The 286,210-nt window shown below is 45.4% G+C and overlaps 7 protein-coding genes across 21 annotated transcripts; 3 read left to right on the forward strand and 4 right to left on the reverse strand.

Moving 5' to 3' along the window:
• The first annotated feature begins 12,772 nt into the window (after positions 1-12,772).
• On the forward strand, positions 12,773-24,036 carry LFNG (LFNG O-fucosylpeptide 3-beta-N-acetylglucosaminyltransferase). Its single transcript, XM_058849552.1, has 9 exons — positions 12,773-13,230; positions 20,071-20,119; positions 20,952-21,051; positions 21,193-21,346; positions 21,437-21,522; positions 21,795-21,960; positions 22,187-22,272; positions 22,360-23,401; positions 23,432-24,036. Exons 1-8 carry the CDS (start codon positions 12,835-12,837, stop codon positions 22,424-22,426), a joined length of 1,104 nt encoding a protein of 367 aa, XP_058705535.1. The 5' UTR covers positions 12,773-12,834; the 3' UTR covers positions 22,427-23,401; positions 23,432-24,036.
• A 5,449-nt stretch (positions 24,037-29,485) lies between these two features.
• TTYH3 (tweety family member 3) lies at positions 29,486-103,528 on the reverse strand. 3 transcript variants are annotated; one of them, XM_058849499.1, is made up of 15 exons: positions 103,270-103,528; positions 66,204-66,373; positions 59,226-59,337; positions 58,389-58,609; positions 57,526-57,621; positions 54,931-55,003; positions 54,493-54,568; positions 48,114-48,169; positions 46,735-46,827; positions 46,523-46,615; positions 45,596-45,732; positions 43,526-43,702; positions 42,558-42,633; positions 40,398-40,499; positions 29,486-35,108 (listed from the first exon to the last, which is right to left on the reverse strand). In XM_058849499.1, the coding sequence occupies exons 1-14, from the start codon at positions 103,390-103,392 to the stop codon at positions 40,419-40,421; spliced, it is 1,584 nt and encodes a 527-aa protein (XP_058705482.1). In that variant the 5' UTR covers positions 103,393-103,528; the 3' UTR covers positions 29,486-35,108; positions 40,398-40,418. The 3 variants fall into 3 exon arrangements, with proteins under 3 accessions (XP_058705482.1, XP_058705485.1, XP_058705483.1); XM_058849500.1 differs by lacking the exon at positions 29,486-35,108 and adding an exon at positions 36,420-36,434; XM_058849502.1 differs by lacking the exon at positions 40,398-40,499 and having other exon boundaries at positions 103,270-103,527.
• A 5,164-nt stretch (positions 103,529-108,692) lies between these two features.
• IQCE (IQ motif containing E) lies at positions 108,693-136,870 on the reverse strand. 8 transcript variants are annotated; one of them, XM_058849544.1, is made up of 22 exons: positions 136,494-136,870; positions 134,734-134,781; positions 134,074-134,113; positions 133,010-133,150; positions 132,586-132,717; positions 131,539-131,609; positions 130,900-131,013; positions 129,681-129,751; positions 129,387-129,459; positions 128,925-128,974; positions 126,203-126,360; positions 125,687-125,742; positions 125,178-125,386; positions 124,294-124,398; positions 123,433-123,535; positions 121,088-121,183; positions 120,844-120,867; positions 119,871-119,966; positions 118,709-118,839; positions 117,900-118,015; positions 113,617-113,702; positions 108,693-110,310 (listed from the first exon to the last, which is right to left on the reverse strand). In XM_058849544.1, the coding sequence occupies exons 1-22, from the start codon at positions 136,533-136,535 to the stop codon at positions 110,221-110,223; spliced, it is 2,052 nt and encodes a 683-aa protein (XP_058705527.1). In that variant the 5' UTR covers positions 136,536-136,870; the 3' UTR covers positions 108,693-110,220. The 8 variants fall into 8 exon arrangements, with proteins under 8 accessions (XP_058705527.1, XP_058705526.1, XP_058705531.1 ...); XM_058849543.1 differs by having other exon boundaries at positions 134,074-134,116; XM_058849548.1 differs by lacking the exon at positions 118,709-118,839 and having other exon boundaries at positions 110,248-110,310; positions 134,074-134,116.
• Positions 136,871-136,998: 128 nt separating this feature from the next.
• Positions 136,999-145,176, forward strand: BRAT1 (BRCA1 associated ATM activator 1). 2 transcript variants are annotated; one of them, XM_058849541.1, is made up of 13 exons: positions 136,999-137,268; positions 137,581-137,735; positions 138,463-138,610; positions 139,479-139,863; positions 139,954-140,073; positions 140,532-140,623; positions 140,863-140,981; positions 141,481-141,667; positions 141,793-141,866; positions 142,449-142,551; positions 142,833-142,931; positions 143,918-144,096; positions 144,283-145,176. In XM_058849541.1, the coding sequence occupies exons 1-13, from the start codon at positions 137,091-137,093 to the stop codon at positions 145,006-145,008; spliced, it is 2,565 nt and encodes an 854-aa protein (XP_058705524.1). In that variant the 5' UTR covers positions 136,999-137,090; the 3' UTR covers positions 145,009-145,176. The 2 variants fall into 2 exon arrangements, with proteins under 2 accessions (XP_058705524.1, XP_058705525.1); XM_058849542.1 differs by having other exon boundaries at positions 138,466-138,610.
• Positions 145,177-159,314: 14,138 nt separating this feature from the next.
• On the forward strand, positions 159,315-175,032 carry AMZ1 (archaelysin family metallopeptidase 1). 3 transcript variants are annotated; one of them, XM_058850109.1, is made up of 7 exons: positions 159,315-159,362; positions 166,739-167,058; positions 167,687-167,854; positions 168,715-168,843; positions 169,179-169,342; positions 170,731-170,907; positions 174,373-175,032. In XM_058850109.1, the coding sequence occupies exons 2-7, from the start codon at positions 166,755-166,757 to the stop codon at positions 174,940-174,942; spliced, it is 1,512 nt and encodes a 503-aa protein (XP_058706092.1). In that variant the 5' UTR covers positions 159,315-159,362; positions 166,739-166,754; the 3' UTR covers positions 174,943-175,032. The 3 variants fall into 3 exon arrangements, with proteins under 3 accessions (XP_058706092.1, XP_058706094.1, XP_058706093.1); XM_058850110.1 differs by having other exon boundaries at positions 159,327-159,362; positions 166,743-167,058; XM_058850111.1 differs by lacking the exon at positions 170,731-170,907.
• A 4,825-nt stretch (positions 175,033-179,857) lies between these two features.
• Positions 179,858-221,368, reverse strand: GNA12 (G protein subunit alpha 12). The gene is made up of 4 exons (XM_058850024.1): positions 220,661-221,368; positions 208,968-209,183; positions 187,975-188,025; positions 179,858-187,031 (listed from the first exon to the last, which is right to left on the reverse strand). Exons 1-4 carry the CDS (start codon positions 220,979-220,981, stop codon positions 186,462-186,464), a joined length of 1,158 nt encoding a protein of 385 aa, XP_058706007.1. The 5' UTR covers positions 220,982-221,368; the 3' UTR covers positions 179,858-186,461.
• Positions 221,369-241,060: 19,692 nt separating this feature from the next.
• On the reverse strand, positions 241,061-284,219 carry CARD11 (caspase recruitment domain family member 11). Of its 3 annotated transcripts, none has more exons than XM_058850021.1 (24): positions 283,868-284,219; positions 263,411-263,623; positions 262,679-262,816; positions 261,718-262,043; positions 260,832-261,011; positions 259,104-259,256; positions 258,885-259,010; positions 258,197-258,394; positions 257,528-257,668; positions 256,457-256,511; positions 255,126-255,235; positions 253,862-253,965; positions 251,176-251,228; positions 250,497-250,629; positions 249,812-250,013; positions 249,243-249,369; positions 247,921-248,161; positions 247,413-247,509; positions 246,257-246,352; positions 245,182-245,314; positions 244,466-244,645; positions 243,186-243,310; positions 242,245-242,360; positions 241,061-241,684 (listed from the first exon to the last, which is right to left on the reverse strand). In XM_058850021.1, the coding sequence occupies exons 1-24, from the start codon at positions 283,878-283,880 to the stop codon at positions 241,480-241,482; spliced, it is 3,465 nt and encodes a 1,154-aa protein (XP_058706004.1). In that variant the 5' UTR covers positions 283,881-284,219; the 3' UTR covers positions 241,061-241,479. The 3 variants fall into 3 exon arrangements, with proteins under 3 accessions (XP_058706004.1, XP_058706003.1, XP_058706006.1); XM_058850020.1 differs by having other exon boundaries at positions 257,528-257,707; XM_058850023.1 differs by lacking the exon at positions 258,885-259,010 and having other exon boundaries at positions 257,528-257,707.
• Positions 284,220-286,210: the final 1,991 nt, after the last annotated feature.

Raw genomic sequence — 286,210 nt, forward strand, 5'->3', positions numbered from 1 at the left:
CTGCTGGGCCAGCAGACTGGTCACTGGTTGTCCTGTGTCCTGTCCCAGATGGGGAGCTGGTTGTCCCGGCATTCCCATGGTCCCTGGAGCTTGGGCAGCACAGGCAGGAGCCAGGCTTTATCAAAGACTCGCTGGAAAGGCAAACAAACACTGTCACGGATGTGGTCACTATTCACTCTGTGTCCTCTTCAAGCAGCCACAGGACTTCCCCATTCTCTTCCCTGCCTGAGGCTGGAAGGGAAAATCAGCTGAAAAAGTCTGTTTATGTCAGCATGGCTGTCCTTGACCCCGGCAGCCAAGGGACACTGACCCCAGCGGCAGGTCCAGGCAGGGAAATGGGGCAGGAAAAGATGTTTTTCTAGGAATTCAAGCTCTGACCCAAACTCATTGATGTTAGAGGCAGTTTTTATCAGGCTTTGGTGCAAACTTTTAACAAATCACTGGGAACATGCGAGGAGGCAGAGCAGCAAGAGCAGAAGCAGATGAGCCAGAGAAACAAATCTGTCCCAGCACAAGGGACTGTAATGCTCCAAGATCCTTCATTCTGTAGGTAACTAGAAAAAACAGGCATATATCAATGAAATTTTAGAAGTGACTCAAGAGTGTAGGATCTTAATGGGAGATCCCTTGTGAGGTCCTGGGAGCAAGGCTGGAAACATTCCAGTGTGTCTCCTTGGAGCAGTGGATTGGTAGGAGGGATCATAATGAGAAGTCCTCTGGTTTGAGCAGTGACCCACTGAACAAACCACAGCAGGGACAACTGCTGAAATCACATTTTGGGAGGACACAGGGGTTCATGCCTTGCAAGAGTTGATGGAAGACTTCCTGCAAAGAGAAGAGAACCCAAGGGGCAACTCCATCTATGGCCAGATGGCCACACAGTGAGTGTGACCCTACCTCACAAGATAACAAGATTTATTCTGCTACTTTTGATAGGACCTCGATTAAGGCTTCCATGCAAGGGCACTGAGGTTCAAAGAGCTGAGGGGACAACACAGAGTAATGAAAGTCAAGATTCTCTTGGCTTCAACCAGAGATTTATGGATTCTGTTTGTCTTAGAGCAAGGCTGTTGTGAGCATCCAACTGCTTGTGACCAGACCAGAAAGGGAGAATCCATCAAAACCGCTGAGCTGAGCTGAACTCAAAACAAGCCCCAGGACCCCTGGCATCTGAGGAACCCAAACAGACCGTGCTGCCAGTGCTCACAGGGCCTTAGGTCAGCTGGCAGCGCTCCCAGCGCTGTGCCTCGCCATCCGGACGGGATGAGCTCACCACGCGCTCAGCCTGGAGACCAAACCCCGCCTGGGAGGGCAGCCTGTGTGTCTCAAGCTCGCTCTGACAGCCAGACAGGGCCAGCTTTACACTCATTCAAGAGAAATGGCTGGGCTGAGTGGACACAGCCACTCGTTCCTGGTGATTTTTGGGTGATGGCCTCAGCTCAGGCAGCTCAGCGGGGCTTTGCCAATGGAGCAGCATCAATGTGGAAGGGGTCCCTTGGAAATAAAGCTCAGCTGCAGGTGCTGTGAGGTGGATTTGTAGCTAAGGAGCCTTTGATAGATTGAATTCACCACCACTGAGCAATTTTAACCCAATATCAGGCGAGTAATCCCTTGCCACCTGTGCCCCTAAGGCGGGAGGATCAGCAGGGGCACGTGTGCTCTGTGGACTCGCTGCCTCTATGAAGCCTTCCCACACTATTTTTTGCCATGCTGACCTCATGGCTCCTGTCAGCCTGCCCTTTTCTAGCTTCCTCTCCCTGATATCTGGCTTTTGCTCCGTATTTCCTCACGTGTTGAGCAATCACCTCAAGCCTCTCTCCACATTTCTAGGATTCTTGTTTATCTCCCTGTACAGTGCAGTGCTCTGCTTTCCTGTCCTGCCTGCCCAGTTCCTCTGTTTACCTATAACACAAAATGGATTTGTTTGCTTGTCTTTTTTTTCATGCAAAACAACAACACAGTACCAGGAGAGAGGTTTTCTTCTCTCCTTTCTACTCATTTCTCCACGGTCCCAGCCATCTCCTCCAGGTCTTGCCTTTCCTTCTCCCCTCTCCATAGGCAATGTATAAAATTTCTGCTGCAAACAGAAATTCCCATCTTGGGGGAGCCTGGAGTCTCCCAAAGTCTCTAACTTGTCCCATACTGGCCACTATTGTTTGCAGGGAAGTAAAGATTTCTATCCCAACGGGACACAGAGGGGAAATGAAAATTGCTCTGCCACCCCCACCTCCCTGCACTCCCCCAGTGACCCCTCTCCCTTCCATGATCCCACACTCTTCCCTCACAAAGCAAATTCTTCCTGGATTATATTTTAATATCTGAAAAGCCTCAAGTTTGAAAGAAAAACAAATGTGAAACCAGCTCATGTGAAAACCAGAGAGATGGCCTCTGTCACTCCTGAGAGCTGCTATAGGAGCCACATGGAGGGATCAGGGTGGGCAGAATTGACAGACAGGCACTGTGTCAGACCAGGATTGGGATTTCAGGAGCCTGAACTGAAAAGAGGTGGTCACACACAGTGCAGGGGGAGAGGACAATGACAACAATCTGGGGAGCTCAGCTTTCTTTGCCCACGCTTTTCTGATTCATATCCCTGAGCAATTGTACATACTCCTGGTAAAAGCAGTGAGGTGGCACTGCAGGGTCTCCAGGCTGGAGACAGAGCACCAGCAGGAGCATGATCCTGCCTCCTGAAGAACAGCCTCTCTGCAGCAGCATCTCACCCTGCAGAGGCTGGGATCGAGCTGGAAACAAAGTCTTGCTGTTCTCTGAGCTCTTCTCTTTTGCATTTGACCCAGTTTGGGGAAATGACAGCTTGTCTGTGCACAGCCCTCGCCGAGGGAAGCTCCAGCCCTGGCTCAGAGCTTGGGCTCCAGGAGTCCCTGTAAAGCCCTGGTGTGTTTTTCTGTTTTGCAGAGGGATGGGGTTGTTACAAAAGGGAAGCAAGGTGAGAGATAACGATAGAATATGGTTTCCTCTTCCCTCTCAGCTGCCAGCCTGACCAGCGCAGGTCGGCAGTGGAGGATGCTGCTGCTGCTGCTGGGTGCCTGTCCTGCGGTGTGTGCAAACCACGCCTGGCTGCCGGCCCACTTCCTATGGGGCAGGTGGCTGTGTCCCCTCTGCTGGCTTGGCACGCTCCCTGTGCCCTGTTCCAGAGGAGCAGCCAACAGCCAGCTCGTTCCAGAATAAAAGCAGTGTCATTCTGAGTGTGAAAAACAGGATAACTGCTTAATGATGTCCTTTGTCCACCTGAGTGGGAAACTCACACCTAGGATGCTATTTCTAGATGGATATGCAGCTAATTCACTAATAGGGCAACACTTGAAATAAACCCAAAAGAAATCCCCCTGACCACCTCCTTGGATGTGCTCCATCAAGGCCAGGGAATGGGGCGTGAGGGGACCCTATGGGACAAGGACAGCAGCTGCTCTGCAACAACAAGAGCAGTCGGTCTGTCGAGGACGTCTGGTTCCTTCCAAGAGTACAAAATGCATCGCCTCCACCCTTCCTGATGTAAAACTTTATGAGCCATGGGGAACAGGAATAAGGAGTTTCCTCATTTTTTGCTCCCAGATTTTGATGATGATCACTGACCTAAGCTTTTTCCCAGTGGTATGCAGAAATACTGCTCAGTTCTCCATCACATCTTGGTTTCCCAACCTACAGAATGCTTGCTTCTGGGCTCATCTTGTTACAGCAGGATAACAAGTGACACAGGCTGTACCTCACAGACTGGACAGCTGCTCCCAGAGCACTGAGTGCAGGGCTAAAATGGGTTATTTTCTTCCCTTTCAGATAGGGAAATTAATTTCCCATATTTAGACTCCCTATAATTCTTTATGTAAGTTAAACCAGCTCTGAAGAAAGGCTCCTGGCCTCTTTGGGTGCTGTGAGCATCTTCCCAACTCCCTTGGCTGGGACCTCCTCACCGGGCTCTGTGCATGCGGCAGGCTCAAGGGGCTGGGGCAGGGACACTGGTTTGTACTGGTTTGTACTGGCCAGCATGTCCTAACACCACCTGGGCTCCCCAGGGCCCTGCTCATCCACATGTGACAGTGACTTCCAGGGAACTGCTCAAAACCTCAAGGAGGGAGCAGCACTGGGTGTCTTGGTGTGATATTCCAGCACATGGAAAGAGCTGGAAATGTGCATGGGGTGGGGGCTAGTCCCAGGCTGAATTATCATCTGGGAATTTCTCTGTGACTGACTGATCTGAGGAGAAATGTTCCCAATTCTCTCTTTGCCTCATGGATTTGCTCTGTCTTGTCTATGTTTTAGGGTTTAAAATATTCTCATCCCAAAGGGATCATCTGTTCTTGGTTAGCTACCATGAGGCCACCCCACGGCATTTCAATGGCTAGAAGGACTTGTCATAAAAGACTCTAAGCTCCCCAAAGGCTTTTAAAAACCACATTTTTAATGAAGTTCAAGAATTGTGTCTGAATGCTTCTGAACAACGTGATCCTGGAGCAGCTGGGCTGAAACCTATTCATGTTGGAAAACCGTTGCTGTGTGTGCCAATATTGCAAGAGCAAATATTGACTTACAATTATTGCATTTGCATCTAGGAAGAATTCTCGCTCTCTTGTTCGAATATCAGTCCTTTTCACCTGCAGCCTTACTGCTGAATAAATGGCTGCTGTAAATTCCACTGTTTGTTAACATCCTTGTCCCCAGGGTATGGGTGTGCTCTTCAGGCTTTCATGGAAACACAAAGAGAAGATCACCCTTTTTATACAGAGAATTACAACTTTTTTCTGGAGAATTTTTGAAGTTTGTGCCCTCTGTTTTCAGTGGCTACCTTGTATGCTCAGGTTTGAGTTCTGTGTGACTAATTCCTCCTTCATCTGCAGTAGGGCAAAATTATTCCTGTTCTCAAGAGACCTGAAAGATGAGAGCCTTGTGTTGGGAGGGAGGCAGAGTCCCAGCACATCGCTCACCTCTGGGGCAGCTGGAAGAAGATTACTCTGGCCACAGATGTCTCAGCTCCTCTGCCCACATGGGAGTGACGGCCCAGCAGCTCCTGGGGCTCCTGCAGCCAGTGGAGGCTGGAGCCAGGTTCACTTTGAGATTTGTGCTTTGAACTGTGTGACAACCTTTTCACACTGATCTGAAATGATTGTTCTGAGTGCCCAGACCCTCCAGGGTACTGCTCATAATACTGCTTATAAGGCCAAGAGCTGTTCAGTGACAGAGGCCACAGAGCAATTAAACCCACCAAGTGCAAATTGCATTGCAGTGACCCTAAGAGCTCCTGTAGGGGATGAGGGGTGGTACAGGCTGGGGAGCAGGGAAGGCTGCTGGCTTCTTGCTGGTTGCTGTCACCAGAGGAAGATGTGTAGATGGGCAGTGGAGGAAGCCCTAGATGTTTGCATTCACAGGGAGATGAGACACCTCCAGAGTTACAGATCAGCTCCATCAGGGCCCAGCCTAAAGAGTGCTGCACTTCAGAGTCAGATCATACATATTAAATGGCTTTCCCTGCCTAGGAAACTCCATGGCCTGGATGAAGGCTTCCCAGAGGATGCTGTAGAGCAAGCAGAGCTCTGTAAGTTGTTTGGGGGAGCGTTAATACTGAGCTCTGTGCACCCAGCCCTGTTTACAGCAGGGGGTAACTGCAGCACAGTGCTGGGCTGAGGGGCAGCAGAGCTGCTGTGCTGTGCCTTGGGGAGACAGCGGCACCCTGAAACAAACCCTTCTGCCCCAGAGGGGAGGAACTTGGGCCCTGCAGTGATTCTGGGTAGCTGCAGTCTCAGAGGAGCTACTCAAGGGGAAAAACACATGCACATTCCTGAGCACAATTCCTGAGCACAATGGAGCCCAGCACCAGACCATGCCGTGGTCCAGGCGCATCCTCGGAGGAGGACAAAGCTTTACAGGAATACCTGAAAGAGGAAGACTATAGTTAAACTTCCAGTTCCCCCAGAAGGTGGAAGACAATAAGCCACCATCAAAAGGCATTTCCTGCCCATCTATTGTTTCTCACTCTGAGTCCTGATCGTGCTTTGCACATGGTCTGCGAACGGACAGGCTCTCTGGTTATAGCAGCAGGTGAAGAGCTGTGCACGTGTTGTGTGCCAGAGCCTTGGGGCAGTCACCAAACAGCTGGATAAAGGTGTTTCTCTCAAACCTTTGTGTTTGGCAGCATTTCTGTGTCTCACAGCTGGCCTCACCAGCCTCAAGAGCTGTCACTGTCTCTCGCTCCCATCCCCAGCTTTATTCCCGCTGGAGGCTGGTGTGGAGCAGGGACTGTTCCCTACCCACTCCCCAAGCGCACTCAGCACGTCTCCTCTCCAGGTTAGGGCACCCGACCTATCCTCCATCTCTGCCAGTCTTTATCTCATCCCATTTCCTGGCCCCAGCTTTTCTGCCCTAATTAAATGGTAAAAACACGTGGGATCCAGGCCAGGCACGAATGGTTTCAGCAAAGCAATTAGCCCTACGTGAGCGAGGAACAATTAGCGCGGCTCTCTGGAATTCGGCCATTGTGCGGCTCATTGTATATTTTTGCCTTAAAAGGGGGCCAGCGTGTTGGGAGGGGAGCGAGGGCCCCCGATCGCAGAGCCGGGCTGACATTTGCACTATGTTAGTCATGCTACATGTCAACATTTTTGTGAGCTTTCCAAAAACAGAAATTCTAATGGGATGTTTTAATCCCATCTTCACCCCCGCACATCCCCCCCCGCCTTTCCCCCTTTCAACTCCCACCTCCCTCCTCCTCCTCCTCCCTGCCTTGCACAGCGCTAATACCATCCCCTCTCAGCTCTGGCTCCCGGAAACCAGGCGAAGCCAGAGCAGTGAAATTCCTATTTAAACTTGCATCACATGAAAAATGAACTGTTGCTTTTAATCCCTTTTGCAGCGGCGATGGGAAGGGAGCAAACAAATTTCCCAGGGGTGCAGTGGGGAAATTGGAAGGGGTGGGCTTTTGGAAACACCAAGGCAAGCTGGGGGAAGCAGTGGGTGAATATTGACTCACTCATCTGCCTTTGAAAAACCCCTCAGTAACTAAATCTGGACACCCCAAGGGCAAGGAAGAAGCCAAGAAGCTGTGGGGGCCCAGAGAGAAGCCAAATTCCCCGGGAGCAAACAACATTTCAAAACAACCTTTGCAGGAGTTTTGAGGCAGAGGTGACACAGATATCTGATCTGGGTTACAGGCAGGGGTGCACAGGAGGCTGTGGGACCTACTGCTGCTCCAGGGCCAGCTGCAGGCCCTGAGATGAGCAGGGAGTTAAAATGCATCCCTGGTCCTTCTGCCTCTCTCCAGGAGGTTTGGGAGACCTGGAGCTGCAGGCAGCTGTGGCCAGGAAAAGGGTGGCCAGTGTGGCATCACGGAATGGAACCAGCCACTGCGTCAGACATGGGCAAAAACATGAGATCTGAGGAGTTATTAAGGCCAGCATTGGAGGCTGGACTTGGGGTTCACTGGGCCTTTGTCCATCCAGTCCAGCCCAGTATGAGATTTGATTCCTGCCTCCTCCTTGGGGTAATCATCAAACACTTCCCCTGACATCAGCTTCTGGCTCCTTTTCAGAAAGACAATGCGGAGAGGGAGAGCTCACAACAGGAACATGAGAAAATTTGGGGCCAAAAAGAATGAGAGGCCAAAAATTAAAGGCCAGGAGCTGCAAACTCCACTGACCACACCTCTGAAAGGAGCTTGGGACAGGCTGGCCATCATCTACAGCAAACTGTGATCTCAGCTTGTTGTGCTCCAGCTCTGCCTGTACAGATGGACACGTACAGACGGACACGTGCAGGCTCCATGCACATCCCACTAGGGAACCTCCCAAACAGGCACCAGCCCAGGGGACAGGGACCATGGGGTCTCTGCCAGTGCCACCTCTTGGGAAACTGAGGCACAGTAAGCTGAGCTCAGTCAGTGCAAAGCTGCAGCCTCACTAATCTCTGTCTGTCTGTCCAGCTACCTGAGCACTGCTGAAGGCTCTGGCTCTATAATAATCTCACACAGTGCAGGGCTACCACTCACACTCACTGCTTATTTAACTATTGTCCTTTTCTACCCCAAACCCACACTGCCAGTTGATCTAAGCAGTGTTCAACAGCAAATCTCCAGCCCAGGGCAGCTCTAAATCTCCCTGGTTTGCTCTCAGGATCAGCACCAAGTGAGGCACCTGCAGCCAGAGCCAGCTGCATCCAGCCCAGCACCCCTGGCTGTGTGACCCCCTCCAGCCCAGCAGCTGTACCCATGAAGAGGAATTGCTCCTGCCCACCAGCCCAGGGATTTGGGGGTGACAAAGCCAGGTCCCTGAGGATAGTCCTCAGCTGCCCCAGGAGCTGTTGGGAGGAGAGAGATGCACAGGCTGTGGGAAAGAGGGGTTACATCCAGCTGATTTTGCTAGTTCATGTCCCCTTTCCCTCATGTTTTTACCTTCATTCCATGGTTTTAACATCAAAATTCCATGCCCCAAAGGAAGGAGTGGAAAGCTCCCCTCGCACACCTTGCACTGCCAAAACTCCCCTGTGATCAACCTCGACCGTGAAGCACTGAGAGAGGCATTAAATCAGCAGTGGACACCCCACCAGCCTCCCCTCTCCCCGCATCTACCTCCCCTCCCCCGGGCTGAATAGGGAGCATGAGAAACCAGGCTGGGCAGGGACGGCCCCGTGCCCCTCGCTTTCTTTCAGGATCAGAGCATCTATGGGGCCGCTTGTGCTCCCCCAGCTCCTCTCCCCCCGCGACACCGGGAGCTGTAGTCTGGAGGCAGCGGGCCTGGAGATGGAGAAAAATGCAGGAGTGGGGAGGGGGAGACAGGGACCGTCCCTTCCCGCTACCACCACCGCCAAAGCCCCAAATTCTTAGACCTGGAGGAGTCACCACCAAATTCCATTCAACTGACAGAAAAGAAATCAAATCCTTTTAAAGGGAGCCCACTTTCCCCGCAAGAATGCTCCCTCGGCCTTTTGTTGCAGGGCTTTGCTTGCTCCCAGCAGCTCGGAGGAAGCTGCTCCAATACATTAACCAGTTTAACTTGCTCGTGACCCCCTCTGCCCAGCGCACAATGAAACTCCTCGCCCGCTTTTCTCCCTGGCTCCTTTTCAGGAGCTAAATCCCCCGCTGTTCCCTGCTCGCTGCCTCTCTCACTCAACCTTTCTCAGGCCTCTGCTTCAGCCCCGGGAAAATAATGACGCTTTGCATTTGTATAGCCCCCGGCCCCGTGGGATCTCACAGTGCCCCGCACGGATGGAATCGTGTCCTCCCGCCCCGCCGAGGGGAGCAGCAGCCGCCAGAGGTGGAGCGGGGAAGAGATGTAAGGTCTGAGGCCACGGAGGGTAGAGGGGGCTTGCGGCAGGACCTGGTGGTGCCAGCGCTGGAGCATCGGGGCTTGGTGGGCATGGGGACAGCTCAGCATCAGGAGATGCATCACAGGCTCCCATTGCAAGAGATTCCCGTGCTGGGCAGGAAGATGCTGGCGTGCTCCACTCTTCGCAGCCACCTCAAAGGCACTGCCTGACCCTCTGCTACAAGGGCAGGGAGGTTTTTTGTTCTGAAGGTGGTTAAAAAACCCGCGATAGATGAAAAAAGCTGAGCCCTTGCCCCGGCCCTGAATAGCGGAGCCTATCAGACAATGGGAAGTTAACCAAACCGGGAACGGGAGCGCAGAGTTCTGCCTCGGGGCGCTGCCGTTTTCCTACCAGTAATTGATGCAAAGTCTCTTTTGTACTCTCAGAAAATCCCCAGAAAGAAAAAGCGGGGGGTGAGAGGCAGACCACGGGCAGGATCCAGCTCCTGGGCCGCCCTCCTCCGACATCTCCCTCCCAAACCTGAGCTGCACAGCTGGAGCAGCGGCTGCCCGGCCGCACTCGGGGCCGAACCCCGTTAAATACCCCCGACAATACGACAGAGGCGAAGTCGGCGCCTGACAGAGCTTTTAACCCCTGTCCGACGGAGCGCGTAAATCGCTCCGGGCACACAATGCAGCTTTGCAGCTCGAGCGCGGCATTTCTCTCGGATGACCTGAACACTTTATTACTGGGGATTTATTAACCATTTTTAGCAGCCCTGAGAACCTGGGAGCCTCTTAGGGACCACCTATTGAGTGCCGGGGTCAGGCTGCGAGCAGGGGCGATGCGGAGAGTTTAAACCAATTTAAACCGACCTAATACCGTGGTATGGTTGAAAGGGAGATGCCCCACGTGCAGCCTCCGCCCTGGGTTTGGTGCAGGGCTGAATCCAGCTAGCTGCAGTGGAAAATTAGTCTGGAGTTTCAGTGAAATTAATCTGGAGAGAGAGCAATCATATCCTTGAGATCTGGGGGATTTGAGCAGAATGCTCTGCCTTGGAGCCATCCCTGTGAGGTCAGGCAGCGTGGGGAGCACACAGCCACCCTGCAGCCACAGCAAACCTCACCTCACGTCTCAGTGGGGAGAGTTATGGACTGTGTCCAAAACGGGATCCTTTTGGGAAGAGGGAGTGAGATCTCCCGGACCAGCCTTGGCATCCTTTCTGCAGAGCAGCTGTGACAGAACTCGGCTCCCCCGCCCCCTGTATTTACAGGGCACCCGAATTCGTCTGGTCCTGGAGTCATCCCTGTTGGGCTTAGGCTTTTTGTATCCAAAAATTGTCTGAATGCCAGACAATTTAGGAACATTTTAGGAACAATTTAGGAACCGGGCACCAGACGTTCCTGGGACCATTCTCCCCATGCCCATTTCCTGCTCCCTGCCCCTCAGGTACCATCCTGTGCCCACTGCGGGGTAAGCAGGGTCGCTCGCACCATCGTTTCCCCAGGGGACACAGTGCCTCGCTGCCGACACACACGTGGCAGGTGAGGGCCGAGCCAGGAGGAGAGGCGCCTGGAGAGGAAATCTGTGGGGATGCGGCCAGCGGCTGGACAATCCCGGAGGAGTCTTGTTCTGGCAGGACAATGCTGCTGGAAGAACAACTTCCCCTCTCCGCGGGCCCGGGGCAGCCGGGCCGAGCCGAGTGGCAGGTCCGGGGTGGGTTCCAGGAGGCGCTGGAAGGCTGGGACAGCCCTTGTGGCGGCACAGCGGCTCCTCAAGCCCCTGCATCTCTGCGCACACAGAGCCCGGCGCACACAGAGCCCGCATTGTCGCCGCCCGGGACCCCAACATCTGGCCACAGCTCGTGTCCCCAGCCAGTGCCGGGGCTGCGGGAGAGCCAGAGCAGCTGCTCGGGGGAAAAGTGCCTTTCCTCCCCTTTTGGCTTCTGGAGAAAGGGGCTCTTTCTTCATTCAGGGTTTTGCTGTTCGGGCTTTTCAGCTGCCTCTCGAGCCGCGGTTGCTGTGCCATCGGGTTGGAGACAAAGGGCGCCCAAAAAAAAAAATAAAAAAAAGTAAATTGAGACTGGAAGGCTGGGCAGCAATAGCGGGAAGTGGGGAGTGTGGGATTTGGTTCCTGTGTTTGTACCGTCCAACTGCCTTTTTTTTATTATTATTATTATAATGGGAGGCTTCTTTGGCAACCCAAGCGTGTCTCCAGATGTGGGCAATGCCCTAAAACCAAACCCCACAGCCTCCCCGAGCGTTTCTAGCCTGGGATCACGGTTCGAGTGCTGACCAGGAGAATGCATAGCCTAAAATCAAGAGGAGGCAAATGCTGGGGCTTGCCTGAGGAAGCAGTTTCCCTGCTTCATCCTGCCTGGTATTATGGTATTGTTTATCCAGTGCCAGAGATGAATGGAGCACGTGACAGCAGGAAAAATGCAAGTTGGACAAGGTCCCTGCCCAAAAATGCAGCAGCCCCTGATTATGGCATTACATTGCAGCCCAGGCCCAAACCCAAATCTGCTTCCCTGTAGCAGCACACTCCCTGGGAAAGAAAACCCCAAGAGCTCACTGCTTGCAGAGACAGAGGGTAAGGGGGGAAGAGGCCCCGGAATTCGGCGCCAGGAAAATATCAAGTTGGTGGCACATCCAGGACCAGATTTCAACCCAGTTTTCTCTTACAGCCACCACTTCTCCCACTGTCTGGCTGGAAAAATGGTGTCTCACTTAACAAGCAATCTTTATAATGATTAGTGATCACTGGGGGCGGGGAGAGGGGGCTGCTTGGTACTTGTGTAACATTTATTTCCAGATATCCCAGAACTCTGGGGCTGTTCATCAGCTTCAAAGCATCGTGCTGTGCCCGGCATGAGGTTGGTCAAGTCTGGGAGCCTCTCCAGGTCTCCCTGAAGAAGGGATGGGAACAGACATTCCTGGCTCCCTGACCCCAGAATTACCCTCCAGAATGGAGCTTGGTGGAAGTGAGAGGAGTGCTGTGGTTTTTTGGGGGTTGGTGTGTTTGTTTTCGATTATGCTTTGCCTCCAGAGGAGACTGATGGGACGATGCCCAGAGTTTGGTCAGGCTGGTCAGCTTTCTGGAAACCTCTTGGACAGGGCTGTGAGAACATCTCTGTGCAGGGCTTTGGGGAACGACAGCTCGGGACGGGGAACGCACCCGCTGCTGCCGACAGAGCAGCGAAAGATGCTGAGGGCTACAGGGGACCAGAGTGTCCCCATCCCCGGGTATCAAGGGGAAGGGAGGAGGAGGAGGAGTCGCCGGCGCCCTGCCCGCACCCAGCCGTGCGCTCCCGGCCGCGGGCACGGAGAAGCGCAGGGCAGAGCCCGGGACCGGCCAGGACGGGGCCGGCGGAGCCGGGACGCGTGTAGGGGCTGGCGGGGAGGACGCGGGGGTCGGAGGGGCGCGGGCGGTCCCCGGGCAGGGCCTGGCGGTGCTCACGCCCCGCTTGGGGCGGCCCCGGCTCTGTCCCTCCCCGGGCGGGGCGGGCGCGGTTTAAAGGCGGCGGCGCGGCGGGGGCCGGCGGTGGCGGCGGCGCGGAGAGGCGAGGAGCGGAGGGAAGGAAGGATGCTGAAGAGCTGCGGGAGGAAACTGCTCCTGTCCCTCGTGGGCTCCATGTTCACCTGCCTCCTGGTGCTCATGGTGGAGCCGCCGGGGAGGCCGGGGCTGGCCCGGGGGGAGGCCGGAGGGGCGCAGCGGGCTCTGCAGAGCCTGGGGGCGGCGGCGGCCGTGGCTCCCCCGGCGGCGCAGGGGCCGCCCGGGCTCCGCAGCTTCGCCGATTATTTCGGGCGGCTGAGCCGAGCGCGGAGGGAGCTGCCCCCCGCCCCGCCGAGCCCCCCGCGGCCGCCGGCCGAGGACATCTCCCCCCGCGATGTCTTCATCGCCGTCAAAACCACCAAGAAGTTTCACAAGGCGCGGCTAGAGCTGCTGCTCGACACCTGGATCTCCCGCAACCGCGACATGGTAAGGGATGGGGACAGGGATGGAGACGGGGCTGGTCCCCGCCGCTGGCCGGGATGGAGCGGATCGGGACGGGCTGGAGCCCACGCTTCTCCGCCGCGGTCCTGGCTCTTCGTTCTGCGGGATCCGAGTGGTGCCGTGGCCCTGCAAATACCTCCTCCCCTTCCCTTTTCCCCCGTATCTCTGAGCTCCGAGGCTGGCTGGGCTGTTCTGCAGCCGAATGTGTTTTCGGGAGGGCAAAATGCAGCGTTGCAGGGTGAGTGATGGAGAGAGCCCGACCTTGGCTCATCACATCCAGAAGCCTCCCCAAACTCTGTTCTGGGGTCCTTTCTGCTGAGCACCTCCTGCTGCAGAGCTGGTCTGAGTTGCTTTCCACTGGTGAAACTGAGGCACGGTGTAGGGGTGCCACAGTCCAGCTCAGGCCCCTGCAGTGAGGTGCCTGCAGTTGTGCTACTCAAAGGACACCCAGTTTTATCAACTGAGATGTGCTGAAGCTCTCGGTCCCCTTGCAGGGGACTGGGCAGGACTGGAGAGGCTGGGAGCTCTTGTGGGTTTGCACTGGCTCAGCCACACCAGGGCAGTTCCAGCGAGTCTGGTTCCTGACCTTACTGATGTCCTGCCCAGAGTCCTGGCTGTCCCTTATTCCCTTCAAGTACTGAAGCAAAATTCAAAAGGGAAAAAAAAAAAGAAAAAAGATGTTTCCTTAGGAAATGTGCTTTGCCATTTGCTCTTAAGACATTTTTTCTACCCTTAGACAGCTTCCCAAAAGTAAGTTATGCCTGGTCCTAACCTTTTCTTCCTACTGTCTTCACGTGTTTCCTCCTGGCCTGGAACTCAGTTTCTTGCTTGCACACAGTTTTCCTTGGAAATCTGGAGTGGCTGAGGGTGGAGGCCATGGGGGAAGGACCGACCTGCCCCTGCCCTCCTCACCCATGTCTGCTGGGCCTTGTGGGGTCTTGGCTCCTGCACCATACCCCAAGAATTATCTTGCAACATTTTTTCATTTTTTCCCCCTGTGAATTATGTTCCTTTTTTTTTTTTCTTTTTTTTTTTTTTTTTTTCCCTCAGGTTTCCTGGGCTTGGCAGTGGGTCTGCCACTTCTCCTTGGTCCAGTTATTTAATGGAAACCTCTTTTTATGCTCTGCTGTCACTGCGAGGGGGTGGTGAGTGGTGGTGGAGTGAAACGCTCTTTGAGCACCTACAGATGATCCTGGGAATGGCTGCTCTTTTTTTTCTTCTCCCTCTTGTGAGCTCCGGCTTTCTTCTAGTTTTTTTTTTTTCTTTTTTCTTTTTTCTTCTTTTTTTTTTTTTTTTTGTTGTGCTTCGTTTGTCTGTTTGGATTCCCAGAGCCCCAAGGCTCGGCTCTCACGCTGTCCCCCTGGGCAAGCTAACAAAGCCCCTTTTCTCCTGGTGCACAGAAAAGGCTTCGAAGCCTCTTGTGTGGCACTTTCCATGGGAACGAGGGAGCCGGAGCCGGCCGTGTCCAGGTCAGGTTGCCTAGAGATGAGGGCCATGAAGCCAGGGGGGCCGCAGCCCGGCGAGGTGCCTGCCTGACAAGCCAAGCCGCTGAGTGACGGCTCTTGTACAGCACTTGAGGACAAGGAGCTGCCGAGAGAGCTGGAGGCAGCACAAACTCCTGCGGAGCGAGGCAGGGCAGTGGGGACACGAGGCACAGGGGATGAACCCGCGCTGCTGGAGGTGATTGGCTCCGCTCTTCCCACGCCGACACAGCCGCTGTCTCTGGGAGGCTTTGAGACACCCTGGCCTTCCCCGAACTTGGCAGCAGGTTGGGGTTTTTTTGCCTGCAGAGTGTGGGATTGGTGCTATGGGGCTCTTTTCTCTTGCTTCCCTGCAGTTCTGCATCCCTTCCCTGCCTGGACCCTGGTTTCCATCCCAGGAGGGTGATTTGGTGGCAGCGGGGCACTGCCTTTGCTCAAGCATCTCTCTTGGTCTGAGTCAGGCCTGTCTCTGCTCATCCTCTCTCTCTGGTTTCACTAACGGTGCTCAGGCATGTGAGCTGCCTCAGCAACGGGGGAAGTTCCTGCCCAAGGGCTGAGAATCTCCCCTGCCTGATGCTGCGTCTCTTTCTCCCGATCTCCTCTCACTCAAACCCCAGCCTGCCTCTGGCTGTTCATTAGCCAGGCGGGAGGGTGCAGACCCTGCTGAGAAGGGGTTAAATCCATCAGGTAGCTCCTGCCTGGACCCTGGCAGATAGGGGGAACAGCCATTGTGTCCTTCCTTGGCTGTTCTTTGTTCTGCCCACAATAGTCCCTGTTTCCTGCCCTCTGTCACCTCCAAGACACTGCAAAGGGCACCCCCTTCTCCTTCCTGCCTCTGCACAGGGAGAGCACATCCCTATTCCCTTCTAAATCTCCTCCTTGGGTTGCACAATCCAGGCCGGACAAGCTGCTTTTGGAGGAGAGTTATGGGTTTTCCCCTCCTTGCTTTGGGGAGAGTTTCCAGCTGTCTCGGTATCCTTAGGATGCTGGAGTGCGGGCTGGAGAAACTTTGCGCTTGAAAGGAAAGAGAGGGGGGAGGAAAGTGGCCATTTAGCAGAAATCCTGGACAGGAGCAAGTCCAAATCCGCTGCTTTCTTGCCAAAGACACCTCTGCTGCCCCTGGGGTTACCCTGAAGGCGGCTGGGTGTCCCTGGGGCACCCCAGAGATCTGCAGGCAGCTCGGCACACGCCTCGGAGCCCGCCAGGGCTGCGCTCCCGGCAGCGTGGGATCCGCTGGCTGCCTCCCGCTCGGCGCCGTAATTGCAGCCTTTGAAAAATTCCTGCTCTCGGGGCAAAGGGAACGGCTCTGCCTTCCAAAGAGCACGCTCCTCTGATGGCGGCTCCCACATTTCTCTAGCACCTTGGCCAGGGTCCCCACCCACATGCTGGAGTGTGCTGGCATGCGAGTCTCACTTGCACTCCCACCAGGGCGGCTGAGAGCAGGGACCGCTCATCCCAAAGCAGCTCCGCGGTGCAGCTGCCTCCCCCCAGCCCTGGGCTGTGTGCCAGGGCCTGCTGAGCACTGCTGAACTCGGATCTTGTGTGAGGGTCCCTCCCTGCTGTCCCCCGGGGCATCCTGTGTGGGTTTAAGGGGTGGGGGCCCCTTAATTGCCTGTCCCAAACGCTGCTGCTGTCCTTGCCCAAAAAAGCCCCGGAGCCGGTGAGCGGCGCGTGGAGCACCAGGCGGGAGGGTGGGGGACCCTTGCCACACAATGAGCTCATTGTTTGTGAGGGGGTTATTAAAAAATTATAGCATTTAAAATTACAGTGGAGGATTCTTCCTCTTGCTGAAAGGAGCAGGGGGAGGAAGGGCCCGCGGCCCTGCAAGCCCCTTCCCCGCCTCTGCAGATCCCAGTCCTGGGATCCTGTGCCAGCACAGACCTGCCCCTGGTCCTGGGGAAAGCCACCACCATGGACTGGGGCTGCTGCCACCGTGGCACGCTGCCATTGCAAGGGCATCACCATCACACTGCCCCCAACTTGTTGAAGAGGGGTGGGGATTTCCCCCCCTAAACCCCAAGGCTGGAGGGAAAAGAAGAATATTTGTGGGGGACACAAAGCTGGGCAGCTCTGGCAGCATCCTGACCTGCTCCAGAGCCCCTTGTCCAGCTGGAGACTGAGGGCCCCCAACCAGCACTTCTTCACTGCCTTCTTTCCTCTGCACCCAAGTGGGGTCACTGTGAGGAGGGTGCCAGAGCACTCTATCCTCTCCCAGCATGGGGAAGTGAGATGTGGCACAGGGTCAGGATTTGTGCACCACAGACTCACGGGGTGCCTGCCTGGCCGAGGTTCCCCTTTTGGTGGGTGGGATGGTGGCAGGCATGGCAGATGCTGAGAGTTTGTCACCCTGGGAAGTCACAGAACCACTTGGCCAGGCAGCACAGAGAGGGTGACCCCGGGGTGGCCCTGGCTGGTGGGACACCTTGTGCAGCACCCAGCCATGAGCAACCCACGAGCTCCACCAGTGGAGGGGAAATGAGTCACCCCGAAAGGAGAAATGAAGCGGAGGCAGAAAAAAAAAAATAAAAGCAAAAAAAAGCCCTCCCCAAGGGTGAGGAGGAGGCAGTGGGGGCTGCTGGCGGCTGCCTGGCTCCTGGGGGGGCTGAGCCCATTCTGGCCAAGGGGATCCCGGGTGCCGCTCAGTCCCGGCCGCGGGGCTGCGAGGAGCGCTGGCAGCTATTGTTCGGGAGGGATTTGGCATCCTGTGTTTCTTGAAGCTGCAGTTTTGAGAACAATGAGGTTTCCTGCAGGGGCTGGAGGGGAGGGAGGGGGGCAGCGGGCCCTTCCTCTCTTGCACCCAGCAGGAAAAGTTACTGCGGGAGGGGTCCAAGAGGTTCTTGCACCCCTCTGTGCTGTGGCTGGCACAGGGGCCAAGTGGGAGAGAGGCGGGTGTAAGGGCTGGGAGTGCTTTCTGGCCCTGCTGGGTCTGGAGGTGGTGGTTTATAGGTGACAGCTCAGGGATGTTGGCTGCAGTGTCCACTTGCACCACTGTAATAAACTGAACACTGCTTTCACGTCTGGCATCCCACATGGGAGATGCCAAAGGTGGATTTGTTTTTCACTTATTCACATCCTTTCCTGGCCTATCCCTTCCCAGGCTTGGCTGTCACCTCTGCTCCTCTCTCCTGCAGCCCCAGGTGAAGGGCCTTGCAGGCAGGGTTCATCTCCCCTCCAAGAAACACAGATTAATTACAAAATTAATTTTAAAAATGAAGCTTCAATTGGTTTAGTTTTAATCGAATGTCATGGTGGGGTTGGGAGGGATGTGGGAAGCCTGTGAGGCCCCAATAGGTGCCCACATGGGGTGACTTGCAGCTGTGTGCCCCTGTCCCAGTCCCTGAGCTGCCACCTGGTCCACCCGCAGCAGGAATATTACAGGGATGGGTGTGGGGAGAGGCCGAGGGGAGAAGCCTTGGTAGGATGAAACGTTTCGGTGCAGGCAAGTAATAAACAATTGTCCCTGTGGTCTATTTATAGAGGCTGAGTGCAGGATTAGTTGTAGGGTTATTTTTGGAGCAGCTGAAGGCAGTTGCTGGACGGCGCTTCTGAGCTAATCAAGCAAACATTTTCTGTCTCGCCTGTGCACAGGCTGTGTGTTCCCTGGCCCCCTCCAGTGAGCCTGAAACCTGGGCTGGAGTGCCAACCCCCCCCAGTGTGATGGTGTTGTCTCGGGCATCCTTGGATACTGTCCTTCTGCCCTGGCTCAATTTGTACCCCAAGCAGTTGCCTGACCCCTCCCTGAGCACCTGGGGGAAATGGGGAGCAGCAGCTGTACCCCGAGTTGGCTGGGGGTGACACCCCCTCCTGTACACACAGCACTGACCTTGTGCCACCCCAGCAGTGATGTGTCCATGGAGACACAGCAACCACGGGCATCCTTGGTCCTGCAGCTGGTGGGTCCCCGTCCCGCAGCTGTCCCGTCCTCACCAGCGCTTCCCCATCCCCTTTGCTCAGAGCCTTCCTGACCTCTGTCCCTCCCCACAAGCCAGGCTGCACGGCAGGCCGTGCATTTGTGAGAACTTGCCTTCCCACCTCCTCCATCATTTTTTTCCCCCCAACTTTTTCTTTTCTCCTTTTCAAGCCCCAAAGGTCACTTGTAGCCCCGTCCCCTCCCATTGAGCCTCGCTGCAGCTCTGGGCTCTCCCCACCAGCCCCGGCTGGGGACCTGAGCAAACAGGGCCGGGTTAACCAGTGCAGCTGTATGCTAATGACTGCTGCCCGCTTAACTCTCCTCGCTGAGTAAAGTCAACCCCACTATTGTACCCAGCTCCTCAAACAAGCCACAAAACCCCAGCGCGTTCCCGGGGCCGGCTGCGGGGTGGCACCCAATTTCCAGCTCACTTGTAATTCATCATCCCCAGCGCTCCATCGTCCCCCCTCTGCTGCCTCCTGCCTTTCCCCCCCCAAGCCCTTTTGTCTTTCTTCCTTTGCCCTTTTGTGCACGTCTGGTTTTTAATAGCGCTTGGCAGCTGGTTGTGGTTTCTCTCCTCCAGCTTTGTTTGCTGCCCGCTGATTGATGGCGATGCCTTTCCCACCCCCCTGCTCTCTCCTCCTGCTTTTCGTCCTTCCCCAAATCCCAGGCCCAGAGCAGCCCCTCCAGTCCTCCTTCCTGGGTGACATATGCCAGGAATTAGCTGTGTAAATAGAGGAGTGCAGCCAGGCAGGCAGCTCAGGGGCCTGGGGAGGAGGTCAGGTGCTGCCTGGCACCGTGGGATTGTGCTGGGATGGGGCAGTGGGGAACCATCTCCTCCTCGGGGCTGGCAAGTGGCACTCACAGGCACCAGGGTCTCAGCCCCCTTGGGTAGGACACAGGAGCAGAGAGGAGTCCAGGAGGTGTTGTGCAAGTGGCCAAGGACAGCCACGTGCTGTTGACACAGGTGGGGACGCGGCTGGGAGTCGGCGCCATGGGCAAACACACCTGCCTGGGCGGCAGCTCTGGCATCCGCGGCCACGCGCGCCGGCTCAAGCCTGAAATCCCTGCTCAGATCAGGCCGCGCTCTGCACCTGCTCCCCTCCATGCCCCCGCCTCACCCTGTGCTGGGGACAGCCCCTGTGGCCCCCAAAATCTCCCTGCCAGCTGCTCCCCGTGCAAAAGGCAAGAGGATGGGGATGCTCCGTGCGGGGGCTGGGGTTTGCTCCCAAGGCGAGCTCAGCACCCTTCTTGGTCCAAAGCTGGGTGTGTTGTGTGGGTGCCCGGCTCTCCGGTGCCACTTGGGGTTTTGACAAGGGGGAAGAAGTCAGCACCACCCTCCTGGAGGAACTGATCCCAGGGGTGCTGTGTCACATCCAGAGCCACATGGTCTCAGCCCCTCGGTCCTCAGAGGTGCCTCGTCTTCTCTTTCAGACCTTCATCTTCACTGACGGGGAGGATGAGGAGCTGAAGAAGCAAGCACGTGAGTCTGTGGCTCTTGTCCCTTTGTGTGTGTGACCTGGCCAGGTCCCCTGAAAGGTCTCCCACCTGTGGAGCATGGTTGGCATGGGGCCTGTCCCAGGAACTCTGAAAAAGCCCTTGCCACAGTAACCTGGGTTGGGAATGACACAATTTATTTCCCTGATAATGCTTAGAGCACCCACTGCTTAAAGTACCCATCTGGGGACAGGTTTACTCCCCAGTCAGCCCAGCCTATGCCCTGCATGATGCTGCTGGGGGTCACAGTAACAGGGTGGGGTGCCTTTGCACCACTTTGTCCCTGGGGTGAGCTGGGATTGATGGCAACGCAGACAGAGTTTCATGGGAGCATTTTCTGGGCTGGGGTCAGCGTGGTCTATTCTCCCCATGCAAATGACTCCTTCTCAGGCTGGGAAGTGATTGCCTTTGAGCTGGGCAAGCAAAACAGGGCAGGATTTTTGCTACCATGTCCTGGGGATGCTCAGGGCTCACAGACACCCCTTCACCTCCAGGGTGGCTGGTGCACCCTGGGCAAGGTGATGTGGGGTGGCATCATGCTTAAAACATGGATATGGCTGATCTATGGTGCATCTGCTGCATCCACATTCCTTATTCATCCCTTCCCTTCTCTCACATAGACACAAAAGACATTGCCCCAAAAATTCATCATTTGCCCAAAACAACATAGCATGTGGGTCACTAAGCATTGGGATCATCCATGAGTTTCCACCCTCTGGCACACCTGGGATGTGTGTGGTGAAGTGTCACCGTTTGAGTGCGTGGGGATGTGTGGAATGCACCAGTGCTGGGTTTTGACCCCCCTTTTTTCCCCGCAGGAAATGTCATCAACACCAACTGCTCGGCTGCCCACAGCCGCCAGGCCCTGTCCTGCAAGATGGCCGTGGAGTACGACAAGTTCATCGAGTCTGGCAGAAAGTAAGTGGTGCCCAGGGCTGCTGTGGGCCATGACAGGGCTGAAGGGGGTGCAAACAGAGACCATTTGTGGTTATGGGGTTGTACCTCAGTGTGGGGCCTGGGGAGCTGCCCGGGTTGGGTGTGACACTGCTGTCACTGCAGGTGGTTCTGCCACGTGGACGATGACAACTACGTGAACGTGCGGATGCTGGTGAAGCTGCTCTCCAGCTACCCCCACACACAGGACATCTACATCGGGAAGCCCAGCCTGGACCGGCCCATCCAGGCTACGGAGAGGATCAGCGAGAACAAGATGGTGAGGGTGGGGAGAGTTTGGGGATTGTTTCATTTGTGCTGGGTGGAGAAGGAGCTGTTGTCTCACTGCGTTGGTTCCCCTCTCTCGCAGCATCCTGTGCATTTCTGGTTTGCCACGGGTGGAGCAGGGTTCTGTATCAGCCGGGGGCTGGCACTGAAGATGAGCCCTTGGGCCAGGTAAGAGCATTGGCATTGCTCTTCATGGGGACTCCTCATGGTCCCCAGGGCACAGAGAGGTGAAGGGTGCTGGGCCATGTCCCACAGCCTTTCTCTCCTTGCCTTTCTGGGGGTGTCTGCAGGGAGTTTGGAAACAAGCTGGGAAGGGCTTCATTTCCTCCAAACTGGCTTTTAATCAGAGCTGGGCACCCACTGGCCAACCCCAGAATCCTGCAGGGTGCCCACATCCCCTGGGCTTTGCTCCTCTGCAGCCCCTCTCTGTCTCCCCGCAGTGGGGGTCACTTCATGAGCACTGCAGAGAAGATCCGCCTGCCCGACGACTGCACCATCGGCTACATCATCGAGTCCGTGCTGGGCGTGAAGCTCATCCGGAGCAACCTCTTCCACTCCCACCTGGAGAACCTCCACCAGGTGCCCAAGTCGGAGATCCACAAACAGGTACCCCAAGTTGTCACCTACAAATTGGGCATCACGGCTGATCTATTGATTGATGTGTGACCAAAACAGCGGAGGGGAAAAACCGCATCAGCCCATCCCTGTGGGATGATGTGAGGCGTCACTGGAGGCTTTGGGGGAAGTGGGGGTGAATTTTGCAGCTCCCCTTTCCTCTGCTTGATCATTATGGCCACATCAGCCACTTCACCCCTCTGTGCTTGCCCTCCAGGTGACACTGAGCTACGGCATGTTCGAAAACAAGCGCAACTCCATCCACATGAAGGGAGCCTTCTCTGTCGAGGAGGACCCATCCAGGTGAGATGGGGGTCCCTGTCCCCCCCAAACCGGGCTGCCTTGGGGCCGCCACCGCCCCGTGCTCAGCTTTGCTCCTCTCCTCCGCAGGTTCCGCTCTGTGCACTGCCTGCTGTACCCCGACACGCCGTGGTGCCCCACCAACATGGTTTACTAGGAGGAGCACGTGCCCTCCAACCTCGTCCCGAGTTTCCCCGGTATCCGACGGGCGTGCGGGACCTGCGTGCGGGTGTGTCGGTCTGGCCTCGCCGCGAGGCGGACGGACGGACGGACGGACGTCGTTGCTGTGGTATTGCACAGTGTGTGTGTACTGAAGGCTGCTGTGCGGCCCCTTGACCCCTGCCCTGCCTGCCTGGCTGCCCGTGCCCGCTGCCTGGTCTGGCCGGGATGGTGGAGAGGGACGGGAACTGAGCACTTAACCACTGGTGCCCCGCGGCTGGCGGGCCCCACGCCATGCGTGGGGAGCGGCCGCAGCGCGGGGCCCTGCCCCACCCCGGGCTTGCTTCTCCTTGGTTTTTTGTTTTTTGGTTTTTTTCCTTTCAAATGTTAAGTTGGGTTGTTTTTTTTTTTTGGTGTGTTCTTCCCTCCTTTGCATCTACCCTCCAACTCGCTCCCTTAACCCACCCCATCCTCTCTCCCAGTCCCAAAATCTCAGCAGCGAAGCTTTGGCTCCCAGTTCGGATGAGGGGTCCCTGTGAGTTCTGCTCCCTGGCTTGGCAGGCAGAGCAGGCAGAGGTGGGCAGGGGAAGCCTCTGGACATGGCAATGTCCAGGGTCCTGCAAAGCTGCCGGGTGCTCGACAGCCTCACTGGAGGGAGGCAGGGGGAGGGCTGGGTGCTGATGTTGGTGTTAACTCCATTTCCCAGAGCTTCCCCCACACGGGTGAAGTGTTGCCGGCAGCATCGGCGGGTGAACTATTTATAGACTGGTGTAAAGACTTTCTATAAATACGGGCGTGGGAGGAAGGCTTTTCCGGAGCTGCCGCAGTGGGGTGGGCACCATGTTTGTCCAGGGTCTCCCTCCAGTGTGGCTGGGGCAGCCCTGCAGCTCTGCAAAGGAGCACCTCGAGGTCTGGCTGGGGCTGTGTGGATGTTCCCGGCAGGGCCAGAGCATCCTCCAGCCTTGCCCTGGCTGTGGGTGCTGCCCAGGAGGCACCTGACCAGCTGGGCACCTGCCACAGGCAGGCAGCATCTCCCAACCCCTCCACTGTGCTCTCCCTGATGGAGAGGGATTTATCCAGGGAGGGAGAGGGACCCAGCATCCTCCGAGAGCTGCCTTGCCTGCCAATACCATCCCTCTCTCTGCCCCTGGGCCAAGCCAGAGCTGAACATTTCCAACTTGAAGCTGAGTGAAAATAGCCCATAATGGGTGTGTTGTAAATATGTTATTGAGCCAGTATTTTTTTTACTGTGCCTTTTTTTTTTTTAAGAGAAAAAAAAAACACATTGAGAAATATGTAGATTTTAAAATGCTTTTTATACATTTTCTGTGGATCAGAAAAAGAAAAATCCCTGACCTTTGATAATCTGTTTAAGAAAGAAAAAAAAAAAAAAATTGCGATGCCTTGTAACTATCACTTACCTTAATTTATATGTTCCAGTATCTGGAATGTCACTCTGTGCTTTTTGTAACTAGGATGTGTTTAAAGCAATAGATGTGGGAAGGGGAACCAGCATGGACAGTGTGTTCTCAGGGACCTGAACCCGATCGCTGCCACGGGGTTCCCGTGGGAGCGGTCACCAATAAAGCGGCTTTTTTGCTGACCACAGTCACCTGGTCCCGGGCTCCGGTGTCTCTTTATGGATGTGCTGCTCTGAACACCCCTTGATCCCCCGCAGATGTTATCACCTCTGGCCGAGCTCTCAGGGATGCCCCGAGGAGGGGCTGCCCCTCCATCCCTTTTTTCCCACGGGTACTGGGATCCTGCTGGCCATTTGCATCCCAGGGTGTGAGGGTCCTCTCCTCCTTCCCCTTCCCAAAAGGCTGGGAGAGGGTTTGGCACCTGAGGGCTGTTTTTTCCCAGGCCCAGGGCCGGGAGGGAGGCGGTGGGGATGAGGTGTGAGCCGGTTGTTAGCGGGCTGTTGTTAACAGCCGGCGGCCAGGCGTGTGCGTGGGAAGCTTGGGGGCTGCGGGGGACGAGCCCCTTCCCTCCCAGCCCTCCCCTCACCCTCTCCACCACAGTTTCAGCCAACACTGAGCATCCACCTGCCAGAAACAAGCCCCAGCTTCCACGGGCTGTGGCGATAGCCTAAGATCTGCCCCCCCACTCCCCAAACCAGTCCTGTTTGTGCCACCGGTACCAGTTTCCACCTGTGCCATCCCCTCCTCCCCGCCTTCCTGCACACCCTTTTTTTTTTTTTTTTTTTTTCCTCTTCGAGGCACATTTACTTACTTCACAGTTTCGCTTGAATCTCTGGGTTATCAAGGGCTGGCCCTGCTAAAAATACAGCCTGGCAGGAAGTCGGCGTGTGCTGAAGCAGCCACCCCTCCTCCCAGAGCCGCTCACCCTTCACACAGCCACCAAAATCAAAGTCCCCCAAGCCCTGCAGCCCTCGGTGAGGTGAGGCTCTGGCTGAGTGTGTCACCTCGGAGAGCATCACCCGACCCCGCCACCCCAAGCAGTGCCCTGGAGGAAGGGAAGGCTGGAGGGACAGCAGTGCTGCCCTGCCCCAGCTGCCTGGGGCCAGGGATGGGGTGCTGGGTGCAGGATCTGGTGCCCCTCAGCCCTCCCCTGGTGCGGGGTCAGCGGAGGGAGCTGTGTCAGGCACAGGAAGCTCTGACACCCCACGAGTTTTCCTATTGCTCACACACTGCGGTTTCAGCAGCGTGGGCACTTCCCAGCAGCGGTGCTGCCACCCTCGCTGAGCCTGACCCTGCTCTTCACCCCACACAGGATGGGGACATGTGGCTCAAGTGCCCACCGGGCAGCCAGGGGCTGTGGCTTGGGGTCGGGATGCTGCTGCAAGGAACAGGAGCCCCTGGCAAGGGTAAAGGTAAAGGGGGATGCTGGGCATGGTGCGGTTCTTGGATGGGGCTTTAAAAGTAAAATAAATACAAATAAAAATTTAAAAAATCAAGATAAAATAGAATAGAATAAAATTAAGTATAAAATATCCCACTGAGCCTTTAGGAGCAGGGGCAGGCAGCTCACCAGCCCTCCAGTTTGTCTCCCACCAGGCTCCCAGCCTCTCCCTCCTCCTTTCCCTACTCGTGGGCTGAAAAGTAAATAAATACAGGCATTAATAAACAAAAGGAAAACAAAAGCAAAGCCTGCTGCTCTCGCATACTTGGCAGACTCCGCAGGCCAGGCTGCTTTCATCTGAACCCCAGTGCTGGTGTGGGATGTCCTGTTTACTCTCGCCTGCTCGAGGCAGCTGATAAGGCAGCTGTACCTTTTGGAGAGTCTGGTGTGTGGTGATGGGGTGGGGACAATCCCAGCTTGCTGGGGACACTGCCACTATGGACGCTGCTGTTGACACCACTGTGCCCAGGGGATGCTCCAGCACTGTGCCTGGCCAAAGGCTTTCCTCTTCTCTGGGTGGTTGCAACATGGAGGGCAGAGAGTAACACACTGCTTTAGTCCTTTTTGTTGTTTCCCACCTCCTATTTTTTTTTTATTATTTTTTTGTTGTTGAATTTGCATTTGGGTCATTTGCAGTCCCAGACTTCATGTGAGTCACCGTGTTCCCAGCCTGGCTGTGGGGACTTTCACCAGGGGAAAGTGTGCAGGGTGATGGGGCAAGCACCCATCCTGGAACTGACGGCAGTGAGAAGTACTTGAGGCTTGGGGTGGGAGGGCAGTGTTGGGAGACAACAAAACTTGTGTGAATTGGCTCCAAGAGCCACTTCCAGCTGCTTTGGCCCAGAAAACTGGAATATTTGTGGGAAACGAACATAAAAGCAGCCGAATCGCAGGGCCTGAGCGATGCATGCAGCTGCAGCTTTGGGAGCTGCCTGTCCCAGTGCTGGGTGGGAGAGTGCTGGGACCCCCGTGGGGGCATGATCTACATCCCACCACCTCTGTGCAGCTGGAGGTGACTTAATCCACCCCCAGCACTGTCTGCCTCGGAGCGAGGGGCTGCAAAGCCCTGCAGCAGAGAGTGATGGCTGTGGGATGGATGAGACACCACTGGGATGTGCTGAGTAGCTCTAAACCACTGGCCCTTCATTTTTTTCACCCTTCTATTTCCCACCCCTGCATAACATGCAGGTGGTTAAAATAAATAACCCAAAAGCCCCACAAAGTTTATTTTTCCCTTCCTGACTTTTAAGATCAGCCTTGAATCTATCAAAACCAATCCCCCTTACCCCAGAGCTCCCAGCAACTGCTGTTTCTGGTCTGCCTCAGCTGCCCAGTGGGGCCAGTTCTGCTGCTGTAGCCATTTGGCAAGCCAAGAGTGGAGGAGGAGATAAATTGAGCATCTTAAAAGCATCTGGAAACACTTCCCACGGCGCTGCCAGATGAGATCTGCGAAGCCGCAGCATCACCGAACAGCCCCACTCCCAACCCCTCCTTCCTCCTCCTCAGTGGATGTGTCCCCCTTCAGCCCCACCAAACCATGGTGGTCTCACCAGGGAAAGAGTGCTGGGTTTGTGCTTGTCCATGCTGAGGACAGGGAGCTGAAAGCAGCAGTGACACTGCACAGCAGAGCAGTGTCACCACCGTGTCAGCACTGGGTGATGCTCCAGCCATGTCCTCATCAGCCTGCTGAGCCCCCCTTACTTAGGGCTGAGTTAGAAAGCTCTTGGGGAGCAGGGGGCCATTCTGGCTCCCTGATGAGCAGCCCATGCACAGGCCCCAGAGCTGATGTGTTTGGAACAGACCATGAGTGGCCGGGTGATTTATGGGGTGCAAGTGCCAGGCTCCGTGAGGTTTGCCTGGTGGGAAGAGGAAGCGGGTGGGAGAAGCACCAGCATCTGCAACACCTCGTGGTGAGCACGGAGCTGTGCTTCCTCCCACTTCCCTCCACGGACTGGGAGGGATTAAAAAAATCCCTGAGCAGGGATTTTTGCTGAAGTCACGGTGAGAAACACTTGCCTGCTCCAGGCAAAGCCTTCAGTGCCTGCAGAGCCGAGGCAAACAGCCCCAGCAGCAATGGAGACATCAGCTGCAGAAGGAAAAGTCCTCTGCTCCTGCCACCATCCATCCCCTCTCTTACCACACAGCAGCACGAAGGCACAGCAGTGTGACCGGGTGCTTCATCATCGTGGCCACAGCCAGGCCACCCTCTGTCCCTGCCTGGCCACTCCCAGACTGGCTGGGAGAAACTGGGGTGCTGGCACAAACCAAACTGGCGCAGGCCGGGCTGGAGACAGGGGTGAGGAGGAGCCCTGGATGGAGCATTCCCGGGGCTGCCTCTGCTCACAAACCCTCCCGACTGCCAAGCACGAGGCTCCAGCATCCCCACGTGGTCAGAGCGATCCGAGTCTCCCTGATCGGGCTTTTCTTTCCAGCAGAGGAGCCAGTGGACACTCAGCTCTGTCCGGGCCTCCCTTGCAGTGCAAGGAGAGGATGTGGCCTCCTGAAAGCACCACAGAGCAGGGTAGGGAGATGGGGTCATTCTTCAGGAACGAGGCTGCTCCAGGAGGGGTTAGAGAGGATGAGCTGCAATTTCAGCTGCCTGCTGCCTTCCTGGACTCATGGAGAATGCAAAACTCCACTGGGCCCTCCTGAAGAACCACAAATCCAGCTCTTAAATGCACCTGATGGAAGGAGCTGGGCAGCCCAGGCTGCAGCATCAGCAGCAGGGGCTGCCTGCACAGTGCCACGTTCAGCAGAAAACGTGACCTGTGGTGTGGGGCCATTTCCCACCCCAAGAGGTGACAGCAGCCAGGGACACACAGTCAGTAACCGTGTCCCACAGCCACCAGCTCTGCCTGATGGTTTTCCATCCACCAACCCACGGGAGCTCCCGGAGGCACCGCTCGTGTTAGCACAGCTCAGCACACCACAGAGCAAATACGTTTGAAAGCATCTCCCCGGGGCACCCCTCCCTGCCTTATCTCGGAGGACTGAGATCTAAGGGACCACTACTGAAGGCTGATCTGAAGGAGAGGTTTATTCAAACACATTCTTCACCCTTCCCTCTGTTTTCTCTAAGCCCTGAATGGCTCAGGAGAGCTCTGCCCTGCTCCTGCTGGGACTGGGAGCAGTGCAGAGGGTGAGTGAAGCTGCAGCTCCTGGGGGTGGCTGGAGAACACTGGGAGAGGTTACCAGACCTTTGCACGTTCCCATCCCTGGTGGAGTCCATAAACCTGGTAAAATATTTACACTGATGATTCTGACCTAGGCTTTATTTTCTTTCACGCCATGAGATTCCCTTGACTGCTCCAAGCCCTTTTAGAGCTTTAGAGAGCAGGTTTAATCATCTCAGGTCAGGGATGAAGATGGAAAACGTGGGCTCCTCCTTTAGATGGGAATCAAAAAAGAGAGGGGAGACGCATCTGTCAATTATTAGTGAAGGGAGGAAAACTGGTGCCTGTTGAGATTCACAGCCATGAGGGGTAAGTCACAACAAGGAGCCCTCTGTGGTTCTGAATTCGTGGGCAGGACTTGAGAGCAAGGGTGTGGGCTTCAGCCATACTCACAGCACTGAAAAAAAAATACATAGCATTTAAAAAGACAGAGTTGAATTATTGTTTATCCCCACACCTAGGAAGGGAGCTGAGGTCAAGGCAAGAATAGCACAGGATGGGGGCAGGAGCCCAATGCCTCCTTTGACTGGCAGGACCGGGCAGAAAACAGATCAGGAAAATGAGAGGAAGGTAAAGGTTTCAGTTCACTACGTGATAGTGATGTGGTGGTGGGCCCGTGATCAGAGAGCTGCACAAACAGAACTAAAAACAAACCCACGATACCCTGGGGCAGCACTGGGCAAGGTGAGCCGAGTTTCATCTCCTCCTCTCAAAGAGGAATGCCTTTGGCAGGGTTCAGCTGGTGGGGCACCATCCCAGGCTGTTTTTCCACAATTCTTGTCCTTGTGCCGGTGGAAATGACCCACTCGTGTTTACCGCTGCTCCAGTGGGGAATAATCAGAGCAGCAGAGGGGGTTCCAGGGGTTAAAACACACCAGGCACAGGAGAAATCTCCCAAGATGATGTTTCCCATGGCTGCTCCAGCATCTTCTGCCCCCAGGTACGAGGACATCCCCACAGCAGCCACCAGCCCAGCCCCACGCCCTCTCTGGGAGAAAGCACAGATCAATAACCAGGAACAATGGTTTTAAATCGTTTATTTTTAAAACATGAAACCCAAGCTGAATAGAAACCACAGAAATTACATTTAGGTTTTTTTGTTTAGTATTTGCAAACCAAAAAGTTACAGTAAAAAATAGCTACGTTACAATCAATAGAACTACAGAATTAAAAGTAAAGATACAAAAATGGGCTCAATCCTCTTTAATCCTCACAATTTAAAAACATTTTGGGTAAGTGCAGGAACACTTGAAAGAAACTAGCAGGTCCAAAGTTTAAAAAAAAATTATATATATTTATATATTATATATGTATATAAAGTGGTATGATATACAACCATTATGGTTAAGAAGAAAAAAAAAAAACCAAAAAACAAACAAAACAGAAAAGTTACAAAAAGGCCAGGTACATGTTCACCATTAGGTTTCTGTGCACAGTGTCCAAGAAAATAAACTTCCCTCTGAATGATGTGAATAAAACTCATGGGGCCTCCCGTGACCAAGGGACCTGAGGCACGCGACGTGACGGCTGGGCAGCTGCACCCAGTGCAGAGAACAATGGAAGAAATGAGGCTTTTCTGGGACTTTCAGCAGCCTCCTGGGCAGAGGCCACTGGAGAAGTCTTGGTGTGAGATTAGAGGAGGAACAGGAAGGAAGGAGTTGGGAATTGCATAGTGAGGAGCAATGTGGTATCAAATATGCAGAGCACCTAAGAGCTTCATGCTACAGTTATCCTCTTTAGGAAAGGAGTATTTTGAACTTTCTGGTTGTACATCAATTTATGTTCCACTTTGTTCATGCAGCCACAGGGGCTGGGTGAGCACCCGGGAGCTCCAGGCCACCAGTAACCCATCCCTAATCTCCCAGCTGGGCAGCACGCTCACCATCACAGCTTGCCAGAGATCCCACACCCCCCTGAAAGCACAAACCACGTGTCAGCCATCTAGGAACTGCTACCAAAACATCCCACGCTTCTGCTGGGCCTCCTGGACTGCCAAGGGAAGCCATCCATAGCATGCACACAATTTCTGGAACAGGGAAGCAGGCTGTGATGAAAGGAGGTTCAGACCAAGCCTTGCCAGGTCTCTGTCTCAAGGCATGAGATCTGCTCCTCAGTACCTCCCCAGAGGGCTTTTCCCCTCACACCCAGAGATGTTCACTGAGTGGCACTGACACACTGAGCTGGGGAAGATCCTGGCTTCTCCTTGGACCCCAGGTAGGAAGTGCTTCAAACACAGCTCCTCTCCCGAGCTAAGGGGAAACCCATCCACCCCAGCTCCCCTGGAATCAGGAGGGTGGCAGGGATCAACAAGCCAAGACACTTCTCTCTTCTTCAAAGGGCTCAGAATGGTATTTCAGTGGCTGCTGGGAGGAAGAGAAGGGGGCAGCAGAAGTGAAGCCCGGGTTTGCTCCCGCAGGTACCTGGACCTTGCTCCGGGGGCACCCACCCACTCCTGTCCCACCACCCTGCAGCACCAAAGCTCTCGTGAGCAATGGCTGAGCAGCTCCCTGAGAAATGCTTTAACTCTCAGAAAGGCCAAGCTTTTCATGTAGTTTCAGGGAACTGCTATGGCATTCCTGACTTAGGATCACTCAAAACCCCATGCACTGTGTCCCCCTCAAAGCACTCAAATGAACATCCCTTGCGTCTTGGCTGAGATGACTGTACACGGAAAATCAACACCTATCAAATGGAGAAAACTTAAAAAGGACAGGAGGGGAAGGGAGCACTCCATCCTTCACATTTGGATACATGGATGCACGCTAAAAATCTTAGCTTGAACCCTTTTATCAGCACACAAAATGAACTCAGTTTAATAATACATACAGGATACAAACACTACAGTTATAATTCCCAAGACAGCACAAGAAATTCACAGCCAAGTCTTGATTTGATTTCCTTTACAATTACAATGCAGTCTTGAACACTGGACACAAGAGTCCAACATGCTATTTACATTTCACATTGTGGAGATGTTTGTGTGCTTGGAAGAGTTCTCAGTTCCAAAAGAAAGTGTCATTCACACATGATGATGCAGTGGAAATAAACCAAGCCAACCAGACAAGCCAATGACCACATTTGTGCTTCTGAAAAAGTAACATGAAGTGTCTTCACCGATGCAGTCACCTTCAACCGGACAAGCTGCTGTCCACTCTGCAGCCAGTGAGGTGTCCAGAGGCCAATCTCAGCTCCCCTGACTTCTGGACCCTTTTTCTAGCAACCAGTAACACGAGAAATGTCCGATAAGGTCAGCTGGGACACACCAAGAGATATGGCCTTGGCATTTTGTCACATTAAAAACAGAGAGACACGATGGAAGAGAGAGAAGTCTCTACAGCTTTACCTCCTGCAGCTTGAAGAGTTTGGACTCCCTCAACCATGAATGCCATCCAGAACAGATGAGTCTTTGCCAGATAGCACCTGCTGTTCACCCGAGAGGGAGGCACAGAGTCTGGGAGATCTTGGCTTTTCAAAGTCCCCTCCTCAGACAAAATGTGACCATATGGATGAGACTGATTATGTCGCAGCCATAAGAATAGGCAAAGGCCATCTGTTCTTCAGCAGATCCATTCAGACCAGCCTGCAGAAATGCCACACTCTTGCTCAAGGTTCCAGTAAAATAAAATAAAAAAAAAAAAAAAAAAAGAAGTAGTAGTAATAATAATAATAAACCAAAAGAAACCCATTTATCTGTGTTTCCTATCCAGCGCTCTGCACAGCATGCAGCGGGGCAGCAGAGTTCCAGGATGCTTTACAAAAGTGCAATATCCATGTCAAGTAAAGGAAGTGCTGGCTGGACACAGGTACACCGCTCACACCGCAGTCACGTTGTGCTGGCCTCCAGAGAGCAAAATGTTATCTCCATAACATTCTTTCCAGTTATATGTTGAAGTCACAGAGCACGTATCTCCACAGCTGTGCCCTGCTGTGAGCCCCAAACACTGTCAGAAGTTGTTCTGGGTGTTGGAAGTGGCAATGCCAGACCTTGGAAGGAAGCAGGTCAAGGTGGCTGCTCCGTTAGATGCTGCAGACAGAGGCATTGGCTCACTCCCGTTGTTGTGTGGCACAGACAATGCCACGGGGACAATTCAGACCCAGCCCAAAGTGCAGTCAGGGTGCATTCTGTGCATGAAGAAGTTGGTTGTTTTCACAGGGTTCCCCACAGCCTCCAAAACACTTGCCTTCCACCGGTAGGATTGGGCCACAGATTTCAGGGCAGCTCCCCTAAAACTGATAATGTGAGTAGCAATCGGAGCACATCCCCGCAAGGAGGGATGATGGCAGAACAACTTAGTCTTAATAAGGATTATATGGCTCTTGATTCTTTCTTCAAAGTGAGGGAAAGGTTGGGGTTCCTCCCCAGAGAGCAGTTGGGTGCTTGGGGCCCTGCAAGATCACCACAGCACACCCTGCACACCCACATCTCCTGGCAGGCTCTAAGACAGGATGGAAACCCTGGGGCACGTGAGTCCCTCCATACCACCTGTGACCAAGTTTCCCTGCCCTTGTTATTTGATAAAACAGAGGTATGTTTCAGTGTGAAGCCCATCCAACATGTCTGAAAGGGCATACTCAGTCCTGAGCAAGAACATCCTGCTTCCAGAGATTTATGGCGAAGCGTGAAGTTTATTCCAAACCCTTCTCTTCCTGTCTGTATGGTGATGCCTCCTCCCTGTCTCTCACTCCTCTGAATGGTAACAGCTGGCCTTGCAGTTTAGTAGTGGTTTCTATTTTAAGAGGAGTCTCAAAGCTTGCTCTGCCACAGAGCTGGTACCATTTCCCAGCAGATCCCTCTTCAGCTGCCTGCCAGGAGCAGTTCCCACCTCACTGCAAGAAGGCAACTGACTTGAGTAAAGGCAGGTTGGTAATTCTGTGCCCCAAACAGCCAACGTGGGGTAAACAGACACCAAGTCTGAACATCACTGAGGTGACAATGAACTGCCTCTGCCAACGGCTCCACTCCAGTCTGAGAGATGTTTCCCACTCAATTTCCTCTGCCAGTAATTTAATATAATGCTCAGCAGCTCTGCTAAGATGCCCCTACTAAGAGGTAAAAAGACAAAAAGGAACATCAGAGTTACCCTACTGAAAGGGCAGTAGTTGACAGTACCTCCCAAGAGGCAGTCTCCTCTTCCAGCAAGAAGAAGCTGTCAGTGCCCTTTGGAGCACTGCTCTTCAGTGGGAAGTACAGCACCAATGAAGGATGTTGCCCTCTGCAGGCACCCAGCTGCCCCTTTGCAAGCCTTGTTCTGCCTCACGTCTAGAAAATGCCTTACATGTGCATTAGTATGGTCAGATAGTGGTTAGCAATGTGCCTTTGAAAACTAAACAAAACAGAATAAAATATAAATCCGTTCCGACGGTCACAATGTTGTTGAAGGTTTTGGATTCTAGAACGCAGAAGATACACTGACAATCTTATGAGTTTGTTAGGACTGAGGCTCCAAAAACCTCCTTCAATGCCATTTCAGCAACCCTGTGCTGTAGATTATGATTTATAAAAAAAAGGAAAGAAAGAAAGTCCAGTAGAGTTCACAGATCATTCCTGCGGGGAGGGCTTGCATTTGCTATAAATCCATTGGTGCTTCCAGTTTCTCTTGCTTTTGCAAGCTGACTGTCCCATAAGATCTAGAATCAGAGAGCCAAAACTCTTTAGTGCAAAAATAGCTCCCCATAAAGTCTTTTAAGTCTTTCCCTGGAAAAATTTGGCACCGAGTGAGTGGCTGGCTCCTGTTTGATCTGTGTCAGCCTAGGAAAGGCAGCACCCAGAATGCCATCTGCAAATACCTGGGCTTCCCTGATGGAGCAGAGAGGTCAGGTCCAGAGCAGTGGACAGGGTAACTGACTGGTGCTGGGCCCCTCTGCTCCTCCTCAAGAATTCACATGACAGATATAGAGGGAAAGAAAAAGGCATTTTCTTAATGGACTTAAAAAAAAAAAAAGTTAACCAGGGTAGTGAAATGGTTTGTTCTTCTAGAACCAATTCCAGTGGATATGCAGTGACACCATGAGGAAAGAGTTCCCTCCTCCCTCACCCAAGGCAGTGCACCAGAGGATTCCCAGCGAGATGCTGTGCTGTGCACTCCCTCAGCATTCCCTCGTTGCACACCAGCCACAGGCACCCAGCCCTGATTCTTCAGTGTCTGACAGGCTGCTGGTCCCACTGCAGAAGTGAAGAAGATCTACCACCATCCTTCACCAAGTCCCTCTTGGAACAGAAGGGGGGAAGAAGGGGGCAGAAGCTATTCACCACCTGTTTCTCACAGGTTACTCTGGTAAGCTGCCTGGGTGCTGTCAGCTGCTGGCCTGCACACATTTGTTCTCTTCACATCAGGTACTACAAGCTGAAGGCTTAAATTCAAAAGGAGCTTCCACTGAGTGGGCAGGTACCAGGTTGGAAGGGTTGTCTGGACTGGAGAAACAGAAGGAGCTGCACTAGATTTTGGGCAGAACAGCAGGATTGTTCTACGAGGACAGCACAGGGGCACAGCAGTTGGCACATTGTTTAGTCTGACTGCACGTGTGGGTTTTGTTTTTTGTTTTTGTTTTTTTTTTTGCTTTCACTTTTTCGTTTTAATGCACACTGCCAGCATCTGGACGAGGTTGGTTGGTGGCGAGGTATTTGGCTCTCATGCTGGAGGTGTACTGGAGAAAGAAAAGACAAGACAAAACAAAACAAAACAAACAAACAAAGTTAAGTCAGAATGACTAATGTCACGACGGAACCACAGATTTCTACCACTTCTCAGCATAACATGGTGTGTATTTACAGCTGCTGACTCAGTCTTATGAGGAAAGTTTCACAAGTCACTGCACAGTTCACTCTGAGCAACATTCTGCCACGCTGCTGCAGGGGTGCTGGCCAGGTCAGTGCAGATGTGCTGGTGACTTACCCAAGCTCTCTAGAGAAGGAAATCCAATAGTCACTAAGTCAAAACATGACATATGTTGCTTGGGAGAAGAGAGGGAAATGGGAATGATGCAGAGGTAAAAACCCACCCCACACTTTCATCCTGTCTTAGTCATGTTTCTGCTTTCAACCATGCCAGAAAAGGAGGTTGAAAAGAAAATGGGTGCTCACTGCATCTTCACATTGCATTTTATAGCAACGAGGGAATCAGAAGATTGCACGTGCCAGGGATGGGCAGCTTGAAAGAAACGTGAGGAATAACAAAATGATTTATGCCCAAGAAAGTGCAGACCCTATCAGGCTGGGAACAGGCTGCCATCAAACAGGATGATACTAACAAGTTATCAGGTGGGTGGTTTGGGATCCAAGCTGTGCACTGTGCAGCAGCAGATGAGACTCCAGCGTGGGGGTGAGAAGAGCAAGTCAGAGAGATGAAGGTTAGTTCGATTTGGAGGTGGTGGTGCTGCTCTTATTCTCTTTTTTAGTCTAAGCAAGGTAATCCAAAACAGCTTCCAGAAGCTACTGAGGTAACATGTGTCATTCAGCTTTGAAAAATGAGCTGAAAAACACGTGAATAACGGCCAGCAGTAAGAACAGAACTTTGCCTCTTTACACCAATGTGTTCGATGTCTTCTGGGTTCTGCTACCACAATATTAACAGCCAAGCAATGAGGACAGACATTTCATTCCTCTTTTTGTACCCTCTGGAGCCTGAATAATTCTATAATATCCACAGCTTCCTTCCCAGGAGCGCTCTTCAGCATACTGACTTTTTATCACCTCTTAAACCGAACCACATAAAATAGCCAGTTAAGCTGGCAAAGAGACAACTGAAAGGCAGTTCCACAACAGGAGGTATGATTTATCTTGCCCACTGGGAAAGAACATTATGAGATATCTTTAGGCTCTCAAAAGCTCAGCTGTCCATGGGGGTTTTCAGAGAATTAACAGTATTTTATCAGTTTTCCTTCAAAGACTGACCTGGGTTGAACCTCTGCACAATAGAAGAGAGAAACTGCTCCTCTGGCAGAGCTGATCCCATCAGCACAAGATGAAGACACCTGTGGCTTATTTGCACACTCAGCTTTTAGTGTCTTGCATAATTGGAAAACTTTTTTCAGCACATGGATCTTAATATAAAACCCTGGCCCAGAAATGGCATCTATATTTAGGAGACAAAGGGTACATCTGTTCTTTCTAAGATGTATTTTTTGTCAGTGAGAGGGCAAAAGATAGAAAATAGCAAGCTGAGCTACTTTAAGGGCAATAATCTATACAGTTTATTAAATGTGATTACTGTTTCAGAAATAAAGTTTAGGGCATTATTAATACATAGGAGGATAACCCAGCAGGCTCAGAGAGGTTTAGAAGTCAAAGAACCTCCTCACAGAGTAAATAGGGCACATTTCAGGTAGTGCAATGCTGAAATTAACAGCCAAGCCTCATGCTAAGAAGAGTGCCTTAGAAGGAAAAATGCAATTGAGTGCTCATTTTCCATTTGCATTCTCTGTAGTGACATGTGGTAGGAGATGAGTATGAAGAGAGAAATTTTCCAGGTTCCAGCTAAAGCTTTGTAAGAAGTATTTAGGGAAAAAAAATAAATTTCAGATATTGGAAGGTTATTGTGCATCTTTCTGGACAAGTCATATAGGTTCAGCACACAACATGCAACATAAATTTTCTTTAAAGCATTGAAATCAAGAGGACCACTTGATGAATTCATTTCAAAGATGTACAAAGTACACCTATCATGGCAGGAGAAGTTGAAAAGAATTCCCTCCTTCCTCCAAAAAGAAAAGACCCCATAGTTGTTTAAGTGTCACTAAAACAAAGTAACCAGGAACACAAGATCTGGAGAGTCAAGCAGAGAGCATTTTACATTCAAACCTACCTGCAAATCCATCACAAGGAACAAATCAAGACTCAGAGTAGTCAGAGTTAGGGCTGATGTTCTCTCCTTAACTCAGGATTTTTGCACCTTTGTACCTCTTTCCCATTCAACTGAACCAGTTCACTCTTTCTGTTAAGTGTATTTTTCATGACCATGATAAATATGACTGAAACCTGGCAGTAGAGAGCCAACACTTCACTGTTCACTCTCACCAGCACATCTATCAGCATGCTCTGGATCTCATCCCAGCATCACCCTCCAGGTACAAGTGCATTCTCCACATGCTGCAGTCCTTCCTCCAAGTCCTTCTCTGCATCCCCTGATGGGAAGCAGAGGAAAGATGCTGTGGAACACACAGGTCCCAACATCTGGACAGGCCAGCAGATGAAGATGTATCAGCAGACACTTGCCACTTTGGATATGAAACCAAACTATAGTACTCAGAGTTAAAATAATTAAGTCTTCAGTTGCTTTTAAAAATATCTCTGTCTTTAACTCCTTTAAAAAGTGATTCTAAAGACAGAAAGCCTGAGCACAATTCAGACCAAGGAGGTCTTGGACTCCACTCTGAGGCCCACAGCTGTCAGGTCCACAGTTGCATTTAGTTTCCTTTAAAGAGGAGCTTTCATAGAAGGTTAAAGAACACAGACAATTGAGTCATTCTTCCAGTACCCATGTGCCTATACACCCTCATTTACCCTTTCAAAAACAGCACAGAGGACAAGCTTCACCCCATAGCTCCACCTCACTGTCAGCTTCCCCAAAAAGGGCACCTGAAAGAGTTCTTGTTACCATTGCTGCTGGTCTCCTGTGCTATTTGACACAGTGCCTCTCAGTCACTTACCAGCCAGCTCCAACAAACACAGCTGATCGCACACAGGTTTATTTTTGTATTTCTCCAAAGAAAATAAAAGCCTCTCCTTCGCATTCGGCCTTGTTGAGGGTATAAACTTTCTTAGGTGTGGTTTGCCAGCACATACTAGCTAGGCACTTAACACACGTAGCCTGGGCACAAAGGAATCCTTGGTTCCAAAAAAAAATAATTTAAGGGAATAATCAGTTCATTTTAGAAGCCATAAATTTTACTGACTCCTGTGAAATCCATGAGTACTTCACAGCTAACTAAGCTATGCTGAAAGATCACTTACCATATGAAGCCATGACTGAGTACAAACCATTTACTATTTGTGGTTAAAAACCCACATGAATTTCTCTTGAGCTACCCTGACTTTGATTTCCTGCTAGAGCTGTTCAGGTAATCCAATAAAGACCAAAGCTTCTGGATTCAAGTTCTGAAAGGTTGATCTCAAACAGCTAGAGCACAGTAAACATTGAGGGTTTAGTGTTATTATGTATGGGAGGTACAAGATGCAGGGAAACAGCTAATTCCAGCCAGTGGGCTCTGAATTCAAAGGGACTTGAGTCTTTCAAGTCAAAAGAACAGAGCTTCTGTTGGTTCTGTTTGTTTTTAAAGCCTTGGAAAGAATGCAGTGCCTTTTCCATAGCCCTTCAGAGAGCCATATTAAGCTTGGGTGGGACCATAGATAAACAGAAGACAGGGCAGACTGAGATCAGGTCATGTTCCAGCCCAGGGATTTCAAGTCTAGAATGAAGGCCCTAGAATTTCCCCACCCTCACCAATATTTTATTTCATGGAACAGATCCATCTAACCATCTACAGTACCACCTACAGGAACAACAAAGCAGAAAACCCACCACAAGCTGAGGCCCAAGAGCAGTCTTAGCAAGGCTTAAGACTGCAGAAAGCTGTGAGCCTTTCAAGGGTGCTGGCACCATGCTTCCAGACAAGGCTGCTTGCATTCATGCACCACGGCAGAGGCATCAAGACACCCGATCCAGACCCTTCCCAGCAGTCCCAGGCAGGCAGGCAGGCAGCGAGGGGCAGCGGGGATGCAGACCAAGCACCAACAGAACAGAAAGGAATCCAGTGCAAGGCTGAGAAGAGTGCCAATGAGAAGAAGCAGAGAAGAAGGAACAGCAGCAGCTTTATGGACATGTATTTCTGGGAAGAGAATGCAAGATATGACTGCGTGAGCCAAAAGCAACGGGCTCCCTGTTCCCAGTGGAAGCAACACCTTCCTGTCACTGCGTGGCTGCAGTTCCCTTGGAGGAGCGCTGTCCTTCACACCACCTGAGTTGTCTGGTAGCCCTAATTACACCTTGTGTTTAACCAAGCTAATAACCCCCAAAAATGCAGACCACCTCCTCTTTCTGTGGGCATGTCATGAGGGAGGAAACATTGGCTGTCTTGGAGAACACCAGCAACTACAGCCCATGAGGAATTCAGACAGTGAAATGGTTCTAGGAGAGCCCTGCTCACAGTCTGTGACATGGATGGGATGATTCAGACACACACAGAACAAACAAAACAGTAAAAGGTTTTGAAACAGAATGAAATAGATCTTAGTGATTATATCTGGACCCTTAGGGAAGCTTTCTTTAAAAACCTTGCTCCTTTCTGACCTTAAACATAAGGACAAAAGGAAAAGCTGCACACAGATCTGACAGGCAATTAAGTAACTCCTCAGGACAGTTTAAAATTAAAAATTCTACAAATGAGCTGAAAGTTTGTGGCAGGTTGATATTGATGGTTTTGGGTGTTATGACTACTAAGGACAAGCAGGACAGCAGCAGGGCTCAAGGAGAGCCAAAAGCTGAATTAAGACAACCATTCCTGACTGAAGTGCTGCTAGATTGGTTCTCTTCACTTGTAGAGAATGGCTTCTTGTGATGGGAGAGCTTCTAACGTTGCTTTTGAAGTGCAAGGTTATTTCTATGTTTGAGCAGCACTCAGCACTTGGTGTTCAAGCTGTTCTGAAGTGTGGAATCCAAGCTGAAGCTGCTGTGAGGTAGCTTTTGTGAGGCAAGGGCACCTGTAACCCTCACAACGTGCACCAGAAGCCTCTAGAAGGTCGATACTGCTCCTCGAGTCTGCACCAGAGCCAAAACGGATTTTCATTTTAACCCTTGGCAGGAGGGAATGGGGTGGGAGGTGCAGAGGGGAGGAATGTGAAGAAATAAAAGGCACTGGCCTGGGATAAACAGTGCAGGGATGAAGGGAGCGGTTGGGAGTGGAGAAGGGGTTGAGCAAGAAGGACCTTTTTTGCAGTACCTGTTCCATTTGCGGGCGCTGTTACCAGTATGTCCGTGCACTGTCCGAGGGCTTAAGCTGCCAGCTCATATGGCTGCTACTGTCCATGGCAGCCAAATACAACTGTGATGATGCAAGAAAGAGAGAGAAAAAGAGAGTGCAGCCTCAACGTGCATGAAAAACACAGTGCAAGCAAGTGAAACCGTGGTGTGTGTCAGCGACAAGGTGGGTTCTACCGCCCTAAGGGAATATCCCTGTGGCAAGAAGGAGAAAACAGAAGGAATGAGAGAAGGAAAAACACAAAACAAACGAACAAAAAGCCAGGAAAAGTAACGGACAAACAATGCAGCAGGATCATCACATCTTAGTTTTCACCATCTGTTCACAGAAAGCTAAATGGAATAGGTCAGCTCTGTCTACCCACTGGACATAACCTACTTGGATGCTTATCTCCCTCTCCTCCCTCCCAAAAAGAGGCAGGGATGTGTGCATTGGTATTCCCTTTTCATCTCTCTCCTCCCACAGACAACTTGCTATGAAAAGTTACCATTTCTTCTGCCTCAGTACAGTCTCAGCCACCTGCTACGGAGAGCTGCAAATACAAAAACCCCAGAAAAGCCTTTCCCTGTTGCCTGTCAATATGAGAATAGACAGCATTTTTCTTCTCTCCACTGCCTGTCTACTACATCCCTCCAGGAAACACATTTACTCTATAGCCTGGTTCCTTCTCTCATCTGGGGAGAAACTCCCTTTTCTATGGGTGCAGTGCTGCTCCCTCATCCTCCCCAGCCCCTGCACCCCCCCATAGTCCACACTGACGGCTGCCAACTCAAGTTACTCAGAAGAAAAAAGCCTTTATCTACTCCCAAAACCCCAGCCTCAGGCACCAGGACTCAGATTCCCACTCAGGGTGTTAACACCAACAGAAGAACCAGGGAACTCCTTGCCTCACTCCAGCCCCGTGGAAGGGAATGTGCTTTCTCTGAAGCAGAAGAGCTGTAGGGCAAGGGGAAGCAGGACACTGAAGGAACTCGTGCCCTGGCAGCACCAGAGGGACAGTGCCCTTCTGCCCCAGGGAACACCAGCAGTGCAGCACGTCAGGGGTTCTGCTGAGACCGCACAATGCCACCAGAGCTCGCGACCAGAGCACCGGGGGTCAGGAAACCTCTTTGGGAAGGGTGGAAGAGGTCTGGCCAAGGACAGAGACAAGGATCGACTCTGCACATTTCCACTTCCTCTACAGCAAGATGAGCTGGTCCTCTTGAAGTGAAACCATGAATGTGATGCCCTCATTTCCACCACAATTCCTACTCCTTCATCTGCCAACCTCCTCTTCCTCCCCTTCCCATCAGTTTGAACCAGGAACCAGAGTGTATTTTCTTTACCTATACCTGAAGACTGGCTCGTCATCAGGCATTTTACTACTCATCCTCTGTAATCACACAACTGGCTTAGTGAGCACTGGGATGGCATGTTCTCCAGGTTCTGCTGTAAATCAGGCTGACAGGGTCCAGCAAGGGAGGGCAAGATTCATTTAGTTCTTACCCAGACACGAAGACAAGCCCATGTTTTATCCAGCATACAGAAATGGCTATCAGGCCACTCCAAATACCAAAACCTTCCATGAAAGTTTCTTTTTTTCCTCCATAGGAAATTAAATACAAAAATAGATTTCAAAGAAAGTAAAACAGTTGTGAAAGAAAGATTTAAAAAAAAAATCTCAACAAAAAAATAATACAGGTTTCATCCTACCATCTCTTTAGGGCAGATTAAGGAGAGAGGTTCAGCAATAACTCTGAATTTACAGTTTGAACAAGCTTCTTTTTAAACTTGAGGAACCACTGGCACAGATAGCAAATACACTGCATGCAAGTGAATCATCCTGCTGAAGTCACCCATCAAGATACTCATGCACTTCAGTGGTGGCAGGACTGGGCCCATAGGATTACCAGTGTTAATTGATTGAGTTTTAGTCTTTCCATGTGCAATGCCCAAAGTAGCATAGAAGGGTTTTATTCTCCATGGCAGGTGAGACATTGCTTGTCTATTCAAGATGCTGCCATTTATGGGCCAGATCCTGTGTTTGGCTGCACAGTCAGCTCCCTTGGGAGTACACAGGAGTGGCAAATGTGTATTCCCCAAAGTTGCTGAAGCAGAGAAGAGCAGTAAAGAGAGACTTACTGAGGGAGGTGGGGACTCCCGGCCAATGAGCGGGGTATTCTCGCAACGGGGGTTCTGGAAATTTGCATTCTGGCTCCTAGGAAAGGAAGACACACATGGTAACGGGGCACTTGCCATGCTTCTCTGGGGAGGGTCTCTGTTGGGGACACAGGACAGGGCATCCTCACCCCCAAAACTACTGTATCAGGTCAGTCTCCTTCAAAGCTTTTCTTACAGGCCAGGTGGATCCCCTTTTTCTGACAAGGGTATAAAACTATCATAATTTTCCTCAGATTGAGCACTATTTTTACATTCTTACTCAGAAGGGCCCACAATGAATCACATCAAGTGATTTAAAAATAGGTCCTTGTGAAAATCTGCCTCCCTGCAGCATCAGAACTGCCAAGTGGCAGAAATGGAGATAAAATGAGGACAGTGTCTATGGGGATAAACAAAATGATGTGGCAGCCCAAAAAAAGATGGGCCCTGGTGATAGTCCAAATGTAATCAGGGTCAGGCACTTCTAGAGAAAGCTCTGAAGATCCCACCTCGACTAGGTAGTTCCAAGCTCCAACAGATGTCAGAGCTGACTGCAAATACTGTAGAAAGAGAGAGCCTACAGGTTTTTTTCTTGGCTCTCAGTCTTTTGGGAGGCTTCTGGCAAGACTGCTCTGTCTGAAGAATTAAGTCTTCTGGTGATCAGAATCACTGTGTAATAAGAAGCCCAGACAATACTTTCCTACTTTTTTCTTTTCAGATGTTTTCCTGACTCCTGGAGCACAAAGCTGTTCACATTTTGGAGCATGCTGTCTAACAAAACTCTTTCTAGAGCAGCACTTTCAAGCTATTCCCTTTTCCCATTAGACACCAACCAGAAAAGCAAATCCTTCACTGCTTTTTTACCACTTGGTCAGAAGTGCCTTTCAGCACTGGAGCCAACAGAAACAAGAAGGAAGCAATGTGGAGAAGCTTCTTGTGGGGATACTCACATGTACTCCGTGACGGGAGCATTGCTGACTGTGTGTGCTGCTGCTGGGATGCTGGTCTCACTGCCATAACTACTGCCACAGCTGTACAGGCTGGGCATGTGCACTCTGTACAGATTATCGTGTGTCTGTCTACTCCCTTGGGCAGCTGATTCTTCTTCCCCATCATCATCTGAGCCTCTGCAAGAAGGAGAAAAAGTTCCTCCTAGAACCCTACATTGACCCCTTCATGTGGGGTTTGCAGGAAACCGTGGCAATCCTAGGAACCTCCCAGTCATCTTCCACACCTCCACGTTTGTACCCGTTTGGGATGCCTCAGGGTGGCAGTGTGAAACACAGCCCACACCACAGTGACTCAGACCTCCCACAGATCCCATCTGGAGGTGCACACTGCGTGATCCCCTCCAGCCTCCCTACAGGCTTCTCTCAGGGCTTGGCACACAGCACCCGTCTGCAACTGCCCAGTTGCACGACCAAAGGATGGATACACATCCCAACATATACAGCTCTAAAAACACCCCACAAACAACAAAAAAAGAGAGGCAATGGGAATGTAATGCTATGTACCCCATAGAAACATCCTTCAAAACTGCAATTTGTGTCCTTCCTTGTAGACTCATCCAAAGAACTCTTAAGGATAAGCCTCTGTAGACTTTTCTTCTGGTTGCAAAGGGTCTGCTTCAGCTTCCAGCAAAATCACAGAAGTCTTTACAGAGCCTAAGTTGCAAAATTTGTGTCTAAATGCTTTACCTTCTCAAAAATGTCAGGATTTTAAATCAATAGAGAGCAGAACTGTCTGCCAGCTGGTTCCCTCCCATAATATTCTCTTGCCCCTCCTATATAATACACATTGCTATTTCATCTCCCTAATTAGGGGGTGGAGCACCGTGGTCTGAAATGTATTTCATCTGTGCTTAAAGCTGGTGAAAGGTTCTGCACAGCACAGGCATCACTAGAAGCTCCCAAACATCACCGGCAGCTTCTGCACCACACGGTGGCACTGAAGATCGAGGAACTGCAGCCTGCACCGTCTCTTGCAGGCCATAAACTACAACATCCTCCCCTTCCCAGAGGGAGGCTGGGGGAGAAATGTGCTCCAGGGAATGCAGGAGGGAAGCCCTCAGTTGGCAGCAGCAGCCTGGGCCTGCTGGGGTTGGCAGGGCAGCCCACAGGGAAGGCAGCACAAGGGATGCCACTGGGGAAACCGTTCTCCTTCCCACAGGCTGGGCTCTTTGTGGTAAGGTCTCTGCAGCTGCCTCTGGATGAGGTGAGGAACCAGACATTTTCTCAGGGGCTGTTCTGACATCTCCTAACGCCACTTCTCTGTGGGTACTGCAGGCTGGGCCAGCTCCGGCTTCCTGCTGTTGTTCAGGGCCTTCTATTTTACCACAAAAATCAAGACCACAGAAGAGAATTTGCTGCAGTCTATTGCTCTTCTGCAAGAGTAGAAAACTCAATGCCATTTTAACTTAATGCCTGTGGTGCAGCAGCCAGTCAGTGAAGTGAGGGCTTGCTAAAGACTTACTGATTAATCTGGTTATCATCACCAATACCAGCTCCAATTTGCATCTCACCTGCCCATGCTGCTGACAACAAAACAGTTCCTGCTTTCCATTATCTGTGCAAGTCAGTCACCTCAGCATGAGCAAAGCTACAAAGGCAAGTGTAAACTGTTTCTTATTCCAATTCTTTTCCCCATAGCAGAACAAATGCCTCAAGACAATGTAAGAGAATAAGAATTTTACAGAGAGAGCAATAGTTCAAGCATTACCTCTATATTACAGCTATAATCACTCATCTGACTTGACTCACAGTCCTACAGTGTACTGAATTCTCTGCACACAGGGTATTCCAGTGCAATAAGGTTCAGATGTTAGTATCAACCACAGCCAGAGCAAAACAAAACCTTTTTTTTTTTTTTTTCCTGTTAGACCTGTGCTTATAAAGCCTCACCCCTCACACTCCTGGGATCATGTGGGAATGAGCTCCATATGCTCATGGGCACAAATCCAGCAGCCAGTCTTCACTGGGAAAGAGCTCTACAATGCTACAGGATCTAAACCCTCTCTGTACCTCTTTTGCTGCCAAGTGTGTGGCACACTGCAGACAATGGAACTGAACATGAGGGCTGTGACAAAGGAGAAGAGAACCAGGTAGATGAGGCCTTCCACTCCATCATAGCAGAAGCCTGTCAGAGCCTGGATGTAATCCTGCAGAGGGAAAGAAGCAGAGTTTCCTGATCACCACAGAGTAAACATTGAGCTCTAACTCAAAAACCCTTCTCCAGAATACACTCCTAGAGACACTGCATAATATAATTTATATTATTTCATATATAAATATATTTAATTTATATAAATTAGAGAATATTTCTATTTTAATTTCAGGGACTCAAGTGCTTTTTATAAATGATCTAAGCCTTGTTTCCCCTCACAAAGACCAGCTTGGATTTAGACACAGAAATATTTCCAACCGCCCACGATAAGACTTTAAGAGGAGCAAAAATAAACAGCCAAGACAAACTTATCCGCCCAACTGAAGATATAATATTTTTCATTAAGCCTTTCAACTCCCTCACAATGTCCCATGCCCAAGAACAGAAGCATGAACTGTCTGTGTCTCTGCCTTTAGAAAGGCACTGAGGACAACAGCAAGGCCATGCTACACTGCTCTAAGGCACTGCACTCCATGGCAAAGTGGAGCATGGAAAAATTTATAACAAAAAAAAATATAATAAAAGTTATTTGCTATGCACAAAAAACCCAAACCTGAAGGCCTCTATGGCTGCAGTTTGTAGATGTATGAAGACGTTACCTAGCTTCCTGTGTTGATCTTTAAACTCAAAGCTAACTTGATCCAAAATCTCATTCCCCTTTCTGCTAGAATCAATAAGTAAAAAGCTGTTGTAAACTTCCACCAGAGATTTGGAGCTCCAAACTAATACAGGCTCTATACTCCCTTTGTTCTTTCTCAGCTCAAGCCCAGTTACCAAGAACTCACCAAATGCAGACTCCGACAGTCTACTAAAGCTGTCAGCTGCTGCAAGTTGATCTCTGTTGAATTCAAAACCTCCTGGATCCGAGTAAGATACTCCTGCAAACAACAAGCCAGTGATTAGTGCAAGGGAATGCTTAGCAGGAGCTGATCCTGGGTTCTGTATAAAATTGTGGGAAGCCACAAAGAAAAGGGAGAGCAAACTTGAGGAGAGTTACCTTGGAGGTGGGGTGCTCCTTGCTCGCTGACCTCATGAGTTCCGACACATCATCCTGCATTTCTACCAAAGCCTTGTGACTTCCTGACAGCTTCTGCTCAACACAAAACATGCAATGTTTCAGCAGTTCAGGCCACATGGACCAACATCTCCTGGGAAAAGACTGAAATCCTATTTCCCAAATACTGAAGCATCATCTGTAAGAATGGTACTAGTTAAAGATGTCCCAGCTGACATGAGTGCAGCTGCAATAGGGTTAAGTTTGACTTTTAGCAAACTGGAAGAAGTACAGACAGAAAGAAGAGAAGGGAAGAACCAAAAGGGAAAAAAAAACCCAAAAAACACAAACCCATAAACAAAGAGCAAAATACATACACAAAAATGTACACACAGCTGGGGCTGGCTCTAGGACAAAAGGGAAGGAGAAAGAAAAGACAAAAAGCACTCAAGTTCTCACCACAGAACACAGCTGGATTTTTCTACTAAATCAGATGGATGAAAAAGATATAATGTTAACAGTAGAAGTTGTTTGCATTAGGGTGCAGTCTTCATGTCCCTTTAAAGCACCATGAGAATTCCACATGCAATAGCATGTCAGGGAGTACACAGAGAAATGCAACAGATGGCAGAGGTGCATCAAACCACAGCCTGAAGTGTTCCTTACCCCACCCTTTAAAACAGAGGAAGACAACATTTAAAAAAAATCCTAAATATAAACGGTGAAGCAGCTGGTGTCTGCCAAATGGTGGGTGGTGTGGGCCTGTTCTGGCCTCTGATGCATACGACAAAGTTTGGAATGGGCCCAGGTGCTGTTCTTCTGCCCCCACACAAAAGAATAGTGACTCACATTTATACTTCAAGATAAATCCCTTGGATGTTCAAAGGTTTGCAAGAGGCATCTGTGAAAAACACTCCTTCACCCACAGAAGCGACTGCATTTTGGGAGTGGAGTGTAACCACTGTTTAACCCAAAAGAACCTTCAAGAAGAGATTCAGAACAGGAGTTACAGGGTTTCCCATGCTGGCATTAATTGTGCTGTGTCTCCACATTGCTGCTCTTTAGACAAGTGCCTTGTAAACAGAGGTACCACCAACAAAGCCATGGCTCTCACCACATTACACACAGGCCCTTCTAAGGGGGTGTCCTGGACCTGAAGCTGTGCAAGTAGTGGTGAAGTTGGAAAAAACTTCTCACTAAATCACAGTGGCATCTCCTGCACAGCTGGGAAGTAGCTGCCAAAGCTTTTCCAACAGCCAGAGCACTCCCTAAAGCAAACACCAAACACTCCCTGAAGTGCTGCTGGCACCAGGAGCGCTTAACCTGCACCCTGCAGGGTGAGGAGACCCAGGGCTGGAAGGGGTAAGGGTGCTTGCACTCACCTGCTGGAAAGGGTTGGGGTACCCAGCACTACAGGTCATGTAATAACGGAGAGTCTCTGTCAAGACACAAAAGAAGAAAGTCAGGCCAGATTCATCTGGCTTTGCAGTATGGGTCTGCTCCACTGAAAGTTCGATGAACACAGTGGAAGTTTTATTCAGAAGTTGGCACTATCCATCACGTAAACCTAAGACAAGACATCAGTCTAGGACAAGTTCAACTACAGTACAGTGAAGACAAACTTCCAGCTAAGACTGTTACTGTGCTCTGCTAACAACATCATTTGTTTCCAGGCTTGAAGACACAGCTGCGTTCCTCTTCATTCAAACCAGCCTGGTGCCCTCATGAGCCCTCTACAACACTACATCAACTGCCAGCACACACAAATGACAAACACCAGGCTTTCCCCTGCCATCCTCAATAATGTTATCAAAGAAGGAAGCTCTGAAAGACTTGATCATCCAAATGCCTATAGATTATTCCTCAAACATTTACAGTTCCTCTTCAGATAAATATGAGCATGCCAGCTCAGCAAAATAAAGAGTGATGTTGGTGTGGTAAAGACTACAAAAGCCTTAAAACACACAAACCCTCTGCATTCCCCCCTCCACCAGCATCTTTTCCTCCATTTTTTTTAAACTTCTATGACTTTCAGTAATACACATTCCAGGCTGCACAGCTATTCTGATGAGTCCCAACTCAGGATTCAGTAAAAGGCACAACCAGAAGCAAGCAGAGCCCTGAAGGAAGCAGACCTGTCTGTATCCTGACTCTGCCATACTTCCCATAAATATTGAATGCACCTTTCGGCAAGGCAGCACGCTGGAGACCGAGTGCTACAGCACAGCCTGTCAGCCCCTGTGTGCTGGCAATGCAACCTGACAGCTGTTATTTATAATTCATTAGCCTACTCTGGGGCAGCTCCTGCCAGCTGCTCCATCTCCCTCCTACCGACTCTTTCTCTGGGACGACTTACATCTCCCCAGCCAAGCCTCTGAACAGCAATTAGCAAATTCTGGGCAGACAGGAGGGCAGCAAGAACTGCTCTGTGCCTCACTTTGGGCAGGCCACAGAAGGGACTGTCCACAAGTACTGAGCCAAGGAGAGGGCTGCTCCTCCCCGGCTCATAAATCACACACAATGGCTGTGTGAAAACGGATTAAAACACACCTGCACTGAGAGAACAGCAGCAGCAGCCCACAGCATCACACATGGTGACCCAAAGGAGCTTGGTGATCTTGTCACCTATTTATTTTAAACCAAAAAACCACTAAAAGTTTCTCTTAAGCTCCCAAGCTTACATCACCTTTTTAAGTGCAATAAGTTGCATGACACACTGCTAATGCAGAGCTCTAGAAATGTTTCTTAAGGGTCTTCTGGATCGTCCCTGGTGGGCAGATTAGAGATGAGAGCTTCTGATATCATAGTTTGCAGCTTGTAAGCTCAGGATAAAGCTTGCTGGTTACAAGTGAAGCAAAAAGTAGTACAGTGAAATAAGTGCTTGCCTTGCTTCACCCTGGAAGGCAGGATCAGCAAGGATTCACTGTGGTAGCACTGGTTTGCTGCTGACAACTGTGACACTCCACATAAAACATGCTTCCCAAAATGGCACAGCCGTCAGGAGCAGCTTTCCCCTGCACTGAACCCGAGCTGTGGTGCTCTAAATCTACAACAGGCAGTGAAGCTGCTGCCTTCAGGTCATCCTGTACTGCAAAGCCTGGAAATTAGGAGGTCCCCTGCCCCCATGCCATCAGGAAGAGAGGAAGGAGCAGGAGACACCTTCACCTCTTTTAAATCTGGTGGAAGTTATCCTGCACATCACCAAATCTCATATTTCTGACCAGAAAACAGCTACACTAATCCATCCTTTGCACTTTGCTAACAGCTCCAGGCAATTTCTTACTATAATTATCTTTCTGGTGCATTTTCCTCTCAAGGAAAATTCCTAAAGGTTGATCTGATTTTTGAAGCTGGCCTTTAGGCAATCTAGTTCATAGCAGAAGGGTTAGGCAGGGTCACATCTGCAGCTGCCCATGCCTGCTGTTGCTAGCAGCAATCCTCCTGACTCGCTCTTGGTGCACGGGCATTGTAGGAGCAGAAGGCAAGGAAGGGAACTACCTAAAATGCTTTATTTTTGCAAAGTCTGTTTTTCCTGGAAAGGAAAGTAGAGCTTCCTACTAAAGACAGCTTCAGCTGCTAGAACTACTTACTGCTTCTGCAACCATGGAGACCTACTACTTACTTCAAAGCCCAGCCAAAATGCAAAAATGGTATTATGCACCTGCCAAAAGGCAATGAGGTCTGTAGAGAGCAATGAGAAAAAATTATCCTAGTTCCAAAAAAAAACTCTCACACCTAGAACAGCTTTTCCCAGCTCTTCTTCATCTCTAATTGAACATTCTCTTAGCAGTGCTCATTTTGCCTATACACCCAGATGAGGCTGTCTCTGTGGGTTCAATCATCAGAGAAAGCACCTGTGGTGTCAAAGGAAGGCAACTCTTTTGGCTGCAGTTTCTTGCCCAGGTAATGTTCTCCATCAGGAGTTTTGTTTCCTCAAGGCACCAGTCTGACAGCAAAGGGAGGTATCTGCATAATATTTAGTTTCTCTGATACATCCTATTCTTGTATTGGTAAAAGCAAAGAGCTTGTAACTGTCCCATTTAACCTCCACTCAAAGCTTTCTGCTAATCAGGAGTCAAACAACACCAGGCAGGAAAACAGCTTCTCAATGCCAGCATCAGCTCAGCAGGACTCTCAAGAGCACTTCTTTGGGCAAACTTTTTCCTGCAGTGTGCTCTGAGCTCAGGTAATAACTGTGCAGACAGCACTGCCCCACCTGAGGTTTTGTCCTGGTCTTACTTTGGAGAGGAGACAGAGGTGGTGATGGTGTCAGTCCTTTGGCTGGTTCAGCTCTGGGTTTCTAGGATGAGACTCCATCAGTGGGAGGCTGGGCACGACAAGAACCCTTCCTGCTCATACCTGAGCAGCTCAGCCTCAGCATCCAGCCTGAGCAGCTCGGCTGGACCGCAGCTAAAAGGCTCCATTATCCATCCCCTGAGGTTCACAGCTCCCTTGGATGAAGAGAGTGGCTGTTCACCACTCTTCTGCTAAGAGAATCTGGAGAAAGCTCTTCCTGTTGTTTAGACAGATTGTGCCTTTTTATTTAATTTTATGCAACAAGTCATCTGATAATAACATAATATCAGTGAAAAAGAATGGGACTAGAAGATGGCCTCCTGCTTTGAAAATAAACATCTTGGCTGCACCAAGTCTTTTTACTAGCAGCAGGAGCTGATTATACAGGCACTGTTCAATTCCATTGGCTTTATCCCAGTTAATGAATACAGGGTGAGTTAGGCACATACATCAGCCTCTTCTGCAAAATTATTTAAGTATTTCCCTCTCTCAGAAATCTGCATTAAAGTTCTTTGCCTCCCTTTTCTCCCCCCATCATTTTTTAATGCAGCACATTTTATCTATGAAACAAGAACATCTCTTCTTCAGCTAAAAAAACATGACAGTAATAATGCACTTAATCAGATTATTCTCAGCTCCATTAATTCCATTTAAATTTGAAAACAGCAGTTAATACATAAACAAGAATATTAACATACTAGTTGCCCAGTATTCAACTCAAGTTATTTTTCTGTGAAAACTACAACCACCAGCAGCAAACACACATTGCAAATAATGATGACTCAATCCCAGCCTGAATGTCAGAGCATAGAGAACCTTACAATACATTGTATGTAACAACAGCAACCAAAAATAGTGATTAAAGAGAAAAATGGACCCAGCACTACCCAAGCCTCTTAGGATTGCTTGTTGGTTCTTATATCCTTAGAATTAGATGGCAGCCCCCAGCCCAGCAGGCCAGACCCCAGCACTGGCCAGAAGCAGACACCTCTCAGCCCAACTTCAGCTGAAGTGATTCTCACAGCAAATGTGATTCCTGCATCTGTGATAACTCCCCATGGATTCTTCTTCCATGATCTAGCTGAGCCCCTCCAGCCACTCACACTCTCTTTTAGTGTGTCTATGCTGCTGTTAGAGTTGGAGAACATCATCCAAAGAGCAGAGACAGCAACCCAGAGAGCATAAAGCACTAGAAGCAGGGGCTTTCAAACAGGGCCTCTTCCTCTGAGAGGACAGCATCGATGCTGGCTCCCAGCTGACTGTCCTTGTCTCCTGGAGCTCATCACTCTCACACATATGGCTCAGCTGATCACAAAGCAGCTGCTACAATCTGCAGCCAAGGGATACTAACACTTATTCCAGACTTTTAAAGAGGTTTTATTTGGATTAAAGTGTAATTCACACACTGCAGTCCTCATGTCATCATTTTTCTTCCTGCTCAGATGCATGGGAAGATCTCAACATTGGGGACCAAGAACCATTTCCATAACTTCCTGATCATAAACTATGACACAACAGTGAAAACCCGCATGGGAAGACAGAAGATTCAATCATCTCCCAACCAGCTACCTGGTGCAATGGCAGGCTCAGAAGCTGGACAGCTTTCCTTCTGGAGAAAGGAGAAGGTGCTCACCAATGCTCCAGGGTGCATGGCAGCAGGAGCTGACACACTCAGTGCCCATGGAGGGGTCATCCTTCCAACCCAGGCCTGGGGCAGCACCTGCTCCTCCTCCTCCTCCTCAGCGCTTCCCTTAGAGCCATTCCCTGTTATTTATGGAGCTTTAACAAATGTTATGTGGTGGTGCTGCAGGAGCAGAGCCTGTTTGCCCCAGGGGAGCCAACTGTCCCTGCTGGGGAATGCGGGAGGAGGGATGGAATGTCAGCCCTGCACTCCCTGTTAGCCTCCAAACGAACGAGACTGATCAATGGAAAACCACAGGAGCCCAGCAGACCAGGACAACTGGAATGGAGAAGCAGCACAAAGGGGCCTTTCTTTAGCTTCCCAGGGTCAATCTAATTGTTACCAAACACGCTCCAGAGCTAATCTGGGTTACCAAATTATCACAGCACACAGCTGGCAGCAGCATCACATATTTCCCCTTGGCCTCACTGACCCATTTGCCTCCTTGAAGAATCAGGGACCCAGCCAGGCACCTGAAGCTGCATCTTTGTCACCTTCACAGCCAAGAGAGGATTTTCATCTTATGCTAAACACTCATTCTCTTCCCTCACTACATTTCTTTGTTGCCAAGAGAGCTGCCTGGCACTATCATCTCCTTCCCACAAAACCAATACATAAGGGACTCCAAAAATAAGATGTAGGGTTGCAATATTAACCTGTACATATTCTTTTATACCACATTCTGCCTCCAGACATTCATGTTTTTTATTGTTTCCAATCCCTGTACCCTCAGCCATAGCTACATACCTAATTTCCTACCGGTTGCATAGTGTAAGACAGCATTTAGCTAAGCACAGACCTTCTGCACACACAGCAGAAGTTCTCTGGTTCCACCAAATCAGAACCAGAAAAAACACAAGTCACTCCTTTTACAAATCAATGTCATTGCCTGCTTCTGTTTTACTAAACACTGAGCTACATAAAGGAACTATTGGGGGAGAGAAGGCAGGGGGAAAAAAGTTAACTCTGTAAACTAATCAGCAGACTCAGTCCTAAAAATACTTTTCCTTTCCAGCATTACTGTATCTCTGCTGGTAGGCACCCAATCACCTCTTTGTTAAAAAAATGATGGTTCTGAATGCCATCTTTGCCCCACTGAGGTTCAAATTGGAGGCACCCCTCACCTCACCAACCACTTCAGTCTAAATTTGGAGCAACAAAACCCAAATATATCAGTGCTTCAGCTGGAAGCCACTGCAATGCAGGCACATGCTTTAAGTGGAAAAGAATACACAAAGCAGTCAAAATACTGCATTTATGATGGAAAGGGAAATTCATACTTCTTTGTGGCTGCTTCCATTCACCCTTCAAAGAGGCTACTATTTACAGCCACCATTAAGAGAAAAAATTATATATAAACTGTTGATAACAGATATAAAAATAGGTATGCTAGATTCAGGAATACAGACCCAAGAGCAAGTTTTAAAAATGACAACTCAAACTGCACACTGCTACTGCCACACTTCTGTCACTCAGGGAGGAGAACAAGACTCAAGAGTGCTACATTTAAAGCAAAATAATCCAATAATCCAGGGACTTCTGTTATTCCATTTTATCAGCTATTTCCACCTAAGGGTCAAGGCAGGAGAAAGGTTCTGCAGGTGGTTCTGATGCACACATGCACACTTCTGACCAGAGTGCTGTTTTTCCAGAGCTCCACAAATTTTGTTTCCCACTGTATTGCAGCTCCTCTGTTTCAAACACAGCCTAAAATTCTCGGTCACTGCTCCTGTGTGACAGCTGGAGCTGCAGAACCCCGTGCCAAAGCCAGTCCCAGCACTCACCAGCACTGAGCACTGCATTCTCTTCAACCACTTTGGAGACATAAGCATCGGGGTTGATACAGAAGTCACTGGAGCCCTGGATAGATGGAAGACAAAAGGCAAAAGGAATATCAAAGCACACCAGCATCAAAGAGCAGTTGAGCCAGGTTAACATCAGGGAACTCTCTATTTTAGGGCTGTTTCAGATGCTGAAGTCTCTCATCACCACCCCCAGCAGCACTGCTTTACACAACCACAGCAGTGCTGGAGCACGAGCTACCACACCACGGAGAAGGAGCAGCTCTGGACTTTTCCTAGATGGAAGCTGCTAGGACAGTTACTTAGATCTCTATAATCAGAATACAGGACATGCTGTAAAACAAGCCCAGCACAACATTGATCTGGTGTCTGCTAAACCTGCAGCAAAGGGTGGATGGGATTTGGATGTGAGCCACTTACCACAGCGACAGCCAGCTCCAGGCCCAGGGATCCCCAGCTGACAATCAGGGCAAACACCCCAAGCAAGCACACCCTGTGGGAGACAGACAGATGGCAGATGTAGCAGCTCTGATTTCAAGCCGTTCCTTTCACAAGATGTATTATTTGGAGTCCAAAGCAATTACCAAACCCAAGAAATTATCAAGCACTGACTGTATGTTCAGATAAACAATCCTGTTTTAGATGTCATGGACAGCAGCAACCAGAGAAGTTCATATCCAGCTGTTGGTTACTGCATTACCTGCCCTAGAGCTACAGGGGAAGAGAGAAGTGGGGAAGTGAAGTATTATCCTGCTTCTAGCAGGGAAACCAAAGGCACAAAGACACAGAGGTGGCTGTAAGGGAGGCAGATTGGCAGGAGGTTGACTACAGTCCCATCACTTTCGCTGTTCCCAATCTGGACCTCATTTTCCATGTCCAAAGACACCCAAAGAAAAATATGCAGAATAAAGAAAACTCCACAAAAACCATACTGATCCAAAACTGCAGAAATCTCTCCCATGTCTATAATAAATGAGGTTTTTGGGTGTAAGCACTATATGGCTACAGATGGTGGGAGGGAACACAGCCCCTGTTAGGACACCTTGGTTCCAAGCTGGTGCACCTGAACAGCACCCAAGCATCCCATACAGCACCAGGAGAGAGACAGTCACCTGCAGGGAAACAGCTTGGAACTACAGTTCAGGTGCCTAGCACTGCCACGTGAGCCCACCTCTGCACAGATTTCAAGTCCTGTTCTGACTGAGCTGGACCTCATTACTGACAGGAAGAGTGGGACCTGTCTGCTGTCAAGCAGACACAAGGCAGAGAGATGACAGAGCAGCGCTCTCAGTGACATTCAGGAGCACACACTCATGGAAAAGGCTTTGCACTTCCCAGCCAGCACATTAACTCTTCACCCTTGCTGTCAGAATGAGTGGTAGAGATATTTAGGCTATAATGCTCCTCAACTCCCTCAGGTACAGGGCTGCAGACTAATAAGCAGTTTCATTTTATCTGTTTCTATCTTCAAAGTAAAGAGACACTGGCTTGCTCTCTTAGGGATGCTTTTTCCCTCAAGCTTTGAAACATAAGTAGATCCCTTCCCACCCACACCCTGAACAATACAAAAACCTGTTCATAACCAAGACATTCTTTATTCAAACCTAGTACAACCATCTCTGTGAGGAAGGGACATATCTTTTTTCTGCTACATTTGTCTCACTGAATACCAGAGCTTTTAAAAAAAATAAACCTGTGGGTCTCCATTTAAAAAAAAAACCCTATCCCTCAGTTTACTAACTTATTTTAATTCCAGACAAATCCTATTCTGTGAATGGATCTATGCCTCATCTTGCAGAAGGAAGGGAGTTTCACCAGACTGACATCTGCGCTGCACTCTGAAACAAGACACTAAAGACTTTATTATGCCTTTTCCAAATGGATGCAAAAATTATCAGCCATGGATCAGCAAGGTTCTGTGGCTTTATGACATAAGGACAACACAGCTTGGTGCCTCCAGCTGAGCATGTTAATCAATAAGACACATTTGTTGTTTTACTTTAAATGAAGATGACTGGGTCAGTAACTGATTGCTTGGCTAAAAGAGCTAAAACTGGCATTTCACCATCTTGCCTGGCTGTGATACACTTGTTTCTTTATGCCATGTGCTCCCTTTAGGGAATGCCTCAATATGAACTTCTGGCTAACAGGGAATGAGATTCTAATTTAAACCCTGGGTTTGCCATCTGTGCATACACTTGGACTTTTGTCTGTATAACCTGCCAGGTATGAAATCATCTGGTAAATAATCAATCTGGATACACATTCCAATTATTAATGGCATCACCACGAACCAGGATAAACCCTTGGCCATGTCAGTTATCAAACTGTCACTGTGTTTATGATACCAGGACCTTTGCCAAATATGCCAAGCCACGAGATGGGGAGAGGAGGAGTTTTTTTCCTGTAATGGGGCATTTTCAGTGCTTTTGAGAAACAGACATGCATTAACATTGCAGTACCATGGCAACAAGACTCCTTCTCATAACAGTGCAAACCATTGCTTGTTCTCAGTTTAATGTTTCCTCAGGTGTGACAGCCCCAGGTAAGAAGAGCAGATAGTGGCACACAAGGCAATGCTGCAGGTTGTGTAGACACGTGCAGTGCTTATCATCAATTAACAAACGCCTTCCCAACTGCAGAGAATTAAGGGGAGATTTTTAAAGCCTGTAATTTTAAGGAAGGATGTTCACATTATTATCTCCCAGCAAATGGAGGATTCCAATGCCAGCCTGTGGAAAGCAGACAGCCTGGGTGAGCCCCTCACCTTTGATGAGAAGGCAGTGAACACCAACAGCCTTGCATTTTATAGCTCAAGAACCTCCCTGGGAACATCTCTTGTATGAAGCCCTAGCTATTTCCACAGAGCTACACCCTACAATGTCTCTCTACTCAGAGGCAAATGTAAGATGTTCAGTTTCAGATGTCCCTGATATCAACAGGTAAAAGTTCCCACTAGCAGGCACTTGCATTCAGCTGACTTCCCTTATGCCTTGTCCCCAGGTCAAGACTTACCCCATAAGAATGGCCCTGGAGTTTCTGATGAGCCCAAAGAGCACCAGCAAACATATCAGGACATTAAAGAGGAGCAGGCCCAGGTATCCCAGCCACCTGCAGCAAACAAAAACACGGTCTGCAAAGGAAAACTGCTGTGTAAAAAGCACAGATAAAAAAAACTGTTGTGATTTCTGGGAAAACATAGTCCTTCTCTTCTCCAAAACCACCTCCAGAGAGCTCTGGGTATTTGTAGGATTGGAAGCTGAGGCAGGTAAAAGCCTCACACAACACGCTCAGTGCAAACAGCTGTTGAGAAATGAGACTGCTAGTGTGATGTTCTATGAACTGGTCATCACCAGAGGAAGAAAAGGCATTGCAGCTTCTTGAACTTCCTAGATATTTGTCAGGAAATGCTTCAGTTATTTATTCCACATGTTTGGCCAGAGATTTTCTTTTGTGGAATACAACTGATGCAGCCTTATTTAATATGTTTAATAAAAAGGAATGTTGGGCTGTGGTATTAACTTCCAGAACTAGTGTCATTTTCTACTTTATTTAATGTCTTCTTTATGCACTTATTAGGACTGAGTAGAAGCTATATCTGGGGCTGTTTTTTTCCCCAGTGCTAGAACACAAACTGCAGATTTTGTATGTTTTGTATATTTCTCATTAGTTGGCAATAAAGAGACTTAAGAAAAAAAAAGCTGTGCATTTTGATTTAAACTGGACGCAGTCCTGCTGTAAGAAACAAATCAGCTCTGTGGGCCAAGAGCACCTGCAGCAATGTACAGAGCCTTTGGCTCAGCCACCCAGGACATGCACATAATTTTTGCAAAACAGGCCAAAGCAGATGCTACAACCACTACACTACAGCTACACACCTGTACCAGTCATAGAGGTCAATCTGGATTGCCAGCTCCTCCAGAGACAGCTCATCATTCTTCCAAAAGGGGATCTCAGTTGTTTGCCTGACCAGATCATCCAAGAGACTTTGCAGTTTCTGGACAATATGCAGGTAGTCTGTCTGCTTCTTGAACATCTCCTCTAGGACAAGCAAATTTGGTTCCACTGTTTGGTTCAGGGCCACTGCAGTGTCCAGTACCTATAGTATGGGAAAGAAAAAGGGGGATAAACAAATTTTTTAAAAAAATTAAAGTACAGGAAACCAAGGAAGTTAAGGGGAATTCATTCTTATTAGCAAGTCATGGACAGCTTCCAGATTACCAGTCCTCTGTCTTAAGAGGCTCAGACTGCTTACCCCTCAAAAGCAACTTAAAAGCATCTACAAGGGAGATTGCTTGCAAGCAGTCCAGTGATGGCACCTCAGCTGAGCCTCACCACATGCACACATTTTGCAGCCCTCAGGGCTGCAGTACGATACCATGAAATTAGAGATTGCACAGGAACAGGCAATGGTACCAAAATGCTACATTTTACTAAGATTTGTCTGCTTTGGCCTGCCTCCTCTTCCGGGTGTGGAAGAGAGAGCTGATCACAAGCTGTTTTTAAACCTAGCAAAGAGAAGACTTCACTTAACAAGCTGTGGCGCTTCGTTATTTTTAGAAGAGCGGAAGAAATCACCCCGCCACTAATGGAAATTTTAGCACATCTCCAAGCCCAGATATGAAGAGAAAACAGGAAGAGGCACAGGCACAGCCGGATTCAGGAGGAGAGGTGCTGAGTGAGGCTGCCACAGGCCCTGTTTTGGGGGTGCTCACCCGGTCCTGGACACCGGCCACGGTGCGGTTGGCGTGGCGCAGCGAGTACGTCAGCCGGTGGATGCCGTCGCTGGTCTCCCCATTCCCGTAGAAGCCCACAGCAATTCCAGCACTGAGGAGGAAGAAAAGCAACAAAGGGCAGAGGTTAAGCTAAAAGGCAAGTGTGTAACATGGGGCTGGTGGCCACAGTGCACTGGGGAGTTACGCCAGCACCTTCCACAAAAAGGGAAGGTGTGACTCCCAAAGAGAGCTGGGGTCACGCTGCTCCTCAGTTTACACCTGCAAACATTCACAGTTCTCCACACAGCATCCACATGGCGAAGAGCAGAACACAACAAGAGTATTTCATTTAGGGTAAAATAATGAAAATCTGTTATTAGAGAGCTGTTTGGGAGCTTGGGTCCGGCCATGGACAAACAGAAATCCATCCAGGCAGCTCTGCAGTGGCTCCTGCGAGAGCTGCCACTGCTGTGCTAGGAGACACGTGCCTGCTCTGGACATGAAATACAGATTATTTTGTTATATTTTTTTAAAGCGGGACACAGAGAGCTGGCTTTGACTGCTTGCCCGTGGTGGTTCCTCCAGATACATTTTCCATGCCCTCTTCTCTGTCCTGTGAGATATCTATGAACATTATCTTGATTTATCTTCCCATTAGAAACGTTTGTGTCACACTGATTTAGAGTACTGGGAAGGGAGGCTTAATAACTTACTGGGACAAAAGGCTTATTTATTTTTAAAGCAAGCAAATTTCAAGCTTGCAGACACAATTCAACTCCAGCCACTTTGCAAATTACCACCTATCAGCTGATTTTCTATAATTGTCCACACATATCAGTCTGCCCCAATTATGAAGTAAACCATATTAGCTTAAGCCTCACTTAAAGGAGGAAGATCCTGTAAATGAGTTGCAACCAGAGGATTATCTCATGCAAGTCAGCAATACCTCTTCTATTAAGAGATCACTGCAGGAACTCACAGTTCCTCTTCCCTCTGTATTTCCTAATAACAGAGGAGGAAAGAACTTGTGAAGGGATCACACAACTAAACTCAGGGCAGACAAACCCTACCAAGACACAGTTTTTCTGTTCCCATGTTTTATTTAGCTTGAGAGCACCCAGGACCTTTTCTAGGAAGGTTCTCAAGACACCAAGGTTGTGTTTGTGGCAGTGCAAAGGAAGGTGGTGGTGATGATCCTGTTGTAAACCTAAACTTATTCTGGATGAAACATTTAGTTCCTTCACAACAACTCTGCCTACTGCTCCTGCTCTTGCTCCTCTCCTGCAAGAAGACACATCCATTCCTCCTTTCCTGGGCTCCGCTTCAAAAGAGTAAGCAGAACAATGTAGTTCACCTGGTCACATTTCTCCTGGTACATGACAAGAAACAGAGGCAAAGATCATGATCTGGAAGCAGATCCACTAGGAAAATCTGTGTCAGCCTCATGCTTTTTCCAGCAATTGAACCTCCATAAATTATAGAGAGCTTGGCCCATAAAAAACTCAGCTGAGGAGTCTTCTAGGGACAAGAGGCAGCCTTCATAAACAGAGAGGCAGCAGCTATGTAACTAAATATTTAGCATTAATAAAATAAATGGGCCTCTTTCTTCAAGAACACCATTCCTCAAACAATTTCCTAATGCAAATTATGCTGATAACTAAAGAGAGAAAAGCCTTCTGCATTCCTCCCTCGTTGCAGCTATTATCAGAGCTTGATAACGCATGGCTGGGGTGCACGGGGGTGGAAGGAATAAAAAAGACACACTACCCCCTCCTCCTGAAGCAGGGAGATTACAGATGCAGAGCTATGCCCAGGATAAGGCAACTCAGCACCCCATCACAGAAAGTGCAAAACCATGGCTTGAATTTCTCCTTGTCTTATCACAGCAAAGAAATTCTCGCAGACCCTTTCAGCCCCCTGAGCTGCAGAAAACGTTTAACAGTTGTTCCTACCATAGGAACCTAATAAATTCCAGAACATTCTGGACACTGAATAGGCAGACCTGACCCCTTTAATTAGAGAGCCATTTCTATTCAGCCTGTTTACAGCTACTAGAAGCCTATTCTTTCAGCAAAGACTTGGTAAGTGCCCAAAATCTCCTGCCTGGCTCTCAGTATTCCCAGCACAGCAGCACAGTTTTGGTGGGAAAGACTCAGAAACAGCGCTCTGAAGTAGCAGCAGACACCTCTTCCTTGGGGATGCTGCACAGATCAGGCAGCTCACTCACAGGTACCAGCCATGAAGTGCTGGCACTACAAACAAGTGACTTTAAACTCGTTGCCCTGCTGGAGGCAGAGCTACCCTGCCAGTTTTCCATGGGCTTCCCATCCTGCCCAGTACAAACCACAGCCCCCACTGCCCTGACCCTCCAGGCACAGTCACTGCTCCTGAAAGAGAACACCACAGCACAACAATTGGGATAAAAGCCATTTAATCCAAGTAATAAACTCCTCTAGACATGAGACTCACACATTCCCTACAAATTACACATAAAGTGTTAATTATTCCATTTCTGCCCTGCAAAAGCCAGCTCTGCATTCACACCCTGTGCTAGCAAGGGCCACTTACACAGCCAGTCCTTCCCCTAGGAGCAACCCATGCAGTTTTGTGACTCTTCCCCTTTCTATCAGGGCAGAGAAGGAAGGAACCCACCCCAGAAGCCCTGGCTGGGGCCAGCTGTGCCTGGGGAGGGGGCAGAGCTGAAGGGCAGGTGGGGGGCACTGCTGCTGCTTAGCTTTGTTTGCATTTGGCTTCATCTAAATCCAACAGTTGCTTCAAATCCCTGCCCACACACACACTGATATGAGTTGCTATTGTTTAAAGCAGATTTAAGGATTTACACTAGTTTTTAACTACCTTTTATATGATTAAAGGGAAACAGAGGGGCTCCTTCTATTTAAGAGCATTCTTTTAAAATAAAAATAGATCAACTCGATCTTAACCCAACAGCATAAGTCCTCGAGGTCATGATAAATCACAAGGCTTCTTGCACGAACCCCGGAAGGCACAGCAGCCTAAGATACAGCAGACCCATCTCCCAGTATGACAGGATGACAAAATCATCACCCAGTGGATGTATTTCTGTCACACAGCCTGGATACAAGAACAGCATTCCTGAATGACACAGCTCTCTTCCACCCTAGCACCCTGTGGAAGATACTCCAACACATTTTCAATGCTTCTATAGGAAAGTCATGTCTACTTCTGCCAGTCTTGCTTCTGTGGCACTCCCCTTTGAGTGCACACACCCTCTGCTCCCAAATCCATACTGTCCCATCCTCAATTCCTCCTCACAAACCTACCTCTGTCGTCTCCTGTCACTTTCACTATCACCATCACTCCTCTGCTTTCCCTCTCACTCATATTTTTGAATAAAATCCTTAAAAATCAATCTATCACAGCCTTACAGGCCATCTAAAAAGTTGCTCCTGCTATTCAGCTCTGCACTTAAAAAAACTACTTGGCTACTCAATAGTTGTGGTAAGTTTTAAGAAACCCACTTATTTAAGTCAAGAAAACATTGCACTTTGAGCTTAAAGCTGTCACCACCAGTGCAGTCCCACAGACACACACCAGGGACTCAGAACTCTACAAGCTCTTCAAAGAGATGCACCAGTGAGATTGGAGAGGTGCACACCAGGATTTCTTTTCCTACAGATACAAGAGTGTGACCTAAACTCCTGCAGGTGGTACACACACTTCAGTACCACTTTTCAGCAAGATTCAAGAAACCCAAGCCTGGAGAGCAGCTTTCCTGTTGTTTGTGTGAATCACATGTACTCTGGACACCTGGGTAAAGAACCAGAAATACCAATCAAGTGTAATTGAATTTGCTTGCAACGTGACCTGCAAAAAAACAACAACAAAAAGAAGTTTTCTGCATTTACACATGATGAACATCAGAGCATTGGTCTGACACAGAGAGGATATATGTGCTTTCTAGTGATGAGATCCTGCTGCTGTAATACCCACACACACACTGTGACCCTCTGGGTACCTAGACACCAGTCTGGAAAGATGAGCACTAGCCATTCACATCACATCCTTAGAAATGAATAATCTAACTACACCAAGTCATCTTTAATTACAGGAACTTCATAAGAAGAGCCCTTTTTAGACTTCAAGTTCTCAGGAGGAATGTTAATTTGTCTGTCTAATTACCACCTTGCACTTTCGCACCAGGGGAAAGTGCTATTACTGGCACTTGATAAAACAAGTTTTTACCATTTATTTGCACCCATTTCTTTCTGATACCCTCTTCACAAAGCTTTCTCCCCACCTTCAGAGCTGAGGTCCCCTCTGGGAGAATTAGGGTCACCTAATCAGTGGGTGAGATGGTTTATAGGACAACTCCCCATACACAGAAACCAATCAAAATCGGTGAGGACTAGAACTGAAGCATTAATGGAAAAATCTAGGCTAAGCATTCCTGCAGCTTTGTGGCTAGAGCAACTGGGAAGACTCATTAGAGACATTTTGTTGGAGAGCCCCTGTTAACCAGTTCTGGCTGTGCTGGCTCAGCACTCTCCCTGGTGTGAGTCATTAGGAAAGAGCGATGGAGCACACACAGCACTCCCAGCACAAACAGCCCCCTGGGACTCAGGGAGCCTAGAGAAGCATGTTCTAGACACAGCTGGACTCAACCACAGTTAACCAGTTCTCAGCTAGGAACACAATAGTCCCCCTTCCAAGTACTCAGACAGATCAGATCTGCTGCAGGTTGGAACCTCTCGCTGCTTCAGCATCCAAACAGAGCCACAAAACTGGCACAGTCAGGCTGCTGTCAGGCTGAGGGTCAGAACAGCCTTACAGCCCAGCAGGACAGCTGGTCTGGCTCTTCTGGTACATGAGACACACAGCTGGGACAGGATACATCCAGTGGGCTGATCTTTAACCAGTGCTGGCAGGAAGTCCCAGGTAGATACCAACAGTTGGAGCCGGCTTGTTGGGAGCTGTATCTGCATTCCCAGGACAGACTGAGCACAAAGTGCCAAGAGAAACTGCTTTGAGGGCACTGTGGCATCCAGCTGCTGCAGAGAGGCAGAAAACCAACCTCATCCCTGCAGGAGAGCAGCAGCTCTTGGACAGCACCTTCTTCACCATGATGGTACCGACCTGCTCTTGCTCTAGCATGCTGATTTCAGAGAGGAGCTTAAACAACTAATTAAAAAAAGTCAAGAAAAATGATCATCCAATGTCACTGTAGGTTCAGATAGAACCTTATGTTACGAACCTTAGTTTTATGGTTCTGCATTTAATACTTGCAGAAACAAACTGTACACCAAGGATTCAAGGATACACCAGTGGTTCAGATTTCGAGGAAGCCTAAGCGGCTTTCCAGCTTGTGGGTTTGACAGAGTCACATCAAGTTTACCACAATTTATATGCTGCACTTCCAGTTTTAAATTATCTCACACATGCTCTGGAGAAGTGCAGAATACCTCCTTCTCACCCTTTCTACAATCAAAAACAAACATAACTACCACAGGGCAGCAGCTGCCTGGGTCACATTTGCTGCATAACAATAGCTAACAAGGGCCTGTAGGAGCAGCACAACTATAAATAGCACCAGCCAGAGCTTCTGTAAGAAAGGGTTAGGACCACAGCTCTCTCAGTGGATGGGAATGGATGCAGCTGAAGCTCTTAAGATCACTAAAAGGTGAATGAGGCTGAGATTTCTTCTTTACAAGTTTTTCTGTGGTTTGCCTTTCCACCCCAGGCACTTATTTGCGGTCAGCAAAGCGTGGAAGAGCTCCCTGCAAACACAGCAATACTGGCTGGTACACAAGGTCGCCTCCTCAGCCCTCAGCCCCTGCTTCTACAGGCAAATCCACTCCCAGCTGCTGAACTCACCACAGAATGTCTGCTCTGCTCTGCTTGTTCCAACACTTCAAGGCTTTGCTGTTCTCTTAAGTGAGTGCCTCGAAAGAGCAACCACACAAACGCATCAGCAGCACAGTCTGGCTCCTGAGCAGCTGAGCCTTCAAGGAACACCTCACCTGCAGAGGGATCACACAGCACACCCACCACCCATCAGCAGGCTAATGCAAAAAGCAAACCAAAAGGCACTGCCAAATGCAATCATCTCACAGCTCCCTCCTCTCCGACTAGGGGACTGCTCCCAGACCTGCCAGACCCACAGAGGGGCAGCTGAGACCTACCTGGAGTCTTGGGCAAGAATAGATGGTGCTTGGAATTGGAAAGGAATGCAAATTGGAAAGTGTTCAATATAGGGCACACATCCAGAGGACTCATTCTGCCCAAATCGAAACAAGATCAGAGGCTCCTTCCTTCCATATCTGCAAATATATCCCTGCTTTCAGATGCCCCAACATTCACTTTCTAGGAAATTATCTCCTTCTAAATTCTCCTGCAGCTGCACTCCACTAATTACTGATTTTTTTCTTGGTTTTCAGCAATTCCTCTTTCCACCTCACCTCCAAAAGCTTCTATCAGTCATAACAGGAAACACTGCTGACCCTGGCACCATTACTAGCAGCCCTTGGAGATGGCACATTAGAGCAGATAAAATGCAGCAGGCTACAAAATCTGAACATTCCTTGCACCAATCCTTCCAAAGCCAAAAGAATCATCTGTGACTCTTTCTTCCTAATCTACTCTCCCACACATAGTGATTCTTTTTGGACACCAGGTTCTGAGAAATCCACGTTTAGACCTGATAAATATTTCAGCTGTATCCATCCTGTTTAAGTGATAAGCTCCCAAGGACGGAGGGTCCTTGATTTATCACTTGAAAAGTATCAAAGAGCAGGGCATTAACTATTCCTTTTCACATTGCTCAAACCACCAGGCAGCGCCAGAAAGGAAGGAAATCTATTAGAGACATTTAAAAACATCCATCCATCAAATGGAAAGAGGGATTATTGCCAGTATCCACGGAGCAGAGGCAGAGCATTTGGGAGGATGTGAGCCAGGACACACCAAAGGACGGGGCTGGTCCCTGGTGCGGGGCCGTACCTGCAGACGAGGGTGGCGATGATGACGCACCAGGCCGTGCAGCAGCAGTCAGCATTGAGGTGCTCCTCGCTCTTGCGGTGGCGGCAGCACAGCCAGAAGGAGTAGAAGAGGAGGAAGAGCAGGTCCAGAGCCAGGCAGGAGAGAGCGATGCCCCCCAGCAGCAGCAGGGCCTGCAGGAACAGACACGGGTGTCACATCGGGCCACGGCAGGGGAGCCCAGCCTGGGATGTGTGAGGGCTCTGCAAGGCATACCTCAAAAACAAGTCATTTTGTGGCTTTGACACTTCTTTAAAATATAAAGAGGTGACTTTTTTGGTCTCCCTCTCTCCATCCCACTCAGCGAAACCACATTTTGAATCTCAGCAGTAAACAGCTGAGCCATTTTGTCTGTCCCAGTCTGCAAACAGCCTAAGTTAATCGGAGGGTTTCCTCTTTACTACTGATCATAGGTCAGCAGATTTAGAGAACAAAAATAATAATAAAAAAACCTAGTTCAGCCAGCTGCCTCTATCTGTACAGTTTTTTAATCTTCATGAATAAATACACAGGCTTATTCATTAGAAATCCAAGTGCATGAGTGGGTTTGAGAGGGGGTGGAATTTATTATACATGCATGAGATTAATTTTTTTAAAAATCAATCTCCATGCAATGCTTCTGCTCAAGGTAGACCTAGAATAAATGCTAAACCCCTCCATATACCATCCACATATATAGGTACAACAAACGTGGATGCTACAGACACACTTGAAGCAGTCACAAGCTGAGTTAGTGTGAATTAGACCTATTTCTAGTCATGTTCCTGGGAGGAAAGGGAAGTTGTAAGTGTTTAACTCCCTTCCAATTTATTTTTATTCGAAACATCCTGCCTAAAATCCAAAAATGCAAACCAATTTTGTTAAATAAAATAAAAATTAAAAAAATTAATCCCTTCCAACACCATATCTAGCCACACTTTCCCAGCAGCATGAATCAAGCAAAAGGATGCAATTTTATCCATAAGGGTTTTTTTGATAAATCCTTGTTAGTGGTGACAAATGCCAACTTACTAGAAGTTATTTAAATATCTGGAAAGAGTCCAAGTCACTTGCTGGTGCCCCAATATTGGGAATGCAGATACAGATCTGTATCAGCTAACCTAGAACAAAGGCTTGGGTTTTCAAACCAGTATCTCTTTTCCTCCCCATGCAGAAATTCCTTAAAGAACATTTATGTGCTTCCTCCTGATTGAAACAATAACTTCCTTCTGATCAAAAGGAATACAACAAAGAATGCTGAGATTAAAGTCAAGACCTTTCACAACTGGTGACTGTTTCTAACAGGGTCTGGTAGGAACTCACTCCTTGTAGTCTTTTCTTTCCCCTCTTTCCCCTGCTCTGCTCCATAGGTACTCCCTGCTGAGTGATTATCCTGGCAGAAAAGCCACTCAAGCTCCTTCCCAGCCAAGAAACGTCAGCCACACGTAAGGAGGTGCACACCAGTTAACCCCAAGTGCTGCACCACAGATACTCCACACAGCCTCTTGGCTCTCCCAGCCTCCGGAAACCCTCCCGAAGCGCATGGAGCGCCCTGGGACGGGGGCAGCTCACAGGTGCTGCCTTCCCAAAGCAAAGAGCAGAAACTCAGCCCCGCTGTGCAAAGTGAACTCTGGGATCTCTACCAGCAAGGAGTGGGGGTGGAAGGGAAAAAGCCCAATCCCCCTTTCCCATGCTTTCTCCAGATGGTGTGAGCGCTGCTGGAGCTCCTGAGCAGAAAGGGGCCTCCGAGAGGGAAGCTGTGCTCGGAGCCCCGCGTTCCCCCACTTCTGAAGCCTTGCCACGAACGAGCACTCCATGCTAATTTAACTAACACATTTGGCATACCAAAGCTCCTCAGGGATATTCTTTATTTTTTAAACATGTCAGGCAGAGCTTTCCTGCCCCGCTCGCCTGCACTTCTTTCTTCACACCCTCAACACTCCTGCACATGCTAAAAGGCATTACTGCTGGAAAGACAAACTCAGCTGAAAACATCCTCCCAGCAACACTTTTATCAGCAAAAAATCCACACTGCAGCTCCAGATGTAGGGGAACTGCCCCCATTGAAAGGAAACAAAAGGAAATACTAAAAAAAAAAGGAAAAATGGATAGTAGACTGCCAACCAGCAAGCAACCTGAAGTCCTTGCTTTGAAGGGACACTTAATACATGCTCTAAATTTGCATCTGGCCAAAAGGACTTGGCTGTCCACTGTACCACAATCTGCATTTCATTTTCCAGAGAATATTTGTTTTCCATTAATGGATATGTGCCATGGCAAGTGAAATCATCCAGCAGAGCAGTTATTAATCTTTCTGACTGATGAGTCAGTTTAGGACCCAGGGACTGGCTGGCAGTGAAAGCCTGGTTACAACCAAAGATATTCTTCTGCCTGCTTGTCAGGATTAAATGACAGTATTTAAAAAGGGAGGTTGTGGCTGGATAAACCCTTAGACACTCTATCCTGCAACAGTAAATCTGGGACTCGGTTATCCAAGGCCACATTATCCCAAGTAAATGTAAAATTATGCAGTAGGCCTTTTGCCACAAAAGAGCATCAATTTGTCTTAGAACATTTGCTGAGCTATCAGAACCTTTAGAGCAAATGATGCATGAACTGCCCTTACAGGAAAATGGAGACAACTTGGAGGAACAGCATTTTACCAGCACACTGACAGTAATAGCAGAAGTGGAGACAGAGCAGTCCCTGAAAATGAGAGTAAATCCAAGTGGGATCCACCAGACTGGCAGGAGACGAGGCTACTCGTGCCAGGAAGCACTTTCCAAATAAAAGCTGCACACAGGGAAGTAACCACAGGAGCACTGCTAGCTTGGAGAGGCACCATGGAACCTGAAAGCACTCGCTGTTGTGCAGGGATGGTGCTGCAACGTTAACAGCTCTCCCAGCTCCAGTGTGGTTGCCAGGATTTGTGGCACTTACCACCTCCATGGGAGTATGAAGCCAAAAAAAGGGCAGAAAACATCTAGAGCCTCATGTAGAGAAAGGAGAAACACAGAGCACAGCAAAAACATCCCCCACAAAGCTACCCAGGGGCTGGTCAGCTCTTCCACGAGGTGTGGTGGTGATATCATTCCTAAGGACTCACATGCAGATCAACCTTCAGTTTGCTCAATTCCCGCTCTCCAAAACCCTGCCTTTTGTTACTGGGGGTCAAATCAACCAAGATACACCCGTGTCTGCTGGGTGAAAAATCTCTGTATGAAACAGCCATTTTCAGCTTGCAAATTCCAAAGGGTGATCCATGTTGTCAGATATCCAAATATATCTATGGAATGATCTGGTCTTGGGAGGCTGATTTTAGCTGCTGAAACTGGACTCAAGAGAGATATATTTCATCCCATCCAACAGGTGAAGTCACAAAGAAAAGAGATCTACATAAGAACACAAGAAAAGGGATATACAAGTTGTATTTATTTCCTCAGAAAGGGGGAAAGCCTAAATAAAGCCACAAGGCACCACAGTGCAGGAGGTAAACTCTGGGCTGCATTCATGTTAAATGTCAAGGTTTATCGCTGCATTAAATGTTGTTTGCTCATCACTTGACTTTTCTGTAAAGTGTTGGCTTAGTGACTCTTCTTCACACCACCTTGTTCCCTCTGCCATAAAGATTATTTGGCACAAAATGTCCTGGCAGCAGAATAGGTTTAAGAAGTTAATTCTGAATACACAAGGGCTCAGAACAATCTAGGTGTTTATCAGGTACAAATTTTACCAATCTCAATTTATCCAGCTTCCAATTACCATATTTAAACCTTAACTGCAGTAACAGCAGCACAGAATAGTGAGAAGCTCTTCACATGGAATAGATGATTGCTACTTTACTGCTGGTTGGAAAGTCTACCAAAGCTCCTTAGGAAACTTGAGAGCAAAGCTGAAGCCTTCAGGAGGTTCCTGAGAAGCAGTGCAGTTTCATTTTTAATTTTCCACCAATGATTTTAAAGGTATTTCATCTTAAAACTTCATCATTTCAGCCCACAGAATAAAAAGAGCAGCAGCTTTTGAGCGCCTCAAGAACACAGCTGTCCTAATCATTGCCAGATTGAGAATGGTCTACCTTAGCTTTTGCCAAAAGAAAGCTTTCCATTGAATCTGCAGCTAGTATTCTTTCTGCATTTCCACGCAGTGACTTGAGATAGTGATAATATAACAGAGAGAAGAGGTTAAAGGAGTGTGGGAAGAGAAAAACGTTCACCCAGAAGAACAAATGAAGCAACCTGGGCTGCTGCCAAAGGAGCACTCATCTCTATTTATTCCATGAAGGACGGAAGTCATCTTAGCAAGAAAAGAAACTGCTGTGGGATACTGTCATGCCTACACTACTTCCTACACTGTTTTTTTATTTCCTTCCAGACTTCAGGACATCTCTCTAAAAAGCTGATATACTCACAGATGATAAGCAGCTATGTTCCACCAAGCTAACTGAGTTTTTTTTTTTTTTATTTTCTCAATGCTGGCAACACGAGGAACACTCTGACCTCCTCATCAACTTGTTCTGAACACGCTGTGTGTTCAGAGACTTGATTTTCAGTACTCAGAAAATGCTGTACGAGGTGTTTGCTGAGATACTCGAGTGTCTCAGGATGTCACTCATCCCACAGCCCCTGCAGAGGGGCAGGGAACATAGCCAACCATGTATTGGCCAACGGGGGAGGATGTGGAAAGCACTGCTGATGTCAGCACTAAAGCATCCCTATCACAGGGGACAGACCTTCCCAGGCCAATTACTGTGCTCAGCTCTGTGCAGGAGCAAAGCTGGGCAGGAAATGTGCTGTGCAAGAGGCCTTTCCCACGGTACTGAGATGAATTCTCTTCCATGAGGGATCCCTCTGCAACAGGGAAGAGCACCATGGAAACAGAACAGGTTCTACCATCTCATCCCCTTCTACAGACACCTCCCAGAGAAAGCACACTGCTAAGGGAGGGCAGGAGATTACAGATATATTTAGGGCAAGTCCACACTGGAGCAAGCAATATAGGCCACCACTTTGCCTTCAGCTTTTTTTGGCTATTGGCTTTCCTTTCCAGAAAGCAGGAAATGCCAAGGATTGTGTCATGCTTCTTTTTTCTGTTTTGCTTTTTTTTTTTTAAAAACACCTGAAGACAATACAGCAGACACATTAGAATAAAAACAAATCCGCAGCTGAAACCTGTCTTAGCATGACTCCATTGCTCAGTTCCATTTACCAAGTTGGTTAAATGAGCAGGACAGTTTCCCCAGCACTGCAAAGCTCTCTATATAGGCATGGGCATTATATAGTTAATTGGTATTACAGCTGTGAACTAAAGCCACTTTAATTACAAATGAGTGTTCACACAGGGTTTTAATGTAGTTTAACTAGAATGGCCTTAATTCAGTGTAGTTTAATTCACTTTAGTGCATCTAAAGTGGTTTAACTAATCTGTTTTGAATTTATTCCTCCCGTTAGTTCAGATTAATTTCTCAAGTGTAAGCAACAACTAAGAACAAGACAGGGTTGATTCAAGATTCATCATCATTTCCTCCCATACTAACATTGTGACCCCTTATTTCATAATTAAAGACTTTCAGCTCTGCCTTTATATTTGGTCCAATTCACAGAAGCCAGCAGTGTAGAGGCCAAAAAGACACAACTTGGTTGGTTTATTATAGCAACCAACTCAATATAATCATTGCTAGGGTTTTCAGAGTTGGATAATAAATAGCTCAGGTATGTCTGCACACCTCAGCTTCCACAGGTTGCACAGGGGCAGGTGCTAAAATTCATCAGAGCAACTCATATCACACACCACAGAGAGAGAGAAAGCACAGAGTAGAAAGGATTTGCTTAACAATTGGGTTGGATATTTTTTCCTGCCCATGAATGCAGATCTGAGCTGTGCTAATCAGCAGTGAACACTGGAGTCCTATTGGGTTGAAGTCAAATAACAATCCATTTATTCCCTTAGTTGTTACCAACTCAGCAATCTCCATCTTACACAGTAAGGAAACATTCCCAGAGGTAAGGGGTTCCTCTAAATTGGATGTTCTTATCCCTAGTTTCTCCATAGTGCTGGCTGAAAGCCTCTGTGCACTACAGTGATGAAAAGAATGAGACACTCTCACCAAACTCAGTTTCCACTGACAGGTCCCCACAGACTAAATCGTTATTAAATGAGGCTTAGCTCAGAACTGGCAGCTTGTCAAATGAGCATTCTCGCTGAAAAGGCGGATTTCCTTTCTGGGGATTCTGCAAATTCCCTTGCAGGACTCTAAAAAACCTCATCACCACAGATGCATCAGTGTTCATGCAGATCTTTGCCCCAAATCCCAGACCAGCAAAATGTGTAAGGAATCCTCAGGGAACAGACCTTCAAGCTTTAGAAGGTTATTTCTTCCTGGTATTCCCAGCTGGACAAAGTGACAGCCATTAGTTAATTTTGTTAAAAGGCAAGAATCAGGTAATGATTTGGGGTATTGAGGTGAAGGGCACCAAGAGGGTGGCTGGAGGAATTTGGCAGGTATCCTGCACCACTCACATCCACACTCGGCTTGCCCAGCTCACCCATGGCAGATCCACACAATTCCACAGCCATTCCTTTCCCACAGCAGATTAACTCACACATTCCCACCCAACAGCAGCTCCTCTGCTCGAGGTCTTTTAGAAGCCACCTGATTTCCTTGGTTAGGAAACTGTACCATCCATTAATGCCTTAAAACACAGGCTCCTCACTAGGTAATCTTCCTGCAAACTGGATAATGGAAAGAAACCCCATGCTATAAGGGAAGTATGAATTTAATGCTCCTACAACTCAGGGCTAAGCAAGCACTGCCTCTGTTACCTGGCTCGTGCTCAAGTGCTGTATAAATTCCCACACCAAGACAATTCCCCATCCCCAGCCCTCCAGCAGGAGCTCAGCTATGCTCCTGCAGGCCTGGAACTCCCTGAAGGAAGGAAAGATGTGGCACTGCCTGCAGGCAGGGACCTGAGCACAGTTGCAGATCCCAGCACGTGAGTGAGGCAGCACTGGTGTGTTTTTAAAAAAGAAAAAAAAAAAAAAAAAAAAGCAGGAAATGCTTAGGCCTAAAGCCCAGTGATTTAATCCAATTTCCATCCTTTTTTCCCTTCCCCCTCCTACAATGTGCACTCTCAGAGACAATACACTTCATTTAGAGGGGAAAAACATGATCTCTCCTAAGTGCCTGTCCTTACACTCTATCAAGCCAAGTGCTGGGACATTGCTTTTTTTAAATCTATGGTGGCCATTCATGCTCTGGCACAGGCAGCAGCCTCAAGGATTTTATTCCAAGACCCCAGCTGTACAGAGTCTGTGCTTTACTCCACGTTAGCTGTTCTTCAGCTATTGCTGTTCCTTATTAGATTTGGGTGTCAAACCCAAGTGCTCATCCTGCCCCTCTGAGTGGTAACAGGGTTTTAATGTAGTTCAACTAGAATGGCCTTAATTCAGTGTAGTTTAATTCACTTTAGTGCATCTAAAGTGGTTTAACTAATCTGTTTTGAATTTATTCCTCCCGTTAGTTCAGATTAATTTCTCAAGTGTAAGCAACAACTAAGAACAAGACAGGGTTGATTCAAGATTCATCATCATTTCCTCCCAGGAGAGGTAACTACATGCATCATCTACAAGTCTCCCACTCTTCTGCAGAACCCAAACCCTGTCCTTTCCAGGACACATGGCACCAGTTCAGATTAAATGCAGTATTTAGGCTCACAGCAACTTCTTGATCTCCTTAATCATCTCTTCTTAAACCAGACAACCAAATCTGAACTGATCGGCCACTACGGAGTTTGAAGACACTGAGCCCAATCCTCGGCTCTGATGTCCTGGCAGGGAGGTCACTGCAAGCTGCTGACATTAGTCACCAGTATTTTGCCATTTCTATTGGGGAGAGGATAAACAAGGCACTGGGGAGGGAGAGGAAAGAGCACGGAAATGAGCAGAGCCACCCCAAAGTGGAACAGAAAACAAATACTTGTCCCAGTTGTGGAAACTTTCAATGGGGTTAGCCCATCCCATCAGCAGGAATGGCAGTGTTTCCATGAGCATGACTGCTGTAGATAACGTGGTTCTGCTCCTTTCTGCCATAACTTTGCATTATTCTGAACTTGCTGGTTTGTCTTCAGGCACCATTTTAATCCCATTTATGTCTTGAGAGTTTTGGCACTGAGCATCTACAGCTGCACGCTATAAACTCGAGCATAACATTTGCTGCACTGAACCACAAAAGTTATACAGATAACAGAGAGAGAATCCAAACTGGAATGGGAACTCTTAACATTAAATTGTTACTAATGTTAGACTTGAAAGGCAACCTAATGCTGCTTTTTTTTTAATGTATACAACTTGTTCCATATCATTAGCACAATGAAGAGGTCTTTTTCTAAACTGCAGCTATTAGGAAAATGTCTAAGTGAGAAGCTCTAGCACACACTTTGGCATTTGAAGGCACCCAAATTAAAAAAAAAAAAAAAATTAATTAGAAGGAAAAGATGTACTTTCTAGCCAAGATTACAAATCCACTGCAAATGGCTTCATAAACTGCTTTTATTAGCACTAAATGGACAGGAAGGTAAGCAGCAATAATTGGGCTTCTGCATTTATGTGTCAAGTGATGGCAATGGGTCATTTTAGTGTACTGAGGTGTCTTTGACAGAGAGATCCACATCCAGTTTGTGCTCAGTTTGCAACCTGAAGTCAATCTTCAGAATAACAAGAGAGAAGTTTTGGAACAACATGAAAATAACCAACAGGAAAACAACAGAGCACTGAGTTTCCATAATATTTACCCTATCCAGCTTCACTGGCATTTGTCTACACAAGTGAAGCAGGTCAAAAGTCTGTTTACACAGCAAGAACTTAGTGCAGTTCATAATGCACCGTAAGCCTACTACAGGGTGAGAGAAACAGCACTCCTGATTACATTAGCAAAACACTCTGGTCTGGCTGCCCCGAGGACTGACCTCTGGGAGGGGACAAAGAACAAAATGAAAGGCACACTGCCCTACATCTTCAGAAAGTCACAGCCCACTGTGCTACAGCCAGCAGCCCACATGACATCTTCCTTAAAATAATTTGTATTTGAAGTCAGCTTCAATGCAGCATGTCGGTCGTGTGGAGAGGCCGTGCAGAGCTGGGAAGGGGCAATACCCCGCAGGGACAGCTTCTGTAAGTTGGGGAAGGGAGAACAGAGACCTCTGACCCATCTATTGACTCTGGACCTGCACTGACCTCCCTGCACAAACAATGCCAATGTGCCATTTAACTGCCACAGACAAACAGGTGCCACGCTTCTCACCATAAATTCACTCCAAACTGCCTCTTTCCAGGCTACTACAGTCCGAGTTCAAACAAAGAAATAATTAAAAAAAAAAGGGAAAGAAAGGCAGGAAATCTCTTCCTTCAACTTAAAGCTGTACCTTTCTTTCCCACAAAAGAGACTCCTTCATGTGCAGGAAACATTTCGATATCAACTCTTCTTTAGTTTTATTTTGGGGTTGAGTTGCCTTTTTTCCTTTTCTTTCTTTAAAGAAGAAAAAAAAGCTCTCAAAAAAATCCTCAGGGACAAAGACTACCAATATTCACAATTGAGAACCTTCAAACCCATGAAAAAAAAATACCATAGAGGGACTAACAGAGGAAGCAGATAAAAAAAAACCTATCCAAGCTCGCCAAGACCCACCACAGTCACAGCTGGAGCCCGTGTTTCTGCACCACTGACAACACTGGGAGCGTCATTAACCACTTCTCCTGAGCCTGTGCAAGGGAGGCTAGGGAGCTAAGAAAGGCCTCCTGCAGGCTCCTGGCCAAATGTGAGAAGGGATTAGGGCCTCCTCAGGCTGCTGCCCTGAAGGGAAATGCAATCTGAATAGGGAGTTTTCTTTGCAGTTTTTCCCAGCAGCAGTGCAGGGCTGCAGATGCTCCTGCCAGCAGCTCCCCCTCACTCAGCGTTCTGGTCACTGCCTCACCCCTCTGCTTCTGCTCCCCAGCATCATCCTGATTTTAAACTCACCTCCTGAATGCCATTCCTGAGGGAACAGGGGCACAGCTAATAGCAGATGCAGTGAGAGATTAAAACCCTGGCAAATACAAGGCAAATCTGATGCCCCAACACATTCACAGGGCATCAATCTCACTCTATGGCTCTGGCTCTGAGCAGCTCTTCTTGCAGTTTCCTCATTTCCCCACGGGGCTGGGGGAAGAGGGGAATCTGTCTCCTTTCAACTGTTTCAAAGCTGTTTAACTCTCTTAGGGTTTGCCTGCAAAGCTGAAAGCAGTCAGGGACCACTGGCCTAAAAGAAATTTGAAGTACTTGGTTTATATCAACTATTTAAAGACAAACACACCTCACATTTAGCTTCCTTTACCACCAAGTTTGGGAATACAGAGCTATTTGGCTGTAATAGAGGTTACATCAGTTCAAAGGAGGAGGTGTTTGCCCCACTGTGTCCTAATAGGATTTTTCATTAGTTGCTTTGCTTTCCCATGAGATACACATCATATCCACTATAAATCAATGCATTTTATAGGTAATTTAATACACACACAGCCTGCCTTAAGAGATCCTTTTATCCTGCTCATGAGATCAGTGCTGGTGGGATTCCTCGAGTTCCTGCACTGATATTCATTCATTCAGCAATTCTTCTGAACCACAGAGATTGATTTTTCAGGAAAGTTCCCAGAGTTCTCTTAGAGGTTCTGCCTGCACTTATGTCATGGCTATATTTAAAGAAGGAATCCCACTAAAGTGGTTTATAACGTGCTCTGGCAGGACGGTGTAGACAGAGCTAAATCCTATTAAGCTACTTAAGTTGCTTTCCCCCTGTGAAGTCATCTGTCAAATGCTGGTCCCAGACATAACAGCCAGCTATCAAACTAGCTTATCAAGAGTCATGCTTAAAATACCAAACAAAACTATAAAATGCAATCATCACACACATCAGCAAGAGAAACTGGGGCAGTGTGCTGTTCCAGTAACCTCCTGGGATCCCAGAGGGTGGAGATGGCTGGTGATCAGCTTTTCACTACAGTTAGACTCTAACCCACTAGCACACCACTAGACCTTATTAAAGGGAAAATAAGAATGATTGTGCCTTTAAAATTAGCCTTGACTCTTCTGAAAGGACTCTATGGACAATACGTGAATGTGAGGCATACTTTTAAAACAGAGATCACACTAACATGGCAGGAGGGGGTACCTGGGAAAACAAAGCAGCATTCAGCCTTAACTCAGCACCCCACAGAGAAGGGGAAAGCAGCATTCATGGTCATTTCATCTCCTTTCCCTTCAAAAATAGGCAACACAGAGTCCTGAAAGGTTAATTCCCATAAATGTTAAATGTCCACATTTAAAGCTCCAGCTTTATAGCGTTCACTTCAGTATGTCAACATGTCATTGCTGCTGTGACAACATGTTACTGAAATTTCAGAGACAAACCTCAATTCCACACATTCCATACAATAGTAGAAAACAATAGGCTGGAAAAGACCTCTGGAGGTCACTCTAGTGCAACCTGCTGCTTAAAGTAGGGCTAATTTAATAGCTGGGGTTGCTCAGTCTTGCCTGGACAATTTTGAGTGTCTCTAACACACAAGTTCCCAGAGCTTCCCTCAGCCCCTGCTCCAGCACTATAAAGAAAAATGCTCATAAGTTCCACCCATGTTCCATTTCCCATTCCAGCCTGAGGTTGTTGTCAGCTTGTCCTTTTGCTGGGCACCTCTGAGAAGAGCCTGGAACATCTTCCCCAAGTCCCTCCTTCAGTTACACAAAGGCTGCTCACGGATCTGTCATTTCTCCTCTCCAGGCTGAAAGGTCCCAGGTCTCCCAGACTCCCTTCAGCATCTCAGTGGCCTCCCCCTGCATGTGCTCCAGCTCATCAGCACCTCTCCTGCTCTGGGACCCCCAGCCCACGAGGCAGATTCACAGCATTTCTGCTGGCACACAGCTGGAGGAGAGTCCATGCGTGTGAAATGGCTGATGATCCCATTTTAGGGCTACTTTCAGCTTGCTTACAGGGCAAAGCACGAGCCTTCAGAGCTTGGGTTTGCCTCCAGCCATACAACCCACCCCACCTGATGCAGTCACCAAGAGGTGACAGATTTCCCCCACTCCGGGGGTGTGAGGAACACAGCCAGCACCGTCAGAGACCCAACAGCAGGCATGTTCCTCCTCCAACCAATACCATGAGACAGCTGAGGGGAGAGAAGAGGAAAGGCAGGGAGAGGGGGAAAGCAGCAATAGAGAAGTTAGATGTTTCAGACTGAAAACAAGGCACCTCAGGAGTTATTGGGTGAGCCCAACTGCACGGATGCTCCTGAGCCCCATTGGCTGCTGCCTTCCAGAGCTGCACAGCAACCAGCTCAGGAGGTGGGAGGCTGCCAGCTCGCATGAGAGCTCCCTGCTCAAGCCCTCCTCCACATCCCCAGAGCCCAGGCAGCACCCTGCATCCTGCTCATCCTGCCCAGCTCATCCCAGCATCGATCCCTGTCCCGAGCCGAGGTCAGTCAGGGAGACAGCCAAAGGAGGCAGGACCTTGGTTAAACAGATGAGCAGCCACACCAAGTTGTCACAACAAGAATATAGGATAATCACATGCTCTATCTTCGTCCACAACTTTGTCACAGCTTCCCTTGACAAGGGAAGGCAGAACTGCAGAAATAAGGAGGGGATGGAGGGGACGGGGTAAGATGTGCAGCTGTGCTTGTGCCTTACACAGCTCAGAGAAGTGCTGACACCCAAAAGGGATTAATACTCCTCAAAGGCAGCACTGCACAGCACAAGTGCTGCTTCTGTAGGTGTTTCACTCCGTTAATTTAGGAAAGTGAGGGAGGAAGTGGTCTCTCCAGAGAAAGCTACCCAGCCCCAGCTTCCCTATGAAAGGGGGTTCCAGACCACACCAAAGTTTACAATGGAAGATCAGAATTCTCAAAGAACAAGCAGGAGAGAGAACAGAAACCGGTTTCATGTGGGAAACCAGCTGATGCAGCTGTTGGGCTCACCACCACCACAGCCACAGAGCAGGAAGCCTGCTAGGGATGAGGAGGAGCAAAGCTAGTTCTGGTGCCTGAGCACCACAGCTCACAGCAAGAGAGCCTGTTATACAGCTTCCCTCTTGCACAACAACCTAAACCAAATCCCCAACAGATCCAAGCAAAAATTAATCTAAGACACAGAACTCAAATGCAATGATTTGCAGGCTCTAGCACAAGAAATGTCTCGAATTCTCTCCGCCCAGACCCCAAGTCATTCTCTTCCAGGAGCACTTAGAGCTAAGAAAAGAATGAACTCCTCTGCCCTATTTCCCAGTCTGTGCAGGAGAAGCTCATCTTCTGAGCAGTCACTATTGATCAGGTGCATCTTCTCAGACAGTGAAGTCCCACAGTGCTCACCCTGAGCTTGCCCCACTCAGTGACTTGGGGAGGGAAAAGCAGCAGCACCTCCCCCTTTTTGCCATTACACAACTGTACTTAGAGCAACTGTTTATGCAGCCAGGAACACCTACCTGCTTCCCACTATTTATAAACCAAAAGCCAAACCACTGCAGAAACAACTGTGTTTTGTGTCAGTGCCTGCCCTAAATTGCCTTCCCCTCAGCTGATCAAACAGCAGCCAGGCAGATGAGAAGCACTAGCATGAAGTCAAATAGATAAGCTTGGCTCCTGACGACCCAACTCTGCACTGAAACTGGAGGCCCTGAAGCAATCCATGCTGCCAGCTCTGTTGGGGATAGAACAAAGAGCAGATTTAATATCTTAAAGACAAAACCCACAGATTTCCTGCACGCAAACAAACACACACCCATTGCTGCTATGGTTGTCTCAAACAGGGAAAAGCTCCAAGAAATACAGAACCTTCATACACTTTCTTGTCAGAGAGGAGTAGATCCTGCCACCCTACTAAGTACTAAAACAATTTAAAAGTTTTTAGGGACTAAGCCCACAAATTTGTTTGAAAATCTGTCACATCTGCTGCTGGTTGCTTTGAGCAAAACTTCTTGTAAAGACATTTGACAAGCAGACAGCTAAATATTAGATCTCTTTATTATTTGGCAGTAGCCAAGAGGTCTGTAATCATTTATATGGGCACAGTTCTCAAGCTTATAAATTACTGTTACTTCTGAATCAACTTACTTTTACTTCAAGAAGAAAAAGAAGAGGTAAAAAGCATAGTTTTAAATAAGTGAGATCTCCCCAGTTTTGACAAAGCATTACTTTCCTCATTAACAGCCGCTGCTACATATGAAGGTGTCAGACTTTTTGTTCCTCTTCTCAGCTGAACATCTAGCAACAGAGGAAAAACAAGAAATCTGCCATGAAAAGTTGTGACAATTGAGCCTGTGAGGGGTAGTGTGGCTCTCCCTGGGCTCAAGCAATCACTCACCACATCACAGTGGGGTCTCTGAGCTGCAGACAATGCCACCCTCACTAGAACAGCCAGGAAAAGGAAACAGTAGCACAGCTGCTTCCAAAACTTCTCATTTACCCCATCCACAGAGGGAAGATATCCAGGTTTTCCTCTCTTTTCTTCTCCTCTTACAAAAGAAGGCTGTAAACCCCCATGTCCTCAAGTGAGCCTGACTTTGATATCCACTACACAAGTACCAAGATGTGTTGTTTAGGTGAACTATCCAGAGGTCATCATCTCCCATCTGACCTCCTGGAGCAGCGAGGCACAGCAGACACAGCTCCACTCTAACAAGCAAGGCTATTCCTGCTGCTGTGCTTAATGGTCAAAGCTTTCCCTAAAATAACACAATCCCAGGATCTCCAAGACCAGTTTGGAAATAGCTAAGATGGGAAGAAGACCCTTCCCTTTCAGGATGCTTAAGATGGAAGCAAACACCACACAAGCTTTGTGCTAAATGGATGCACAGCAACAAGAACACCTTATTAAAACCTGCAACCAACTTAATCAAGGAATTCTAATATTCATAACTGAACTTAAAAGCACAACCCTCTGGGATACCAGAAAATTTCCCCTCAAAGACCATTCACCTCACTGACAGTCATTTTGCTTTTCATAATCTTGTTCACAAATTCAATCAAGCTCCAGATAAAATCTAATCAAGTTGGACAAGCTGCATTGCAAGGGCTGTCGTTTCAAGTCCTTTAACGGGAGGTCAGCTCAAAGTAAGCCTCTGATGTCCCAGGACTTGAGCAGGATTATTTCATGTAGTTCATTGCTGTAGGCACCAAAGATCATTTTAGCTCCCCAAACAATTTTTAATAGTGGAGCATTTGATCTCTAGATGAGCTAGGTTTAGTCTTCAGTCTGTTTTGCTCAATTCCTCAGTGATTTCTCCAGGCACAAAAGTGGCTCTCTCAGGTACAGGAAAGAACAGCTATTCACAAAACTTCAATATTATAATTGTTCTTCAGCTGAAGTTTCTTCCTCTGGAAAACATCACCATCCCTGAGAATTACTGCCAGTCTGGAGATACTGACCATTCCAAAGCAAATGTAAAAGCACTCAGACTGCCAGGGCAAAGCATTAAGGAAGACCTCATCATTCACATTTAAGACATGCTGGTCACTTCAGTCTGCCCTCTGGAGACATCCTTTTCCCCTCAACTGAAAAAACAAAATTTAAGCCATAGCCAAGATTTAGGTCCTTTGGCTACTCCCCAGCAAAGAGGTACTAGGAAAAATTTACCCCCACAAAAATTAAATGAGAGAAGCAGCCCTTTTATAATTATTCAATCCAGACTAAAAGATTCAAAAGCATGAACATAACTTATGATCTTGAAAATAAAACTCTTAACTCTTTTGAATGCATGCTGACATTGCAAAAAAAAAATTATTCAAGTGGTTCTTGGTTCTAAAGTTAACTTTAAATCCCATACATGACCAGTGTGACATTGCAAACCAATGTGAGCAGGGTTAAAGCAATGTCCAGCCATATCCCACGTGTTGCTGTCACCTGACTGCCTTCCTTCTGTTCACCAAGCACAAAAAAACCCTTATTCAGACCAACAGATCTGATGCAGATTCAAGGCACCTCTCTCTATGAAAGTGGTGCTGATGAAAAAAGCGTTTTCATAACAATATTAGTCACAAACTTTATCATAACTAAAATCTTAAGAAGAGAACACCACTTTTTCCCATCATCATACTTCCATGGATAATAAGACAATGAATGACCCCACTAGCCAAATTCTGAACACTTGAAAAGTAATTATTTCTCAGCTACTGAACAGATAAACAGAACTACCAAGTTTCCAGCCAGCAAGCCACTCCCCTTCTTCCTCTTGTTCAGCATGTGTAGCTCAGGTCATTTCCGATTTTGATTCCAGCAGGAAGAGCTATTTCAGCCAGTGCCCAGAAATAAGAAACTCAGAAACCCAGACTCACTGGCTGCACTGCATTAAAAAAGCTCTTGGAAAAAAGGGCACTGATTAAAGGGAGGCTGCCTTTATCTCCAACACACCAAACATCTGAAAGGATGTTCCCTCCCAGACACTTCAATGTATCAGTCTTGGTTCCCTTCCTTTCTTTTTTTAAAAGTCCCTATAAAATAAAAGAAAGTGTTTGTTCATTTAAATGTTTATCCAGCCAGCTTCAAAATTAAAATATTTCTGCCCTGTCTCCAATCCAGGTTGCTCCCTGGTGACTATCTCCAATATTTTACATAACAATATGTCTTTCTAGAAACTAAGCTCTAGGGAAAATGAAGAAGTAAGGAAGCTCGAGCCTATTTATCAGGCTTGACATTTCCTCTCAGAAAGCAGCACTGGAAAACCATTCCCCTGACAAATGGATGGGCCTGAACGCAGTCACACAGCCCCGAACCTCACTTCCAATCTCATTACTCTTCTAAAGAGATACAACTCTGAAGAGGGCTTCAAAATGCAGATGGACTTGCAAGAGGGGAGCTTGCAGGGAAGGTCCCCACCTTCCTGGAGACCAGAGCCACGTTTCAGACACCAGCTGAGCTCCAGGGCTGTGGTGAGGAGCCATCTGTGGCACTGCTTGTCCAGCTGTGAGAGGCACTACACCCTCACCCTGTCACACAGAACAGCCACATCCCATTTCACAGGTCACATCCAGAGCTTTCATGCACATTGGTGAGGAGCACATGCACATACACCACCAAGGAGAGCACCACATCACAGATAATCCACTGCTGGAGAAGGGAAAGTTGATCACCTGCTCATGTGGCAACAAGAACTGCTCAAGACTGTTAAAGTGATGGAGAGCGTGGTCTTAAGGGCAGAGAGAAACAAAGAATAAGCTCTAAAAAAGATGGGTTGATGTTAGCACTTTAAGAAGAATATTCCCTGCTCAGCTCCAATTCTGCAGGTCACAAATTAACCAGAAAAAAAATGCTATTACAGACCCTTTCACCAGCAATGCAGTGGGTTGCTCTATTTGCTCTCAGCATTTCCAACTCCAAACCAGAAAGAAGCCATAAAGGGCAGGGAACAGCTCATCTATAAGCCAAAACCAGAAGTGTGGTTTATTCCATGATGGTTTAGGAGACCTTGTGGGGTCACATGAAGATAAAAGTCAACCAGAAACCTTTTATTTGGTTCCTGATTTCTGCTTCTTCACTGAGCACTCTAAGATATTCCTAAAGGGAGATTAGACACAAAGGCTGTCGTGTCCCACACTCTTCCACCCAACTCCTGGTGCTGAAGCACTGTGAAGGCACAGGGGCTTTGTTTCTATGCCAGGTTTATGCCAGGCCAGGGTTATAACAATTCATCTGCTGTGAATATCCAGTGTTTCATGGCTGGATCAGATGTTCAGCCTGGTTCACTGGACAGCTGTTCCAACACCCTGGCCCCTGGCTAGCAGGGCTGCTCCTGTGCATACCAGGCCTAGTTACTCTTTAACTGGAACCAGACCTACCTCTGAGCTGGTGTGAAAACCTGTTTCCAGCCTGGGCAGCTCCTTGATTCAGCCACTGAGCAGCACCTGAGTGCAAAATGTTCCAGCCACCCTCCTGCACCATGACCTCAGGAACCACAAACTTCCACTTCACACAGGTGTGATTAAAAGGTCTAAAGCTGCAAATTTTATTCAGAGTCACATCAGTGTTAGAATTCCCCATGCAGCACCTCAGATTTAAGTGTCATTTACACAAAGACTCAGTGTTGAAACCACAATTCTTCACTATTTCTCTGCTGAGGTCCTGCCTGTAGGTGCCCATCAAAGACAAACATCTATGTTCACAGCCCAAATCTAATTTTAAATCGTGCTCAGTATGTTAGAATACAGTATATCCATTTCTTTATCTTGTTCACCATGCAATATAAATTTTTTTTATTCCAAATGGGTGCTGGATGCAGTTTCACCAACACACACAAGTCTTGGCACTGCAGCACTGATAAAGCAGTGCCATTCCATGGGAAATCAGGACCAAAAAAAGTCTTTAATGTCATTAAAAAGTAAAGGAGACTTTGAGCATACAGTTACAGACAATGCCAGAAAGTGCTGGTCAGAATCTCACTCCCCATAATGTTTAAAACAGAGATTTGCAACTCCAGAAAAACAGACCCATTTTTCAAAGATTCAGATTACAAGTACAAACCTTGCAGCAAAGTCTGGGCTTCATACAAACTATGGCATTTCCTGGGGTTTCAGTGTACACACAGGCAAACCTAAAGTCAATTTGTTTGCATGGATTTCTAGAACATAAAGATGTTTGGGTTTGATTGTTTGGGGGTTTTAAAAAGAACTTCAAAATTCTACTCTAACTTGTAAGGAAAGTGACAACACTAAGTTTTCTCCTGGGCACTTTGAGTATATCTAAGCACCAGCATGTTGCAAAAAGAATCTAAACAAAAAACCGCCAGCAACAACAAAACACTCAAACCACACAGGACTTGAGAACACACAGTTTATCTGGGTTATTTGAAAAAAAAAAACCCAGCCTTTCCAAACACACCACAAGGGAGGAAATATTTTTGCGATGCTCCACAGTTCCCAGAAGAGCGACCTCTTCTAGCACCAGCCCCAGCCTGTGCACTGCAGACTTGGCCAGCACCAAATCCTCTGCACTTTACAGATGCAGAAGAGGAAGTGGTGACACTTCAGGCAGCCAGAGCTTTCCTTTTAAGTCCAGGATTGAAAAAAGTGCAAGACAGCAGAATTATAAGTTGCTCGATCATAATTCTAGCAGGAAACGCTCTGCTCTTATCAGCATTGCTTCAAGCCACCCTTGTTATGCTAATCCTGTAACTTGTGAACGCTGAAGCGCCCTTGATAGAGGACCATTGTGAGAAAATAGTCCTTCAATATTTGTTTTCATAGCAGCTACATCTGGGGAAGAAATTACTGCAAAGCTTCTACCCCTCAGCAGAACACTGCCTGGATCAATTCGAGAGGCAGAAATGCAAAGTCCACATGCCCTGTGGAAGCTTTAGCTGCTTGGAGCTTCACAGACCCACACCTTGCAAATAAATGCAGCCCAGCCCTCTGCAGTGTGTGTCACTTGGACACAGCCACTGAGCAGGTTTCATTACCTGGGATTGCTGCTCCAGCCTGGCCTGGAGTAGCAGTGTTAGCACAGCAAGCAGCTCCCCTGTTCCTGTCACAGCAGAGAGGAAAGCCTTCATCCTGACATGCCTCCAGCTGGCAACGCTCTGCTGTGAGGACCATCACATAATGTTGTGAGGTGCACTGAACACCAGCTTTTGTCTAGGAAAAAAGTGAGCCCCACGAGCTAAAAGCAAAAGTTGTGCCTTTTATAGATGGCACTGACCACAGTTTGATTTCTCTACTTGTGATAAACTTACCCTTTGCACTGTATTTCATTGGGAAATTTAAGCCACTTTGGACACTTGCTGTTGATAATGGGACTTCCCCCAATTCTCCACCCAGTAAAAAACAATTCATCTCACAAGTGCAGTTCTGCATTCTGAAAGCATCACACATCCTCCCACCAACAGACAGCCTCAGCCAGCAGTCCTGGGCCTTTGACCTTGAGAACCTTAAACACACTGAAGCCTTCTTTCAGAGTGGCACAACACTACTCACTGAGGCCAAAACTATAAAGAAGTAGAAGGAGGAAGTACATTTTCTTTCACATCTCAGACTGGCTGACAGTTCCCCCTCACAGTGTAATCCTAAGGTATTCATCCCACCAACTCCTTTTTCTCTTGTCTCTCCCTAGGTATGCTGAGATTACTGCACCTATTGTGTCTTTTTTGTATTTTACTGCTACCTTTGGATTAATAACCAGTGCTTTCTAGCCATGAAGAATCACAAGACAGAAGTGCTACAGCAGAAGAGCTTGACAGGCCAAGCCTGAGGTGTTGCACCCAAGAAACCTCAAGGAAAAGCTTCAGAAGAGCCGCTGTGGCCACAGCCCTGACAGGACACCTGTAAAAGGACCAGAGCAGGATTCACCAGAACCTGCACCAGGGCTCCTGCTGACCCCATCCTCACTTGGCACTGGGAGGGACTTGCACTTCTAACCCACAAACCAGGCCCTTTTTCTTTCCCTAATGTGTTCACAACTGCTGACTGGCAGATTTTGGGTTACAGTGCCTTTCAGAATGAAAGCCCAGGAGCACAGACTCTTCAGTCTGCTGTTTTAAGCCTCACATCTCAGGTTAGGAACACAGCCCACAGCATTCAAACTGGAAGTATGAGGAGGGAGCAGAGGAAGAAGAAATCCAATGGACAACAGCCAGCTGCCTCCTCCACTTACTACCCTGCACTCATCTGCTGCAGCCCTTTGAAACAATACAGTCAGGAGAGAGTCCTGGCCTGAAAATTCTCAGGAAGGATTATTTAATCCAGCATCCCATACAACATCCAGGCCACAGCCATTGACAGCAGGTTCATTCCTGCTATGAACCATCCCTGTGGCTGCTCTGACTTCTGGCCTATCATTCCACACACACCTTGTGGTGCCTTAAAATGACTTTTGTATGTTTGCAACATCACCAAGGTTGGCCACTTCCACTAACAACAACAACACAATCAGGATTTGTCAGTCCTGCAGGGAGTACTTACACAAACTTTAAATTAGGCTCCTTAAAAACAGTTGTTAGTGCCAGATCAGCATTCTTAGTGAGAGGTTCCAGAACAACAAATGCAGAAACACATTATATCACCTTTTCTTGCTGCTATGGTTCCTGGAACATATTTTCATCAAATCTACACCAGGAACTGGTGCTTAGTTACTTATTTGCTATTTGCTTGCCGTGTTTACTTTTATTTCAGGGTCTTGCAGTTCACTGCTGCAGCTGGATGGACTTTCAGCCACCTTATCTTGACCAGTGAATGCCATTCCTTGGCTTTATAACAACCTTCAGTGCTAATACCTACAGTTACCTTCATGGCTAACTTTGCATTTGCAAACAGCTTTTCTGAAGTACCAAATACCTCGTTACATGTGCAGATCAGCAATTTGCCTGTTTGGAACACTATGCCAAAGTGGGATTCACCAGTGTGTGAAGCAGAAAAACCCCAGGCTATGTATGAACTCTCCCATAAAGGTTGCCACAAAGGGAAACCAGGTGTATCACTTTGCATGAGTAGTTTTATATATATTTTTAAGCCAGGCCGCACCATACATTCAACTTGCACTTGAAATACCTCAGGCTTGAGATCCACCCTTCCCTACAGGGATATTTTCTTTCTATTCTTAATAGCCAGGTATTTTAATCCTCATTTGTTAATGTCTTTTGGGCGAGCATCCTCCTAATCAGGAACAAAAATCCCTACTTGCCCCAGTGTAGGACTCACAGTATCTCTTACTGAAGCTTATTCTCTAATCAGGTGGGGCTGTCAGACCTCACTGATTGCAGGACCAGCAGTAAAAATACAATAAAAAGAAGAGAGTCATGTCCTCCTCAGCAATTTTGTATCACCACTAGTCATCAGGATCCCTTTCCACAAACTCAGCTCTCTAAAAACACCATCACTACAAAAAGTATTTTGGGAAACAAGAGAGGGTTAGACCGTGCCCATTAAATTAGTGGGGAACATTATCTTGACTCCCAACCTGGGCAGAAAGCTGGATCTTTGACAAGAGACTTTTCACAGTCCTTAAGGGCTGGCAGCAGTTGTCCAGAATTCTTCACCCTTTTAGCAGGTGTTAAAGCTCTTGGGAGAGAGCCAAGCAGTACTTTTGACTGACTGAAGCAATCGAGTTACATCACCCAAACGCTGTGAAGAGCAAGAGCAATTCACTAGAAAGAAGTTTTGACCAGCCCCATGATAAGATACCCTGAAGCCACAGACCAAATATCTGCAATAACTCCCGTGTTTTCGTGCTGCCTTTTATTGAATGAAAGCAAGTGGTGCATAAACTGCAGAACAAAGTAGAGCAGAGCAGCTGCTCAAACATTCTTACAAAGCACTCAGTAACTGTTCTCACTTCAATCTATGCAGCATAAAACCAACTACAATACCACTGGCAGTAACTGTGTGCAAGTAAAGTAGCTCTCTTTCCTTTATGGGTCTGCAGAAGAACATTACATGACACTGTTTGTCTTCTCTGCAGGAGGAGCTAAAGACAGAAGCTTTTGGTTTTGCTGGTTCTTCCCATCATCTCTGACAATAAAACAGCTCAAGTTTATACTAAAAGAGAGCGCAAGCTTGAATGTGTTTTGAGAAAGTATTTTAATTTAACTCTGCAGACAGCATTAGTGGGGGAAAATGCAGTACTTTATAGCAGGCAAACCTTACCCTCTACAGACTGGAGGATAAGAGTGTCCGTGATTGGGAAGTGGAAAGAAGGAAGGCAAGAGATGGCTGGAACGTGTCCCTGGTGCCTTTGGGGGTTAAATCTCATTAGCTGAGACAATGCAGCCTGGTGCACTTGCACCTTGAGATCGTAACAGGCTCTCCGTGGGCTTTGCCTTGCCAACCACACAGATTCACCTTCTTAAGGCTTTGTCACTTCAGTTTAAGGACACACCATACACGTGCCCTTCCTCCTCCCCTGTTCCCTGGTGACACAGCCCCTGGATGCCACACACACGTCACTATTTACCCCCATTAACATGGAGCAAAGCAGGATATTCACACGGGAGGCACTTCCTTTCTGAATTCCTTGTGCCTCCATCCTGTCTAGGTGCCATAATCCTGTTTATGACACGCTGGTTGCTATGGAAGTGATTGTATTGTCACTAGATTATGCCCTCAGGTGGAAAACATGTAAGGGAAAGCACATGAACAGGTTTTTGCATACACTTAAAGGCATGATAGTGGAGCCCCACATGTAATGACTAGTAGCTTTAGCAGTAGCTTCCAGACACAGAATATGATCATGAGGGAATAGCATGGCATCAAGTTTTCATTTGGTTTTCTCCTAAAAGATGAGATATTTTTCATTTTCCTGTCACTAGCTGCCACTATTTGAGACAGTGCCCTACAGCTGAACAGTGCAGTCCCTGCCACTTTCCCAGGCTCCTGAAAATACTTCTCCACTCAAAACACTGTCTCTGAAGATCAGGGTGAAAGAAGTGGCAAGATCATGTAACCAGGCTCCACAACTCCAACTGCCCTTTTGTTGATTACTGTCTTTTACAGAGCACGGATTTAGAGAGCAGAAGCAAGAGAGACAGATCGTCTCAGATCTGACACGCTTGGTGAGACGCATGACTAACTCAGCTTGAGCCAGGACGTGCCTGGAATGCATAACCCCACTTGGAAGCCTTTTTACCAGGGGCACAAGCTTGGGGGTTTATCTGGCTGCTGCCTGGATGGTAAATGCATGACAGCAAAGAGTGCAGCGTAAACAGCCTAAAGACCCTGTTCTGTGAGCAGCTGGGAATCACACGAGATGCTTTCCTACCTACTGAGACCCCACCCAGCAGCACTGGAAGAGCTTTAGATCTTTACAGCCAGGAGTGTGTAAGAACCAGCACCCCAAGTGCAGCATTGATGGCTACACGCAGTGGCCAGCACCGTTCCCCCAACTGATGGTTCAAGCACAAACTCCTCCTCCAGCCATCAGCTCTCCCATCTCCATCCACAGAAATACTGTCCTGGAACACAAAGAGCCAAACCACAGGTGTACCAAGAACAAGATTTTTATCCCAGTATAGTTAATGCTTTGACTACAAAAAGAATATACAACTTGCAGTTAGCATCAAGCTGTTCATTACAGGATACTCCTTACTGCAGCGTTAGAACAGCGCTGCGGTTCCGTTTCACACGTGTCCTGCTCTTAACAGGAAAACAACATTCCTCACTGAGAATAAAGCTGAGGACAACAGCAGTTTCCAGAAGCTCTCAGCCCTGTTTAGTTAAACATATTCATAGCACAAGGCCATGACCATGCACTGACCAAGGTCTGAGTGCAGCTACACAGAAAATGCTCAGGATCTCTATTTTCCCAGGAGACATGACCAGTGACTTGTTGGAAGGCAACAGCATGTCAAAGGCTACTTGAACACAAACTCAAGGATAAAAGCCTACTTGATCACATCCTCAAGGATGACAGCCTTGTAGGACTAGTTTTAGTATCAAAGAAATGCTGATAGATGTGTTTGTGAGTAGGAAGTAAAGAACTAAACTGCTGGTGAATCCCAGCTGAAGGCACAGATGTTAGAAAGGAAGATCAACATTCACTACATCTGGCAAAGCAGCAAATTTCACTTTGGCAGAGAGAAAACAGACATGCCTGGTTTGAACTTGAACATTGATGAGCATTCAAAGCCTGTCCTGGAAACTGGTTCTTTCTTAGGAACCTTGTGTTTAATTTATTGCATCACATAGCCAAGACCACCCTTGCTGGAGCCAGCACATGTAAACCAAACCTAACAATTAAGTCAGTGATCAGAGTCCAGCCCATGGGTTACACCTGCAGAACTACATTTCACCAGTGGTATTTGTCACTGCTGTGGTCCAAGAGGTACATCTCCCCCATCAGCAGAAGGTGATTCAGATCTAGCCACAAAAATTAACTTGGATCTGCAGAGGACATTAAGAGGCAGGTCAACCACAGGCAGAAGATGTCATATCTAGCAAACAGCTAGTAAATGTATTTAGGACAGGAATAAGACCAGACATCTCAGAGCAACATTTTCTTGAGAACAAAATTAACAGCCATGAATTACTGTAGCAGGCAACTGAATTTTAATAGCTGCAACAAAGTCCACACAAAAAAGGTTGAAAGGGCACTGCAGTGAGACACACGTGACCCAGCCTCAGTAAGAATTTCAGACATGAGATACAAGCACAGAGGCAAGGAGAATTAACATGCCAGGGGGGGATTAGGGTAACCAGATCCCCATACCTTCTCATCATCCTCTGCTGGGAGAGGAGGCAGGTTCACAGCTTGTCCCTTCCTCCTTCTCCCATAACCTCCACATCACCCGAGGCAAAAGCTAAGCTGCACTAATAAAAACAGCAGAGCCAGCGTAAACTGTCCAACCTTGTTATTTACACCTCAGCAGAACGCTCCCAGCATCCATGATCATTCACACGGCTTCTCCAAGAGCCGCCTGCCAACGCAGGGACCTTGGAAGCACCTCCCAGAGCACCGCCTGTCCACACGGAGAATTCTGTCAACAGCACCTGACCTATTTCATATTCATCATCTTCAGTTTGCCATTTAATATTGGAGCATTTAAAATGCCCAAGAGCTTGTGTTTGAAGATATTTTCAGTTTGCAGTAGGTCAGGCTGAAAAAGCTCAGGAAAAAAACCCAACCTCTGCAGTGATCAAGAGGTTCACTGCTAGAGTACAAAACCTGCCCCAGAACATGGTCTCCAAGACCAGCCAAGAACCTCAGCAGGATATTTACCAAGTTGTACTTATGAGACTGAAAGGCAATTTTAACCTGGTAAATTTGCTGCTCCACCTATTTTGTCTACTCAGCTTGATCCAATGTTTGTTGTCTAACCTGTAGGAATTTTAAATATATACAGAAATAAGCAAAGGCCAGCAGACCCAGCATATTGGACCTCAGGGGCCAGGGATGAAGCCCAGTCCTACCTGAGATCCAGGCATTACTTAATCTCATAAACCAACAATAACTCAGACTGTGTGGGGAGGGGATGGGAAGGACAAACAGAAGACACATATTGTAATACAAAAAGGCACACAAGAAGTGCTGTACAGTGGTTTTAAAATAGCACCCTCATCAGAAGTAAAGACTTCTGTTTAGCTACAGAAGTGTCAAATAAATCATTCCATCCTCACTGGATGTACTATCTGTGCTTTCCACTAAATCCAGACAGAAAAAGACCCAAAACACAGCTGATCCATTTTTTCCTGCCACCTACTCCAACTGAAACTCCAATTTCCCTCTTAAGGGAACATGAACATTAATATTTGCCATTGCCTAGCAGTACCTCTGATCTACTCTTGTGCAATAGCTGCCATTTTTTCAAGCCCAAAGTGTTCATTCTAACCTCACTCAAGGTAAAAATCCTAAGGAAAAAAAAATATTAAAAAGGAAACCTATCCCTTCAGTTATCTCTGTCTAAGCCCAGTGGCAGCAGCTATCTCCATGCCTAGCCTTTTCCTAGGTCTGTGCCTTTCTCTGGATTGCTTGCACTTGACAGCCTGTCAGTCCAATGCTAAAAGGAGATCACATTATCAGGGTCTACCATGGCACTTGCAAGGATCAGAACCACAAGCAGAGATGCAATAGGGTAGAAATAACAAATCCTTCCAGCCTTCCCCTCTAGTTCTTCTTCCGCAAAAGAAGAAAGCCCATGAGCATTTCAAAGGTACCAGAGGCAGCACAAGCTTCTCTCAGAACACCCTAGTCATCTGTTGCTGGGGGTCAGCTGCACAAATTTCTATAGTTCTGAAAATTACCTTGCTTCCCATTCCAGAAGCGAGAAGAGATTACAAAATAATAGAAGTTCACTATTCATTTTCTTCCCCCTGAAGACTCAAAAAAAAGTACCTGGCACTTTTCATTCACCCAGCTATCCCCTAACTTCCAAAAGGCAAAATGGGCGCTGTGTGCAATGTCTGCAACTGTTCTTGTTACACTTAATCCAAAAGTGTAATTCCCTCAGGTGCTAAAGGTTTAATACAATACTCCATATTAAGACAATATTTTCATTAGATTCCATTTCCTCTTTTCTCTCTTTGAAAGTTACATTATTACACCTCCCAAGGAAAAAAAATATTTATAAGCAGGACAACTCCACCCTTTCCTGTCAGTTCAGCACCATGAGGAAAGATTCAGCCAGAGGTCAGTCACAACAAACACTCAGCTGCTGCTCTCATTTCTGTGCCCTTGCATGTTCCTCACCAAAAACCAGACCTGAGAAGAGTTCACCATATCTGCATTTGCCAAAAATCCATGATTTCTGCAATTGATGCAGCACAGCTTATTACAGCTGCAAACATTCCTGGGCTCTGATAATTACAAGCCCATGGCTGGGTGTCTAATTAAAGGAGGAATGAATTAATGAGTTTTACCAAAGGCTTTTGAGTCACCATTATAATTCTCGCCCTTAATCGGCTGCAGGACACTCAAAGGACACCGTGAGCAGGATCAGGAGCAGAGAGGGGGGACAAACCACCCTCGGCTGATGCTTCCCCCATCCCGTTCCTCTCCAACGTGTCACTGTCACTCAGACCCCGACAGCCAGATCAAACCCAGCAGGAAAACGCCTGGCCTTTCTGGACAGCTGAATACAAAAACGCTTCCTGAAGCTGCCACAAAGCTCACAGCAGCCTTTGGATGCCGAGAGCGGCGAGAGGCTCTGCAGAGCGCTGACTCCGGCACTTCCATTCATCCCGGCCCCAGCCCCCACCAGCAATTTACAATTACAGTTCAGTCTCAGGCTCCCAAGGAGGCAGAAATTGAAAACACGTTTTCATTGAAGCGCAGCTTGAATTTCATGAATTCCATTACTCCCGACTTTCTCAGCATTTCCTGGAGTGAATACTGTAAAACCAGGGAGGAAGGGATGGGGAGGGCCATAGGTAAGGCAGCAACCCTGTGTCACCCCCCTGACCACACAAAAACACACTGGAGGCGCTTGCAGCGAGGATGCAACAAAGATTATTCCTAAACTAAAGAAAATAAGTATTAACCACCAGCTTAAGGAGGAAATAAAGTACCAAACTGCCGGAAGCCTCGGAACAGTATCAGCTACAGGCACAGCCCCAGTGAGAAGCATTACAGCTCCAGCAAGCAGCAGAAAGCATCCCTTTGGCAGACTGAGGCATTCCTAGCTCCTAAAGCAAGTGTCAAAATTACCAGTTTATCAGCTACAGGAACCTGAGCACACTGTTGAACTCCAAGAAAGCTCACCCCAGGGAAAAAGCGATTATAATCAGAGAAAACAGGTAGCACCGAGCAGTGTTTCCACCTGTACAGCTGTAACACAATCAACTTTGGAATTATTCAGGCGTGCTAATTAACACCCTCTGGATAGCTTTGATACCATTAGCAATACTTTTAATGGCTCTGTCACTGACACCATCTTCCCTTTTTCCCCAACCCCAGCTTGGGCCTTATCTTAAGGAGCATTACATCATCTACTGCACCAAGGCCTCCTTGTAACAGACACTATTATGCAACTGAAGTGCCTCCATTTGGATTTTGGCGTTATTTTGAATTTCGGCGTTGAATAGAAGGCTTGTTTAAATTCCCTGCATGAACAGCAGCATTTTACAGCCTGAAAAGGGCGTCCGTGCACAGACACCAACACTGGCATAACAACACGTCCGAATGTGTTATACATTTGTGAAACATCCATTCCCCACATTCCCTTTTCCCCTGTCCAGGAATAAATCCTGCATTGTTAGGGCTGATTAGCAATATCTTTCATCCCTAATTTCACACTACAAAGGGCTTTCATGCATATGCACGTGTGGCACCGTTCTGAGCCATATCAGCCCAAAAAAGCATTTACTAGTGACCGAGGAAATTGCAATCTGAGGGTGCAGCTCCAGTTTAAGTGAAGGTGAAGGGGAGTGTCAGCTCTTTCCCTGGATGGTTTCAATGCTGCTCTTACCATTGACCAAAAACCCAAAGCTCATTTGTTAAAATAATAACTTCAAAGAGGGCTGGCACACATTACATCTGCTGAAGCAAGCAACCTGATCAGCATGTGAAAGCACACATTATTGCAAATGTTCCCCTCATATCCCAGTGCTTGGAGAAGGGAACAGCACAAGTATCGTGACTGAGTTACACCGACTGCTGTGGCCATGGATTGCACGCTAACCTACTTTTCTTTTTTCATGCAAGAGAATAGCCTTGCAGCCTTAGCACACAAATGACTACTTTGCAAAAACGTGCACATTTGCAGCTTACCAAACCCTAAAGCTCACAATTACAAGATCAGACTCCAAAACTATAAGTGGCTCATTATGCAAAAAAAGAAAAAAAAAGAAAAAAAAAGTCTGAAATGAAAGCTTTTGCAACATGAAAAAAAAGCTTTTGCTTTGCTCTGTGTTTTGCTCTTTCCTTGTTTATCTAATACAGAAAAAAAAAAATAAAATAGCATCAGCATGGCTCTGCCCCACAGTCTCTGTTCATTAGATACCTGGAGACCCTTTCGCCATGCAGCAAAAATCATTTCTGGTTTGAGAAAAAATGTAAATCAATTCCTAGTTTTTCACCACTGCAACACTATATCAGCCACCCCTTGAAGTGGAGGAGAAGATTTCTAACAGTGATGACTTTTTTATTTTTTCAGACTGTCATATGAAAGCATCCCCAGGCCTAAAAGTCTTGCCTGAGCTTGATCCTCCTTGATTTTAGCTCATCTGTCTTGTTAATCATTGTCATTGGCTAAAACAAAAAACTGGTAGGATGACATACCCAGAAAGTGCAGACAGCCTTGCCAAGAGAGAAGCAAAGTTACTAGGCTTGGATATTTTTTTTTTTTAATTATTATTATTATTGCTGTTGTTGTTGTTATTATTATTATTTCCTCAGCATACATCAACAAGCCCCTGCGTATTATGAGTCTTAATCACGTCTTAAAAGTAAGAATTGAGGTTCAGTACAGTAGGTAATCCTGATATATTCCAAAGTTACTCAGGTCTCATCTGAATCTTAGAGCAAATAAATTCCCAGACATCACATCCCTTCCCCCAGCTATGGGAATCACATTCAGCTGAAAACAAGCCAAGTTCTCCTACTCACTCAAGGGGAATGGGAAATCTCACTATAACTGGTGGAAAAGTTACTACTGAAAGTTAAAACAGAGACAAGAAGAGAAGTGACAGTCACCAAGAGGTTAATACAAACAAGGTGCTGACTCCCCTCCACCCTAAGAGAATTAAGAGTGAGCACCACCTTACTCACTGCTTGCTTGCAGCCACCCAAGCAAATTCACTTGACATCAAAGACTGTGAAAGAATGACTTCAGGAGGAGCTTTGGCCATCATGTTCAGCACACCCATCCTCACAGGTACAGGAGCATCCCCTGGAAGGGGCACGCCAGGGTGAGCGTGCAAGCTCTGCCACAGCACAGTTTATCAATCATCAACTCTGCACTTCACCCTTTCCATCAGCAAGTGCTGGAGGAGGAGCAGGAGAAGAGGGGTAAAATTAGCCTTGTCCTCGAAGAAAAAGGAGAGGAAAAAAACCCAAATCGAACGAAACAGAAAGAACAGAAAAAAAGACAGAAATTCCAAGGGATTGGAGGGTGGCTGTTCTTCTTACTGACTGCTCTGAAGACACATGCCAAGAAACCTGATGAGACACAGGCCCAGAACTTTCCTTCATACTCAATGGACAGGTTTTTGTTTACAGGTTCCAAAATAAATATCATCCCAAAATACAAGTAAGAGATCAAGAAGACTTGTGGCACAGCCCCTTAATCCACATTCAGAGCCTTGGGATTAAGTCAGAGAAAGCACCTGACTTCCTACCCTTAATCTCCAGTCATGCCTAATGGGATATGTTCTTCTGGGTGAGAATTTCTCACTTTCCCTAATAATGAAATATAAAGAGCACTAAAAATCCAGAGCAACATCTGCCTTAAGCACTGCTTGCTTTATTGGATCAAAATTTAAACAAAGGCACTTTGTTAACCTGGAGAGCACAGATGTTCCTCTGCTCAAAAAGCCATGAGGAGAAAAAGAGACCAGACACAGTAAGACTGAACTGAATTTGTTTACCCCTTTCTCCAGACTGCCAGAGATCAGGTTTTGCAGAGCAGGAGTCACATGGTGTTACACTTGTGTGGATAAAAATGGAGCATTCTCAGGAAGACAAATGTTGTGTAAGTGCAGAAGCACCAGTGGCTGGCCACCACAACCAGACATGTTTTAAACTCTGGTTCTACCCTTCCAGCTGAGACCAGGATGGTTCCTTCAGGGCACCTCATGCTCTATAAATGTGTCTTTAGACTGGGAAGCTCACCAGGCTGGGCACCAGCATCTTCTCTGTCCAGGATTAATACTTTTAGGATCCTACCCAGAGGAAGTGAGCATGGTTTGCATTTTGCACACTCACCTGCATCTCCTTTCCTCCATGCACCACAAGCTGTTTCACATTTCTCCAAGACACCTTTTCCCCCTGTGTACTCAGCTAAAACCCTACATTTAGAACAGTTCCTTTTTTTGACTAGAGTAAGGTAATCTACAGCCAGCATTTCCAGAAACTGTCAGTTCTCAGGAGACCATCTGAAAACGTGGCAGCACAGCATGGGTCAGCAAAACAAAGCAAGGCTGCAAACAGAAAGCTGGCAAAGGTGGACCTTTTTCCTCTCTGCATACCATATGCTGCTGCATGACTGGATGAATGGTCAACAGAAAACATTTTATGTCTGCCTTTGGTAAAAATCAGCCAGCAAAAGTTGCCTTGGTTCTACATTTTTGGTTATTCATTGTGGTGCAACTCCTGAGTAAAGGCTCTTCCAGATCAAAGACAGAAGAGTCAGAGCACAGCACTGGTTTGCTGATAGGAGGCATTACTGCATGGTTACTCATGCAGCCGACACTGATGAGTAAAGGGAGGAGGGAATTTACCAGCAGTTCTTAAAAAAAATAAAAACAACCTCAATTTCATCAGAAAACATTGGATTCTACTAACAGGGGTCACTTAACCTTTCTGGAAATATGAGCAAACTGGTGCTACAGCAGGATAGCTGATCAGACCTTGGAAGAGGTCCATCTGCTCTTGAAAGAAAGAAAGAAACCTTCAGTCCAACCCCTTTAAGAAAGGCATATTACCCTCTGACTTTAAGCCAACTAGACAAAAACACGTCATCCAACTTGACTTATACACATGTTTCCAATTTACAGAAAGACTCTTGGTTTCAAAATTGAAATAAGATGCCAGTACAGTAGAGGAAGTTCTAAAACAATCTCTATAATCCAAGTTTTTTGGCAGCTTGGGCTCCATCATGTTTCTCCAGCCAAGATATACTTCCAAAGACGACATTAGCTGTTATGTGTAGGGAAACAGTCTCACAGAGCCAGAAAGTACCTGACAGAATTCATTCCTTGCTGAACCTTTGGCTATGGGTTCAAACACACATGCCTTGGATTAGAGCGTGCAAGCCAAAGAAAGGGAAGGATCATTGGGCTTACACAGCACCTTTCCCTGCTGGATCCCTTCTCAGCACACGTACAGAGGGAGAAAAATAACATTACGACACGAAAGCACTGACAGATGTACGATAGGAAACTCCTGGGTGACAACACTGAAGAAAGCATCTCAAAGCCAAGGACTAGAGCATGTCCCTGCTCTTATCGCTGCTTCCTTCAGCACGATTCTGCATCTTAATTGGTGTGAATCAATCATCAGTCATCTTCCAAAGCACAAACAGCTGCCATTACACCTACTAACCATGCATCTGCAGTTCTGACTCGTACCGAGAAGGCACGAAGCGGTGCCAGGGAAGAGTTTCAAAGATGCTGGAGAATTTTTCTTTATTCTAGCCTGACTCACACATAACCTATGAGTTTACACAGGTTTCTGTCAACATCACTGGTTTCCAGCAAGGAAGAAAAAGCAGAAACTCCGAAGTGCTCCATGGCTTAGCTTTTACAGCCTCTTTTTTCCTTTGCTGTTTACAGTGCACTTCTCAGCCCACAGTCAGACTCCAGAGCTAAAGTGCTGTGTCTCCTTTTCTGTCAGGATCCAGACACCCTGACTGGAGCAGATATCCATTACCTGTTGTTGTGCTGTATTACAAAGCTATTCAACTTTTCTGTTTCTTTCCAGCCTGTGAACTCCACACTACCTCAAGGCTCTTAACCAACTCTACTCTGAGAAAGTGAATTCAATGCCATGCAGCTAAGTCATTCACAAGTAGGAGTACTTATATTGCTAAATAAATTAAACTAGTGACAGCAGCAGTCTCAGGACCATCTCACAGGGCCAATCAACTGAACTGGAAAGTTAATGGACAGTATTGGTAAGATCATCATGATTTGATCAGCAGCAAAAGGCAGGGAGACATGAACTGGTATTGGCATGATGCTGTCAGAAGGAACAGGAGCTCTGCTCCATTTTTACATTCCCTTCACTCTAGAATTTGTGACTCACTACACAATGAAAAGGCTTTGCAGAGCACTGCAGTATGACTCAGATGAGAATACAGCCAGAACAAAGCTGTTCATATCAAGATATTTTCAACCCCAGTGATTCATGGGAGGATTAGGAAAAGAACCGGTCTGATAAGATCCTCTGTAGGGAGGACTATGGAGCCAGACCTGCAAGCAGCACACGAAGGCAGCTCTGATAGGACTCACCAGAATGCCAAACCCATGCAGAAGAAGGATCACAACTCCAGCTCATTCTACATGAAGATTCACCTCAATTCCCCCAGAAAAAGAAAACAACTGGTTGTACTGCTTGTTGTGGCAGAAGCAGTGCATCTGAAGGACATCAGGATACACATACATTTTTAAACAGTCTAGTCCAGAGGAGCAGCATCTGTCCTGCTCCTCCACACTCACACACATTGGTCTAACCTAATGCAACAAGAAATGCTGTGCGAGAAAACAAAGAGTAAAGTAATACCAAGAGAGTGTTTTAGAGCCCAACTCAGGTGAAGAAGGTGTGCAGCCAAAACCTGCAGCTGCACTGATCTCAGCCCTTGGCAGCAAGACTGCCACAAGCATTTCTCATGCTCTCAGACAAAAGGAGGAAGCCCTGGTAGGTTGGTACACAATGGCTGCAGCTGCCTTGAGACAGCCCAGAGCACAGCGGGCGCCTCTGCTGCTCTGGCCAAGGGACTGCCTGGGACAGAAGAGCAGAAACAACCATTGGATCTACATCCTGCTAGACATTCCCCATCACCCAGGGTCCCAGAAGACTTAACAAAGACCTAGACTTCAAAGACTGGCAGGGCGTGCTTATCTGCTGCCTTCAGAGAGGTTTCAGGGCACAATCCTCGGCTGCTGCTCCAGGGGAATAGCGGCTTGGCATTACACTAATCCTCACCAGGCAGAGGTGCAAAGCCTCTTCAGGCAGCAGCCTCCTCACCTGCAGCAGCACGTGGCACTGCAACAAGTGACAGGACAACATGCAAACCCAAGCCACTGCATTCCACTTCTGGCTGCAGTGGAATGCTCAGCTGATGCACAATTTCAAAGCCCGGCATGGAAACACGAGTACAAGAAACAGGTGGGTATTTACTAAAAGGTTACTAAAGAAAAGGGTTTTATAAGGAAAGTGCTGCTTTCCCGTGGTCATGGGTTGGGAAATCTTTTCTAGAGAAACAGTGAAGAATCAGAAAGGGTACATTGCTTCCTTCCTCAAAACACATCAGAATGGAACAGGACACTGAGCCCAGCTGTATGGCTATTTATGACAACAGTCCAGCTACCTGATGAATTGGAGTCACATAGTTTAGCAAAGGTAATCCTTCCTTAGTGCAGCTGGGGACATCCTGCCCTTACCTGTCCCCATAAACTTCATCTAGCATCCTCCCACTGACCTCTCCTCAGCCCCTGGGGAAATCAAATGCACTGTGTAGTTTGACAGTTTACACTTAAGAATCAGAGTATCAATCACTAATGGAATAGAAAACAAAAATATGTACAATTCGTGCTAGTGAGACTCAGTAAAGAAAAATAAGCCAATGTTAAAATTAAAAAATGAACTTCCTAATTTTGAGGATGTATAAGATCTCACCTGTTAAATATGAAAGGTTCCTAAAGATAAGGGAAGACAATGCCAGCACAGGCTGCAAAGAGAGCAATAGGTGCAAATTCCTAAAAAAATCTAGAATTCAAACCAAAAGGCCTTCAGAAGCGTTTAAAGCACAAGACAGCATTTAGCATTACAGTTCCCAGTCCTGGATTAAGTTTCCCTGTTTCACTGCATTAGAATTAATCTATGTGCCTACGAACTCCAGAGTCAACTTGCAGAGCCACAGCAGCGTGGTTATATAACCACGGCACTGATAGCACAGGCTGCAGTGCTGGAGCCTGCTTCTACCCCTCACCAACACCAAAACCAGCAAAGCTGCTGCTGCTCAAATCATTCTCTTGATGACAGGCACCTCAGCAATCCAGACATTCGAGCTTGGATTTGATAAGATGTTTTCTTGAGAGCTGATGTTAAGACTTAAAAGGCCATGGACTGCTGTGCAATAAGTCCTTAATGTCATCAAGGGAGGGGAGGCAGCTACACAGGAGAACAGCAGAAGGCTCTAAGTGGGAATATGATTACTGTAGAAAAATTACCTGACAAACAAACACAACCCCAGATTATTGCTAGGAATGCTTTTAAGCATTTTAAGTGAAAACTGGTACATCTGCTGTCTATTCAAAAGGTCAGCAAGCGCTTATTTCATGATAACACACTCCCAAGAAGATCTTTCGATGAACTCTTAACTTCTGATCTCCAGGATCACATATCCCTTGTTTTAAAGGCAGCTACTCTCTGAGGTCATGGAAATACAGTTCAGCTGCTGTGCAGCATTACATCTGCATGTGGCCATCTTGAACTCTGCTAAGCCAAGGGAACTAAAACAAATTAACAAATTGAAGCTTCAAAATGCAAAGTTAGCTCAAAAGTCCCTTTGATTTACTGGTATAAAGATGTTTCTTTTATCTACCAACGACTCTTTAAATACATCTCTTACGTTTTGCTCTAGCTTCAGTCCTCAGATCTGCTCATCTGTTTAGAACAAAAAGCTAAAACACACTGCTTCCTAAAGTATTTCTAATACCTTCTACTCCTAGGACAAACAAGAACTGCTTAGATGTTTTAGCCTTCGTGCCTGTGTGCATGATAGCAGGCTGTGCATATAGGACACTGCAAGTAGGTTCAGAAAAGCAAAATGGTGTTTTCAAAACCAGAGACCGTGGCAAAACGAGGCAGCAGAGTCACTGCAGCTCTGTTCCAAGATGACAGCAGAGAACACAGATGTTGGAGCACACAGATTCACTCCACAATCATTTTAATTACATGCCTAGCCAACCAAGCACAGGATACAGGCTAAGCAGCATTAAAAAAAAAAAAAAAAAAAAAAAAAAAAAGGCTGAAAAAAGAAAAAAAAAAAGCTGCACACAAGTATTCTGTGAGCATCCTCCTGTGCACTTGATGCTAACGCCACTCTCGTGCATTAAGTCATCTGTTTTCCAGCAGGCAGGCAGCTGCTTTTGGAAAGGCACTGCTGGCCTCGCTGCGGGGCTGGCGGCATCGGCGGGGATGGAGAGCGGAGCCTGCACAGGACGGGCACAGCCGGCGCTGGGCTGCGGGCAGGCCGGGGCAGCAGCGCCGGGAGCCGGCCGGGGCTCCGGGGCACCCAGCAGGGCCGTCCTGCCCCGTTCCAGGGCTCACCTGGCCAGGTGGGGCAGCGGGCACGGTGGGACTCGGTCGAAGGTTGAGCTCACTGATCCTGGAGGGCTTTTCCAACCTCCTTGATTTTATCAGTCTATAATTTCACCTTCTCCCAAAAAGAACTGGGGTTCCGGGCAGGCTGGGGGCAGCTCGGGGCTGCTGCCCATCCCGCCGGGGGTGGTGACCCGCACCCCGCCTGCCCCGGCCCTGGGGGGGCACCTGGGGCAGGGGGACACGGCACCCACGGCCACCCCCCCGGGGGAGCCCCAGCGGGGGCCGCACGCCCCCTTCTCCTCCTCCTCCTCCTCCTCCTCCTCCTCCTCCTCCTTCTCCTCCTCCTCCCTCCAGGCGGGCCGAGCCCCCGCTGCCCCGCGCCGCCGGCGGAGCGCATCCCGCAGCCCCGGGCAGACCCACCTGCTGGTACTCGGCGTCGTGCGGTCGGAAGTCGGCGGCGGTGAGCTCCCAGCGCAGGCTGAGGTGCGGCAGGCGGTGCAGCAGGCTCACCCACCAGGGCGGCGAGTAGCTCACGCCCGCCATGCCCGCGCCTGCCTCACCCCGAGCCGCCGGCCATGGAGCGCCGCCCGCCTCACCCGCGCCGCGGCCGCCGGCCCCGCATGGCCGGGTGTCCCCCCCGCCCGCTCGTCCGTCCCTCCGCCCGCTCCCGCTCCCTCTTTGTTCGCCGAGAGGCTCCGCCGCCCGCGCCCGGCGCCGCCCGCCCGCTCCCATTGGCGCCGCCGCCGCCGCCCCGCCCCGGCCCGGCCCCGCACGGCTCCCCCGGGAACGGGGCTCGCTGCCGAGCCCCCGCCACAACAACGGCGCTGCGTTTGTTTCCCCACGAATTCCCCGTCGCCGTGAATGTCGCTCGGTTCCAACGGAGGAAGGCGCGGTTTGGATTTAGCCTAAAACGCGGCGCGGTAAAAGCGATTTGTGCCACAGCGAGCGGTAAAGGCAGGCGTAAAGTCACTTATTGGTGGTTCCTGTCGAGTCCGTCTCAACGCCCATCCAAAGATCCAGAGGCAGCAGGTTCGCCCTTCCTGAATCCACAGTTGATGGAGGCAGAATGTTATCCGGCACTCCCCTGGCTGGGCACACAGATGGCAGCGGCAGCAACGGGAGAGCAGGTGAACATTGAGACACCTCGCGCTGTGTGACAGCACGAGGGGAAAATTAATAAAATAAAATAATAACTTGAACAAAGTCTTGGAATCTCTCAGAATACCTCAGGAAACGTGTGGATATGGCACTTGAGGACATGGTTTAACAGCGAATGTGGTCATGGTGCTGGGATGATGGTTGGACTTGGTGATCTTGGACGTCTTTCCCAACCTTAATGAGTCTGTGGCTCTGTGGTACTGGGCACAGGACCACGTGTGGCAGAGGGTGGGTGTCCACACCCAGCACCAAGCCACATCCCCACCCCTCACACCAGCACCTCTCCCTCCAAAGTAACCCCAAACAGACTCTGCAGGTTCCAGCCCCTGGTGCCACTGATGACAGCAATGCCTTCACACCAGCTGATGCACTTCATCCCTAGCACTGACTGCCTCAGCCTGGCTTGGTTTGCCCAAAACCCGGGGGGAAATTTCTAGAGGTACCCAGGTGTTTAAAGCTATGGATGAGCCTCTTGTGTGGTTTCCAAGTCTGCCCTCCACCTGTTCCACAGGGATATGCAGCGCTTTGGTTCAGCTTCCACCCTTCTCCCTGCAGGCAAAGGTCTGGCCTCATCCAAACCCTGACCCTAAGCCAGAGTGTTGCTCCATCACCTTGAAGTGACCTACAACTCTCAGCTTGTTTTGATGACATCAAAAATCAGAGCCATGAATTAAACACCTGAATATTTCAGCAATCTAACTGCATAACACCACAGAGCTGTGCATGCAGTGAGCTTCCCACAGAGCCACTCGCACACCACTTTCCCAAGGATTAGACTCTGACCCAATGGGAAAGGCTTTTTTTTCATTTCTTTCTAAACAGAACAGAAAATATTTTTTAGGTAAAAGGTAAAAAAGATGAGTATACCTTCTCAGGGGATCATGTCAGAAACAAGTAAGTACATTAATATTCTGGATAATGCTAGGATAGTGAGGTGAAATAGAAAAGATACTGATAAGCAGCAGCAATCCCAAATTCATTCACTGTATTACAAATATTGTACTGCTCCTGTTGCAACTGAAATGTATAAAAAAAAATGCTGCTTTACTTTAAAAGGAATAGAATGAATAATTTAATTATTGCTGTAAGTATGCAGTGTGGCCCAGCACTAATGGAGGAGCTCCTAAACTTGGCCTGTCTATTCAGACCATCTCCCAGACCTTCAGTCTCTCCATCCCCATGTCCCCATCCCAGCCTCGCTGCAGCACACCTCACCCACTGCTGATTGCTCAAAGCATTGTCTTTTAAATACCACTCAACATAATTGGGAGTTGGAAATGGAAAAAAGGACCATCCAGTCCCCTAACAGACATCAGGCAAATGATTTCCAGGTCTTGAAGGCTTGAGAAACTCTCATCTGTTTAGAATTAGAAATTGTGATGGCCCGTGAAAACTTAGAAAGTATTGTAGTACTGTATATCCCACTGGGGAAAAAAAGGGTAACACCAACTGGTTTTTTCTCCTAAAGGGTGGCAGATCAGTAGACATTATGGGTACGATTTTATTGCTTTTCCCAAATGCAGCCAGGATTTCGTGCTTTACATTGTCCTGACTGATGCATTTCATAAATAAGGAGAGTAAAAATGCTAAAACGGGCCATTGAACTCCTTAGAAGCAAATAAACATGTTTCTGCTGATGTTCTGAAGTATAACATCAACTTCAACAGCTTTTGACTAGGATGGGATTTTCATATGGGCATTATCAACACAGCTAAAAAGAAATCTTATCACTCACAAATAGCATTAAGATTCACGTCAGAGGGCTCAGAGCCACGCGCTGCGTGCACAAGTACAAGATATACAAGGGTACAAGATATAAGACCTCAACTCCCTCCAGCTGTCTCCAAGAAAAGGGTTCCTTTTTCTGCAGGAGGATAGCTGAACATCAGCCAATTTTGTTCTCTTCCTTATTATTTTCATTTTTTTTTCACAGTGCCAGCAAGGATGAAGAAGGAATTATTTCAAGGGCTGATGATCTAACACATTTCACCTCCAGTTCTAACAGCCCAAAGACAAAGAGCAGAGAGACCTGGCTGGGAGCAAGAGATCTCTGCATAAGCCCCTTCTGACACAGAGTTTATGCCATTTGGAGCTAAAATGCTCAAGGCTGGAATCTGTCCTGCAGATGTAACTGCAGCCATGGGCCTCTGGATGGACACAAAACCCCCACCAGGCTGCAAGTCCAAGCACCTCTGTCAGCACGTGAAGGACAGGGGACAGAAGATGCAGCCAGGATGCCACACTGAGATCTTGTCTGATGGGACTGATGTAAATCAAACTGCACAGAAGGTTTTGGAATAAATGACAGGAAAAGCTGGATGCTGTTCCATGGGGGTGGGTGTTTGAGGCGCTGCACGGGGCCCGGGGTGGGTGGGAAAGGGAGCAGCTCAGCAGTGCTGGTGTGCATGCCTCCCCTCAGCCTCCTGCTGCCCAGACAACTGGATTAAATTAGAGCAAAATAAGGATTGGGGATTACAGAGAAACAGAGGCATCAACAGTTTTCATTTCTCCCCCACAATTATTTATAATGATACAGGAAAATGAAGAGCAGAATGGATTCAGGAAACGAGGAATAAGAGACAAACCACAGGATCCAGCACTAGCCATACTTTCCATGGCATTTTAGCCTGTTGTACCACATCACAAAGAAATATCTGCGATTCTTGGATGTCTAGCATCTCTCATTTGATCCTGTTCAGGTAACTCTTGATTACATGACAAGAGTTATCAAGGCTCTCATGTTTAGATTATAGCAGCCTTTTTTTCCTTCCCACACAGTTAGGTACACACTGTTTTCCGAAGCCAAATGAACAAACGAGATGCTGTTGTGACATCCCAGGAATAAAATCTAACAGTAAATCACCCTTGCATGGAAAGCAGTTCTACAGTCAAGCAAAGCAAACTGCAAATGTCAGCTTGTTCACTGGTAATCCTGCTGAAAAGTAACCCAAAGAGCTGTAGTAGTGTTTGCTAACTTGCTCTGACAGTGGCTTTGCTAAAGAATCACTGGACAATACAGGCAGATGAGAAACATTCCACATTAAAGACAGCAAAGATAAAAAGACTAGTTTAAACCTCCAAAACAAGGCAGCTAGTGCTGTCCTCCATCCTCTTGAGACCACAGGGCAGTCTGCAGAAGCCCTCTGAGAAATGTAGCATTTTTCACTCTTCACATGCTTCTGATTCCAGTCATCCCCACTGCTGAAGTGGTACTGGCAATGAGAGCACCTTTTAAAACAGCAATCTCCAACCCCTGGCTTTTCTGATTCACTATGAAATTAAATAATTCAGCTTTTAATATACTGTGGAGCAAAGAGTCTTCCCCCGACTGTCAAACCTAATATGTGCTACAAAAGGTTTTAGCCAACAATACAAATTTAAAAAAAAAAAAAGAAAAAAAAAGAAAAAAAAGCAAGTTTGCACTCCAAGTGCCAGCAGATGGATGAGTTGCCCTCCTGAGACAGGGACTAAATTACGGGCGGTCAGGGGGAGGTCAGCGAGACAACCGTGCCTCGGCTGTGTGGCCACACCTCTGACTCTGCCGCTCCAGAAACCCTGCCCTTCCATCCAGCCGTGCCTCTTCCCGCTGAGCTAAACTGTGCCTCCATTAAAATTACCCTTCCTCTCCTCCCAGGGCTTCCTCTGTAATTTTCTGCTCAAAGGAAATAACAAAGCCAGGGCTGCTCTCCAGCCCCCTCCATGACAGCTCCATCTCCAGCCTCCGCTCTCCCAGCAAGGCCACGTTGCCAAGGATCTTCCCAGCTGCCTTCTCCTCCAAGCTTGAAAGACTTTCCCTGAGTGGAGGCATCTGCAGGCAGGAACATACATTTGGGTTTTCATGACTTTCCTCTGACGTCTTGCCAGAGACTTTCAGGTTTACACAAAGAATAGCCACTATCAGGGCCAGCAAAAAAAGCTTTCAGCCAACTGAAAGAAATAATAATAGAGGGTTAATTCTCTCATTTCCAGTCCTAAGGCAATATTCTCTCTCATGTTTTACTGGTCTTTTTAAACTGAGTTCTAGGGAAATGGGTGGAAAATGTGGAAATCCTATTGCAAAAGCACCTGCCCGCTCCTTTCCCCAGAGAGCCACAGAGAGAACATTCTATTATTTAGTTAATTGCAAAGAAACAATTACAAAGGAACTTGGCAAACTCTCTCTAATCACGGCAAGACCCACTGCAGTCCAGTAAGTTCAGCAAATTAGCAAATAAGTGAACATAAAAAGGAAAGAATAACGCAGCTCAAATTGCACTTTGCTCATTTGTTTTGTCACTCTTTGTTTCTATTTAATTATTTAAGGTATTTCTTCATAACATTCTGGTACATTTTGTATAATAATGAAGGTTTACTAGCATGGAAATGCAATACATGGCTATTAAATATCTGCCTAGAGAGGGAAGAAAACTGCCAATTCTCTGAGTAGATTATATAGAGCCTATTCAGGAAAAATTTCCAGGTTAAATAAATAGAAGGTTCTGCCATTATTTGTCTAAGTTCCAAATAAGGATTCCAGCTTGATAATGGCAATGAAAAGCAATGTTTGTGCAGGACGTTGTAACCTGTACTACAGACACTCATGGTCAACCCCATTTCTTAAAAACTCTTCTAATTTTCCATGCACATACCTAAAGGCCATTCAAGCACAGCCTTTTGTTACAGCAGCCCTGTAACCAAGTGACAGATTTTACAGTATTTCATCCCTAAAGTCATATTACAGCAAAGACTTTCAAGCTGTTACATTGCTGGGGCAGAGGCTCAGCTCTGCAGAGCTGATGGGCTGAGGAGGGGAGAGCAATGAGATCTGGTGTAGGATTGTCTGGCTGATAATCAGGGAGGTAAAACAGCCCTTGACAATGGACATGATGTCCCTCCTGCTTCTTCCCAGACCATTTTGATCACCAAGGTTTTATGACAACTCTGTTTACAGCAATAGAAGCACTAAAGGAGCTTATGTGGTACCCAGAGCAATGTCTGTGAGGCAAAACCCTCCCAAAGAGAGGGGAGCTGGGGCAGCCTGAGCAACACCTTGAGCTGGGACATTGGCTCAGACACAGTTCTGGGGAGGGGGACAACACAACCACTGTCCTGGAGAGCAGGGGGAATCCAAATACTCGGGTTTGAAAGGGGTAATAGGGAAAGTCCAGGAGGGAGGAGCAAAGGGGAGCAGGATGCAACTTCATCAGGGTACTACACCAGAGTGTAATTCCTCAGAACATAGCAACATTCACTGTGTTAATAAAAAATACTTTATAAATTTTATTATATAAAATACTTGCTGTTTAAGGCTATTCCTTGAGCATAGCAAGAGTGGTTACTGAACACCACGTGTAAGCAATGTGCCAAACACACACCAAAACCATTGGGCATTGGGAAGGGGATGTCAGCACTGCCTCCACCAGCAGAGCAGCACTTCAGCAAACAGAAGGAAACATCAGAGGAAATGATGCAGCACCTGACCACCAACCACGCCTGAAAATCCTTCCCTAAAAACCTGGAGTCTAACATGGAAATTTTGCTCTTTGCAGGTCTTAATGACACCCATTGAATTAAACTTTTTTTCTCCCCTTAAAAAGTTAGTATGAGGAAATCAATTCATTAGCTGACAAACCTACCACAGAGAGATGCTGCAAAGCTTGCAAGAGTCAAGGGCATTCCAACTTCAGCTGCAGACAAATTATGGCTTAATATAACTAAGTGTGAATGTTTAATTGCTTTCAACTGAATTCAAGACTAGTCTGCTCCAAGAAATAATACCAAATTTTTCCATTCATGCCTCATGGATTACCTCTGGTGTTTAAGATTTAAAACTGAAGTTTCTTGTAAGAAATCCAGAGAATATGCCAGAGCTGAGAGGAAATAATAAAAAAAGGTGAAATTTCATTAACATAATCATCCAACAAAGATTGTCTCATCTTGTCCTCTTGTAACTGTTGTAGTCCTATACCAAGGACTCTGCTCGACAGGAGGATGACTGCAGGATTCCCATGATTTCACAGCAATTAACAGGGTCTTCTATTTCCATAAACCAGCATAAAGCTCCTTTAGGGAGTCCTTAAAGGCTTCTTCAGTTCACCTGGAAAGGAATGCACATGTCCTAGCTCCTTCCAGAGCATCACAAACAGCAACAATAACCCAGGTGAGGGGATACACTGTCAGTCAATTGTTGAACTCTCCTCTCCTGCTGCTCCTCAGCTGCTGCCAGACCAGTTTTTAAGAGCAAAAACCCATCAGCTCTTTCAGTTCCTCCAGGCTTTGGTCAGGAGCACTGCTCATTCCTGATGGGACAACCTTGAACCTGCACTAGAAGAAAGAAGAAATTTCACACCCTACATGTTTCAGTTATCTTGTTACTGTCCACGCAGGAAATCAGGGACAAAAGGTCAGCCCAGGTGCAAAGAGAGAAGAGAAGTGAACAACAGAGGCCAGAGGGGCAATGAAAATACAGCAGTAGCACAACAAACACATCAATATTCAGTTATAAACTTTATTTCAAAATTCAACAGTTCAAAGAAAATACATTGCAATTGTTTAGCTTTTCAAAGTTCCCAAAATAAGTTATATAAAATGCTTGCACAGTTCTAAATATTAAAAAGATCATAAAAATTAATGGTGCTCTCATACGCCAAGATTAATCCTTTTCCATTTTGACTACATTAGAAGTTGCCTGTGCAGGGATTATTTTTAGAGCTATGCAGGAAACAATGCAGTTTTCAGGTCTTGATGCCTCAGTAAAGATTTACAGGCAAAGGCACTTAAGGGCAAAAAGAGATCAAGAGAGATAACGTCCCATTAAAGTCAGATCTGTGCACTCACACACAATCTCTAACTAACACTGCTGCAAACTGCAGAAGGTTTTAAGTCAGAAACATTATTCCATATCGACAGAATTGAAAGTGTGCTTTTAGTTTACAGAGGATACAGGGGAGTTCAATTTTAATTCAAGAACTTGACCCACAAGGTTTCCAGGACTTTCTTTAGTGGGGTTTTTCAGAAACAGTGTGTGTGTATTTGGCCTATCTTGGCAGGTTTGAGCCACACTGATTTTTACTGTCCTCAGCTCCCTGTTGAGAAAAAAATGCCATTTATCCAAAAATTAACTTTTTCTCCCCTCTTTGTGCAACACTTCTTCCCAGATTTATGGGTGCTGGCATTCAGATAGATAACCACAGAACCACACCTAGTGTCAATCTCTATTCCCTCCAACACATTCCATCACAGTGTACAACAGAACAACACAAAAGGCTAATACTGTGCAGGTTTCACTTCCTACTGTACCACATCAAACTTCTGATGTGTACTGAACACATAATTAACTTCCAAAGTAAGAGTTTGAAAGCCATGTCAAGGTTAGTATCAGACTTTTGATAGCTGGGAGATAGCACCCCCAAATTTAGGAAGTTTTAGACACATTTGAATTCACCCCAGAAAACACTTGCTCCTTTCTACCCAGGTTTCTGCCTGTGTCTGGGTCATCCCAAGGTCCTATCTCCCATTTATCCCAGAACTTGTCTATTGACAGTGCTGCTGCTGGTCTCATGCTCAGCTCAAACACAAGCCCTTCTGCTCTGTATCAACTTCCTAATAATGTCATATTGCTCATTACAGCACAGTAAAGTAAAAGAATGCTTTCTTCATTGCATTTGCTGCCCCAGTATTTCCCTATAGGATGACAGCCAGGCAGGTATTTGGTATCAGCCTTGGTCCTGACATGTTACACACTCTCCCTTTAATGTGTCAGACCTCAGCTCTGGTTACTCTCTGGAGAGATCCATGACAGAGTCACAGTTACAGACCTGAAATATTATACACAACAACTCAGTACAGCACTGCTTCCATTTAGCAAAATGACCCTTCTTCTTAACATGACTTCCAGAAAGAGAAGGAAACAGATCCCATCTTCTCCCAGAAGGATTCTATCCCTTTTCTTTTATGTATATTTTTTTATCCTTCCTTCAGATGACAGTCATGTGACCAAAGCACCAGCAGGAAAAATTTACCCAGTGGGAGTGCAAATGACATTCTTCAGACTGCTTTGGGTATGGAGAGCTCCCAAAACTGCCTTTGGAAATAGCACAGGCAGCATTTCCACCGATGGGATTAAATGAAATCAGCTGCATTGTGCTGCAGCCATCCAGTTTCTTCCTTGGCTGCAAGTACTGGCACAAACTATGATAAGCCTCAGATAGTGCTTCATTGAAATCACAAAACTGAGACAGCCCTGACTTATTTGTATTCTGAGAAACAGTGGTGACTGATTTTTAATTTAGAAAAGGTGATAAAAATCTTATATTTAAGAGTGTGCTTTCTGTTTACAGGAGACTTTATTATGCTTTGATGACAAAGAAACCATTAGTGTTTCCAGAAAACCTTCACCACGTGCTTGTAAAATTAATTTCCCCTTCCAATAAGTATCATGATTTATCTTGTTCACCTTAAAAAAAAATCATACACATTTCAATGTCTTTGAAGGATATTGGTGCAACAGTAGGAACTATCCAGTCAAAAAGTACAGCCTGCAGAGAAGATCTGGAAAGACCACCCTGATTAAATCCCCAACAGCCCATCAAGCCTTTGGTCTTTCCATGGATAATTATATTGTGGGTGCTATTTCTGGATGCAGTCCTAATTTCTGTTATAATCCAACCTACCAGTTCTGCTCCCAAACCAAATTGCCCAGATTAGGTATGAGCAATGTAGTCAGGTGAACATTCCAGACAGCTCTATCTCCTATGTCAAGTATTTTTACACTTAAATTAAGAGTTGACCCTGCAAAACACACATAACCTGTGACTTTTTAAGCAGAAAAAGCACTCACAAGGGTATCCCTCCACAGCACACTCCTGCTATTACACACCTGCCCTGGCAAATCCCTAAAGCTGATTATGTCATCAGACATTTCAACATACTACACATATCATACACACACATGGAAAAGGTCAATAAATAAGAAAACCCAGCTGATACAGTGGGCCTAGAATAGCCCTATGACAAAGAAATGGCTTTCTAAAAGCCTTTACAAGGTCTGCACAGACTGTAAATGTTCAATATAAAAATAAACAAAAAAGATATTAAAATATGATACAGGAAAAATTTTAAATAGCGAAGAAGAGAAAACAAATACCAGTTGTACCCCTTTGCATACACAGGCTGAAAACTAGAGTTATGTCATTTACCACCTTCTGATGAAACAAATTATTTTAGTTGACCTGAAACAAAACTTTGTTTGACATTAAATATCTTAAGGCTTTATTGCTTTCATATAAATTTGGTAACTGAATTTATAATCCTCTGAAGCAAAAAACTGAAGCAAAACATCAAAATGTTTTGGTTGAGTTTTTAAATCCAAACTCCTAGCATAGCAGGAAGGTAAGGTTAACAGTCAGTCAGTGGCTTTTAGACATAAAGTCTCCAGAGACAACACATCAAAGAATTACTCCTTTGTGGCTGAAATCAAGTGAACTGTCATTAAAAAGGGGCTGATATTCCCCATTTTCCTATCTTTGATATGCTTGATCTCTGTACAAATAGTTTTGTTGGTGAACCAAATAATTCAAGATCACCAGAGCCTGTTACCAAACCTTAGAAGTGGGTGTGGCTTTTCTTCACCTGCAGCAAGGGAGGGACAACAACATCATCGGAGTCATCAGAGTGAGCTTCATCCAGGGGCACACAGGGAGCAGAGCAGGACCTGCCTGAAATGATTCCAGCAAACAAAGTCATCAACAAACAACACTGACCAAAACAAACCCTTGTGGCTGTGTGGTGTTCTCTGAGCCATTCTGTTTCCAAGGCTCCCTGGAGTCACCCAGTTATGGATGACTCTGATCTTTCTGTGCATGGAGCTGTTTCTGCTCCTCTTTAATGAGCCAGAGTGCACAGCAAGGGTTGAGCTGGCACACTGAGCATGCATGAGCTCTTTTATTGCCTTTAAAACCTTGCAAGGGATTACACACACCTAGTAAAGCCATTTGATGCTGAAGCCATTGAAGGACAAAAATAAATATTTATTAAATGGCCAGAAAAGGAAAAATTGGCCCAAGCTTCAACTATGCAGAAGTCACAATGAGAATTTGACCCAGATATAGATGGATGAAAAGGAAATAGATGCAAAAAAACCTGGAAGCTCTCAGTCACTGTCTTTAACCCTTATACATATACAACACCCACAGTAGTGTTCACATGCTGTTCTACTGTAATGACAAAAAAATAGTGACCACACCTTTGGGTTTTTCCCTTTATTTTTTTTTATTTTGTTTCTTGGCTATTTTCCTGTATATGATTTTATGCATCTCAACCATTCCAATGTTTGAAGAAGTGTTCAGGCTGTGAACAGATACTCCTGATGATACCAGTAAACCCTGGAGAATCAGAGGCATGAAATGAGTATGTACAAAGTCCCTGACACAGAAGAGCAGAACCAGCAGCTCATAACCCCTGTGCAAGAGATGTAGGAACTAAATGATGACTGCTATTAATACCTTCCAGCACAATATCCTCCCCTCAGCTATTAATACCTTCTAGCACAATATTCTTCCCTTAGCTCCACTTACTTTTCAGTTTCAAACATAAGTTCTCTGAATAGACTCTCCCAGAGAAGAAAACAAATCAAGACAACCTGTGGTAGAAAGAGGAAACAGGCAAGAAGCCACAGTCTGAGGTTTTGACCTGAACTGAAGGGCACACAGAGAATATTATCCAGGGAGAACAGACCTGACATGGGTCTTGTAGTGAAATAAGAGATTCCTGACACAGGAGAAAAAAAAAAAAATCCTGGTATGGAAGAGCAGGCATACACAGAAAATGGAACATGGAATAAAGAAAAGGGACCACAACTGGCCCAGGAAGAGGAGAAGAGTGACAGACAGAGCCTGTGAATGGCAAGGGGGATGCATTACATTACATGACACTGATTTCAGCCTACAGAAGCAAGAAAACACAAGATTTTCCAGTAAAGTGAAAATCTTCTCTGTTCCAGTCAACAAATAATGTCAGAGTTTTTTAGGGAGATTTATGAGACAGTACCACTGGTGATATGGAGGAGCAAAGATAACTGCCAGAACCAGGCATGATAACCAGAAGAAGCAACTCTAAGAATAAACATATACATGAAATAGCTTAATATTATCCAAATCACCCTTGATTATATCCTGCTCTTGACATATAAGATTTTCTTGTCCTCATTTTCAGTTTGAGATCAATTTTATCTTGGTGCTTGTGAAGGGTTAAGCACTGATAAGAGTTAAGGGTTGTATGTAAATTCATTATGATTCCAAAAAAGCTTGAAATGAAGTTAACAGTTGCAGCCAGAGTGGTCAATAATATGCAAAGAGAAACACTGCCCTTAATCAAGATTGCTGTGCATGAACAGAACATATTCTTCCTTCCTGTCACTCCCCTGACAGAACAAAACAAAACATAACACCAAGTTTCACAGGCTGAATCGTTAATATCTGTTTCATTTTATGGGAAACAGCAGAAATGGCTTTATAAAATCTACAGCTCCTGAGGACAAGCAAAGCAGCACTGAATAATACACTCTTTTAAAATGCTTTTTTTTTTTTCCCTAGAAAATACAGAAACATCTAACCTGATGCAAACAATGAATTATAAGTCTACACTGCTACACCAGGATTATATATATTCCAAATATATATATATATTAATTCTAGCAGATGTATAAGTTTTTTTAAAACACATTCTCATCTTCCCCATTGTTCGAAAAATAATGCCAAAAGGGTAGTGAATAAAAATGATTTATTGCAATACAGATATTGACTGAAAGCTTAAGATCATTTTAAGACCTAGAGGTCATGAAGCGCAAGTTTGGACTTGGGACAAATGAAGAAAGAACTTGTTCAACAGCTGAATGATTTAAAGCTATAAGAATTTGATTGCTTTTAAATCACTCAGCTGCTCAACAAGCTCCTTGTCTCACATCCTTCCCAAGCTGCAGGATGACCACTGAAATCCCAATTTACCATCAAACCCCAATTTTGCCAGTGGATTTTTCAATCAGTCATGAGCTCAGAATGGCAGAGGTGGATGTGTAGTTAACTTTAATTTTAGTTTAAGCTACATAAATCCACATAGCAAAAAAAAATCAGACCAATCACTGAGGGGTTGCATTTACACCAGGATGCTCTCCTTCCTTTAGGAGGTTTTTCCCAATTAATTTTTTGGGAGATTTTGGCTAAACACTCCCATGCACCAGGACCTAATACTTCAGAGAGCTCAGTGCCAGGCAGTCTTTTGGGCAGCTGTGCAGTTACAGAAACAAATCCCCAGTGTGCCTCCACCTGGATACATTCTGTCCTCATCCCAGAATTTGAAAACATCTCTCACATTCATAAAATCAGCACCAAACAAAACCTGGTCTGCTCCCAATCACTCCTTTTTGATATTCACCAGGAAAGGACTGCAAGGAAGAAAGTTTCAAAGTATGGTTTCCTTTCTCTCTCTTCCAGTATAAACTACTCCAGAACTTTTTCACTCATCAACTTGTCATCATAATCTGCAATAAAACTTAGCTTAGGAGACTTCATAGCAAGACAATGACTGTGCTCTGCTGGTATTCATATGACTGTGTTTACTGGGCTTGCCTCATCTTACACTCCTCATTGGGTCTTAGAGGGGCTAAGCATTTAAGGAGTTCTTTCTCTTAGAGTAGAAATTCACAACTGATTTACCCTGGCTTTAGAGTGAGCACACCAATGACTACTGCAGTAGAGCTCAGGCAAAACAGGGTGCTGCAGCACAATTTTTTTTTTGGATACTATCACCAGACATAATTAAAGTCACTCAAAACTCAAACATCTTCAGAAGCAAGTACTACCTACTCCTTCACAAAGTATAATGTGCCTCTGAATATGCAACACAGTGGAGTTTCTTAAACATATTTTCTTCCACTTGAGTGTTACCTCTGTTTTCACAAGCCCTGCAAATCTGGCTTACTCCCCACCTCCTATCTTAGAGAAACAGCCTCACTGCTTACAGCATTCTCTGTCTCTGAGCAAGCCTGCAGGGACTGGCAGCTTTTCATTGACAGAAAAAACGAGTCAGTGTTTCTCAGGTCACACTCAAAGTTGCTCCTTTTTTCCCCAACTGGTCCATAAAAGCCTAAAATATCCCACTCTGGACAGAACCAGCTCTTTTCAATTTAACTCCTTTGAAGCTGCATGTCCAAGGCTGTCTTATCTGAAACATTGTTTTTTCTTACTCAGTACTTCTAATATCCTCCTAAAAACCTCTTTGCCTTTAACTCCATCTTCTCACAAACAGCAATAAAGAATCCAAGAAGAAAACCACATGGCACAAGAGCCACAAAAGAGACAGATTTTCTCAGTTTGTATTACAGTAGTACTTGCTGGCAAGGTTATCCAGGACTTCATTTTTCCCCTTACTGCAGCAACTGAAGACTGCTGAAAAAAAGGTGACTAAATGCATATGGCTGCCTAGGATGGCTCTTTTTAGCAGATGTCTGCCTGTCTTGTGCAGAAACTAAGTCAGGGTGGTGGAAATGCTCTCAGCTTGTCTATGGCTAAGGGCCTAAAAAGTGATGGGAAGTACCATGTTCCAGCTACAGGGCTGAAAGGGAAGCAGAGAGGCAATACAGAGGAACACCATGTTCCCTCAATAATTACCACTTACACCAGAGACCTTCCAAACCCCAGCTGGGACAAACAGACAAAGCACTGTGAAGAAGCTGGTGCTGAGACTGTCAGAGCTTTTATTTTTTATGTAGGGAACTGCTCGTGCCAGTAGAAGCAACATGTCACCAAATCAGGAGTACAAGGATGCACATGTGTGTGCACACGCAGATGTTCTCTATAAAACTGTGCATGCACCCACTCAAAACACCCAGACTTTTGAACACAGGGGAGGGAGATTACCAGGGAGAGGAGATGTGAGGACTGAAGGTCTCTGGAGAGCTGCTGAGCCTGGTTTCTTCTCTGTGATGTAAACTGCAGGATCTGCTTTCCCACTGGGAGCACTGGGCACAGAGGGCCTGCAAAGAGACACACTCAGAGCATGAGGCACAGAACAGTGTTTGCAGTCTCTCTTCACAGGCTGTGCTGAAAAGTTTCTTGTGTTGCTGCTTTATCACCTGCAAAAGTGAACCCAGACACTAAACAGAGGTGACAGCCATGTAACTCTCCTTGTAACCATGGCAGCCAACATTAAAAACTTTCAGAGCACTAAACCCTGGAGAGAAAGGAAGTATTTTTCACCATAAAGTCACCATAAACCTAAGCAGTAATCAAATCCCTGCACCCTGCCTGAGCTAAGTGACTTGATGGCATTCTAGCTTTTCCCTCCTCTTCCTCCACATAACCCTTCACCTGCACATGTCAGGGCTTCAGACTCACAGATTAAGCAAATGTATCAGCAATCTGTGTGATAACAACAGTAACCTTTCTGTTCCTAAGAGTAATTATTTCACTTTACTTTTACTCACTGCTATGGAAGAGAACATGTAGCAGGATATGGGAAAACTCCTCCTTCCACAAAGCTCCTTTTAGTTGCACATCTTTTTAATCTTCTCAAGAACAAGCTCTCCCTAGTATTTTTTGTAACAATGGCCTTGTTCTCCTTCTCTGCCAAGAAAGTCACACTAAAATTCTATTTAAAAAATACTCTTCTCCCATAATAAAAATGATTTTGCTATTGCATGTTGTGTAAGTATCTACTCCTTGCATACCTCTCCTGAAGCAGTCCTGTACGTGCTAAGTGAGCCCTGAAAATGGACTGGATGAATGTCACAATCTCATCTCTCTCCTTGCAATCAGAAGAAAAGCTCAAGCAGTCTGACATGGAAGACAGGCAGGAGTTCTGCAAAGCAATCACATTAAAGAAAACTGACCTTTTACAGATTGCACAGAAGCTTGACAGAACCTTTCACAATCTCACTCTTGATTGTGAAACTGGCAGTAGAACAAACATCCCCATCTTTTGGGCTGCAGTTTTTAAGATTCTGTAAGACTAAATCAGCAGGAAATGCAAATCTGATCATCATATAAGCTTTGAAGTATCAGCATTCAATTAATGAAAGAGCACACACCTGCAAGGAAAGTTCATTTATTTTCCAGGAAGGAAACCTTTTGAAGTTTAAGGAGGTAAGACAACCTTCATAATGGATTTATCTTCTTGTAGCAAGCCAAGTATTCATTCCTCCTACACTGGGCCAGTTTATCAGAATCAATGAGCATGGAAAGTGCAATCAGAGGGACAACTTGGATGTAGAATTACAAAACAACTATAGCCTGCTAAAGGTCCAAAGGATATTTATATAACCTGGCAAATGATTTACAGAAACCGAATGTTTAATTGGCATGGAAATTTTTTCATATTCAGAACTAAATAATCTGGAGCAAACTGGACAGGATAGAGGACACCAAGTCTTGGGCTGAGCATGCCTCACCAAGGCTCCTTTACTTTTAAATCAAATAGAAGATGTTTTCCAGATTCTTACTGCTGAACTTTGGTGAAAAAAGTTTATCTATTACTTCAGTGATTGAGTAGTGAACCCTTGAGAGCAGGTAAAGCTTTGAACAGCACTCTAAATTAAAGAGTTAAAGGCTGTGTTATCTGATGGGAGAACCAGGGGAATTTAGTTACAGTCTTACAGACTAAAAGGCTGAGAAGTTACAGCTTTACTTCTAAGAGAAAGTGTGAACTACAGAAAGTTGGAAGGGAAGCCAGGGAATGAGCTCAGTATCTTTCTAGAGTTACAGTGGTGTTGCCAACCACCACATTAAAACAATTACCAGGTGATTCAACAAATTAAGCCTGGAAGTGAAATCCTTTACACTGCAAGATAAACACAGGGTGATGCTGGGGTACCCATCTGCCCCCACAATTACCTTGGTGGGAGACTTTGCATCAGGCACCTCAATATCCAGCAGCACTTTCTGTCGAGATAAATGTCCTCTGAAGGCTGCCTGGAGCAGAACAACTGCCTGGCATGGAGAGAAGTGGCCATTAGCTCCTCTGAAAGATAACCCACAGACATTACACCTCCAGGGTAAGCTCTGGGGGTTAAATTCCATCTGGGAGGTGGTCAGGACTGATCCTATCACATGCAGTGAAGTTCTAGCTGTGAGCACCAGCCTGTATTTCACCAACACAGCACCATGCTCCCATTTCCACGTGTGATTCTGGCTACCCAGAGGGCTCTGAGATGCTCTGCTACAATCAGAAACCAAGCCAAGCCTGGCAGACCTTGTGGTGATTACACTGAATGCAAGACCTTCCACTCCCCTCAGGGATTTTACTGGGCTTTAATCAACAAAAAGCATTTAGAACAGCTTGTTTGTGTCACATGGTTAGAATTAGTTCTAATTTCTGAAAGCGGGATTTTTAGCATTCTGGAAGAAACAAATGTAAGATGCTACACTGTGCTATTTGAAAAAAAAAAGTTTAATTGCAACCTGTTTGCAAAACATTCATCAAGAAGCGACTTTATGTGACAAATTTGTCTGTATCTTCATAATTCTCACAAACATTTTGCCTTAGCAAAAGCTCCAAATCCTATTTCAAGTCTTTCTGAAGATTCATCATAATGAAAATTAAATCAGGATTAGAATTATCTCTTTCAGAAAAAAAATTCCTGTGTGTTGGTATCTGACTTTGTTCAGCATTTTCAGAAGCTTTCACCTTGCAGAAGGTACCAACTATGGAAAATTTGAGACCACTGACAAAATACATAAAACAAAATCAGGATGTCAGAAGAAAGATTATAGGTGGCCTGAAGAACAAATGTTGTGTTGGTTGTTTGCCCTTTGATACAAATTAAATCTGTTGTACTGTTTTGTTGGGTGTCATAAATGCACTCACCTCATCCAGAGCAATTTCTTCTTTCTGAAATGAAAAATGCCCATGTTAATGCCAACATATATACAAGTTTTAGCTAATAAAGATTTGCCAAATTTTCCCAATAATTAATAGACACAGAAAACACCTGTCCCAACCCCTGCCAAACTCAAATAACATAATCTTTCCAGATATGTGGATAGATGCTAAAACAAGAGTTAGATTCAGAGGGGGATGTCTTTGCTGTTCCCTGATAGGAGAATCTCACCTTGGTTCTGTACATCTTCCAGTATCTCTGGATAATTTTGGCTGCTTGTTCTTTCTTGTGATTTTCTTTACCTGTGACTGTGCAGAGTGGTGGAGGCTGCAAAGGAGAATCTCTAAGTTAGAACAGTAAAGACAGAGCTGTGAGGGAACAGATTACAAATGACTCAGGAAAATCAGCACCAGAGCTCATCCTGCCTGCAGGGCAGAAGGAAGTTCAAGAGGAAACTCTTAGTTCTGAACCCTGCTTGTGCCCAAACTCATCATGGAGATGACTCTTAGAGTGAAACACATCCCTGCCCCCTTGCAGCTCTCAGCAGGGCATGGGAATGGAAAAGTTTCCATTTGCACACACTCCTGTTTTTCTGTGCATTGCTAAGGCACTGCTAACCCACTGCTTTGTTGCTCAGAAATGATCAGTATGTTATCAACAGACTGAGAACAAAACTCAGGTTATCTGATTTTGTAGTTCTCCAGGAAAGACAAGTATTAATTAACCAGGGAGGTCTCTTAATGTCTCATCCTGGAAACTGTGGCCCTATAATCATCTCTTTAAGCTTACTGAGAGCTGGCCATTGTATGACACCAAGCTTGTGTAAGCTGGCATAAATCTACTCTTCTATCTTAATGAAATTAATTAGAGGAAAAAGGAAGAAACCGAGAATAAAACAAGATTTTGTTCCAGTAATTTCTTCCGAGGTGTGGTTGCATATTCCACCTCTCACCACTTGATCCTTCTGATCCCTAATTATCCCACTTTAATTGTCATACCTCACATGCCAAACAAAAGTTAACTGCAAGTTTAAAAGACTAATTTAATTTGTTGGTGTAAATTTTTTACCAGAGGAACAAGAGATTTTATAGACTCTGAAAAAACCTCTTGATTCTTTGAAAAGGATTTATTTATAACCTAAAACTGCCGAGCTCCAGGCTTAAGTTTAGCAAATGGATCATGTCATATTAAAAATGACAACCTACTATTAAAATGAGAAATTGGTAGGAACTTAGTGATAATTACAAATAATGGGAACATTTCAATAAATGGATGGTTACTGGCCAAGAATATATATAGTCTGCAGAGGGAAAAAGGAGCTGTTTGTTGGCTGTTTTTAAAGACTTCAGTTATTTGGTATTCAAAACATCCTCCAGCATCCATGAGCCTCTAACACACAGAAAAGAATCTACAGAATGGCACAGTATATCAGAAACCAGAACCCTCTTAAGCCACTAGACATTTTTATTAGTATTCTTTACTATGTGTATTTCAGGCTCTATTTATTTTTAAGTGCAAATCAAAATCTCCAGCAATAATTTCCAAGTAGTATTTAGTGAAAGGAGATTAATAAGGCCACGGTGCCTCTGAAAGCAGCTCCGTCAGTGCCCATCCATCTCTACTGGCCAATTTCCACATTTGGAAGAGGGAAATAAGATTGTAAAGATATCCAGCTCAGACATATTTCACAAAACCCCCAACTGATTACAGAACCACATTTAAGACTATCCAGGATTAACAGATGCATGAATATATTTATTAGGTATGAGAAAAACCAGAAAGAAGAATTATGTTAATGAATACCTCAACTCTAGAAAAACTTCACTTGGAAGTAAAATTCACTTATTTCATTGTATTGACATCTTCCTTAATTCTTGACTCAAATATTATGTTCCACCAACAGCAGAATTAAAACCCTCTCAATTTCCATGATGATTAGTGCTCTACATCCTGTAAATCTTTCCATGGAAAAGCACCTCACTTCCATCCTAACAGAAAAGCAAGTAAGTATTTTCTGACTGGACAGCTTTTGGGCTCTAAGTGACCACCTGGCCAGCAGGAAAAAAACACTGAAAAAGGAAAATCCCACTGAAAAGGGATTTTTATCTTTTGTCAGTCTGCCAGTGAGCACATCTACCTTTGCCTCCATTCTTTATCTAGCTGTCAATTCCTACAAAACCTCCCTTCCTCTAAAAAATCAGACTGAAATTAGGCAATGGCCTCAGACGCTGTAAGAAGACAAAAGTAACCACAAAGTTTTTATTTAAGCATTGGGAAAAGCCCCAGATACTTAAGAGTTTAAGGCTTTTGCAACACTGAACAAGAGAAAAAGCAATGCAGAGGATCACTAACAGAACAACTTCCAGAAACTCCTCAAGTTGCCGTGTTAATTGTTAATTGTTGAAATAACTTATTTCTAACAAATAGTGGGAGTTAACCATCATTATCTCTAAGACAAGATTTAATGCATCTCTGAAAAAACACAACTAGAAGCTCTTCAGACTACCAGCTCCATTTGAAATCTGTATCAGGCACAAGGAAAAATGAAGAACACAAACAAAAAAATGTGGCTGTACCGTATTAAGCTTTTCCACTGTATCTTCTGCCATTTGTCTTTTCTCTTCCTCCAGTTTTAACTCCAGTTTCCCTACTTTCTGTGTCAGGTTCCGGATTTCCTCGCTATGGTTGGAAAAGCAAAGATATTCACAGCTTACAGAAATTTTCTGTTGACTCTGCTTTGAAAACACTGAACCTATTTCATAGCACTTAGTTGCTTTGTGTTTGTTTTTTAAGGCCAAAGAGGGAAACTGCTCAGGATGATACCTGTTCTCATAGTAACAGACACATAACATCAACTCTCAATCTGTGATAGCACAGCCTTATGGTAAAACTAAGAAAGTCCCAAGGTTACTGTGATAGCCTTGATACTAATAATAATGTATTTAGATCTGCAATGGTTTTATATTTGTCAGACAAAGTCCTTTCTCACAGAACAATACTGGAATCACTTTTTGTGCCTCCCTTGCACAGGATTATCACTCACAGTTGTACAGAATACAAGGAGTAACTGGAATAACACAGAGGCAATGGTCTAGAAACACAGGCTTAAAGAGAGTACAGTGTTTTCCTAGAGAAAAAATGTCTGAGCCCAACATAAAAGCTTTTTCCATTTATCTTATAAGTTTTATTACAATTTAGATCTTATTTTTATAAGATCTATACTCCTTGGTCTTCCACTTCCTCTAAAAGCACCCTATAGAACTCTTCCCCCTAGTAACTTACTCCATCCCTCCAAACACTTCTGCTTAAAAGAATCCCCAGCATCTTGCAGTTCAGATGAACTCCTATAGAATTTGAGCTACTTCAAAAGAGAATTATACTTTAGGAGAGTTTTTTTGAGGGGTTCTGAGAGGATCTATTAATACAAAATGCTTTACCTTAAAGTTTGCTCTTCTGTACTCTTTTCTTCTATCTTATTCTGCCACTTCTGCAGCTCCAGCTCTACTTCAGCTTTAGCCTGCAGTAACTGCTTGATATCTAATCTACAAAGGTACAAGGAAATCAAAGTGATACCTAAGACATTCATACTCCCACAAAGTAGTTACTTTTTTCTTTAAACTTCTAAATCAGTTGGGTTTTCTCAAATTCATAAAGTAACTAAATGTTTCATTTTTCCTTTTAAACAAAACAAAGTGCAAGCACCCTTTGCTGAGGAGCAAAAGGCCTCCTCACATGCTCTCACTGTGCATTTTTGTTGAGAGGTGATACAGGAGGCAGTGTCACCAACACACCTCCCTGTGGGCATGTCCCTGCTCCCAGTGCTCAGATTAACCTGCCCCAAGGCCCTGACACACCAACCAGTCCAGGCAATACAAACTGCAAAATCAATCACTTCTGGGGAGAGCAGAGGCCACAGAGGGCAGAAGGCAGGTTTAAATGGAGAAAGTGGGAGATCAGGACAAACCATGTTGAAAAAAAAACCACACAAATTTTCACACCACAATATGAGCAAGAAGTGCTGCATAAACATATAACCCTTCAAAGGGTTTTGAGTGTGGTTGGCAGAAAAATAAGCCTTAAAAAATGTGCCAGAAAGAAGCAGAAATTCTCATTTCCCATCCTTTGGCTTTTTTTCTGCAATGTAATTTTATGAAGCAAGTAGGATTAGAATGAAGCTTTTCAAATAAAAACTGTAGGGATTCTCAAAATTAATTTTCTAGCTGAAAATGTGAAGTCCTTATGACATCATTTCATAACAGATCAGAAATGATGAAATAATTCACACTTTCAAAAGAACATCCCAGGTAAGAGTCACACTTACTCTTTACTGAGCAGGAGGTTCTGAAGTGCCTTCCTATCACTCTTCAGTTTCTTCACCAGCCTTTGGAGGCGACAGCATTCCTCACCATGGTCTAAAGGTTGGGATGCTGGATGATCCAGGTCCACAGAAGGTGAAGATGACACAGCAAGCACTTGTGATGCCTCACTATCAGCTGAGGACACCCTGCTGCTCTCCATGGCACACACTTTCTAAGCAGGGCAAGTTTACATGGCAAACACACACAAAAAGAGAAAAAAAGGAAAATTAAACATGAAATTACCTTATTTAGGCCATGAGAAAAGATCAGTTTTAAAACATGCATGTATATCTAACAAGTGTGATAAAAGAAAACAGGAAGAGAGGGTTCATGCTACAGGCAGCAGGTTATGTGTATGAGGCAGAATGCACAAGGCTGACATTGAAGGACAAAATGCCAAGAGCACAAGACAGTGGTTCTGCATTTTCTATTCCCACACAGGTAAGAAATCCACTTAACTATGACCACTTACTTTTTCTAGATCCGAAATCCTCCTCACCAGCCTCTGTCTGCTCCACTCACTATAATCTAAATACAATAACAAAGATTTAAACATGTAACTACATCCATGGGGAAACATTGTTCTTGCTTTTTGAAACTTCTGGCTATATCAAAAGACCATTTAAAGATTTCTGAATGCCAACTTTAAATATCTACCAATGAAAAAATGAGAACTGGCTTAAAATATCTGACTTCTAAACCAATTAGCTCCAAAATCAATATAAGCCACTCACATTCACCAGTTCTCAGCTGTTGAAAAAGTTCCCCCTACCAGTTCCAGTTTAGAATTCTCAGGGACAATAACAGAGGAAACACAGAGCTGATTGGAGAAATCAGAGACTCCTGAAATGCTCTCATTCCACCTTTGCCACTCCTGAATCACCTTTGTAATAACTCCCTTATTTCTACCTTGGTAGGGTCCCTGTCACACATCTTTCAGATGCACCCAAATCCCTTGCCCCACGTTCACTGATTTTCTAGCACGTACTTTTTCTTTTACTGGGAGGAGGGGAACTGCTCAGCACATGATCCAGATCTTCCTTCAGCCTCTGATTCTCAGCCTGCAATTCCTTGATGTTCCTGGACAACCTCAGCACAGCAGCATTCAGTGCCTTTAGTCGTTTTTGGGTGTCTCTGCCCTCTGTACTTGGAAAAGGGGTCAAAACCAGAAAGTTAACTTAAAAGCAGAGAGAAAAGAAGCAGCATTAAAAACAGTGGAGCAGCTTCACTATTTAAATCAGATGGCTGAACTGACAGCCTCAGTTTCCCCATAATAACATTTCTTGTTTCTTTTTATTTGGGGAGTTACCTGTTCTTTTCTGAAAAAGCACACAAAGATCATCTCGCTCAACACTTCCACAATTGTTTTAATTTGCGTCAAAGAAAAACGATACTTTGAAACACAGAAAATGCATTTATTACTTTTACTTCCTCCCCTACTCTGTTCCATCTATGAACAAACAAGGGCACTTGTATGAATGTTGCTTATCTTATTTTCTGTTTGTTTTGTTAACCAACCTTATAATGCTTTACTAGCACTCTGTGAAGGTCTGATTTAAAAAACACTTCAGCCAACTGTGAGACTCCTCAAAAAAGAAAAAAAAAAAGCACAGAAAGCCAACCTGCAGGTTCTGCATGGCTTTGGTTCACTCACAAATATTGAGACTGGGGGGCAGAGAGAGAGGGGTAGACAGAGATGGAATAACTCTCAAAGAAATCCAACACCCAAGTGTATTTTCAGGTAACTGGGAATAGTGCTCTACCGTAAAAGAAGCTATCCTTGTGTCTATAAACCCCAGAGAGATTTGAAACAGATTTGAAGAATACAACTAATATAGAAATGAAAGGCATCAGAAATGGGAAAGCCTGTTATGTGTTAAAATGACTTTAAATATACTACAGGGATTTTTAGCTTTTTTTCTAATAAAGTGAGGGAAAAAATCTGAGCTTCTAGATGTGCAAAGTTGTAATGTTTGTTCACAAAACAGATTTTTAGCGAGACAAAATATTTTTTTTATTGCTATGAGAAAACTCTTAAAAACTGACTTCTGGAAATAAAGGCCTGAAGTAACTGATGGACTCAGTTTTGCACAAATGCCAGTGACAGTCACAGAAGAGTTTGTGAAGGAATCTTATATCCCAACCACTGGAATAATTACAATGTAAAAGGGGAGGCGGCCTACAGTTAGGATATCAGAGTGAAAGGCTGAATTTTTAGCTGACCTCCGTTTTAGAAATTAAAAGGAAATAAAGAAAAAGCAAACAAATAAGGCTGTCCAGATGTCATGGATGACTATTCACACAGCTGTCCCAGGCAGCAGAGGGAAAAAAAAGAGTAAAAACCAAAACACAACACACCATCAAAATGGGGTAGTGACAGGAATGATAGAAATCATAACAATTCCACTCAGTGACATTATTTTAGGCCCATCTAAATCTAAATTAAAAAATCTATTTCAGTCCATTTTGAGGGCTTGAAAAATTAGTTTCCAGCTACAACTGGATACTACAGCTTCACATATAAATAACCATACTTCACTATTAACACTGAAAAAGAGAAGCCAAATGCCATTCACTTCAGCCAGAACTAATGGAGACAAGGATCATGAAAGAAATACTCTCAAACAACTCTTTCAATATGCCAGAGTCCTGACCTTCAACATGATTTATTATTTCAGTGCTCAGCCTCTCCAGCAGAGACTGACAGTCACATAATGGAGAGAAACTGCCCTGACCACCACTTTTTGAAGCTATGAATAAATGAGGACAAGGAAGAGACCTGATGACTCGTTTTTACCTGTAAATAAATTAGGTGTGATGGTTTAGAGCCTTGAGAGGCTGGTCACTGCAGCCCTGAGCCAAAATATTTATTTTTTTAAAAGAAGTGACAAAACAAATTGCAGTTTTCAATCTGCGAGCGACAGTGAATTAGGGAACACAAGCAGTATAAATAATGACCTTAAAGAGTTTCTATTGATCTAAATAATTACACTCAAGACAGTTGTCTGTACTTAACACTAGGAGGTTATATTTTGAAGTGGTGTGGTAACAAATTTTACTGTCCTACAAGACACTCTTACCCTTCTCTCAGCTTAAATAAAACTCACTTGCAGTGATGCTTTTGATTTGCTCTCTTAGTGGGGCTTTATCTTCTGCCTTTTTGCTTTGACTTTTTTGCCTCTGTAAACTGTTCACCTTCACCACCATGCCCACACTTGCACACCAGTGACAAGCACTCCTACAAGCTTCTCTGACACAATTTACTAGTCTGTGTCTCTGTACCAAAGACAAATAATGTTTACTCCAAGAACATTTTCTTTGCAGCACACACTCTAGAGCAAGCTGCAGAACTGACTCAAGTGTGAAATGCCAAACATCCAGGGAGTTTGTTTCAATTACCAGTGATGCCAGAATAGGTGTGATTATGAGGGAAGATGTAACAGAGATAAATTTTCAGCGCTATCATGTACTTTTTAAATAGCTCTGGTATTTTTCCACATGCACAAAATGATCTATCTACAAGCAAAAAAATGTGACTAAGACACATTTTAAGGTGGTGAAGCCAACCAAAGCAGTACCAAAAGGCAAATCCAGCAATTTAAATGACAAAAACTCTTCCCATGCAGTAGTTTTCCATCAGTTAAAGTAGGACACAAGTGATGTATCAAACACATGCATGCAAACATTTGCATCAGAAGAATTAAACATACTTTTTCCTCATAGTCTCAGACTTGGCCAGGAGGAGTTGGAGGCGATGAACCTGTGAAATACAGATTCCATTAAGGAGCATTAGCAATGACAGCTTCCACAGCAACACATTTCTTCAATAGGCAAAAATCAGAACAAGACTCTTTGGGTAGTGGCAGAGCTAATGATGCCATCACTGACAATCAGGCTACTGTTAAATTTGCTTCCATCTCAACAGTATATTTATGGATGTACAGTGGGTTCTTTATTTGCCCTTTTTCATTAACACATTCAACTTACTGAAGAATTGAAGATTTTTTCAGGATGTTCAGCTGGAGCTATGAGAATAACTATGAAAACCTGCTACCAATGACAGGTGTTTTTAAGTTATAAGAAACTTATCTTAAACATTCCATTTAGGCTTTGACTCAACAACTGACCAGTTTCCTGTTCTGCATGCACACTGAAGGACCTGCCAGACATACCTCTTCATAGTAGGTTTCCATGGCTAACCTCACTTCTTCCAAATTATTGGTCTTCACATCTGCCTGGAATTCACTGAAAATAGAATGACATAAAAATAATCTGGTCAGATCAGCGAAGACACTGCAACCTGGTGGTTCATAATTTTTTGGTTCATAATTGCCAATACATTCTTAGGAGTTTATTAAAATGTCTTAAGGAATAGAACACAAATGAAAAATAACATGGATTTCTAATTCTCTTTATTAGCTCATCCAGTACAAGCCTCTACCCCCCCTGCTCCCTCAAAGTCATACTTAATAGTGTTGTCTTTCTCCTTGCACTGCTCTTCGAGCTTGACAATCTTCTGCTTTAATCCAGTAACCACCTACAGAAAGAACAAAGAGCTCGTGAGTCCTTGAATAATCTGTCTCTTCACAGGTCTATTCCTGTCTGTCCTGTCTTTATAAATTGTACCTAATCAGATATATTTATTTCTACATATTTCAGTACTTAGTAAATCATACACATCTGCTACCCTGTGAAAAAGGGAACACTGATAAAATCAGATGCCTGATTTCATAATGAGCTTAAGAATATGGATACGCAACCATAAAATAAAACCAGCATTGCTCATTACCTGGCCAATGTCAAAGCAGCAAATGATAGGGAGAATACCCTCTAAACAGACTCAAGACAATGACAAAGAAAGCTCCCCAAAATAAAGTTAATTCTAGATCTTTGTTACTGACTCCTTATCTGCTAACAGACAAAGGTTATGTGATTCCCTAATTGATTAATCTTTCTGACCTTATTTTATTTTTTTAGCAATGTTTCACCTTAGTAAGAGGAAAAAGGACAAATGAAAGCAGGAAGTGATGAAGACACTCTTACCCATCCATTATCAATCTTCTTCTCAGACAAAGCTCATGCCAGCTCAGAGCCCAGCAAAGTAACACAGAAAAAGCAAGTGACAAACTCTGCTGCTTTATTCTACTGCTGGATCTTTCCACAGGATTTTCCAACCTGCTCAACTCCACAGTCCAACAGCTGAAATTCTGAACTCCCTATGCCCATAGCTTTGTATTAGCACGTTTCTCCCAAGATGTAGGTCACACAGTGACAGCCACAAGAAATTCAGTAAGATTCAAGTCTGACTATAACCTCAAACACTTCTTGTCAGGGCCTGACAAGGCTGCTCTTCTGCCTCCTGGTCGGGTCTCAGGACTGCATGAACCTATCACCCTGCAAGGGGTTAACCCCCTTCTACTCTCAGGCAAAATACTCAGAAAGTGGCCCCTAATGAGACAGCATTTTTATTTTACCTTCAGAAATTAAAGGTATTTGTGCTAAAAGAGCTTATCTGCACTGCATGGCATCAACTTCCTTTGAACTGAGCTGGCCTGCTGATCTGAGATAACAGACCAGATATCCCTTCACAACACCTCTCATATTGCAGCCCATCACTCCTACGAGTTACCACATTACAAACTCCTACTCTTTTGCCCTACTTTTATCCCCTCAAGAAATACCCACCCTGGAAGGATCCAGCAGTTGTTCAATCTGTTTATCCTTTCTATTGTTCTCCTCTTCCAGTCGACGGAGCTTCGTTTTCATTCGGTCTCCCTCATTCTTCTGAGCTTGTATTGTCTAGGAGAGGGGAGAAGAATCTTAAGCACATTTCAGAAATAGGAAAATGCAGAGTTTTCACATGCCAACACATTTTGATGTCAACACAAATCCAATTATGGAAAAAGAGGAAAAACCAACAAAAGACAAAACCATCACACTGGACCAGGGCAGCCACCAGGACAGGACAGCTTAGAGAGGAGAGAGAGGGAAGACAAAAGGAAAAGGTCTAACAGAAAGGCAAATTACACAAATGATCAACCACAGCCAAGGTATTTGTCTATAGGTAATCCCAGAACTCAACAAGCCCAGTCCTCACCCTTCATACACTGCACTAACCTCTACAGAAAACCCACCCAAACCATATCACCACAGTGAAATTGTATTAGACAGACACAAGCTTTAGTTTAGCCCTACATTACAAATGCAAAAAATGTGGTAGATGTCTCAAGTTGTAGAAACCAAAGTACTCTGGATCATTAAGGCCAGGATATGTACAGGATGGAGCAATGCCATGACTTGTTCTGTAAGTCAGAGAAACTGTACCTTTTTCAGTTCTATAATTTCATCATACATATCTTCTTTCTCTTTGTAGTCAGGAGTTCCAGGAATATAGCCTACAGAAAGGGGTATGTAAAATAAGTAGATCCAAAAGAGGTATTTTTAACCAACCAGAAACCTTGCAGTTAAAAAGAAATATCTAGATCAGCACCAAAGTGGAAACTAGGTTTTTTTTTCTTTCCTCGAAGAAGAAAAATCAGCAAGGAAATTAATTTTAGAAACGGAGGTGAAATGGAAGCGTTACTGTATGAAACTTATGCCAGATTTTGCAGCCATTTTTTTCCTAATTACTTCTCTTCTCTGGTGTTATATTAAAATATCCATCTCAAGAATAATACAAACTTCACAGAAGACTGCAGTCTTCTCATCCCAATAAATCCATAATTTACAAAAGGTTTCTAAAAGATGTCTAGAATACATTTTTTTATTTATGCTTAACATGCACAAATATATCACCTTGTGAAGTTGCCAGAAACTGTGTATCACCAGTAAAAGTATAGGTGCCATTTTAAATGGAAGTGGAATTTTTAAGTTTACAGTTCTCCTTTTAGAAAAGTAGAATAAAACTTTGAATGTTTGCTCTTCTCATAAAACTCATTTGATTTTAATGTCACAACCACATGATAAAACACTTTCTAGAGAAGAAGTAAAAGGAGTCAATTACATAGAATTTCATGCAAGCAGATGGTTTCTATCAATGGCTCCTAAACTATGTTTTGAAGTCACAATAAATTGTCTACAGCTGTCCCATTGAACCATATTATATTTGCAATGTTTTCAGCTGCAAATGCATGGCAATTTGCAAAAGTTCTGAAAGCTAATGGTGATTCATTGCTCAAAAAAATTGGAAATCCCTGCCTTAACCAATTTAGGAATCTCAAAAAGTATCTCATGGATCATATTTTGACACATACATTTTAGCAAACTAAAATGGCTCTTGCTTTACTGAAGCTAAGATCTTAAGCAGCGTGTGTTTTCAGAGGGGGAAAAAAGATCATTCACTTTTATCTACCACACCATTACAGAGTTTACCATTACTGGAAGAACGAGAATGTTTTGGCTTCTTCATTCCTAGAGCTTCCTTCAAATATTCTGGAGTGCTACTGGAAATGTTAACTCGCATATGCCCTGTGTCAACATCTGATTTCAGAGCACGGCTCATTCCTGCCAAGAGAAATGGAACAAAAATACAAAAATCAGGGGTAATTTTGAATTAAATTTGTGGAGTTATTCTGAGCAAATGCAACATGGAAAGCTCCAGATGCTGCTAATTATTCCCTCTATAAATGCCAATGCTCAAGATCAGATAATTCCAACCACCCAAATAAATTACAGTGAAATTAATTCCTATGTAGCCTTTAATCAAATACAAATCTATTTTTAATAGTTTATATGTTAAGCTATCCACAACAATGAATTTCATCCATAAATGCAAACAACATTTCTATACTAATACCTTGTTTCAGAGATCCAAGCCACATCTGCCTTGGGTTTTTAACAGCTGCATTCTCAAAACAAGCACTGCCCGTTCCCTGCAGAGATCGCCAAGCTGCAGCTTTTTTAGGATACAGTTGTGTGCTTGAGCTGTAGGGAGACTCTATAGCAAAAGAAAATATCTCACTGTTGCCTTCAAAAGCTCAAGATCACTAAAATTCTTGTCTTGTTCTTCAAAGTTTCCAGACTCAATCCTATTACTTGTAAAAATAGAATTTAACAGTATATTCCATACTGGCTTATATGGAGGAATGGGACAGTCACATAAAAAAATCCTCCAAAACTCAAAAAACTCCACTAGAAAGAAAAAAAAAAAATTCCAAAAAATGAAGAGGCTTAGAAAAAGGCAGAGTGACAGCAGTATAACTCAACACATGCGGAAATATTTACGTGTACAGTTTGGATAGGCATCCCTATAATACCTGCACATCCAAATGTTGTTATTAATGACACTTGGAGATAAAGCCTTCTTTGAAACATTCACTAGAAGCCTATGAAGGAATGTAAATGGAAGAGTATAGCAAAAAACATAAACCCCAGAAAAAAGGGACAAACAATATTAAAGCTGCAGATCTAATAATAAAAATAACAACATTGTACTGTGAAAAAAAAAACAACCTATCACAACAAATAAAACAGAGAATGACTAAATCTACACAGATATCTATGACTGGATGTTAGAGAGCTCCACTAATTCCAGTCTCTCTACACAACAAGTATCAGCATTTCTCAAAAAAGATAAGAACAAAAAATTCAAAATGGTTGCCATCAGAAGGCATAACATGAGAAAAAAGTAGTCTACGCTGGAGAGTCAAGAATTCAACCAATCCATAAACGTCAATATTTTAGTCTAAGTTGGCTTTCACAGGTTACAGAACAGACCTCAAATAGATGTGCTCTGCACACAGCAGTGAATGATTCTGAAGAGAATAACAAGATGTTTTCTCAAGCAAAGCTCCCAGTTCCTGTATCCCACAAACGTATCTGGTTTTGCAACTGCAGAATAAAAAGTTTTGGAACACTTACTTGGTGACTTTGGAGGCTTGTGAAAAATCTTTTTCTTTAACTTCTGAAAGAGAAATTGTTTTTTTTATGTATTGAAAATACGCAACTCTTAAGATTTCATCATATAATCTCAAAACTGCCTTCAATCTCCATTTTCTATGAAGATCTTTTGTTCTAATAAGACAAAACCTTTTCTATAGAAAAGAAAAACAGTAGCATCAAGCATATATAGATTTGGACACAGTAATGGTCACCAGAATTAAGGTTGTGCCAACTGAAGTCTGATTATACAGATAAATTATCAATTCTTGCTCAGAACATAAGACCTTTCCCATCAATATTAAATGTGAGTGGCAGCAAATTCAAGATGATCCCAGAGCAGAGGTTGATCTGTAGAACCCTTTAGCTAAAGGAGTTATTCAATTCCATTAAAACTCTCAAAAAAGGATTACTTAAGCCCACAGAGCTTGATAGAACAGCAAAATAAAGCTAAACATCATTTACAGCCCCAGTGCTGAGAATCTGGAAGCCAGAATTACATCAGAAATCAGAGGTTTGTGATTCAAGCCCATTGCAGCACCACTCTTCACTCTCCTCTCTGAGGGGTGCTTGGTGAGCAGGAAGCACCACACAGATGCAGCAGGCATGCAGATGCTTTCTGGAGCATTAATCAAAACTCACCATTGCTGTGTCTGACTCGCAGGATATCACAGACAGGCTGTCATCTCCCTGGGCAACACAGACAGGATATTTGCTATTGACCAACCGCTTGTAATACACATCCAGAAAACTTCTACACTTCAGCAAAGTTGGAGCACAATAAATTCAAACAGCAAGCACTGTGACCAAAGCCTCTGTTTCTCTTCCATTGCATTGCTAAAATGTAAACTGCTCAAGATAAAAATGAGCCATTTTCCAGAAACACTAAAGTCACTGAAAGATGGTGGGGCTCTTGCTGCAAAAGCCAGCATCAGTTGCTCTAGTACAAATAGTTTTGGGATATTGTGAAAGTCACTTCAGAAATGAACCATCATAGAATGCTTTGGGTTGGAAGGGACCTTAAAGATCATCCAGTTCAATTTCTGTGCTATGAGCAGGGACACTTTGCACTTGAGTCACAGAGATTTGGCACTGCAGTGCACAGCATTACACCAGCTGAACCTTCAGCTGGCTTTGCATGAATTTCTCCACCATCTAAGCTGCAACTCACTCAGCTCTTCCTCACTCACCTGTCCTACCCCTGCTATGCTATGGGAAAGCTCAGTTCCCATACTGAAATGAAGAAGTGCCCAGGCCCAGGGAAAAAACCTCAAATACAAGGAAAACAAGTTTCCCTCCCTCTCAAATGCAGGCACATCCACAGCTGAAGGAAAATTTCCAGTTAGCTTTCAAATTATGTGGATGCTGCCCTCACAAAAAGACCTTTCCCACTTACTGCTGACCCTGTGGCACTCAGCACCAATCTTTGGACACAAAGAGACTGATCTGTACCTGCAAGAGGCAAAGGATGAAGTATTTTTGGAAACCCTGGCTGGCAGAACAGGAGCAAGGATTGACAACAGAGCAGGCTGAAGAGCCTGCCGTGCTGGCTGAGAGCGAGCAGGGATGTGTCCTCACACACCAGGCCATACAGTTTTTCATTTCCTGAGGCAATGCTCCTTGCAGCACACTGATTAATTTTGTTATTTTAAGGCGCCTCATTCTGAAATATCTCTCTCCCTAACTGCAGCTATCATATTTGGAATCAGAGAATGTGGAGGGTGCTCAGACTTGATAAATGGTAGCAAGAGAACATTCACCAAGATACAAATGTGCAATAACAGCCCCACCACTATTGCTTGGTAACCTTCACAGCCCCTTTGCTCCTACAAAACAGCCCCAACCTGAGCCACCTACAGCACACAACAACAGAACGTGGGGGCTCCCAAAGGGCTCAAAACCTCCATCTGGCTGCTGACAGGGTGGGAAACAAACACCAACACAGAATCACAGAATTATTAGGTTGGAAAAGATCATCGAGTCCAACCTATGGACCAATATCACCTTAGCAACCAGACCAGGGCACTGAGTGCCATATCCAGGCTTCCTTTAAGCACCTCCAGGGACGGCAAATCCACCACCTCCCCGGGCAGCCCATTCCAATATCTAATCATCCTCTCTGTGAAGAAATTCCTCCTAACGTCCAACCTAAACCTTCCTTAGCGCAGCTTGAGAGTTCGTCACTTGTGTGCCGTGCTGCGGGGCAGTGAGGGAGACACAGGCAGAGCGCGGAGTCCCGCGGGCTGCAGACGGCAGAAGCCATCCCGCTCCCCACCCGAGCCACCGTCTCCGTGGCTCCGCAGTTTTGCTCCGACCTCCCGGGAGCGTTTCCTGAGCCGAGCCCGGGCCGAAACAGGCCTACACCCGGGGCCTTCTCCTCCTCCCCGCCGCTCACTCCTTACCAGCTCCCCCTCCGCGGCCGCCTCGCCGGCCCCCCGGGCCATGGTGGGAGAGTGGCGGGAAGGCCTCACGGGGCGGCGGGGCCGCGGGGGCCCCCTCGGGCCGTGGCTGCCGGCTCAGGGCTGGGGGCGGCCATGGCTCCCAGCGGCACTTCCGGGTCGCGGTAACCATGGCAATCGTCGCGCGGTGCCGGCGCCCCCCAGCGGCCCGAGGTAGTGGCGCATGCGCAGAGCCGGCAGTGCCGAGGGTGGCGCTAGGCCTGGCCGCGGAGCGCGGCTGACACCAAGCGGCCCCGCAGCGAGCGAAACCCCAGCGGGCGGCGGAGCGGCCCCTGCGAGGGCTCCGCTCCACTGCCAGGCCGGGAGCTTCTCCCCGAGAGCGCTCGGACAAGCCCGGGCAGGGCGCAACCCCACCCCGTGCACCACGGGCGCCGTCCCGCGCCCGCCGCCTGTCCCGGGAGCGCCCGGGTCACGCCCCTTGACCGGGCTGTGACCACGCCCCTGCTGGCACAGGCCACGCCCCCTTTGCGACACTCGCCGTGCGGCCGCGCCGGCCCGGGGTCGGTGCCGGTGTCGGTGCCGGGCCCGGTGTCCCCGGCCATGTGCGACCCTCAGTCCCGCTTCGTGGCCCGGGCCCGCCGCCGCTTCGCCATGACCCGCGAGTGCGCCGTGCTGCTCCCCGGTGTCTGCGCCGCCCTGGCCGACCCGCGGCAGCCCGGCCTCGACGACACCTGCCTGGAGAAGCTGCTGGACTGGTTCCGCAGCCTGACGTGGTTCGGTGAGTGCCGGGGGTTGGTCCGAGGGGAGCGGAGGTCCATCACGGAATCCCGGAATAGTTCGGGTCGGAAGGGACCTCTGGAGATCATCCAGCATCCTGCCAGTGCAGGGTCCCCTAGACGGGAACAGGTCCAGGTGGGATTTGCGTGTGTCCACAACTATCCGAGGTGCTGTGACACCTGAAAATGCTGTGGGTGAACCCGAATTCATCAGTTCTAACAGCTGGCAAGGCTTCCCTCAGCTGAGGGAACCACTTTAATGCGACAGGGCAGTCCTGGCAGTGACCTGCTGTTTTCTGGTCTCTCCCGGGCAGATGCGACTGTGGAGCTGGTGCAGGATAACCCGTGTCTGACAGAGCTCATCAGCTCCGTGCTGGCCCTGGCAGATCCCAGCCCCGGCATCCTGGCCTTCACCCTGCAGCTGGCCGGGATCCTCGCCTCTTCCGAGAGCCGCTTCCAGCACCTGCAGGTGAGTCGGCCAGCCAGGTACCTGCTGCTCTGTGTGTGCCTCCTCCGGTATGGATGACCCCTGGAAGTGTGCATATTCTGCTTAATAAATTTATGGCTGGCATGGAACAACTCAGCAGAAGTGTTATGACAGCAGGGGCCTACAGTCAGCGTTCCTGTTCAGTTCCCACGTACAGCTGCTTCTCGCAGCTGTCTCACCGCAGCAGGACTCTGAATGCTGATGTGTGGTGCTTCCCATTTTTAGTTCAAAAGAATGTATGGGGTAACACTACTTCACAGCAGTCACTACACAGTTCTGTGTCCCAGGACACATCCTGTAGATTTAAACTGCACTAACAAATGCCATTTTCCCTCCATAGAAGGATGACAGGAAATTTTTGATTCCCTGCAAAAATGAGGGAGCTTTTTAAAGCCTTGCTTTCTGCAACAGGATACATGTTAGTACAAAACCCAAAAGGTTTCCTTTAGGGAAGAGATGTGTACAGGTGTATAAAGCAGTCTGGTGGAACTGATACACATAAGTTGTCCCGTAGCACATGAAAACAAAGCAGTTTTGGTTTTGAGCACTCTAGTTTGTCCATATGTTGCGTTTAAGCAGGAGATTCTGCAAATTGCCCATTTTAATGAAACTTCTAGCAAGAGGAGGTTTCACTACAGTATTGATACTCTTGACTTGGACAGAGCAGCCCTTTTGCTCAGTGTTTTCTCTGTGTTCTGCCCTGCCTCAGCAGGAGAAGCTGCTGGGGAGGCTCTTTGGCCGGGAGGGGCCGCGGGGCGGCGCGGCGTGGGAGGACGCGTCGGTGCGCAGCGCCTGGCTGAAGGGTGTGCACAGCATGCTGCACCACCAGCCTGCCCTGCACTTCCTCTGCTCCACAGGTGAGTGCTGCTGGGGCTGCCATCCCCCCACATCTGCTGTGTCCCTGCCATTCCAGGCTGTTGTTCGCATGTCAAATGAGCAAGATGGGAGTATTTGTTTATTTAAGATTAAAATAAGCCATTTGTCAGAACACCAAAGTCGTTGGAAGATGTTGGTTAAATTAGCTGAACATTAAGTTAACCTTTGTTAAGTTAGTTATGCGTTTGGTTTTTTTCTCCAAACACTGAAGGTGGTGCTCTTTTAAGAGAGGAAAGAATCTTACAAAATTACCCTTATAAAACTAAGAGCTATCTGTATTCCTGTTTGTAACTGCTACTGAAGGGCACATTTCAGCATGATTTTAGTGCAGAAAAACTAAGCAGAGGCTCATTTATGTCTTTGTGCTTGCACACGTTTGCAATCCGGTTGTTGTTATGGAAGTATGTAAATTGTGCTGTTAACACCAACTTTAGATCCCATGTACAGAGGGGCCTAAAAGACTGTACTGGTATTAAAGAGCAGCACAAACTGCTGTCCATGTGATGGGAAAGTGGTACTGATGCTGCTGTTCAGGTTTTTCCTAGTGGTTATGGCCAGAGATGGTACAGGCTCTGTCCATAAATACACACTGAGTGTGTTGTCAACTCTCTTAATGTTACTGATGTTATATTGAAGTCTGATCCTGAGTTATTAAACCCCTGAGGATCTGAAAACAATTTTATCTTCTTCTTCCATTTGCTTGTTCCTAAGGACTGGCTGACTTTGAGTAGAGATTACAAAATAAAGTGTAAGGAAATCCCACCATCACCATTTAACACTGTGTGGTACCTGAATTAGAGTCATAAATGGTTGGTTGTTCCTCCAGTGACTTGTTTTGTTTTCCCACAGGAGGCATGGATGTGATCTTCACTCTGCAAGGGGATCCCAGCCTGTTTGTGGCTTCAGCTGCCAGCCAGCTCCTGGTGCACATGTTCACCTTCTCTCTGGAGTCTGAAACATCGAAAGCTCTCAGTACAAAGGACTGTGAGTGGCCAGTGTGTGCCCAGATGATTGTCAAGCACATAGAAGAATCACTTCAGTCCAGCTCTGCCTCTCACATTGAGCGGTCCCTGAAACTGTTGAGCAGTTTGTTTGGCAGTTGTTTTGGCAGTTGTTATGCTTCATGGACTGAAGTCCTTTGGTCAGACATAGCAAAGCAAATAGAATCCTTTCTGCTGGAGGAGACTGTTCAAGCACAGCCTGTGCTGGCAGAACTTTTGCTTAATGTGGCACGGTAAAGATCTTCTGGCACCTTGGAGCCTGTGCTGACATAGATCTCTTTGCCACCATGGAATAGGTTACACTTACACTTCTGTCTTCTCAGGTCCCCTGTGTTTTGTGGCACTGAAGGCAGCTTTTGGGCATTAGTAACTTCTGCTCTGGAACACTTAACCCCAGTACAAGCAGGTCCTCTGGCAGTGGGACTTTTGAAGCTCTGCAAATGGTAGGACTTACTGCAATGAAATTTCTGCACTATGCAGGTGTTTCTGCTCCGTGATTCCCCTTTAGATAGTGAAAAAGCAGCAGGAAATCATCAGATGAATACAGCACATACAGATACTGATTTACAGGCTAAGTAACGCTCATATTCTAAGATAGAAGGACACTCTTTTGTTGACAAGATATGCCTCTCTCCCAGCCTCCTTACACAGGATCTCGCTCTCTATTTACTTAACTTGATAAAGCTGCTTCTAAATTCCAGAGCAATTTATCCCCTGCTTTCAGTTAGCAAGGGGACCTTAGAAAAAGGTTCCCTTCTGCTATCTGAAGGTCCCCTACTGTTACTGTTGCTCTGTCATTGCTGGCTTGTTTAAAAGCCTGAATGAAAAGCATTGTCCTGCTCAGCATTTGGGAAGGAATTGAAATGTACTTGTGTTGGTAACTGCTGTTTCCTCCTTGAAGCCCACAAGATGTCAGAATTCAGGCACTGACTGTTCTGCTTCAGCCAATGGACTGTATTTTGAGAGCAGCTTCCCAGCCTCTGGAATGTGCAGGTACAGTTGTGACAGAAAAGTTAGAGGCCAGTGTTCTTGCCAGTATTTTAAATGCCTGGTGCAGACCAAACTGGAGGAAAAATAGTAGGAGGAGTCAATGACAGTAGCAGTGTTTGTGGTAAATCCTACTGCCAATTGCATTTGAAGGGATATTCATACTACATTGCCTGAATATCTTGGTATTCACAGCCTTTTCTATTCATTGATGACTTGAGCTTTTCCCTTCTTTGGTCCTCTAGGTTTGCTGGATGAGTCTGTCAGTGATCCTGTCACTGTTGAAAGTCTTCTGTCCTCCAAAACATCTTGTGCTGGTCTCCTGTGTCAGACGCTGGCTCACCTGGAGAAGCTGCTGTCTCTGGTAACATTCAGAGAGAGAAAAAAACAGCCTGGGAATCAAACTGGTCCTTGAAAGACAGCGTTAAGATGGTTGCAAACTTTTGCAGTAGAGCATAACAATGTGGAGAGGAGTTGGCAGTGAGGGTTTCCATAGTTAAAGGAAATTTAGCACAGCAGGCTCTAAATAGGAAAACAGAGGGATACTGAGACTGTTAAAGAGGGACTGGGCTTAAGTTTTAAATTTGTCTTGATGAGCTTTGTTAGCATACCTTACTTGTATTGCAGTTATTGATCCTGAGAAGAAACATAAATTGAACTGCTTTCCCAAGCAGTGGGAAGAGTCTCCTTCTATCTGTGCAATAGTTCTTGGAAGAGAGGAAGATAATTTATTTGCAGCTATTGACACTGTGGTACTTGAAGAACTCACTAGAATTTACAATTTTTGCTGCCTTCTGACTTAAAACTGCTCTGTACTTGAGACTGTTGCTGGAAACTCTTTTCTTTTCTTTCTCACCCATTAGAAACATTTAAGAGTGGATTTACCCTGTGTGTCTTTGCTGCGCTCTCTCATGACAATATTGCAATTCTGCAATGGCTTCCTGAGCCCAACTTCTCCTCTGGGAAGCAAAATAAGCCGGAATTTGATCAATTGCTTCAGAGTGCAGAAGTCAGCTCTTGATGTCCTTGCAGCACTCTCAGAGAAAAAAGGTGAGTTAATCTTTGCTTTCTTATCCAAAACAGTTGTACAATTTGGTGCCTTTCTGTATTTCAGCAGGGATTTGGCTGCTCCATCTCTCAGTATCGGTCCTTTGGGTTTGTTTTCTCTGTTTCAGACTGTGACACACTCATAGGAAGTCTGTTTGATGTCCTTCTGGCATATCTGCAGAGTCCAAACACCAGCCCTACTGTGAGTATAGAACTAGGGAGAGATCCAGGTCTATTAGCTTGCCCCAGTGGGGTATAATTCTGAGAAAGGGTTTGACTACACTTTTTTCTTAGCACACTTCGTGTTAGAATATGTAGAACACTTTTCCTGGGTGGCTTGCAGAAAACAGCTAAAATTGTAATGAGTGAGTAACTGACCAGTACATTGAGACTTCCTGAGAAGAATGGAGCCATCATGTCTAAGAGTAGCACTGACATGCCCAACTTGACATGGTCATGAAGTATTGAATTCTTTTTATGCGGGGGATTTGGTTTTTTTGCTTTGATTTGTTTGAGTGACTCTGATGGCAGCTGAAAATCCAAAGCTGGAGGTACTAGAACTTCATAATACTGAACTGAACACAGGGATTTTCTAGGTGTTTGTTAGAAATTATATTTAAGCACCATTTATTTGTGGCTGGCTTCATAGTAAGGAGGCATATGCATTTGTTTACTCAGAGAATTCCTCTGTAAGTTTGAGGCTAAAATGAATTTTACCTTTAAAGGCATAAAGGCAACACTGCCTCCCCCTGTAGTAAAGTCAATCTGCTTTACATTGCTTCAGGTTCTAAAGAAAACCTTTCAAGCTACATCCAAGTGGTTGGTGCACTTGCAAGAACTGTCCTGCTCCAACAGTCAGAGGCAACAAACTGAGAAGATTTTGGAAGGTAATGAAGCTGTTCCAGCTGGGACAAACAGCAGCTAGTGGCACACATGAAATCTGCTCCTGCCTGCCTTTCCTGCTCAAAGCACTGGATTCACTTGTTCACAGCTATGTTGAATTAAAGTTTAGCTGCCCAAAGAGTGCTTTGCAGAACTCTGGGAGAAGCACACAGCAGCAGCAAAAGGGATTGTATCAAATGAAATGATGCAGAGGTTGTACACTGAGTGCTTCAGTAAGGCTTGTTCTATTTCTTGTCTGTTCAGGTTTGTCACTTGCCTTTTACAGATGTGTTTGTGGTGCTCCAGAAACGTTTGTGCAGTCCATGCTGGGAAGTAAGAGATTCTTCCCTGGAATTCCTCACTGCCATGGTTAAGTGCTTGAGAGGTAGGTGCAAAGATTTACCAGTACAGATTTGAGGAGTATTTCTTTTTATGCTTTGAAAGTCAGTCAGGCTGGTGAAGCATCTTTTGACCTGTAACTGGAGGGCTGAGAAAAGAAAGAAGTGTCAAAATTTTTACTCTGATCATGATAAAAATCTGACAAAAATGTTAATAAACTTACCCTGCTTTTTCTGTTGAACTCAGATTGCTGTGCCTGCCTTAATGGCAGTTTTGGTGAGTTAAACTGAGGGGTGTTGAGACATGTCTGTCAAGGCAGGTGACAGTGCTTAATGGCAGATAATACTTTCTGGTTCTTAGTTTGCTCTGCACTCGAGTCTGGTTTCTTTCAGCAGGCTGGGGGCTGGGCTTTAGGAGGCTAAAAGCCTAGACCTGCTTTATATGCTTGGGAATAATTACTGATTTTCTACTTTACTGATAGCTCAGGCATGGCAGCAGGTAGCACTGAGGCAATGCTAATTTTCTTAAGGTAGCTCTGCGATGTTGGAAGGGAGGGGAATGTTGTCAACTGCTGTTGTCCCCAGGTCACAAGGGAAGTATCCAGCACGCTCAGCTGCATTAGCACTTTACCTGCAGCCCCTCTCAGTGCTGCAGTTACTTTTGTTTTCTCTGTCATATGCTTGACAACAGGAAAGGAAGAATATTTTTTCCTCCTTTAAGCAAAGGCATGAATTTGATGAGGCTGGAACCATGTCCCCACTTGCCCACAGAAAGTTCTTTCTTGCTGCTAAAACAACTCTAAGTGACATTTTCCAAGTTCCAGTGTCTGTCAAGGCTTGACTAAAAGCTGCTGGGAGAGGGGGAGCCTGACACAGAGATGTGCCTGGTCCCTGCAGCAGCTCCTCTCCCTGGCAGCTGTCCCTGCAGGCAGTGGCCATCCTTGTATGAGGCAAAGGACTCTTTGCACTGGAAACAGCTTCATGCTCAGAGGAAATAAAGTCCCACTTCTCTGGATTGCTGTCTTGTTCACAGACCAGAAGGAGTTCAGGCAGTGTCTCCTGTCCTCAGAGGTGCTGAGGCTCACAGAAAACCTGCTGGAGGACCCGGAGAGCTACGTGCGAGCGAGCGCCGTGACTGCGGTGGGACACCTGGCCCTTGTTACTTGCTTTGCTCCAGAGTCACCTGCCATAGGCAATCAATATAACAAAGAGGTAGGAAAAGCTTTTCTGCATGAGCAGAATTACCCATCAGTTTACTGCTGTACTATTTATAACTTTATTCACAAGTTACCTGTTCATGCAGGCAGATTGCACAACCAGTAATGACAAGATTTTTCACCTCTGCTGTTCTTCTTTCTGTGTTCCTCCCCTCACTGTGCTTTGTCTTTTTGCATCCAGGGCATTGTAGCAAAGCTTCAGGAAATCTTGTCAACAGACTCAGAGGGTTTTCCTCGAAGGGCTGTGATCAGCATGTTCACCAAGTGGCTGAGAGAAGGCTGCACAGGTCAGCTGGAAGATACAGAGCAGTTTGTCTCTAGAGTCATCCAGACTGTGGAGCATGACCTAGACTGGGAAGTCAGACTTGGTGGTTTGGAGCTGGTTGAAGTTTTCTGTAGTCAGACCATTTGCCAGCTTTCCCAGTGTCCCTATGCTCCTGTCTCCTCTGCAGTCACAAGTTCCACCCCGCAGAACGAGCTGCTGCAGGTGTTTTGTCGAGCAAAGCTGTTTGGGTTTTTGTTTGGATCTTTGTGTGACTGTGACAAACCCGTGGGGCAGAGAGCCTGTGATGTGCTGGTTGGCTTGAGAGGTCATTTCTACCCCATGAGTACTTTGGAGAATCCACAAGAAATTGAAGATTCACCTGCAGGACGTGGCATTGCCTGGTTACAGAGGACACTAAGACAGGGTTCTCTGGCTCAGAACTTCCCCACAGATGGTGGTGATGGAGTGGATTTCCAAGATCCAGAGAGCATGATGTTAGCTCTGGGTGCAATAGACTTACTGGAGCTGCATGATGAGCTGAATAAAAGTAGTGACCATGTGGAGGAAAGCCCTCAGTCCCTCTTACAGGACATCCTTGCTGCTGTAAGGACCATAGAGGATAATGAAGTTGACTGTTACTGAACAGGTTTTGCTCTGAGGGAGCAGTGCTTAAGCAGTTTTCTTCTGGAGGAGAAGGATGGTTTTGTTAGCTGTTAAATGGGTTAGAAAACCTTTGCTTTAATACTGGTGATTTTTTTTTTTTGTTAAAAAGTGTCATTTCCAATAAACTGTTGTTTCTTTTTCAAAGTAAAAAACATTGAGAATGGCATTTGTTGGTTTTTTAAAAGTTTTTTAAGAAAGCACCAGACCATGCCTACATAAGGAAACATTTAAAAAAAAACAAAAGAGTGACTGAAAACAAGCTGTTGCAGGCTCCTTTTAGAGCCAGAGTAGCTAAAACTGATGGAGACTGGTTTTAAGGGACACTTGTTTTGACCTTTCTCTATTTATTCTAAAAACAGAGCTCTCAGCTTCCCTTGTGCATTTTGAGGTCTAGAGCAGAAGGTGGCATTTAAGGAGTCAAAAGCTGATCATCCTTAGCATTACAAATTTTCTCCTATAGATCACAGACTTGTTTGATCTCAGCAGTGACACCAACATGCTGACTTTGGTTTTAATTGAAGCCAGAAGCAAGTCCATTTTCTGATTTTTTTTTCAAGTGCTCCTATTTTCCATTCCTGAAGTACTCAGATAGTTTCTAACTTTTGAGAGAAACTTACACTTAAAGCTTTTTCAAGATAAGTTTGATCTGTGATTAGCTTTGGTAACAATTAGAAACCAGCAGACATAGTGTGAATGGCAACATGATTTTTTGAGAAAAAATTGCTGTTTTTTAAAAAACCTGGGGAAGAGTGCAGTTTGCAACTTGCTCCAGTGTCTTGCCATGTGCTAAGAAGCTTTCTGCAGCCTAGAAAAACCCCAAACCAAACAGTATCTTTAGCAGTAGATCAAACCATGGTGGGCTCTTTTCCAGCACCGAGGTGTTTCTGAGCATCCTGTATCCTCCTGCAGCCTGTGGAGGGGCAGGAACATGACACTGATTTTGGGGCAGTGGGGGCTGGCACATCCAAAGCGGTGAAAGGACTTGTACAATCTGCTCCCTGCAGCAGTACAGTGGACTGAGATGTAGTTTGGATCTCTTGCTGCTGAGGCTGAAGGTTTGCTCTGTGCCTTTTGAGGAAAGCAGCACACTTGCCTATGGCTCTGTGCACAGCTTTGTGTGTGACAGAGCCCTTGGGTTTTGTACCAGCAGCTGTTTTTAGGAGAGAATAGCTCTGCTTCTGACACACAATTCTACCTGAGATGGGTCTGCACCTGGCAAAAGACAGAAGATACTAAAATTCAGGCCTTTTCCTGGCACTGTGTTCATCTCAGAAATGGAAAGGGTTAGTGAGAGAGCAGGGATGTGCTTTTAAAGAAGTGTGGGGTGTTTGTGGAGTTCCAGCAGTCCTGTCCAGTGAAGGCACTGCAGTTCCAAAAGCAGCATTCTGTGTTGACAGTAGCTCAGCTGTGCTCCAGGAGAGGAGGCAGCAGGTTGCTGGTGAACCCCTCCCTCCTGTTCAACACTGGAATTCTTGTCATTTCAGGGCTGTGCGCTTTAGGAGACTCCAAGGAGTTATTCAGATATCAGCAAATTGAAAAAGTGAGTTGTTACAGAAGGAAAATTCACTACTTATTACCAAGGTCTCTCAACTCCCAGACCTATTAATTTTTCATGGAGCTCTTTTTTCTTTTTAATCAGCTGGGGTGAGGGTGACATTATGTTTGTAGCATTTGCCTAATTGCAGTCCAAAATCATGCTTATACACCTGTACACTAAAAACCAAATGTACAACAAGCTTGGGGGGCTCCTTATCTTTAGAAGGGATATTAAGGACTTGTTTCCTCTTTCATTAGAAACAGGTCTACAGCAACTCTGTGACAGTGCTGGCTCTGTATCTCTGTCCTGTCTGAGCTCCCTGCTCTGCCTTTTATTTTCTCTGCTGCTGCAGTGACAGTGGAGTCCCACAGACACCAAAGTGCTGGCACTGCCATCCTGCACCTGATAGCTGGGAGAAACAGGAAGGGTCATGGACATCTGGGCAGTGTGTGGAACAAATGCCCAAGGCTAGAGAGATTAAGGGACATGAGAGCAAACTAAAAACTCCACAATTCTTTCTACAGAAAACAATGGTGTGGGATTTTTGAGCTGGAAATTTAGCTACCAAGTTTATGAACACACACCAAAAGAGCTACTGATGTGGGTCTTCCCTCATGCTGGGATATCCTCTCTAGGATGCCCATCTGCACACACTTGAGGACTCATACAAGCCCTACCCTACTTGGTTACACTCACAACTTATTTTAAACCCACTTCTTACCTACCCAGACTTTTTTTTGCACTTCCACAAGATCCTTATCCTAGCCACAGAGCTTCCTGCTGGGTTAAGAATTGCACTCTGTGCAGTCTTGCCAAGGAGCTGTGGTCACACTTCACCTGGGGAGGAGGCTTGGCTCCCAAGGAGACAGCTCTGAGCAGCTCTGGCTGCCCCCAGGTGCATCCTGAGCATTCACTTCAGCAAGTGCCATTGTTATTTAACCACAGCACAACAACAGTTGTCCCTCCAGAAACTACCACCAGCTCACTCTGGCACACAGCATAGAGGAGGAGGAAGATACTGCTCTATCTTGCAGCTGACCTGGTTGCCTGGCCTGCTCTTATGGACATTTTGGGATGGATTTCTCTGGAAACTCCAGGGTTCATCCCATCAGAGCTGTAGCTGTGTTCAGTTCCTGCAGGAGGCAGGCACCACTGAGAGTTTTTCCAACACCCACAGAGCTGATGCTGGCAGAGGCTGTGCCCAGACATGGGCCTCAATGCAAGAGGATACCAGGCTCAGGACTGTCCTTGGTTTTTAAGTAAGCTGTGAATAGCCAGCAGGAGAAATACAGGTGGTATTGACAAAAAACCATCACAGCTTAAAAAAGAATTGCATCTCTGGTGGCTGGTGCTGTGACAGAAGAAATTTTCAAAGCTTATTTCAGCTCTTTATCTGCACAGGGGCAATGTTGTGTTGTCTGATCTGTACATACGTGGGAAATTCCTAGAGTTGCTTTCAACACATTTCAACAAAGCTCTGAAGAAAGGATTTATCCTTTAACTGCTCCAACTCAGACACTAGAGAGAATAAGCATCTTTGGCTCAGCCCTACATTAGCAATGGCTTTATGAAAGCTGCCAAAGGAATGGCTGTTAATTTTCTGGTTTAATACACTAGACATTTACAATACAAAGAATATTCTTTGCCTAATTACACTAATTGCACAACTTAGTCAAAAATGGGCCATAAATGTCTAGGGCTGTTGCTTCAGCTTAGATATACGTGATCTGTGATTACAGATCAATTTGTGCACACCTATGCAATTCCTTCTATCCTCCTCTGATAAAATTTGCTCTACCTTTCAATACATATTCATCAAGGCTTCTAAAAACCGGTGTGCATTAGAGAGGAGCTCATCAAGCAGCTTCACTGCAGAAGATCTCAGCAATTTCCAGTGGAAAAACTTACCAGTAGCAGCAGCTCTGTGGTCTGTGTCATTTCCCCTCCGAGCAGTGGGTTTTGTCTTCTGCTGAGAAATAAAGCCCCACTTCAGCAGGGCCAGGCCTGTGTCAGCCGTGCTGCTCCAGAGGCAGGACAGGTCCTGCCTTTAACCTTGGAGCCAGCACACAGAGAAATGGGATTTGAAGGAGCAGTGTGTTCATGTGGACAAGGCAGAGCAGAGCTGAGGATGTGCAGCTGTAAGGAAACACAGCCTGGGGGCTCTCCTAAATCCCCCTGATGGAAGGGGGATGAGCAGCCCTCACCAAGGGTCCCTGCAGAGCTACAGGTGCAAATTCACAACAGCTTCAGTTAAAGCAAAATGAAATTAAACAGTGTTTCTATCCGTGGTACCAATACTCACTCTCTGCTCAGAGCACACCAGCTGAAAATGTTTATTTACATAATAATGAACATATAACAGGGCTGCAAAGATACCTTTAGCATCTCTGCCTCCAAAACAAACCCATCCAAACCAAGTTATTCCCTGTTTGCCTGGTTGGAAACCTCCATGCCAGGCAGGAGCCCAACGTCTGGCACAGGGGGTGCACCCACGTCTTTGAGACACATTTCTTGGTCAGATCAGATCAGACCAGGTGTTAAACCATGACCTTAACCAGTCCCTGTAGAGGGTCAGAGCTTGAACTCTCATAGGTTTGACCCTTTTCCCTCATTGTCAATGCAAGACAGATGGGAATTACCCTCAGAAGACAGAGACCTTCAATCCTCAGTTCTCCTATCTCATTATCTTCCACTCCTCACATTTCCAGTCCCCACTGCCCCCATACTCCCTGAGCTCTCAGGCTGGGTCAGCAGGAGGGAGCAGGGATCTGGTGCTGCTGTGCACAGAGACATCCAGGCTTGCCCAGGCTGGTGCCTCCTTTCTGCACTCAGAGCTTTGGCCTCAAACCAGCTTCTGAGCAGGGCTGGGAGGATGAAGGAGCTGCAGAGCCAGGCCTGGCAGATGGTGAATGCAGGCTGTACATCTTGAAGCATGACTTGGCCCAGCCAAGCCAGCTCCTGAACAAACCTTTATTAAGCTGCATTAGCCATCACACATGAAATCTTCCAATTTAGCCCTTGTAGGCTGGGCACAGGTGAGTCCTAAAGCCCATCACTCTCAATAACAAACACCCTCGATAGGACTGATCTCATCGTTACAACTCTCATTACGTGCCAACAACAAAAAAGCTGCAGTTAAAACACAAATGGCAGCGGTTGCTAAGTGACAACATCCATCACAGCCCTGTGACAAACAGCTGTGGCTGCACAGCAATCCTGCCTTGTCCATGTAACTGAGGGTAAAAATGCTGTTTTCATTACTGTCTAGTAACCTTAACTTTGACCCAACAGAGTATTTTGTGCTCTAGGTTCTGATAAAGAGCCCTGTGAAAACAAGGCTAAATCTTCCACTGAAACCAACTGAAGTGAATTTGATGCAAAATACCTTTAATATTGCATGCTCTTTCAACATATTTTCTTCACAGTGAAGCAGTGCATAAGACAATATGGTTTTCTCAGTTAAATGGCCCAATTCTGGAAACAGAGAGCAGTGACAGTATTTTCCATGAGGATTGTGTGAAATAACAACAAAATCAACACAAAACCCCACTTGCCGGCTTCTAAAGGGAACCTGTGGGCTTTGTTCAACACTGAAGCTTTCTGCACTATTTGGAAAAAAACCCAGTAGGATTTCACACCTATAAACAACATTTATCCTCATAAATAAAGTATTTAAACTGTACATTTAAAATTACATGAAATGATGGTTGAGTCGTTCAGGAGCCTGAGATCCAGCAAGGCACAAAGGCGCCACTTGCTCCAGGGAAAGCAGTGGTGGGAGCAAGGTATTTAAGCACCATTTAGCCCGGGTGAACACCCCTAGAGCAGAGCAGAGACCCTAATTAGCACAAGTGGCAGCTCAGTGCAGTGAGGAAGATTATTTAGGAAAAGAAGGAGGAGAACCAGTGCTGCACCAGCTGTACGCAGCGCTTTGCTCACCCTGCATGCCGCAGTAAAACCTGTTTGGGGCTGTGCTGGCAGCTGAGACAAAGGGACAGACCCATCACTGTCCTGTGAGCAGATCTGAAGTGACCAGGACAAGCCACCAGCCGGGTGCCCAGCGGAGCGAGAAGGCCGCACTCGTGGCCAGGGGAGCCGAGCGTGGCTCCGGCCGCTCCAGCCCCGCTCCTGCCCGAGCTCCCGGCCACAGCGAACCAAGCAGCAGCTCCCACAGACTACTCTGCTAATTATACCCTTCCCTAATGAATTCTCTTCTTCTGCTCCATCCACGGCAGCCTCAGTTTCCAGTGCCAGCAGTAACAGATCCTGCCGACAGCTCGAGGAACGCACGAGTTGTGGTCAAAGCTCACCCGTGTGGATAAAGCCAACTCAACTGCTGCCTTGGGTCCCTGTCTCCATGTCAGCACAGTAAACACTTCTAGTTTGCACATTACACCAGAGTAAAATGTGAATTATTTTTCCCCCTCTATATTTTATCCGAGCACTTTTCCTGGCTGATCTCATTGCTCAGATTGCTTCACCACAGTCAAGAAAAACGAGCGTGCCTCGCACTGGTGTTAAACCCCTGTGTCTCTGTTCTCCAAATCCTGCAGCAAGGGGTGAAAATTTCAGTGCAGACAAAGGTCTGCCTCTCCAGCAGCATTAAATCAGGAACTCCAAGGTGCACGGTGTCTGGCTGGCTGCATGAAAGGCACGTTCTCCACGTGTGCTGGAGCTCACCCTCCCTGCTACCACAGACATGGCATTGGGAGGGGATAAAAAGAGAAGCCTCCTGTCACCCTAATTCCTCTTGAGAGCTTCTGCCCTGTAGGGATCAGCCTTGCCTTCCTCCCTAGTTTGGGAGCATCTTCTCCGCCCTTTATTTATTTCAGCGAGATCAAAGATTCATCTCCATGGAAACGTCTGAGCTCAAAGAGTTTCTGCACTACAGCTTTGCATCCTGCACGTAGGGTTTGGCACTGTTTTTTTTGAAACAGAAGCTTTGAGATGATCAGCAGTCAGGTCTCTCCAGAAATGGTTTGATGAGCAGTAATCAATAACCTGAGCAGTGTGGGTATGTGTGTCACTAACACACACAGCAGAGTGAGACCCATTCCACTGTGGAATCTGTGAAGAGCACAGGAGGGACACTGACAGGACTGCTCTCCTGTAACTGGCACTTTGTCCCCATATTTGATATTTGGTAGGACTCCCAGGAGAGCAGAGCCCTGTGGGCAGAGCTGCTGGAGCCCATCACCCTGTGCTGCAGCTCACCCCCAGAGGAGGCGGCTGCAAAGCTGCTTGGATTTACCCAAAGCAAACAGCGAGTGGCCCAGCAAAGACCTCATGAATTCTGCATTCAAACTGCCACCTCTGGGCCAGCAGTGGCTGGGGCACTGGGTCTGTGTCACTCCAGTGATTTCCCTCCCAGTAGCTCTGAGCTCCAATTCCTCCAGCACAGTCACTCCTACAACTAGCTCCCAGGAGAGGGAAAATAAAAAAAAATTAAATAAAACAGACATGTTTTGTGCTATTTTTGTTCCCTTTTCAGCTCACCACATGGCCACACAAACTGTTAAACTGTTGTTCTGAGGGCAGGAGCAACCAGCCAGGAGGAAAACTATTCAGACATCCACGGCAGCTGCTGCTGACAGAAAGGGGCCGTGGAGCTGCAGCCTCGCAGGAAATCCTGAATTTGACTTAACTCTCACATGAAGAAAAGGAGGACAAAAAGGAGTGAAACAGAACTCATTTACAAGACTCACATTTACACAGGCATGTCCTAGGAAGGGTGGGCAGGGAGTGGGGAGCACGTGGGACTGCATTTGCACTGGAGCAGAGCTAAGAGCATCCACCTGGAGAGCATCAGCCAGCACTGGGGGCAGGAGGAAACCCCTTCTCCCAGTGCTGCCAGGGGCACAGATTCTGCTCTTGAGGAAGTCAGACTTCACCCACTGCTCGGGGCACTGCAGAGCCCCAAGTTGCCCATATGCAGGCAGAATGTGATTTTTATAATCATATTAAAAAATTTCAGAATATCAACTGTGCAGAGAGCAATCCAGCTGCCAGCATTTAGCCTTATCCTAGGGCACAGGCAGAATATGCCAGCCATGAATTAATACTGCATAAGCTGCACCATGCTGAGTTTCATGGCTTAATTATAAAAGAGAAAGCCATAATCAAGGGATCTGTAAGGCTAATAAATGTTCTGAGAACACCAAATGTGACATAAGAGCCACAGCCAGTGCGACAGGACATGAATGCATTTAAAAAGCACATTAATCACACCCTGGGTATTAATTCACAGTTGGTTTCCAGTGACAGCACTTGGCCTTTAGCCGCCTTTGTAGCGTCACCAGGCGCAAGCGGATCCTCGCCCAGCCCAGAGCAAGCTGGGCTGTGGTCAGTTCCTGAGCCAAAAATCACAGCCATGCATCAGCCCAGCGAGACAGAGATGAGCTCTGACTCAAGGCTCTGCAGCCCTGTGGTTCTCCTCTGCCTCGTGCCCCAGCTCAGTTTAGTGCCCACTCCTGTCCTGGCACCCGGAGGTTTCTGGGTCAGTGATGTGTCCACACGGCTGCCCAGCACGAGTCACCTGGAAAAAGGCAGGAAGGGGAAAATCAGGCAAATTCTCCAGTCACCTCTGCAGCAAAATACTTGAAAACGTTCCTGTTTCTCAGTGCCTCCAACTATCTGTGCTCTCCATCTCGTGTTTCATCTCACTGCAGTGTTTTAATTACGCAGAGCGTTGCAGGACTCTGTCTCTCAGTCACAGACCTCCCTCCCTCTGTGCAGAGAGCCTGTTTCACATTACTGACCATGTGAAACTTGGTGTCTCTGCATCTCAGGGAAGACTCAGGGAAAACTCTGATAAGCCTTAAAACTGGGGTGCCACCAAAAACCTCTCCACCTGCACTGTCACACAGCGGTTCCCAAATTCCTCTAGACTGAGAAGCCAATGCAGGACATGACCCAGCCCTGAACTGTTGACATCAGCAAGACTCTCCCTGAGCTGAAACGCTGCAGGACTCAGTGCCAGACAGGGCTGCCTATACAGAAACTTGAAATGCTCCCAAACATCCATTTCTGCCCAATGATTTATTGGAATCAGAAAGTTTCCTTTCCTGCAAATCTGCAAATGTCTCAGCCTCTAGCTCTCTACAAAGGGCAGCTCTTCACAGTTCTATGCCCAAAGATCTATTATCAAAGATTTATTTCAAAAGAAATAGCTGCCCTTCTTCCCTTACTAATATTCCCAAATTTATCCATGTCCTACTTAACACCTCCTCTGAAATCAGGAAGCAAAAAGCTGTTTCTGATGGACTCAATAAGTGGACTCTGCTGAATCCCAGGGAACACACAGACCAGATACCAGGCTGAGTTTAAATCCTGGGATGGATTGCTCAGGCAGCAGCCTCCTCCTTTCTCAGTGTTCTTAAAGCCTAACCAGGAGCTGAAAGGAACACAATTGTGAAAATAGATAAATAAATAATCATTCTGTATATTCTCCAGATCTTCTAAGCCAGGCCAAATTTGTACACTGAAGTTGCATTCTCCTGGCTGTAAAAATACATATCTGCCCCCTCTTCTGCCTCTGCAACCATCTGGAGACCTGAAATCAGGCTTCCTCATGGGAATGAATCATGGAGCAGCCACTGACTTCCTGCAGAGAGACACAAAATCAGTGGTAAAAAGTGAAGAAGACCCCTAAAGAAGAGCCTTTAGATTGGCACAAGACAGATTTGGACCAGCTGGTGCCTCCACGTGTGGGCTGATGTATCAAGAGCCTCCAGCTCCAGTCAAAACTCTCAGCTCTGAATAAGCCCATAGTATTAGAAGCTGCCCAGATGCACATGAAGCCTGATCTAGCAACTTATTTGCAAATAAATGGCTCCCTTTCATCCTCCCACAGATCTTCTGCCCAGAGTTTTCATCTTCACTCCAGAGCTGTTCTCTTTTTCTCTCTCTTATCTTCTCCTCCAGCATCAGCTGTGGCAGCAGATTGCACTCACTAATCAAAGAGGGGCTGGGCTCTCTCCGTTTGCTCCTTGAAGTGTGTGGCACTACAGCAACACCAGCCAAACATTTGTTTTCATTAAAGCTCCTCCCCGAGCTGCCAACAGAGCCTGGACTGTGCCAGGACACAGCAGAGAGGGACAATTTTGCTGGTCTGGCTCTGCCTTAGGGACACTGATGCCCCCACTCCATCACCGACCAGAAGGTGCCTGCTGCTCTCTGCCTCTCTCCTGTCACCTCCTGCAGAGGGGAGGAAGCTGTTCTTCACTGTGGGAATCCCAAACACAGAAAGCTCTCAAGATCTTGTAAACACAAGTTTAGATATAGACATGGACACAGGGTTTGACCTGAGACCTTGGAGAGAGTTCCCAGACTTAGAATCATAAGTAAGAATGTGAGTTTAAATAGAGAGACAGTAGGTTAAGGTGTGAGAAGTTTTAAGGTTTTAAAGGTAAGATATAGAAGTAGTTATAAAGGTAATAAGAAGTTTAAGGTATAACAAGTAGTTTTGTGTGTCACTATATGATTGGTTAAAAAAGTCCACACTGCAGCAAACATGTATAAAACAAAGTAATTAGTTATTGGTGTGAAAGCAGAAACATTCTTTTGTGCCAAAAGTTAACTGGCTAAATAACTTTTAAAAGACCCTGTAACCTGTAGTCTTGTGACCACTGACCATGAATATTCAGTGAATAAGGTGAGGATGCACTTGCTCCTTCATGAGACTGTAGAAGGAAAACAATAAATTGTGCTTTGAGTCTTTAAGTGGTCCCGTCTCTCAAAATCCTGGTACTTCACTGCTGCCAATCCCTCGGGTTTCTGAAGGGAATCATGGAAAACCACGAGTACCACACTCACTGCTGCTCATCCACGCCTCCAGGGGGTTTGTCTGTAGGGGTTTTTGGGGAAGGGTGATGGATGGAGCAGGAGGCAGCATCGCAGGGCATGTCCCGGCACACGATGGGGACAGCACCACCCAATGCAGGGCAGCAGCTGGGCAAAGGAGAGGCCTTCCTCAGCACCAGCACAATGCCCTGCTTCTTCATGGTATCAGTGGAGGAGACAAGGAACATTTCATCCCCCTTCCACATCCTCTGGTTGGAGCCAAATCAACTGATTTCAGTGAGGAAGCAAAAACCTCCTGCAGTCTTGTCAGATGAGATCCCTCAGACTCCCCAGCTCAAGGTGAAATCCTGCTTTAATAACTCCTCTCTCCTGCCTCAGACCCTCTACCAGAACCACATCACCAGAATTTCAGCTGGCAAAGGGAGTGAACCTGAGCCCAGACAGGTCAGGGCTGCATCCTCCCAGTACCTCCCAGGATGGGAACTCTCAATCCCCTGTGCAAACCTGTCAGTCCCGTTTCTCCTCCTTTCCATCACCATTAACATGTAGGAGATTTCACCCTTTGATTTTGAGCCTGCTCCTCCCAGGAAATTTTGTACTTATTTCCATAGAAGCAGCAACATGAGATTAGATTCTTACTTTTTCTCTGTGGGCATTCCCTAATTCTCCTCCTTGTGCACGACACAGTCTGAAGGCGAGACAGGTGTGGCTGCAATTGCTTTAGGACCAACATCAAAGTAGCTGCTGATAGTTCTACAGTGCTGCCCAAATATAGGTCAGGGTTTTGTGACTGACCAGCAGAGACAACATGAGCTGAACCCCCTCTGCTCTCCCTGGGCTGCTGCTAAGGTCCAAACTTTCAGAAGGTTTGCTTGTGTGCATTTATGGTTTGTGGTAGCAGCACAAACTGAAATTAGGAACACCATCCAGGGGAGATTTAGAAATCCATGCCAAGAGCATGGCTTTCAATTCATTTCCTAAAATCAAAGTGGGGCCACAAAGTCAGCTCTTCACCTTCTCAGGGCAGAGACCACCACATTTCACCCCATCCTTGCTCTGCTGAGCACAGGAACATGTGTTTGGCTGAAGCCCACTTGGGGAAAGGCATCTTATCTTGAATAGAAAACACTATCACATGGGAAGACTTTCCCTTTCCTCAGTAATTTGTTCCAGCAGCTAATCAACTTCATTCTTTAAAAAATTAATGCCTATTTTCTCATTTCAATTAGTCTGGCTTCAGCCTGCAGCTGTGGGTTTGGGCTGTCTCTTCTCTCTGGCATACACAGCTCGTGGGTACCTGCCTTTTCTCCCCATGGAGCTATTTGTGTATCTATACATCTTTCTTCAGCTAAACAGCTACAGTTGCCTAAACTCCAGTCTCAGGCAGAAGTTTTTGGGATTTTTTTCATTCTGCTTCTCCCTGAGGATGTGCTGCCCCAAGAAGTTTCCTGCTCTCACCTGCCCAAGGCACACACCCCTGTATTTTACACCCTCCCACGTGGAGGACTCAGATCGTGGCCACTCCAGGAAACACAGCTCTGCATAAACAATTGGTTTCAGAGCAGAACGGTGACTGCTGCTGATCACTGCAGATAAAGAGCACTTGTGGTGAGCATCACGTCTCTGCTGTGACCAGCTCCAGTGGCAGCTGAGCGAATGCTGAGCGCAGCTGTCCCGGCGCCCTTCCATCCCCTCCCAAATCCCCATCCCTTGATTGACTGCTCTCTCCAGCTCCTGGCTGTCTTCACATCGGAGTTTTCACCACCTCCTGCTCCCTTTTCCCTTTCTCTTCCACTGATCCACTCTTAATAAAACCACTTTCCTCCTAAGAAGTCAGAGTGACTGTGTGGCTGTTTCCTCATCACTGTCCCTGCCTCCATCTCCCTCTCTGCCAGCCCTGCTGGGCAAGGGCTGCCCAACTCCTCCTGTGTCTGCCCAGGATAAATGCATCATTATGAGAACATTTAACAACAACACCAGTCCTGTTTACCTGTGCTGGTCAGTCAGTGGGTTGGCAGCCAAGCCAACTACTAATTATTAAGTTTACAAAAGGTTTAACAACAACAACAAAAAAGCGTTTTGGGAGCACACTGTATCAGTGAATCTGGTTTTTCAGTTCACAGCTTCCTCATGCAGGAGCTGACTCCTTGAGGCTTGTTATGGCTCTAAACATGTTGATGGTGTACTCGGAGCAACTCATAAATACATAATTTAAGTAATTAATACAAATAAAGTCTCATTACAAGCAGCAACCAATTAAAACAGCACAGAGGGCATCTCCTGTGCTTTGGGTAGCAGCTGAAGCGGAAGAAGATACTATTGCAAGGCCTCAGAATTCCCTCCTGCCCTTCTCACATGCTGAATCTCAGGAAGGTTTCCCACAAGGAAGATTCACGAGCTGCCTCTGCTGCCAGGAGAGGCTGCTGCTTTGCCTTGGCCTGATTATGAGAGCAGCAAATTAGGGCAATTTTTCACCAGTGATGCTGCCGGTGCCTCCAGAGCAATGCAGGTCCCGGGCACGCAGGCTGCAGCAGGGATGGTCTCATCCTGGTGCTGGCTAATCCTGCAGCACACCACATGGTCATCTGTCCACTGCTGTGGCCACCAGCACTCCAGCAGCACATTCTGCTGGCCCTTGCAGGGCCCGTGGTTGTGCTGGCTGTGCAGATGCCATTTGGGCTGCCAGGACTGCTACAGCTCCTGAGGCTGTAAAATGTAATTTGTTTTCCTTATTTCAGTTTATGTCACTTAGGGACATGCCTGGGTCCCAGCCAGGGTATTCCTTTTCCCTCCTATCCTGGGATAGCAGAAATGAGGGATCAAAGCGCTGAAGAGCATCAAAACATAAAAGGCAGAATAAATGAAGCCATGAAGAAATGGGAACAGAGATCCTCTCCTTTAATGTAATTAACCTTTCCAAGAACAGATAATATTCCCGAATTAAAGGACATCGGGGGACACAGAAATGCATTCAGGTCAAGTGGGAGCGATGCTGTGAGCGAGGCATCAAGGCGGATGCAAACACGGCTGGCAGGGCAGGGATGGCACCAGCCACCGGCACAACCAGTCCCAGCCACCCGCTCCTCGCCCGGCTCTCGTTAGAGCGGAGATTGAAGGGTTTCCATCCCCCGGCACTGCCGCGCTGCCCAGCCCCGGGCTCTTTGGGGAATGCGCTTCCCGGGATGGGGCTGCCAGCGCCGCTCCCGGGCCCGTCCTGACCCGCAGCCCGTGTCCCACCCCTGTCCTGTGCCTGCACCCCTGTCCCCTCCACACCCCTGTCCCTCCTGCACCCCTGTCCCCTCCGCACCCCCTGTCCTGTCCCTGCACCCCTGTCCCCTCCACACCCCCTGTCCTGTCCCTGCACCCCTGTCCCCTCCACACCCCCTGTCCTGTCCCTGCACCCCTGTCCCCTCCACACCCCTGTCCCCTCCTCATCCCGTGTCCCTCCCGCATCCCGTGTCCCCTCCAACATACTGTGTCCTTCCCTGTCCCGGTGTCCCCCCCCCCTGTCCCGCTGTCCCCCTCTCCCTGTCCCGGTGTCCCCCCCCTGTCCCGGTGTCCCCCTCCCTGTCCCGTTGTCCCCCCCGTGTCCCGGTGTCCCCCCCGTGTCCCGGTGTCCCTCCCTGTCCCGGTGTCCCCCTCTCCCTGTCCCGGTGTCCCTCCCTGTCCCGGTGTCCCCCTCTCCCTGTCCCGGTGTCCCCCCCGTGTCCCTCGGGCCCGCTGTCTCCCCGCGGGCGCCCCCTGTGGTTGCCCCGCTCTCTGCAGGAGGCGGCTCTGCGCTCCCGCTCGGCGAATCCCGCGGGCTCCCGGCGGCAGGGCCGGGCCCCCCTTTGCTCCCCCTTTTCTTCCTCCTCCTCCTCCTCCTCCTCCTCCTGCTGCTGCTGCTCCTCCTGCCGCCGCCGCCGCCGCTGCCGGGCTCCGCTCCGCCTCGCCAGCCCCGAGCCGGGTGCCCCGGCCGCTCCTCCCGGCCTCCGCAGTCCCGGCCCGGCGGGCGGTGAGTCCTGTCCTGTCCCCCCGGGCAGATCGGGGGGTGGCGGGGTCGCCTCACCGGGGGAGGGCACGGTCAGGCGGGAAGGGGAATCCGGGCGGCCCCGGTGTGCGACGGGACCCCCCCGGCGGGCCGGGGCATCTCCCGGGACCGTGGGCATCGCCCCCGGGGTGACGGGCACCGCTCCGGGGTGAGGGTGGCCGCGCTCGGGGCATCTCCCGGGGTGATGGGCAGCGCTTCCCCGGCCACGGATCGCTCGGCGGGTGATGGTGGCTGTGCTCGGGGCATCCTTCCCCGGTGGCGGCGGGTCACGCTTTAGGGTGTCCCCCTCCGGGGGCTGCTGGCGGCGCTCGGAGCATCTCCCGCCGGGGATTGAGGACTGCGCTCCGGCCATCATCATCCCCCAGGGCTCCAGGGGTCCTGCCCGGGCACTCCTGGTGCACCCTGCCGGGGCTTTGCGGTGCCGGAGGCTGGGCTCGGTGTTCGTACTTGGTGTATCGTCCCAGAGTGCTGGGGGACTTGTTCCCTCCCTGCACACCCACCCGTGTGATTCCCGCACCGGGGACCAGCATCAACAGCCCCTTTCCCACATCAGCTGTGCCGGGGGGTGTTGAGGTGTCCCAGGAGCAGCGCCTGCTTCTGCAGCCCTTCCAGAACGTGCCTCGTACGCAGCAAGGCTCCGGCCGGCAGCGCTGGCTGCTGCTCAGGGTGCAGCCGGGCCCTACGGAACCGTGGGGCTCTGGCGCTGTCCCCCAGACACGCTGGCTGTAGTGATACCTTGGAGCCCCCTCCTTCTCCTCGGCTGTGAAATGCCCACAAACGTCCCCGACCAGGAGGCACCACTTCAGAAGCACTTGGCGTGCTGGGAGGAGGAGGAGGCACCGCGTTCCCTTTTTACCCCACCGCGGGATGAGGCACTTTGATACCGCCCGTGCTCCAGGGAATAGCCACCCTTAGCCGTACCTGTTTGGGAGTTCATCCGTATGGAAAACGCAGCCGCTTCCCTGGCTAACACCGGGGTTGTCTCGCAGAGACCATTTAGTCTGTCTAGACAAGTATGATGAAGAGCAAAGTGCCTGGAGCTCTGAGTGATTAGAGCTCGGCTATCTCTGCAGTGCTGCGTTTGTTGTACAGCTCTGATAGATGCTGCTCGGTGCTTTTGGATCTCTGGTTAGCAAGTGCACAGCACGCAGACATGGATTGTGGAGGATTATTTCATGTCAGAGCCAGGGAAGGAGAACACAGCCAGCCCTTCACCACATGTGTGCATGGGAGAAGCATCACAGGCAGTTGAACCAGACTAAAATGAACAGAGAAAACTCTGAAAATGGTGAATAGATGGGTGATGAGGGGGAGGAGGGGAAAGGCACAAACTGCCAGCTCACTTTCTGGAGGGTAGCACAGAGAAGTTCATGAATGTTTGTGTGACACTTAGAGAGCCTCAAATAGCAGGCACTGAAAAATAGGGTAGTGCTTTGTACAAGCACAGAATAAATAAAACCTGCAGAATAGAAGGCTGAAAGGAGGGATAATGTATGTCCTCAGTACGTATTAAAATGAGCAGAGCATATTAAGACAGCAGGCTTTAACATAAAACAAAATCAAGGGCAAAGTGGATGTGTATGTGTTGTTAAATACTTAAGAACACTTAAATAAGAATATTTAAATAAGGAAATGGATGCATCTGTCTCCATCTTAGGCTTTTAATGACCTTTACAAATCTTGTCTTTCACCTTGCAAACCTTTTTTGCATGTTGTTGAGCTGTCCATCTAACTTGCCCAGCAGTCCAAGTTAATTAACGAGGCAGATTCCTGGGCGGCCAAACTTCCAGGATTGAATCTTGCAGCAGCAACACATCAATCACAGTTCCAATAGGACAGGCAGATTCTCCTCCTGGTAAATGCACGTGTGAATCCCTGAAGGTTTCCACAGCACCAGGAATGACTCTTCTCTAGACCATCTGTTTCTGAGCCACAGACATATTCTAGAGGCATTACACACAAATATTATTGGGGTCTGGCACTGCGTGAGGCCAGAAGGCTTTATGTGAGTTTATGGGCTGGAGCACACAGATCTGACTCACTGCTCTGTGGCCACTTAATGCCAAGCAGACAGAGGATGCCAGAGCTCCATGGGGGTGCAAGTGCAGGGCTGAGAAGGTCCAGAATGGATTTTCTCTGTGAGCAGAGGGGATTGATTCTGAAAACTGCTGAGTACCTCAAAACCAGGTCTGAATCTGGCCAAACAGATTTGGTGTGACCCCAGGAGCTGAGCCTACCCAGCAGCAAAGCCTGGGTCTGTGTGAGAGGCTGTGTTGAGCTCCTCGAGGAAGGAGCTGGACCAGTGAGAATTTTATTTGGAGAAGAGCTTCTCAGTCAAGGAAAATCCCTTTCTACACATGTCAACAAATAAATTGAGAAAATTGCTTTCAGGCTGTCATCGGTGCAATACTGGGAAGTGCTGGGAAGGAGAGGCTGATCCTGGAGCAGCAAGAGCAGACACCAAGTGCAAATCTCAGGGAAAGAGCTATTAAGCAACTGGAGCATGTGCTGATAATTAGTTATCGCTCGTTATGTTTGCTCTGGGCTTTTCATTTCTGTCGACTGGCGATGAATTTCCTGCACTATCACCACTTGTTTACATTACAGCACCTAACAAAGGTAATTAATCAGTGCTAAAAGACCCTGCTAATGTCCCTCTGACATCCAAAGAGCCGGGTTAAGTCAGTTTACCTCCAAATACTTCACAAGAGCTGAGAGGGGAATGGAGCAGGGGGAATCTCCTTCTGTGCATCTGCAGTGCCTATGGGAGAGTCAGAGCTAGAAATTGTTTAAAAGTTGGTTAATAAAATAAATAACTTTAGAACAACCAGCTTAAAAAAAATACAATCTCTGCGATGTTAGGGTCAAATTTTGTACAATACCAAATAAATCCATAATGCACTGAGTGCCCTTTCTGGACCTGTACATGGAATTTCTGCACACAAGACCGTCCCTGTCTTGTCAGAATATCCCAAATGAACTCACACTGTATGATATTGCCTTGGCCTTTGAGAATCAGGCTGTTACTGTCAGCCCCAGGCATTTCTATCCAAGAAAGCAATGTCAATATATTAGAGAATAAATGACATATCTATGAATTACAAACAGAATAATTCATAGGTAATTTTCAATTACAGAGAATAATTTATATGTGTCTGATTTGCAAAGAGAATTATTTATGAGTAACCTGAATTGCCCATGAAGCACATTAACAGGTTATTGTGGGAAAGGGAGTCTACAGACTGCTCACGTGTCACGTGCTGAGCCTGGATTTTGGGGCGTTTCTTGCACAAACACACATCACAAAAATAAAATCTGTCAGATTCCATAATAAACAGATTTGTGTAGTGTGCCCAATCTGATCTGAAACCTCTGAGTGGTGCTGAAAGCCAGACTCAGGGAGCGTGTTGGAGCTCCTGCCTTGAGGAGCACCACAAGCAGAAAGGCCACAGCTGGGGTCCTGTAACATAATCCTTGGAAAAGGCTGTTTTTCCAGGAGCAGACAAGGAGCCAAGTGCCAAAATCATTGGGTTGTTTGTGTCTCCTCTGCCCTGTGTGGAGGTGATGATGGAAATATGCAAATAACAGAGAAAAAGAGGAGAATCTCCATGGACTGGATGAGATTCCCAGCACATGCTCCTTCCCTGCCCCTGGATCCTGCAGGTGCCAGAGCACAGGCACGTGTTCCATCCTGCACACAGGGATGCTGCTCTTTGTATCACGGAATCTCTGAGGTTGGAAAAGACCTCCAAGACCATCCGACCTCCATGGACTTATGGTCCAACACAGGTGCTCCTGGTTTAGGAAAAATTACAATGTTAGCAAATGGCTGTGAGATAGAACTACAAAATATGTGTTGGGAACAGGATGTTTTCTTAATCATAAAGTAAGAAATTGCACAGGAGTGGATGTGGACAGTGTCTCCACTTGCAGCAGACCTCTATTATTTTGCTTAAAGCATTTTCTCAAGTTCAACCACAAATTACTGGCCTTTTAAACAAAAGGAGCTATTTTCTCCTCCCCAGGACTTGCTGGCCAGGTCCTACAGCTTGTCATTGAACAAGGGGCCAAATCAGCTTCTTTTAAGGCAGGACATCCTCCAAAATACCTGAAGGGCAGAAGGATGCTTTGGTGCTTCCAATTCTTCATCCCCACCTTGGCATCTTAAAACCTGAGTTGGGAAAGAAACTATGCAAGCCAAAGTGCCTTTCCCTCCTGAGGAACTGCCTCAGGGAGTTACACCAGGCACCCTCAGCACAAGAGCTAAAAATTACAAAGCCCTGTTGCTCTGCTCCACTTAATGAAACACCATATCCATATATCAGACCAAGACAAACAGCATCTGCTATGGCTAATGTGGTAAAAGAGCTTCTTTTTTCAACCATTAAAATTGGCCCATACATTTTTTCTGAAACACTGATTTTCTCTGATGAGGAATTTTAGAAAAGCTTACTAAAGAGAAGTAATTGTCTTGGATTTGGAGAGTGTAATGGGTTGCTGCTGTTCTGTTGGAAGCAAAGCCAGACCCTCCAGGAGAAGGAGGCACATGTCATTCCAGACTGAATTCCTGCAAATGCATTCCTGTGCCTGAGCTTTTGAACCACTAAAGCGTCGTCATGGGCACCCCTGGGCATGGGGAACACCACAAAACACCCATGGTCACAGCTGGGAATGTCTGGAGCTGGGTGAATGTCCCCTTTTAGGAAGTCTAGGGAAACAATGTATATCCCATAGCTTTGGGCTCCCACTGTATTCCAGGAGGGAGCCTGGGGGGAACACTTACTACAAGACTGTGCACTCATTGTGTTTATAGTCACATACATCCACTCTTTGCTGCTTCCCATTTAGCAGAGAAAAATCCATTCATTTTCTAACCAGCTCCTCCTCCCCAGACCAACGCTGCAGTTATTGCCTGAAACGTTAATGAAGGCAGCTCATGCTTCCAGAAATTTTTAAATTCAACTCCTTTAACATGACCAAGTGCAAAGTCTCTTTCTTGACTTGCACTAGGAAGGCAGCAGCTCACAGCATCCCATCCTCAGGGAGTTGAATATTGCTAAGAATTCCCCAGTGAAAGCTCTGCAATCACCAGGAGAAAGATGCTTGTATTTAAAGGTTGTGCAGAACAAGTGAAATCTTGTCCATTAGGAAAATGCCAATCTTCACCCAAATCCAAGGCAAAACTCCTGATGACCTGCTGGGGTCAGACTCTCACTTTGTCCTCCCAAATCTGGAAACAAGTCAGAAATGTAGAGATTTGGGTCACCAAGTGCAGAGCAACCTCACATAAACCCTTGCTGCTCCTTGTAAAAACCAGGTGGAGCAATTTGGACAATTTTGGGTAGCAAGAAGAGCTGAGAAAGTATCACAGATTTTTTTCTTAACTTTCACTGGATTAGGCCCCTTGTACCACTTCAGATCCCCCCGTGCCACCTGCTGTCAGCCTTTAATGAGAGTGAAATACAAAGCTTGCAAAAATGAAAGAAAACTGCTTATCCACTCCCTCTCCAAGCTACACACACTTAGAGACAAAAAAGATCACACTAAATGAGTCCTTGTAAGGACTACCAATACATACACAGCTCTTCCCAAGGGTTAGATGAGAAAGAATTCAGTGTTAATTTTAATGGGCTGCCACTTTCCTCTTACCGTGCAAACCACCTCTGCATAACTGAGGAGAGGCTTTGGCTCATTTTGGTACTACTTTTTTTAAATATTGAATTTTCTTAATTGTATTGCTGTCCTCAGGGGCCACTGCATGCCACTTACCTGGCAGAACTAGGCTGCAGACCTACTTAAATTGTAGGCTTAATCAGTTCCTCCTTAAAATATTTAATTTTTTTTTCCTGTGATTGAATGCTGCTGCTAGAGCAGTGGTGGTCAGCAGCTGATGCATTTGGTGTCCACACAGTTTTTCTGGCTCCTTTTAAGTTACTATGAACTTGCCTAGAAGAAGGTAACACTTATTCTGAGAAACCCTGGGCTTTTGTGCATATATCCCCTGAATTTCTCATTCTGCTGTGAACAGGTGGAGCACTTACCTGTGGTAGGCAAAAAGCCCAAAGCACTGCTCCAAAATGCTCCAGTCCTGCTTGGCATGATCTCCTTACAAAAAGGAAAAATCCAGACACAGATCAGTCACAGGGGCTGTGCTTTGTTTCCTCTTTCTCTTCCCTCCCCCCAAGGTGTTCACTGGCACCTCCCCAAGTGCATAAACTGCAGAGGGAAATAGGTGCTTGACTTCTGCAGCTTTGGGGAACGCCAGCCTTAGAAAGGACCCTGGAGAAGATATTTCCAGGATGCTCCAAATTAGTTTCTTTGTGCTGCAGGCTTTCATTTCCTTTTTATTTACCACTTGACATCATCCCCAGCGTTGTTGATGCTAACACAGTGTGACATGAAGCTGTTCACAAAGGGACATGATGGCAATGGGCCCGAGCGTGTCCTGCTAGAGAGGCACCACCAGCACACTCGAGCCTTGCACGGCAAGCCCCACCTTGGCTGGGCAAACCTCCCCAAATCCTGCAGTCTGACAACAGCACTGGGAGCCAGCAGATACCCTGGGATAGTACCTAGGATTAAAAGGTGTTAGAGGGAATTGTCACCAGAGAACAGCTGTTTTCACTGGTGTCAGGTAAGTCAGAAGCTTAGGCTTCTGATGGAGAGATAAAGACCAATACCAACCTCTTTGTTCCTGACGTGGACCTATTCCAAGGAGCCTGGTTTATCCCAAGCAAATAGGAGCACCACTTTTCCACATCCTATGAGGTCCAGTGCAACCAGCTGCACAACACCCAGAGATGTTTCCCATCCGACTGGGGCTTCAGGATAGAGCACCAAAAAACCCCCAAACCAGTCAAGCCATCTGGTTTACTCCAGATGCTGGGCAGCATTTTGGGGCTGTGCGTTCTTTGAGCATCATCTCCTGGCACAGGGTCTCTGAGCCAGTGACACTCCTGGGGATGTGGAGAACCCCAGAACAGCCGCTCCCACACGAAGCGTAGGGCTCCAGGCCAGCGCAGTGTGCAGCGTTCACAGCCTCCCACCAAACCCCACCGTGGGGATATTGGCACACACTGCTGCAAGGGCTGAGCTGAGGAGGTTTCCCGTCCCTGGCGAGGCTGAGCTGAGGAGGTTTCCCATCCCTGGCGAGGCTGAACTGAGGTTTCCCGTCCCTGGCGAGGCTGAGCTGAGGTTTCCCATCCCTGGTGAGACCGAGCTGAGGAGGTTTCCCGTCCCTGGCGAGGCTGAGCTGAGGTTTCCCATCCCTGGTGAGGCCAAGCTGAGGAGGTTTCCCGTCCCTGGCGAGGCCTGGCGCTGATGGCTGTCCCCTCCCGCAGGCAGCGGTGCCCCGCGATGCTGCAGTGCAAACACGCGCAGGAGTTCAGCTTCGGGCCCCGCGCTCTGAAGGACGCGCTCATCTCCACCGACCCCGCGCTGCAGGAGCTCTACGCCAAGGCCTTCTCCAGGGCGGAGAAGCTGTTCCTGTCCGAGGCCTACAACCCCCAGCGCACGCTGTTCTGCACGCTGCTCATCCGCACGGCCTTCGACTGGCTGCTCAGCCACCCCGATGCCCCCGAGGACTTTGAGACCTTCTACCACGCCATGCTGAGGAGGAAGCAGAACTTCTGTCGAAAGCACATTTACCTGCAGCCCATAGGTAATGGGGGGATCTTCACTGGGCTGTTTGGGGAGAGACAGGAGGGCAGTGGGTGTTGTGGAGTGCTGCTGACACCCTCCTCTAAGGACTCAGCTGCAAATGTGATGGCCATAGCAAAGACAAGTGTAACAGGCAAGGCTCTGACATGCCCCCAGCCCAGAGTCACAAGCCATGCTGGTAGGCCTGCCATACAAATGGTATATGTGCCCCTGGGTGAGGCTTGCTGAGAATTTATGAATATATGTATATCAAAGTATGAAACAATGCTGGAAAAACCAGCATTTCTGGAGGTCTGTCTCTGATGGTTCATTAAACACAGCCACCCATTCCCACGTTAATCATTCTGCACAACTTAAACAGGAGGCAACCTTCCAGCACATCTGCTCTGCTAATGAGAGCTTACTAATGCCTTGAGCAACCTCTCAGAAAGAGCTTCCTCTTCTCCTCTCTATCCAAAACCATCCAGAGGTGTCCACCACACCCCAAAGTAAGCAATGAACTCAGAATGAACCAGCCTGCCCCTGCCCCAGCTGCTGTGGCCAGTGCCACAAAACCCCTTCAGAACTAATGTTCACCCTGGGTGAACATTACCAGTTGTAGGGACTGGTAACAGAGTTTCTCTCCTCAGATTTAATGGAAGGGCCTGCTGGGCTCTCGCTGCTGGATTCCCTCCAGAGCTGTGTGGAGTCTTTTTTCCTGGGTCTGCGTGTGAAGTGCCTTCCCTCCATCCCAGTCTCTTCCATCCACTGCTGCTTCCGCCACAGCCGGGACTCGGACAGGGTGCAGCTCCACGCAGGTGAGGAAGGACCTGGAAGCGGGGAGCCCACAGACACCAGCCTGGCACACAGGCATGAGTTCTCTCTTAGGAAATGCCTGACACAGCCCTTCATTGCCTGAGCTGGGAGGGGATGAGGAAGGGAGTGAAAAGGGAGAAATCCTGTTCCCATGGAAAGCCCAGAGCTTTGAGGCTGGAAACAGGAATAAAAAACAAAGTGACTTTCATCATATTTTCCCCTGCTGTTTGTATTTTTCAGTGCTATTATTTTAGGTCCAGCTCTGCAAAGCGATCGGATCAGCTCTGCGGGAAGGCTCTGTTGATTTGGTGCAATCATGGTCTCCCATCCCCTGCCCAGAGCCAAAGTAAATTATTGGCCTGGGTGGTGTAGGAGGGGAACTCACAGGCCCTTCATGATAGGAAATTTGGGTTCAAGTGTCAGTTCCCCAGGGGACAGGGTTTGCAGGCTGCCAAGCTCACACTGCACAAACATCCACCTGGAATGAGATGTTTGCAGGTTCCATGGGCAGCACATGCTCAGCACAGACCCAGCACTGCAGCCCTGGGGCTATTCCAGGTCAGTTCTGAAATGCCTGTAGGGAAACTCTGCTCCCAGGTGCTCATTTCATGGGTTAGTACTGAATTCACCAGCATCTCTGCTTGGGTTTAACTCTGTGCTCAGCACCACTTCTGAAGTCAAGTCTCTGATGTGAGGGATGGGCTACACAGCCATGGTTCTCCACCTGAGATGATGAATCCAGCAGCTCTGCCTGCCTGTGGGCTTGGATTACATCCTCCTCCCCATCAGCAGCAGAAATTCTGGCTCCTATGCCCTCCAGGGTTTCTTCATTTAAATGAACATCTCTCTTGTATTTGTCCAGATGGGATCCTGAATTTCCTGAAGAACAACAAGCCCATGGATGCACTGTGTGTCCTTGGACTTACCCTGCTGGACCTTTACCCATGTGAGACCTGGAGCTTCACATTCAGCAAATTCCTGCCAGGACAAGGTGGGATTGGAGTCCCATGGTGATCTAGCACAGTGTGTGACTGAGGCACTCCTGTACCAAAAAGCCCTTCCCTGTGAGACTGGAATAGGCAAATCTTACCCTTAACACATTATGATTAAGAGGAACTAGATTTTCCCAGTGTGAAATTAGAGGGATCAGGGCTCCTGATCCAGACAGAGGTAACTGAGGTGATACAAACCTTTTGGGGAGTGGGTCTCATCACAGCCTGTGTGCTCAGCTGGACTGTGCTCCCACAGTTGTGTTTTCATGCTGCCTAAGGTGAGAGACACTTGTCAAAGAGCAGATTCCTGACTTGTACTCCTCTCTCTTCACAGAAGTGGGAGTCTGCAGCTTTGCCAGGTTTTCTGGGGATTTCCCCCAGGCTGGTTGTAGCAGCTTGAACCCACCCAAGCAGAAGGAAGAGCTGTGTGAAGTCAGCAAGGAGGGCAGAGACCGGACCTTGCAGTTCAGTGCCCAGGAGATGGTCCAGTGCTGTAAGGTAGGACCAGCAACCTCCTGCACCCTGTGCTTCTTCCTGTGTAGGGATAAATGTTTCAGGCCAGGGCATAATCCATAATGCCTCAGCCCAGTGAAGCAGCCATGGGACTGCTCCCAGAAGCACAGGCAATCACAGCCACATCCACACTGAATTCAGACATAAAGAACTTGCATTTTAGTGCACTGCATGGACAACTCCTAGTCCCTTCACCACTGGAGCAAATGACATCAGTTATGGGGAGGCTACAGGATTTGCCTCAGAATCACAGAAGGGACTTTAAGGACCCCTTCCACTAAACCAGGTGATGTCATAGAGCAGCACTGAAACAACCCTGCCCAGCTCCCAGGCTCGTGCTTGGGTAATCCTGAGTATTTTTTCTTGTCAGGTACAGCAGGGCTGATACAGTATTTGGAGGTTAATCAGAATATCTGCTGGAGCTGTGTGTAACTAATGGATGTTGTGAAGGGTGAGGGTCCTCCTCAGACATTGGTATCTGTAAAGGGGAGGGCTCCCTGTGCCAGACCTGTTAGGTGGATGGATGAGAACAATACCTCAGCCAAATTTGCACATCTATTGATATGCAGATGCCCTTAAACCTCACCTCCAACACATGCTCTTCAGGAGTGCTGTCCTCCCTCATCCCAACATCTGCCATATTCCAGCTCTGCTTCCAGTGCTCCTCCCAAAGCTGGCCCACACAGAGCAGTCACACCAGCACCTTTGAAGCCATTTCCCTTTGCTCCTCTGGAATTTGCTCAGGATTTTCTAGTTTGAGGTCTCTTCCAGTAATAATTTCAAATGATATTAAGTGTCAATGGGAGGAGGAGAGGAATCCTCCATCTTCAGCCTTTCCACAGTTGCCAATTCCCAAGGCAGTCATGCTTGGCCAGCTGACTCCAGCTCAGTTTTTTGCTTTGGCACAAATGCTAATGGAGTCTGTTCTGGAAGGATCCAGATCTGTTATTGCCAACAGCTTCTTGCACATTTCTCACACAGGCTGTGATGCTCTTTTCAGGCCCCAGTGGGACTGCTTTTCCTCCTTAAAAAAACCCTAAAACAACAAAAAAACCTCAAAACACCACATTGTCCTTGGGGAAGAGCAGCAGCAGCACTGTCCCACAGCTCTAAACACGCTGCCTACAGGGCTTCCCACATCTGCCTCACCCACACCCACCCCTCCTTCTCCACAACACAAACACGGAGCTGGGAAGGGGCAGGTTCTCTGATCACCATGGAAAAGCCTAGGCTGGAGGAGTGCCATTGCTGAGCAAGAGGGTGGTCAGACTACCAGGGAGCAGGGAAGGTGGAACAGGGAGCAGAGGAGGAAGAGGAGGAGGCAACAGAAACAGGAATGACCACGCACTGCTGTGATCTTCGCTTCCCTAAAGGTGACCTGTCACGAGATCTGCCACCTGATGGGGCTGGGGACGTGCCGCTGGCTGCAGTGCATCATGCAGGGCGCCCTGAGCCTGGACGAGGCCCTGCTGCGGCCCCTGGAGCCCTGCCCCATCTGCCTGAGGAAGCTGCAGCACGTCGTGGGCTTCAAACTCATCGAGCGCTACAGGGTGAGCCCCAAGCCCCCCGTCCCTCCTGGAGCAGGGGCAGGGCAGGGACAGGGTGGCCCAGCCCAAAGCCCAGCACTGCAGGTGCTGCAGCAGCGTGGTGAAGGCAGGAGACCTCAGGAGCTCTCGGTGCCAGGTGCCAGGGCAGCAGCTCACACCCCAACACAGGGGTGTTCTACACAGGCTCTGACCAGCAAAGCGCTTGGCACAAGCTCCAGGGATTTGGCTCTTCTCAGGGGACACTGCCACAGCCCAACCACACATCCCTAATCTCAAAAACAAGGTGGGGAGGGCAGGCAGATAGCAAGCAGGAGCAGCAGGGAGTGCAGGGATTCCCACAGCTACGCCCTTTCCTGTGCCACCCTCGAGGTTTGCATCTCTGGGGCTGCTGGAAACAGGGAGGAAATATTATATGTGTACTTTGCTGGAGCTCCTCTGTTTAAATTTATGAGAAAGGAGTCAAAATTATTACCTTCAATATGTGGAGGGTCCCAGATGAGGTCCCCTCATCTTTTGTCTCTTCTCTCCCATCCATACCACTACCACCACATTTAGACAGATCAGCAACAGTGCAAGAGCACCCTTAGCTCTTGAAGGGGTTTTCTATCTCTGCTGTCTAAAAAGCAGGATTCAGTAGCCAAATGTTTGGTGCAAGAGTGTCCCCGTTCTCACCCAGCACCCATCTTCTCCCTGGTTGTAATTCCTGTCTGACACACATCATGTTCAGAGGCAGGATTTTCCATGGCTGCCTATTTTAAAGTCTGTGGGTTGTATTTGTAACAAGATACGAGCAGAATGAGAAAGGAGATGCCTCTAGTTTCCGTCAGCGTGGAATCAGATGCACAGAAGCATGGCAAAGAGTGTGGGGAAACACATATTTTGTGGTTTTCTTACCTGTGGTGCTGCCAGACCCTTCTCTGGCTCTGTGGCTGTTTAGTCCCTACTTCTGTCTGAGAGGTGCCTAAATTGCCCAGACCACCAGAAGAATAAATTCTGCTATATTTAAACACCCAGCCTGTCAGCATCCAGCCAATGCTTTCTGGAAGAGAACTGCCACCTGCATTAATCTTTTCTAGAAATATTTTTGCCTTTACACCTGCAATAAATACTGTAATTGGCTCAGCCTCCTCTGCTGACAGGGAACACAAACCTGAAGGGATGATGCACTTGCCAAATGTCACATCTGCTTCCTCAAGAAGGCAAAGCTCAACTAGATACAGTACAAGCTGCTGTAAGAGAGCTGTGATAATCTCTGTAAGAGGCTTTGCCATACTGTTGAGAGGAGACATAAATGCCAGAGATGAATTAAATAGTTAAGGAACCTGACAGAAGAGAGCAGAAAACATTTCAAGACAATAACAGAGAGCAAAGTTAACTTGCCAAGCACATTAAGTGTAAGTCTGAAGTCACATTTCCTCTTGGAAAACTATCACATATCCCCACCTGCCACAAAACAGCTTCAGACACTCATAACAACCACAGGAAATGCCAGAAGTGAGCTGTGCCTCAGCAGCAGCAGGTAACACTGCTCAGATCTGCAACTGAGACATGGCTTGGAGCAGAGGAGCACGTGGGGCAGGAAACCAGTCCTTATGCAGCAGAAAGAGCTCCTCAACTTATTTATCTGAGTTGCACTCAGAACCACACTCCATTTTTCATTCCAGCTGCTTATTCCAGCATGAGTCATTTTGAAAACTGAAAGCAAGTTAATTGTCCTGGTGTTTCCCCACCACAATCAACATTTGCACATTTCCACCTGCTGCTTGTGCAGCATCCCAGGCTGTCCTCATGTGGCTGGATGAGTTTGCTGTGGCCACACACACAGACAGCAGGTCTTAGTGACATCATTGGGGTGGACATCCACTTCAGCTGCTCTTGCTTGCACGTAAACAAAACCCACACAGAGCTCATCCCTTCCTGGTTAAACAGGAGAACTTAAGAGGCTGCAGCCCTCCAAACCCACCCAAAGTTCAAATGAATAAGCCACCCAAAGGATGAGAGAGACTGAAGGGATTCTGGGAATTCAGGTAGCGATCCTGAGTCAATCATTCCTTTTTTTTTGCCTTGAATAGCCCAAATGTACTGTTGGAAAATCCACATCTCCACAGCCTTTTTTCTTTTTGGGAATTGGGCTAGGTTGCAATTGGGATTCCTTCCTAGCTTCACTATTCTTGGGAATTTAGAGCCATTACAAAATCATGGGCTGCTTGCAGCTTTCCAGTAGCTTTGCTGTCCCCTTCACTAGCCCAGCTCCCACTGCAGCTTCGGGCACTGCCTTTGTTGGATAAAGCCAGAGGGAGGGAAGGGCTGCTGGAGGTGGGAGGAGGCAGGAGAAAAGTTGTCCCTTTACAATTTTTCTTGCCCCAGAGAGAGGGGGCAGGGTGGATAAGCTAAGCTGAAAGAGTCCATTTTATTCCTGTACAAAATTCTTCCCCGAGGCTCCATGCTCAGACTGAAATGAGAAGCAGGGCCGATTTCTCCCACCCACTCAATTTGAGCTCTTTATCCTTTCTGTCACTTGCCTGAAGAGAGAGCAATAGAGGAGGGAAGGGGGAGGAAGCAGCAGGGGGCTGTGAGAGAAGGGAGCTCCACAGGGCTGGGAATCTCCTGCCTGCTCCCCCTGAGCTGAGCAGGGATGGATGCAGCCTAGCACACCACGGGGACAGCCAGGCTAATCCTGTCACTGCCGAGCAACTGGCAGCTTTGCAAATGGATCACTGAGAGCTACAGAAAGTAAAGGTGGATAAATAGGCCACAGGAGTGTGAAAAACTGAAAAACGTGCACAAAAAACTCCCAACACTGGAAACAAGGCAGACAAGATCACCTTTTACCCAGCGATGACTGGAGTACTGTGTACTGGAGTACTGTGGTTCATTCCCTAAAGCATAAGGAACAAATGTGCCAGGAGCAACCTGTTATATGCCTCATTGTGGCATTTAATATTTAAAAAGGAAATTGTCTCAGACATTTTCCTTTCATTAATTCTTTCCTAGAGCCAGCCTTCCCACTTGTTCATTTCAGCTCGGGAGGGGAAGAGCTATTCTGGGGAATAAAACTCACATTACCACAGGCATTAACAAAATGATGAAACACAATCCTTCACTACTATGTCAGGAGTTTTTGTAATGACAGTTTCCTCTGGAGAGACATTGGTTGGTCTCTCCTGGAACCACATTCACCAGCAGGGAGTGATCTGGTGTAGTTTTCTCCTACCATCTTCATAACAGCGCAGATAAAGTCCACATCTGACTGGAAGCAGCTCTGCTACAGTCCAAGAAAATGGGACAGGAGAAAGCTCCTGCTTTGTAGGGTCACCAGGAGTTGTCTGAACCCATGGTCTGGCAGAGAGGACCATGGCAGCTACAGAAGAGCCACCCAAGATAAATAGGCTTACCTGGCAAACACTGGGGAAGGTGTAACTGGTGTCTTTTATCCTCCACAATGAAACCTTTCTCCTCTCACCACAGAAGCTCTATGCTTGGACACAGACTGTGCTGTCCACGTGGCCAAGGCAGGAATCAGCAGAGCTCTCTGCCTCAGAGGACATCCCCCCATTCAGCTCTGACTCTGGGATGTGCTGTGAGAACGACTCTGAGGCCGTGACCTCCCTGTCGGAGCCGCTGACCCCCGACACCTGCAGCCAGGGCCTGTCCATCGGGCCGGAGCTGGAGCAGGACGAGCAGCCGGGCTCACTGCCGGAGGCACAGAGCCAGCCCCGGCTCCCTGGGCACGCCAAGGCCACGGACACCATCAAGGATTACGAGCTGTGGCTGGAGATGTGCATTGCTGCCCTGGAGAGGAACGTCTCTGAGGAGGAACTGGCTCAGGTGGACAAGACTGTGGATGCCCTGGCGAAGTGGGAAATGTTTACAGGCCAGCTGCCTGCTATGAGGAAGGACCTGCCCTTTGCTAGGGACAGCACCGGGCTACGCAAAGTTCTCGGGGACAAATTTTCCTCCTTGAGGAGGAAGCTGAGTTCCAGAAAACTGTCCAAGGGGGAGTCATCCCCTCAGCGCTGGCGGTGGGAGGACAATTAGGCTGGGGCTGCCTTGGGCCAGCTTTGCTCATGCCACTGCCCAGCTTCCAGCCTTCCTCACCCCAAGCTGTTGCTGTCTCAGAGAAACAGCAGCTCCCCCCAGGAATAAAAGGTGTTTTGTTTTCTGAGATTGCTAACACAGTTTTGATGTGATTAGTTCTCTAAGGGCTTTTTCCTGTGCTGGTCTAAATGATGCCACCACTCCACACCCACCTCAAATCCCACGTAGCTGCTTTTATTTTCTCGGTCTGAAGTTGGCCAGGAAGAGGTCAGCCAGGTCCCCACTAAAGACTGAACATCCTGAACAGGAGCTTGGGCCATCTGAACAAACATGCAAATTAAACCAGGGCAGCTCCCCCACACAGAGAGCCCTTCTCTGCTTAGCACCTCAGTCCCCAGCACAGATGAGATTCTCCCTCTCATCTCCCCCTCACAAACACTCAGAGTGCTCCATTTGCTGCCCCAGCAGCTGGAGGTTGTGCTGAGCACAGGAACACAATCCAGGCTGATGGAGTCTCATTATGAACTGGGGAGAGATGGAGGAGATGGGCACAAAGTAAAACAGAAAGAGCTCTGCTGCCCCAAAGAGCAGCGTTAGTCTGACAATTGTCTCCTGGCAGACTCTCAAGAGGATCTCCAGAGCTGCCTCAGTTCAAACAAAGCCAGGCTTGGAGTACGAGCTGGAACTACTCACATCCTCTGTAGACTGGCACAGGAGAGGAAACCTTTGGAAACATTCACAGACTCATTGATTATTAATGTAAAAAGGGGAACCACACATGCATTTCTCTTTTTGCCTTGGAAAGTTTCAACCCTGGTCCTTCCCTGCTCCGTAAGCACCCACGGAGCGGGAGCGGGTGCTGTGCTGGCACCCCGAACAGCAGAGCCTCCCTTCCCATGGCCAGGGCACGCTGTTCCTCTCTGCTCCTCCTGGCTATTTATAGCCAGAGCTCAAGAGGCCGATGGGTTCTTTGCTCCTGCCAGGGAAAGGCTGACCCCTCTCCATCCCCTGCTCCCCGAGCACTGATAATGCTCCCACAGCTCATGGCAACGTGGCCGAGCTCCAGACTTCTCCTGCCTAAAAATACCAGCAGGTAGGATCAGATTCAGGGCAGCTGGGAGAAGGGAGAGGATGTTTCCCTGGAGGAGGCAGCAGCTTTGGCTTTCCGGAGCACTTGCCCTGTGCGCTTTGAGGTCTCCCCCCAGCTCCATCCTGGAGCGGGGATAACGGGAAGACACTGGAAAAACGCCGGAGATTTACACACGCAGGTGAGTAGCAAAGACGGCCTCGCAGTAAATTCAGCTGGATTCTGGAAACACAAGCATTTCACATCCGCATGATTCATACCGGGAGAGAAAGGGAGTTTGGCTGCAGGACTGATGACGGCAATTCCTGGAAACATTTTTCCAGGCTGCAGCAGAGCCGCTGCTGCCGCCCTCTCCTGGCAGCCACAAAGGTGACGGCTTCGCATCCAAGACATTCTTCCCAGCAGCAGAAACTTTCCAAACCCTGCTTGAATTACAAATCTGAGTTCTGCCCCCGAACTCGCTCAGTTGTTGCCTGAACACATTTACTATTTTAAGCAAGAGATTACTCTCTGTTCAGCCTTGTTTGCTCTTCCTTGGTTCCGTACTGAGTTATTAGGCTGAACTTTAGAAACTTTCCAGAAAGAGGCTCAGGATGATGATCCTGCCTAAGGGAACAGAGGCAGCTTTCTGTCATAAATTTCCAAAGACAACAGAGGAGAGGGGTGGCACAGAAGGGCTGTGCATCTCCACAGATGGGAGAATCCTTGAGACACTTGGCTTAGCTTAGAGCTGCTGTGAGAGCAGGAATTTCTGCTGAAGAGCTCTTGTGACTGCAAATGGGTATTTCTGACACCATCACTGCCGGCACCACCACTTTACCTGCTCAGCTTGTCCACAAGTGCTCCAGGTAAGACAAATCAGATGGTAACTCAGAGCTTCACCTGGGCAGCTCAGCAGTGCCCACAGGTAAGAGGCAGCAAGTGGCTGAAAACACTTGGAAGTCCTTTAGCAGCTGGAGGAGAGGGTCCCTGCAATATTCCACTGCAGGGTTTGGTGAAGACATTCCTGTGGAGGGGCTGCTCTTCACACCAGCAAAGGTTTCCAGTGCTGCAGCAGCACGTTTAGCACAGGGTCTGTGAGCAGCACCTGGCCCCAGCCTGCACAGCCCACGCCAGTGAAGGGACTGGAGGCAGCCTGGGTCACACAGGAACTAAAGCACTGGCCACACCTTACACTGAAAATTAAAGTTGTAACCAGAACTAAAGCACAAAGGTTCCTACTCCTCTGTGCATGTACCAGAGTTGCAGGGGGGCAGAAAACAGCTGACACTGGAATAAGTAGTAGGCCAAATTGAAGGTAAGCCCTTAAATAAGATTTCCTGCATTTTAAGCAGCAGGTTCCTGGGGAGATCTTTCTGCTTGGAAAGGTGTGGGAACATAACTTGCAGCTAATAAGCTTCTGAGTAAGCTGTGAAACAGAAATACAGATGAGATAATTAGGAGTCACTTTAGAAGGCCAAGCTGTGGATCAACCATTAGCAAGAAGGAGTAGGGTGCTCTGTATATAAATCCAACATGCAGAAGCCACTGTTAGTTTCCATGTAACAACACCCAAAGCACAACACAGATCCATGTTAGACTGCTCTGGCTCACAGCACCTCCCAAACCACACCATCCTGTGGCTACCTGCAGCACCCTGCACCACCAGAACAGCTCAGACACATCCCTTCTGCTCCAAGCTCAAGGATACTTGTTTTGAAGCAACTTCTAAAGTCTAATCCTGAACATAGTAAAAAACAGTCTCTAAATAGCTTTACGAGCTCATAAAGACAAATATCTTCTCCCAAGAATAAGCAGGCAGAACATTCCACTCCTGCTCTGAAAATGAGGTCTTGCTGCAGGCTGAAGGGAGAGGGGAGACAAAGCAACTGTCCAGAAGAAAAAAACCAAAACAACAAAAAATTCCATGCTAGTTAGAGGTGAACTTGCCTACAACAGCTTGCAAGGGTGGGAGAGGAAAAAGCAGCACCTTCCACAGACATTTCATTAGCATGATCCAGCACTTTGTGATTTAACAGTGGCTGTGACTGCCTCTCTCCCTTAAAAATGGTACTTCTTACTGAAGGCTGCTTCTGCTGTACAAAATTGTGGCTTTAAGGGAAAGCTGCTTTTGGTAAAAATCCCTGAACACTCATCCTAATTAACTCTTCCTGCCTTAACACCACGTAGTTTCCCAAGATGCCAGTCAGTCCTGGGAAGAGTGGCAAGAAATTTGGGATTAGTAGTTGAGTAAACTTCCTCCCAGGTCTGTAAGGATAATGAGATACCAGGCTGGAGCTAGAAACCACAAGGACTTATTTAATTTCTGTCCTCAAAGAGTTCTAACGAATACTTTAATATTACTATAACCACCCCAAACCTTACACCTTGTACACTTGAGCAAAAATACAAGCTATACTTTGCATTTTAGAGCAGCCTCTCCCTGGGGAAACAGACATGTTCTCCTTTTTATCTTCAGTGTTGGATTACTGAAATTGCAGAAGAGATACTCTGGTTCTAACAGGGAGTTGTGCTGCTCCTGGGAAGGCAATTCCAAGCTAATATGTGGAGTTTAGGCTCTCCCTGGGGCACAAGCACTCACTGGCACTGAACAGACAAACCCACCTGCAGAACCAACTGCTGCAGCTCTGCTCTTGCAGAACATCTGCACAGCTGAGTTAGGAAAGGGGCATCTCACAGGAACACCCAGGCCCCAAAAGGGCCCCTCTGCTCCACAGAGCTCACCAAAGAGATCCCCTGGAGCTGCTGCTGAGAGCTTTTCAGGTTATAGTGATCACACCTGGGCACCTCTACTTGAGCATACTGCATGTGCAATTGCTGCTCAGCAGAGATGCTGAACACTGGCAGCACATCTCACCTGAAAGTGCCCAGCAGCTCCAGGCACAGTCAGCCATTCCCAAAGACTTGGTGCAGCTGAAGTGCTGCATTTCCAACTGTTAGTAGAAAGGACCAAAAATGCTCCATGAAGTGTTTCAAGTTGTGCACTGCCAGTGGAATTGACTTGCCACTGATAGTTTATACAAGAAACAATCAAGACTTGCCACAAAAATCTGCCAGATGTGACCTTTTGAAGTGAGGGAATGTGAGGAAAGGTTAATGGCATTCCCAAGGACTGGAGCCTGAGTTCTGGCAGCACAGGTTGTGCTGTGTGACAGGGACACTGAAGACCCTGCAAAGGTTGTGCTGTGTGCCAGGGACACTGGAGACCCTGCAAAGGTTCTGCTGTGTGCCAGGGACACTGGAGACCCTGCAAAGGTTCTGCTGTGTGACAGGGACACTGGAGACCCTGCAAAGGTTCTGCTGTGTGACAGGGACACTGGAGACCGTCCAAAGGTTCCGCTGTGCTCCCCAGACAGGGGCCTGGCCCTGGGAAAGCAGCAGGCACAGTCCCCATGGCTGTTTATTATCAGATCCTACACAGAGCTGAGGAATCTCCAACAGGTGCTCCTATCTCAACAGGCCCAATCATCTTCTCTTCCTGAGCTCAGAATACACAAGCAAAATCCAGCTGTGCCTCCCCTCCCACTTCCAATCAGTGCTAATGCCCCAGCCAGCCCTGGGAATGCCACAGATGAATGAGTTCCAAGTTTCACACAGGTTAATGTGTCACCAGCCTGAGCTCCTGGACACACCAGGAAGAACAATTCAACCAGGACTGGAGGAGTAGGAGATACCAAGAGGTTACAGACTGAGGTGTCATGGCATGACAGCTGCACTTCCATACAGTCCATGCTGCTGTTTGTTCAAAAAGCAACTCTCTCACAGAAAAAAATTTAATAAAGAAAAAATGTCACTTCAGACACTCGCTGAAAGATGAAACCCATAAAGAACAGTATAACAAGTCAAGTTTTAATAGATTTATAAAATTCATATATACAAAACAGTAAACTAAGTCACCAAAGCTATAAAATACACTTTTTACACATCACAATATAATTTTATCTAGTACACAGTTTTCATAAGTTGAAACTATTACAGCAAGTAGCTGCTTCTATCACGGATGCTGTTTTGGTGCTAGAAAGACACTTATGTGAGCAGTCTGGGACTGTGCTTTTACTTTATGCATTTTCCACCTTTTTTTAGTTTGTCACTGTTCTTAAAGTACTTTCCTGTGAATTGTTAAGAAAATTAAGGCTAAACTCAGGGCTTTTTTGCCCAGTGTAGTGAACTGGTTTAAAAAAAGACTGATATTGCATAGTATGTGTGTTAATGCATAGGCACCAGAGAGCAAGTACATTGCAGAATAAAAGATAACATCACTTGGCTTCCTAAGCTATGTGGTCGTGTCACAAATAATCTGGTGTTTTGTCAGTTTGCTTTTGTATATTTTGATTCCACAAACAAAGCAACTCCTCACTATAGAGAGAACACCAGCACTGTTGTTCAGTGGAGTCTCCAGAAATACTTTTTAATGTGTATCATCAATTCAAGCCCATTCCACATTCCAGACAACACAACCTGGAGGAACACTCCCTATCCTACAGAGGGTTAATGGCTTCAATGCAAAAGGGACTCTGAACACACATCTCCAAACCCAAGTCCACCAACCACCTTCCCAAGTCTCGTGAGCTCCCAACAGATCCTTTCTCCTCCACATCCCCCTGCTCCCTTATCTCCTTTGAGCCCAACCACCTGCACAAGAGATCGATGGGAAGTCATAGCAGAGAAGTTGTGCTACTCAAAACCTGCCACTTCCCTCAAAAGATGCTCTCTCAGGTCCTACTTACTAAACAATGTTGCTCTCCATCAGTTGTAGTTTTTATTCAAAGAACGGAAACAGCCTCTTACCTTCTCATGCTCTGGTATCTTGAAGGAAGTTTAAGCAGCTGTCAGGAAGGAGTAGGATGCACTGTCTAGCCAGAGGTCTGCATAATGTATTTTATCAAAATTGAGCTTTAGCACCCAGTGATGAACAGATGAAGAGAGAGATTTACAATGGCAGGGCCAGCCTTGCTGGCCTGCTGCTCTTTATTCACAGCCAATTGCTCTCTGGAGTCACTCAAAGCTTTTGGGTCAGTGCAGATGGCATTTCACTTCAATACAGTCTTCAAGCACCATCAGCTTTTGGGATCTGTTTAGAAACTAGCTCCCCTCTCCTGCTCCCCTCCAACATACTTTGGCTTTTTTTTTTTTACCAGAATGCCCACCTTGGAAGTCAGTGCTGCTCTTTTCTCCCCCCTCTGACTATTTTCACACCAGACAGAAGATATGACCTTCAGTCACAGGCCAAGAGCTGGGCTGGGACAGCTCCCCAAGCTAGGCACAGAACCACCAGCACTGACAATCTAGAACCTCCACACTCCCCACCCGGTAAGAACACAAGCATATCAACACACAGACAAACTTCAACACCGCTTTCCAAATGCCATTAGAAAGATAAAAACGTCAAGGATCGAGCTCAACTGCCCAACCACCAAGATGAGCAAAGAGGCAGCATCACCTGGCTAGCAGAGAGGCAGTTTCAGCTCCACATCTCCTGGCTTTACTCATTTCCATCTATGTAATAAAAGATTAGTGTTAAAACAAAGAAGTGCCCACGTCACAGCACAAAGCAGAGATCACCCCAGCTAATTACAAAACAGGTATTATTAAAAAGCACTAGGTCTTGCCTTACCAATTATTCCTCACTAGGCTAGACAGTCCTCACCTAGAACTGTGTGGAGTCAGCATTAACTCAGGCCAAGTCTGGCCCAGACCACGCCAGTCCTGATCCATAATGGATGCTCCCTAAAAAACTGTTAAAAGCTCATTTACAAAAGCAGGCACAGATGTTTTATAGTTGCTACTGAAACACCCCACCCACCACTTTGTGTTACAGATTACAGAGTATGAGGTAAAGAGTTGGCAGTATTAAACCCCTGACTACACCACGTGATTTTATACTAGAAAGAGAACACAGAGAAGAGGGTACTGCTAAACTTACAGTTCTCATAATGAGATCAGTGTTTGGTTTACATGACAAACTGCACTGTGTGGAGGTGTTGTTGCATATCATATGTCTCTCAAGCTGGTACACATCAAATCATCCATCAATCCAGCAGGTACTCCTGAAAATTTGATGACAGAAGCCAAGCTAAGTCAGGTGTCAAAACTCACTGCTTGAAAATCAGAGGGGCCTTTTAGAGAAATCCTCTAGGTCCATGCACAGAAGGATATTTCCCCCCAGAAATAAAGAAGTACACACATAGAAAAGACTCCAAAACATAAGTTAATATAAGTTAAAACATAGTTAATACAAAGACAGCCATCTAAAGGCAGCAGAGGACCTGTTTTTTACAACACTGTTCTGTGGAAGGCAGCTGTCTGTCACTAAAGAAAGCTGTTGGTTTCTTTAGTGGTACCACATCTGTTCTTTTAACTGTTTTAATTCTACATTTCTCTGCAGAGCACAGTAACCAGGATGGGTGAATTCCCAGAGGGAATGAGGCCATGGGGATGGGGAGGCAACACATGGACACGATGGGACACACTCCAAATGCACCACTTTTCACACCAAATATCACTTTAGCTGTCCTAGGGGAATTATACATTTATCTCCAGTGCCATGTACAAATGAGCTCTTCCTACTCCATTTCTCTATGGTTTATTTGCCATTAGTTTCTCTACTCTGCCTGCAGCTCAGCTTTACCTGCCTCAGAAGGTCTGGGAATGGTCATCTTCAGGAGCTTCATTCTTGTAACATGCCCAGTTCTAGGTTTTACACAGCAGCAATTAAAAAATTAAATATATTATCAAGTTAGTAAGTCAAATAATCTAGGCTGCCAAATTAAAAAAGGTCCATTCTCTGCATGAAACTGAAAACACCTTTGAGTTGTAAAACTGGGTGGCCAGTAATTTCAATTCCATAACCACCATTAGTTAATTTTCAACATTAAGAACTATTTCACTCCTTCCAAGTGACAAGTGCCTATTGAATATGTCACTTCCAGAAAACCACTCTTCCTTTTTAACTCCAGCAAGTCACCCTGCAGTGCATCTAAGGATTGTTCAGAGCCTGACAGCACTGCAATCTGCAGGAGTGCTACTGGCACACTCTATTAGCTTAACACTTGTTTTGAGGACAACAAACACGAAGTAGTGTTGGATAAATGACTCCCATTTAGTTTTTCTACTTCAGCTCCAGAATTACGTAAGTCTCTGCCCCAAGCACAGGCTGCAAGAGTTTCCTCTCTTTGTCCTCAGCAGAGACAACCCCTCTGCAGCACTCTGTCACTGACCCTGGCTGTCAGAGGAGGGACAGCAAAAAGCTGCTTTTTTCCTTAAAAAAAAAAAAAAAAAGTACTCATTCAAGGTCTCCATCTGATGATCATCCTGCCTGTGACCCATTTCCTGACCAGCCAAATGAACAATAAGCCTATAAAACTAACAAAAAAAGATGTTCTCTCCAGCTGTGTTTACCTGCAAAGTTCTCCAGGATGTCACTTCAAATAAAGTTTTCTATTTGTTTCTGGTGAAAGGACTAAGCAACCAACCAGGCCTGTCCCAAGATGTGTGAACAACCTCACCTACTTAAGGTCTGCTTTAATAATTCACTGATTTACCACAACATGATTTTCTGGCTTTATTATACTACTACCTACCTTGAAAAAAAAAAACCCCAAGTCCCCTCAGTTGTGGCAAGAAGAGTTATTTTGCAGAGAAAACTGACACTTTAAAAAGTCCCCCACGTCCTTTTTACTCAGAGGCCAGCTCCTCTGCACACTTGGGAAGTGCTTGACTTTTGCAAGGAGAGTTTCCTGACCTGGGAACTCTCTGGAGAACACACCAGGGGTTCCTGGTGTGATCCATCACTATCCAAACCTGACAGAACTCGGAGCCCACTGAGCCAAACCACTGATTTTCACCTGCAGCCCCACACTCAGGCCTGTTTCATCAATTAAAACAAGAAAGGCAATAATGGGCCCAAGGTGGGGAAACTGGTTCCCTAAAACTGACTTAGTGTGCAAAACTGCCATATCATACAGAAAAAAAAGCAGCTTGAGAGCTCAGTGTGAGATCTCTCATGCTGTTTTCTTTTCCAGGTGCAGATTTTAAGTTACTTAAAATATAAGTTGCATCATTAGCTCTGTTGAGGGTAAATCCGTAAGGTGACTAAGGATACAAAACCATGGATGAGTGTCAAGAGAAAAACAGAACAGGAAATTCCATTCTATGGTTCCCAGGTAAAACTACAGTAGATTCAGACACCAAACTGAGGTAATTCTTGAGAAAAAATACAGTTGAAAGGGAATGTTGAACAAATTTGAGAAAACAAGCATAACATTAACTCATCTGGAAAATTCAGTGAAAGAATAAAGCTCACAGCAAACTAAGAACTAAAATCAAGTCAACCTAGAAGTCAGGTGAGCCCACAACTGCCTCCTCTTTCCCAGTGTCTTGTGTGAAGTGAAAACCACTACCAAGAACTCAGAAAACATCTGAAAGCTTTGAAAGCAGCCTTAGTCTTCAGCCAAACAAATGGGCTCAGAGAAACCAACCTTATGTGATGAGTAAACTTGTTTGCATCACGCCGTGGTGAAATATTATCCTTGTCAAATGTAATAATCTTAAGATTTTTCCCTCACCTGAATATTAGTCACATAACATTCTTCCCCTTCAAGGCTAAAAATTAATAAATATTTAAAAGACAGAGTTGGTCCTGGCAAAATAAGACTTGTTACAAGGATGCTAATTCCTGTTTAAGTTTGCTCAAATTTAAGTTAGATTTTCCCATCTGCAACTTCTCAGTTGCTTCTTACCTCGATTCTGTGCCTGTTACAGGCACTGAAAGAGCCACAGCTTTTCCACTCTGGAGCCTGCACAAAGAAAGCCAGGAGGCTGCTACATCAGGAAACTGCACAAAAATACTGATATGAACATCTGCAAGCTTCAGAGGGGAAGAAAGATTCCAGATTTTATCCAAATTAACATGAAAGGACAACAGAACAGGACTTTTCTTTGACCACATTTCCCATGGGATTACCAGCTGAAGTAAAACTTTGCTTGTTTTGACATGCCATTACAGGCTCAAAGGGGATAAGAACTCCAGGGAATCTGCTGACTTTTTATGGGTACAAAGAGCCCTTCAGGTTTTATTCTTGGATAAAAACTATGACAAAAATTGCACAGTAAACTATGTTTGAGTTACCTAAAGGATAGCACTACAATATCTTAGGTTTGTTCATTACCCCGCTGCAGTAGAAAAGATTCAATGTCTGTACACAGAAAAGGCACCTGGCAGAGATTGAGAGCACAAGGAAACTTGGAGTTTACATCCAAATTACTCACAGCCTCTTGCCATTTTACACCCAAACCACTGCCCAAAAGGGGCGACTCCAAACTCGACTGTGCTCTGAGTTCCACGTGCATCACTATAGGCTAAAGATCCCATTAAGACACGGATTAAAGGCTAATTTTACAGCAAGGTCTTGCTGTCCAAATACATCAGTGCAGCTGGAAAGCTGGGATCTCCAGGGTGTTCAGTCTTCCTACAAGGTCAGCTGTTGGGAACTAATCAAGCAGCTGCTGTGCTACCAAAACCTTTGCTTAGAGTTTAGTCAGCTTCTAAACTTTTGAGTACAGATGAAGCCCTGTCACGAGAGATACTGAACCTTCACAAATGCTGCCCACTGTGGGTGTGAGGACAGTGCTGGCTGGCCATGGAGCACATCTCCCTCGAGCACCCACTGTGCAGGGACATGGCTGGGTGCTCCAGCACAGGCTGCTGCACCAAGGAAATCAGTTTTCCCATGACGTAACACCCTCCACGCATAGTGCAAAATAAACCCTTCTCCATATCAGCGAGGCCTTAAGTCCCCATCCCATTTACTCCAACATGAGTTTCCTTACACAGTTCTAGACTTCTGCCTCAGGAGACTCATGCAAAACCTTTAGACAAGAGCTGTGCATCCACCTCGGAAGGTGGATTCCAGACCTTCGGCAAAGCTGAACACACACAAGACCTGGTTATATTCTTAAGGGTTAAGAATGGAACTTCCATTAACATTCTCCAATACAGCTGCCAATCTCATCATGTTTAGATTAGTTTGATCGATTCAGCACCTCCAAACTACAAAAAAAAAAGGCAGTTTGTACAATCAGTGTCTCTGAAAAATGAGCGCATTCATTTGAAACGTGTCTTCCATCCATGGTTTGTGAGAGATTTCTGTTCTCGAAGAAGGCAGACTGTGGCTGTGTCATGCAGCGTTCCAAACTCGGTACAGAACCTACCACGGCCAGGTTTCAGTAGTGTTTTAGTCCAAATGATTCAGTAGCTAACATCAACATGACTCCTCCGGCCTATAGCTCCTCTGTTTGGACTGGCTAGTGTACAGCATTCCTGAGCCAAGGAATTTGCATGGGTCCTATGCCGCATGCAAGGGCCATAAAGAAAGGATAAAAACTTCAATCGAACCCTCCAGCGAAATTTCAACAGAGCAGGGGCTGCTCTCCTTCACTGCAGCATGATATCCTTGAGGTTCTCCTGCAGGATGGTGTCCTTGACAGCGTGGAACACGAAGCGGATGTTCTCCGTGTCGATGGCCGTGGTGAAGTGGTGGAAGAGGGGCTTGCTGCGGTTCCGCCTCTTCCTGTCGAAGCACTGCACCAGGTAACGCTGCACGTCCTCCAGCCGGTGAGGGTCGCCCTTGAAGTCCGAGAAATACTTCTTAATGCTGACAGTCTTTACCTTCTCCACGAGAAGATCCATCTTGTTGAGGAATAGGATAATGGAAACGTTAAAGAAAAGCTTGTTATTGACTATTGTCTCAAAGATATTCATGGACTCCACCAGTCTGTTTGTGCGCCTGTCTTCCATGAGGACCTGGTCATATTCACTGGAAGAGACCATGAACAAAATTGAAGTTATTCCATCAAAGCACTGGAACCATTTTTGACGCTGAGATCTCTGTCCCCCTACATCCACCATCTTGAAAGGAATTTTTTTAATGATGAAATCATGCTCTACTATCCCCTTCGTGGCTTTTCTGGCCAGCAAAATATCTTGTTTGCTGGGGAAATAGCTCTGCAAAAGAAAGGAAAGAAGTGTCAGAAAAAGTCCTTCAAAAATTCTGGCTAATGCCTGAATACTGAAGGTAAAATCACCAGGAGCTGGTGATTTATCAAATGAAGAATGAATACTCAACTTTAAAACAGTGGCCTGCTGACCCTTTAGCTCAACACTTTGGTAAACAGCTACAGAAGATCCTGAGACATATGAGAGCAAAAATAAAGGACTAATTCACTCCTTCACACTTTCATCCTTCAAGCCTCTTTTTTTCAGGTTTAAGTGCAGTTTTTCATTACGAAATTCTTAGCTACAGTGTTACTGTCACAATAAAGCAGATCAAATCATCACAGAAAGGTTTTTTTTTTTTTTAAATCTAGCTTCTCCACAGTTCATTACTCTTAGAAGGACCATCTTGAAAGCTTTAGTGGAAATTCTTCTTCCAGGTTCCCACTCTATGACCAGCAAGTACAACAACAGAGTCTACCACAAGCTGTGGCCCAATCTATCACTGTAGAAAAATTTGTTCTTCAGAACCTTATCACTGTTACTGTTTAGGAAAATCTGCTCCCTTCTTTCTCCTCCAAGTCTCCTGACAAATGCTTTCATTACAGATTTTGAATCCTACAAGTGGTTTCTATTTTGCTAAGGTTTCATTCTGCTATACTAAGTAGCATCAGCCATCAGAACAACAGGAAAAGCAAATGAGATCCAGAGGCTGCACAGAAGAGCTGGTAAAAGATGTGCACAAATACAATTTCCATTTGTTGTCTGTCAAAAAAGATTAAACAAATGCTAAGCTTCAGTTTCAGAAAGCTGAAGCTTACAGAGAAAGAACACTGAAATTATTTAATGCATTATTATTTAATAAACCAACCAAAAAACCCAACCAAACCCCATTAATCACAGCACACTCAGGTTTTCCTTGTCTCTTGTGGTTCAGAAGGAGAAGGTTTCTTACCAGCTGACCGATCCGATCCAGGTTATCCAGGAAGTATTTCACTGATTCACCCTGTGGGAAAGGAAAGACATGGGAACTGAGCTGCTTTCTAGGACAGCAAATCCCACAGAACCAAAGCCTTCTTCCCAACATGCACTGAGGTCTAACAGGGCAACATCACCAAGTCTGGAAAAATCAAAGTTGAGAAGAGACTTGAACAAATGCTCAGGTGTATATCTAGTAAATCTTTACAATAAAAGGGAAGTGTTATTAAAGTCAGTTCTTTGACTGAAAGAATTTGGCTTTTTTCCCCTTGTAAGATAAGTGCAGTTAACTGACAGTGAGTGGGAGGAAAAAATGAAACACATTTATAAGAACCCAGTGTATTTTATTTAAAATTCATAACAGTGAACAAAAGCATATCCTAGACTGGCTGGCATATCTTTAGAAAAGTGGAAGATTTAAGTACCCCACAATTTATGATGATTTAAGCTAGACTTGCTTGTCACAAACAAACAAAAAAAGGAACATTTTCAAGGACTTGCTCTTCTACAGATAGCTTCCCTTCTGGGCTCAAGACTTTTAATAACAGATTTGCTCATCTTGTACAATGTCCTTTAGTAGTTATATTAAGAAGAAAATGGGAATGTTTACAGGGCAAGTTCATTCTTGTGTGAAAATTTACTCTTGTGTAGGAAGATTTGTTATTTTACCAAACAAAACATTTGTGTGTCCCACTCAAATCAAGGGCCCCTTTGCATTAAGTGGGGACAAGAAGCCCTGCACAACTTTTCAAGAAGTAACAAAACTGTTTCCACACAGATGCAGCCTACCCTGGAATAAAACTCTCCTGCAAGAAGTCCTTACCAAGAAGTAATTCACTAAGTCTTCTTTATTGTTCAGGATGTGTCTCGCATCTGTAGCCATGTCATGAGAATGATAAAATGGACAATCCTGCTGCCTTTTAGTGATTGTAGGCATGAAAACCCATTCTTTATCACAGAGCAGGGCTGTCAGCCATGATCAAATGACAGTAGGTGCCCTCACCGAGTCACCAGATCAGAATGGAACTTTCTCCAAGCACTACCCTGGACTCCAGCTGCAATATAAACTCCAAAACCACACATCCTCCTCTACACCATAGGCCTGAGACAGCAGAACAGAATTACTGCCCCCAGTACAACTCTAAACAGATGAATACAACAGTTCATTGTGAGGAATCAGACTGGAGATCAGAGGATTCAGTGTTGGACAAGTACACGCTCCCAGCATAAGGCACACACAAAAGGAGCTGGAGCTTATTATTTCCTAACATTTAAAACTGGAAGTGTTTTTTCATAAAGGAGAGAGAACACAGGGATTTGCAAAAGACTACGATGTATCAACAAAAGATTTACAATGGATTGCTAGCAGAAAAAAAACCACTTATTTTTTGGGGGGGTGGGGTGGGGGAGAGGGGATGTTTCCAAAGAACAATTGCTCTAAGAGCTTCCTTACAATCATGAATTTTCATAAGGTGAAAGTAATTTCCTGTATTTTTTGGCACTCTGTGGATCAGAAGAGATATCACAGACTGCATGAATAAGAGAAAAGGGCTTCCTGTACAGCATTAGTCATGTTCAGGAGATGGGAGAGCCCAGAAAGAAAAGATCACTGAGGCTACAAAAAACCCCTTCTCTATCTGTTGTGCTCCATCCCACACAGTGCCTTCAGATGTGCAAAAATACTGCAAAGGGGCCATCTCTGACAGAAATTCTTTCAATTTTCTAGCTAGTTGCTTTAAGAGTCTCTGCCTGTCCATCCAGCCTCCCACGCTGGAGCAGGGAACAGCCGTGTGCCTGTGAAATGCAGGGACACACAGGCAGGATCACCTGATTTACACCCTAATTCCCACCCCACACATCCATCACTCTGACATTCTGCACACTGATAGGGAGCTATGAAAATAAACTGATTAATGGAAAAAATACATGTTCATTTCTGCAGTGATTTAGGGAAAACAGACTTCTCTAGATTCTTACCCAGCTCTTATTAATGTTGCAATTAAGCCCTGTAATTTGTATTTGTATAATAATTTTTAAACAGCAATGGCAAAGCACTGGGAGAGCTGGGTAACAGAGTCAGGTGGCTGGGACAGGTGTGAGCACCATATGCATGGTCTGACAGATCTGAAAAAATCTGAATATGCTCTTCTAGCCCAGAATCCAAAGGCATCCAGTACTTAAGTCAAAATATCTGTTTCCAGCCAAAACAACAAATCCTCAACAAGCTCCAGAGGGTTTGAAGTTTAAAAACCCTCAAAACATTAAAGCACACAAACATGAAGGGAGGAGAAACACCCACCAAAAACCTTCCAGAATAATAACCCAGTGCTCACACTCAAACCCTCCTGCTTTAATGATTCCCTGATAAATGATTCCTGTATTAAGTTCTGTGGAAGTGCAAACTCCAAAGGCTTCTGGAATAACCTTATTCTACATCTTAGTCATATTTACAGCAAACTGGGATGTTCTGGGAAGCACATTCAGTTCCTCCAGCCAGCAGCACACGCATGCACTGGGCATTAGCTGACCTGATGAGTAACACGTAGCGTATTAAATGAGGAAAATATGGAAACTCCAGGTTTCACAACTGTTTGCAATTAGTGTTTTTAATTAGAATAATTATGCTAACTGAACATTCCTTTCTATATTCATTTTTCCTAGTCATTCAGACAAAATAGACAGCAATATGAATTAGATCTACAAGTCAAATTTATTGAGTTTTATATCAAGCTGCACTTCAATGGATTTTTGAATTCCACTAATAAATTAATATTTATGCAAAGCTGTCTCATGCTTTGGGTATTAGACACGCATACTAACAAATGCTTATATATATATAAATGCATGCAGATAAAAATATACACACAGTTTCTAAATCAAAGTGGATTTTCCATTCAAAACAAATAATTATCAAAATAAAGTATCAGTTGCCCCTTTCGTGTTGAATTATTTTTTCTCTTCGAGACACTGGCCATAAAGAAGCTGGTTTGGCTTTTTCAGTGCAGATATTTAGTGCTTCTCCAATATCCATTTGGCCATTAAGCTCCATTCAAATCTGGCTTAGCACTTCAAGTGCTTTCCTCCTCCAGATCTTAGCCAGTTATTTCAGGTCCATGACCATGACTTCCTATAAAAGTGTCAGCAAATATTTGCAATTGATTCATCAGATACTAAAAATATCTTTAAGCAGATTGATGACTACAATTTCAGTATTTTAATGGTTCTACTGGAAAAAAAAGGTTATTTTAACATCACAATCTATTTTTAGCTATGCTTGAAAAGTAGAAATGAAAGCTGAAGTTATTTATAATATATGTATATTTATACCCTCTATGTGTATTTATACTACGTGTAACTACCTAAATATAATCACATCATGGTGTGTTCATTCAAAAAACAAACAAAAGTGATCCAGATCAGATCTTTTACAGGCTGATGTTGCAAGAAAAACTGGCAGCTCCAGAAACTTCCTCAGATCAATGACGTTCATAGAAGGCTGTTGAGCTTTTGCATTTCAGATTTAAAAAGACATCTTTCACTGTCCTATCAGTACACTATTTCCTTTAAAAATATTCTTACAATATTCATAAATAATGCTCGTAAAATATGAAAAACTACTTAATTTCAACCAGCATAATACTGAGATAGGAAGACCCGTTCTGTCACAGTCCCACAGAGTCTGCCAGTAAAGCATTTATGCACTGATATTTCTTATTTATTTTATTTTTAACTAGTGTTCTATTAGTACATTTCACATTGTAAAGTCAGAAACCAGTACGCTATCTTTATGGATTTTCATCCTCCTTGGTAATAAATCAAGATGTGTCTCCTGCACCCACACCCCGTGTTTTACAGGACAGCTGTGGGGGAGGGAGCAGTGACCTCTGAGTTAGGAATTTTCTGTAGCTCAGATGGTCCTTTTTTGGTGCCCCAGAGTACAGCAGTGACCATCCGTGTTCCACTCCTTGCTCCCCACACAAGAGTGACCACAAAACTCAGCTGACTCATTCTGTCACTGCTGATCTCTCCTCCCGCCGCAGTCCAGATCCTCTGAGTAACAGTTTTGCCAACTGGGACCAAGAGAAGGAGTAAGAGATGCTGTTCCCATTGTTCAGGAGGATGAGTCACTGCACATCTGGGAACTGGGGGAATCAAGAAACACAAACAGAAGGCCTCCAATGAGCCCACAATGCAGTATCGCTATTGGATTATTAAAAAAAAAAAAAAAAATTGTTATTCTTTTAAACTGGCCTATCTGCAGTATAAAGTTGGGTGAAGCCAGAGAAAATAGCTGTACAATTTGTTTAAAAACTGACTGGTGAAGGAGAAAGGGAGGAAAGTTGAAATGTAAACATATACTCCTGCTTCCTGAAATAGTTCTCTAAAACTCTTTTTATATGCTAGATTATTTTGACCACAGCATTCTCAAGGAGTAAAAGCCATGAAATAAAGAAATTTTTAATCTACATACTTCGTACTACGTGAATGCCATCTTAACATGAGCTCCAAATAAGTCACCATGAAAATAACTGATTGAATTCAATATCCCTGTCCCTTCAGGCTATGTTCAGAGCACATAGGAAATCTCCACACAGAAATATTATAGCTAATCTGGCAACGCTTCCTTTGCCATTGATAGCCTCATTTTGGGCACAGTTCCCAAGCAGTATTTATTGCATGAAAATAAATGCACAGCAATCGTATGCAGACTACTTTAAAATACCCTCAGAAACTCAGTACACATGTTCTGGAAGGCCAGAATTTATCAACCTGTCACTGTAACCCCCAGTTATTCAGAGCAAGCCATGGTCAGATCATAAAGGACAGTGAAACATCCCATTGTCTAGTTCCCTAAAATACTGGCTCATTTCAAACTTTTCCTGCTGAAAAACAGTTCCTCTAAATTCTGCTCTGAACTAAAAGACTTGAAAGGGGACCCTCTGTTCCAAATGGGCTTTTTTCCTTTCTTTGTCCCAAGGCCTTTTGGACATAATATTAATTTAGCCCTTCCTGATCATTCTGTCTCTGGCTGCTAAATTTAGAGTGCACAATTTAAGGTAGACCTGTCAGTCTTAGCTTCTTTCAGATGATGGATTAAACCACAGAGGAAGGAAATGCTGTACTTCAAGGAAGCATCTAATACACATCTAACAGAATTCCCATACTACAGAGGAACACTCAGAGAAACAGATACTGCAAATACCTGCCACAAACTGCAGCTGAATCTGCAAGGAGGGAGAACACTGATCCAGATAAAATGCTAGTGTTGGTCACCCACCCTCTGCTCAGGAGCTGTAAAACATTCAGCAGCAGGGTTGAAAACACAGAGGAAATCCAGGAGACCCTAGAAAGACATTTGGGAATCTCCCAGCTCTGAGATCTTGGATACATAAATGGGATGGACTTAAAGCACTGATACAATTTCATCCAAAGCTGGCCTTTATTTAAGGAACCAGTCCATGAGGGCTGCTTGACACATGTACAGACAAAAAGCCAACTTGCAACCAAAACATTTGCTTGCAAACCCCGAGATCTCCTCTTTTCCAAATTTCCTGGGATGTCAATCACCTCTCGACTGTAAGGGATCTGAATGTCACCACTTCAGATTTTCTATAAAAGCAAGAGAGCCATGGGAAGAGCAAGGTTACAAAATAATCAGGAAACCAGCATTTGAAAATGTTTGGGAGTCAGATCAGCCAAGTTTTTGGGTACTGAAATTAGAACCAAAAAATCACCATCAAGAAGTGATACAGAAAATGCTCTCCTTAGTGGGAGTTATTGGACACAAGTGACACTCTGTCACCACAATACATCCTTTGGGAGTGAGCAGGCTCAGGCTCTGCACCCTGCTTCTGTCCAAGGGCTAAAATCCTCCTGAGGGACAACTACAAACAAACAAACTTCCCCTCCCCAAGCTCACAGGCTCCTTCAAGAGATTACTTCTAAATGTGCACTTCTATTCAGCCTCACTGCTAACAGGGCACGGATTTACTGCAGCCAGAAATGTGTTCTCTCCTCTCTGACAGCTGATGAATTCAGTATTATTTTCCAAGGAGGTGAGCAAGTCTGTGCTTGTTAAGAATTCCCCCAGAGGATGCTGAAGTAACCTAAATTGCCCTGAAATGCTGATGCCCATTGGACACTGCAATTCTGTTCTACAGATATTCTACATCCTGTCTGGGCATCGAAATTTATTGACACAGGACAAACATTAATTTTTCATTCAATCACCAGCTCCAATGCAGAGACCAACCACTTCTCCTTATTTAAGCTGTACAGAATTCCAGCTATCAAATCTCTCCAGTGTTATTTAACTTCCTCCTTAACAACAGACTGAGCTCCTGGCTCCCATCCAGCAGCTCCAGTGCTTATCCAAGTTGCTGCTATCTGGACCCTACAAACATACCAACTACAAAAAAATGTACCATATGGTTCCAAACTTCTAAAAATTACCTCTCCTTTCTCTTGCCTATTCACACATGGTAGGTATCAGATGTTAAGGTCTGAAAATATTTTAAAAATTCATTATTTGTCAGCTCAGTCCAGACAGGCAATGGAAAAATTTGTTTGTACACGTCAGGGTGGGTTTATATTAATTGACTCCTCCTCCATGACATATGGCCTATTTTGCAGCATATGGATAATAATAGGTGATAAATATTTATTTAATTCTCCAGAAAAACTTCAGGGTAATCAGAGCTTCCACATCAGTACTAAGATTTGTGGAATCCTGTGACTGAAATTCCAGCCTTGCAGCTAAGAAACACTCATACAGGAGCAGGGTTCTTGTGCTGAAGGGCAACTCTTAACATGTGTTAGCTTTCTCCAGCAATCAAATACAGCAATTCTCTCTCCCAAGTGCTGCAAGGGAAAACCAAAGTTACATTTTTTCCTGAAATTCTAGGTATTTCTACATCAACAGGATATAGCAGAGATAAATTGCTTTTGGATTAGGTTAACAATTCTGTCCATTTGTCTCAAATATGCACACCAGCAACAGTGCCTCCAGGAAGAAAGGAATTTTCTGTTAATAGACTAAGGCAGGCTCCATCCTACACTAAAAGCTTTAAGAAACCTTAACAAAAATTCCCTGTAATTTTTATTTTACTCATACTTACTGTCTTAATAATTGCTGTTTCTGCTTCACAGATTTGCAGTAGCTGGAAGAAAAACAGGTGCAAACAGCAGAGAAAACAGTACCGGCCACAAACAAAACACAAAGTGTAACACAAACACACTAAATGTTAGCTATAACAAAAATAAATCTAGAAAAATCCTTAACCAGACAGACCTGCACATCAGCCACAGGGATTCAGCACGTCCTACCCTTCACTGACCAGCAGCTAGCAAGAGTCAAGGAGTGGATGCAAAGGGATATAGATTAAATTAATGTGGAATGAAGAATCACAGTTATGTTTAAACAACAAAAATAGTCCAACAACTGCATCCAACATCAGCAGCGAGCCCGGCTCAGTCCTGGCACGAGTGGATGCCAGACCTACTCCCTAAGCATCCCATGGAAGGATTCCTTCCTGTTTCCCTGCCAACTGTCCAAGGGAATTCATTGTCTGCAAGTGCTGCCAGAGCCCTTTCATCTCCCACACCGGAGGTTCTCCAGTGAGTGCACGCCAGGCTCAGCTTCTCATTCCGGGCACAGACAGCTCAGTGTCCCAAAGGCAACTGGAACTCCACTCCTGACACTGCTAGAACAAAGTCCTCAGCTGTAGAAGGAGGGATGGATTCAAGATTCTGGCCCATCACCAGCAAATTGTCCCATTATTCTCACTGGGCAGCTGCCATGGAAAAATGGGCATTTTCAACTAACATGGCAGAATTTAGAAGCAAATGGATGTTTTTACATCCCCTGGAATGATGCACAATCCCGTTATTCCATGACCCCAGGCCCATGCTTTGTTCCCAGCAGGTCAGAATGCAAACCTGAAACTTGCTTTGTTTACAGGAGACATCTGCAGAGCTAGACAGACAGTGACAAAAAAAAGGTACCCTCTGAATTAATCTAGTCAGCAGTACTGACTATCTGATCAAGACTAAATCACAAGTTTACCAGCGAGTTTCCCTTTCAAATCTTATCAGATCAAGGGATGGGAAATAAATATCTTAGATCTTGTGGGCTGAAAAAGCAGCTAACACCAGCCATGAGAGAATGTTGAGCTTGGACTTTTCCATGGCAGGTGGCCAGCTGGAAAGCTCAGCAACTTGGATGCACTTACAAGAGGCATAACCTTGAGCATCTTGCAGAACGATGCTTCCTGCTCCACTTACACACCAAAGATTTGCTGCAGTGTCCTAATGCTCCACTTTCTGGGGAAGTATCAGCTCAGACATGTCATACTGAAATTTGTCTGTTGTTAAATGGTGACTATAAGGATTGCAAAGTGTCATTCATCCCTCATATTTCTTTAAAATTTTGTTCTAAATTAAGATTTTCTCATTTTGTCTGTATGTTTACAACCGAGACATTTTTAGATTGGCAGACTAAAATGATGGTCTAGCAAAACTCAGAAAACTGCTCAGTATCTGAAAGTAAGGTTTTAGGTAAAACTTAGCTAAAATTCTAAGTCTTAGCTGCAATCAGGTGTGCTATTTAACAGTTTGATTCCTATAAAATCAAGTGTGTAGAGAATAGAGTGCAGAAAGAAATTAAATTCCACTTTGTTTACATTACTCTGAAGTTGTGCCCCATGCCCATTACCTCAGTGCTTGGCAGGCTCAACCACAAGGCTTGAAAGTCTGAGGGACTCCTCAAGGCAGCTTCACATCTGATTCTCAAAAATCACTTGCCCCAGAAACAAAAACCTTTTTCAGTAAAAGCTTGGTATTTGTTAATTCTAAAGAGATTAGAATGACCAGCTCTGAAGGTGCAGTTTCTGCCTGTTGTTACCCTGCCTGCCTTCTCAGTCAGTGGAAATTCTCATCCTGCTCTCTGCCCTGAGCAGCTCCTTGCACCTCATGTCCCCCACATACATCAACACTTGTATTTACCCAGTCTGACCTTCACACACACCTGTAAATCCCCCAGATCGAGCTGTCTCATGTCACATGCCAAGAACACTTTATTTCATTAGTTCCCAGCTGTATTTTGGGTTTGTGAGAGGGTTTCACCCAAGCAGTGACTGCCCTCCCCACAACCTCATCTCTCCTGCTCCAGAGCCACTGACAGCCCTGTGTATCAGGTCCAGCAGATGAATGAACCACCAAGGACCTTTGGTGACCTGAAATAAACTTCAGTTTCCATTTACAATCAATTCAAGTTTTCTCTATGACCATATTTATAGGCATTATCTTGCAAGGTTTTTTATCTATTCACATCAAAACACATCAGCTATTCTAAATTTTCTCTCCCTTTCTGATGCCTGTTTTGGCATGATGAGGACGAATTATCCAAATCTGCACTTAAACCTTCATTCTATTGATACTTCAGTATGAAGATTTCATGCAACAGAGACCACTTGTAATTTAATTTCAGAATTTTTCTCTTTCAGGTCTGAAAACAAATCTAAAGATGAAATCTGTGATTAGAAAATAGGTGACAGCTTCTGTCCTTAAGGCCTCAGTTACACATATAAATTCATCAAGCCACAGTGGAAAATGAAGTCAGTTTAACAAACTTTTCCAAGCTGTTGAGCAGACTAGCCTATAAAAAAAAAAAATCCTAATTAAAGCCTCGGTCACATCCTACTGAACTGGAGAGAGGGCAGCAGTCCAGCCACGTGGATGGCCAGCTGAACTCCCTGCAACCAGGAATGCAAGTGCTGGGCTGGAAGAAAGAAGACAGAAAAAGAGGATATAGTAGGTGGCTCTTTTGTCTCCTGCCCACATCTAACACCATTACTGATTCACTACTGAACTCTGACCAGGCTGAAACCACATGGATCAAAGTCTTGAATTCAGAGGTGGAATTAAATGGGAAAGAGTTCCATCAATAAACCAGTGCTTTTTCAGTTTGAGATTCTACTGAGTTTTCCAAAGTAGAATTAAGCGAGTATCAAGGAAAGCAAGTCAAATTAAGAGCTTTGGGGGCAGGGTGGAGAGCAGACCTTCTAAGGACAAACAGCAACAGTTTATTCAGGAGAAAAGCCAAGTGAAGCACAAGTCTGCCACAGTCTGACTGCAGGAATCTGTGTTGTATACAGAGGAGACATTTGAAAGGTGTCAATAAATTACTTCTCAGAGCAACATGTTTTCCACTCTCTCAAACAGAAAATCTTGCATGATGTTTCCAAGAAGTTTTCCTGCCCTCCCCCAAATTCTAAGTCAATAATAGAGCCAAACAGGTTTACTCCTCAGAGTGCTTTAGGTGTAGCTGCAAACTACTGAGGAGGTGGGGACCACGCTGCCTTCTGCCTTTGTGACAAGCTTTTCCAGCAGTACAGCTGAGAAAGGAGAAGTGAAACACTGAGCTAACCTTACCCTTCTCCTTTGGGAAGGGCACTCAACAGCTCTGCTCCCACCACTAGTGTTGGCTTATCAGCTGCTTGGTTTGTGGTGCTTTGGAGCACTGAGATATTTCCTGAAACAGCATCACATTCAGATGTATCTTAAATCATCTGATCTATGAAACCCTCCCCTGCTACACAGCTACCACTGCACATAAAGCCAGAAGTCAAATGCTGTCTCTTCCCTTCCTCTGCTCACCTCCTCCTCCTCCACACTCAATAACTGTGAAACAGAGCCTGGATTTGAACTGTCTGTGAACACTTCAGATACTCCAGTAGCTCTGAGCACAAACACTGAAAAAACTACTCTGAGGTACAGGCATCTCATACTGGCATCAGGAAAGGAACCATTGCTTGGGAGAAGGGTCAGTGAGATAAAGACACTGTCAGCACTCCTTGGCAAGCACCAGGTTAAGGCACTTCGTGCCCACTTGTGATGTCCATTTCTTGTTCCTTCCCCAGCAGCACAGCGTGTCACCCCCTCAGCTGTGCTCAGTCACCCCCAGGCTCCATCTGCCTCTTCTCTAAGAGCAGCTTCCAAAAAACCCACCCAGCACAAGCAAGAGCACAGTGCAAAGCAGAACTGCCCAAACCACCATTTCCTACTGCTCACTGGGATTACTCTGTCCAGAGCTACAGCCCAACGTAAGCTGAAGCCAAGAGTGGTTTGCATTCAATGAAACTCCCCATGTTTTAAAGCAAACCTGCTTGTTTGGGAGACAGCAGGAGCAGGGGAAGAAACAGAAAGTTAAAGACATTACAATCTTTTTGAGAAGTCATTGCAAAAAGGTCAGGATTTGGATAGGTAGCAAGGGTACGTCACCACCTGAGCAAGTTACTGCTGCCTAACCATCCTGCCTGCATTTTCCTTTTCAGCTTTCTTTCAGTTCCCATCTTTTAAAGAATATGGGCTCATTAAACATCATTCACTGTCACTGTGACAAGAACAACTTCAAATATCTAAGTATAAAAACGCAGAAGATATGCCAGTAAGACTTCCTTGTAAAAACAGACTTAGTTTTTAATGTATTGCTTATTTGTTCATCTGTTTGTGTTACTTGTTCTTGATCCTACATAGCTTACAATAAACTAGGATATTCAGGAAAGCCTGAAAGCATTCATTACCCGTTATCCTATTAAATTCAGTGGCCCCTTTGAAAAATCCAAGTCTTAACCTCTTACTGTTTTTTCTCAAGGGAACCTTTTAGAACATTTTCAAAGCCACTGAAAACACCCTCACTCACTGTCCCAATTCTAGGTGAAAAGCACAAGGTTTGGTACCAATAAAAAGCTGAATGAGTACCAAAGGAAAGCTGAATCACTACAAAGAACATATAAATGAGGTACAAAAGGCTGACTTGTAAAACTGGAACTTTCTGAAGTGCACTGTCAGCACTGCTGCTCTGAGCAGAGAGAGCCATGTCAGGGCTTAATGAAACCAGTCACCTCTTGGACAGTGCCTGTTTTTCCCCCCCAATTTCCTGAAATCAACCACAGGGTCAGAAAACTGCTAATACAGCAGCCAGCAAGTAGCAGGAGCTCTCTCTTTTCCTTCACACAGCTAAGCCAGTCCCTGCTGGATCTTCAAGTAGTGCATGTAGTTTTCATACACCAAAACCTTTGAACTCCCATATCATGAGAACACAAATATTAAAGTCTCCTTTTCAATTGTATCTTTGAGACTGAATAGATGAAACCAGTCTGACAAGTGGAGCCTTTCCACTAAAAACAATATTCTTTGCTTTTAGGCAGATGAACATTAACATAAATGTCTCTGCATAATGAAGTATTTTTGTAGCAACTTAAAAGTTGTCCTTGTGCTACCATGGCTTTAACCTATGTAGATGCTCATTACTGAATATGTGAGTTCTCTCCTGCTTCCACCAAATTTCAGAAGGAACTCTTCATTAGACAACCTTTGTCATTCAAAGGGTACACCTTTAAATGTGCCTAACTTTTCAGATTGCTGGAATACATTTTCATTACTGGGAATCTTTAAGGTGATACTAGTCACCAATTTTAAAGTCTCCTGAATGATTGAGGTCCATTAGAAACTTTCTGATTATGAAATTAAACAGCATAATCAAAGCTAATGGCTGCTCACTGGACTGGATTTGTCTCTGCCCAGACCTTTCCTGCACACTAGAAAGGGATAAAGAGATTACTCCAGTGGTTTGTAGCTGCACTTGGGTACTGGCTCAGACAGCCTGAACTGAAAGTTTCCTTCCTTGTTTCTCACAGCATGTGCCAGCATTTCTTGATGGGAATGCAAAGATTAATTACAGCTGTACTTGCTCTGAACAAATCCTCATATTCAATACAGTCCTGCAAGATTTAGAGTAGCACTAATTAGGGCTTAGAACAACAATTCTGCAAAGACAAACATACCGAGTATTTTTTCTAATTATTTTATGCATAATAAAATTAAAGCTTCTTTCCAGAACCAAGGTGGCATTTATTCTCAAGAGCTGGGAGCCAAAAGGACTTTTCCAGCCTAAGAACATTAGATTTAATGTTTCAGTGTTGTTGTTGAGGGTAAGACAGCAAACAATAACCACTTCCATATGCATACCAAGAGGTAAGGGTGAGTAAAAATCCTTTTGGGACACCCAGACATTTTCTAAGGGGCTCAATTACTAAGAGGTAAAGATAAATGTCTGTATTCCATAAAGTACACACAAGGAAAAAGAAATCTTTTGACCAAAAAAATGGCAATCATTAGGCAGTAGGCAAACGCTTGCAATGAATTTTCACCATGGGAGTTGTAAATATTAAGTTGTTTCTCTCATTTATCTTAACCACACCAAAAACACAGTCAAGATGTATTGGCTTCCAAGGGCCAGTAGCAAAAAGCTCCTATGGGAAGTCTTACATAGTACGAGACTTTTTAATCTCCCTTCAAGAATTTGTAAGTTAAAAGTAGGTTCTTACTTACTTACTACCTTTAAAGGTAGTCTGAATTTCATCCTTTTGGTACCCATAGACAGCAGAGCATTAATGAAGTGCATTAATTGTACATCTTACAGACTTTGGAGGTGATTTTGCCCTAAGTTTTTGATCTTTAAATAATGTAAAAATTAAATAATTGTTGAGTGCTGGGAATTCACTATACAGAATACCAGGGCAGCCAGTAGCACAGCTCTTTTTATTCTGATCCATCTCAGCTCCCATATGGTAGGCATATCAATTTCTTGTTATCCATTTATTTATTATGTATGATCTGCTCATTACTTTCCAACTTATCCTCCCAATTCCATGCAGGCTACATTTCACCCAGCTGTTGCACTTTGTCATAACCTAAGGTCAGGAGAAATTCATGGCAAGAATTCTATTTTTCCACAGAGCATTTAGCACTCAATGCTTGGTTGAGGCTTCAGTTAGGTATAGTCACAAACTGCTGTTCTCCAAGACTTTTCCACTTGCACTACTTAAAAAAGTAGTAATTCATGACCTTTCTGGTTCTTCTTATTTCAGTCAAATAGCAGAAAGTATTTAAGAATGGCTAATAACTGTTTTACCCATCACAGCTTTCTTAGGTTGGTTCTACCTCAGAGAACAGTTCTTGTCACTGAGAAAAGATTTTGCAAGAGCAGATTTTGCTAGAATTCAAATTGGTTTGCAGTGATTATGGTTGTGAATCCAGCCTACTTTAAATGCAATCTTCCCACCTCTTGTTCAATGGCACTCAAAGCAAAACTGAGAGTACCAAGTGCAACATTCCTTGCTGTGGGTGACAGCCAACATCTCCAACTCTGCCTCCTGCTCCAGCTCAGTCCTCAGGCTGAATCCCTGAGTGTCGAGACAAACTGGCACAGCCAAACCCCACACTGCTCCAGGAGCTCTCTGGTGGCAGCAGGCCCATTAACATATCTCATTTAAACATTTATTTTTAGAATATTGCAACTATAGGACTAAGAACTGAACTTCTGCAGAAGCAAGTTGACAAACTACAGCCTTAGAGAGTACTCAGCACCCACAGAATTTTGTGTGAAGGTTTTCAGCTGCATTTTGCTTTGCTATCTCTCAATTCTCAGTAAAACCTAAACTATAGCTCACTAACTTACACCTCCTTTAACAAAACACCACTTCTGTTTAAGGGTTCTTACTTGAGACGTTGCTCTGAAAAAAATTTTCCTATTTGGTCATAGAGACAGGATTAAAAGCCAGGGACTCCAGCTGCTAATCCTTCCTGCTGCAAAGCAGCCACCACACTTTGCAGTATTACACTTAAACAAGCAATTAACTTCTCCTGCTGTACAAAGATGAGTCAGACTCCATAACCTTTGGACCATAAACTTTGGAGGTCTTGGGATTGGAAACAGAACTAGAACTAAGAATTTAACTCTGTATCTCTGGTACTTAATTGCCATGACACTGGCTCAAAACCTTGCTCAGATATTTAACTAAGAAACATCTTCATAACTCTCCCTTCCATACAAGTCCAGAGCAAGTCAGTGATCTTTTGGCAAAGTCTGCAAGTCAGTGTTCTTTTGGGTTAATATGACATGTTGTGTCAGAAAAGGCCACTCTTTCAAAATTCTAACAAAAAAAACTAGATTATAATTGACTATTATTGTGTTATATATATATAAAAAGTAGAGCATTATCATTCCTTACGAGTACTAGCTATGATTCAGACAAGCCAATTTACCATCCACAGCTTCACAATTAGCTTCAGAAAGAAATAACATAATATTGTTAGACACAGATGTACTTGACTTTCATCACTAACAGTGTGCAAATACAAAAAATTAAGGCTCAGCAACAGCAAACATGAGTTTCTGCTTTGTAGCTCTACTGTCAATCCCTTGTTTTGTAAAAAAAATTGTGGGATAGAGTGGTATGTCCCATCCAGATCTAGAAAAGAAAACAAAAAACCACGTAACTTCCCAGAAATAATTTAGTTTCACAGGAGTTCTGCAAGCTAGGAAATACCCTTGCAGAGCTCAAAAGTAATTTGGCAGAGTTGTGAGTCCCAATTACATGCATTAAATGGTAACAAGATTTCCCAGGCTGGCACTTTGAACAGTGTGGTTATTGCCTTTGTACATCTCACCAGCACTGGTCAAGCCTCAATGGATTTCACTGATGAAATATGAGAGTTTCACAGCTCTGGGGGGAAAAAAAAACCCATCCTTGCAGAATAGGCAACATTCACAGTCTCTTGTGTAAGCTCATATTCAAACAGTAGTTTGCAAAGAGAAGAGCTCATTTTTGTGTTACAGCCAATTGTATAAGCTGGGCTTGATTTGACACTCGGTATTTCCTCTGGTGCAAAGTGTTTTACAGCAACACCAGGCATAAGTATCCCTGCATTTCAGGGCTCTGCCATATGTGCTGAAAGAGCAAATTGCAAATTGCCTAGAAACATGCTTTTAGGGCTGGCTCTACTCTGCCATTGCATCTTAAAGAGAAATAATCAGTTGGAAACTTCGTACTTCAAGATTCAGGAAATCTCTGTTAAAGTGCACTGAAGAATTCTGACAAAATACAGCCCATTGCTGTAGATTTCATTGAATATGTCACTTCAAAAGTCACATTAAGTCAGTTTTCTGCTGTCCCATCGCTCAATTCACTTGGCTTCGGCCAAATGCTGCCACAAAATCTCCCAGTGCCTCAGGGGCTGATGTACAGCCCAAGTCCTGATGACATCACTGCTGTACTGAGCATTTCTGTACAAAAATAAAGACATTTAAGCCACAGTTTGTCTACTCTGAATCAAGAATTAGTGTGAATAACTGGTGCCTCCCCTGCACTCTGGCCAGAACACACAGCTGACTGCCTGTGAGGCTCTGAAGCCATCAGCTCCTTGCATGGGGAGAATGCAGCAACAAAGCTCTCCCACCCCAAGGAGCAGGCTGTTCCCTCTGCAGTGCTCCAGCACACTGCCTGTCCTGGCAGGCAGAATTTAACCAATTCTAGGGTCTGCCTAAAGGAAAAACAACAAACCCCATAGCTAATTCTCAGAGGAGAATGTCCTATTGCAAATATCCCCCAATTCCCCCTCACCTCTCACCCAGAAAATGGTGAATGAATATAAAAGAAAGGGTCTTTAAAACATTTTCCAGAGTATTCCCACATCCAAGGCTTCAGAGGCTCTCAGTATTTGAAGTATTAATGGAAGCGTTCCATACAATTCCCTGTGCACACATCTAAAAATAGCATGGACACAGTACTAAGGTTTTTGTCTATATTTGCAAGAGTCTTACTTCCCTCTCAGGAACCACAACTTCCCATTAATGCTGACATTTATTTTTTTTTTCTTTAAGAAAGAGCTATTAAGACAACAGAAAGTCTTTTAACAGTGCAGGGAACTTCAATAATTATATTAATGCATCAGTAACAACAATTTCAATTGATATTCTGGTGATGGTTCATGAACATATTCTCTAAATCAACAATGTCAACTTTGCTCTAAGAACTGATAAAGCTACAAGATGGCCTTGGCAGATCTGCCCATCACTATCCATCTGTTCTGCCTGTGACAAAAATAGAATTTTTTCCCCTGATAAGCCCTATTTGTCCCATCTTTACCCACAATGACATCAAGCATGCCAAGCTGCAAGAAGTCAAAAGAATATCTAACCTCTCAGACTTTTTGCTCTGGAAACATTAAAGAAGTGAACGGCTTCTCACATTCTCACAGTAGAGACCTGAGAGGATGGAAAAACCCAAAAGAAATCCCCAAACCACAAAACAAAACAGAAACCACACAACCAAAGCAATTCCTATCTTGGCCTTGGCCTCCATGGTTTAAAGGAAATCTCATTTATGGGTGAAAAAGAGCCTGCACATAGACACACTCAAACTCCCAAATACACCCAAACACGCGCCATTAGGCTCGAACTGCAGAAGCTCCCAGCCCTGCAGCTAATCCTGCTGGAAATCCCACTGGGAATCCCACTGGGAATCCCACTGGAAATCCCACTGGAAATCCCACTGGGAATCCCACTGGAAATCCCACTGGGAATCCCACTGGGAATCCCACTGGGAATCCCACTGGAAATCCCACTGGAAATCCCACTGGAAATCCCACTGGGAATCCCACTGGGAATCCCACTGGAAATCCCACTGGGAATCCCACTGGGAATCCCACTGGGAATCCCACTGGGAATCCCACTGCCCGCTCTCCAGGAACCATTCCCACTGGGATTTGTCTCCCCCTGCTGGTACTGGGGGATTTGCAGCCCCTTCCCAAACGACCACGGGCACCCAAAGGTTCCAGGACATTTGGAGACTCGTGACCAATGTATTCCTTTCTAACACACAGACAGAAAACAGGGTGGGGGGATAATGGGGGCAGGGGAGAAGGGAGAAGAATCCCATTCTGATTACAACGGAATTCCTATTCCAGTAGTTAAAAAAACGAGGACAGACGTGACAATGGAAGCAAACATACAATGAAGCTTTTGTCCCCAAACTACTTGGCTCCCATACAAGGAACAGAGGAACTTGGGTTGGTGGGGACTGGCTGGGGCAGGGGAAGAGCGAGAGGCTGATGTTTGTGAAAAGAAAGGAAAATTGGTTCGTCTACTTTAAGAAAGGCTGGGAAGACAAAAGCAAAAAAACGCAGCCTGCTATTGTAGAATCCACCCACTCACTTCTGAAACGCTCAAAGACCCAGACAGGGATTTACAACCAGCACTTGTAGGCACTGAGTATGAAGCAGAAAACACTCAAATGCCCAGAGGCAGCTTCTGCGGTGCCAGAGAAGCAGCTTTTAGATTGCACAGGGTTATGGTCAGAGCCGTTTTCTTTCAACAAGTTTGGTACTGCTGAGTCAGTCACTGAGCTGGGCATTGCAGACCGTAGGAAGGCACCTGCACACTGCAATTTTCAGCTCTAGTCAACCAACCAACGCATTTCACTTTTAAACAGTCACACAACTTCCTGGAGAAACAGCATTGAAGGGCAGACCAATAACCCTACAGCTTTGAAGCCAAAATAACAACAATGATTAAAAACAAAGCTAGTGTTCAATTGACTGCAAGATGGGGGTGAAGAAAATGCCCATGCTGAGTGGGGTTGTTTTTTCAAACAGTGTCAGGGCACATTCAGAAAGATCACAGTAATGTAAAACTGCAAAATTTTGGTCATGATTTAAGAACTATTTTAAAGATAATAAATTCAGTTTAAACCAAGCATATTCCATTTAATAGCTCGCTTATACTAGGGAAGAAAGAGAGTGCTGATGCAGAGGTTTTCTTTAGCCTGAGTTAAAATCAGCTCAGAAAAGATTTATTTTTTCAGAGTCCACTATATCTGGCTTCTATTTATTTACACAAGTCTATATCCAGCAAGGGTTTAAACTAAACGAATGTATGGGTTTATACATATCATATGCAATTACAAATTAGGCATCTCCTTAAACCACCTCTTTCTTTAAAATGTTATGTAGCTTTAATTTTTTTTTTTAAAGGAATCGTACAGTTGCTTATTCCCATATACTCAGGGAATCAGACTTCTGCTGAAGTTAGAAGCTAGATATGGAAACCTGTTCAAAGTATTAAGGTGTTTGTAATTCGTTTAATCCAGAAGCAGCACTTGTATCCTTGAGACCAATGTACTGCATTTAAAAGCCTTTTATGCAGCCAAATGTTGGGTTTTTTTTAGTTACAAGTGAGGCACCTTCTAATCCCCTGTTGATGCAGCCTGCACAATAAAATAACAGCACTCAGATTTTCATGTTGTCAGTGCCACAGGTGCAGGACTGGCATGGAGTTCCAGAGTTTTTGTGACACACGTGGCTGCAGTACTGACAGGGTAAGAGCCCTGCAGCAGTTTCAGGTGCCCCAGAAACATCACACAGGTTACACCAATGGCATCCACAAGGATGCACCATGGAACTCTAGCTCCATGTTGAAGATGACAGCATATCAAATGATCACTTGCATTCCTCTCTGCTTTGTTTCTGTAGGGCTTTTTTATTTTTTTGGTATTTCCTGTTTAATCCTCTAAGCCAGGGAATGTAGAGGTAGGCCTACTACTTTTGGAACACTATTTACTCAACAAATGGGATGTTTTTCCCCCAGTTTGATACTATTTTATTGCTAACCAGTGCAGGAATGAACCTCCCACATGATCCCCATCTGAATCTCCTTCTGCAAACAAAATCCATGCTTGACCATAGCATTTCCCAGGGAAAAAAAAAAAACCAAACAAACAATCCTAACAGGCTGCTGATGCAACTATTGCTTACTATACTGGATTCTCTTAACAGTTTTTTATTGGCAAATTCAAGTTCCCCGTGGCACGAACCATCTTTTTATTCCACATTTGAACAGTGCTTAGAACAGCAAAGCCTGTTTCTACAGATGTGAGGAATAATAGAACAATTAATCCATCCTCTCTCCCCCTGCACATCCTTCCCCCCACCCCCAGTGCTGTAACATGGAAATTGTTTCATTTTTAGCCTAAGGAAGTGAGGTTTATCCAATCATCCTGTGACAGCTTTACTTCGCCATTTCATTTATTCTTTACCTATTTGGCAGTCTCATGATACTTCAGAGACAGATTTCAAAGATATGCAACAACAAGACTCACAGGCATCTCATTAGTGGAGACAGATGAGTACCTAAGGGCTGCAGCATGAGTTTAACTACAGTATCAGACACTAGAGAGCCCACACATAGAAGCAGGATGAGGGAACAATCAGAATTTCACTATTCAATTTCTCTAGATCTCCTTCTCCTTTGGATGTATTGACTTCCTTTGTAAAAGAATCCAAAGGAAACAAAGCCATGTTTCTGTCCTTTAACCCCTCTAATTAAACAGTGATAACATAGCAATTGTGGTACCAGGTTGTCTGGATCAGTACCTTGTTCCACAGAACAGGGAAGAAAAAAAAAAGGAAAGCAAATCCTCTCCATTTTGTACATATGAAGAAAAAGGAGTGGATTATGAACAGCTGTCAGAAACATATCCCATACCAGAAGTGCAGCTATTTTGGCACCAGAGCATGAAGACCTAACAACAAGAAAGCAGGGAAGAGAGCACATTTTTACGCTCACTGTCATCTTTCAGTTGCTTATCCAAGTTTCACTTGCAGACATCAGGATGAAAAGAAACAGTCAGGGAGCAGCAGCCGGAATGGGTGTTGCATTACTTCAAAAGAGCTGCATGCAGGAAGAGTTTGCCAGTATCAATATAGTGCAAGCTGGCAGGACTGGAAAGTTACAAATTAAGTGTGCCTTCATCAGTGACCTACTATGAACAGACCTACTAAGCTGATAAAATATTTTTAGTTCAACCAATTCCTGCCTTTTTTGGTTCCTCTTGCTCTTCCAGTTTATCCAGTCATGTGCACTTTTCCACTCCCTCTTACTGCCATGTAGTTTTTCAAGTTTGGCTCCAATTACCACTTGTTTCTGCTGCTGAAGTGCTCAGATTTACAGCACTCCTACAAACAGCTAACAGGGTGGCTCCATCTCACACGTAGCAAGCTGTCTTTCAGCTGAAGAGAGATTTATACAGCAGCACTTTTCTCCTCCCACGTGGAGACGGATGTACTCACCAGCTGGTACTCGCTCCGGCGGCTGAAGGCTTCCTTGATTCCCGAATCCCTCCAGAGTGCACCCAGGGCAGGGACATAGAGCTGGAAGGTGGCAGGCTCGATGGGCATTCCAGCTTTGTTTTCAAAGGCCATCAGAAACATTCCATGCTTCTCATTCTCAGTGTACTGCCAAGGGATCCCCAGTTTGTCCCGTGCGTCAACCAGAACCCTGCAGCCCTAAAGAATGATTCAGATAAGAAAGTCAGTGATATAAAGATTAAAGTGTAAAAGAACAAGGACTTGAAGGTACTTGAAGATTATTTTTTTGACACTGTTCTGGTGAGACTGAACTCAGGAGAGAATCATAAACATTGTTTATTGCAACATCTCCAACAGAAATAAGATAGAGCCTGCTTCTGTAAGCAACTTAGCCACAAAATATTTCCCCAGGTGGAAAAAGTATTAGCGGCAACAGCTAATGGCAACAAGCAGTGCTACCAACAGATAATGAAAGTAAACATCAGTGAGAGTATGAAAAGTGTCTGGGAATTAAGAAAAGTGTCTGGGAAGTAATGAGTGATCATCATAGCTATACTTTTAAAAGTAACACCATGCCTGAAAACATATTCTTCCATCTTTTTCTGTTCATTTGCATTTCTGACACCAAAAGTGACATCCCAGCCTTCTCAAGCATTATGGAGAGCAGAAGAGCATTACAGGACTGAAGACATTATATAGATTCCCAGCTACCAGGCTCAGGAAAGCAGATCCAGTTTTCCCTCAGAATCAGCTTACTCTTGGAACTTGCCACACACTTGCTAAGCAATGTGTGACAGGTAGGTTTTGCTGCTCTAATACTGGAAAAGAAATCTGGAAGCAAAGCGATCTAGTTCTCAAATTCAATTCAGGATTACTGAGCTGGTTAGTTTCACATTTTGCAGTTTTTATTTTTTAATCTTTAAATTTGATAATCATAGCAACAAGCCAAACACATGAGATTAAATTTGAAACTTCAATCTTGACTCAAACTTCACTTGCAGTAAATAGCTTCCAATGGCCAATCTTTATTTCTCAATAGTGAGCCCCATTTTCCTAATGGATAAATCTGCTAATAGTGACTCAGCATCTCAAGTACCATTGAATTCACAAGTAAAATCTGTGGGTTATACTGGATTGCTTTTCTCATTAGGCTGACCTTTGGTTCTAGACATATGAAAATAAATGAAATAAAAAAATCTCCAAAAGTGAAGTTCTGTTTCCACAGCTACTCAAATGAGCCTCCACATTATTGGACTGACCTTTTTTTTTTTGCATTCTTTAAGCTATCGAGACTGTGTCTATGTTTTATTAACACTTGAACCTTTCTGCTCTCCAGTCCTTTAGCAGCACCACAAACAACAACAGTAACTTCCCAACAGCAACCAAGATTAGAGAGGGAAGTGAGAAGCAACTTAGTGGAGTGTCACAGAATAGGAACTCAAAGCAAAGTGCCGTGGTTGTCACTATCCAACAGTGCTTCTCAAGAGCAGCTTCCCAAAATGTAAATATTTATGATTCTCTACTGATTGTTACTTCTTCTCATAGAGAATCTATCTCCACAATACCATGAAAAGACTAAAATCAAATATATTTACCAACTGCTGCTTTAAATTCCAGACATAACTATTTAGTAACTCTGTCATACAGACCAAAAGCCAACTCTCATTCCTAGTTGCAGAGTTTATCCCTTTATTAACAGAAGTCTTTCAATGGTTATTTGAATGGCACTAACAAACAGAAGCATGAAAAACCCACTTACAAGGCTCTGTCTCGGAACTGCAGATGCCTCCATGACATCTCCCAGCTTCAGACACTTTTTGCAAACCATGCCTTGCACACACCCCATCCTGGCTGCAACTGAAAGGCAGGGTCAGCTCCCCACTATGCCCATTCAGGAACTAGGGAGATTTTTCCAGAGGATTGCAGTGACTGAGACCAGCAGGACACAGTCTTTTCTAGGTATTTCATGCCAGGTTTGTCTCTGCTCAGTGAGAATTGTTCTGCATGAAATGGTTAATCAGCACTGTGTGTGGGACAGTGATCACCATCTCCCCATGGGCCACCATCTCCCCTCCCAGCCCACGCAGCTCTGACCTCTCTCCTGCCTGGGCCTGCAGGATCTCCCCTGGCTGCTCAGCTCCAGCTCTGGGGCTGGTTTAACCCTTCTCCACCTCACAGCCACTGCAGAGCATCTCAAAGGAACGGCTGCAGGGCTGCACAATTCCTGCTTGGATAAAAGAGCATTGGGAATTCAGTCCAAGTGCATTTCCCCACACTGCTGTCCTGACTTTCCCTGCTCCTAGTGGAGACACAGAGCTTCTCAAAAGACTGTTAGTTGTTAGGGAAAGTTTCATTATTTGTGTGGAGAAAACCACAGTTTCAATCAAGGGTGAAGAGGCCGTTCCAGTCCCAGAATAGTCACTTATCTGCTGGCTGCTGCTCATTGGAAATGCAGGTTTGACCCTCCCTGAGGCAGGAAAGGGAACTAAACTTAGGTCCCACAGACCCTGTGGGAGTGCATTAACTATTGTAAGGTCACCCATATTGTGAGGAACAGGTGGTATCAGCACTTTCTTCTGACTGTTCCAGAGACAGAGATGTTGCCACCAATTCCCATGTAAAGCCCATTTGGCACAAAGTGATTCAGGAGCAGGACACCAGCATCAGCGCTGACAGACACACACTGCATGAAGGAAATAAAAAAATAGGAGAAAGGCTAGCAGGAATGCTGTTCTATGCACACCCACAGAAACAGCATCTCTCACAATTTTTAGAGCATATCTGCTTCAAGATGTGTCTCTAAACCACATCAGGAATAAAAGCTTTATATAACAAGCAAAATACCCAACGTTTCTTCCTTCCAACTCTTACCAGTTAAAAGTGTGACTCAGCAGAACCCCCAGTGAATCTAAACTTAATATTTCTCCATCTCTACAAAACAGTTCCATAAATGCTACAAACAGATGTCAGAAAGATGAGGAGAAACAGAGAAATCACTAAATTTAGATCCTATGTACTGCTATTTTCGCATCTCAGACTTACTGGTAACACTGTATTTTGTAACCTCACTGAGCATTTGATAATCCTTGCCTCATTAATCTGCAGAGAAGTTACTGTAGGAAAGATTTCCTCTTACTGGAAATACAAGCAAGACACTTTTCCTACCCCCTTTCCTGACAATTTTTGTGATTTTCTGCTACTATATAAAATGTCAATTCACTCTTTCATTCATGAGGCTGAACACCATCAATTATCATTCTGTTTTCAAATCTGGGCTATGGAAAAAAACAAACTTTAGATGGGAAATAAACTTCTGAACACTTCAACTGATGTAAAGCTTTTGTGCTGCAGTTAAAGCAAGACCCAGAATAAGCACAGGTGGAAAGAGTTAAAATTCACAGATAAGGATAGTGTTAGGCATTATAAAATAGAAAACCAGCAGGATAATGGAAACACCAGCTAGGGAAGAAAAAATAGGAAATTCTCTGTTCCATTCCTTAATAATTTTTAATATATTCAAGTAACTGTATAAATTACTGGCACACACAAAACCTGAATGGAATCTCAGGATAGAAGAAGAAAAACGTGTAACTAGAGTGTGATGAGATCTACCTCATGAAGCACCATATCTTATACAGAAGAAAATGCTAAGTCTAGAAATCCACAGATTTGAAAAAAAGACAACTAAGGCATAAGACACAAGACATCTACAGAAATCACAAACCACTTGCAGAAAGGGAATAGACAAAGACTGTTTTTCTCCTTCCCCTCACTAGAAAAATATGAGTTATCAAACAGTTCAAACTCAAAACCTACACACCCCCAGCCAGTAAATGCATTTACACAGGATGTTGGCCAAAAGCATAAACTGACTCCAAAAGCCATGAAGAAGAATGGATGGAAGCATAGTCCAGAAAGGACTATTCGATTACATTCCAGATGCAAATCCTGGCTCAAGAAGTTTCCGAAACCAAAGGCTGCCAATAACTGGAAGAGCACACCAAAGGATCACATTGCCTTGTGCTTGTACCAGGTTTTGGTTGTGGGATGTTTTTTCATGTCACAGACAAAGGCCGAGCTCCTCAGCCTGACACAGCACAGCTGTTTGGAGCACATTTGCTACTCACCAGCAGGAAGGTTTTATGAGCATTTACACAAATGCTCGTTACTAGGACTGGCTCAAATACATTTTTTCTCCTTTACTTTTGAAAGTGTCCTAGCTTTGAAAAAAATCCAGGTTCTCTTGTATTTTGAAATAATAATTAAATGAATTTGTGGGAATTATAAGAAAGGTTATCATGAGCTAATTTCACTTGAAGCCAGAGATGTTTGCCAATACAGGACAAGAAGTGTTGCAGTATTTAAAGAGCAGCATGATTTAAGCAAACCTTACATCTGTAGTTACACTGCTACATAAAACACAACACTCACTTCTTAAATTATTCATACGCTCCAGTACTTGAAGGATTCATTATCCCTAAAACCTCACACCTTTCCCCAGATGGACCAACTCAGCGGCCAAGGGAACACCCCTCAGTTAAGTACCAAACATAAAATTGGCACAACAGGTTTGGGGAGCACTTACTCTTAGGCAAGGCCAGGTTCTTCCATGCACACACCAGCAGTCAAGCGATCAAAAACTTATTCAGTGTCTAGAGAGAACTTGCAAACCTGCTCAGAGTTTGTATACAAACAGAAGTCTCCTACATCGCATTTTCTCAAAATAATTTTAGGGAACTACTGCTGGGTATGAGATCAGAGACAACAGAATAACTTTTATGCATTAAATACTACAGCAGCTTCTTTTTACACTTTTACCATTAAGACACTGTTTAACCTCACAGTAACAGCCGAAATCTCCAGTATCTACTTATCAGTTATGGACATGACTGTCCTGAGAGAAGTGCTGAGCACTCCCTGGGGGAATCCAGCTCACAGCTACCTGGCACTGCTGTCTTCTCCTACAGCTGCAAACCAACAGGGACACTGCAGGCACAGGGACATTCAAATGTGTTTCCTACTGCGTGTTTTCCCTCACTGTTGTTGACAAGGAACTGGCAAAAGTCTGGGGATCTCATCTCACAGAGACCAATCTGCATCGGAGCTACTGCCAACAGGACTGCTCCCACCTCAGCCCATAGATATTCCCCAGAGCCAGAGGAACAGTACAAGGTGATGCAGCCACAGGAACACAGGTACAGCTGCACAGTTTTTAAAAATAAAGTCACCAGTGTTAGCAAATATAATCATATGCACTGCTTGTAAATTGATGTCTGAACACTGCAGAGAAGGTGACCTCCTACAAACAGAGTGATAGCAAGACAATCAGATTTTTATAGCACACTATCATAAAAGCATTAACAGAGTTTTTCTTTGATCTATGTCCTTGGAGCATTACAGCCAAGCAGCAGTAGAGAACCCAATGTCATTCAGGATAAGGTTTCACATTACAGAACAGTCAAACAATGAGGTACCATCCAAAGGGGCATCTTTCCTGTCAGTGGAGTTCCACCCTCTTCTGTTTCATAGGTTTGTCATTTGCCTGAGGCCACAATCCAGTGAGCAAACATCACCAAAACCCTGGCCATTCATATAAAAAGAGATTTCCAGTGGCTATTTAGTTTGCTGTGAGGCGAGACACAAGGGTAGGGATGGGAACAGCACCAGTTGGCCCAGCTAGACAACGAAAAGGCTCTCCAGGTCTGCATGTCCTTTCACCACTCACATATTCCAGTACCACCCAGGTGAGGGCAGGGTAAACAGCAAAGATGACCTACCTTCCAGCCCAGCATACAAATAAAAAAATGCTAACAAAGGGGAAGTGTCATTTACCTAGTCCACAGGAACACAAATATTAAAAAACATTTGGATTAGCCATCGAGTCTCTGGATTGGGAGCAGCAGTGATGTCTGCTTGTCTGGAAACTCTGAAAAGAGTCCTTGTCTTTGACTGAACCCAGCAAAATGACGATAAATGCAGTAGAAGGAAAATACTCACTTGCAAACTTTACTTGTAACTCAGCACAGGGTAGAGAGAGGATGACCTCAGAGATGACGAGCGGTGCAGGACCTCACAAAAAGTTCCCACTTAATGCTTTCAGAACTGTATTAGCGGCTTTCTCCTTGCCCTGAGACAATCCCACCAGCATTAGTTCACAGTCAGTTCATGCCTTCAGCACAGGAGACTCAGCATCTGCAGCTCCAGATGTATCCCTGCCATGCTGCCCTCACGGATTCAGTACCCAGCACATGTGCTCAGACAGGGCTTTCAATGCCAGGATGGGACCAGCTCCTGACCTTCACTAGGCTGAAAAATCACAGCCAAGTGCTGGAAACTCATTTGGAAACTCTGCAGCCTCCAATTCCTTTCAGCTTTTTCTTTGTCAGAATTTGCATTGAACTTACTTTTTCAGACACTGTAAACTAGAGTTTGCTCCGAAGTATTCTTGTAAACATTTAACAGGACAATTTGCTAAATTTTTTGCCAATACTGTTTCCAAGTTAATTATAAAACTACATGTATAGTTAACCAAGTGAATATAATGTAAACTCCCAAATGTAGTCACTCCAGTGACTAAACTTTTGTCTGGAAGACATCAAAGTATGTGCCTGCAGTCTCCAGGGACTAAGTCATGTTCTGCAATACTAATGACTACATCACAAGAGTATTGTGAGCTCCATTTTGGAACAACTATGAATATTTATCATCTACTACTGACCATTACTCCTCTTCCAGTATCTGCCACCATGAAGAGAAACTGCTGTCTCCCAGCCCAACCCAGAGACACCCCAAATGCAAAGGGACCACCAGAGCTGATGGAATTTACATAGAAATTACATTGACTGGAAATCAGTAAGAGATCCATTGATGAAATTAATCTGGAACAACAAGATCAACAAAACTCATCAGAGTTTTTTGTCTTTTCTACATAAACTAGTGAATAATATTTTCCTTAATAAATAAACTCAGAGCAAAGATAACCAGAATTAAAAATTATTCTAGTATAGAACTTTAGCACTTCTATATTAAAGGGAAATATTCTACTTAACCACAGTTCCTGTAATCTCCTTGTCATTCCTCTGAAAAGAAGCTGTTCCAGCAGAAAGGAGATTGACACTGTCCTGAGACCAACTACTCAAACAGCTGGGCTCAGCTCTGAAGCAACAGATGAAGTGTGACCATCATCACCTCCTAATGGGTTTCCAAACTCATTTGCATGTAAACCCAGGGAAGTGTGGAGTCAAAACAATTTAAAGAGTAACTGGGGTTTACCTGATGTATTCCACCTGAGGTTGCAGGCCACTTGAAGAAATATGCTTACATTATAGATGAGTAGTAACTGACAAGCCTAGCTCCCAAACAAATAGAATAATCTGTTTCCACATCCCAGAGTTTGTATCTGCACCTGGCTGAAACTTGAAAGTTGCAAAAGAGCTTTCTTGGTTTGCCTGTTGATGACAGGAGGTACAACCAACTTAATTCAGCCACCATAAATACAATTTAGGTACATTCAAGGTACATAGAGTCCTAGCAACAGTCCAGGTTTAGTACTAATTGTAGAAGTCTAAAGCTCTTAAAGCTGCCTTCAGCACAAGCCACTTATTTTACTTTACTGCCACTCATATTCCTGCTATCAAGGAGAAATGCTCTCAGGTATCCCCTCGTGTATTGCAGCTGCACTCAAAAGTCCCAAAGGACTGTTCCTCAAAGATTTTACATGTTCAGAATATTCCTTGTTTTTTCCCCACTCAGAGCTCACAAATGAAATTACACATAATTTCCTGTCTAGCCCTTCCCTCTGCAATTCCAGGTTTTCAATTCCTTAGTCAATCATTACACTTCAGGCCACAAACATGAAAACACTCATGGATGTACTGAAACCTTGAGCTGGTCTTTCCATTCTCAACAGCAAAACTAACATAACCAAAAGAGCTCAACAGATTATACTTCAGGCTTTTAAAAGCTGAACTTTCTCTCTTCAGATTGAAATCTCCTAAACAAGCCGGTGCAAGTACCACTCTGGCGCTTGTAGATTGCTGTAATTATTTTCTTATGCAACTAAACCGGGTTTTTTTAAGCAGCATGATATTCACATACTTGAAACAAGAAAACATTTAGACAAGGAATATCAGAGTTGTGACTTGTTGAGTGTCTGAGCTCTTTAACTTTTATCAAAGGAAGCAAATAGAGTAGCAAGGCCAACCCATCTGTTTTGGATGGAAGGTATCAAAAGATTCCTGTAGCTACAGTTGAAAAGCATCAAAATACTCTGTAATACCACCACACATTGCTTAGATTTGAAACTTAAGGCACATGAAAGTTTTCCAAGTTTCTCTGCATAGCCAGGAGTCACTTTAAAATTCAGGCCTCAGCAGCCAGACAGCCCTGTCCTGTGCACTTTCCTTTTCCAGGTGGGTGTGCTGAAGTCCTGAAGCCTGTGTACTCATACCAGAACATTAACACTACTGCTTTTCACTTCAATCATCAAAAAGTTCCAGAAAGTTACTTTGAAACTTAGCCTCGATTAACAAGCAAAACCCGAGTTAACCGATGACTATTTACCTTAAACCAAAGCAAAACTCCTGTATTTGAATACCATCCCACAAATGCCAGAAAAAGCTAGCAAGGCCCTGAACCATCACCTGTACTAAATGGAAAAGCAAATTCTGTATCATAGGTTTATTTTGCTTCAGCATTTTGTTTCTGACTGGGGTTTCCCCAAAATGGGAGATGAGAACCAGAGAAAACAGGCAAAGCAAAGAACTCAGCATTAACAAGATATCAGAGAAGCAAGAAGGTGAAAACTCAAAATAAAAGTGGAAGCTGACACCAATGTCAATTCATACTTAGTACTGTTATTTTCCAAGAAGTTTCACATTGTGTTCTCTGAAGCAGTTTCTTCATTCTCCATAAGCTGTACAGTTGCCTAAACACTACTGCAATAAGCATTGCAGAAATATCCAGCTCTGTTACGAGAGTAGGAATGCTCCTCCTTCAGAGAGAAGTTTAGTCATGGCTGGAAAATGAAAATTGACCATTTAATCCCAGAGATTTACACTGCATTTCTAACTCAGATCTCACTGTTGCAGAAGCTTAGCAGGACCATTGTCTGACCACGCTGAGGACTGTGTGGAAAAATGGGCTAAGATTGCTGCAGCTGTACTTGACAATGTCACACAGATTTAAATGCTATTTGATAGGATCATTTCCACTTCACATTGTCCACATATAGTACTAAAAATTCATCTGAGATCTTTTATTGTCGGTTAAACACATGGTGATCTTGGCTTCATTAAGTCTTAGTGGGCGATCACTGAACTTCCTGAAAAAGTGAGAAGAACCTGTAGTTTAAACACTCTGTTATAGAAAAAGCAGCAATCACGTGCACTTGACAATTTACAATGTCAAAGAAGCCAAATAGGTTTACTTCAAACACTGGATGTTTATCCACAGAACAAAGTTTAATGCATGAGAGTATTACACAAATATCCTAAAATAAAAGCACTGACTGTTTTGAAAGCCTGTTTTGTTATTCTGTCTTGGTATTTGATTTCTTCCTGATGGTTACAGCAGAATATCAAGGTGTTACCAGTTTTCTCTCTGATAAGCAAAATGCAAACATCTACTGCCTTCCCACCAGAAAACTTTTCTAGCTCTCTTTGTTTGCTCTTCCTCTTTCTGACTACTTTTTACGTAGTGACTATTCCCAAGCCATTCCCCAAAAACTTATGGGGGGAGTATAAGTTGTATTCTTGTATGCAAGAGCCACCTGTGTTATGTGGAGAAGGAAGGGAAGGAAGAGTCTGACACTACCTAAAGGAGAACCCTAACCTAACACTCCCAAATCACCACCTGCAAGGCCAAAAGGGCAATCAATCTGCTGAACCATATTAACCCACTTTAAAGCTATTTCCAAATTTTATTTTCAGGATTTGAAGAGTTTAAAAGGTTCAACTGACATAGTCCAAGAAGTGCTGTTAACTATCAGAACACCTGACTGCTATCTTGAGGACCAGGATTCTACTTTGAGTTCTGCAAATCTCCCCAGAGCCATCCAGCAAACAGGTGTTGCAAGTGTGTGACTTTGCCTCCCCTACTACAAGGGGACACTTTCCTCCCAAAGCACACCAAGTTCTACTGTTGAAAGCTCTACACCTTCTGCATACATAAAATATTACATCATTTTACCATCACTGCTACTGCTTAGACAACTTAAAGAGGAAGGAGTCTCTGATTTTTCCATTTTCACAAACTGCTTCCCTAAAAGCTTCTGCTACTTCTTGAAATTAGCAGTAAAAAAATAAATCACTGACCACAATAAGCATTTAGATCTAAAATAAGACTCCTTATTTCTAGGCATATAGATTAAAAAAATTATAACACACTCTTTGCTCACATAACTACAATCAGAGAGAAGTTCCTGAATTTCAACTTTCTTGCAGTTAATGGGCTCCAGCCTGAAAACAGACGAAAAAAAGGAAAAGAAAATTAGACAACAATTTTCCTGTTCATTAACAGGAGTGAAAGCCCTTCATGGAATAGCAGCATTCTTAAAAACAAGAGTCATTGTATGTGTGCACTTATTAAGTGCACATAAAGCTTCTATTTAAACACAAATCTCGAAACTCAAAAGTAACTCGTTATCTTTAACTTGCACAGTTCCCTTTCCTTTAACTTTCTATGAAATCTCACAGAGCCTCACAAATCCATGCCCACAAAAGAATGGAGACAGTCCTACAGAAAAATATAGGCAGGAAAGGAGCACTTCTTTTAGGGAAAGATTATGAAGATGAAGAGAGAAACACTCCTGAGTGAGCTTTTTATGTATCTTCAGGTATTTTCTGAAATGTGATCACTTCCATCTTCACACGGCATCCACGCTTGTATCCCTGGAAGGAACAGTATTTGTCAAGGCTGATTTTCCCTAGTTAGGGAAATATTGGTCTGTAGACCAAAAGCGGCTCTACCAGGAGCTTTTATAGTCTCCAGTCAACAGAGAAATACGTTGCCAGCACTATAAAACCTGCACATACACTGAACGAAAACTTTCTTGCAAAGGTACCAAACCAAAGTTATTTCCATTTCAGCTCCAGGTTTGTTAAGACCCCCCCACTGCCCAACTCTGCGGGCCTACACTCCCCCGTTCCTGAAGATACACCAAGTAACAACCACTTGCAGCCGTAACATCTGAACGAGAACCCCTTTCTTGTCCCACCTCGAGGTGCACAGAATGGGGATACTTTGCAAAAGCAGAGAAAATCCTCGTCATTTCTTCCAATCTTGAAGTTCCTCCAATTCCGACTTCGAGGATGCTCTCATAATGTTTTTCCCAGAAGGCAGGCCACACCTATATCCTCTTCCCTCTGCGTTTCCACACAACTTTTCTCAATCCCCTCTGCAGGAAAATTTCCTTTGAGCCTTTTTCACGGAAGCCTTCAGCCGGGTAAGGCCGGAACCCACATTCCCCGGGCCCCCGCAGCACAAAGATCCCCGCCCTCCCGAACACCTGCACCGAGACCCCTTCCCGGGAGGAGGGAGCACCGAGAGCCGCGGCGGGGCTCGCCCCGCCCGGGCTCTCCCGTTCTCTTCCGACGGCGACTCCGGGCACGGCCCAAGCTCCCGGCGCTGCGGGATGTGCCGGCGCCGGCCTCCAGCCCCCCTCCGCCGCCCCTCACCTTGAGGATGTTCTCGTAGATGGTGGCCCGGAACTCCAGCAGCGCCTTCTGGTCGAACTCGCGGCCGTGGATGATCCGCATCTGCTTGAGGAAGGTGGACTTGCCGCTCTCGCCGGCGCCCAGCAGCAGGATCTTGACGAGGCGGCGCACGGCGCGCCGCTCCCGGGCCAGCATCGCGTCGATCTCCCGGCTGCGGCGCCGCGCCTCCCGCTCGGCATCGCGGCTCCGCTCCTTGCCGTCCCTCCGCGGCTGCTCCCCGGCGCGGCCCGCGGCCTCGGCCGGCAGCAGGCAGCGGCTCAGGGTGCGCACCACGCCGGACATGGCGGCGGCGGCCCGGCCGGAGCGCTCACAACGCCGCCGCCGAGACCCCGAGCTCCGCCAGCATCGGGCGGAGGCCGCCGAGACGCTGCGACCGGGAGGAGGAGCAGCCGCAGCCGGGGGCTACGGGCCGGGACCGCCCATTCCTCTCTCCGGCTCGGCGGAGGGAGGGAGCGGCCGGCCGGGGGAGGGGTGGGGGCGGCAGGGCGCGGCCCGCAGGCCCTGCCCGAGGAGAGGGCGCGGCCGCTCCGAGGGGGCTGCGCGGGGCCGGGACGGCGGGAGGCGCCCGGAACCCTCGGCGCGGGGTCGCGGCGGTGCCGCGGCGGGGCGGGGGACACGCGGCCCCGGCCCCTTACACAGCGGGCGCCGCCGCCCGCGCGGGGAGGAGCCCGCGCCGCTCTCATTGGGCGGCAGCGCTGTCGCTCAACGAACTCGTTCTCCAATTGGAGGAGCCTATGTGCGGGGCGGAGCCAAGCAGGCGACGCGGCTCAGGGCAGGCAGTGCCGGCGGGGGGGCGGGGACAGAGGCGCGAGCACCAATCAGCAGGGAGAGGGCGTGGCCTCGATGCCGAGGGAGAGGCGGAAGAAGAGGGCGGGAACACCTCCCGTTGCGTGACGTCACGCAGTGCCCCGTGATGGTGGCGTGACGTCACTGCGCGTTCGGAATGACGTCAGAAGAGCCCTTGGGGTCCCGAGCCGGCGGTACCGGGGCCGGTGTTTGTAACGTGTGGGTCAGAACCCGGTGGGGTTTGTTCTCACCAGAGAGATCCAGCGGCCAGCTCATGCAGCGGCATAAAGAAATGTGTCATCGCTGATGTCATCAAGGAACACACGTCCACAGCACTGCAGCATGCGCAGATCCTTACTCAGCCATTGTACAGTGCACAGGGATTGGTCTCCACAGACCCAGCTGCCCTCAGGAGCTGGTCCTGAGTGGATCAGGCCTCTGACCAGAACCCAACACCCAGGGTGAACCCACTCCTGTGGGACACTTCAGTCCCTGGTGACATCGCTGTAATTCCTTGCAAACACGCTAGAGTAATCCAGTGCCAGGCTGATGGCGAGGTGGGGATTAAAGTATCAAAGTACACATTTGAAAGAAAATCCCCCTTGGTCTCGTGATTAGGTGCTGGAGGGAAAAAAACAATTTGGGAAGCAGCTGGTGTGTGATCACCGAGCAGTGGCTGGGATCCCAGACCTTCTGGCTGCAGAATGAAATCATAAAAGACAGGCACATGTACTCAGCTCTATGAGATTATTTGTCCTTTCTGCATTAATTCTGTCTGTGCTTCCAATTATTTATGCCATAAAAATCTATTCCAGTTTAAATTTCAGATTACTTATTCTCCCCAGGCCTGTTCCAAACATGGGGTGACACAAGTATAGAGAGCTGAGGGAAACTACTAGAATGACTGGGATTTCATAGAATATTAAGGATGCTAAGAATTCCAGGGTGGTTTGGGTTAGAAAGGATCTTAAAGCTCATCTCAGTTTTGCTCCCTGCCATGGGCAGAGACACCTTCCACTATCCCAGGTTCATTCAAGCCCTGTCCAACCTGGTATTGAACACTTCCACAGCTTCTTTGGGCAACCTGTGCCAGGGCCTCAGCACCCTCACAGGGAACAATTTCTTGACAAATAATATTCAATTTAACTCTACCTCTCTTCAGCTTAAGGCCATTCCCTCTTGTCCTGTCACTACCCTGTCAAAAGTTACTCTCCATCCTCCTTGTAGGCATTGAGACGTCTCAAAAGGTCAGGGAGTCACAGAGGTAAACAACAACAACAACAACAAAATTAAAGAAAACCTTTCATGGAAGTGAGAATCCTTTGTGAGGATTAATCCCACTGAGATACTGTTGTCAACTCTTCCCCAAAGAGAAAATGTTTTTCTCCCTGGCAAGAAGAGGCATTTCAAAACACATTTAGATACTGGAGATTTCAGGAGACCAGCACAAAACTCTTAGTCCTGAGCCATTCACCCAGAAGCTTTCTTGAACAGTTTCCCTTCCATGGTCTTACCCTTCGATTGTAGTTTGAGACTCGGGAGCGGCTCATTCCACCCATAAAATGCTGCTGTAGTTCAGGAGTTTCCCACTGGATGTCATGATTGCCCTGCCAGAACCCAGTCACACCAGTGGGATGGAGACAAACAACCCAACCCTGAACCCCCATTCTCTGATCTTCTCAACAGCTGAGCACTCAGGACTCCCGCTGGAATCCACAGATGTTAAACTGCCTGGAAATCAGGCCTGTGGAACTGTGGAGTGCCCAGATTGGCGCTTCCTGATTAGCTCGGTTTCTCCTGCCCCACTGGCTTTGTCCTTGTCCTACTTGAGGTCCTCTTCAGGCTTCTGAGGTGCTGAAGTGTTTTGGCAGAGTTTGGTTACCATGCAGTCCCACTCCAGTGACAGACCTGCTTCATCTGGAAGAGGGAAATTGTGGTACACAATAAACTAATCAAATCTGTTGCCAGACACCCTTAGTTCTCCATACATTCATCCATGAAAGCAGCTTTCAACAGCTCCCACCTAATTGTCCAAAGGAGCAGGTCCAGCCCTCCCTCCCTCCACCCCCTGCAGCACTGTGGTTCCTCTTGGAATCACTGGGAAGCTGCTCCCAGAGCAGCACAGAGCAGAATTCTGTTTGCTCCTGTGGCTCTGCAGGGCTGGGGCTGTGCCCAGGGCCGGGCAGGGCTCACAGCCACACATGACAACCCCTATTGATGGCCCTGCAGAGGATTTGTCATGAGGTAAGCAGGAGGTGAAAGTGTCCCTGATGAGAGACAGGTTTGTTTGCAGCCTCAGAGAATTCCCTTTCTCCTTTTCCTTACTGTCTGTCCAGCTCCGTGCTTCAGGATTTCCGGTTCATCTCCCTTCTTAGTGGCTTAGTCTGAAATGAAAACAACTTATATTGAGACAAAATAAAATATAGCAGTATCAATTACTTCCTTTTTCTATTCTTTTACCTTCTTAGTTTTCCTTATTTTTACTTTTTCCCCCCCTATTTCTACTGTTTTCCTCTTTCCCATCTCTGTTTCCTCCTATAACTCCTGTTCTCTTTCTGCTGATTGTGCAGCTGCTTCTATTCCTTCTTCTTTAACCTCCCATAGCGAGAGGGAAAGGGCAAAAAAATGGAAGAGAAAACTGGAGGATAGAAAGAAAGGGCCAATGAGGGAAACATTTCCATTTCCCTCCTTGGCTACAAAGCAACTGAATTATGAGCAGGAAGATGGAGAGCTCTCAGGGGAAAGGCTGGGGAATAAACTTTTGGGGCTCTGGCCTTGAGAACATGTTCAGATGAAAGCTGGAAAGGTGTCTGGCAGCTGGAGGAGGCAGTGGGCTGCTTGTGCATGAAGACCTGACTCCATTTGGGACAGACAGCAGGAGGCCCAGTGGGAAGGAGCTGCTGCCACTGGAGCTGAGGGTGCAGCTGATGGACTCTGGATTAAAAACTGGCTGTTTGCCCACACCTGGGACATGGCTGCTGTTTCCCTGAGCACCACCAGACACCAGCACTGCCACAAATAGCATTTTGCTCAGTGAAACTGAGAAGTACATAAGCCACAAGGAGGATTTCCCCTTGCTGCAGTAGTAGCACCTTGCATCAATGCAGGAGCTACTGCAAATGCAATCAAAACTCCAGAGTTTAGGCACAAAACTGAAGATCTTAACAGGACAGCATGGAAAAGTGTGTGGTGATGGAATCACCCAAAATGGTAAATCACACACCCTGTGCTGGAGTCAGAATATTGAACAGTAGCTCCCACAGGGCAGGTGCACTCCTGCCTTAGCCTGGGTTATTTGAAGATGTCTGGGCCCTTGAATTGCTCATTGTGCATTCAGGCAGCAAAGCCTGTAGTTCTGAAGAGCATTTATGATCTAAACTCCTTTTTCTGCTTCTCTGTTGAGACTGTGACTCTCTTTGCCTGAGGAGGTGCTGGAGTTTATGTGCACTTCAAGCCTTACCTAAGCTGGTAGTTTTGTCGTGTTAAAAGTGCCATGTTCTGCTTATTGCATTCTCGAGGTTTTATATGGCTTTTTCAATGGCCTTCTCTCTGCACACTCCCCATGGCAGAATGAAAAAGTGCAGAGAGGCAAGGGGAATAACATTCTCCTGCACAGGAATGAACAAGAGCAGTTCAAACAGATCAACCATTTTCTAGCAACATCATTAAGTATATGGGAACCTTCTGGTACTGAAGTATTAGTTTTTTTGCTGTAGGTATTGAGCCCTTGGCTGGTTGTTATCTGCAAGACTTTATGATCCCTATTCTATTGTCTTTCTGAGTTATCCCGGTTTTTTGAAGTAGTTGCAGTCTTAACACTTGTGAAGCCAAAGAAAACTGAAGTAGTTTGGCATCCACTTATTAGTAGATTTATATCTCAGTATTTGTCTTGATCCTTTTAATGCCACTGGAAGGGCTGAGGGAATGGGTTTGTTCAGCCTTGAGAAAAGGCTGAGGGAAGACCTTATCACCATGTTCCAGTATTTAAAGGGTGGCAGCAAAGAAAGTGGAGACTCCCTCTTTACCAGGAGTCACATGGGAAGGACAGGGGGAATGGGTACAAGTTATTACTGGGGAGATTCTGACTGGACACAAGAGGAAAATTTTTCACAATGAGAACAATCTGTCATTGGAATAATCTCCCCAGAGAAGTGGTGCATTCTCCAATATTGGACACTTTTAAGGTTCAGCTGGACAGGGTGCTGGACATCTTGTCTAGACCAGTCTTTTGCCAAGAAAGGCTGGACCAGATGATCCTTGAGATCCCTTCCAGCTGGGGAGGAACTCTATGATTTCAGTGTATTCTCATTTTTAATGATATTTTCTTTCCTGTTTGATAGCTCTGTGAATACAGAGGCTCCAGCACCTTTGGTTCATACTGCTTGTGAGTTCTCTTGCAGTGGATTCTCTTGCAGTGGCCCAGCCCAGCTGCCACCAAGCAGTCAAAACACCAAATTATGTCAAAGCAATTACTCCTGCTTCACTTATTAAATTGGCAGCCACTATTTTTTCTTTTCTGTGTGGTATTTTCATCTTCTGTCCCACAGAAGACACATTACTCATATACATAAAATATGTGAGTCGTGACACGTCATGGAGTTAGTTTTCACTATTTTAGACTGCTTGACAGCAGCCTGTTCTCCTTCATTAAACACCAGCCAGCGAGTGGATTAGTTTACTTTCAAAGCACAAAACCTCATATTAATCCACAAACAATTAATTATTGAGAGAAGACAAGGATATTTTGAACCCAGCCTGTGACTTTCCTACTTATTTCATGCAACAAGGCATGATCTGTGTAATTCCAGGCATGTCCTGCCAAGCATCCTGCAGTTCTTAGCAAAGATTGGATATTAGGAAAAAATCCTTTCCTGTGAGACCCTGGCACAGGTTTCCCAGAGAAGCTGTGGCTGCCCCAGCCCTGGAAGTGTTCCAGACCAGGCTGGACAGAGCTTGGAGCAACCTGGGATAGTGGAAGGTGTCCCTGCCATGGCAGGGGTTTGGAACTTTATGGTCTTTAAGGTCCCTTCCAACCCAAACCATTCTGGGATTCTGTGAAGTTACTGTGATTACCCCCCAGGATGATGAAGAAAGATCAGAAATTGAGGTTCTTCTCCAAGGTGTTTCCTCACAGGGCACAGAACCTGGGGCTGTGGGACCTGAGTGGGGCTTTCTCAAGTTCTGAGTTCAAAGTCTGGGGACACATTGCTGCAGCAAAAGGGACAGAACAGGCTCGTGCTGGCTCGAGTGCTCTTGGGCTACAGAAAAACTTGGCATTGCAAAAACAACTTAAAAACAGACCTAAGTCCTGATAGCATTTGGACCTCTGATTTTGAGTACAAAAGGCTACAGCAATAAGTAGCTTTGTCACTTTAGGTGCATTTTGTTTAGTCATCTACATCATCAAAAGTCATCAGAAAACAAGATGAGTGACATTAAGAGGGGAAAAAAAGGGCACAAATCTATAAATTGCACAAACAAAACCAAAGCCCTGGGAGAAGAACCTCACACATTTGCTGCCAAGCTATGTCCATTTTTTCTTCATTGTTTATAAAATGACTTTTCATCTGGTGATGCAGAGCCAAATATCTCCATGGGTAGCATGTATCTCCCCAAACTCGTCAGAAATTAGCAAGCCTTAATAAAATTTATGCATGGCTTGCTATTGCAGTTCCACATCTAAAGGGAAAACAGATGTTCTCTTTAGTTATTCTCTTCATGTCCAAAGTAAAGCTGTTGGTTACAGTTTGTTTTTAAAAAGGCTGGTTCTGAAAAGGTTACAAATGATGCAATTTTTGCAATCCTACTCCAAGGCTCTCTGTGAACCTGAATTGCTGAGGTGACACTTGCAGATGCCTGTCAGCCACTTACCAGCCTCATATTTCTTAACACCTCCACTTTAGGATGAATAAATGGAACAGAGTTCCCAGTATTTGTCTGAGATCCCTGGCAGGGTGGCGGGCCAGGCTCCGAGCCCCTTGGCTGAGTCCATGGTGAGGCTCCTCAGCCTGGGTTGGTTTCAGAGGTGAGGCAGAAGGGATGGATGATGCATCTAAAAGGTGTCATTAGACATGTCACTGAATGGGCCTCTCAAGGCTTCAGCAAGAAGAGGGAAGCCTTGGTTCTTCGTCTCCCTCACCTGCCTCCCTTCACTGAGCACACGTGCACGCTGCCCACAGCATTCCCCACTCACACTGCAGATGGGAAATCTTTGCTCTTTCCATTTTTACACAAATATTTCCAAGATGTGCAAAAAATGTTGGCAGTTACAGTGAGTTTTTGCCATCTGAAAGGGTTTGCCCCTGCAAACATGGATGCATGCATGCACATATATCTGAAATTCATATTTTACTTTGCAGATGTGTGTCAAACACAGAGCCTTTCAAAATGCTAATATTTGTTTGTTTCAACAACATATTTATTCACTGCTCCCTGAATGAAGGATCCCAAGTCTTCTTAATTCCTCTGCAGCTACCAAGTGGACATTGGTATAAAATGCTGCTCCCTATCCACAAAAAAATGTCCCAAAAGAACAGCAAATGCAATAGATTGTAGACATTGGTTTAATACCCTTTCGAAGTGTTTATTCAAACAATCCTTTTTAGCCTGTGAATATTCATGGTCTTACAATTAATATGAAAGATAAACATTCACACCACACCTAAATGCAAAGAGCAGCTAATTTAGGAATTATTGCTCTCCCAAAAATGGAGAAGGAATAGGCTCTGTCACTTAAAGAAACGATAGCAAATGATGCAAAACCCAGGTGGCAGGAATGCAGAGAAGAGCTGGCAGGAGCTAACCAGATGAGTGATCAGCATTTTATTCAGACAGTGTTTCAGCGTCCACCCAGAGGAGATTAAGTATCCTGTCCTCTCAGTGCAGAGAAGGAGAAATAAATCAGGTTTTACCACAAGTAGGGTGGCAGGGAGTTAATTAGGAATGGAAAAAATATATTTCAGTTTGAAAAGGAATAAAAAAATGGAGAAAGGAAGGAACTAAAATACACTGCAAACATGTTGGAACCCACCTGGGAGGCTGACTGAGAATCCTGCCCGGGGATCTGCAGCCACAGGGGACTGACACAACAGGTGATGCTGACAGCTCTCTGAAAGCTGCAGTCCAGCAGCCAAATGCTGCTCCTCTGAGTTGTTATATGAAAGCAGACATTTCCCATAGCCTGTCTCATGTCAGAGTCCTTCCAACCACAAAGCGCATAAAAATGGCAAGGTTGCATAAAGAAATAAAAGAACCTTCGTTTTCTTCTTAATGTAGTTTTTAAAAACCACAACCCTCGTTAAAGTCAATGGGAATTTGCTCCACATCTCTTCTAATTTGCCTCCCAGGATTTGTGCAAAACTAGAAGATGACAGATTCTGCTATTAGAACAAGCAAAACTACAGCAGAAAATTAGCAGAAGCCACAAGCAGCAGAACAGTGGTGAAACCACCTTATTGCCCCGTGTTCAGTGATTTCCATTAATGATTTAACAGCAAAGGTCAATTAAATGAGTGGTAGATACTGATACCCGCTGGCTGTGGCTCTGCTCTGTGTTGTCAGAGCACATGGACACAGATGTGCTAAAGCAGGAGAAGCTTCCAAAGGCAATGCACCATTTCACCCCCGGCCTGTTCTGAGGTTGGATGTGCCTGGGGCATTTCCTCTGCTCCTAACGAGGATCAGTTCCAAACTAAGGCTGCCAGTCCCTTTCTGTCAGCTGAAGGACAGTGTTTCCAGGAGGGGTAAAGGCTTCTTTATCCCTCTGGGATTAAACCCTGGGTACAAGGGGGTTTGGGGGCACATTGCCTTGCAGGAGGCAAGGTCCTGACTGTCAGCTGAGGGGTGGCACTCACCTCTGTAGAAAATGGCACAGGGCCTGCTCCATGCCATTCCAGAGCCCTTCTGGCCAGGAATGCCGTGGGCTGCAGGTCACTGCTCAAGAGGAAAGGCTTGGATGTGAATGAATGCATGAACATGGCTTCTGGCTGAAATATTTAATCAATGTGGAAGTGACTTTGTGCCGCCAGTGAATATCAACATTCCTCATTCTGGGTAAAAGCTGGGAGTCACATTCCAACAATATATTCAGAAAGCATCAATATATTCAGATTGCATCCGCTGATGCGGGAGCACAGGCTGTGGTCAATCACCATCCTGGTAATTTAGGAGAGTGCAGAAGAAGGAGTGCTGGCTTTTGAGTGTCTCCATGTTTGTTATTTATACACCATGTCATCTGGAGCTGGTTGTTTGCTTGTAGCTTTGGGCTGACAGTTCCCTGATTCCAAAGGCAATTCAGCCCCTGACATAAAGCAGAGGAACAATGCAGAGTTCCTGTAAAACAACAGTGCTCCCCCCACTGCTGTCACAATGCAGGGATTAGATGCAGAATAATGCAGTCCCTGATCAAACCTGCAGCTGTAATTCAACCTCTGGACAGTGCTGATGCTATAAATTTGGGAAGAAAGTGCAGCTCAAGCGATTTGTGAACACGAGCTGATGAGTCCAATTGAATTACAGTTGTGGGAGCAGCCGGGATCCCCCTGCACCGAATCATTACTAATGAGAGCCAGAGAGTGATTACTTACAACTTTAATGAAATTGAATTTTAATTTATACCGTTGGCTAGAAGAAGGAAGAAACATACACTGAATATTTGGGGGTGACAGGGCAAAAGTACAAACAGAAACCCAAAATACATGGATGGACAATCCATACTCCTGGAAGAGAGAAGATAAAATTTTATCTTCAAAAATAAATTCATATTGTAGGAAACAGTTGTGATACACTGAGGACTGAATAAAGCTATTCTATATCACAGTTCTGATGATGAAAGAGCTCAAAAAGAAAATGCTCAGATGTGTTTTCTTGAAACCATTTATGATGCTCAGAAGAAGAGGAGCTGTTTAGCTGATTCTCAAGCTATCACTGCCCATTCTGTTTCTGGCATGAAATCAGGAGAATGGTAACCATAAGCACCACTGACATATTCCAATCAAATAATCCCATGGAACCCTTTCTGAGAAAGTCTTCCAATTTCAGCACTGAGTGGTTATTCACTACTGGAAGGGAAAAGATAATTAACATTAAATACTGGTTTCAATAGAATTCTGTTTCTCACTGCTTCCCGTCACTCTGGAGGTATCACTCTGCTATTTTAATACCTTTTTTAATATTGCACCTTTTCTGCTGGTGCTAGAGTAAGGCCTAGGGAGGTTAAGAAAAATGTTTTATGAAGTTTGCTTCAGATATGGAAATGCGAGGAGAGAGAGAAGAAAAACAGAGAACTTGAGTGAGGAACACAAAATGGATGACTAAGGGAGCATTTGTGGCTTACAACACAGACCACACAAGTTTTGCAACTCAAAATATGAATCTGCAATTGGAGGATGATTAGGAAGGTGTGGGATGTGTAGTGGAAGTTCTGAGACATGGGGCTTGCAGCCAGGGTCACACCAATCAGGCAGAGTATGGAGAGGTGCTGAAAAATGCTCACACTTTTGACTTTACATTCATTTTACAGAAGGTAAATCAATATCTCTTCACCCCAGTGCACTCGTGTCATATGGCTTTCTGTTACAAGGTGACCAGGGCTTGGACATGTCTCTTCTGAACTGAAAACAGCTTAATCTAAAGGGATTTTTTTTCTGCAAAATATCTACAGCACTGAATACCTCATGCCATGGGGTGATGGGATCCAGCCCTGTATTTCATGTGCAACTTGACAATCAGCAATAGGAACTATTACCACTGAAAGAGTAAAACAGGCAAATTGAGTGGGAATTCAGTGCTATTTGCACTATTTTGTTAAAAGGGGTAATATTAAAAGGAGGTTTTCCAGACCAGAGGAGATTCTCAAAGACACAGGGGGGTTCTACTGGGAGCATGCTATAAGAAGAGGTGGCTAATAGCGAAGGGTCTTCAAAAAATCCTTCAAAAAATTATATCCCATCGAAGTGTTATTGTGGTGCACACTCATTTACCCAGCCTCACAAGCCATCGTTGATTTAGGGAGTCAAAGCTGTTTCCTGCCACCACTGGAGGGAGACCTTATTCCTCCAAAAAGCTGTAAAACTTCTGTTGCCAGACTGCACTTCAGTAAGGAAGAGTGCGAAATAACCTGGAGAAATACAGCTGCTGAATTTGATCCAGGCTGGACACGGTAAATCACAGGTTCTAATAACAATAATAATGCAGCACGTATGAAACAGTGCCAGATTAACAGAGATACTTAATGTTTCCACTCTGATCAATACTGCTCAAGTGAGTCTGCTCCAGGTGTCTGAACTCAGTCCTGGTTAAATCCACCACCAGTGTCTGCACATTCCCCTCCCTCCCTCCTTCCTCACCCCCTCCCCTCACTCTCAGGCTGTGCTTGCAGATGTTAAATTCTCAGGCTGGTATTTCCTATCCCTTTATCTCACTGTGACCTTAAGTGTGACCTAAAAATGTTCCTGTCAATGGTATTATTTTCATTTTCACTTAACCTCTACTGGCCCAGTGGCCTATTTTACAATCATTCAATTACCCCCACTGCTGCTGGAAAAAAACCCAAAAAAACAGGGAGAAAATAATTATTTGGTGCAGCTCAAGGTCATTGACAGCAGGAGGACAGGGAGCCATCAGGCAAGGTCCAAGTCACTCAGGCACTGTTGGCCCAGTGACAAATGCATGGATGTACTTCAGAGAGGGGCCAGGACACAACTCAGCTCTAAAACCCCAAAGCTTCTGCTGGTGGAATAAAAGAAGCAGTTCTGCTATGAAGTAAAGAAAAAGGAGCAGTTCTCCTCAATGTCATGTGGCATATTCCCAAAAAGGATGATGTTGCACATCTCTGTGTGGACTCATTCTGCTGGGTGGTGACACAGGCATGAGTTTGCACATGCACACACTCAGTTACTCTGCCTAAGTTACAAAACAGCATCTCAGCAAGATAAAACTCGTGATAAGAAAGAAATTCCTGTCTGAAGGACTCTCACATTTCCTGTAACAGTGAAGAGTCCACGGAAACTTTCAACTCAGCTGACTGTCTGTGGTTTGTGTTTTGAACTTTATTAATGACACGTGCTACCACCTGAGAGCTGCCTCCTCATTCTTCAACTAGGCTAATTCTAAAATTAGTGTAGAAAACAAAGCCTTTGTTAAACATATATTCTCATCACCTCCCCACTCAACTGCATCTGACACCTACAGTTGCAGCCAACCATGAGTTTCCTCTTGTACTCACTGAATGGGGCAATTTCAGAGTAAATATAGTTCAAACACATAAATCTCTAGAGTGAAATCCCTGCTGTGCTGAAAATAGGAGCTTCACCACAGATTTTGATAGTTTTTCAGTCAGTTTTAAAGTTGCTTTTGGTCTCAGTGAGCCCTGTTACTGGCAAAGGGATGATTAATGTGATTTTACAACGTGTGCCACCCTGTGTCATCCTGCTGACCCACACGTCAGCTTCCATAAAGCACCACGGACCTCCTGACAGGAATCATCTGCTCTGCCCTCATGGCTTAGATGTGCTGGCTGGACACTGCAAGATCCAGCTTGTGAACAGTGACCTAAGACATTAGAGATGAGAGGAAGGAGCAGGGAAAAATCCCATCGTCACCGTCAGCTCCATTAATTTTACTGCAGGACAAAACCTCTCCCTGGTAGAACCTGCTCATCCCAGCCTAAGCACAGGTGCCTGTTCTGCAGGTCTGTCCCTTCCAGCTGCTTCAGCTCCAGCAGTGGTTCTGGCCAGTGTTGAGAATTTGTAAGGTGTCATCTTGGAGAGGTAATTTGTGCTCAGTATCCATGATTCTCATGGATTTCCCTAGGACTTTACCTGCAGCACTTCACACACTGGTGGAGTCTCATTATCACAGAATTTCCGTATGCTGTTTTATAGCAGAGCAGGTCATGGCTTAGTTGCTGGAAGAACCCACTGTTCTGACTATCACCACAGAAATAGAAAGAGCTGAAGAGAAGAGAAATTCAAATCCCTACCCCTACTGCACAGTGTAGTTCAATCTTCCCGAGGCACACAAAGTAAATAGTAGTAATAAAATGTGATAGGAAAATCAATTGGAACAAATGAAGCACTGTCTGTGCTGTATTCCAGCTCCTCCGTCCCATTGTTACCGCTTTGATTAATAAACAGCAATCTGATAATGAGCAAATCACCTCAGCACCAGGATATGGGGAAGCAAATGCTGCAGACAGGCCACGATGACAAAGCTAAATATTCCCAGAGTGTTCAGAAGGTGCTGGGCTGCTCCAGGAGGCCAGGTCAGAGACACCACGACCACCACAGGGCAGGCTCAGAGGGCAGAGATCTTTGGGAGAGGAGCTGTTGCAAGCCACTGGATTTGATGTTATGTTTATAAATGTGCACTTAGAACCAGGCATCAATTTTTCACATTCATTTAATAGAAGTTTACCCCACTGCCTTTCTCTAGGGTGCAAAAATGAAGGCAACGGCCCAAAATTGGTTCTTAAAACAGTATTTTAACAATACAGTAATGTTAGTATAAAGAACTCCAACTAGGTCAGAGCTGATATCCAGCTTAGTTTCTTTCTGGTGTGTATTTAGATGGAAAAGAAAGTTAATGGAATTGTGTCCGTTTCTGCCAGGAGTGAATCAGTTTAATTATGAGTTATTCTTTATTTCTTACTGTGTTTATTTCTTTCCTGCTCTTTCCAAATGTTCTTGTGGCCATGGTTGGAGATTGCCTCGTGCAGCTCTTCCTGAGCAGTGTCCTGATGTGCCCTGGTGCCTCCCTGAGCACTGTGTTAGGAGTTCTCTGACTGCTGCTGTTTGAGCAGGGGGTTGAACTTCAGCAAGTGGCAGTGCCTGTTTCTGTCTCCTTGCTGTTTTGCTAATGCCTTGGTAGATGCAATCACTGCAGGCTGTGCCAGAGATCCTTGTTAGTTCCTCACCTTTGTGAGCAAAAATTATCAGATTCACTGACATTTCAGACACAGAGATGAGGAGCAGTGTACATAATTGATGTGAGACCACTGGTTGCAGGGAATTTAAATCAGAAGTAGGGAGCTGTTGTCCAAAGAGCTGGATATATCCAGCACTTGTCATCAAGAAATAGTTCCAAGAGCCAGCTGCTGGCCATGAGGAGGCTTTTCTACCAATGTGTGAAAAAGAAATTATTGGGACAAGGGATAAAGGAGAAATCTTAGTTTTCAAGTGGAATTTTTCCAGATGCTAAGGTGTTAAAATGGCTATTTTGGCAGGATGGCTGCTATATCCGAGGGAGAGACACAAGGAATGGTAGCTATTACTGCTCAGATTGCTTTGCAGCAATTAATTCACATATCCTCTGAACACAGCAAGGGAAGCAAGCTACATCCCATGTCTCTTCCACATTCCATCCCAGCTCCACTACTTTGCTCTACTTCCCATTTTCCCTGCTCCAGCCCCAGTTCCTCATCCCTGGGATGGTGCCCCTCCCTTGTGCACAGGCTCCTGACAAGGCTGCAGTGGATCTCTCCCGTGTTTCATCAGAACCTCTCACCTGCAGGCTGCTCCTGCCTCGCTGATGGGACTGGGGGCTGCAGGTCCTTTCCTGCCTTGTCTTTTCCAAAGCATAATGGGGATCCTGTGAAAAAGCCACCTCTCCATCTTTGTCTTTCTGCATCTGCACTTTGGAAGAAAATCAATATTGCTGTTTGTTGCTAAATTGTCAGACAGCTTTTGATGCTAATATCTGATGAAGCAGACACACTGTTGTAGATAGTTACTCTCAAACAGGTTCTCTATCATCTACCATCTGCTTTTAAAAGGTCTTTTTTTCCCTTTTTTCCAGTGACTAATGATGCATTTAACCCCGGAGAGCCTCTGATCTGAACATCAGACAGTTTCTGCAGCAGAGGAACAGAAAAAAGGAGGTGGGGGAGGGAGGGTGGATGAGCTTCCTGTTGTTCTAACTTGGCTTACTGGTAGGGTTCTCAAATCAAACTAGAAATCTCACCACTTAAGGCAAACCCCCACTCAGATCCTTGATCCAGCTGCCAGATGGCCTCAGCCTCCTGTCCAGAGCTGTGAGACAGAGCAGTGCAGCCCAGGGGAGCCAGGCTGTGCCACTGGCCCCTGTGACAGGTGCCCTCAGCTCTGTCACCTCCTGCATCCTACAGAGACACTGACAACACCTTCTTCTTAAAGAAGTGATAGCCATCTCCAGTTCTACAGGTGAAATCTGCAGGGATGCCAGGCCTTCTGTTTGCTTCTGCAGCCTCAAAGTTTACAAGGAGAGAATGAAAAGTCCGTAAGAACGGCGCAGATTCCTCTGTGTTGGGGTCTGGGATTGTCCCTGAGGGTTTGACAGAGTTTAACAGAGATATCAAGTGTGATTTCTAAGAGCATGGAAGAATTCTGCAGTGTCTGAAATCCATGGATGAAATCTCATGCCACAGTCTTTCAGCACTGCCTTGGCTGGGTTTTGTTCCCAGGACAGAGCTGGGCAGAATGGTCAGCCCAGCTGCTGCAGGTACTCTGTGGGCAGGACTGGCACAGCAGGGTCACTGTCACTCCTGCCATGCCAGGAGGGTGTCCCAGGCAATGACTGTGCTGCCACCCAAGCTGCCAGTGCTCCAGAGCCCCTATTCACTGTGCCTGAACCAAAATTCACGCTGGATTTGGTCTCCAAAACCAAAAGGCACGTGGCCTTGATCATGCATGGGAGAGCCTCCTTTTTCTTCTGCAGCTGAGTCTGGAAAAGCAGGAGGTTTTCCTGGAATTGTTGGATTGAAATTTTCCTGGAATTGACACCCATTCCTGAGCCTTGAGCTGCTCTGGTGAGCAACCTCAGGGCTGCACACTCCGAATCAGCCCCTGTGGTACACAGGGTACACAGCAAGCAGCTCTGGAAACTGAGCAAGGGGAGGAAGGGGGGAGACAAAGTGACTTACAAGCAGAGAATCACAATCTCCTGTTTGATACTGTGTGTCTCTTTGTGAGGTTCTGTTCAATTCTCAGAGCTGAACAAGAGCAAAGGAGATGGAAACTGCACCAAAGGGGAACACATTGTCACGGTCTAAGCTGATTAAGGCTGAGTGACTTGGAATACACAATACAAATAACTGCAAAATCCTAGAATGCTGCTCTTCCAGAAGCCCTAAACTCCTGTGTCTTGCTTTTCCAGTCTCCAGGGAACAGTTTAACAACTGCTGCTTAGACAGCCCAGCCCAGGCAGGGCTGAAGAAGCTGCGAGCAGCTCCAGGGCTCAGCAGAGCCTGACTGCAGCCTTGTACTGAGCTCTCGAACCCTGGGCCATGAAAATAGCTTGGCACAAAGAATACAGAAACCTCTAACAGGTTTACAGGCATTTTTCCAGCTTTGGCATCTATCTCCACTTCAAGTTTGTAGGCACAAGTCTGCTTTGTGTGTGTTCCTACCCCCCTGCAAATTGTGCTGCCAGAGCTGTCTGTGCTGCAGCCGGACCGATTGACAGCTTTGCCTCCAGCCAGAATTCTGATTCAAAGGAATATCCAATTCTGTGTAATAAAGTTTGCATGAAATTTTTACCTGCAACAATTCCCCAATGTGCTGAACTGCATGATACTGACTTATACAATACATCATTTTAGCAGCAGAGTTAAACAAAATGCAAAGCCAGACTCAGTTTGATTTTTCTCCTGTGATCACAGATATTATACCACATGTGAGAGCTTTAAGGCATTACTTCCATTATTTTGTAGTATGCAAACATTAAATACAACAAGTGTTTCAATAAAATCAAATGTTTAAACATAGAGTTTAAAAAATATTTCACCTATAAAAATTAAAAATTAACCCCAAAAATGTTTTCAGATAAAAGAATGAAAGTATGTGAAATACTGAAAATGACTACTTCAGTATTATTGAAATACTTTAAATTTTTTAAAAATGAAATGTTAGAATGGAAGAATTTCCATAGACATTTGATTTAGATGAAAACATATTTTCTAACAGAACAATATTCCATTGAAAAAAATTCCAATTGCATTTTCTAGTGGGCAATTTTTCAATGACATTTTCAGAAGAACAATCTGCATGTGAAAAATTTTCCAACAAGCTCTTGTGAGCTCTTAAAGGCAAGAAGAAGTAGTTTTCAAATAATCCATTTTGAAAGGCAGTTATTATTCTATGTTTTACACCTCTTACAGTAAAAGCAGCAGACCAAACACAGCGCAATTTCCAAGCTTTCTGTTACCTCCTTTCTAACTTAAATTACAAATTGCTGAGAAATTTCCCCAGACTTATATTAAAAACCATGAGTGATTTTAAAATGGGGTGTGCTGTGAATGTTGCTTACCTCAGGTAGGGATCCACACCTGGGATCCACACATGGCAGCCAGGCTGGAGCTCTGGTGTCCAAGCAAAGCCTCCAGTTTCAACTCAAGTCTGCAGCTTGAATTTCCCTCTTTAGACTGATTTTGAGAATGCATCTGAATTTTTGGTGGTACCTGCAAGTCCAGTTTTTGACCCCAAATCTCAGATCAAGTGCTATCTAAAATACAGAAACAACCAAACAATAAATCAACATTAAACTTGTCCCATCTTTGATGAGATTGGGTGGAGAATCTGATTGAGGTTCCATTGTGACACTATTTACAGGGAACATTTACAACATTTCCAATTCTCATTTTGTTTTCTTAATTGCTGTTCCCAGTTTTTCAACCACACAACCCTTACTGAAGCTGGCTACGCCTGCTGAGCTTTTGTGCATGTGCTGAGCCCAGGTTTGTGTAACTGGGACGTGCATGTGAGGAGGGTGATACCTCACAAGGGAGATTTAGCAGAATGGGAAATACCACAATGATCTACAGCCCAAATTCTGACTCTGCACTTCAAATCTGCTGGTTCAGGACTTGGAACCCACACTGATTCAGGCACTCTGACATTCAGGGGAAATGATGGCCTCTTTTCAAGATCTGAATGTATTTCAGAAGGTGCAAGGGTTAATTTCCTTCAGTTGAGAGGGACAGTTCTTGGCTCCAGAGCAGAGGCACCTCCCAGCCAGTGTAAATGACAGCGGCCGCTTTGGGCTCCTTTTGCAGCGCCACCCCAGCTATGGATCTGCTCTTGGAGTTCACACCCAAAAGTCAAGAGGGAAGAGTTTTCAATGCTCTTCCACTGAGCCACAGAGAGATGGGGTTTGTGCAGGGTACAGCACTCAGCTGTGCCATGAACTGCACTGGACAGGGTCTGGTTGTTCTGCATCACAGGAGCAGACAACCACAATGCCCTGTAGTGTCTGCAGAGCTGGGAATTTACAGAGGCACTTGGACATGAAAAAAAGGTCCATTCCATGTATCCATTCCTCTCTTGTTTCACAGAAATAATTAGATCTCTTGTTCTCTGCCACTTTTCCCATAAGGTGGTTTAGCTGTCCTAAATTACAGATCAAAGAGCTAAATGCTAAAGGCCAGGCTAATTCTCTTGTTTCTGGCTGTAGTCTATGAAAGCCCCAGACAGTTCAGAGGGCAATTCATCTCACCCTTAGATAGCCATCTCCAGTAAGGCAGAGAAACAGCTCTTTGGAGGAGTATCTCTGCTCACTGCAAAGGAGCCTCCTCCAGAGTTTGGCATATGCCGTTCCTGTGCCGAAAGTGAAGCGGGACAAATCACATCTGCAGCTTTGTCCATGCAAAGAGGCATAAAGCTGTGGGGAGAGGAGATCACTGCAGAAACAACCCCAGCATTCTGAGACAGTCCATCCCCTCTGCCCCACCTGCCATCTGTTGCAGCCATTCCAGCAGATGGTAGTGATCCCTGTGGCACAGCCAGTGGCACACGGACATCCTCCACGCGCTGCCCGGTGAGCAGTCAGCTGCTGGCTCCTGGAGGCATCTGACGCTGACCTGGCTGAACTTTTTGCTGAAGCAGCTGAGAAATGTTCCTGCAGTCCCTCCCATTGCTCTGCTGTGGACTCAAAAGCTTTCACAAGAGGGGCAGGAACAAACCACGGGCAGCTGTTACACAAGGTTGCATTATCAGGACATTAGGAATGAATGCAAAATGCTCCTGGAAGGCTTAATTCTTCCAACTGATGCTTTCTGATTTCTGCTTGAGCTACATATTCTCTGAAGAATCATCCAATTTGTTCTATATATACCCCAACTGGTTGTTATTCTTTGCCCTGGAGGGAGTTGCAAATTGTGTGTGCAGCCTGTCCTTTTTGTAAAGAGATTGCACACAGAAGTATCCCCCTGCTTGCACAGTCCAAGCAGATGGCACTGGGCAGGTAAAGAGCTATTCTCTGAGAAATGCTAGCTATGAGCATTCTTTCAAACATTAATAACTTGAGAAACACAGCAGCAGCAATTAGATGTAAAGTGACATAAATTACTTCTCGAAGATTCCATTAGTTAAAAAATTATGTGCATAAAAGAGAAGAGCATAAAAGAAAAAAGAGCATAAAAGAAAAGTATAGTCCCACAAGCCAACATGAGCTGACCCAGTCTACCTGAGAGACACCCACAGCAGAAGTTTTTTGCAAAGGCAAGGGAGCAGCTAATCTAGTGAAGGCAACAAGGCCAGATGTTCTGTTTAGATTCTGATTGTTTTTTTATTGTGGGCTGCTGTATATCAGTCCACAGCACCAAGATGCGGGACTGGGAATGAATGCAGAAGGAAAGGAAATTTGTTATTAAATGCATCTTTAAAAGAGAGGGATATGGCAAGGAATGAGGGATCTAAGGACAATGGGATGGGCCACTCTTCATCTGTAGGTCAATTTTTATTGCATTTCAGATCAGCAATTGCGAGAGTCATTATATTCGGGTCAGTTTTATTGGATCAATTTGGCAATCTCAGTACAGCGTCTAATGTCGAGAGGAAAGATTTCAAAGACTCAAGAGATTTAGGAGTCTAAGTCACACTCATGAGCAGTGGAACTTAAACTCTCTGAGGACTTAAGTGCTTTTGAAAATGGGACATGGTCTCCTCAGCTCTACACACACTTCTGGAAGCATTATCCCACTTGGCCACAGCACAGCGTGGTGCCCGCTGGTCTCCTCGCTGTCAGTCATGGGTCAAGGACTGAGTGGTTCACAGCAATTACTGGCTTATGAAATTCTCCTTTCCTACTAAGAATAGTCCCTCCTGTTGAGAGCAGGCATGTTGGCAGGCAATGATGTGGTAGAGAAATATTTCAGTGAAGAAACAGAGAAACCTGTTGTCCGAAGAAGGCACTGTGGTATTTTCCGTGAGTAAAAAAAAATAATGTTAAAAACTGAGAGATATACAGATGAATGTGATGCAGAGGCAGGGATAAACTAAATGAAATGTTGGCAGATCTGGAAAGATCTGATGTGCCACTGGGACAGTGAAGTCTGTTTCCTGTAAGTACCAGGACTACAAAGGAAACCTGCAAACTGTTAAATAAAAATGGGGTTTCAAAAGGAAGAGAAAATTTTCATTTTAGTTAATGCCAGGAGGAATAGATATTTTCTTCTCTTTTGATTAAAATGACTGTGGAGAAACAGGGCTACAGAGCTGCTCTGGCCATCAGCAGTTGTGATGCTGCTGCTCCCAGCCAGCCTTCAGTTTCCTCAACTGGGTATGTTCAGAATCTCACCTCAGGGGGGTGAGGGGCACATCTCAATTCCACATCCTGGAGCCCAGTCCCTGTGCCTTATCCCTTTCAGATTCCACTTATTTGGTCTCATCAGAAGTTTTCAATGAGACAAAAGAGACCCACATTTTGAACATAATAAATTACCCCAAGCTCCCTCTCAAGATCTTTGTCCTCATGTGTTAAACAGGTGCTGTCCCTTAAGAAATGCCAGTGGATCAGGAATTGTGGTGGTGGCCCCACAGCCTGGATCTCAGCATCTGAGACTCTGGCTCTTCAACACAGCTCCAGTCCCATTCCAGACATGCATCCTGCCAGCAGGAAGTGTCCAGCCAGCAAGGGTGAAACAGGAGTGAGCTCTGGGCACCTAACCAGAGACTTCTGTCAAGCCCTGCTCCACCTGGATATGTCCTTTCCTCACCAAAGAGCTCCTTGTTACTTGGGGCTTTTTATAGCTGATCTTCATCTATCCAGACGGTTTTCCGCTGCTCTTCCCCGATCCTGTCCTTTATTGTCCGGATAAGATCCTCAATGCTGCTCCACACCTCTGCCTCCACAGAGGCATAAAGGCAAGGCAGTGCTTCCAGTTCTTTCTCCTTCAGGCGGCACATCCGTAAAAACTCATCCTCAGTCTCCGGCTTCGGCAGCAGTTTCCTGTATCAAATGAGCAGACCAAAAATAAATGTCTTGCATTTTAAGTTAATCCTGTAGTCCCAGCTGTCCCATCAAGAATTTATTTTCTTCTAACTACTTACAAGCAATAAAAGCAGTGAGGAATCTAGCTACTCCAGGTCTACCATCCCCTTACCTCCATGCTGCCCCCAAGGAGAAATATTTGCTATGGGGAAACAATTTAAGAGGATTGAATGGAAGGAGAGTGCAAGTGTTTACGAGCGCTCCTCTTCCAGCTTGCATTACCTTAAGAAATGCTGTGGGAGTGCTGAGCATGGAGAAAACCACATTTTCTTCTGTCTCATCCTCCCACAATGCTCATTGCCACCAGTGACAGTGAAGGAGTGCCAGATTTGGGGAATTCCTGCTTTCTCTGGTTGTTAGATTTCAGGGAGGAGTCATGGGAGGAAAGAGTGCACACAGAAGTAGCAGATGGAGAGGGATGAGGTTCTTTATTTCTCTCAGTGAGAACATTATAGGACTCAAGAATTATTCACTGAATAAGACGGAATATCAAATATGCAAAAGGTTTGACATGTTACCTGAACCTCTTGATGTTTTTCTCTGAGACTCTTATAAAGAGAACAATAGGATATATCTTGGCTTTGATTAAATCCTTCGTGCAGCTTATTCCAGCTTCCAGGAGACAATGCTTGTTCTAAAAACAAAGTCATAACAGTGTCACAAAGGAAAATTCATTGCTGTGGAATCTCAAGATAACGATACCTATCCCTTATGGGGTCATTTGGAAAGCACTCTATTTACCATTGTACTGATGTAAAACCTTTTAATCAAATATACATTTAAAGTCCAGCTCCTCCTACTGTTTTAAAACTAGTCAGTCAAATAACGGCTGAGCGTAACAGCTTTCTAAAAAGGTTTAAAATGGAAATGGATTGCTCTAAAGATGACGAGTATGATAAAATACCAGTTTTACATATAGACACAAACACACAGACTTGCTTTTTGCTCAGAAAGAACATCTACTGCAACTACTTGTGAGACAAAAAACCATCACTTTAATTCTCCTTTTTTTTTCATGCTGTGCATCAAATCTACTCTACTTGACATCAGATCTGTGTCTTGGGCATTGTAATCTTTGTTCTGTACACCCCTGTGTCTGGGTTTCAGGCTTTCCTTTCCTTTGTCTAGGTCCTTGTATCTCTTACTCTCTCGTGTATTCATATATACTTATGATATGAAAAAGAAATGAATAAAGGATGGAGCACAGAAAATGAAAGGATATTTAACTGCATCTATGTGGGTCATCAGAGGGAATGAGGGGGAATATAAAAGGATATGGCTGAGGATGGGAAAGAAAAGGAAAAGTAAGAGCACAAATAAAAACCATTTGGGGGAACAAATAAAAATCTGAGATTGAAGAAAGGCAGGAGAGAGAATGTGCAACTGTAAATTGGCCAGTCTGTTATCCAAGACATTGCAGAGAGGTTCACAGAGAAGGGACACAGAGCACTTTGAGCACCTTGAGAGCAACAGCCTCGATGTTGGCAGGTACAATACACTCGTATGTGTTCAGATTCTTCTCTCTGCTGAAGATGACTGTCTCTGTCCTTTGCTTCCTTAAGAACTCTTCCTTTGTTACAATATCTAGGAGGAGATGTGGATGGGGACAAAATCAAATTTACAGCAGCAGAACATATAGAAAAGTATCCAGTAGTATTTTACATGGGATGTGAGGATGGTTCAGGGAAGGAGGATGAGCAATGAATTGTCTTAACAGCTGCCTCATTTCTTCCATTGAATTCAATTAAAGCCTAATCTGATCACAGCTGAGCATCTCAGCTATATCCTGCACCAATGAGTCCTTGGGCAATTACTACAATGCTATGAAGGCATTAAATTAAAACAGTAAATACAATTCCAGCACCTAATGTTATATAGTAACTGTTCAGCAATGGAGGATGCTGAGAAGTGCTAAAAAAAGGTGGCCTCTTCAGTACAGGATCCTAAAATAAGGATTTAGTGTTCCAACATTTGTGTTTAAAGTTTCAAAAAAATTTGGCTTAGGTTGCAATGTGTGATACCAGCCCCCTTGTGAATTGCAGCTCTACATCAAAGCTTTTGTTTTATGTTGCAAGACAGGGGATATTTATTATAATACTTAACTTCTCAGTTTCTCTGTCTGGATGACTGTAAGGCTGCATACTATGCTGTGGGTATTCAATATTAGTGTAAAAATGAAACGTCAGCTCTGTTTAATGCTGGGTTGTATACAATCCTGCCCTGCAGCCATCACGGCACTGCATACTGCTTTAATAGTAAATACTTAGCATGGAAGAAAATCAGTCTTTCCAGTAGATCAAATGCACAATCTTCACAGCTTGGATGAGACAGAAACCTAAAGTCGCTCTAGGGAAGATATTCCTCATAATAGCAAATACTAGAAACAAATTAATCAAAATTTCACATTGCCTAGATATGCAGTATGCAAACAGTATGCAAACAGAAAGAGCACTCACAGCATTTCAGTCTCTGAGGGGCAGCCTAGCAACCACACAGCATACACATGGATAATATTTATAGACACAGAATCTCATAACCATGTGTACTGGCTGTCTCAAAAACATTCAAATATCCCAGATAGTCTCAAAAAGCAGGATTTACAGCTACACATCACTCTGATGTGACTTGAAGTACCTCAAGCAACTCTCGCATGTGCATTCCCCTACGTGTGCATGCATATATATGTTCATATTTCCAACACTGAGGGCTGACAGTCATGGCCCTCTCTTATCCCATTACCTGGCTTGCATATGTTGAATTCCAGGGCACCTCCAGAGTTGAGAAGCTTCTGCACCAAGGGCTTGGCCAGCATGGTGGGGGTGAACAGCACGGGGCGCCTGCGCTCGCAGTGGATGGGTCTCACCAAGCTATAAGGGATCAGACTGAGCTTCTTATCGATTTCACTCTCGGAATCCACATCTGAGCAAAGAACAAGACATTTATCCTCTGGGTTCTTCTCCATCAATATTTGGAGAAAAGAAAGGAGGCACACATGAACCAGAAATTGCATGGTTAGTCATACGTGGTCCTTCCCTTTCATTGGGGTTGTCTTTACTATACTCACAGCACTATGATGCCCAACCTAATACTAAATAATTCAACTGCCTTTTGCTTTCAAGAGATTATTTCTTAACCTCTTCAACTCAACATTTGCTTGGAGACTTTCTGCTTGTTAGCTTGACTTACTCCAAGTTAAATGTTTTGGAGCAAAAGGCAAGAAAGCACCTAGGAAGAACTGCCAGGCAAACAGGACATTTCAGTGTTCTAAAGCTGCCAGTGAAGGCTCAGTGCCCCAAGCACTTAGCAAAATCAGGTTTGGTTACAATTGCTGTTGAACTTTTGCAGAATGGACTACAAATGTAAGACCTGTGATATATTTTGCAGCCATGCTGCTCTGTAGATGTTTATGCAGGCCTTTGTGTCAGTGCTGTGTAAAAGCTATTTTAGATTTGTACCTTCCAGTTTATCAGGCAGCTGCTTCTTCCCTTCGGATGAGCTCAGTGCCAGGCCCGAGGGCCAGCCTGTGACAATGCGGACCCGCTCGTTGCTGTTCATTCGTTTGTATTTGTTCTCAGACCTACTGACAAACTGAACAGGTGAACAAAATAAGGAGAGATTTGAGCCTCATTTCTTGCATTATTTATACTCCCATGTATTCATCAGCTGACACTCATTACCGATGAGATCTGAATCATTTGTGTCTATCAAAGACAGGACTCCATGGATCTGTGGACTGAATTCTAAGACTCTTTAAATATCATAGATCTGTTTCAGAGCCTGTGTTAATCCCCTTTGGGGTTTGTTGTTTTGTTCTCTGCTCTTAAGAGGCATCTTTTCCCTTCACAAAGCTCCCTGCTACCACCAGCACAAGCACTGATGTGTACATCATGCCCAGAGTATGTGCACTAATGTATCACAGGTTATACGCAAACTGCCTCTTCTTTGCTCTACCAGAGAGACTTAAAAACTCCCAAATGGCATCTTTTTAACAGTCATTTTACACGAGAAATAGGGTTTGTGCTTTCCTTCCTCATCCACCCGCCAATTCCTCTATCCAAACATTAACTCCTCCTCTTGTGTATTTGCTAACCTTTCCCAAACACCTTTCTTCACAAAGCTTTATCTTGCACCCACACAGTCTCTGTCATGCTCAGAGTCACGGGCCCACAATTAAAGGACTATTTTCTGATGGAGCCCTGTCTCAGAGACTTGGAGATTTGATCCTGCCCATCGGATTTGTCTTTATGGTAAAAACAAAGCACATTTCAGCCTCTGATGGCAGATGTGTGGGATTCCTCAAGGTACATCCATAATGGGAGCCATGCTCTTTAAAACAAAGACCCCACATCACAACAGAAAATACAACCCATCCTTCTCCTTCATGCATTAAATCTCTTTTTGATAGGAATAAATTCCCATACAACCTCTAGGCCTGAGCTGGGATTTCTGGGTGAATTAGGATAGCCTGAGAATATCTACTGTTCAGATCCACTATTTCAGACATTGCACTGAGGATTTGAACTTTATTACCTGTAAAATCTGGCCCAAAAGAAAGCTTGCTCTGGATAGGCGAGGGCTGGTTTTTGTGTCGTTCTGCAGGGCAGGCTCCTCTGGCTGCAATGTATTCTAGTAAAAATAACATAGGAGTTTTTCTCCCTCCCCCTCTTTTTTGTATTTTTTTCAATCATAACATTTGAGAAACAAAAGAAGCCAAACCAGATACTTTATATTTCCAATAAAAGGGATAGTGATTTATACCTATCCCAAATACAGTGTTCTAAACAAACAGTGGACATTCCATGGCCTGTGCTGACAAACATTGCTTTTTTCACTGCTCTTCACATTCCTTTGTTCATAGACTGCTCTCCACATCTAAGAAAAAGATAATTTCTGCACCAAGGAAGAGCATGCACAGCTTTTGCTTTCACAAGCACCTCTGCCAGTGGTTTCTGTCCCTTTGATCAGTGGGGCTGGGAGCACAGAAGGAATGTGTGACACTTAACCTTGACTGAAATCAAGCACAAGCACTGTCTACCTGTCTCTGCAAAACTTAGCAGCATGAAAAGTCTCCCAGACTCTAAAAATAACTTACAGTAACTAATACACCAGGAAGGCAGTTTTAATTATGTACAAATGGAATTTGGGGGTCTAAAGAAAGAAAAATCAAATTGCTGTAATGATGGAAAATGAAAAATTAGAAGGGCTGTTGTGTGTGAAGGCCTGATAATCCCATTTCTCTCCACAGCATCCACACTAGAAGAGACAGGTCTTTCTGAAGTGGGACAACAGACTCTCTGGTTTAGAGGCTTATTCACAATAGGAGAGAAATAATTCTGATTATTAACTGCAAGGCCACAGCTTCTTCTTCACGTGTACATAAAGATGCATTAAACATTTACAGGCAAAGAAGCATGAGAAGTAAATGGAAAATAAAACACAGAACAGACTTTGGACTTTTAAAGTGTAGTCTCTCCTAGCTGGAAGGGTTAATAGAGAGCCAGAGCTGGGTTCATTCCCAGGGACAATATTATTTAAAGCAAACAGAAGGTGCCCATTGCCTGACACAATCAAAACCTACAGATAGTGTAAACAGGAATTTCTTTAAAATTATGATTAAAAATGAAAAATGAAAAACCAGCAGCAGGGGAGTATGAGGTGTTAAAAGGCTTTGTTTGTAGATATTTACCCGCAGTGCCCGAAGGGTGTTGTAGGAGTTTTCTGTCTCATCTTTGCTTCCTCTGTGCATCAACCGCTGCAGCTTCACCAAAAGGAGTTGCTGTGCTCTGAAAAAAAGGATGAAATCACACAGATCAAGATATTTTTGAAACCACTCACAAGAAAGCTGGACTGCAATGGGTCTGTGCCTACAGAAAAGATTAAATAGAAATAGCAGTGAGGACTGACTGAACCATGCAGTAAAAGCAGGAACGAAACAATACAAAGAACTGCAGTGCAGTTAAGGATTAAAGAATATCCATGGAATATTTGCATATGCTACTTTTTGAGCAACCCACTTTATTTTTTCAGGTAGCATCTGGAATCTCCATTCTTAAGTTTTATTGCTCATACTAAAATTTAACATCATACCCTATCTCAAAATTTAAGACATAGACACCTCTTTCCTTACAGCAGTAATTAAGTTCCCTGTTTCTAGATGCCTGTTCTCAGTGATGGTCACTCAGTGTCACTCTCACCTGCTGTAGCTGGGAATGGTCCCCATCTCCAGGTCCCTGTCAGTGAAGGGATCCACCCTGGCACACAGCCACTCACACCTGCCCTGGTACATGGTGTCGAGAATGTGGACGATCTCATCACATTTCACGGACAGGGAGCAGCAGTCCAGCTGGCTGGAGATGTTCAGGTTCAGGCGGATGTGAAAGGAGTCCCCCGAGGTGATGAGCCCTTCCTCCAGCTCCGACAGCAGCTTGCGGTACCCTGCAGCAGGGAGGGAAGGGGTGAGGCAGGACCCCACACTCTGCTCTTGCTGCATTCCCTCTGGGAGAAGCCACAGCACGAACTCCTGAGGTTCCTCTCAGAGAGGTTTGTACTTCCAGAGCGCTGCTTGCAGTAGCTCCAGCAAGATCCTGGGCCTGCAGCTCAGAGACACTGATGGGGCACTGACTCAGGGACAACCCAAGCTGCTGCTGTCAGCTCTGTGGGAATATTCTCATTATAATGCTACTTTTAGGTAACTCCATTCTCAGTACTCACCACATGACCTGTAGAACAGAGAACTCAGCAAAGACACAGACACAGCCATAGCTCTGCCCTCTAAGTACCATGTGAGTTCTGCTAGCAATTTTAATGACAAGCTATTCCCCTTATTATTAGCTCTAATTGGCACTCCCAGAATCTATAACATGCTTTAACTGCAGTTAAGTGATGCTCAAAAAATTGCAATAGTCTTTCCTACCACTGAAAACATCAAAGAAAATCAAAGGCATCACTTCCTGCGTGATCTATGCAGCTGAAATTCTCTAACCAACATAAAATCATGAATGCCCATTTATACACATCAGTAAAGAATGGATTTTGGAATGTAATTTTTGATCCATAACCTGAAATTATCATTATAGAGCCTGAACACTAAAATCAAATTCTGTTCGCCACACATGAACTCCAGATGTTAAAGATAAGATAAAGCCACAAAGGTAATAAACAGGGCAACTCCATCAGGTAAATGCTAAATCGACCAGCTGCATAAAGATCATTCAGCTTGCCACATTGTATTGCAGAAAACTGTACATAAAAATAAGCTAGAGCATGTTTCATGAGTCATGTTGCTATTGGCCACCATGTAAATTTTTCAGAATCCTGTTGACAAGCACATGTTGTTTTTTCCTCAGATACCAGGATAAAAGCTGAAGCAGTTCCACAGAGGAGCTGTAATTAACATCAGTGGCATGCTCCAGATTTATCCCAATATAAAGGATATGGTGGTCCTGTCATTCTCTTCCAGACAAGTTGCTATAAAAGCCCTGAGACTACTTGAGATAAGAAATATTTTTGGTCTTACCTTCATGATTTGATTTGTACTGGAGCGTTACTGGACCACTGCACCTCTGAATTGTCCAGTGAACTTCTTCCTTTGTGCAAGTATCCAAAGGAACACTTTGATTTTCCCCTTTAATGCAGCCCTCCAACTAGATATGAAAGACATATTACTCTCCAGTGCAGGTTCAATCTCTGAGTCAATTAAACCATTTTTTTAAAGTGCCATGATCTTTTTCTTATCAAACAATGTTTAATTGAACACTTTGTTATCAGGATGTATATTATATCCTAATTATATAATTCTTTTTCTCTCAAATTAGGAATGCTAGCAGTCAACAGAAATGCAGCACTTGGACAATCCCAGGCTTCCCTGGGAGTAAGAAGTGCAGGAATATAAATTGTGAGGGGGTATTTTTTCCCTCTTGGAGGCATTTAAACAGGAAAATGGTTTAGGAGCATTGGCAATGGAGGGAAAACTAAGTAAAGAGGAACTTGGCATAAACACTGTTGAATATGGCTCATGGGCTGCCAGGGACAGCACAGGTGGGTGGGCAGACCCCCAGTGCTGCTTGGTGACGATTTCATGCTCACCAGGAGGATCTGGTGTCCCTCCCGAAGGCCAGCTTTCTCTGCAGGGGAGCCTGTCTTGACAGAGCTGACGAAGCTGCCTTTGTCATTGCCCCCGAGCAGGGTGATCTCGGAGTTGAGGCTGTCCCCGTTGAGTGTCACGCGCTGGATCGTGTGACACGAGCTCCTGATGCGGCCCACGGATGTGACAGAGGGACGGAAGGGTCTGTGTCCGTGAGAGGAAGGCACAATTGGTTATCTCACTCTGAGTTAAATGCATGCAAGAGAAATGAGAGATATACAAATAAACTTCTAGCATTATCAAGCACTGGGATCTAAGGACTCCAAAAGAAATCCTCCTCGTTACTGCATCAGTTCTGGAGAAGAGCATCTGGATTGCTCCCAGTGCATCTCTGAAAACTCAGTGTATAACAGCTCTCCACTCAGCAAGCTCTTGCAGCAAGATAGCAAGATCACAAGGAGAAATTGAAGCCTTTAGAGCATTTTGTCTGCCTTGAAGTTTTTGAACTTTCAGGATGACCTTCACGGGTTTACAGTACATGAAAGGGCTCCAAGATAACGTTATACTGCTGCCACTATAATCACTTCTGCTGTTATAACTTCAGCAACTAATAAATAAATAGAGAGTTTCTACCACAGCACCCTTTCCTCTCAATCTCTAAGGGAAGTAAACTGGCATCTCAAATACCTTTCCAGTGAAAACTTTCTAAATATGGAGTTGACATGCTCAAGCTCATAGGCGTCCAGGCCTTCTGACTGATGAGAAGAAGAGGAAGAGTGCACTGAAGGAGCTCCATGTGACTGCCTGTCGTGACTGTCATCTGGAAAGAGTAACAAGAATTATAACAAGTCCTAGATAAAATGACAAAGATGGAAAAGGGGAAAATTAATTTTAATTCATCCCAGCCACAGCTGAAGTAGGAAATTCTTCTCACAGAGGTATGATTAATATCCACAGCATGTGTCACAAGGAATGCCACTCTCATAGAACAGTAAGTGGGAAGGGACCTCTGGAGACTGTCAAGTCAAAGGTCAGTGCAGGGTCAGCTCAAGGAGATTGCTCAGGACTTTGTCCAGCTGGGTTTTTGTATCTCCAAGGATGAAGAGTTTGACTAAAACTCTCTGGACAATCCTGTTCCAGTGTTTGACCACCCTCATGGTAACAAAACGAACCCTTTTCCCACTTAGCTCTTCAGGAGTGACTGCTTTCCCCTTCTCACTGACCCTTTTTTTCTTGATTTACTTTCAGGCTTTGTGTCCCATTTACTTAGAGCAGGGCTGATTATCTGGCAGTCTCTGTAGCTGGTTGATCATGTTGATCATGTATTAGCTCATAATTCAATTATACATGATATCCTCTTGCTTACCATCCAGCTCCAAAGCATCACATCCAAAGCTGTCATTGTCCTCTTCAGCCAGGCTGGAATTAAAAACAAAGCATGAGATAATGGAAGAGAGACAAAACTGAACACTTTCATGCTTTCAGCAGATTGCCAGCTTCAGTAGATTTCGTTAAACTCTGAAGGAGGAACTTCTGTGAAAAAGGAAGATGTTGGAGGTGTTGCATCAGGCAATGGTGCAGCTGTGAAAAAATAAGCAAGTAACATCCATCCTTGAGGGTCTAGAGAAGACACAGAAAAGGGCAGGATGTGTCAGCCAGCATGGGAAGCAGCAAGAAGGTTCAGAAGGAAGAACTGCCAACAGCAGTGAGGGAATGCAGATTTTGCTGAGGACAAGAGGAAGCTGCTGACTGATGGTCTGGTGTGTGACTCACAGCACACTTGGTTCAGCACAGACACAGGGCTGCACCATGCCTGCTGTGCATGCACTGCACCATGGGGGCTTTCCACTACACAGCAAAAACCACAAGTTCACTTATGGACAGAGTGACTGCAAGGGAAGTTACTGAGGTGCAGCAGGAGTAATTTCTCTGCTTGATTTAAAGTACCTGAAGCATTTTATAGCAGTTTCAGGGTACCTCGCATGGCTACTCAGGTACCTGCAGGCAAAGTGCTCTGGGCTTTTGCACAGGAACTGCCACAGCTCTGGACCCAGCCCAGCTCCCAGTGACAAAGCCATTCCTGCAAAGGTGACCAGGTTGGCTGGCCTTAAAACCACTCTAAATTCACTAAAATTTTGGTCTTACAGGGGTATTGGGGCTGTCCAGTCAAGTGAGTGATCTGTCAGCTTCACTAGAAGGACTTCATTAAAGCATGTCCTTTGGTTGCAAAGCTGTTTAAATAACAGCTTGTTGTTTTTCCCACTCAAAATGATTTGTAGGTCTCCTGTGGAGCTGATATTCCTCATATTTGGCTTCAGCTGAAGGGTGAATTTTTGCAGCCAGGCTGCAGAGTATCAGCTATTTTTACACTATGCATAAGCAGGGAAATAATGTACCTTTTCCTACATTAAATGATGATCTCACCTTTTTTTCACACAAATTAAGAAGAGATGAACTGTGAAACCTGCAACTTGGCTTGCAAACAGCAATTATTCTGTATTATGTTCACAAATAAGTTCCAAAAATTTATCATGCTAATTATAAAGTTATAAACTACAGTGAATGTTTGGGCAGACTCTTGAGACTCTTGACTTTGGTGATTATCAGCTCAACAAAGTAAGCCCACATTCAGACCTGTTCCAGAGTACCTGTTCTTTCCACATGAAGAATATCTAATATGAGGGAAAAGTTCTGCTTTCAGTACAACTCAGTCTTCCAATGCCTTACCACACAGGACAAAATAGAGTCAGAGTTACAGTGAAATAAATCCACAAGATGAATAATCTCCATGTAATCTCTACTGTGTTCTGTAATACACTGCAAATATTGAAAAGTTCAGACATGCCAAAGGCTTCTCAAGCACCTGCAGCACAAAACATTCAAATCATTAATAAAAAAACCCATTTCTCCATCTTGAATTAATACAACACACTATAAAAAGGGACTTGGAGGACAATGAAGTAGAAGCTAAGGGAGACTAAAATAAACACTGCTTAAATCCTCAGCAGCCTAGAAAATTATGTGGGAGAGCCAGCTGAGGATGGCCTCAGTGGAAAGCTGTCTTGCAAACCTATCCAGAGAGAAAGACAGAACTGGAAGTCTGCCCAAGATCAGATTGTTTTGAAAAACATGAAAATCTGAATAAAGTTCTAATAAAAATTAGATATTAAAAACAAATCTAATAAAGATCTAAACTCCCAACTATATTGCTTTCTTCTAAATTGGTCTGCTCTGTTATTTTCTCCTTCTGCTTGAGACCTTTAGGGAATGTATTTGTGTCTCCTGGTATTTCTGATGCAGACACTGATGCTGTTGACACCACACCAACATAACATGTCTGAGTATCACATTGCAAAAAACCTTTTAGAAAAGGGGTCAGTGTCCTTTCAGGAACTGTGAGGCTGGAGAGGTCTCTCTCCTTCCTGCCTCCAACTTCCCACTCGCCAGCTGATGTGATTTCACTGCCAGGGGAAGTCCATGGGACCCTGACCTGACAGAAATGGAAGCTGCAGCAGAAGGTGAAACCAAGGGCAAAGCCTCTCTCCCCTCCCTTCTCTGCTGAGAAACAGACCCTGAGACTCTCAAAAACCACCTTCCTCCTCCACCTCTCCCCTCCACTCCTCACAGATGTGCAAGCAGATCCGCTCTACTTCGGCAGCTTACAGAGTGAAGGGGGGGCTTTGAGAGAAGGGGAAAGAACAGGGACGTGGGCAGCATGGAGCTGAGGGGCAAAACCTGAAGCTGGATCAGTGTCTGGAGGTAGAGAGAGCACTTTCTCCAACAGCATCAGTGCCAAGTCATTCCAATCCTGTTTGTGTTTCAGTCCATTCCAGTCAGTGCTGCAGTGCTATCACTGTGTCACTCATCCAGCTGAACTGTCAGACACTCCTGAGTGCTTTGGACAAAATGCGGGATGAGGGGCTGAGCCTTGAGAAGTTTGAGTTAATCCTATGGCTCTTCAACCAGAGGCAAACACGAGGAACCTCTCCAGCCCTTTCTCCCTTGTCCTGGTGCCATCAGGCTCAGGGCAGGGTTCCCCACGTGTGACCCACCTGCAGTGAGGGGTGTCCTCTTTGCAGCGCCGCATGATGGAATCGTTCCCGGGAGGCTCCGGGGTGGTTGACATGATGCTGTCATTGCGACTTCGCAGGGTTTGCTTTGAAAGAGAACCAAAAGGTGTCAGAAAGGTTATCTGGCTGAAATGTGCTCTAACTTCTAACTCACAGCAGCATCAGCAATGGTGCTCTGCACTGGCTGCACTCTGCACTGAGAAGCACACACAGAAAAAGGAGAGGAGTTGATTCTAGCTGTGCAGAATGCAAGAGCACTTGTATATCCCAGTTTTTTAGCACAATGCACAGCTTGTGTGCTGCCACTGCACCTTCTCCTGTGACCACATAACTGCCTCATTTACTGAGCCATTGTAACTTTACTTTTGTGTGTGGCACAGACATAGGAGGAGGGGGATGAAAAGCTGTATGTGTACTTATACAAAAATATATATATTTGGAATGAGGAATAAAAATACTGATCTCCATATATTAAATAATTAATCCTCCAGTACACTGGAAACTGAACCCAGAATTGCAATAGGGGGAAGACAGTATAAGTCATCTAAACATCCAACAGATATTCCAAAAAATATTCCTAACCCAGCTAAGCTTATTACAAGTGGCAGCAAGTTCTTTCCTGGCTATTCTTGAGTATAATTTTAATTTCCTGGGGGCAGCATTTTTCACGGTGTTCTAGAAAGATGTTTTGTTCTTTGTTATTAACACTCTGCAAGAGCACTCTCTCTATCTGCCTGTCCTGCTGTGTCAGTGCCCACATATGTATAATGGAATATCTACCTTGGAAGATTATGGGGATACAGCAAGCAGGGAAGAAATGGTTTGACTATGGTATGCAGAAATTTCCAACTGTGATCTGCACCCCTTTCCTCACTTACTATTACTTATAGACAGGAAAAGCATTATAGAACTCAAAAAACCCTTAAAATTTTCTCAGATAAGTTACAAAGCAGCTTTTAAAGCAAATCTCATTCTTCTAAAAGTAAATGTTAAATGGCATAAGGAGACAGCAAGAGGTCATAAATACTCTGAAATATCTTTAAATAAACATAAACCAATTCTGTGATTTTGGGAAAGGCTAATAACACAGTTCTAACAAAATGCTGGTAAAAGGATTAAGGGAGCTTCTGACAAGGGCCTTGAATGGGATCACAGCTGGGATGCTGGGGAAGTGCTAATACTGAGTTGTGAAAGCTCTGAACCACATTAGGAGAGATGGCTGTAGACAGACAAGGGGCATCCTTACAATCTTGGTGACTTCACAGCTGCTGATGGAGTTACTGATGGACACAGAGGAGCTCGTGTCTGTGCGGCTGGTGCTGCCCTCGGCCCCATCTTCATCCTGTGCTCTGACTGCTGCACTCACCAGACAAGGGAAACACAGAGAAAACACAGCAGAGAGAAGCATGTCAGAGCACTTCCAGTGCACAGCCTTTCACAGATGTGCCACTGCACTTGTTCTCTTTCCATTTCAGCCGGTCTTGTACTGGACAGGGGGCCCCGGACACACGCCTGCCCTGCAGCTCTGGCTCCCGTTCCTTCCCTGGAAAAGCACAGAAATTCCCACCCTTCTGCACAAACTCCTGCCTGCTTTGTCTCTCAGCTCTGTCCTAGATGTTTTTAACAGATCTGTGAATGCTATTTGACAAATTAAAAAAGGATTGTTTCATGAATTTATGTTTTAGTTTCACCACCTGAATCTGACATCCTGCCAGTTTGGCTCATAGAATTACATTTTGTTACAACAAAGAATTTACAACAGGGACCAAGAAGCCTGAGATCCATCAGCAGCCCCAGGTAACACAGAGTGAATGTGGACTCCTTCTCTTCCTCAGCACCTCTGATTGGTACTAATGTTTCACACTGCCTGACAGCAAAGCTGCTGTTTAACATGGAGCTCCTTGGAGCAGGAGCTGTGTTTCCCAGGATATTTTGTCCAACAGGGACAAAATATCACACAACTACTGAAGGAAATGCTGTCTCTGATGGTGTTTGGTGTTGGAGGGGTAGTGTTACACAAACCAAGAGGAATTAGGAATAGATCAAACATGAATGTACAGCAACAAATTTGGTAACTTGGCAGCTGGCTGGGGCATGGGTCAATCCCCCTCTCCCAGCCTTTGCAATGCTTTAGATTTAAAATTAATTCCCTTTTGCTGAAGGACAAAGAAGCTCATTAGACAATCACTAGATTAGGGCCTTTTCAGCCTGAATGATTTTTCCAACAGCAAAAAGAGAATGGTATAATGATTTTTAGTACAGATGTTACACAAATGACTTTACAACTTTTGTAAACTAAATGGAAAACTGAGAAAACAGAAAAATTAGCTAAGCTGTGGGCTGCACATTGTGTGCCTGGGGAGATATCTTGGGATGGAGAGGACAATGAAGTAGAACACTTGACTATTTTAAATCATTACATTTGTAACTGTGAGAGAAAGTGTTGGGTTTTTTTTACTGACTTGGACTTAGTTAAAAACTTCCCTGGTTGGCATATTTGTTAAAACAACTTAAAGAGATTTAGTGAAAGAGACAAAGCAATGGAAAAGGAATAAGGACATGGGTGCTCTTTCTGACCTTGAAAGTCTGATGTTTTGTTCATGCTGACAGGGGATTTAGCTCTTGGACTTATCTAAAAGAAAGAGGACAAGAATCAGCACAAATGCAGAATATTTACCACACACTGTAAACCAGATATTTTCACCACCTTTTTTCACTGTTATGTTGTAATACACTTGCCCTCCTTTAAACAACAGGACCCAAAATTTAGAAGATATTTAGGTATCTAAATACCACAGCAGTGATGAAGGATGAGCTACCTGACTACTTTTGAATGCCTGGCCCAAATGCATTGCTTCCAGATTCTGCTGAAGAAACAAAGAGACAAAAGGTGAAGTGGTTGCCTTGGGACTGGTTTCAGGCTGCTGTTAATACAACAGGCATCCTTTTGGAGTGTGCAATGTGAAAAATGCAGCTCTATCGCCACAAGTAATAATGACAGTCAGAGCTCAGAAAGGTTATGAAGGGCAGGGAGAATTCAAATGCAGATGAAAAGAAAGAGAACCTCAAAAGCCCGAATGTTAGATTTTTGTGGGGTTTTATTACAGTTCATGAATCCAGCATCAGATAATAGCCACGTGAATGCAGCTAGTCAGGGAAAGCATGAACCTAACTCATGCTACCCCTTCCTGTTAGGGGTGAGGAAATTGCCATAATTTAATTCTAAATTAGATAGCTAATTTTGCTCTAGATTGTGTCCATTTCTTTCTATTTTTCCTTCCAGCTGCTGAGAGCTTTTCCACCAACGCTTAGTTTTTCACCTTCTGTGTGTGTTGGACCTCCGGCATTATGTCATTTTCTTTTTTTCCACAAATGTTAAGGAGGCAAAGAATCAATTTATTGACAACGCTCCAAGAATGTGAATGAACAGCAGAAGCGAGAAGAAAACAGAAAACAGTCTATGAAGCCTGATTAGATCTGCTCCTCAAGATGCAAATCACCACAGGGCAAAAACTGACAGCTCACTATCATCCACGGATCTATTCTTATCTTTATAGCAGTTTCAGAGGCACAGACACAACATGTGTTATATCTGATAGTTCTAAAAGTCCCTGCTCTGTGTCATTCCAGCCTCAGATTCACACACACCTGGATGCCCTTTAGGTTCACTCTTCTCTTGAGACGAACTTGATCAGGCAAGAAGAATTTGTTGTCTTCTGGAGAGTCCTCAGAAGTGGAGGAGTCATCGGCTTCCTGACCATTGGCTTTTGGGCCAGAATTCCCAAAGGCCTGGGAGATAATGGTAATGGGAAGATTCCGTGGCAAACTCTAAAGATCAGAGGGGAACACTTTATTTCTTTATGACAACCCATGACCTTCCTTTAGAGTAATCTGATTGAACCTATTGCAACTCCAGCACTCCAGAAGCTCAAGTAGAATGTAAGACCCAATCAGTAATTTGGGCTGAGATTTGTGGGGTTTTCTGTTCACAGAATGAATTCTTTTTTTTAACTCACATTCCTAAAAAATATTTGTAGTTTCTACCTCAGTGTAGAAAATAATTGTTTTTCTGCATTTTTATCCCTTCCATTTAAAGTCAAGCTGTGGAATTGTAGCCCTTGGGAAGCCACGTGCCGACAACTTGAAAAACACTATAGCAAAGAATTCACAACACTGACATTTAGTAGGAGGAGATTATTTTTTCCAGTTAATTCATGTAAAGAATTAGAAAAGTTCTCTCTCCCTTCCAGACCAAAATATTTGCAAAAGCAAGTCTTAACAAAGGAGATGATGTCTCAGATGATTGCTCAGCTGTACCTGGTCGAGGAAGTTGCTGTCCTTGGAGAGGCGCCGCAGTTTGCACTCCAGGTTGACGATGCACGCTTCCTTGCGCACCACCTCGATTCGGAGCTCGTCGTTCCTCTCCTCCAGCTCCCGGATCTGCTTCCTGTATTTATCCTTCTCAATCAGGCAGTGGGAGTACTGGGTCTGAGCCTCGTCACGCGAGCGGAACGCCTGCAGCGGGGGCAGGAAACCGCTTTGGCACCGGGGCACCAGACCCTCCTCCTCTGCTTTTGTTTGTAAGGTGTTGGCAACAGGGACTTCAGAAGTGGTACCCAGTCACCCACTAACACAGCAATCACGACCAGGATGAGCCACGGTAGCACCATTAAAAATTATGATGATTATTATGATGATGAGGGTGGTTCATTTACAGCTCCCTCTTGGGTTGGTGGAAAAATGTCCCAGAGTGCAAATGGGGTGACTTGACACTGACATAAAGCCTTGTAGGAGCTGCTGTTAAGATCCTGGTCCTGCCTGCCAGATGCTACACTGTGGAAACAACCCAACATTACCCTGTGTTTAATTACCATAATGCAAATCCCAACAAGTGATTCTTTTAACTGCTTATTTTATAATGGTATTTTGGGCCAAATTACCTACAATTCCCCAAAGTGACAAAGGCTTTTGCTATCAATTTCCCCCTACTTTAACTGTGAGATACCTGGTCCCGCTCCTTTTCCACCTCTTCCAGCTGTATCATCACAGTGTTCATACGGTGCTTGTACATCTCACAGTCTTTTCCTAGTGTTGAGCACTTTAACTCCAAATCTTCTTTCTCCTCAAGATACTGGAAATGACACACTGTTAACCACCACTGCTCTCAGAGGCATTTTGGCCACCAGCCTGAGATATTCCATCTCTCTACCCTTCCGTTCCTCACCTTGTCTCTCAAGTCCTCCACATGACGAATCTCCTCTTGGAGATTAAAGATCTTGTTGACCAGCTCATGACGATCCTCCAGTGCCTCCTTACGGTCGTGTTCCAGAATATCCAAAATGGCTTTGTCTGAATCTGGCAAACCCCTCTTGTCAGCCTGAGGAAAGACAGTTTTTAGAGCCAGACCAGGGAAACAGAAAATAGTTTTGCAGGGAGAGAAGTATCAGAGACAATAACAAGTGAGAGGAATAGCAGAAGAACAAGGTACTGCAATGGGAAAGCAGGAGAAGAGATGGACATTTGCTCACATTTTAAAGCAGAGTCAGAAAAGATGAATAAAATCTGTCTTGCTGTCAGAATAGTCTGATGAAGGAACTGTTTTACTGGTCTATTGTACTGGCTATAATTTGATCTGGTCTGGATGCAGTGACAATTCTTCACTCCAAGCCCTGCATTCAAAACTCTTTTCTATTAATCAGCTCTAACTGAGCACAAAAATCACCCTTTTCAAAAGACCAGAGCCTAAGAAAATATTCAGGAGAATTTTTAAGGCATGCACAGGCTTTGCAGGGCTGTGCTCAGAGAATATTAAACATGCCTGGAGTACCTTGTACTACTGCTTCATTTTCTACATTGTCCAGGAATATAATTTCTTTCAGATTTAAAATTAACAAGATTACCAAAGCAGGTTCCAGCACATTATTGCCATCCAAAATGAACCATAAATGGAAGATGAAAAAAGCATAAAATGCTAGCAAGGAATATGCATGTTTATTTTTGAAATACCTAGACTGAGTTGGAGATTTCAGGGACATTTTGGTTATCCAGTATTTCTAAGCATACCTAAGCATTTTTAAACCAAACTGGTTCGAGTTTATTTATACTTTCACTTAGGAGAAATTAAATCCTATTTTTAGCTATTTCTCTAAGTGCTATAAAACCATTTCAATTAATATAAGAGACCTACATGGACCAGAACTCCCAGAATCTTCAATCCTACACTCTTTTTCAACCTTTGAATTGGATTTGTGTTAGAATTAAGAATCGTTAGGCACTGCTAGAGGCTACAGCCATTTCTGAAAGGCCTCCTATTGATAATTTTTAAGTGTCATTTTAAAATGCCACAAGCCTTTTCTAACAGAGTGCTAAGTAATCTCACACATATTCCAATATTTGGCAAAGTTCTTCACAGAGGAGTCCTAAATGTGCTGCACATTAACTGTTTTCCCTACCTGCCCAAACACAGGTTGGTGAAGCTCTCTGTGCAGGTTACAGCAGGGTTCTGCACCCTGGTTCTTAGTGACCACTCAAGTACAGGAACCTTTATCATCCTCTGCTTCATTAAAAACTTTTGGCAGAGATATGACAACAGCCTAACATGGGGTACATTGAGCCCCTGTCAGAAATTTCTGTGCTGGCTATTTAACACAGATTTGTAGTGACAGGCTGCTACAATGTTCAGCAATTAAACACCGTACTCTTGGAAGAGCCAATTTCTCATGTACACTTGATTTTTTTAGTGGACTATTTTTGTAGAACTCCTCCTCATGCATGTGTCTGTACAGGGAGCACTCCAGGCAGCTGGGAGCTGTACAAGCTGCCTTCTGTTTGTCCAAACTTTGCACTTATGCTGGTTGCAGCTTTGCAGGCAGAGGTTTCAGCCAACACTTCCTGCACTGTAACTGGAGTATGTGTGAGTTTGGATTTCAAAGGCAGCAAGCTGCTTTTATACCTGAATGATGGACTGTAACTCCTGGATTTTTGTCTTCATCATCTCATTTTCCCGCTCCAGCTCCAGAACCTGTTCCTTTTTGGGTCGGTTTTCAATATCATTTTTCAGCTTCAAAGACTGGTTCCTCTCCAGCTTGCACTCCTCTTCCACCTTGTTCAAGCGATGCTTCAGCTGGTCAATCTAAAACAGCCAGGGAGCAGCGAAAAGGAGAAAGAGGAGAGGAAGGGAATCCTCCCTAGTTCTGAAAAAACTCTCACTTCCAGGTGGAAAACATATGGGGGAAAATAGCTTAAACTGTGAATGTTAATGAGAAGTTGACAATTGGGTGCTGAATGTCCACAACTGAATGAGTGAAGCCTCAAGTACAAACCTGTTACTTGCCAGCTACAACTCATATGGGCTGGTTGTGAAATTTCAGAATACCTGGACTAAAAAAGTGGCACATTCCAAATCCTCCAATAAATAAAGAGATATGAAACAGAATGAACACTTAAGAGGCTGACCACACATTATGCTTTTGGCATGTGGACTATTTGGATCAGAAAAAAACAGGAGAAAATTCAGGATATCTTTCTGAATAAATCCCCAGCAGTTGTAGTGCTCCTGGATAACTGTACCAGGATATTACTGAGCCTAAAAAACCTAAAACTATGTTTTTAGCAAGTAGTTATGTTTTAAATGTTATTTTTACTTGCATTCTATTTTGTAAATTCATTTTTGACCATTAATACACCTCACTGAGGTTGGCATTTCTGTACAGTGATGCCTTCAATCATCTGGATAAGCAAAGCAAATGAGAGCTCCACATCTTCCTGCTGTCAGAGGAGGTCTCATTTTCCCAGATGCCACTGGCACCCTCCATTGCTGCCCAGAGCATTTATCTCACCTCCAGCTGCAGGTCCCGGCTCCTTATCACAGCCATACTCTTCTCGTCACTCAGCTGGGCATATCTCATGGCCAGATTGTAGTTCTCATCTTTCACCTTGACCAGCTCATCATTGTAGTTATTCCTCTCCTCCTTCATCTTGTTGTATCTCTCCTGGAAGGTCAGCAGCTCTATCTTGTTCAGCTTTAGCTGCTTTCTCTCATCCTCCAGCTGGCGGGACTTGGCCAGGAGCTCACAGCGCTGCACATCTTTTGTCTTCAGCTGCTGCTGGAGCTTGATGATCTCATTCATTAGGAAATGGGTAAGGCCTTCATGTCCCTCCTCCACTGAAAATGTTTGAGCAGCTTATCAGTGTCTGGTAAAGTAACTTATTTAATTTGTTTTATTAATAATGTAATAAGTAGGATCAGCAGAAACAAATGTGTAAGAAACAAATGGCTCAGAATATGTACAGAGGTGCAGAATTTACACAAATTCTCACACATCTGTATGTCTAATTGGGAACAGTGCAAATATTACACAGCACAATGGTATCACAATCACAATATACACACTGACAGCTTGCCTAGATAGAGGATGAAGCCTTCACATTTGTCTTGTTTCAGCTGAGTCTGTAGAAATAGCACAACCTTTGTGCAATGAATCTGTGCAAGTACAGTTAATCTGAATGCTTCAAATGTGCAGCACATGTGTAGTGTAATTCAGTCCACTGTTCCAACATAACTTCTCTTGAGAATTCTGGTAATGCCTATCATTCCATTTGAAGCTCTTCAGCTTCATTCAGACAGCTGGGATGTCCCTTTGCTTTATACATTACCTACCACATTTTGCTTTGAAGGGGACTGAAAAGCATTCTACACCAAGATTAGCTTTTATTTCCACTTCTTGCCTGAAAAACACTGAGCCAGTCTTCCAGAGAGTCCTTACTTACAACAACTCCCTTGTGATTGATTTTACTCACCAACAATAGTGGAAAATCTCCGTGTAGGCTCTTTCCCTGTCACCAGTTTGTAGAGTTCAGGGTAGTAAAACTCCAGGCTCTCTAAGAACACCACGTAGCCCCTCTGGCCCTTGGTGTGGAGGATGTCCAGCAGTCGGCCTGGGTACAGATAGCACAGAGGTGACACATCAGCCCCACGAGCAGCACGAGCAAATACCACATCCCTGAGGTTCCTAAGCTTCATCTCTGCCACAGCAACGAGCTGTGCAAAATCTGCCTGATTAACTGAGTTCAGCTGAACCCATAAAGCAATGCCACCAATTCTATATGTTTGTGCTGATCGTTATTCTGAGGGAGTGTGGGAAAATTGGTCTCTGGAACAGAAATTTCTAAGGACAAGTCATTCAATGCAGCCTTTACCAGACAGGGATGGTAGATCTTCCAGTGACAAATCACAAAGTACAGCAAGACAGCTGAAAAGCTACTCCTGGAATGGCACTGCCTGCTGCTTGTGTTAACTGAAATATTTTCCAAGTCTTTGATGGAAATTTGAACTCCACAAGATCCAGTCTGCACAGCACTGGAAAGAGTCTTTGTTATCAAAATAGCAGCAGAATCCCCCTGTACTTTAAACCTCCTGTAAATAAGATAAAAGAGTTCCCATCTGATAATCTTTAACTTGATTCAGGCACTCTCCAGACTTACAGAGCAAAGCCATTCAGACAGAGATGCAGCCACTGATCAGATAATTACCTGCTCTGTTAATTTTGGAGGGCAGCATGAGTGAGTTGAGCACCTCATCCTCATCCTGCTCATCGATGACTTTGCACTGCCGTAAGTAGGGGGTCAGCTTGGCTGGGTTGATGTAGCGGCTCAGCATGTGCCGGTTGCACTCCACATTCTCCCACAAAGCCTCCTCCTCATCTTTCAGGGTCTCCAGGCAGTCATCCATCTCTGGCTCTGCTCCTGAACAAGGGACACAACTGACAAATGAACACCAAGCAGGACAGCTGCAATCCCAGTACTTTTTTGTGCTTCCATGTCCTATGGGATGAGCTCAGAACCACTTCTGACTAATTCTGGATTTGCCCAGTATTGAAGCTGTTTGAAGTGCAGCCTGTCCACAGCTCACTTGGGCAATGACAGTTCACAGAAGCGCTATCTTGAGTATATGAGACTCTCCAGTGATGAATCTGCACTCAGCCACCTCCACCAAGCTCTCTGCAAGTCAGAGGACACCTCTGCTCAAGAGAGGCAATGGCAAAGGGCACAGTGCAAGGCAAGAAGGGAATGAACCTGCAGAGCTCAGAGCAAAGACAAATTCTGGCTTCAGGCAATGAAGGCTTTCATCCTTACCTCCTTTTCTCCTCCCAGCTGTACTGATTTGAACCTGCACAGATGTGCTGAGCCAGCACCTGTAAGTGGCTGCACACAAGAATAGGTAAGTCAGGTCTGTTCTGCAGCTGGCTCTGGATGCACTGAAGGGTGTGAGTGCAGGTACCTGGGAGCTCAAACCTTGCCTTTCCTTGCAGGAGGGGGCAGGTAACAGCACTGTGTCACTGCAGTCTGAAAATGTTCTTGACTCATGCAAATGTTGTCACACGGTTTCTGAGTGCTTGCGAAGCAATTTCCTGCCAGCTCCTAATTTGTACCCACCTCATTAGGGAAGGTTACATGGCAGGCTAGAGTGAGGCAAGAAAACTTTTATTAAAATTAAAACTAAATAAACTTTGTAAAAAAAAAATCCTTCTTTATTTTGTAAATAGAATTAACCTTTCAACTTTCATTCTTGCATTCTAGCTTTCACAGGACCTTGTGATCCAGATGGCACATGGTACATAAACTTCTATTTCAGGTTCAGAGACCGTGGTGGAAGAAGAATATGCAGTTCTTGGATCAAATGAGATGAGAGCTTTTCTTTATGAGGCCTTGCTGGTAATAAGTAACTAAAGACCTCAAAAGCACCATGTTGTTTTTCTCAGCTTCCAGCTTTAAGAACTGGTGAGCAGCCTGTGTTACACTGAGCATCCCTGAGCAAAACCAGCTCATGAACTGCATAGCCAAGGGCTGTTCATTCCTCATTTTGGAAACTAAAGCCAAAAGTGCTAATCTGCTAAATAATGTGTTTGTCAGTGTTCTCACATAATGAAATACAGAACATTCCTACAAAAACAATGCATGCTCTCTGCTTGATGATTTTAAAAGCTTTCCCAATTTGTCAAAAATCCTAGTCTGGGTTTCAGTATCTCTATGAGAAAAATTTGGATGGTTTTTCACAGTATGGACAAGTTAAGGGAGTATTGGCAGGGGCTTTGTTCTTCTGTACTCCAGCAGAGTTCTTTTCTTTGCAGTTTCACATCCCAGGAGCCACTTATTCCATGTTTGCTTTGATGCTTGCATGGGGATTCATTACTCCACTGACTGCTATTACATATTCTGAGAGAGACAGCAGTCCCCAGAGGGCCAGGAAGACCAGGGCAGTTCAATGGGATGCAGAATCATGGGGCAAGGCTGTAGTTAGGGGGAAAATCTCCCTGATCTTATGAACTCCACACTGGCTGGGTGAAATTCTCACTGAATGCCATTATTTATGTGTGGTAAAAATGACACTGAAGCAATGAGCAGAATAAATGTAAAACAATGGAGAAAAAGCTTTACAAAGCAGGTTGCAGTGGGAGGAATGCTAAAGGTGAACGAGCTTCATCTGAAATCCTCACACATTCTCATGAACCTTACTCTCCACCATTATTGTGGAAGTAACTGTGTTTCACTTCAAAGGTGAATTTAACAAATGCTACACAATTGGAGAAGCTGGACTTTGGGGAGTAGAAGGCAGAGAAGCAGAAGGTCACACAGTACCTCAGTCAGCTCACAGCCACAGCCATCCACTGCAGCTGAAAAAAGGAGAGTCACAGGCCCTTTAATTTCTGGGAGCATACCAGGGAGCTCACGGACGGACCTCAGAGTGCAAAAGAAGCATTTCCCTGAATTTCATAAAATGCAAGATATCTTGTAATCTGCTGCGCTGAACCAGAAATTATTGCACACTGTCAGCAGTTCCCTCAGGACATTAGTAAGGGATTTCTCCACTAAATGATTCAAAGAAGAGTTCACTCATCAGCGTAATTTTCAACATGAATATGCTTTTTTTTTTTTACCTGACATAAAAAAAAAATCTTTATCAAATAGTCCCTTGTGTATGGACATAATACATCCATGCTGTTATTTTGGGGACATAATGTTTAATGGGAAAGTAATAAGTATATTGGATGTGTGGCTAAGAATTTTAAAAGATTTCTGGTATCAAACTCCTGCTAAACACAGTCTACTGTAAGGAGCAAGCCCTGAGAAATGACATTTAGTGGAGTGCTTCTTCACTGCCATGAAGGAATGTTAGACTCTCCCTTTTGCTTCCTTCTTTGGAATCCACCTTGGAAATGCCCAGCCAGAATCCCAGCCAAGCTCTGTCCTGCCTGTGCTGCCCATCAGCTCCCAGGGATGTCACAGCTCTCACTCCTCCCCTCCCTGGAGCTTGAGGCCAGGCTGGTGTGAGAGCACAGCCCCCATGGAGCTCCAGTGTCCTGTGGAGCTGTTCCAGAGAAAATAGCAATGAACAGCTGATATTAGTGCAGAACCCCTCCTACTGAGCAAATAATTCTTTGATTTAGTATTTAATATAGTGTTGAATAGGAAACAAAATGCTTGCCATTGGTTGAAATTTTGGTGTGCTGGTCAAAAACCCAGATGTAACAACTCAAACTCGGTGGGAAACCAATAAAGGTCCTGTATTATTTGCTTTAATTTTAGAAGTTTTTTAGCACTACATGCATTTTCTAGGCATTTAATAATTGTTCCCTGCTTCTGTCCTTTCTTCCTATGATGATATTGCAGGAAAGTTGTTCAAATCTATAAAATGAAAAATGACAGATTTAAAATGTTTTCAAATGTGTAATCACTTATTTAATCTGATCTTTATTACCATTATCTAATTTGTGAATCCAACACCTCTTGAGCTGTAAACTAACACATCCAGGAGTTGTGATATGTCAGAGAAATACTATGGCATCCATTACAAATCACAGGTGTGAAGTCTCAGACTTGGACTAACTTCAACAGACATTAAGCAAAAAGAAATCAGAAATCACCACAGCAGTTAAAAATTGCTCTCCTGCTTCTCCTTTCAGTAGTTAGTACACAAAATAGCTTTTAACTGCAGGAGGGCTTAATCCAGTAATAATCTCAGCTAGTTCCATCTCTTTCAAAGGTCTCTGTAGATGTAGACAAATAAAAGAGAGAATCCCTTTTTACATTAGAAAGAACACTCTGCTCCCCTTGTCTCCTTTTCTCTCTCAGGGACTATCCTTCTGCTGGCTGTTACACACAAATGAATCGTTCTGGGTGTTTGCTGGTTTTTTTGTGGTGTATTTTTCAGCTGAACAAATCACCTTGCAGTTAAAGCTGCTCTCTGTTCTCACTCAGACTCTGCACTCTCATATGTCAGTGACACTCTCCACTGATCAAGGGAATAAAGCCTGCAGGCTTCAGACCCAGGGGTTCTATAAAGTGCTCATCATCAGGTCACATCTAAAGCTTCATTTTTGGTTTTTGTGCTTTGTTTGATGATGGTGCAGAAATTAACCCTTCAGCTGTTTAATTATTTGCATCCTCGGGCTCTCAATTCCTGCCAGCCTGTCAATACTCAGGAATTGCCGTGTAGCCAAGTGCAAATGCTGCTTTCAGCTCAGGTTTCTGATTTCCTGATATTCCCTCTGTGAAATATGAAAAAAGGGTTTTATCTTTGTACTGAGAAGCAGAAGAAAGTTTATTTAAAGAGGTAATCTATTGTTATGTTTTGGATTCCTGCATTTGTCACAGATGTTCGCAGATGCAGTATTTAAAAAAAATCAACACAGCACACAAAATGTTTTGCATATTTTAAGTTAATAAGAACAGAATTTTATGGTAAATGCTGAATATGAAAGAATTACATCTAAATCATCATACTTTAAACCAAAAATAAAGATGAAAACAACACTCTAAAATTGTCTATCTAATTATCCTCAGCATTTTGAGGGTGTTGCTCTACATCCTCTTTCTCTGCACATCTCCAGAGTCTGTGGGGCAATGTCTTTTCTCCCTGCAGTTTGTACAGCACCTCACATGACAAAGTGTAACAACTGGGTGATTTTCTCAAAAGCTGCTTGTGTGGATATGTGCAGATTTGCAATATCAGAGAACCACAAAACCACAAAGGGATTTAAAGCTATTTTTACTTTTAGAGGAAAGTCACAGTTTAAAGTGTGATAAGGAAATTATATTCCTTTGCTTAAGGACAGGAGAGCTCTGTGTGCCCTCCAGGCTTTCTGAAATGCTGAATACCAGAAGTTTCCAATTATGTTGGCTGCTCTCTGGATGTTCTGTGCTACTGAAAACCACTTTTAAAAGGTTTAAACACTGATAAAGACGGCTAAATTTGCTTACCTATCCTTGCAATTTTTTTTGACACGGATGTCTAAATCCAGACTCCCAAAGGAGACGAGACAGTGTCTTCATCTGCCTGTAAGAATTTGCACTTTATATCCTTTCTTTCTCCCTCAGTGTCCCCACCTGAAAACAAGGCTGGCAATTGGTATGTTTGTGACAAGGTAGGACTTGTTAATTAGTGACTGCAAAGCACATGGAACCACTGAGATGGAAAGCCCACAGAAGAATATTTATTATTAGTGCAGTTTTATTACTTCAGATGGCAGACCTCAAAACACTTTCTGAAGGCAGCAGATCTGCTGACTGGGCTGGGTTGTATTTCTGTTTTGGGTCATAGTAAAGCACATGAAAAGAACCATTCTGTGTATCTCAGAACCCCTTCTTTATACAAGGGATTCAACCAGCTTACTTATTTCAACAAAATATATATATATAAAAGGAGAATAAGAGATACCAAAGTAATAGAGGAGCAAGAAGCTTTAGACACAAAATAGGATTATTTTTGCACCAAAATGTCTTATTCAATTCAACTGAGTCAATCTTCCTGTTCCATACAGCCTACAAAAGAAACCCCAAACACCAGCACACCTGCAAGGCTGCAGGGAGGTAAAGCTAGATTTTCAGCAACTGACATGAGTAGCACTCCCATTTTCTGAACAGAAGAGAGGGAGAAGGAAGCAAACCAAACTCCCTAACTGGTTCAGACAGCTCTGGAGGCGTCTTCATCTGGCTTCAGGAGAGAAGGAAAGAAAATTCCCTTCATTTTTGTGACTATAAGCTCAAAACCCAAGTGAGACAAAAAGAAATGAAGAATTCTATCATGTTACTCTCCCTTCTGTACTTCAGTATTTCTGTACTGTAATTCAGTACTTCTCCCTTTTAAAACAAAACAAAACAAAACAAAACAAAACAAAACAAAACAAAACAAAACAAGCAATTGAATAAATCAGAGATTTATGTCTAATCACTATTCCAGTCCTAACAGAAGGGGGTCAGAAGAATTAATACTCTTGGAACTCTGTTTAATTATCACTTTCTTTGTCCTTATTCACTTTCTTAAGAACAGATCCATATAAAACCCCATCTCAGAAAAAACAAGGGTAACTCATGCATAAAGTGTGGATCAGTTATTGGTGTTGTCAGTCAGGACACCCAGAAGTTTGCTTAGAAGCACCTAAACCAGAAAACACCGTGTGCTGCAGGATAAACTGAATTCCACACTTACCACATTGAGCTTTTGTGTGTTTTGAAATTGCAAATGCAATTCTATACAATTCCTATTGCTTTCTGGAGGAAAACACTATTTACACATTAAGAACATTGTTTTGCCCAATGCAATGTTGTTGCAAAGCCCCAGTCATCACAGCAATACTCCTTAGGCTCCTGTAATGGTTTCTGTTTCAGAAAAGGCTGAGATTGGTCTTTTCCCATTTCACACCCCACCTGCTGGCAGTATCTGCTCTACCTCTTCCTCAAGTCTGGCAGCTTTAGAGGCTCTGAGCTTCCATCACCTGATCTCACAGGAAGGAAATGACTCATTTTGCTCAATGGCCAGAGAGGTTGTGCTGCCTCCAACATGCAACAGGCAGCATCCAATCAGCTTTGGTCATATACATTATTGATAATAAACAAAGACAATGGAAAAATCCTCCTCTGCAAATAGCTGAAATGATGTTCTGACAACTGTCATTTCTCTGGGTGTCACTATTTCCTGCAAACAATTAAGCTGCTTCCAGCTCTGGCAGCAACACACAGTTTAAGCACTACTGAGAGAAGAGCAAATTTTGGGGGTGGATTCATCTCATCATTTTGAATTAGGCATGAATTTAGAATCCAGTTCCTCTCTAGTGAATGGAAAATGCTCTGTTCAAAACTCTTCATTCCACCACTTTACACTTCCACCTTGGAATGCTCTCCAAAAATTGGTTTTCAGCCACCTCAAATCACTTGGGTTCCCTCTGGGGTCCATGGAGAAGATTTTTCCTGATGCCAATACCTACACTGGTGATTAGATGGGTATTACTCTGTTTTCACAAATTGTTTCAGAATCTGATACTCAGGTTTCAGAAACTGTCATACTGCCATTATTAAGCACTAATATGTGTTAAAGTAAATGAGAAATGAGAGATATGAACAATGAGATGCAGAAAAAAAAAGTGAAGAGGGGAGAGAAATGAGATTTGAGGGTGAAAAATGGTGAGGTTAGGGGAAAAGAAAATATTAAATAGGGAAAAGGAAAATAATAAGAAAGAGAAAGAGGAACTCAACAGAATGAAAGTGAGGAGCAAAAGTGAGACAGAGATGAAAATAGGAAAGGCCTTACTAAAGGCAAAGCCAAGGAATGTGGGAATAAATAAGGAAGGAGCTGCCACAGATCCTGAAACATTAGGAATCAGCGCTACTTCTTAGCATGCAAATCAAGATAATGGCACAATAATTAAAATAAATAATTTACCACAGGACTTTAGTGCATCAATTTTAAAGGATTTGCAAAGCAGCAGTGGAGAGCTGAGTGCCTGACATTTAATAAATGCTTTAATCTACACATGCTCCGTCCTGCTCCGCATGGTGATGAGGAGGGCAGCAGAAATCGCTGTGCTAACGTAGTACAAATATGTTTATATAGCTGCCCTTCTGTTCCAGAGCAACAGCTACTGACACAAGCATTTCCTTTCCACTAATGTGTGCTAAAAGCCAAGATCTAAGAAAGAGGCTGTCATCCTCGGGCTGCCGAGGCTCATGAGAATGCTGCTCCAACAAAGGCCTCAGAAGTCATTACTGGGGCCCAGGTTAATTTTTCTTTAGACTGACTCACTTTGTTTTTACAATTGATAATGAGATTCTTGCCAGCTCAGAAGGAGGTGGAGGCACAGCTGGGGGCAAGTCCTGTGTGTTTGGGGGGAGTCTTGAATTATACATTCAAGTTGCTCAAAGATGCAAATGGTTTGATGACAGTAGGTTAGATCCCAGTAAATGTATGTTCGAATTACAAAACCCAGCACATTCTTTGGTACAGACAGTCAGTGTTTGTGAGGAATCTCTACAGACTGAGCTACATAAGAACCTGGTAAGGACAAAGATTCATTAACTGGTACATGTGAAACCCACACAACCCTGGCACAGACAGCCTGACTCTTATCAGTGTTGTTAACATTTCACTTCTATTAATACAAGTCACATCAGGAAGAGAGAAAGGATTGTAGCTCTGCCAAACAAAACTCCTACTTAGCCTGTTTCTTGAAAAAATTGTCGCTTTCTACAAACTCTTACATTACAGAAGTTAAAAAAATAACAGAGAGAAGAACACTTTCCATCTGGTCAGATAATGACCCTCTGTAGGTGATACTCTCATCTCCAGGCAGTCAAAGGATAACACAGAACACATTCGAGCAGAGGACTGCACTCACTTAAACAATCTCCACATTCGGAAACAACTGACAGTAAATGTGTAGGCCATTCTTAAAACAGAAAAGGTCACACTCCAATCTTGAACACTGTCAGATAATCTCACTGTAATTCACCATGGCCCAGGAAATTTGAAAATAATATTTCATATAGCAGGCTTTATAAGATGGTAGGAAAATAAGACCTAAACCTCTGTGGAGGATCACAGAATCATGGAATCTTCTGAGTTGGAATGGACCCACAAGGGTCAGCCAGTCCAGTTCCTGGCCCTGCACAGACACCCCAACAATCCCACCCTGTGCACCCCTGGGACTGTTGTCCAAATGCTCTCAGAGCTCTGCCAGCCTCGTGACCATTCCCTGGGGAGCCTGAGTAGTGCCAGTGTTGATAGACCAATGTCTGGGCAAAGAACCTTTTCCTGATATCCAACCTAAACCTCCCCTACCACAGCCCCAGCAGTTAAAGAATCCCACAGCTAGTAAAAACACACACAAAATACAAAGAAAGGATAAATAAGAAGCCAAGTCTGATAACCCTGCTTTTAAGATCAACCTTAACAAAGTGCTCCAAACACATGAAAAACAATCCCCATGCAAATTGTTTACTGCATTACAAGAGCAGCAGGCACTGATTGTCAGGAGAATATGATTTAGTTAAGTATCTTAAATACTCTGCAAAGGTATAATAGCTCCCATCTAGCTCTGTGAAAATGTACCCATTTGTGTTTAGCTTCTAATTTCCAACAACATATCCTGTTGGATCAAACAGTGGCCAGTCTCCTAAAGGTGATGACTCCCATGGTTCACACATACATTTTGCTCATTTTATGTAAATGCATAGGTTATGTAGATAGAACAGGTATCTAAACCTGTTATGACTTTTTTTTTACCTCTTTGTAACCATTACTTTAAAATTTTAAACTTTAAAATAGACTCTAATTTTAAAGAGCAGGCTGCTGTCCTGCAGCTCCACTGTAGCTGGAACAATGTCATACATACATTATATATGCTCCACTCCTAGCCACAGTCTGCCTCAGTCCTGGGTACTCTGCTCATTGGCCAAATCCTTGCACCTTGCTCAGAGCTGCAGGAACACCTCACCCAGCAGCACACAACACACACAGAGGACAAGTGGATGCCATTTGATGAGAAAAACCCTACAATAAATCACAGCAGCCTGGTCTAGGAAGGGCAAACCCTCACCAGGAATCAGAAAGAACTTGATATTTTACTTCTTGTACATGGAAATGGTTGTGCTTCTTTTCTGAATAGATCTTCCTCGCTTGTGCTTTCTGGCCACCTCCTCTTCTTGCTCTGTGCCCTCTCTCTTTTTTCACCAGTGTTGTGGGATGGTGACATGCAGCTCCGGAAACCTCCACCCACCACCCTCCCTCTCAGACTCACAGCCTATATATATAGAAGGCAGAAAGATGCTGGGGGCTGCCTTACTTCCCTTTTCTTCTGAACAGAGCTTGTGGGTAACTTTCAAATGTGACACCACTGCTGAGGGAAGTCTTAGAGGAAGAGTTCCCACAGCCACAGGAGCTGCTCTGGATGGAGCAGCAAGGGCCTGAGGAGGACCTCAAACAAGTCCTTTATTCCTGCAGAGAACCCAGCTGGGTTTCCTTAGCCATCCCCTGACACCAAAGGCCTGCAATTAAGAGCAGGAAAGCAATCTCTGGAAAACAGAGACAATTCGCTCTCTGTCTTGCAGAGAGAGCTCCTGTGAGTCACTTCTGTAGTAATCTAAAGGAAAAATGGTCTGTTTGTACATTGTCTGTCCATTATTTCTGTAGTGGTAATGTCTCCATGACCTTGTCTTGCTGTCTTGGGGAAGAGATAATGCCAAATACTTGGCAATTCTATATTTTCTATGTTCAAAGCATTGCAAGGAGGAATTAAGCATCTTCTGTTGCTCTCTCCATAACTAAACCCATTGCTCTGATGATAGGGAATAAAATACTGTAAAGCTTTCATGTGGAAAATTTATCCCCAAAGAATTAACTAACCACAGGAAGAGACTAAACTCTGGTCTCATCAGAAAACTCTGGCTGGTTCAGTTCATGGGTAATGTATATTTTTTTTTTCTTAAAGACCAAAGAAACAAAGTACCAAAATGGCAATAAATCTAACTGTTTGTCTTCACCGGGTGTGGTTCTTGACCATGAGTCAAAGTAAGAAGTGTGAGAATTGTATGAATTCTCTGCTGACTGTGAAAATAAATATTTGTGAAAACAACTGTAAAGTGATACCAGAATTACATTCCTTCTGTGAGCATCCCAGCCTTTAAGGATGCTGTTAAAACAACTTCTACAAAAACTACTACAGAAGCAAGGATTTGCAGGATTATTTGCACCCAAATCCTGATTTTCAGATGTTTAACAGTACAAAGGGTGGTAACCAACTCAAAATCAGGGGAAGTTTGTTTTACTCTTCCAACTTATGCCTTGAAGCACAACAATTCCTTAGCACGGGCTGACAACAAAATCATTTGCAGAATGTGCAGAAAAACCCTTGTTTTAAATGCAGTGTTGCATTTGTGGCTGAGGTGAGGTTACACACGAGATGAGCACAAGCAAAGGGCTCCCACGCGTGAGGATTGATTTCTCCTATTTCTCATTCCTGCTCCAGGGCACAGCTCATAATTAGGGTCAGATTTTCCAAGAGCACAGGTGGTATTTAGGCATCAAAATAAATGGCCAGATTTTTGCCAGCCTTGCCCCAGAGTGTGGGATAAGGGGGTGTTATGAATCACAGCGCTGCTGAGCGTTAAGCACTTTTTACAATCAGGGCTTCTGTACGCACTTAAATTAAAGTTGAGCACTTTCAAAAATCTTCTCACAACTGGAACATTCTTCAAATTCTAGGTATTGGAAGAATGGGCCTTTAAAGCTTTGTGAGGTGCTAATTTTTACATGACTAGGGAGCCACTCTCAATAGCACCTATAAATCTGGCTGGCAGCAGTATTTAAGTAGCCCTGGTTCTCTAGTGTTGTATAAACTCTGCAGCAGTGCACATTCCATGGGGAACGGGGCAGATGCTGTGTACCAGTGCTAACCTGTGTTAATTCTAAACTGTGAAATAAATATTTTGCTAGCTAACAGGTGATGACAAACACTGCAGATGCATCAATCTCTTTTCAGCATATTGTCTCCAGCTACAACTGAGATTTTAATAATTAAATGAAATTTAAGCTTTGAACCATCTGAGACATAATAAAAGCAAGGTTCTTGCTACATGACTTTCTATGAGGAACCAAAACAAATTTATTTTTCTTATGCTCAAAAGCTACTACAGTGTAGAAACTGTATGAGGTTTTAGATTAGACTCTCCTTTCATCATTAGTTGCTCTATTTATCTTTTTTTTTCAAAGCCGGTGAGTTCAGCCTTGCAGAATCCTTGCTGCTGACTCAGCTAACTGAGCCAAAACTCATAAAAATCTATTTAAAAAAGGTCCAATGATTTTATTTTCTAATCGTAAATATGAAATTTAATTAGCATCTCATTGCTAACGAAGTCACCATGGAAGACAAGACTGAGAAATTAGGCACAGGGATGGAACATCAAGTGTAAGACAAAGTAACTGTTATGCAGGAGCCAGTTTAACTCCTGCTTTTCTCCACTCATGTTTCAGGTATTTTAAGAATGATGGGCTTTTTTCACAGGTTTCCTTCTCTGAGATCAAGGCCCTTCTATCCTCTCTGTGGCACTAATTATTTCATCATGATATCCCATCATGTGAAATATGAAATAACAACAGGTAAGGTTCACTCTGGACAGGAAAAAGAAGCAAGGCAGAACAAGTTGGATCTGAATTCAAAATCCTGTTTTGCCATGAGCTACTCAGGTCAGCAAGTGTTTCAAATCCTCATTTGAAACATCCTCAAATTTCTCATCAAATGAGAAAAGAACTCTTGTTATTCTCTGGGATATTGCGAACATCAGACAGATTACAGAATTTTTTTTAAACTAAGTATAAGGAGAATTTAAAAAGCCTCTTCAAATAGGAATGTGTCCAGCATTTTCATTATTAGCAATTTTAGAAGCTGTGTCCCAGGCTGACATCAGCACTGAGGTTGGCATTACTGGGTGGAATTCTGTTTACTGGGAGCATCCTCTGCCACCTGAGCAGGAGCAGGAGCTCCCTGAGCTCCAGAGAGGTGGGGAGCTCCTGCTTTGGCTTCACCCTCCCAAGTGGGCAGGAGGGGGCTCAGAGCAGCCCAGCAGCACAGACACCTGAGCTGAAGGCAGGGACAGGAGCTCTCCTGGTGCCCCATTCAGTGCCTGGGTGAGGGAGCACAGAACACAGACCAGCACAGGACAGGGGACTCGGTGCCACATTGGCAAAGTGCTGTGGGACAGCTCTGCAAGGGCTGGGGAACTGCACTAACCACAAACTGTGTGTGCTTTCTCCCCACACTCACACTGAAATTGTTCACAGCAATCAGTGTGGGAGGAAGTGTTTACAGGACCTTTCCTGAGAGTGACTAATCATTAATAATTCCTGGATTGCTAGAAGAGCTTTAGCAGTACCTCTGTGAGTGGGCAAGCCTCTTGGGTGCTCTCAATGACAACATTCTCTGGGGTAAAAAGCAGTTTATTAGTGGTGGTCCTGGTTACCTACATACATCAGGACAGTTTCACATCAGTTTATACTGTCAGTCACTTGCAATAGCAAAGTCACACCCAGAGATATTATCACAAGACTGACTGGGGTAACACTGCCCATTTTATCTGCACTGCTGATGCTGAGGTCAATGGTGGAGCTGAGGTGAACTGAGCAAGGACCAACAGCTTTCTCCAAACAACTGATGCACAGTCCTTGGTATCTTCAGTGCAGTGGTGATGGAAAATTTTGTAAATGAGACTTATTCCAGTTCAAATTCCTGAAACAACTGTTTCTTTCTAGTATTTATGATGCCACTTATTCCAGCAAGGAAAAAAGAGGGAATTAAACTTTCTCACTCTGCATTTAGAGGGTCTGAAATGGACAATTCTCGTAAAGCATATTTTTAAAGAACAAGGCAAGTTTAAAGCTATGGCCATATGCTCCTTTTGGAGTTTTATATGCAAACTTTTAGCACTTAGCCAAAAATGTTGCTGTTCCTTTTCAGGACAGAATGGTCCAGCTGGTGACTCAGAAACCACATTCAACCACCCACCGTTTTTTCTATGGATGAAATAAGGATTTCTGGTTTGGGCAGCAGAAGCTGTTCAGTTTGTCTTGGGCTTGTGTAACGCCAAATTCAAGGTAGAGCAAATTTCTGATCTGGGGTTACAGAGTTTGCTGCCTCCACATAAGGGGAGATGAGAGGTGGGCAGGAACCACTTCTAGACACAGACAACATAATACAGAACTCCAGGATGTGGCATTGCCCAGCCCACAGAAGCTGATGCTCTGAGCTCAAACCCAGCACAGCAACCCAAACAACCTGGATTACTACAGCCAGCTGTATGTGTGAAGCATTCTCCACAACAGAAAAGAACTGGAAGAATATCTCAAATGAAAATCTGACTTTTTTTAGAGAGTTTAGAGCACAATGGTCTGTCTGTTTTCAGGCAGGTTTTCTTTCATTTGCTGTGCTTTGTGCATTGCTTCACCTCTGTCACAAACTGGAGGTGAGTGATGCTTTCAGCTCTAAAGTCTGGACAGAGAGGAGTTTGCCAGATGCCTTCTGTCACTTGATGTGACTGCCATGCATGGGCTGAGAATCAGAATCAGAGAGGAGGAGGAGGAGGAAAGGAGATATTAAACAAGACAAGTGAGGGGAGTCAGACAAACTGGTCAGGCTGAAGGGAGGAAGGACTTGGGATGTTCTGTGAGGACCAAAGGAGCAGTAACACTCTCTGCCTTTTCTCATGTTCTTCCCTCACAATATTTGAATGTTCAAATCATTTCTACTGTTCAGTCCCTTTGTGCACAGACTCTACTTGAAGTGCTGCTGGCATTGGCTATTTAATAGCCAAAATTCCTAAATGCATTCAATATATATAATACTATGCTGCTCAAGAAGCTTTGGATTTCTCCACTATTATTATGTTGCAATGAAGCAATTGCAACGAGTTTACATTTTTCTGCAATGCAGCAAATACTACAAAGTATCGGGAGCTTGTCACTGAATCCACAGCCTTCAAAGGGGCATTCAAATTCTCATCACTTCTGCCTCAGACCAAGCATTTTCCAGTTGTCCCTTGCAGGTGGAAATTCTTGCTGGTACTGTATTCTCACACAGCTGCTCAGGCCAGTACAGAGCCAGCCCCGCTCGCCCAGCCTGGCTGGGCAGTGATTCAGTGAAGGTGCTGCTGTCAATGGTGTTTAATCCAGCAAAACTGCCTGCCTGCTGCTCTCAGTGTGGATATGGATGAGTTACAAAAACACCATTCTGCAGCGTAACACTCCATATGAAAATATTCCAGTATCACTTTCCCTTCAGGCCACAGACTTGCGGATTAAAAAACCCAACAGATTCAGCCTTTCCAGCCTTTCGGGAAATGTAAAACTCCTTCAATTTTTTGAACAAGTCAAGCAAAAGGAAAACATACTCTTTTCAATCCTAACACAAAAGTTTAAACATTTTTTTTTTGTTTCATACTACATTGGTATCTTTCATGGCATAAATTGCAAAAAAAGACAGAATAAAAGAAAGAAGGAAATTAAACCTTCAAAAATAAAACATGTTAGTCTTGGGTCTGTCTGAAAAATATGTAACTGGAAATACATGAATATGCTACTGGAAGGATGAAGCACACACAAAAGATTCTTCAACAAATAAATTTTGAGACTTATTCTGACTTGCTTTGGCAGGAACTGTGAAGGAAAACCAGCAGTGTAGGAGCAGGGAAGAATCTTACTTTAAGCTTGTTTTTTTCTCCTCAGGAAAAAAATCAGCTCAGCAATAGTAAAGAAGGTGGGAAAAATTGATGGAATTTTCTATTTTCAGTCACTGCAAATCATTAGTGAAAAGAGTTTGATGATCTCACTAACTACCTCATTATAAAGTACAAAAACCATATGGAATGTAAACTACCTTCACATGGTGCTCAGAGACATGATTTAGTGCTGGACTTGGCAATGCTGGGTTAGCAGTTGGACTCAATGACCTTAAAGGTCTTTTCCAACCTAAATAATTCTGTGACTCAGAAAAAGCCAAGCAATGGGATGCAGGAAGCAGATGCTGGATGGACACTGTGACTTGTTTTTGTAAAAGACTGGGATGCACCAGTAGACTTTGGAGAGGATGCACATGAGACTGCAACCAGGGAGGAAAGGTTCTTTCAAACACAGACTCCATGGAATGGACCAGTTTGGACAGCGAGTAGTGTAGGTCACTGGTATTTGAATTGAGTTGTTAAAAGCCAAAAGCCTTCAAATGATCTTACAAATGTGATTATTTTTCAGTTCATGATCAAAGAGAAAAGTTTCAATCACCATTTTTACTGTAGTTTGGAAATGTACTCGGTGTAAAAAGACTTGAAACACCCTTTGGGTATTTTCCCAGTTTCATCAGGATTCAGAATTCCTGAGGGAAATATTTGATAACTGTCTTCACTAGTGTTTAAAATCTTGGAGGAACTTATTTTTGTGCTCAAATATATTAAATGTATGTAACAACCTATTAAGTACATTCAGACTGATCTCAAATATGAGCACAGACAGATTGGAGATGTTTCTACACACTTAGAGCTATAAAAATGAAGTGGAAACAATTCTTCAGCTGCTAATGACAACCATATATATACTGCTACCATACAGCTTCTACTGCATGCAGATGGAAAAAAATTCCTTATCCCACTTTAAACAGAAACCTCATGCTACATTTGGTCTTCAGCATCTCAATTACAGCCTGAGGAAAATTTTCCAGCAAACACCCAGTGCTCAGAGGGCCAGTGGGATTCCTTTCCTTGGCTACACTGAAGTTGATTCCTCCCCTGAACTCCAAAAACCAGGGCTGACTTGGGCAAATATCAAGTACCTGTGTGTAAAGCCAAGCTGGCCTCAGGGACCAGAACAAACACATCCCTTAATACAACACCAAGTTACTTCACACAGAGAAATTCACTGAGGCAACAATTACTACAAATAATATCACACACACAGCTGTATATACATTTATCCTTTTGACAAAACCAGAATGTTACAGCATTTCATTTGACATTTCTGATAGATTTCCAGTGGGATTTGACAAATTTCTCTCTCCTTTTGAGCTGCTAAACAGATTCACTGAAGTAGACAGCATTTGAAAGTAATGCCCCATCCAGCCCTGAAGATAAAATAGGTTTTGCAGGACTAACATAACAGGAATAGTCTCCACTCTACATGCTCAGCACTGGGAGCAGACAGTGAACAACATGTTGCCAGTTTTGGATGCTATTAGAAATGTGTATTTGCTTTTTATATATGAAAGCACAAAGCTCTTACCTGCTGGTAAAATGTTACATGTAGATCATTAAGATTGTGAGTTCATGGTACTCACAAACTATCACCCTTCCTAGAGCCCAAATATTTGGCAGAAGGTGGAGGTGGAGAAGGGAGGTGTTTGAAATCAAAGTCCAGAGGAGACCTTTCTCAACACTGACTCAAGTCAGTGTGCAAAACCCAGCCAAGGGAATCCACTGTCCAGAGCTGGGATAATCCATGACAGGGAATCTGGCAGAGCTGCTGTTTAGTCTAACTGCACTTTAAACAGCCTGGCACTGCATTCTCCTCCTGCCTGAGAGGAGCAGAAGTAGAGGGTGATATAGGGAGGGAATAGAGACTAAAGCAGCAGAGACAACGAAGCTTTTATCACTCATTGGATGTGTGCCACAGACACCAATTATATACATTTGACAGCAACCATTATAATTCCAGAGTCCTTGAACAAATCACAAGCAGAAAGGTTACCTTCCTGAAAATGTTCATTGCCATTAAATAAGTGACCCAGACTAGAGGGTGAAGGCAGCACTTTAGAGAAAATTTGGGGGAAGGGTAGGGATGGAGAATATTATTACATGTAGACCTGAAAAACCCCATCATTTGTTCTGAAAAAGGAATTGCAGGTTCACTGCAGATGCTGGATTCTCAGCAAAGCAGACAGTGTTCTGCAAATGCAAATCCCAGACAGCAGCAGTGGCAAAACAGGAGACAAAGAATTTTTCTCTCATATCAGTGGTGAAACTTGACCAGACTTAGTGGGGTTTATGGTTTTACTCTTCAGTTTGATAATCACATGGCATACTTCCATATTTCTTTTTAAGTTTAGATTGCTGTGGAGGCTACTGCCAAAGAAAGCTGCCATAGGTCAAACTCCACCATCAGTTACACAACTTAATGACCATATCTAAGTGAAAGATTTGTATTTCATGAAAGATGTATTTCAATATCAAAGAGAGAGTTGAGCCATCTGCTAACAAGTGGGTAGCTAAGGATCTCTATAAATTTCATCCTTTGTGAGCAATCATCCCATATATCTACTTGCTGAAAACCTTCACCAAGCAACTGTATAGAAACCAAGGTCATTTGGTAGATGGCATTCTGGTATCTTCAGCATATCCCAGTTATTTGGGATTCATCTTTCTAGAGAAGGTCCAGATTTTCTTTAGTTGTAACAGATACATGCAGTCAGATGGTTATTCCTTTTCCCCTACACTGAAAGTTTATTAAGAAAGTTTATTACTAAAGTTTATTTAACTCTTAATTAAGAGTTAAATCTAATTGGAAGTAACTAGTTGCATAAAAACATGGAGTCAAACACGTGATTCTGAATTTCTGTTCTGGGGTTGGCTCTTTTGACACAGCAATTTGCTGCAGAGGATAGAAAGTCTCCAGGCTCTTTCCTGCTGCTGTTTCTCCTCTTGATTCAAGAAATTGAGCAGAGACACACACAAAAAAATAAAATTTCTGCCTCCAGGTCCCCTTGCAAATGTCACAACACACCTTTGACAATGTCCATTATTAACTCCACACAAGCAAACAATGTGATGCAAAAGAAAAAGGAAGGAGGGAGGGAGAGAGAGAGAGAAGAGACATTGTCTCAGCCAGTTTATTTATGGGAACCTTTACAAAGAGAACCAGTAATAGGGGGAAAAAATTCTGATAAAACAAGGCACAAAATCCAAAAGTTTTGTAGAATGACTCAAAGGAATACAAATGCTGTTCCCATCACAAGATGAGTTGCAGCAGAGTAAGAAAGAGTCATATTAGACCTGAATGTATAAAATTAACATCTCTTCTTTTATTGTTCTAGGCTTGTGGACTTTTTGCAAGTTCCAAAAGGCAAGGATATTTTAATGTACCTGTTTCTGTATTCAGAAGAGAATGCTCACAGCTCAAAGGCCACAGTTTTCTAGCTCTGAATCAGAAAGGATATCTTATAATTGCAAACATAAAAATTTAAGCTCCTTTCACTCATAAGGAGATGGACAATTTGAGAGAGCCAGACAGATTGCTAAGAGAATTCTCCCACATAATAATTCTCTTATTAATTCAGCTGAGTTTAATAAGTGAACCTTATTCAGTTCCCAAAAGACCACACCAGAACATCCATAGAAATAAATCTTCAGTCTCAATAGTCCAGCTTAAGAAGGTGAGGCTAAAAAGCTTCATCAAAGAAATGCAGTTATTTGTCATATCTGATTCAAAGCATACAAATTTGAGCATGGAATAATACCAAATATTGTCCTTGGATGCAGTTTTTAGCCATGTCTGATCTTGGTGACTCACCAATATGTCTGGTATAAAAGACATGAGCTGCTTCCAGATCCTAGGAGCAAAGTTACTGCTACTACAGCATTGGAGTTGAGAACTCCTACCTCTGGGACTTGGAATCCCATAGGAATTGGAAGGACAGAAACTATGCCAGTGTCAGATCAGAAATTCTGCTGTGGGGCAGGAATTCCAGAAGTTTATTAAGTTTAGTAAAAAGATTTATGAACAATTAGAAGTATTTTTTACAATTTTCCAAAGGCATTTTGAATTGTGCTCTCCAGTTTTTTCATCTACCTTCAGTCCCATCACTAAGCTCTTTCTCTGCTCAGGTTGCATATTCTGCAGAGGAAAGAGGAGCTGAGAAACTGCAATACTTCCTCTACTTCCCCTGCAGGTTGGCAGCAGGGATTGTAAGGCAGCAGTGCAAGCCCAGCTGCATCAGCAGTTCCTCCCAGGTTGAATGCAGTATAAAGATAAGAACAGATAGAGAAACCTGGTGGAGAGTTGTGGTAAGGAGGTAGGAAGGAGTGGGATGGCAGAAGGAGAAGGGATAGAATACACAAAGTCAGGGCAGGTTCTATTTGAGAGTGGAGAGGAAGACAAAGGGGGTTACAGGTGTTAGAAAATGCTGCTTGTGAGACAAAGAAACAGGGACGGGATGACAGTGATTATTCGTTGTGAATGACTAAATATGAGTCTGGGCATTGGAAGGAAGCGAATGCAAGTGTAAAAGTCTCCTATTTTGAGATGCATCCCCAAAACTGTAAATATACAAATCCTGCACATGGCCATGGAAGGGAATGACAGGAAAGAGATGTGTGTGCAAGGACAGCCCGGTGGAGAGGTAACATCTCTCAGAAAAGGATCTTGCCAGGGCAGCAGACACAGGAGAGAGGGGATGGAGCAGGAAGTAGGAGTGTGAAGTGTGAAGCTGGAGGAACAACGGGAAAGGGGAACACAAGAGCAAGAAGGAACTGACAGAGGGGAAGGAGGGAGAGTTTAAAAACTTGAGAGAGGATGTGCAGTCTAGTGCACAGGCATGAAAGAGGCGGAGGGAAAGGAAAGGAATGAAGAAGGGAAATATTTGTCACACAGAAAATAGTCTTGATGGCATAAAAAGGTGAAAGAATTTTTTCACAAGATGCTGAAAAAGATAATAAGAAATAGAGAGGGTTGAGAATAGAAAAAAGGAAGTGAGAAGAACAAATAAAAAGAGGAAGAAAACCAAATAAGAAAGATTTTACTTGTTAACAGAAAGCATAAATCTCAGTGAAGAGATTTACAGAGAGGGCTAGAGCACAACATGGGCAGAACAAAAAATTCCCTGGAGACCAGTGCTGATGATCAGTCCTTCATCTCCCCTCTCTAGACCTCCATATTAACTCTCTTTCCCAGTGTACATTTGCACCTCCAGCTACAGATTCTTTACCTCCCTGAACCTTGGGCTCCAAGGATCGGCGCACACAAAGTACCAGACCTGCTGAGGGCAAGGAAAACACGAACGCAACCATTTTCAAATAAACTTTTGAATATCAATGCAAAAAAAAGGTGAAAGTGGAACTTTCAGTGATCAGAGCCAAGTGCTGTGGTAGGCAGTAGGGAAGTGGAGCTGCTCTGCCAGCTGCTTTCCTTACCTTGGGTGCTCATGAGTGACCGGCTGCCTCGCTGCAGCTGCTGCAGGCTGCACTCTCTACGTTGTCTCCATGCAATTGTCAGTGTCCCTCCAGAGTCTTGGAGAGGTTATTTGTGCTCTGCAGCTGTTGGTAAGTAAAGGAAACTCAAGGAGTGAAACACCCCTGGCCCCCAAAGTAGAGAAGTTTCGGGAGAATCAGGAATGAAAGAGGCTGGGGCACTGGTGGCAGAACGAGCAAAGAGCCACACAGAAAGTAAGAAAAAGTGTGTCAGAGACTGGGAGGGGCGGAGAAGGAAAATGCAAAGATCTGACAGGAAACCAGACTATAAATCTGCTTCGGGTTGAAAAAAACACATTTCTGCTCCCCAGCGATAGGGCCTGTTTGCAAATGACTCTGCAGGCAGGTGACAGCAGAGCCCTGTCGCAGCAAATGAGGAGGCACCCTTACCCCTTCCCCAGGAAGAGAGGTGGGCAGAGGTGGAGGCAGCACAAACACCTGGCTCAGGCACAAGAAGCTGCCTGTCTCCACTGCCTCACTTCCAGCTCACTCCCAGGGCATGTTTTCCTCAGGTATAAGGGGATGTGCTTAACGCCAGCCTGGCTGGTGCTGTGCCTGTCGCAGCACAGGGCAGCAGCCCTGGTGTCTCAGGACACTTGCTGGTAGAAAGCAGGTGGGAGACAAAAAAGAGTGAAGGAACTGAAGAAAACAGGGTTTCAAGAACAACAGTTCCAGGTAAAAGGAGTTCTGGGTTTTCCCAAGGTTTCAAAGGTTTTTCCTCAAAGCATCGATTTTATCGAAAGATTCTTTTGCTAAAAGTGTAGTCAACAAAGTTTGCTTTATGCATCAGATTATTTTACAGTTGAAGGATGCTTTAAACAATGCTTTCCAAAGGGAGTCTTTTCTGACACAAAGAAGCTGCAGGATCTTGTATTGCTTCAATGCTGGACTCCAGGCTTAAGGCCAGCATGAAAAGCCAGCCCCTGGTGGGTCTCACAGAGGACATTTACCTGTAGGCTGAAACCAGGAGCCTCCCTACAGCCAAACCCACCAGAGCAAAGTCACTCAGTCCCTGCCTCTGCTGTTCTCTGGGTCCTGCAGGTCCAGGAGTCACCATCACCTCTAGAAACGTCCTTGAGTGCTGCTGCCACCCTGCTCAGGGTTCCTGAGCCCGAACCCCTTGCATGCTGTGCTGGTTCTTGTACAAGAACAGGTGCAGCTTGACTCCCAGTCACTCCTGAGCTTTTACATTTACACTGGGCAGATGTGAAACCTCACTGCAGTCAGGTTCTGGATGTGTGAGGGACAGAGAGAAGAACCCTCATAGAAAGAATGAGTGTAACAAGGATGCCAGTGTGCAAGGGTGACACAAAGGTCACCAGTCCAGCTACGAGTGCAAACTCATCAAATTACAGGAACAATAATGGGGAATTTGAGCAGACTCACCCACAGGTTTTGCTGCCTGTAATACCTTCTGCTCCCTCATGATTTTTGCAAGGTTCAGGTTTTTTTTGAGGGTGATTAGAAAAAAACAACTGTGTATATATGGGCATGGGCATGTGTTTATTTCCTGAGAGAAAATAACTAAAATAAAATCAGAAACACTAGAAAAATAAGCATAAGTGGCCTATGAGAGATAATTTAGGAATGTGTGTAGGGGGAAAGCATGATGACAGTAGTGGAGGGAGAGAATAAGAAAGGAAAAAGTATTTGGTAGAGAATAAAGCAAAACACAACAAATGGAAAATAAGTACAAAAGAACAGTGGAAAAACTGTCAAAGGATAGAGCGGCGTCAAACAGCAGAATAGAGGAAGTGAGGTGATACAGTGAAAAGAAGAAATGTAAAGAAAATAGAGAAAACACATGGCTCAAAGTTTTGCTACAATAACACAAAGTGTTCTTACCAACTTGAAAATCTGAAGCCTGCAAAAATTTTAAGGGTGCAGAATACATTCCAGGCTGCAAAACATGGTGGGCTGCTCTGCACCAATCCTCCCCTATGTTTTCTCTAATTTCACATGTTTGTAACTGTTCCTGGTGAGGGTCTAAGTTTATCCATAAGGCTTGTTCTGAAAGGGATTCTGGCAGCAATTCCAGCTCTCTATCCCAAGACCTCCAAGACTAAGGAAGGCAGGAATTTCTGTCTCCTGCTGAGCAACAGAAGAACTTGCTATGTTCCTACCAATTGTTTTCCAGTGAGGACTATACCATGATGTGCTACTTTTATTCTTGTGCAACTTTACCAGAATTCACTGCTGAACAAACTTGGAGCTACATGTGACAACGTTCAGGAAAAACTCCTGCTTTGAGCAGCCAAAAATCTCTCCATGTGACAACTGCACAGG

The sequence above is a fragment of the Poecile atricapillus genome, chromosome 14 (genome assembly GCF_030490865.1).
Source record: "Poecile atricapillus isolate bPoeAtr1 chromosome 14, bPoeAtr1.hap1, whole genome shotgun sequence".
In the NCBI taxonomy this organism is placed as follows: Eukaryota; Metazoa; Chordata; class Aves; order Passeriformes; family Paridae; genus Poecile; species Poecile atricapillus.

What these genes read in the sequence shown, in the direction of transcription:
- TTYH3 (XM_058849499.1), bottom strand. Translation starts at nt 103,392, where the DNA reads ATGGCGGGCGTGAGCTACTCGCCGCCCTGGTGGGTGAGCCTGCTGCAC. An exon ending in ACGACGCCGAGTACCAGCAG is followed by an intron (nt 66,374 to 103,269) that starts GTGGGTCTGCCC and finishes CTGTTCCTGCAG; the next exon opens with GCCCTGCTGCTGCTGGGGGG. An exon ending in GCTCCCGTCACGGAGTACAT is followed by an intron (nt 42,634 to 43,525) that starts GTGAGTATCCCC and finishes TTCCTTTCCTAG; the next exon opens with GAGCCAGAATGCAAATTTCC.
- CARD11 (XM_058850020.1), bottom strand. An exon ending in TGGAGGACTTGAGAGACAAG is followed by an intron (nt 259,011 to 259,103) that starts GTGAGGAACGGA and finishes TGTCATTTCCAG; the next exon opens with TATCTTGAGGAGAAAGAAGA. An exon ending in TTTTGGGCCAGATTTTACAG is followed by an intron (nt 245,315 to 246,256) that starts GTAATAAAGTTC and finishes TCACCTGTTCAG; the next exon opens with TTTGTCAGTAGGTCTGAGAA.
- AMZ1 (XM_058850109.1), top strand. Translation starts at nt 166,755, where the DNA reads ATGCTGCAGTGCAAACACGCGCAGGAGTTCAGCTTCGGGCCCCGCGCT. An exon ending in CATTTACCTGCAGCCCATAG is followed by an intron (nt 167,059 to 167,686) that starts GTAATGGGGGGA and finishes TTCTCTCCTCAG; the next exon opens with ATTTAATGGAAGGGCCTGCT. An exon ending in CAGGGTGCAGCTCCACGCAG is followed by an intron (nt 167,855 to 168,714) that starts GTGAGGAAGGAC and finishes GTATTTGTCCAG; the next exon opens with ATGGGATCCTGAATTTCCTG.
- BRAT1 (XM_058849541.1), top strand. Translation starts at nt 137,091, where the DNA reads ATGTGCGACCCTCAGTCCCGCTTCGTGGCCCGGGCCCGCCGCCGCTTC. An exon ending in CTTTTGCTTAATGTGGCACG is followed by an intron (nt 139,864 to 139,953) that starts GTAAAGATCTTC and finishes CTGTCTTCTCAG; the next exon opens with GTCCCCTGTGTTTTGTGGCA. An exon ending in GCAATCAATATAACAAAGAG is followed by an intron (nt 144,097 to 144,282) that starts GTAGGAAAAGCT and finishes TTTTGCATCCAG; the next exon opens with GGCATTGTAGCAAAGCTTCA.
- GNA12 (XM_058850024.1), bottom strand. Translation starts at nt 220,981, where the DNA reads ATGTCCGGCGTGGTGCGCACCCTGAGCCGCTGCCTGCTGCCGGCCGAG. An exon ending in GCCGGAGCGAGTACCAGCTG is followed by an intron (nt 188,026 to 208,967) that starts GTGAGTACATCC and finishes CCTTTCCCACAG; the next exon opens with GGTGAATCAGTGAAATACTT. An exon ending in TGGATCGGATCGGTCAGCTG is followed by an intron (nt 187,032 to 187,974) that starts GTAAGAAACCTT and finishes TTTCTTTTGCAG; the next exon opens with AGCTATTTCCCCAGCAAACA.
- IQCE (XM_058849543.1), bottom strand. Translation starts at nt 136,535, where the DNA reads ATGGCCCGGGGGGCCGGCGAGGCGGCCGCGGAGGGGGAGCTG. An exon ending in GCTTGGATCTCTGAAACAAG is followed by an intron (nt 132,718 to 133,009) that starts GTATTAGTATAG and finishes TTCTCTTGGCAG; the next exon opens with GAATGAGCCGTGCTCTGAAA. An exon ending in AACTGCTGGATCCTTCCAGG is followed by an intron (nt 129,752 to 130,899) that starts GTGGGTATTTCT and finishes TTCTTTCTGTAG; the next exon opens with GTGGTTACTGGATTAAAGCA.
- LFNG (XM_058849552.1), top strand. Translation starts at nt 12,835, where the DNA reads ATGCTGAAGAGCTGCGGGAGGAAACTGCTCCTGTCCCTCGTGGGCTCC. An exon ending in TTCATCGAGTCTGGCAGAAA is followed by an intron (nt 21,052 to 21,192) that starts GTAAGTGGTGCC and finishes CTGTCACTGCAG; the next exon opens with GTGGTTCTGCCACGTGGACG. An exon ending in AAGATGAGCCCTTGGGCCAG is followed by an intron (nt 21,523 to 21,794) that starts GTAAGAGCATTG and finishes GTCTCCCCGCAG; the next exon opens with TGGGGGTCACTTCATGAGCA.